Source organism: Marmota monax, unplaced genomic scaffold (genome assembly GCF_021218885.2).
Source record: "Marmota monax isolate L192 unplaced genomic scaffold, Marmota_monax_Labrador192_F-V1.1 WCK01_AAM20220418_F8-fsc00061, whole genome shotgun sequence".
NCBI classification, from domain to species: Eukaryota; Metazoa; Chordata; class Mammalia; order Rodentia; family Sciuridae; genus Marmota; species Marmota monax.
In genome coordinates this window covers 17,254,870-17,508,430 of record NW_026695230.1, presented here as the reverse complement: position 1 = coordinate 17,508,430, position 253,561 = coordinate 17,254,870, and the positions used below count along the sequence as shown (strand labels likewise).

The window sequence follows — 253,561 nt, the reverse complement described above, 5'->3', positions numbered from 1 at the left end:
CAATCTACTGCTCTTCCAGAGCCCCCCTCTGGGGGTTGAAGATGGTAGAGCATTATCCTAGCATGCATGAGGTTTGATCCCCAGCATGCATAAAAGAAAAACCAGAGTGCCTTTCTCAATAAAGCTCTCCATTCTTCCTATCATCCAGATCAACTCTTCCTGTCCCCAGCCTTCTCTTCACCCACAGGGCCTCAGCAAGTCAAGCCCAATCTCCCTGTCTCCCTCCCTTTCCCTTCCCTTCCTCCCATCTTTTAAGGAAGCCCCAACTGACTTTCTATGTTTTGTACCTTCTCCTACAATCCGTACCTCATAGCCCCATCAAAATAATCTCACTCTCCTTCCTGGAAACTTCAGGTCTCCCCTGATCGGTAGAGTTAAATGTCCACTTCTCAGGCTGGCATTTAAGGGAAACCAGAGTGATAATAACTGTTTTAGAAATTTAAATGAGGAAAAATTAATTCTGAATGGAAGACAAAGGCAAATAATCATCATCACAGGTTATCATGGAGAGAAGGTGAGTTAACTTTCCATCACTGTGACCAAAATAACTGACAAGAACAACTTAGAGGAGGAAAGAGTTATCTTGGCTCACAATTTCAGAGGATTCAGTCCATGATTTGCCACCTTTAAGGCAGAAACATCTTGGCAGAAGGACATGATAGAGAAAAGCAGCTCAGCTCTTGGCAGCCAGGATGCAGAAAGAGAGGAAGGGGCTGAGGAGAAGATAAATCTTTCCAGGGTACACCCCTCAGAGACCTGCTTCCTCTAATGAGGTCTCACCTCCAGTGGTCTATTGAGCTATCAAGAATTAATCCACCAAATGGACTAATCTACTGATGAGGTCAGAGCCCCACGATTTGATCACTGCCTAAAAGCCACACCTCTGAATCTTGCTGCCTTGGGGACCAGGCTTTCAACATGAGCTTTAGAGGAGAGATTCCAGGTCTAAACCATAAAAGAAGAGCCAGTAGGTAGAGAAGAAAGGTATAGGAAGGAAGACTGGCCACTTAAGTAGAAGGTATTTCATGATATCATGGAAGCCTACTGACCTTTTTGTGAGGCTTTGAAACCCTGAAGAAATACAGTGTGGGATATAAGAAGCCAGGGACCAATCAGCTGAAGACACAAAATGTCTTAAGTGTAGATTGTTAGGACATTAACAGAGTAAAAAACAGATTTATTTATTGAGTACAACCATGATGATACATTAAAATCAAATGTCTGTAATAATATAGTTGGGATGTCAAATAATTTCCTAAAATAAGCAAAATAAACTCTGTAGGAAAACAACCTTTAAGTCTGATTTCTAATAGACAAAAGGATACATTTAATTTCACACATATAAAAGTAAATAAGTTTGTAAAATAAGAAAATTTAGAGCATCCTACTATAATATACCATTATTTAGGGGACTGATAAGGTGAAATTATGAAACAAATCTAAATTAATGTCTTCAAGAGTGATTTAAAAAAAAAACTGAACCTAAATGCTCCATCTTTTTCCTTTACCATGAAGGAAATGTTAATTTAGCTAATTCAATGACATGTTCCATGGGCTCTAGCATCAACTTTCTTTATAATCTTGGGCAAATAACTCCCTCCTCTAGGATTTATCTTTCTACATGATTTTCCTTGTGTCTTACCACTCTCGTCCTGAGTGGACGAGTTATATTCCACTATGAATTGATGATTTGTGCAAGCAAACTATCCTACAGCTCTAATTATTATCCAAACTTTTATGTGAATATGAAAGGTAGAGCAATTGACCTTCTTACCTGAACATTGAGTTATCACTTGATAAGTAACTCCAATTATCAGTAAGAGGATCTATAAATGGTAAACCCACTAAAGGTAAACAAGCAGAATCTTGGTTCCTTACCTATTGATTTTTCATGATTTCATCCCATTTAACCAAATGTTTTACCTCTTTAGTTTAGAAATACTATCATAAATGCAATTTAGTGATTTTTTGCATTGATGTTTTAACACTACATGGCACTGAATTGTATGCCCTGGGAAAAACTTTCCCTGGAGAATGTTATACTTAATTTATACAGACTTTCCTTTATGTGGTTAAGGAAGCTTGCTTGGGCTGCACAAACATGGAAACCACTCCTCCAGGTTTCTATAGGGAATAATAAACATGTCTTCACACAAGAAACCCAATTTCATTATGACTTCCCTCATTAAGAAAATGAAACTAGTGATTGAATGAACGTTAGTAAATAGGCACCATGGAGAAGGGAAAAGGGAGGAAGGGCTGTGGGTGGGAGCAAGGACATGGTGATCTAGACAGAGGATCTGATTGGTTGGTTGGACAGCTTATTCAATGATACCAAATGTGTTAAGTCCAGTAAACTGAAGTTACTTTGTGAAAAACCTAGGTGTCATCATCATCAAAATTTTTATAATTTCTGGTAAGAATATGTATGGAACAAAATTGGCGGGGGGGGGGGCGGTCCTTTCAGAGATTTTTTTTATAGGTGGAGCTTTTTAACTTGAAGTTAAAACATCAGGGCTAGCTTTATGATTGTGAGCAATTAATATAACTTCTCTGGCTCTATTTGGTGGGGGAGGGAAGTAAAATAAAGATAATGTTATTAACCTCATAGGTCTATATAAGAACCAGGGTACTCAGGATTCAGTCACAACCCACTCAATCAATCAATGAGACCATTGGCTCAATCTCAGCAAAGTGTAGGTATAAACAGTCTGCAGGTGTGGCTTTATCCAAAGCTCAGGTAATGTGGCCAGGACCTGAGTTCCTTTTCTCTATTTCTAATCTTTGCTTTCCTAGAGTGGGTTCCATTCCAAAGATTTCTCCTAGTGGCAACAAGGCTGTCAACAAAACTTATGGATACATCCTCTTTAACCATGTCCAGTGGAAAATGTACAATTCATCCTGAAGGAAAAGGGTTTTCATTTACAAAAACTAATCCAAATATTCCTATTCTTCACTATGTTGGGATTATGTGCTCATCCATGAACCAGACACTGTGACTGTTAATGGGGTAGGACATACTGCCTAATTTGTCATTTACATAACTTCTACCCCATAACTGAGTGTGGCATCATTTCCAACTAGTTGTAGCTGAAAATATTTAATGAAAAAACACCCCCAAGAGAAATGAAAGTACTATTCATAGAAGAAGGAGGTCAATGAAAGATAGTGACTCAACACATTAATGACCTATGCAAAGAGAAAGTGCATTGTATACTTTAAATTATTGTATGAATGCAGGAAGATAAGATAAAAGCTGAGGACCTATAAATCCACATTAGTAGTTTTTTCAAGAGAGAATTGATCAGAAATGTTAGGTAGGAGATAGGGCCTGGGGAAGGAATAGAAAAAGAATACCCCTTAGGGCTCTCAGCTCCACCTAGAGGTCCTCAGTCCCATCTAACACACTGCCTTGAGATTCTTTCTGTGAGGGAAACTGAGTCCTCTTGCAGTTTAAGAGAGGAAGTTAACGGTCCACAAGGGGAATTTAAGCCCCTAAAAGCAAAGACCCCAGACACTACCTTGAGGGGCTGACCTAAGTTAACTTGTTGCTAATTAACATATCATTTAGCATTGTTTTTGATTCCCCTCTGTGTATTTTCCAGGGGAAAAAGAAATTTATCCAGGGGCAGTAGAAAAGAAAACATGTCAAATTCAGTTGTCGACCAAGGTGCTAATCAGTCCCAGATCCACCTAAAAGAGGAGATCTAGCACAGCTCAGTAAAAAATGAGCTCCACCATGTAGACAAGGCAGCTCGGCTCACTGTTCTCCTTGTGTTTTCTTTCACTTTCAATAAACCTCAGTCTGTCTGCCAACCTCTTGAGTCTCATTCAGTTCTTTGCTCAGGACCACAAAAACCTCAACCCTGGATACTCTTGCACTTAACACTGGTAACAGAAGTAGAAATAGGATGAAATGGATCCAGTGAAATAATAAATTTGCAGAAGAAGAATTGTATGTGGAAGATATGAATGTAGTAGGTTAAGAAGAGAGGGGTTCAAATGCTGGCAAAAGAGAAGGTGAAGAATAACTAGAGACAGGGACAAGGAAGTCTGTAAAAAAATCACTTCAAAGGCTTTTCAACCCTTTGGAGTGATGGGGAAGCATCTTAAACAAAGACAAAGGGAAATAATTATATACTCCACGAATGAAGAAGTCTTTTTTGAGTTGACCTTCATTGAGCATGCTGAAAATATGACGGTAGAAGGCATTTTTTATGAGCAATGTAGAGATGTTCCAGTCCCCTTCTTTCATAGTAAGAAATTCCATTGGGACTCTTGAAGTGGTCAATAGTAAGAGTAACACAGAGAAATTATCATCTTCCTTATGAGTCTCTTGTAAGCAAAGAAGGAAAGCATCAGGAGTTAGTCCCATCAGCAGGCAGCAAAGCGGCAATGCATGTGGGGGGGGGCGGTGCATTTGTGTCAATGATCTAAAAAAAAAAAAGAGGATACCCAGATACCCACGTTTATAGCACAATTCATAATAGCCAAACTATAGAACCAGCCTAAGCGTCCACCAATGGATGAATGGATAAAGAAAATATAAAGTTTTATTAAGCCATAAAGAAGCATAAAGTTATGTAATTTGCAGGAAAATGGATGCAAATTGAGAGCACTATGTTAAGTGAAATAAGCTGAACTCAGAAAGTCAAGGGGTATATATTTCTCTCATATGTGGAAGTTAAATAAAGGAAAAAGAAAGGTGGGTGGTGGAGATCGAATGAAAATAGAAAGGAGACCAGTAGAGTACAGGAAAGGGACCAGGGGGAAGGAAAGGGGAAACACTGGGGAATGATATTGAGCAAGTTATATTGTTATATCCTGTGCATTATACAAATATTTAATAACAAATCCTACTATTATGTATAATTATAATGCACCAATAAAAGAAATACAGGAAAAAATGAAAAGGAAATTCTAACTTGTTCAGAAAAAAAGTATTGTTCAGTAATGACTGTGACACAAACGGATATAGAAAATTTCTAGTGCAATTCCAGAGCAGTCTATAGATAAATCTCCCAAGATTTTACTAGAGTGTGGTAGATGTTCAAACTGACACCCATACCAAGCAACAAGAATTGAGTGTAAGAGGGATGCTAAATTTATATGCTAAAGCCTTTTCTTAGCAAGCTCTGATGAGCATTTAAGTGGTCAGAGAGCATCAGTAGATAAGGTGAAAAGTAAGAGAGAAGATGAAGAAGGAATTTATCAAAATAGATTAGAATGTGCAATTTAAAACCATTTTAAATATCTTCCTCTCCTGTGTCATATGAAATTATTTCCTGTCATGAAAATTTAAATGATCCAATTCTATTTGGATTTTAAAAGCAGTAATCAAGAGCACCAAGAATGCATATTAGGGAAGTTTGTCTCTTCAATGAAGGGTGATGGGAAAACAAGAAAATGAAATAGGTCCCCTATCTTACATCATACACAAAAATCAACAAAAAAAATGGATATGAGACTTGAATGTAAAAATCTGCAAACATAAAACTCCTAGAAGAAAATGGGGAAATCTCCTTGACATTAATAGTTGCAATGACTTTTTATATTGAATCAAAACCTTAAGCAACATAAGTTTAAAAGTTGACAAGTGAAATTTCATAAAACTGAAAAGCATCTACACCACAATGAAATGAACCAACCAATGAGGCAGCCTATTGATTGGGAGAAAATCCTTGCACACCATATATCTGAGAAGGGATTAACATCAAAAATATTCAAGGAATTCACATAAGTCAATAGCAAAAAACAAATAACTTGATTTTAAAATGGTCAGAGAGCTAAATAGACACTTTCCCAAAGAACACAAGGTGGCTAACAGATATACAAAACAGTGTTGATCAATATCATCAGGGAAGTGTGACTCAAAACCACAATGAGATACCAATCACCTCACACCTATTAGAATGGCCACTGTTTAAAAAGTATCCAGACAATTGTCGGTGAGGATGTGGAGAAAAAGGAACACTTGTACGTTGTTGGGTGTGTGTGAATTATTACAGCCACTATGGGAAACAGCATGGAGGGTTCTTAAAAATAAAAATAGATATTTGCCTACAACAGTATACAAATAGATTGATAGAAAAGAATAGCACATAATTTAAATGATCTAATTTAAATTAAAAGCAGACCCATGCTGTTCCCTCTGCAACTTATCTCACTGCCCCAGCACAGCTGGGATGTGGATGAGATGAAAGGTAAGTTCATGTTGAGTGTTCTCACCACCAAAAGAGAAGAAAAAAGGGACAAAAGGAAACTTTTAGTAATACTGCATATATCTCTTACCTGCTTTCGGTGATGGCTTCACAAGTGTGTATATGTCCAAATTCACCAATGTGTTCATGTACAGTTTATTGTATACCAGCTGTGCCTCAGTGTGGGAGACTGAGTAGCACGTGACTGGGTCCATCTCTCCTGCTGAGCTGTGTGGCATCCAGCGGCAGTCACACTGCTGGATAGCTGGATCTTCTAGGGTTCCAGCCTCTGTGTCTCATGCATGAGCGTGCCTTCCTACATCCCCATGGGTGGAGCTATGCTCACCTGTTTCTTTGTAATATTACCTCTTACCCTGTTTGGTATAGAATGTTCTATGGAAATGCCTTTTGTGTGTCCCCTTCTCTACTGTGCCCTTGGGTGTGGCCTTCCTAGATGTCAGTCAACCTGCTGATAGCAGACATCATGAAGCTAGACTCAGCCCCTTGAAACCTGACCCCTTCCCTCATTTGAATAGCTTCTCCTAAATAAAAGGGGTCCCCACTTGCTCTCTCTCTCTCTTTCTGCGGACCCTTAAGGTCAGAGGAGCCGTCACAGCTTTGATGTGTTCCTGGGAAGCTGTTTGAGCTCAAAGAAAAAAGTATTTCTGTCTCTTGTGTGGTTATTTCACGTGGCCCAGTTGGCCCAGTTCCCCTGGAGTGACCCCTGAGTGTTTTAGTTGCCAGCAACCCAGCACCTCAGTAAAGCTGTATTTTTTAAAAAGAATGTGCAGAAAGTTCCCATATACCTTCTCCACTATCATCATTTCTGCATGGATTCCCCTGTTACATGTATCTTGCATTAGTGTGGCATGGCTGTTTAAGATTGATGAACGAATATCCATATACTATTATTAACTAAAGTCCTCACTTTACATTAGGGTACACATTTAATTGTACAGTTCTATGGGTTTTGACAAATGTGTGATGTGATGTATCTATCATTTTAGTATCATAGAGAATAGTTTCACTGCTCTCAAAGTGCCTGGATTGTCACCTCGTCATCAATGCCCACTCCCTGAAAATCTCTGGCAACCACTGATGTTTCTACTGTCTCCAGAGTTTGACTTTTTCATGTCATATATCTGGAATTATACCATATATTGGCTTCCAGAATGGCTTCTTTACTTAATAATTGCATTTAAGGCCCCACCATGTCTTTTTATGCCTAAATAGCTCATTTCTTTTACTCACTGGATAATATCCCATTGCCCTGATATACCACATTGTGTCTATTCATTCACCTATTGAAGGACATTTTGGTTGCTTCCAATTAAGAATAAAACTGCTACAAATGTTTGTATGCAACTTTTATTTGAACATGTTTCCAATTCATTTGTGTAAATATCTAGAGGCATGTTTGCTAGGTCACATATATGGTAAGATTACATTTGGCTTTATAAGAAACTGCCAAACTGTCTTTGAAAGTGGTTCCGTTATTTTTCCTTCCCACCAGTAATTAGACTTCCTGTTTATCCACATTCCCAGAGAATGTGGTATTTTCAGCCTTACATATTTTAGCCATCTTTAATTCATGTTGGGGAAAAGTAACATCTTTATTCCAGACTCTGAAAAGGGATAATGAATAGGGGCATAGATATCCTGTCCATCTGCTTCCTGCTGAAAGGGGTGATGTAGAGGGACCCCCCCCACCCCCCGCCGCCTTCAGAGTTCTAGGAGAGAATATGGAGATCCAGGGACTAAGGCTGAGGATGGGTGTATGTGGGAGGAGACTCAAAGTCATTGGAGGCAAAGTCCCCTTTTTGTGGTTTCAGGGAGACAGATTGTGAGCGCAGGAGGAGAATGGCTTTGATGTGTTCCTGGGAAGCTGTTTGAGCTCAACAGTTCAGCTTACTAAGAAGCTGTTTCTGCATAAAATTAAGAATACAGAGGAGGAAGGTTATTATGAGAAAGATTAAGATTAACTGGCTTGCTAGTGTGAGGGAAACATTTTTCCCAGTGACAAAACAGGATATGTTCTCCTAAAATGCCAGGAAACATACACCTAAAGAACATAGCAAGTAATCAAGAGTCATTATGCCCCACTCAGATTCAGGTTGCACTCTCTATGATCTCAGGAGGTTAGGTATTTTGAAGCATAGCAAGCATAATTAATTTAGGAACCATATTTTCCTGGTGGTTTAAACCTCACCATCCTGCTTAACAGACTATGTAAAACAAGAAAAGAAATAAAATTAACAGTACAGTTACACCTAGTACCCCAGCTGCATGTATAGAAAAGTATTTAAAATGTGTAAGGGAAAAAATCCCTTTAGCCAAACTTCCCCGAAACCATTTTATTATCAAAATAGGTGTTTTTGCAGCCAAGTGTGGTGTAATTTCAGCAGTTTAGGAGGCTGAGGAAGGAGGATCATGAATTCAAAGCCAGCCTCAGCAACAGCGACCAACTCAGTGCAGTGAGACCCTGTCTCTAAATAAAATACAAATAGGGCTGGTGATGTGGCTCAGTGGTCGAGTGCCCCTGAATCCAATTACCAAAGGGAAAAAAAAAGTAGGTGCTTTTGCATTAGCCATGGCCAGGACCTGTAATTTTAACACATCCAAAGAAGCATTATGAAAAGGATCAAGCCCCATAGTAGGATTAATGGGCTGACCCATTTTTCTTAACTGCCCTTCAGTCATCTCTGTTGTTTTCTTGACCTGCCCCCATAGCATGAGTTGTGTCTTCCAGGTTCAAGGCATGGACATTTTTGTCTGAGAAACCAGATTCCCACTAAATCCAGTAACAGCTGTTTCACTTTTCCCATCCTCTCCTCTTCCATGATAATGTTCAATATTATGACCTAGAATCCAAACACAAGTATTTTCATGGTCAACACATGCCTACCTTGACCCATAGTTTTAGGACCTGGGATGCCTATCACTGCAAAAGAATCTCCCTCAGGACTATCAGAATCAGCTAGTTCTCATCTCCACTGTTCCAGGTGGTCCTGGAGCCATATAATCTTGTCTCTTACCATTCCTGATTGGTTTACATAGAAACAGAATTCCTCCTCAAACAGTTTTGCAGGATGACAGATGTCAGGGAGTCCAACTGATTTCGTAAAATCAGTACTAAGTCAGAAACCTGTTGGATGTCTTCATAACCTGTTTTGATAACTTTTTATAGTAAGAGAATAACTTGGAGGACTCTCCTACATCTGGCGTGTGCTGTTATTGGAGTGGAGAGGCTTTGGTTGTTTAGGTCAAATGTCAATTTGAGGAGTAAGGAAGATCAAGATACAGAGGCCAGTCCAATTTTTGGTAGGCAGGGGTAAATATAAGCCTCACAAAGAAAAAAAAATGCTACAGAAATTGGGAGGCACCAGGGCTGTGGAGCTGACACAAGTGTACATCTTAAGTTCCATTAAAAGAACTATTGTCTCTTCTTTGAAATGTTCAGGTATGGCTGTATTTTGGTTATAACTATTTTTCTAGGTGTTCAAAACCAATCTCATCAAATTGACCTTGTTCTTATCTATTATTAAGAGTCAGCTGAGTTGCTCCCTAAATACTACAGCACAGGGAGAAAAGATGGAATGATCTCACATATACACGTTTTCTTTACTTTGATAATCTTTACCTAAGGATTTCAGAGCTCTCTCATTTTTCCAGTATCTGAACTGACTGTAATCTGAGCTGACTCTTAATAATAGATAATGCAGAAAATTATTCTCAACTTTGAATAACTATTTTAATTTCAGGGAGGACATTTGCCAGCTTGTTGTGCCTTAACATTTCTTACATGTTCCCTTTATCCTTGGGGGTTCTCCTACTATCAGGACCATGATTTCATATATGCTCCTTAATTTGAAGTGGGAAGCAAGCCTGCTAGTGCCCTGGATATCTTCACTTGAGAAAATAAATAATTTATATTCCTGAACTAGGACAGATGAGGGGTAGTTTTACTCTAATTAAGTGAGACAGATTTTCTGGTCTTCTTCTTGCCAGATGAGAGGAATCTGATATTAAAGTTAGAATAGCTCTATCTTGAAAATCTCTCATAAAGGGTCCCTGTTTAAGAGGCAGACAGTATGGACAGAATTGGGGCACAAGCGGTCAGAAAAAAAGGCAGATAGTTGATATTTGGTACCCCTGAGGGCTGTCAGGGTCAGACTCAGGACACGAGATCTTCATGTAGCACCAGGGAGTGGCCCTGGCCAGCTGCCTTCAGTTGTTCCAAACCTTTCTCTGTCCAACACCAAATTTCTCCCACAGAAAAGAAACTGAAGCAAGTCAGGATCAACATTCCCAACAACTGGGTGACGGGGAATCCACCCCAACTTTTGGCTTTAAATTAAGAAGAGAGCTGGGGGTCGGAACCTTATCTAGGGGGCTTATAGAATGGGGAGTCAGTGAGAATTAATTGTAGAGCAGAGCAGGGATGGCTTAATGAGCACTGTGAGTGAAGGTAAGGGAAAGCTTGGAGGTAGGAAACCTCAGACCATTTGTCATTTCAGTGGAGAAAATTGTCTAAATTTTGGAAAATTTTTGGATCAAAGTTCCCAAATTCTGAATTTGGACTATGGAATTAGGGGTCTAATTTATACTGTGGCCTGATCTAAGTACTAAAGTTAATGAAGCAGAGGTTCTTAAAATAATTTATGAAATAACCTAAGGGGGAGTCCCATGGAATGGGGGCTCCCAGGATGGAGAAATTTAATCAGGGTGGCAGTTGAGATCAAAGCATCCTTTGAAGTCTATCATCACTGGAGCAGTTCCACCAAAGAATGAGAAGGCGTCCCCTGATACAATCTCTGTGGTACGGGGACCCCTGTGTCCAGACAAGCCAAAGGCAGAGGTCTTAGGCAGGATGCCTCTTTGAGAGCCTGCAAGAGATCTTACTTCTCTGAAGAATAGGAAGGCTGGTGTTGCCTGCAGAAACAAAATGGCAAAAAGCAGTATCTGATCCAGAGGTTTTAAGTGCAAGGAAGAGGTCTAAGTACAGGGGGAACTGGAAAGGAGAGGATTAGAAGGAGGATGTCTCCAAATCCAATAAAGGACCCAATACAGATCCTTGCTCCCTTCACATAGCAATAAGGCAGTAAAAACATAGCCCAAAAATGGGGTCAGTTTCAGGTCATGTGCCAGCCACTGTTTAGTCAAAGTGGACTGCAGAGAGTGTGAAGGGTCTCCTATAAAAGCTGGGGGGAAGAGAGAGGTGGTCATTCTGGGAATTCAGCCATAGCTGCCCAAGCAGTGGCTAGGAGCTTCCCCAAACTAAGAGTATCATAGGAGTGCTGGATGATCACTGGTTATTTCTCAGGTCTCATCAGGCATTTAACATGACTGTTAGGGAAGAGGTTCCTTAGGACAGGAAGGGATAAAGGTCCCTTACTCCCATACCCGGTTTCAACACTATAATGATAGCAAAAATAACTGACACAGGGACAGACCTCGATGGACCGTTGATGCTTTATTAACTCCTGGAGGGGCACATTTTCAGGAGAGAAAATGTCAACTGGTTACAAGAGGGGTCTGATTTTTATAGGGTTTAAGGGAGACTTGAATCATAGCAGAATGCATCAGTTGGGCAGTCAGGGGAAGCAGTTGTGAAAGTTCAAAGCTCATTGTTGCTGGGAAATGGTGAAAGTCCAGAGCCCATTGTTTGCCTTCTCCTGTCCCCACTGCCCCAGACCCATTGTCCTTCTTTCTCTCTTGGGTTGTTGTTCCCCTTTCTCCCTGGAGATTGTTGTTCCCTTTCTCCCTGGGGGTTGTTGTTTTCCATCCTTCAGGGAATAGAGAGGTAAAAGCTCTCGGGAACAATAAGAACCATGTGTGATTTAGATATGAGGTGTCCCTACAAATCTCTTGTGTCAATGAAGAAACATTCAGAGGTAAAATGATTAGATGATGAGACCTGTAACCTAATCCCTTCATCCTAGTTTCAATGGTCTTACTGGATGGTCACTATAGGCAGGTGAAACATAGAGGAATGAGGTGGGTCACTAGGGGCATGCCCTTGGAAAGGTTCATCTTCTCTGCTCCCTCTTCTGGCCACCAGGTCCTGAGCAACTTCCTTCCTCCACATCCTTCCCCCATGCTGTGCTACCTCACTCTGAGCCTAGAGCAATGGAGTCAGCCCACCACAGACTAAATCTCTGAAGCCATAAGCCAAAATGATTTTTTTCTTCTCTAAATTGTCCCTGCCAGGTATTTTGATCACAGCAACATAAAGCTGACTAACCATGGATGTCTTACTCCTCTGGCTCATAGTTGCTGCCTACTCTACTACTAAATCTCCTCCACTTAGGGATTGCCAGATGGAGCAAATAGAAATACAGGATGCCTAGATACATTTGATTTTGAAAGCTAGATAAACAACAAATCATTTTTATTGTTAAGTATGCCCCTGTTAAAATATATATGTTTTTTTCACTGTTTCTCTGAAATTCAAATTTAATTATATTTCATTTGGAAACCTTCTTTCACTCTGGAATCCCATTTTTTCATAAGAGAGTCCCACAGTTGTTCCCTAAGGACAGAGTTTCTTCCTTTTGATCATGGCCACCTTTCTCCCTACCACCCAAAGGGAGTCTAAGCAAGGAATGGATGGGCCCAGCCTCTCTGCACCAGGAATCACTACTCCTTTTTACCACCACATTCAGTAGCCTGGTTTGACCCATTTTCCAGACTTCTATACATAGGAATCCTTCTTACCCCTTCTGCCCAGCCTAGACCTCAGGGAACCCCAATCCCTTCCACACTTGTATCTATGTGACATGTATTTTGACTGCCCAGAATGCCTTCCTTTGATAAGCCATCCTTTCTCATTCAGCCCTCAGATTATGGCCATTTATCCAGAGGATATGCATGCAACCTGAGCTAGGAGATCCAGTTCTTGCTGGTCAGGGAAGTGCATCTTCCAGGCCACAATGTTTGAGGCTTGGCTCCTACCCAGGGGCAGGTCAGACTCCTCCCCTAACTTCCCTGCTAGAGCCATTGTAAAGACTATTCTCTTCCTTTGGAATTGTTGGCTGTAAGGATGGTTTAAACTGAGCTCAGATGCCATTTTCTCTGATGCATAAAAGTGGCTGTCTGGAATGAGGATTAAATGCAACTATAAAAGCAACAGCAGAGAGACTAGTGTTGAGAAACTAATGTGACTCCATTTTTAAAAATAAATAAATAACAGCAGCTTCTACCTCAACGCCTGTCCTAAGGAAGGGGGCGTGACCCTTGTCCTTGGAAAAACCCACAGAGCACTCCTAAGCACATACCCACCCTGCTGAGCTGTTTATCTGTAAATAACAGGAGAGGTCTGAGGCGCCAGATGTCCCTGACTCAGTTAGGCTAGGTGAGGACCCATAGCAACCCGCCTAGCAGCCTCCAATCAGCATGAGACAGGGAAAATACCTGGAATGCCAGATGACCCCCAAGTAGTTTATGGTGGTTGATAACATGTTGGGAAACCATGTAGTTTAGCACATACACCCCTCGTGGCCTAAACCAATCAGTTCCAACGAATCCCCCTATTGTACTAACCAATCACCCCTACCCAATTTGTTCCCGCCATTGAATGTGCTAATCAATGTTAAGAGTTGTTATTTGATTTTCCCACAGTATGGAATGATTTGCTGTGTGATGTTGTGACGCATAGAGTATCCCCCCCAAAACCTATAAAATCTCACTGAACAAAGGACCAGGACTCACTCCCTGGGACCGCTGCGTTGGGAACAGTTGTGAGTCCAGGCTCGAGCTTGCAATAAAGACTCTTGTGCGATTGCATGGGATTCGGCTCCTGGAGGTCTATTGGGGTCCCACGAATCTGGCAAAACAGTGTAAGCCCTGATGACATTGTTATAAGAACCAGCCAGTCACACCCCAAACCAGAAATCAGATGGCTGTTTGTTTAAAATTTTTTTTAGTTGTAGATAAACACAATCCCTTTATTTTGTTTATTTATTTTTATGTAGTGCTGAGGATCAAACCCAGGGCTTCATACATGCTAGGCAAGCGCTCTACCACTGAATAACAACCCCAGCCCTGTTTGTTTGTTTTTAGTGAAAGTTTGGGGTCATTTGATTTTTAATTTTAAATGAATATGAATCTTAAGTGAAATACTGCAACATGTCTAATCCCCAATTAGATGTTAGATTCATGTTTCTTTAAAAAAAAAAAAAGCCCCCCTTGGCTCCAAGAAAAGCTCAGGATGTAGTTGAGCACTGTTTTATTACTCCCAACTTCTCCAAGACATTCAGGGACATTCAGAGGTTGATCTTCTGAGAACATCTGAGTCCTTTATAAGGCCACACAGCCTAGGTCAATGGGTGCTGATCTGCTGCTTTGGAAATCCAAAACAAACTGCTCTCTAAATAAGTATATGCAAACACACACACACACTGTTTTATAAGACATGTTTTATATCTACACGTGATCCATGTATTCAATGTGTCATTATATAATTATCAAATGTCAGGCCACCAAATTTCCTGTGTGAAGAATAAATAGTAATAATTAGTGTCGTAGGGTCTCAAATTAATTGACCACTGAGTTCCCTTGGAGTCAGATGTCTGGGCATGTCTGACAGATTGCTGGAGTCGAAACATGTGGAATCACATGTGGGAAGCCCTGACAGCAATAAAAATGTGATAAAAGAAAAAAGAGGAGCATCTGTAGCCTCACTGTAGGGCATGGGGGGACCCATCACAGCCACACTGGGGTCAGCAACAAACACCAGGATGGGGATAGGACTGGTGCCTGCACAGAGACTTTGAGACCTCTCTGAGACCAAGAAAAGCTCAGGATGCAGTTGAACACTGTTTTATTACTCCCAACTTCTCCAAGACATTCAGGGACATTCAGAGGTTGATCTTCTGAGAACACTATTAGCTGAGGTGTGGGAACCAATAGATCTCTCTGGGGAATGCTAGAAATGAATGGAGCTCTTGACTGTACCTTAGTTTCCTTATCCATGAAATGAGCATGGGGTGTTGATCATACCTCCACCTAGAATCTCTTACTCCTTCTTTTCTTATACAGAGGAACCCAAATCAGAAAAAGATACTATTAGTCAATTCATGGAACAGATGAATCTTTCCAAAAAGAAAAGTCAGTAATGACACAGCAGCAGATGACAGTGACATGTTATTGGTATTAAATTAAGTCACAGTAGAGCTTCCAAGATCAAAGTTGAGGTCTGTGAAAAGCAGTGGCTCATGTTCAACAAATGTAAATTTTCAAAGTTTATAAAAAGAACAAGAAGGCTGCTCTTTACTTAAGCAGGAGTTGACCACAAATACAGAGCCAGAGAGACATCCCATTATGCCACAGTATATTTCCCTTAAAGTGCAGACACAGATATGCTCCAAATTTGCCCATGTCTTACAGAATGCACACAATTCACACTTTATTATTTAAGTAGCTTATTTTATTTTTAAAAAGAATCAGATGCAGAATCAAAGCCTTGGTCACTGGCATTAACATATAAGAGAGCTACTGAAGGAGAACTCCACACTATAGAAGGTCATAAACAGCCCCTTGAGGGAGGGGTGCTAATCAGCTATCCATGGTAAAAGGTGATTGTTCCTAAGGACTCAATTGTTCCTAAGGACTCAGTCCACATGGCCTCTTCCCAGATGCTATGCCAAGCCTTCAGACCCTCAGCAATCTAATTCTCTATTTGTTTCTCTGTCCTTCACTCTTTCTGCTACCCCTTAGTCTCATCTCTCATTTCTCCATCTTTTCACTCTGCCCTTCCCCATCCTCCTATTTCTCCATCCCATGATCCTTCTGACCCTTCATCTCCACTGCCCCCTTTTTCCTGCTTTCTATCCTGCTGCTCCTAACTTCTGAGTCTATTTCCTCTGTCCCTCTGCATTCACCCTCAGGATTGCATTTTTGTTCCACTTTCTGTCCTTTATCCAATCTGGTTTTGACAGAAAACAGCTTCCCGGTAGGTAATTTCCTTTCATTAGAATGTGACAACTTGACTTGGATGTCATTCAACTGAACAACTTTTTTAAGATTCTTTATTTTCGTATTATACAGGGAGAATTCAAATTCCCAACTCCTCTTGTGCTTTATAGATTCCATTTGTTCTTTAAAATGCATAAGATCCTGCAAAATCGAGGGAGAAACTTCAAAGCAGAACTTAAGCTCCAAGGTCAAGAAGCTCTCTTTTTTCAATGTGTCCAATAAAAACTGCGTACTGAGGGTCATCTCTTCATTCTTTTTCTGCTCCTTTGCTTCCACCAGTCTTTTCACTTCTCTGGAGGATGCTTCCCCCAGTTGACTCTGGCCTTCCTTTACCAGATAGGACATTGCATGAAAAAATTCCTGGAAACTAATGTGGCGGAAGCTGTAGTACTTCTTGATGTCAAGTTCCTCTTGGTAATTGCTGCTGCTCAGGAAAGCAACAAGTCTGGAGCCGGCTAAATTGTGCTTCCTGAGCTCATCCTCTTTAAATAGGAACCTCTGATGCTCGATCCCCTCAGTGGCCAAGGAGCACAGACCCCTCAGGACCCTGTGCCTGGTAAGCTCAGAGCAGCCCCCACTGTCATCAGCGGGCAAGAAGGTGGATACGTAGGCAGTGAAGATGTCAGTGCTGTTCCTGGGTGTCTCTGAGATTGCCTGGCCTCTTTCCATCTGCTCCTTCAGCCAGGAGCAGACCACCCAGCAGATGCCTGGAACCTGACACGCTGTGTCATCATTTCCTTGTACAAATTCAAAGGCATGTCTGGCTTGCTCTTCATCCTTAAAATAGAAGCTGAAATACTGCCTCCTCTCCTCCTCAGAGAAACCTAAAACATGAACATGGCGCCGTTGACCCAGCATGGGCTCCAGACTCCCCAAAGCAGGGGGCCGAGTGGTAACGAGAAGGGAGCATGTGGGCAACAACCGTCTCCTAATCAAAAGGCGCAGCACATTCTCCATGGGACTCCCCACCCTCTTCCCCAGCTGTCCAGAGGGCCTCTGTAGCTCATCAAAGCCATCCAGGATGAACAGGAGCCGCTCTGGCTGTTTCAAAATCTCTGTGACAGGGGCTTGGTTATCCCCACAACACCAGGAGAGGAGCTGCTCCAGTTTGCACCCCTTCAGCAGGACCACTTCTCTGCAGCTCACATAAAAAACATAATCAAACCGGCCTGGGTACAGGGTACCAGTGGCCCAGTCCAGCACCATTTTTCTCACCAGGGTTGTCTTTCCAGTACCAGCAGAGCCTTGTAGCACCACTAAGGATGGGGCAGGGGAGGGCTTCCCCCCCCCCCCGGATCAAATAAAGCCTCCACTGTAACAGAATCCAGCTCTTGCTCCAGGTCTGGGCCGGGAGGTGATCCTGGGTCCCCTGAGCTGGGTGTGGCCACCAGGAGCAGTTGGTTGTAGCTACAGTTGACTCCCCACTCTTGGCTCTCCTCTAGGCCACGCACGTGCTCTCGGTATATTTCTCTGTAATCTGAGTCAGACAAGAGAGGTTCCAGATGAGGAAACAGAAACTAAAAAGGGGAAATGGACCCTTTAAACTCTAACTCAGCTCTTCAGGAAGACAAGAGTTCTGGTTTCACAGGAGATGGACTACTGTACGTGTATGTATGCATGTGTGTGTGTGTGTGTGTGTACATATCTGAGTGTGTTCTGTGGGTGAACATTTGTGGGGTCTGAGTGCACGCCTGTTTCCACATGTGTTCATGGGAATGTGCCGATGGAAGCTTCTGTATTGTGCAGGGAAGTCATGTCAATGTGCATCAGCAATAATGTACCTCCAAAAGTCTGTGTGACAGTGTGTGTGTATGTGTGTGTGTGCGCGCGCATGCACGCATGCATGTGTGAGCGTTCATGGCAAATGTCCCCATGGGAAGAGGTGAGGGCAAAGAGAGGAAAGGGAAGGGAACTTGCCGTTGGTAAAGTAATCGGAGCATGATTTTAGTGGAGAATGGACCGGATGCTAAATGCAAAACAGTTTCTGAGATGGAGCCACGACTTTGGGTCCCCCTTCCCTCCCATTTCTATAAAGTAGAGGAGTTCTCAGCAGTGAAGGGAGCCTATGGGAGAGAACACAGGTACCAACGATCCTTCCCTCCCCCTAGCACCCCACCATCAGGAACAAGCCGCTATTTAGGCTACATGCCCACCTCACTCTCCGGGGGTGGCATCAGTCCACCAGCTTCTTGAACAGAGGGGCACAGAAAACTGTCCTCTGTGAGGAGCAGCCTAGCCCTCTGACCCCAGGTCTGACCCCACACCTACGTCATTTGTTCTGCTTAGTAGAAAAACCTTCACCAACACTGCCTCTCCCATCTAAGCCCCTTTCTTCACTCCCTCTCCTTTTCTGGCACAGCGACGGGAGGTAAGAGGTAGGGTATCATGGTCATAAGATATGACAAATAAACAAATCCCTGATGTCCACTCAGGAGCTTCACCCAGCATTTGTGGGAGCCCTCAGCTGGTGACCACCTGGGACCCTGGGGCACAGGGGATTCCCAAGGACGGAGGGCAGGGTGAAAGGAGGCATGAATTACAGACTACGGGAGTCTGTGGAAGTACCCTGGAGGGGCAGTTCCGGCACCACATGACCTCCCTTTCCCCCACCACACTCACCATTCAGACAAATGTGGCTGAGCTGGTCTACGAGTTCCAACAAGTTCATGGCCTTCAAGCCCTTGAGCACCACTCTCACAGCCTCCTGTTCTCCACACTTTAAAATCAGTCGCGATGCCAGGTCTACCCGACTCAGGCCCTCCAATTCCCCTCGGGCCAAGAGGGGCTGGCCCTCAGCCAGGGTCACATCCCGCAAGTGGAACTTTAATATCTTGAAATTGTCCTCCTCAAGGTCACTCAAGGCCCAAAGCAATGCCTCCCGAGGGTTGCGGGCCAGGGCTGAGGCCATGGTGATGGGAGGTGAAGGTCAAGTTCAGACCAGCGACCTGGAGAAGGTGTGGAGAGGAGAGGTCCACCACTGGAGGAGAGCACCTGAAGGCCCCTCACGGCCTCACTTCCTGTGCGCTTGGCAAGCTGTGCAGCAGAGTCGCGGAAGAGAGGTGATACATGCAAATTTCCAAGAAAGGGGAGTGAGTGAGCTAGAAGGAGGAATCCATCTACTCCCCTGCCTCTAGGTCAGACAGTATGTGTGATCGTGTCTACTGGAAGGCAGGTAGGTGTGCGGAGATGTTTCTCCTGTGTCTCTCCCTCTCCCCTCCTTTCTTCCAGTCGCCGCCTCTGCCTCTCTCCTGCCTCTCTCTCACATGTACTCTGTATTAGGCCTTGTGTGGGTCCTTGAACAGATGGGTTCAGAAAAAAAGTGATTTTTAGATTTTTTAAGTTTTAAAAGTCAACCTATTCCTGACCGTGTGAATGTTCAAATGGTGCACATTTGCTGGGACGGCTGAGGGGCAGCAAGAAGGTAAGGAGTGTCCACCCATCATTCCACCAGCCCTCACACATCAGCCTCCTGGACTTGGTCACTCACAGGGTCCAAAGCTGGAGGTCTTCCAATTCAGACGAGGGGACAAGTCTAAATAATAAGAAGAGGAATGGGCACTATTGTGTGCCTAATTTGTGCCAAATAATTTACATGTATTATCCTTTTTGATTATCACAGAAATTGTCCCAGGTATTACTCCAGAGGAGAAATTTGGCAGTCAGAGAGAAATGATCTTTCAGAGTTTTCCAGAGGTAAACCTTTGAGCAAAGAGACAGGATTTACACTGTGGTCTAGGACTGAGTAGGAGACAGAGGAACTCAAAAGACATGGAAGGCAGACCCAGAAACAGAATTTAGGCTAAATACTACTAGAAACTAGAAAGACTTATAGATTCTCAAGTATCAGGGAAAGAAGAGTAGGATTTTTAGGAATGTTTAAAATATGGAACTAAAATGTAGGCAGGGCAGAGGTCTTTGAAAGAAGAGAAAGCAACAATTAACAAAAAAGCTTTTAGAATCCAGAATTATACCTGTTATCTAAGGCTAACGGGGAAATCCACCTCATGGTATGATGTCAGAGAATGCTCACAAGAGTATCTGGGAACAGTGAGGGCTACTGAGATTCAAATATCAGCTTTCTGACTACATTATCAATAGGAGACAGAAAATGTTAGGAATATGTTAAGATACAAGGGACATGGGCTACAGGTCATAGGCCAGTCTGGGAGAGCAGAAACTACTTACCACAAAGCCTCGGCCTGCATGAGAAGACTCAGGGGTCCTCTACAAAGCTCTAATATCAGCAAAGCTAATCCAGGAAAGAAGAGAAGGCAACACCAGAACGTGCCAAGAAGATTCCAGACCAGCCTGTTTACCTCAGCTCAGACTTGGGGAGCTGGAGGTGAAACAGGGATGACTCAGCTCCCTGGACAGAAGCCCAACAAACAAGGTGCTGAGGAGAATTGGAACAGACCCTTGATAGTAAACAGACAGCTCTACAGGCCAAGCCTGGGTCTTCTTGGCCAAAACCTACTAATCCACTGGTGGTATTCGTATTTAATACAGGTGTGACCACCCCAGCACCTACCCTTTGATACCTAACAGGCCTAGTGCATGTGGAGCTAGAAGAGATGAAGGACCTTGCTAAGGCTTTGTGAGGCAGAAACATCTGTCAGTGGCATGAGCAACTGCTCATCAGGGAGAAACTTGACCTCATTCCTCTCAACACTAAAGTTAAGAAACAAGGGAGGAGCTGAATGCATGAACCATTCTGTCTCCAGGAGAAAGAAAACCCACCAGATTCTCCATGTCCCTCCCTGAAACCCTTAGTCCTCTCTACAACTTGGCCCCAGTCCAGGCTGGAGAAGTTTGACTAGATGACAAAAGAACTGGATCATTGTCACCAACACACCGTCAGCCGTTGCGCCATTTCTTTAAGCTGGTGAAACTACTTCAGGATCTGCTTCATCAAAATGAAAAGGGAAGAAGGTGGGAACTCCATAAAACAGGAATCGAATTCTCTGGCCAGAGAACTGAGAATCCCCAATAGCCCTGGCAGAAAGAGAAACAGGTTTCTCAAGGAAGAATGTCTCCAAAACATCAAGAATAAAGACTTAGCAGTTTAGCTGATGCTAGGAGCCTTCTGAAAGAGCCTACAGAGAGACTAGCAGGAGGAAGAAAAACTAGCAGCAAGTCCCCCAGAGAAGTAAAATAAGGAATCATAAAAGAGAAATAAAAAAATCAGAAAACTTGATAGCAAACTATAACACTCATATGTGATAATGTTTACCTAGAAGTAATAATATAACCACCGAATACTGATCTAACTAAAATTTATGACCACATTGAAAGGAAAGATGGTGGTGAAAAGTACTAAAGTCAATAGGTAATCCCTATAATTGTGATCTTAAGGTAGCAGTGAACACATCCTACTTAGAAATGCAGAGATGTTAGAAGAAGTAGTTAGAAATCTAAAATAGTTGCCTGGGGGAAGAGGGATGAGGATAGTAGGAGGGGGGACTACTATTGGGGGGCATGAGATCTCAAATGCTAGTTGACCTTGCAAACCACAAGCATTTATTATTTTGATAAAATAAAACTTAATGCAGCCAAGAAGGAATAGGAAGTAACCTATCCACTAAAGAAGTGGAGTTAACCTGCATAGACAAATCCTTCAGGAAGCTTGGCAACAGAAGGAATCAGAAGGTAATGTGGGAAATGAAGAGTTGAGAAGAGCTAGGCTTCGTTTTCACATGGGAGGGAGGGGAGGAATATTAACATCCAACAGAGAGGTCAGGCTAGAAATTCAGGTGAAGGAGACACAAACCAGAGGAGGAAATTGAGAGTGAGGACTGGGATAGGATTCTAAGCAAAGACAGAGATTGGCCTTTGATGTGAGGTGGAGGGAACACCCTCCATCCACATCTGATGAAAGTGAGAGAGAAAGGCAGATGTGTGACCTGTGGTCAGAAGATGAGCCTGGGCATTTCTGGTGAACCCTATGTTCTGCACGAAGTAAGAGCATTGCCTAAGAGTGAGAAGACACCAATTAGCTGAAGAGAGGAGAGGCCATAAGGTGACTACTACCAACTTTCTCCATAATTTCTGTACATTTCCTTCTCCTCCAAGACCTCTCATCCCCAATGCTCAGTGAGTACTCCTAGAATCCAGGAAGACAGGCAGGAATGGGAACTGATCTTTCCCACAGCCTTAACCAACCTCAGGCTAGAGAGAAAAACAAGACAACCAAGCACCAAGACCAAAAAACCAAGATAGAAAATAAAGAATAAAACACAGTCACATAAATAAGGGGATAGAGAGCAGAGAAGCCACTTACTGCAAAGGCTCCAGGTTTTGAGATCACTGGAGCAGAGATTCTGAGTCACACCTAAGAAACTACAAATGAGCTTCGCAAGAACTGATTTTAATTGGATGGCGGAGGCAAGAGATAAAATCAGCCCTCTCTTTCTGCTAACCCTGTCCTGGCTGAAAGTAAACCTGGAAACTAGAGTAACTGAGTCCCAAAATAGAAGGGGTAGAAACAAAAGAATCAGAGACCAAAACACAGAAATCAAGTCAGGCAAAGTTAGAGAGAAAGGGAGCGGGGGTGGGGGAAGCTAGCTGGTGTGTATGGCTGTCTCTTTCAGTTATTGATATGGGATGGGTCCTGTAGGTTGCTCTTAATTATGACACCATCAGCAGAGATGACCCTGATCTTTTCAGGCAAAACTATCAAGCATGTTTCCCGGAACAACCAGAAACTTATGTGCAATGGTTAATTTTAGGTATCAACAAGGCCATGAGGTGGCCAGACATTTGGTCAAACATTATTCTGGGAGTGCCTGTGAGGTTGTGTTTTGGGATGACACTGATATTTGAATATGTAGACTGAGTAAAGAAGATATCCCTCCCTAATGTGAATGAGCCTTACCCAATCTGTTGAGTGCCTGAACAGAACAAATGGGCCCACTTTCCTGCCCTCAAGAGGGACTCCCCTGATTCACTGATTTGAGATGGGTCGTAGGCTTTCTGACTCAAGCTGAAACGTTGGCTCTTCTTAGATCTTAAGCCTGATGGCTTTCTGACTGGAACTAGTACCTGCAGCTCTCCTCAGTCTCTCCTCTTGCTGACTGTAGCTCTGGGGAGTTCTCAGCTTCTACAATCACAAAGGCTAATTCCTGTAACTCAGAAGGTTCTTAATGATGTGCTGCCAACCTCCTGATAAGGGGTTCATCCTGCTACTCTCTCTTTTCCTCTTAATACTCTAGACACAGAATAACCTCCTCAAACACACAAGGCCTGCTCCTACCTTAAGGCCTTTACACTAGGTGTTTCCTCTACTTGAAGGGCTCCTCCCCCACAAAAGCCCCAAGTGATGACTACCTACTTGAACCCCCAAGTCTCCACTCAATTTCACATTCTCATTGTAACCCATCCTGACCCCTCAGAACTCCTGATTCCCCTTACCCTTTGCTGAAACCCCTTAGTAATTACCGTATATGGTAGCACCTTTTAATATAATATATAATTTACTCATTGTTTTTTTTTATCACCACTAGAATGTAAACTTTTGCCTGTTTTGTTCACTTATATATTCTAAGCACCTAAAAGAGCATGTGGCACATATTAAGCACTCAAACTGTTGACTAAACCACCCTATATACACCTTATGACACTGTCAAGAACAAAGCCCGATTAGCACTCCAGCATGTCAGCACAGAAACCGACTTCCTTAACAAGACTCCTAAAGCACAAGAAATAAAATCAGAAATCAATAAGTGGGATGGCATCAAATTTAAAATGTCCTGTATAACAAAGGAAACAATTAAGAGCCTGAAGAGAGAGCCTACAGAATGGAAGAAGATCCTTGCCACCTGCTCCTCAGGGCATTAGTATCCAGAATATTCAAAGAACTGAAAAAAAAAAAGAATCCAATTAATAAATGGGCAACAGAACTAAAAGGACACTTCTCAAAAGAAGAAATACCGATGATCAACAAATATATGAAAAAATGTTGAACAATTAAGGAAATGCAAAGCAAAACTACATTGAGATTCCATCTCACTCCAATCAGAACGGCAATTACCAAGGATACAAGCAACAACAAATGTTGGCAAGTATATAGAGGAAAAGGTACACTCATACATTTTTGGTGGGAGTGCAAATTAATTCAACCACTCTGGAAAGTAATATGGAGATTCCTCAAAAAATTAGGAATGGAACCATCATTTGACCCTCAGTATATAGCCAAAGGATTTAAAATCAGCATACTACAGTGATGCATTGATACACTGATGTGTATAGCACCACAATTCACAATAGCCAAGCCATGGAACCAACATAGATGCCCATCAAGATGAATGGATAAAGAAAATGTGGTATATAAACACAGAAGAGTATTAGTCAACTATAAAGCAGAATGAAATTATGGTATTTGCCAATAAATGGATGGAACTGGAGACTATCATACTAAGTGAAATAAGCCTGTCCAAAAATGTCAAAGGTCGAATATTTTCTCTGATATGCAGAAGCTAATCCAAAATAAGCGGGGGATGGGGGGTGAATTTCATAAATATAGAGGGAAGATCAAAAGAGTAGATGAAGAGGATTGAGGGAGAGGGAGCAGGGAAGAGAAAAGGAAAGAACAGTGGAATGAATCTGACTGAACTTTCATATGTACATACATGAATATATCACCCAACATCAAGTATATTCACAAGACAATAATTTTTTAAAACTATAAATAAATTGCAGAAAGATCAGTAAAGGGAGAAGAGCAAGAGGAGGGAGGAGGGGGGCTGGGGTTGTAGCTCAAGTGGTAGCGCACTCGCCTGGCATGCATGCAGCCCGGGTTCGATCCGCAGCACCACATACAAAGATGTTGTGTCTGCCGAAAACTAAAAAAGCTCTCTCTCTCTCTCTCTCTCTCTCTAAAAAAAAAAAAAAAAAAATAGGGAGGAGGAGGAGGGGAAGGGGGAAGTTCTAGGGACTGAATTAGACCAAATTATATTCCATGCTTTTATGACTATGTCAAAATGTACACTAATATTATATGTAACTAAAAAGAATCAAATATTTTTTTAGAGACACTTTGATCCCATTTAAAACTAAACCAGGAATTGCTACCTTTGCGCTACTCTCTGGCTCCATCTGGCGGCAGCTATGCAGAATATGTTTCGTTGTTTCCTAACACGGTCCCAAGTTTATTAGGAACAATTTGACTTGGCTTTCACTGAGTGTGCATCGGACCTAAAACAAGAAGCACAAACTCCGGAAGACATTACAAACAGCCGGAAATTGTCGCGCCCCAAGAAGTGTCATTGGTAACCAATGGGCACCGACGCCTCGTTCACGTGGTACATACTCAGCCTATGGAGTTTCTAATACTCGCAAACTCACTCCCTTCCGCTCCAGGTTTCCTCTCTCAACAAGATGGCCACACCGGCGGTACCGGCAAGTACTCCTCCCGCCACTCCGGCCCCAACCCCAGCTCCGACCGTCGCTCCAGCCCCAGCCTCAGCCCCAACTCCCTCGCCAACGCCTGCTCCAGCGCCAGCTGCGGCTGCAGCGCCGACTGCGGCTCCAGCTTCACCTTCCGACGCCGCGGCTACTCCCGCGGCACCAGGCCAGACCGCGTCCTCGGCGCAAGCCCCAGCGCAAACCCCCACGCCCTCCCTGCCGGGTCCTGCTCTCCCAGGGCCCTTCCCCGGAGGCCGCGTGGTCAGGCTGCACCCGGTCATTCTGGCCTCCATCGTGGACAGCTACGAGCGACGCAACGACGGCGCTGCGCGTGTTATCGGAACTCTGCTGGGTGAGTGGTCAGATGTTATTCTGCACATCTCATGTTAACTGTTTCATCCCTCAATCCTCCTTCCAATCCACACTGATCTTTTTGTTACCTATTTCTCTATCGCACTTTCCGGCTGCGACTTATCTTCCCAGAGGGCTTGAACACTCCCCTCACGTGCCCGATCGATGTACTTCAAGCGACGCAAAATATAACAAGGAGTAGTTGTCATTTACTGAATAGCATCTGCCGAGAGACTTCCGTTTTTTTATGTGGTGCTGAGGATCGAACTCGGGTCCTGCCCGTGCTAGGCGAGCGCTCCACAGCCTAGCCACATCCCCGCCCCCGTTTTATTTTTTAATATTTCCAGCAGCATTTTATGGTAAGCCTCATTCTGCCAAAAATGAACTCAAAACTCCCAGTAGAAAGTAAAGTACCCTTGACTCCTTAAACCCAGTGACCATATCCCACCCCCCTCTTATCCAATGACTAAATGTCTTTGTTCTCCAGATGTTCACAAAGGTTTTTTTAACCATTTGGCAAAAGATTGGGAACAACTGTAAAAAGGTTACTCTCAACAAGTAAGCTGATTTGCCTGGAACTTATTTAGGATTTTGTAGTATTTTGTTTTCCTGAACTTAGCCTGATCCTCTGTCCCTCCATCTCCCCTAATATTAGTTCTTAATACAATAAGTACTGTTCAGCCCGGTGCCCTCTCTGATTTTACAATTAGATACAGTTTTATTATCTGTTTATAAATCTGTGTTTAGCCTTCAGATTGAAGACTATATCTTACCTGCCTGTGTTATAGATTTGGGAAACAAATATTTTCTGTTAAAGTGGTTTGTAAAACTGGAAAGACTAAAGAGGGATTGCTGATAATAAATGCCTTTCTCCAGAAGCTGCTAGTCCCATTAAATTCATTTCTATTCTCAGTGACTGCTTTCAAACCCCTTTGTAAGACTGCTCTACTTGAATGCATCATTTTTTTTCTTATTCTTGACTTTATAATAGGCCTTACACTGTAGAAGACAGTTGGTATATTGCAAATAAGACGAAGATATATAGATAGATTTCACCAAACAGTAGCCATGTGCCTTAAGGCAAACTGCTTAAAGTCTAATTCTTTCAGTGGCTGCTTCAACAGAGTTTTAGTGAGAACTCCATCATTACAGAAAGCATCTAACTGTGCTGATACACATCAGTTACAGGTGGTACATATCTACCACATCAGGCCCATGCTGTCCCAAGTGCTAGGGACTGAATTAGTCCCTAGTACATACATACATTCTCTGTCTCTGACCATGTAGCACTTTATAGAAACTTAAATTGATTCATTATCTTCTAAACATTATTTTTTCTCAAATCAAACCTTTATACTCTGCCACACATGCCTTCCTTGCTCTCCCTTATTTGTTTAAATTCCATCCATCCTCAAGGTCCCTAGCAGAAATATTAGCATTAATCTTCCATCCAATATACTCACCCTTACTCTATCCTTATCCTCCCACAATATGAAGACACTCTGTAAGTGCCCCATTGTAGACTTCTGCAGCAAATGATTTTTACATTACTAATATAGCATTTGACAGATACTTATCAAATTTTCCAAATTCACTGGAGCTATTTTAAGAGACAATCTTCTACCCAAAGTTTATGCTTAGTGCCCCAGTACTACAATGACACCCTAGTCAGATCAGCTAAATTTAGACCTTTAGATCCTTCTGAAAACTGAATCGTGGTACAGTGCTCTTGGTGTTAAGCATTTAAACTTTTATTAACAAAAACATTTTTAGGTCAGGGCCTGACCTAGAAAAGAAGCATAGAGTGAAAGATAGCAGAACTAAGATAGAACCCTGACAACTGGAGAAGTCCCTGGAAGAGCCAACAGAAATTTAGAAAGAGAAGGAAGAAAACTAGAGACTAGTGTCATATCCCAAAGAAAAGAAAGTATTTGTTGTTGATGATGATGAGGGGCTTTACCACTGAGCAACATCCCCAGCCCTTTTTATTTATTTATTTATTTGGGGTGGGGGCAGTGTCTCACTAAGTTGCTTAGGTCCTTTACTTGCTGAGGCTGACCTCAAACTTGCAATCCTCCTGGCTCAGCCTCCCAAGTGGTTGGGATTACAGATATGTACCACCATACCCAGCAAAAAGAAAGTTTTAAGATGAAGTCATCAAGTTTTTGAATGCTATTGAGACATCAGATATGATATCTATTTAGAGTTTAAGCACATAGTTTGAAAAAGAGAACAAAAATCAGTAAATTGCATTAGACAAACTCTAGCACCCACTAGCAACATTGAGGTCTCTGGTGGACAGGGAAGCAAAGCACTTGAGGCCTAGGGCAGGAGGTGCCAGTAGATTAGAAGAAAGTAGAAAAGTCAAAGAACTAGTTGCTCAGTGAGGTCAAGGAATTAGTGTAGTGGGATAGATGATATCAACTAGAAAAACAAAGTTTGTGGTAAAGGCTGACATATTTAAGGTTCACGAATAGAGGGTTTCTGCATGAGTTACATAGAGGGTTTCTGATAGAGTTAAATTGTGCTGACAGTGTGAAATGAGGCTATTTTATTGGCAGTAAAATCTTCTAGGTAGCTGTGCAGATTAAATTATCGGGCAAGAGTCTACAGGCTGAAAAATGAAGGCCAAAGAATAAAGGTCTAGGAAGGGCTGATAATAGAAAGTAAAAGAAAAAAAGGAAATCTTGTGAAGGAAGAATTAATCCTGTTTGGTGATAGAGGAAGGAGTTGATGATTCCAGAGTTTTAGTTATCTGGAGAATCCTGGTTCTGTTGATGCTGAACTTGAAGCCACTGAGTTGAATTACTGTTCACTGGCTTTGAAGGACCTTCTAAAGCATTTCAACAGTAGTCAGAGACTATTGAGAGCCCTAGAATTAAATAACGCATGGAGAATTCTCTTTTTCACAGGAACTGTTGACAAGCACTCAGTGGAGGTCACCAACTGCTTTTCAGTGCCACACAATGAATCAGAAGATGAAGTGAGTAGGAATTTGAACTGCCCCTCTGCAGTATGTTGCTGTGCATTTGTCAGGCTCCCCTCAGGGACCCTCCTGCACAATTTATTGTGCTTATAACTAGAGCTCCTACAGCCTAAGAGTTTCATTCCGTTGTATGTACTTCCCTGGTCTCTTCTGTCTATTGGGGCATGAGGATCTGTACTTTTTATTCAGTTTTTCTATGAACTTCTAGCTTCTTAGCTTCCTTTCCTGCCTTCCCTCTTAGGTAGCTGTTGACATGGAATTTGCTAAGAACATGTATGAATTGCACAAAAAAGTCTCTCCAAATGAACTCATCCTGGGCTGGTAAGTTGGGGAAGGGCAGGGCTGGATGGAAAGTCTCTCAGTGATTGCCAGGCTCTTCTGCCATCAGAATAAAGCTTGTCTTCCCCTTTTAGAGACAAGAGTACTAAAATTGTCTGATCTCAAGAAGCTATGAATTGACTCAGGAGGCTGAGGCAGAAGGATCACAAGTTTGAGACTAGCCTCAACAACTTAGTGAGACCCTAAGCAATTTAGCAAGACCCTGTCTCAAAATAAAAAGCACTGGAGGTGTGGCTTAGTGGTTAAACACCCCTGGGTTCAATCTCTGGTCCTTTGAGATCAAAAATATTTATTTTGAATTTCAGTTTTGATTTGTAAGTCTTGTTCCATTAAGTATAACTACCATAGGGTTATTGAATACCCAGCCCACCATTGTGTTTGATGTTGATGCCATGAATCTACAACTATGTTCTATTTTCCAGGTATGCCACAGGCCATGACATCACAGAGCACTCTGTGCTGATCCATGAGTACTACAGCCGGGAGGCCCCTAACCCTATTCATCTCACCGTGGACACAAGTCTACAGAATGGTCGAATGAGCATTAAGGCCTATGTCAGGTGACCACAGAGTCTTGGGCCATAAGGGAATAAAAGGCTATCCAGCCCTCCCTAGATGACACCCCACCCTACCTCATGCAGGTTTAATTCCTTCACTGTGTATCTCACTGCTTCTTCAGGAAGCTCATTTCTTTCTCTTGGAAAGGAATTGGAAAGATTTCATTCTGAAGCAAAAACTGTCCCCATAATTTCATCTGCTAATCCTCCTGTACTCTAGATACCCCTTCCTCTTAACCAGTTTTAAATGGCAACCCTTTAGGTATTTGAGCAAGTTTTCACATTTCATGTCATCTTGTCTAGAATAGGCAGTCCTTGCTTGATATTCTTGTGATTCATGTTCATTATTCTGGCTTACTCTTTAGTTGTCATTCCTAGGACTTACTATTTATGGATTAGTGGGTGACTGTCCTTATTTTTAACACATCTATTAGCCCGGGATTGTATGCAGTTTTGGTGACAGTAACATTACAGTGTTTACACATTGAATTTTCAGGCCATTAAAATGCCAGTTGATGGGGATTGTTGGGAAAGGCCCTAGTGGCTTACTGAAGACAGGTCTGCTATGAGAGTTAGAAGAATTGTACCTTGTGGTTAGTGAATGCCTTTGTTAGTGCATCTCATTTGCTGTTTCATTTTGTGATGTTTCTTTGGTGGGCAGGAGTCTGCAGAATGGCTACATGAGCATCAAGGCCTGTCATGTGATCATTGAGTCTTGGACCATAAGGGAATAAAAAGTCTGACACTCATGTAGCCAGTTAACTGTTGGGCAATAAGACAAAGATGGTGGGTGCCAACCCCTCATATACCAACTGATGTACCATTGAGCTCTAGCCACTGCCTAAATTCTAGTCTTTCCAGATAATTCATACTCCTCAAAATCCATTTGAACATATAGAGTCAACATAGTAAGGACATCGCTTTTTTTTTTTTTTTAAGAGAGAGTGTGAGGGAGAGGGAGAGAGAGAGAATTTTTTTTTTTTTTTTAATATTTATTTTTTAGTTTTTGGCGGACACAACAACTTTGTTTGTATGTGGTGCTGAGGATTGAACCCGGGCCGCAAGCATGCCAGGCGAGCGCACTACCGCTTGAGCCACATCCCCAGCCCCAAAGACATCACTTTTAATAACTTTATTTGTAGCATCCCAGTCTCATCCTGATGGACCAGAGTCTATTTGTTTTTTTTCAGTGCTGATGAGAGGCTCCCAGAAAGACCTCTCTTATCTCCATTTGCTGGGGGTGAGTGGGTGTCTCTGTAGCTGGCTCCACAGGGAAATTGAGAGTCCTATCCTTTCTTTGTTGACATTGCAATGTATGAAGTCATCCTCTAAAGGGACAGGCCAGTTCCAAAGGCTAAAGGTCCTTCTGGTGTATAGAATGAGCTAAGGGGAGAGATGAGTTTTGTTTCTTTGAGACCTCAGATTCAAGTGGTCCCTGCCTTCTTGCCTCAGAAACTTGGAAGCAGTATTCTTGTTGTAACTGCTTTTCCACGCCAGGCTAGGTGTGGCAACCTTGCTGTCTAAACCATCTGTTTACCTTTTTCCTTCCCTTCCCAGCACTTTAATGGGTGTCCCAGGGAGGACCATGGGAGTGATGTTCACACCTCTCACCGTGAAATATGCATATTACGATACTGAACGCATTGGAGGTGAGTAACCTTGCCATTCACTCCTTAAAGACTTAGGCCTTTTCAAGGGAGGGGGCTATTGCTCTCTAACAAGGTTGGAGGCCTTAAATGACTTGAAGAGATTGACTTAAGGTTTGTGATGGCTTGGATTTCAAGAATTTTTTGAGAAATCGTTAGAGGTGGGAAATTATCAACTAGAGACAACTTGACCATTTGTATGAGACCAAAAGCAATGATTAGCTTACTAGGTAGAGGAGCTGAGCTCCCTCCAAAGGAAAGAAAGCCAATAAGGACTGAGCAGGGAATTTGGAGAGCCAAACAAGTCCAGAAGGGGTTCAGGGAGGGTTATCAGATTAGTTAGAGACCATCTCCTTCCTAATGGCATGATTAAATTCCCTCTGTCTCTTATTGTCTACCCCTACCCAACCCACTCCCACAGTTGACCTGATCATGAAGACCTGTTTCAGCCCCAACCGAGTGATTGGACTCTCCAGTGACTTGCAACAAGTGGGAGGAGCATCAGCTCGCATCCAGGATGCCCTGAGCACAGTGTTGCAGTATGCAGAGGATGTGCTGGTAAGAGGGAAAAAGGAGAAACACGGGAGGGGACGGAGCTCCACCTTGAGATCACCGAAGGATCTGCTGATAAAATGACAGTGCCCAGTGGTGAATATTAACTATTCCTCTTTACTTTGGTGCTTAGTCTGGGAAGGTGTCAGCTGATAATACTGTGGGCCGCTTCTTGATGAGCTTGGTTAACCAAGTACCCAAAATAGTTCCTGACGACTTTGAGACCATGCTCAACAGCAACATCAATGTAAGTGCCAATCCTGGGCCTCTGGAAGCCTGCCTCTTCCTTCTACCTCAGCATAGACACAACTGTGAAAGGAGTTGGTGAGGTGGCTCAGAGTAGGATATAAGGATATAAGCTCCACCTTTAGCCACCTTGCAGACCAGGTTGGAGGGAAGGAAGGGGTAGTACACATGTTCAGAGGATCTCATCCTGCTTCTTTGATTCCATTGTCTTGGGTACTGCTGATACTACTGTGACTTGTTATAGATTTACTATAGAAAGAAATACTAAAATTCAAAGATAATGAAAATGCAGTTTCTTATTTTCCCCATTTTTGTTTATAGACCCCGCCCCCACTCCTCTCTCAGTCTTCCACTTGTGAATCTTACCTAAAGCACTGCTAGTCTGTAAGTGCATTGGTAGAGAAAGGAAAGTATCTCCAAGCATTTCCTTCCTGTCTTCCATGTTTGACTCCTGCTCAGTCACTCCCAGCTGTCATTTATCCAGGATTGTTCTCACACCCAGTGTCCACAATAGCTGGCCAGACCCGCCATTGTGCTCACTTGTATTTATTCTTTGTCTTTTAGGACCTGCTGATGGTGACTTACCTGGCCAATCTCACACAGTCACAGATTGCCCTCAATGAGAAACTTGTAAACCTGTGAATGGGCCCCAAACAGAACTCCTGCCAGTCTGACTTCCTACCCTAGGACTCAGGATGAAGTGGAGGAGAAATGGTTTCTTTGTGGTCTTGAGTCACACTGAGTCAGTCAGCTGCTTGTGACTCTGAATAAACATAGCTTACCTTTTGTAATTGAGTTTCATCTGATGTGAGTTTATTGCTGGGTGGAAGGGAAGAAACTATTCTAAAGCTTACATTAAAAAGCACTGTAGGTAGAAGTTGGTTATGTTTGAATGACTCATCATCAGTAGTTGTATGCACTGCCCAAGTGCCATTTTAGCTTCTCGGCACACTAGTTTTACAGTGGCATTTTCTTATCACTCTTTTTTCTGTGGTCAGAATAGTGATGAGAGAGAATAGAATAGAAAAAGGGAAGAGACAGATTTCTAAAAATTTGAGAAATGAGCATAGAAAAGAGAGTTGAAAGAAAATTAGATGGTAAAACAGTCCAAATGCATCAGTAGGCACAATAAATAAAAGGATTAAATTAGCCAGACGGGGGAATTTGAACAAACCCCCATACGCAGTTTACAGAGACATTTGAAACAAGAACACAGAAAGTTGTCCTGTGTGGTAAATAATAGTACGGATGGATCTTAATGTTGAGTAAAGAGCTAGTCTCGGAAGACAGTGCATAAAGTTCAAAAACAAGTGAAACTAAACAGTTATTTAGTAATATACATAAGGTCAGTTTTTGTTGCCTCTGAGGTTAGATTCCCTGCTCAGTTCATAACATTTCCATCAACCAGTCAGTAAAACAACCTTGCTTCATGTGCATTTATGTTTTAAAGACCTCTCATTTTGAGATACACATATGCACTCTTTTGCCTCTTGCCATGTGATACTCTGTGCAGCCTGGGGACATTGTCAGCAAGAAGGCCATCACAGATTCAGCTCCTTACCTTGCACCTACAAGACCATGAGCCAAAATTCACTTGTTTTCTTTATAATGTTAAAAAAATTGATATAAACTCAGGGCCAAAAACTTGAATACTTGAATGAACCTTATCTCACATGTGTGTTTTCTCCAGAAGCCACATAACAGCACTTTTGCACTAAGAATGCTAGACAACATGCTTGGAGGACATTTTAAGCAGCAAAATCAGCAGACAAAAATACAAACACATGCCAGGCCACAGTAGTGCATGTCTTTAATCCCAGTGGTTCAGGCGGCTGGGGCAAGAGGATCATGAGTTCAAAGCCAATCTAAGTAACTAGGTGGAGCCCTAAGCAACCCAGACCCTGTCTCTAAATAAAATATAAAGGGCTAGGAATGTGGCTTGATGGTTAAACATTCTGGGTTTAGTCCCCAGTACCAAAAATAAATAAAGATATAAAGTAGACTGAAAAGAACACTTGTTTATGAGAGCTGAAATAGCTGATTTTCACCTGGAAAATCATGAGGCACCTCAGATTTTCTCCATTCTAAACATATTTATAAGTGAATTCAAAAGTGCTGATTAGAGTTATAAATCAATTTTAGCAAATGGTGAACTTTCAGATACAGAATCTGAACCGTGAAAATTGACTATGTAAAGTTATGCCACTTATATATGATGTATATGTGATAAAACTGAAAAGCAGGGAATGATGAAAAAATTTGCAACCAGGTGCGATGGCACACACCTATAACCCAGGGAGTTGGGAAGCTGAGGCAGGAGTACTAAGGGTTTGAAGCCAGCCTGGGCAACTTGTCAAGACCTTGTCTCAAAATGAAATTTTAAAAAAAGGATTGGGGATATAGCTTGCAAACAAAACCCTTGTATTAAAAAAAAAAAAAAAAAAAAAAAAATCATAGTAGTGAGTGTTCATCTTGGAGGGGAAAGAAAGCAAAAGGAGGCAGATAAGTAGTGTAAGTTATTGACAATGATCTAGTTTGTTTATTTTTTGTTTTGAGGTGGTTTGTTGTTTTCTTTTGTTTAATTCAGCGGTGCTCTACCATTGAGCTACACCCCCAGTCCTTTTTAAAATTTTGTTTCGAAACAGGGTCTTGCCAGGTTAGCAAGGCTGGTCTTGAACTTGCAGTCCTCTTGCCTCAACCTCCAGAACAGCTGGGATTATGAGTATGTACTACTATGCCCAGCTATAATGATCTAGTTTGAGATTGGACAATAGGTTCATGGGTATAACTAGTCAAACAAACTAACAATGACAGTGTGGTGTATTTATCATTATTATTTAGCCTTGTTCTAGATTGATTATATTTAATCAAGAAAAACATTGATGTTAAAAATATAGTGAAAAAGAGGAGGATTTTTTTTAAATTATTATTGCCCAATTAATATTGTGGAAGAAAACTTGAAAATGCCAATAAGAAACATAAGAAGCAATCATTTGAAATGAAAAAAAAATGGGAAGGGAAGAATCATTTGAAGGCTTATCACATTATTCAATAATATCAACATTGTTTTAAACTGTGTCAGTTTTCCCTAAGTTAAATTACCTATTTTTCATAATTCCAGTAAAGTACAAAGATATCTTTTTTATTTGGGCAAGCTGTTTTTAAATGGGAAAATAAAATGCCCCTTTAATAATCCTTTCAACGAAGAAAAATTAGTCCTACCAGATAAAAAAATATATATATATATTACCAAACTACATAACTGAAGCAATATGGTACTGGTACATAAAAAGACAAACCAAATAGGCAAATAGATCCAAAATGCACATACAATGTTGATGAAAACAAAAGGAAACTCTTGAACACTGTTGGTAAATTAGTACAATCATTATTAAAACAATATGAGTCCCTCAGAATATTAGTATGGTTACCATGCAATCCAGTAATCGCCCTACTGGTTATATGTCCAAAGAAATGGAATCAAGTGTCCATCAAGAAATGAAATGGATGAAGAAAATACAGTATATAAACCCAGTGTAATCTCACTTGTGACAGCATGGGTGAACTTAAAAGATGTGCTAAGTGAAATAAACCATGTAATACCACATGTTCTCACATGTGGAGCAAAGAACTTTGAATTCACAGAAGTAGAATAGAAGGTTGATTCCACAGGCTCAGGGAAAGGGTACATAGGGAGCTGTTTGTCAACACTCAGAGGAATAAGTTTTGGAGACCTATTGTACAGTGTGGTGACTACTTAATGTATGCTTAAAAGTTGCTAAGAGATTAGACCTTAAATCTTAAGTATGTGAGGTGATGGACATATTAAGTAGTTTAATTTAATCCTTTCACAATATATACATGTTTCAAATATCACATTAGCCCCGGTGTAGTGGTACACATCTCTGGTTCCAACTACTCAGGAGGCTAAGGCAGAAAGATTGCTGGACAGCATAGAAACTGCCTCAAGAAACAAAAGTAATTATACACCATTAATATGTATCATCTTTGTCCATTTGAAAATGTATATGGGAACTTTAGAATATGATAAAGTTGCTTTTTCAAATAAGTAAAGATGGATTAGTTAAGTAAGTGGTCATTTGGAAACAGTTGATTCCTGTTTTATGTCTTGCACTAAAGTTATTCAAAATGGGCTAGAATGCTGTGGTTTGAATAAGGGTTGTGTTGCCTTACCATGAGTCCAAGCAATGTACCAGTGGATCAGGGACTGAAACCATGAGCTAGAATAAACCTTTCCTCCTTTTTGAGTTGATTATCTCAGGTATTTTGTCACAGTGACAGAAAATAACACAATGGAATAAAAATTTTAAGTATGAAAAGAACATGTAAATATGAGGAAAAGAATAGAGGAAAATGTTTTATTTCCTACAAATTGAGAATCCCGGAGTATTTTTAAAAAGATTGAGGGGGTTGGGGTTGTGGCTCAGTGGTAGAGTGCTCACCTAGTATGCTTGAGGCACTGAGTTTGATCCTCCACACCACATAAATGTAAAATAAAGATATTGTGTCCACTTAAAAAACTAAAAAATATTTTTTAAAAACCCAAAGATTGATAAAGCCAACATCTTTAAAAATCTTACTGACAAAATGCACATGTACATAAATAGTCTATACAAATATAGAACTGGGGAAAATCTCACTTTTAAAAATATAAAACTACCATAAGATGACAGTTTTATTTATCAAATTGAGAAAGGGGAAACAACCCAGGCATGCCTTGCTGATGGGAGTGTAGTCTTCTCTGGAGGCCATTTTGAATTTGTATTTGACAAAATTAAAATGTACCTACCCTTAAGCCAGAAATTTCACTTCTGCTTATATATTCTACAGATAAACTGGCTTGATTGTGACATAATATATAAATAATTGTTGCAGTATTTTGTTATAATAGCATAAAAATTGTGGTCAACCCAAATGACTACTACCTGAAGATAGAGTAAAACATATATGTCCGTAAAATATAATATTATGCAGCTGTTAAGAAGGAGACAATTCTCTATGCATTAATATGTATGGTATTCAAGATGTAGTAACTGAAAAAAAAGGCAGGAGAAAATGGTATCTATAATTTATTCTTATTACATGCAGGAAAATAAATGGTAGTAATGCCTAGAATATTTGTGAAAATATATTCAGGTAACTGCTGTCAGTGGCTGTGTTGGGAGAAGGTACTGGATAAAGCACAAGGAGTGGAGAGATTTTATTTTTTATACTTGTATACCAAGTTTATCTAATACTTTTCAAAATATAAAAATGTGAAAACAATACCTTTATGCAATAAAAAGGAAACATGCTAGTAAATGATCAAATCAAATTCAGGGTATTGACTTGGGGGAGCAAAGAAGGAAGAGGAGATGGTATTGGTTTCAGCTATATCTGTAATGGCTTTTCTTTTAAAAATTGGAAAACAAGAAGTAAATATAACACAATATTATATCTTTATAAAGCTATGCAGTGGATGCATAGGTACTTGTTATATTACTTTTCATAATTTTATGCAAGCATATTTAATAATAAATGCTTGTTTAAATATTTTAGGACCAGCATGCAAAATTCAACCTTCCCCTCTTTCCTTAGAGGCTACTCAGAACTTGGTAGACGCTGATCCTTTTCTTTTTTTACTCAAGTCTGTAACTAACCCCCTCAACTTCCCAGAGAACTTGCTAGACCATTTCCCCAATTAGAACCTCAAACTAATAGGCTTTATTTTCCTAATTATAGGATGAAGAACTGGGACCCTTACTATCTCTCAGAGCATGTAACTTGTTCAAGCCAAAGGTGACCAAAAGCAGGATCTCTTCTAGAATTGAGACTGTAAACTGCTAGAGAAGTCACTGGGGAAGGTGAAATTCACTGGAGAGGTTAAATGAGCCCCTTAGAGTAGAGCTTAAAGGGTAGCCCAGAGATACACCTGGCAGTGACAGTAGGCTAAGCAGGGCAGAGATAGGCTGTGGCCTGTCCTGGTGAAGAAAATGATAAGGGAGTGTCTGCCAAGTACAGATAGGGATAGGATGGTCTGTGAAGCACAACAACCCAGGCAGCTTACGAGGACCCCTAAAAGTTTTGAAGAGTGCCAGAGGTTCTTGTCATGACAGTTGCACTAGTGGCCATCTGGAAAATGGATTTTAGTGGTCTAAATAAGCAGCAAAGGTGTCTTGAATTAGCAACAAGAAGCCCTGGAAATGGAGAAACATGAAGGCAAGACGAACTTGCCACTTGCTCTGCCTGATGGTTCTTCATACCTTCCTACTCCACGTTGGCTGGAAAGTGGAAGCAGTGAGCGGTGAGAACAGTTAATGTCCATAATGTCCACAGGCTGAGGGAGAAAATGGGACAATCCTTCAATACCTATATCTAAGGTACTGCTCCAGAGTTGGCTAACTCCCCTCCCCACCCTGCCTGTCCACACTATCATGCTAATTTCCCTCTTCAGGGCTCTTCAGCAGTTTTACCCAAATCTGTAACTAACCCCCTCAATTTTCCAAAGAACTCCCTAGCCAGTCATTTCCCCAGCTAGAACCTCACACTATAATAGGCTTGATTACTCAAATCATCCTCTGACCTGAGCTACCTAAATTAATGGATCCATTCAACCACTCCCACAACCATGCCAAACATCCAGCCTTTCCAAGTCTTGTACCCCCCTCTACTCCATTTCTTACTCTCTTCTCTACAGAAGTTGTTCAGCACCAGTTAACTAGTGTCTATGAATTTGATTTGATAGTTGCTGTTATGGAGAACAATAGCTTCATAGGCATAAAAAGTATATTCCTGTACCTTCCCCAGTGGGCTCTGATTTACAGCAGATCACAAGAGTGGGAATCCTTATCCAATGGATGGGCTGACAAAGTGATCTCATAGAACTCTGACCTCATGGGCATCTTGACTGGCATGTGAGCAAGGCTCTGCTGGTGTCCCCAAAACATCAGGGCTTTGCTCCTAAGAGACCAGAAAAATCATGAAAAGCCAAAACAGAGGAATCTCTAACAAGGACCAGAAAGCTATAAACTTTGTGAAGAATGTAGTACACAGAGTTCTGTGGACCCTAAAGGGGAAGCAAGTGTAGGGTTGTACTGGATTCTTGCTCTGGTCAAGGATTGAATAAGTAAGTTGAGGCAGGAGAACAGGAAACAAGGAAATGGAGAAACCATTTCCTTCCAACACCTACACAACTGCCAACAACAGCACCAACAAACCTCATTAGTCCTTCTTGGAGTATAAAGGAATCACTTCTTAACTGCAAATTTATTTGACACAGCATCTATAACATTAGGTTCTTGACATATCTAATGACGAAATTAGCATTTCTCTCACTAGCCATTATTAGCTATTCCAGTAGTGTTCAAACAGGCCCCAAGTTGTTTAGGATAGGAATCCAGTTGCTTGTAACTGCCTTGCTTCTTAATGTGTAGGAATTCATGTACACTCAGTAACACAGGGCTAACAAAATTCCATTCATCCCCTCCCCCTTTCCCCAGTGATACCTCCCAGGAGGCAGTGAATTCTGTCTCCTATGGCAATGAATTATATCTGTCTCATGATGGTGAGTCCAATCTATCTTGGTCTGTCAGTCTTAAGATGGCATTTTTAAATATCATTGGAGTATCTTAGCTCTGTACTTACCATTTTGTTCCAAGATGATAGTTACCACTTTTATCATGTTCACTCTGTTTCATGGTGTTGATCCTTCTGTTCTCTATAATGGGCTAACAGTCCTATAAGAAGCATCATTATGTGGCTGAGGTTTTCTCAGTTATTACCACTAGAGGGAACCCTTATGTCACATATAAGCCTCTGAATGCCACTTTCTTATTCTCTAGGGGCCTGAGCACTTTTTGTTGTTGTTTTTAACTTTTTAAAAAATTTTTATTTATTTATTTGTTTGTTTGTTTATTTTTATGTGGTGCTAAGGATCAAACCCAGGGCCTCACACATGCTAGGCAAGTGCTCTACTGCTAAGCCACAATCCCAGCCCCGCCTGAGCAGTTTTCTAAGGGCCTGCCTACAATAAGTACCTTTACCTTTGGAGACCCTGGAAGAGTGCAAAATGAGTGACCAAAGCTTCTGGAGATATTTCCCCTGGCCACCATTGAGCCACAGAATGATGAAGCCAAAGTATCTTCTTCTATCCCCACCCCAAAGTCACTCCAAACAAGCGTGTATTCTAATTCAAAACTTGGTTTGGAAACAGTGTTGAGTAAGTCTCCTAGGATCCACTCCCCTTCCAATCTGACTGAAACCTACAAGGCCCTCTGAAGCTGCAACTTCCCAGGAGCAATCCTGCCCAGGATCTGACTGTCAAAATGAGGTTTCTGGAGATTTCTATTCAAGAAAAGGATGGTGTGGAGTAAGTACATGGCCTTGGGGCCCTTATAAAAGAACTTGGCCTTTCCAAGTGGTACTAGAGTTTGGGGCAGGTAATTGAGAACCTCTTACCAAATTCTGGTGATTGGCCAAGTGAGAGGTACAAGATAGGATCAGACCCAGCAGTCCGAGTAAAATTGGGAATGCAAGAGATGGACTGAAGTAAGGTTAACTGAGAATAGAAGTCCAGGTTTAAATATAAATTTAACTGTATGGGAACACACTTAGTTTGGGTCCCCTGAAAGCAGCACATGTAACAAGAACTGGGGGCAGAGGGGCAGGGGAATAGTGTATGTGCAAGGTGATCTGCATTCAATTCTGTGGCAGCCAAAATAAGTACCACAAACTTGATGGCTTAATACAACAGAAATTTCCTTTCTCATAGCTTTGGAGACTAGAAATCTGAAATTTAAGTATTTGCAGAGCTCTATTGTCTCCAAGGCCTTCTGGAAGAAGATCCTTTCCTACCCCTTCCAGTTTCTGGTAGCTTCAGGCATTCCCTGGCCTGTAGCTGTAGAACTTGTACCTCAACCTCTATTATCACATGGTGCTCTCCTTGTGTGCCTGTGTGCAAATGTCCTTCTTGTAAGGTCTTTAGGATAGGAATAAGTCATATTGTATTAGAGCCCATCCTAATGAGCCCTTCTTACTGTGATTGCATCTGCAAAGACGCTATTTCCAAATTAGGTCACATTCACAGGCACCAGGGGTTAGGATTTCAACATATCTTTTGGGGAGACACAATTGAACCATAATATGATCTAAGAAGCAAAAGTGAATGGAGACAAGGGCAAGAGAAACCTAATGCAACTTAAAATATTAAGCTGTTATCTCTGCTGCAACAGGGACTCAGTTCCACTGAGGAACCTCCAAGGAGCCATGTGAAATACCCTTCAGAATTCTCCCACTGAAGTCCTGGAAGGCATTTAGCCAGTCCCTCGCTGGTTGAAGATTTCTGAAGAATGTTAACTTTCTCAGACAGGCTGCATCTGCAGGTGGGCTGGATCCTTACCTAGCTAATTAAGGGAGCCTGCTGTGGGATGTGAGCAATGTTCATGGACTATCCTTCACCACTGCTGCACTTAGGTCAGAAAGGGATCACAAGTGTCTGCAAAGTACACCCCTCACATTGCTCAGGTCTATAAATGCCCCCCAGTAAATCTAATCTCTCACTGACTCTTAAAGGCTCTGGTCAGCTGCAAGCTCTTGAAAAAAAAATTTCAACAGAAATAAACTGTAGTCTCCTGGAGCAACTAGTCTTCAGTCACAATACTCATCAGCTTTCTTTCCCTCCACCTATTCTAGATTTCTCTCAGTCCTGGTCAACACTAAAGCTGGTCTGGATTGCTCATCCTTATAGTCTGAGTTCTTGTTTAGCCATTGTCATGCTTTGTTGACAGTGATTTCATATTCACTGTTATCACCAGACCTGAAAGGACCAAGAGATGGTCCAGCACCAGTTTCAGAATAATCCTCCCTAGCCCATTATGCAATAACATCCTTAGCTCTAGACAACCAGGATTAATTGCCCTCTTCGATATGGTAACTCTTTTTTTACCTAATAGTCCATTGACATTGGGAGCCCAACCAAAGTGTCCCAGCAGGAGATTCAGCTTCCTAAGCAAACCAGTGTAAGACTGTGTACTGGGAACCAAGGTTTTTAATCCAGCAGAATCAGTTACAGAAATGGGAAGCACAGTTTCTGCAAGGAGCTGGCTGAAGTGACAATGAAAACACACAATCCTACTTCCATCCCTTGGTTACTCTGGCCCTGTATATTCTAGGGAGGAACACAGCACTATATGTTGTCTGATCATTTAATGCATACATTTCATCCTAGAGGACGGAGACCAGTCATCTACTGTGTCATCTCAAAGCTGGTTCCTCAGCTGAGCTTTAATCAGCCATTCCCACTTTCTACCTTTTGCTTCCAGGTGATGCAGGATATGGGAAGACCCGTTGTTTTAGAAGACCATTGTCACAACCCATTAACCATAAAATAGGCTCCTGAGCTAAGACTTTATTATGCAGATCTATTAACCATTGGGGAGGCATTCTGAACTTGGAAAGTGGAAGATAAACCTATATTAAGAAAAAGTTTCAGTAAGGATAAATTTCTTCCCTCTCCATTGTGAAAGGATTCTGATGTAATTCACTTACTACCAGGTGTGAAAGCAGTCTTTGCACAGAATGGCACTATAAAGAGGATGAGCAGGCACACTCTGCTCCTGTAGGCTGAGCATTCAGCAGCAGCAGCAGGTAGGTCAGCCCTGGTGAGAAGAGTTCTGTTGTTGGGCCCAGGTAAAGTTTTATTCCTGCCACATTCCCACTTCACTTGTGAGTCCAAATGTTTAGTTGGTTAAGAACAGAAACTGACTGGGATCTACTAGATAAGTCATTGCATATACCCTGTCACTAAGTGCCTCCTCCACAGCAGATGCTTTCTGATGGGCATTGACATGAGACACAAAGATCTACACAATCTGATACCATTCCTACTAGTTCATCCATATGTCTCCTCCCCAGACTTCTTTATCCAATATTTCAATCTTTATGCAGGCCTCTGACCAACCAATCAGGTATATGAGTATTCTGACCTCAGATCATGCCTCCCTTCCTACAAAGTTGACAGCCAAGGGTACTACCTATGTGGAAGATGTCTCTCACCACTTACCTTAAGGTTTTGTCTCATCAGAGCCAATTGTAGTTGGGTATGGAGTATAGTTGCAATTCATTTTTTATTCATATCACTGTATCAAGACAACCCATCCATATGCTATGTCCAAATATTTTTCTTCCTACAGCAATGGTGGTAGAGAACTCTGCTACATGCATGAAGTCATAAATATCAGCTGAGGAAATAGGTTGGTGTGACAGGGGTATACATCATGGAGCCTCAATCGCCTCTACATGAAATTTACTCGTGCCCTCTGTACCTGTTTGGATCCAGTTCTAAATGTACCACTGTCATTTTACAATGAATTGCTAGCTTGTAACTGATGAAGTGGTAAACATAAATCACCCAGGTATGGCAGGGTAAATGTTCAACTGGTGTCCCAGATTACAATGAGTAATTTTAGTACTATAGTGTCTTGATGTACCACTGGCAGGTACCCACACTCCACTGGGGCCCAGTGTCTCATTATGAGCTCCTTTTTCAAAATGAGTAGTTATTTGTCACAAGGCATGGCCTAGCTCCTAAATTTGGAAGTCTACACTGCTTTCCAGAGACTCCACACAGTGCTGCTCTCTAACACAGATAACCTAATACTGTTGAATTGTCAGGTCATAGAACCATGGAGCTGCAGCCACCTCTTGAGCCTCTTGACAATGCCTTTCTTGCTTCAGTCCACATTTAGAAATTAAATAGGTAGTGGGTTCTCTGCTGTCATATAGTAAATTTATTCTATCCACTTCCCTGAGTCTTAAGGCCCTCAATAAACTACCAAGATACTTCCTTTCTCAGGTTAGGTTTTCCAGAAGCAGACTCTGAAATGAATACTCATATACAATGGATTTTTAAAGGAAGCACCCCAGTGGTATGATGGTGAATGGTTGACAATTGGATATCTGGAAAGAAAAATAAACCTTAATTTATAGCATTTTTCCATTTTCTGTGAATACTCCATGGTGAATTCTCCTACCATGACAAATTTAAATCTAGCAACATGTTGTCTCTGAACATGGAATTTGGGAAGAGTTGCTAAGGATCAATCAGTTCTTGGTACTAGCCGGCTCTAAAATCACTGAAATGCTATTGAGGAGACAAGTAAAGGCCTGAGTGCAAGAGAACAGAAATAGGAGGAAGTCATGTTTAAGGGAATGATCTCAGGAAAAGTTCCACAGAAGTTAGGGTCAAGATGTTCCTACAGGGAACCCCTGGAGTACTTTAGCGTGGTCCCACCCACCAAGGCAAGGATGCTGCCCTTTCTTGCTCCTGAACATGCAGGTATTAGGCAAGGGACATCCCTGCATGGAAGTAATTCCTAAGTACCTATTGCTCTTTGTATAGTTAAGCAAAGTGGCTCCAGAAGTCCTCTGTAGAAGAGGTGCGAGTGCAGGGTTTTCTGGGCCCTGAGAATATCCTACATGATAAGAGTGGTTTTGTATACCTGAGGCTTTGGAACATGCTATACTATACCAGTTTGACCACATAAATGTATCCTTACAAAATGTTTTATGATGAACTCTGGTTTTTGCTCTGGGCGGTGGCAATTTACTATGGTGGCTGAGGTCAGTCATGCAGGCATTGTGTGTCCACATGACTGTCTCTTCATTAAGACTCCATGTCTTGAGGGAGCTTTCCTGACTGGCAACACCTCACATGTGTTGTCACATGTTGTTGCGGGGGGAAATTGAGTCTTCATACTAATCCACTGGGGGGAGTCACCTGGACATTTGTGTGATTTCTCCTATTTTCTCCCACAAGCCCTTTGAAAACAAACCCTTTACTGACTTTAATCTCTATCTTTTCAGTATAATAAATCATAACCATGAATATAACAGCTTAAGCACTACGAATCCTCCTTGTGAATCATCAAATGAGGAGTGATTTCAGAGACCCCTGATACTCCCTTCTTTTACCAAACTTCTAAGAAAGGATTTTCTGTATCAATTTGATACCTAGGGAAAGTATCTGACCCAGAATCATCTTCTCCATAAGAACTGGCTTGTCCCATCTGGTCCTTGTCATTTCCTGTCACCTCCATTCAAACATTACCTCTCAGGGCACCAGGCCCATGTACTTTTGCATCCTCCTCACCCAGACATCAAAGTCCATTTGGGCCTACCACTCCTCCTAGCCATCTCATCTCACAGGGAGTCCAGAACTTTCCATGGTATTTTCTGGCACCAAGCCAAGGAAATGAAATTCTGTGAAGTTCTTGCCTTTAGAACCTTTAGCCCTTGTTGATTTCTCCAGCATCTGGCACCATGCTGAAAGCAGGGCACCCATAGGATTCCACAAACTTTACTGAAGTTTCTATTTTCCCAGATCTTCCTATTGTTCTGAATTTTATTATTTACATCTAAATATTTGCAGTTCAGACAGAAAATATAGTGCTTTCCAAAGTTATCTAAGTAATTATTTTAATATTTGAATTAACCACTCATCTATTTTCAGATTAAACTTTTCAAAAATTTTAAATAATAGTTACATTAAATTAAGAACTTTCACAATCGTCATAAATATTGCAGCATATGGTCATGCAATTATAAATATATCTGGTAGCATTTCAACCTAGAAAGCATATAAAGTGATTTTTCCCTCCAAGTTCTACCTAGAATGTTTGCCTGTATTTGAAGATGAGTATTTAGATAGTAATATAATAGCATATATAAATCCATATATATAGTAATATATATAGTATATGATAGTAATATTAATTTATATTATATATAATAGTAATATAAATCCAAACATCACACCTGTTCATACTATGGCTATTATACACAGATTAGTGGTGATGGTAGCCCACATGATCAAGTGGCTATTGATCATTTACAATTTCCAGGATGCCAGAAATGGCACTTAGTGACCTGAACTTTCAACAATGCTGAAGCCAAACTGTAGTCTGTAGATAGTTTCTGTCTCTGTTCCATAAAGTAGGAAGAAAAAACAGTAATAACAGAATAAAAAGGCATATAACAAGAATTTTCTCCTATTTTTAAAAAATTTTTCTTAGTTGTAGTTGGACACAATACCTTTATTTCATTTATTTTTATGTGATGCTGAGGATTGAACCCATCGCCTCACATGTACTTGACTGCTTAGCCACAACCCCAGCCCTTATCTCTTATTTTTTAAGAAATGCAGAATCTTAACTCCTCATCCTTAAGCCTCTTCACTGTGTAAGCAGTCCTATCCCTGCACTTGCTCTAAAAATGCTTGGTTTTAAAAATTATTGCCTCTATCATGAATTTTAAGATCTCCCCTCTTCTCCTGTGAACTAAAGGCTGAACCTTGATAGTGTCTCCTATCTTCGCTCATTCAGCTGCCAGCCCGGCCTGGCCCTTTGCTGAGGCTTCCCCAGCAGGCATTGTCCCCACTCCCTGACAGCTCTAGCTATCATGTGTGGAGCTACTTCCCTGGGGAGATCTGAAGTACTGCTCCTGCTGCCTCAGAGAGAAGAGTTAGGTGTGTCAAGGAAAAGTGCCTAACAGTCTGTGTGGACCCCTCAGATACCTATCTCCACCCCTTTCTAGCCTTGCAGAAAGTCCTCCTCAGAGGACTTGGAGGAGGGGAACAGGGTGCTCTGTGTGAAGAACCTCTTGCTACTGTGTATATTTTGGGTAGAAACAATGAGAGTGGGGGTTGGCTTAGTCCATTGGAGCTGCCATAAAAAAATACTTAAGCCAGATGGATTGTTTCTCATAGTTCTGGAGACTGAGATGCTCAAGATCCAGACACTAGCAGATTCAGCATATGATGAGCACTTTCTGGTTCACATATGTCTTCTTGCTGTGTCCTCACATAGAGGGATGGGCTAGGGAACTTTCTCAGGACTCTTTTATAAAGACATTAATTTCATTCATGAGGGCACCACCCTCATGACCTAATCATCTCCCCAAAGGCACCTCTTCTTAATTTGATCACTTTGGGAGTTGGGTTTCAACAAATGGATTTGGGGTTGGGGGTGGGGAAGGGACACAAGTATTCAGTCCACAGCAAGGAGATTACAATGTGGGTGTGCACTTGGGCCTATGGCAGTGAAACTCACTCCTTTGAGTGTGGGACTGGGAATGGCCTATCAATTGGTTGAAGTGCTACCTGGAGACAAAGTCAACCTCTCAGAGCAGAAATGGGCATCTTCATCTACTGACCTTGGGCATGCCACATGTCAGGATGTTTAAGGAAGAAGTCCTATAGAAAAGTCCATTTGAAGATGGCCAGAGGAATGATGCAGTGTCCTGAATTCTGCATTTATGTATTTTATGAAGTGGTTGTATTTGTTTTTCCTGTTGTCTTTCCTCTAGAATTAATGAAGTTTTTAAATCCTAGTTGCACCAGGGGAACACAGGATTGTATATGCCAGGGCCAGAGTGATAAAGGGGGAATAACTTCTCTTAGGGGTAAAACACAGTATAGCAGTGTGAACAGAAAACTCAAGGGAAAGAGTGAGTCTTAGAGAAATGTAGAATGTTCTGAGCAGTAGTACTTTTTTCCAGTGATGCTGTGATGCTGAGTTTTACTCTGGAGAGTATGGACCTTGTTTTAGTATAGGAAGTTATTTCCCTTTATAGTTCCTCATCTCTGCTGCACCAGAGGATTATTCCTTCCAGGTTTTATTCCATGGGACATAAACTCCCAGGAACTGTTCCTCCTTTTGCCATGGTGGACCCTTGACCTGGTTTTGAATTTCTCCATTGCTTGTCTGCTGTCCCCAAAACATGCTGGACAGCTTGGCCTTGGTAAGGCTGAGAAATTCCACCTTATTGTAGGGTGGCCAGGCTCCTGGTTCCAGGACTACCAGTCACACATCTTAACAGATAGGCCTTCCATCCTTCAAAGATTACATTTTCCTTTAAAATTCTAATAGACTCTAGCCTGCCTCCTTTTATTTGGGAAAGTCTAGTACTCAAGGATTTTCAAGAAAGGCTAAGCTCTCCTGGCCTCCTTTGCCTTTATGTTCCTGCTCCTAACTTAATTCTCAATCTCCAACAAGCCAATAAGTTTCCTTCTACTTTACCTTGCCCCACATGTGGACAGTATCCCACTTTTCACATTCCCCAAATCATCATTCATAGGAGGTGACTATTACTGAAGGTTTGGAGATAACAAAGCAGCACCAATAAGCAAGAGCCAACTTAAAATAGAATGTTAGACATGTTCATTCTTTGATTTCCTTGGCTATCCCTGCCCAGCTATTTTCCATCTTGGATTCTAGCCTTCACCAGTTCTACTCAAGTCTTTCTCATGCTTTTTTCTATTCTCTAAACAGACAACTTATAAATTCCTATTGCTTTACTTTGCATAGCAATCCAGTTTTCTTGTTGCAGGTCTCCTACACAGACTAATAGGGACCCTTCCTGTCCTAACCAGAAGGCTCATTAAGCATCTTTCAAGGAAAAAGGATCAGTTCCTCTAAGATGAATTCTGTCTACCTGGCTCTCTATGGCATAAAAACAACTGCATTTTCATAATGATCACACATTCTATAGGTCAGGGAAGGGCAGGATGCCTTGGAGCAAAGATGACTTGTCAATCCTCTATGTCGTCTGGGGTTCAGCTGAGAAGACTCAAACATCTGGGGATGATCGGAAGGACTAGGGGCTGTAAACATCTGAAGATGTCTTCATTCATATGCCTGGTGCCTGGTTGTAGTGACTTGAAAGCCAGGCTCAGCTGGGACTGTCAACTGAAGCACTTACCTGTCTGTCAGTCTCACAGTAGTCATGGTGGCTTAGGGCTCCAGTTGACAAGGGGACATCTGGGAACTTTGATACTTGACTAGAAGTTGCACCACATCCAAGTTTAAGGAGTGGTAACATGAATCTAACTTCTCAATGAGGGTAACATCCAAGAATTTGTAGCCATATTTTAAAACTGCTATATGTCCTCTCCCACAGAATGCTGGTACACAGCTGGCACTGATAAAGGTCAAAGGTCCTTTCTCTGAGGCTTTGTAAGGCTCTTAATCTGCCTAGTTCAGAGTTCTTCTTGCAATGTCTAGGAAGTAGCCTTTCCACAACTTCCAGCTCTGGCTCAGGACACCTAACCTTGAGCTTGTTTCTACTCCTGTACTATCAGAATATGAAGGTAGAGGTCTGGGAGCTCAGTATACCTGATACTAGCTCTTATAGAATGATTATCTTGTGCCAACTAACAGATTTCCTGGGAAGGCTACCTCCAGTGGCCTTACCCAGGACCACTGCAAGGGGCCTAGCAATCAGTGCTTAATGTCAGTTTCAGGAGACCTCTGTGATTGCAGATTATGAGATAGTGTGGGTTGGAGTAGGATGATGCCAGAGAGCAGGATATCTCTTCTGGAAGGAGTTCCTTCCCAGGTCCTATTACCTTTCTACCAGCCCTGTGGAAAAAGACTTCCTTGGGGCTTTCCTTAAAATACATGAGTCAGGAGCAATGGCTTCTTCTGCAGGTTCTGTGGGAGACCTTGCACACTTCAGATAAAGAAGCTTCCCTTTCACCCCTTCTCGAACAATGAAATAAGATACCACACAGTGACAACAGTTTGGTTCTAGAGTCTCAATCCACTTCTCCTGAAGTCATAGGTATGTCAAAAATTTCACCAAGATGTGATTCGGAAACCACGGTTCTGTGTGGGAGCCATGGCTGCAGGTCAGTCTGTAAGCTCCACAAAGGGCAGTAACAGCAACTTCTTGGTATACGCAGCATTTTGCAAAGTACCTGGTTTAGGGCAACTCTGAAGGTCAGTAGAGAAAATTCAATGGTTACAGAGGTGACTGCATTGTGCAATAGAGGCAAATTCAAAAGCATTAGGGACCAAGTAAATTATATGTGAGAAAAACTGGCCTGGTGGGTTCTGAGGCCAATAAAAGGAACTGCTCCCTCCCTGTCAGAATAATAGCCACTGCCTGCCATATACCTGCCATTCTGAAGGCAGCCCCAGAGTTGCCAGATTTTCTTAGAATCCAAGAGAGGGTGGAAAGCTGGATCTGTTAAATCTCCTTAGTTTCGAGTGTTGTCAATTTATTCAATGAAAAAACACTGCAGGAACCTGACACCCTGGTGCATGCTTGTAATTCCAGGGACATGGAAGGTTAAGGCAGAAAGATCACAAGTTTGAACCCAACCTCAGCAACTTAGGAGGCCCTAAGCAACTTCATGAAACCCTGTCTCAAAATTAAAAAGGGTTGGGGATGTAGCTTAGTGGTAATGCATACCTTTGGTATTGGTATCCCCAATACCAACCAAACAAACAAAAAACCACATTGCAGGACAAATACATTTACATATTTGAGGGTTGCAATGTCAGCAGCAACTTCTATAACTCATAAGACTCCCTGGAGCTTGGCAGGATCCTCAGATTAGCGCAGCTCAAACCCTACCTCCCTGCACTGCACCTCCAGTGTGCGTTGGCACCCCCACCCTGACCCTGACCCTGAGGAGAAGTTAGCATAGCCTTTCCACAACAGCTGCCCCAAAGGTCCTTCTTAGGCTTCTGTGACCTCTGCAAGAAGATTATACCTCTAAATCCCTGCGGCCAGCAGTCCAAGGTGGGGGAAGGGAAGGGAAGGGAGAGGGGCCTGGCAGACAAGAATGCCCCAGCAACTTCTCCCCGCTGCACCTGACCCGCCCACGCGGCTCCTCCCTTAACTTTTCCTGGGTCCCCGTCAGCCAGGTCTAGACAAAGAAGACACTCTCCCTTGGGCCAAGACAACTGGATATTTTCCAAAGGATTTTTAGTAGTAATGAGGAGATAGCACAAAGGGACATAAACAGAACGAGATGGCCTAGAAATGGAAGTGTTTACAGAGCCTTGATATTTGGAACCCAAGAGGGCCACGGTATGCTAGGTAGCGGTGCCCAGGGAATCCAGTGGGGAGAGAGTGGATTTCACTTCTGGCAAAGACGAGGGCAACGTGAAGAGAGGAGGGGGCGGTGGTGAAAGAATGACTTCGCCTTTGGGGAAAAAGGGGCGAGGAGATGGTAGAATCTAAAAAATTAGGGGATATATTCCCATTCGCGGGGAGGTAACTTGTCGGTGGCAGGTGAGACCGAACAACGATGAAGACTCCCACGCCAGAAAGGAGGGATCTCTCTGCAGAGGGGGGCTTGAGTAGAGAGAGCGTATCCGGGATTTCCACTCTAGCAGAAAGAACCGCCTCTTAGCAGTCCCGTCCCGGGAAGGTTTGAAAGCAGCGGTGTCCTAGTGACGCCAGAAAAGATGGAGCGGTTGCCATGGAGACAAGCAGCACACATCGGAAATAAATAAATAAGCAGTCAGGCTGCCGCAGCCGCGCCCCCGCGGGACCCGCGCGCAGGGGAGGGGTTCCCACGGGCCCGGGTCCCCGCAGCCCGCGCGCTCTTGCCATTGGCAGAGCCGGAGGGGGTCACCCCCCGGGGGGCGAATGGTACAGTCCTCCGCCCGCGCCCCGGACCGTAGCGAGAGAAAGCTGAGCCCCGCGCAGCCGCTACCACCGCCCGGGAAGCCACAAGCCGAGTTCGGAGGCGACGATGGAGGGAGTCAGCAGCCACCGGACCCTTTCCTACAGCCGCTGGAGCTACGATAGGTAGGGCGCGCGCCGGAGGATGGGTTCCGCCGGGCCCCTCAGGTGGCGCCGCGTGGGCGATGCTGACGCTCGCGTTCCCGCGGGAGCAGCCGACATCCGGGGGTGAGAGCGGGCTTGAGCTCTCAGACCCGCTAGGGTAGGCTCGGGCGCTCGGACCCGCAGGCTGCCTTCCAGGACGCCGGGTCCCCAGGGCCTCGGATATCCGGAGCGGGAGCTCCAGAGAGGGTGTCCTCACATCTATAGGGCGACCTGACAAGGAGTGCAAGCGGACACTGCGCCCTGGGAGCCGCCGCCCCCGCCCCCACCCCCACTCCCACTGCCCCGCGGGCGTCGGTGGGCGTCCGAACCGCGCAGATAGGTGTGGTGGGGCTGCGGGGCAAGGTGGGGCTGCGTAGCGCGCCGGGAAGGGCGCCCCTAGATCCAGGCCGTTCCCCGCCCGGCACTGCCACGGGTCTGCGCCCCTCTGGCCCTCGAGGGGACAGAGGCTGGTCCCTGCCAAGTGCCGGGCTCGCCGCCCCACACCTGCGAGTCTCAGTCTCTTGGGCCGGGTGGGACGGCAGCCCAAGGCCGGCTGTCTGGGCGCAGAAGGGGCGCCCGGAGCCGCAGGGTTGCCGGGCTCCCGCCCGCCCCAAGGGAAAGCTGCTGCCGGCGTGGGCGGTTTGGAGCGGCTCTCCCCACGCACTTGTCCTGGAGGATGGAATCATCTTCCTTGGCGACACGAGAAAAATAAGGACAACCGAATGAGTTGGTGACAAATGGAGATTTATTCCGAGATTAGTCCTTTTTTTTTTTTTTTTGGTGTGTTAAATGCTGCCCCTTTATTTACACTAAAACCATGTCGATAGTAGGTAGTAGTTATTAAAAAAAAAAAAAAATTCACAACCCCAGGACTATCTCCAGAATTCTGGAGCTAAATTTTTTGATCCTTGGCCCTAAATGGTGGAGGCCAGAAGAGAAAATTCATTAACTGGACTACTTTTTCTTGCCTAAAGTGTGGCTTCCTGATGCTCTCCTTCCCTTCACTCTGAGAAAAAAACTCGCTGAATCTCTGGCAGCCCTTGTTTTCCTGAATTCAAAGGAAGTTTCCCTCCTTCCCAAGGCTAATTTCCCTAAGACCCCCTTTTCACCTTCCCTAGGGCTGCCTCCCACTGATGCCAACTTCCCCTCGAGTGATGATCTCTCAACCTGTAAAGCAGTCCAGTTTATCCTGTCTCCCTTCTCAAGATAGGGGCACCTGGGCCACCTCTTTCTTTTCATTCATTATCTCTTTGGGGGAAAAATATTGTCAGAATTGGCTGATTTCCGCCCCCCCCCCCCATCAGCCCTTAATGAATGCACAACTCTGGTAATCTGCTCTTCACAATTCCAGTGAATTTGCTCATTTGAAAAGCAGTGTTTTCTATAGAGCACTCTAAAATTATTGGAAGATTAAACTTAACAAAACCTACTAGCTTGTATTTCGGATCACAAATCACACCTTCAGGTACTTAGTCAACAAATATATATCGAATACAAACCATGTGCTGGGCACTGGACATAAGGAGATAAAAGATGTAATTCCTTCCCTGTTATGAAGTCAGGATCTAGTGTCTGTTAGAAATATAAATAGTGTCAGTTTAGTCATCTGTAAAATGGGAAAATATATGTGCATTAAATGAGGTCATAAAGGGCTTAGCATACTCCTGGGACACAGGTACCATGCAATTAGTGGTAGCTACTGCTCTTTTTTTTGTCTGGGGCGGAGGGAAGGTGTACCCAGGATTGAACTCAGGGGCATTGGACTACTGAACCACATCCCCAGCCCCATTTTGTATTTTATTTACAGATGGGGTCTCACTGAGTTGCTTAGCACCTTGCCATTGCTGAGGCTGGCTTTGAACTGGATCCCACTGTCTCAGCCTCCAAAGCCTCTGGAATTATAGGTGTCTGCCAACCTGCCAGGCTCTTTTCTTAATATGTATTACAGATGTCTCTGAGAACCCTAGTATTCAGAAGCTTAGTTTAAAAATCTTTGTTCTCCTTTTTGGACCCCAAAATAAAAACATTTCCTGGGGTCTGTCTTCAGAACTCTTTTTTCTCACATTGACAACTTCAACACCTGGGAAGCTATGTGGAAAAAAAAAAAAAAAAAACAGCTTCTTTGCCCCTTGTTCAAACTTTCTTAATCAGAATATTTAAGGCTTTGACTCTCAACTCAATATTTGTGTATAACTTCCCAGGTGATTGTAATACAGCTGGTTAGACTGTTCTCTGGAAATACTGGTCTATATTGCTCATTTCCATTTTCTAATTAGTACTTGGTTTTTAAAAATTCTAATTTGTTATATATGACAGCAAGAACGCATTACATCAGAATGAGATGGACGTCATTACCCTAAGTACTTGGTTTTTAATACATGAATATTGATTTATTCAAAAAATTATATAATTCTTAATAAAGTTGTTAAAAATATTACACAAACAACACAAGATTAAGGTACAGAAATATTAAAAGTAAAACTTTGTGATTCTGCTATCTCTTTCCCAACCCCCAACCCTAAAAGTAACCACTGTAGTTAAAACACATTTTCCAACTCTGTTCTGTGGCTTCTGCCTTTCCATCTTTGAACCTGAAAACCACTCTTCAAGTCCCTGTCCAATTTGACTTCCCTTCAGTGTGTTTATTTAAGCTGCTTTCCCCTTGCTTCTGGAGCCAAATGTGTATGGGTTATCTACTGCTGTGTAACAAAACACTCTTACAAACTTAGTGGCTGCTGACACCTGTTTTAGTTAGCTCAAGCCATGGATCTGAAATTTGGCCTTAGCTCAGTGATAGTTTTTATGGTCTGGTTCAGGCTCAGCTTCGCTGGGCTAGGCTTGCTTACATATCTGGTGCCTCAGGTGGGAAGGTCAGAACAGCCAGGGCCTCTCTCCATGTGCTCTCTCATCTTCCAGCAGCCTTTCTCTGTTCATATGGTGGTGGAAGGGTTCCCAGTGACAGATCAGAAGGTATAAGGCTTCTTGAGGCCTTGGTTTGGAACTCACACTGTCATCTTGTATTGGTCAAAATAAGTTATAAAGCCATCCATATTTAAAGGTTGAGAAAATAAGCCTCACCTCTGGGAGGGCTGCAAATAATATAAGACCGTTTTACAGCCCACTGCAATATGCTTCCTGCATTTTTAAGTAGCTGACTCCTTTTGGTTCCCATTGTCCAGATAAGAACACATGGCAGAGTTCTCCCCTCTTCCATTCTATTCTCAGTCTTGTCTCAGTTTTCACCTTCATGCTTTTAACAAAGAAATTCATATCTTCAACCCCAAACTTTGTGCTGAGCCTTAGATCTCTAAGCATCTGTACATATCTCCATCTAGATATTCCACCAACACCCCAACTCAGCCTGTTCAAAATCAGACCTTTTGCAGATCACTTGCTATTCTCTCTTCAATATCCTCATAGTCCAAGATCTCCTCAACACTTTGACCTAGGTGGTGAGCTCTCCAAGTCTAGTCATTTTGTCTATCTGTTCTTATCTATATCACTGATTATTATGAAGATAAAATGAAACAATGTATATAAAATGACTGACATAAAGTAGGCATTAACTCCTTGGGTTTTCAGCAGCTTGGCATTAGTGAATCATTTTGTCTTCACTCAACTCCAGGCATTTTTCTTCAGTGCCCATGTCAATGACCAAACTTCTTCACTTGCAATTTCTGGACCATCCCATTCTAGAGACTTCGCTCCAGTTATTCACATGATAAATTCCTAGATGTTGACACCTGGAATCGCTTCACTTCTGACCTCACATAATGTGATATCCCATTCTCTGGCCTCAGGCACTGCCCTGTGGCATTACTCTTGCCACAGCATAGGGCTTTCTAGTGCCTTCGTCTCTGTATTTACTCCTGGTCTGCTGGCCTTTTCCTGGTCTCTCTTCTTCTTCTCCTGACTTGGACCACACAGTAGTTTATTTGAATTACTCATCTAGCAGTTTATGTTTTCTTGCATATGCTCAGCACAACTCCAGCCCTGCATGGATCAGTGTTCTTATCCTGGCACCATAACACTACCATAAAAATGACACAGCCATCTATGTTGTCACCACTTCCATAATCTTCATCTTTAGTGGGCTACCTGCACCATCTTAGTCTTTTCTACTTCTTGGTAAGCTTCACTCCCCTTGCCCACAAAAGCTCTTCCAAACCTTCATCATTCTCAAGACCCCTTCCTGTGTGACCCTGCCACAGACTCTAAGAAAATGGCCTTGCCTCCTGCTCTTTAGAAAAATTGAACCATTGGACTTGATCTTCTGTCACTTCCTGACTCAACATCACTTCCCCTCCACTTCAGTCACTCCCTTGGGGGGACTTTTTGTCATATTCAGTTCTTTGCTATTATAAACAGTTCTATCATGAACATGATTGCATATGTAATATTTTCCTCCTTCCATCTGATTATTTAATTAGAACAAACTCTTCAAAAGGAGGTTGTTAATTTCAAATTTTGGCTGTTATCTGATTGTCTTCTAGAGGAACAAATTTAATTTCTGTTCCCATAGGCAGTCATTGTAACTGTCTCATTTTATAATAATCTGTTCATCAGTTTGGTCTCTCAGACTCAGAGATGAAGCAGCATAATTGCTCAGAACTTTGATTTTATAGTCAGAGTGATCAGACTCTACCAGTTAGGTGACTTTAGACAAGTGACTTAACCACCATCTATAAAGAGTTAATAAAAGTATCTGCCTCTTAAGGTGATCTGTTCATTCAGAATATCAATTTTGAGCCCTTCCTAAATGCCAGGCAATGTTTTAAATACTGGAGACAAAGCAGTAAACTAGATAGTTGCTGGTCTCATAGTTCTTACTGTTCAGTGAGGGGAGATAGATTTAAACGATTATATATTACATGATATTATATAATATATATTATATATGATTATCTAAAATGTATCAGTGCTAAGTGATTTGTATAATAAATGCAGAAAACAAAGCAGAGTAAGAAAGAGTTGACCTGCAATGGGGGATAGTAATGGTGGCAAATTTCTCTGAAATATAGTGTGGTCAGGAAAACTTCTGATAAGGTGGCATTTCAGCAGAGATGTGAAAAAAGTGAGAGAATGAATCAGGTGGCTGATGGAGAAGAATGTTTCATGGAGGGGGAGCAGCAAGTAAAAATGTCCTGAAGTAGGAGTGTGCCTAAAATTTTGAGAATACCAAGCAGGCCAGTGTGCCCTTGCAGGCCAATGTGTCCTTCCTACTCAACTCCCAACTCCCACATCCTGGGCCAGATCCTCAGAGAATCACTGACTGATCCGTTTGCATTTCCTAAAATTTTATATAAATGGAATCATGCAGTATATACCCTTCTTTTGATATTCTTCCTTGTTGCATGAACCAGTAGATCATTTTTTTTTATTGCTGAGTACTATTTTATTATTGGGATATACCACAGTTCATTTATCCATTCATCTGTTGGTAGAAATTTGTGTTGTTTCCAATTTGGGTCTGTTACAAATCGAGCTTTTGTGATATTTAAGTACAGATTTATGTGTGAATATATGTTTTTATTTCTCTTGAGCAAATACTTGGCAAGGGGAAGGACCGGATCATAAAAGTGTACATTAACTTTTTTTAAGAAACTGAACAACTTTTCCAAAGTGGGTATACGAACTGCTGTACATTCTCATGAGCAATGTATGAGATTTCCAGTTCTCCACATCCTTGGATGAACTATTACAGTCAGTCCTTTTAACCTTATCCATCCTAAGAGGTAGATATGGAACATCATTGTGATTTTTATTTCCCTAATGACTAATTATGGTGCCTTTTCATCTGTTTATTTTCCACCCATTTGTCTTTTTATTTGGGGGAAGATGTCTGTTAAAATATTTTCCCTTTTTTCAAATTGAGTTTTGAGACTTCTTTATATATTCTGGATATATGTCTTCTATGTATCAGATATATAACTTACAGTATTTTCTCCCAATTTGTTGCTTTCTTTTTATTCTCTTATGTGTTTTCAAGTGTAGAAGGTTTTAATTTTCATGAAATGTAGTTTATCAATTTGTTCTTTTATGGATTGTCCTTTTTGGTTTTATGTCTAAGAAATCACTGCCTAATTCAAAGTGACAAAGATTTTCTCCCTAAGAATTTTCTAATTTTATACTTAGGTCTGTGCTACATTTCAAAGTAACTTTTTGTATATAGTAGTTTCATTAAAAAATAATATCCAATCTTTTCAGCACCATTTGTTGAAAAGACTACTTTTTCTACTTTGAACCTTTATTGAAAATCAAAACTAGGCATGTTGCCACAAGCCAGTAGTTCCAGCTACTTGGGAGGCTGAGGCAGGAGGAAAACTTGAGCCCAGGAGTTGATACAAGCAGAGGAAGAGGAGCCAGAGGGGTAGGGGGAAGGGGAAGGGGAAGGGGAAGGGGAAGAGGAGATCAGTTGTACTTATTTTCATTTATGTCTACACTCTCTAGTCTGTTCTATTCTGTTTGTCTTTAAAATGCCAATAACACACTGTTTAATTACTCTAATATTTAATAAGTCTTGAAATCAGGTAGTTTAGAACCTTACTTTATTCTTTTTCAAATTTGTTTTGACTGTTTTAAAAATTTTTCAATTTCACATTAACTCAACAGTAAGTTTTTTGCATGTACAAAAATAAAAAATCCTGCTTGGATTTTTATGGAGATTTTGTTGAATATATAGAGCAATTTAGGAGGAGATGACTTCTTAATAATATTCAGCCTTCTAATGCTTGAACATGGTATTAACTCTATTTAATAGATAGAGTTAGATATTAATTTCTCAGCATATTTTGTGGTTTTCAGTGTATAAGCTTTACCTCTTTTAAAGATTTATTCATAAATATTGCATATTTCTTGATACTATTATTATTTTTAAAAGGTTTTTAGTTGTAAACAGACACAGTACCTTTATTCTATTTATTTATTTTTATGTAATGCTGAGACTTGAACCCAGTGCCTCACACATGCTGGACAAGCACTTTACTACTTAGCTACAACCATAGCCCCTATTTCTTGATTATAAATGAAATTTTAATATTCTAATATTCCAGTTGTTTATTGCTAGTGTATAGTAGCGCGTCTGGGGTGTTTTAATGGTGGTAAAGTAAATATAACATAAAATGAACAATTTCAATGCTTCCTAAGTGTACAATTCAGTGACATCAGTTACATTCATAATGTTGTATAGGCCATCACCACTACCTATTTTCAAAACCTTTTCATTCTGAACAGAAACTCTACCTATTAAGGAATAACTCCTCATTCACCTTTCTCCGTATCCCCTGGTAACCTCTAATCTACTTTTCTGTTTTTATGAATCTTCCTATTCTAGATATTTCACATAAGTGGAACAATATAATATTTTCCCTCTTGTTTCTTATTTCTGGTTTCTTTCACTTAGCATAATATTTTCAAGGTTTTTCCATGTTGTAACCAATATGAATGAACCTCATTTCTTTTTGGACTGGAATAATATTCCATTATACACACATGTATACCACATTTTATTTATCCATTCATCTGTGGATGAATGCTTGAGTAGTTTCCACCTTTTGGCTATTGTGAAAATGCTGTAATGAATATTGTTGTACAAATATTTGTGTCTCTGTTTCAGTTCTTTGGGGTATTTATCTAGGAATGTAGTTGCTGGATCATATGGGAGTGCTGTGTTTAGCTTTTTGGATAAACCATGAAACTGTTTCCTACTGAGGCTCTACTATCTTATATACTACAGCAATGTGCAGGGGTTTCAGTTTCTCTATAGCCTCCAAATACCTTTTAATTTCCATGTTATTACTCTAAAGTGGATCCCTCTTGTGGTTTTGATTTGCATTTCCCTAATGTAAAATAATGTTAGGTATTTTTTCTTGTGCTTATTGGCCATTTGTATCTTTGTGAAATGTCTGTTCAAGTCCTTTACCCATTGTTTTATTTTGCTTTGTTCTGCTTTGGTACCAGATTGAACCCAGGGTCATTTAATCACTGAGCACATCTCCTGCTCTTTTTATGTTTTATTTTGAGACAGTTTCTTGCTAAGTTGCTTAGTGTCTTGCTAAGTTGCTAAGGCTGGCCTCAAACTTGTGATCCTTCTGCCTCAGCCTCCAGAGTGGCTGGGGTCATAGACGTACGCCACTATGTTTAGCACCTTTACCTACATTTAAATCAGGTTGTTTGTCTTTTTGTTATTGAGTTGCAGGATTAATTATATATTCTGGATATTAAACTCATAAGATGCATGATTTGTAAATATTTTCTCCCATCAGTAGATTTTCTTCTTACTTTCTTGATAAGTTCATTTGAACACTTTTGAATTTTGATGACAACCAGTTTATTTTCTTTTTTAGTTGCTTTTGCTTTTTGTTGTCATATGTAAGAATCCATTGCCAAATCCAAGGTCATTAAGATTTACCTTTCTTCTGTTTTGTGATTTAAGAGCTGTCTTTAGGCCAGTGGTCTATTTTTAGTTAATTTTTGTGTGTGACATGAGGTGGAGGTCCAATTTCATTCTTTTGTGTGAAGATCCAGTCATCCCAGCACTATTTGTTAAAGAGACTATCTTTCTCTGAATGGACTTGGCACACTTGTCAAAGATCAACTGGCCATTGATGTGTAGGTTTATTTCTGGAATCTCAATTCTGTTAATTGGTCTTTATACCTATCCTTACTCTACTACCTCACTGTTTTGATTACTGTAGTTTTGTAGTTAAGTTTTGAATAAGAAAGCAATCTACTTTCTGTTTTTATGAACATGACATGACACATGTCTAGGGAAGGCTGAGACTGCTGAGAAAGTGGACCCCTGAGATGGCACAAAGGGACACTAGAACCTGAATCTAGGTATTAGATCTGTACACATCTCAGCTACACCTCTTATTAGCTGAGTAAATGTGGGACAGTAAGAGACAATCTTATTACTTTGTTGATTTAAAAAATCATTTTTCACTTGTGAAAAGAAAAGAAACAAAGGTCAAACAATTTAGAAGTATATCAAATAGTTCATCTATAGTCTCAGTTTCCCCACCTATAAAATGGGGGTGATGATGTTACTTAAAATGAAAGGCCTCTGTGAGAATTGAATGAAATACTGCTTGTGGACCTTTTCAGGTGGGCTGTGAATTAGCAGAAAGTGACCACACACAGCCACTACAGGATTAGGTGAAGTAAAGCTTGAGATTTAATTAGCCTGGAGCTTATTGGTGACAAGGGAATCACACTGACCTACAACATACCTTGGTATAGCTTTCCTTGGCCTCTTGGTTTTCAAATAGGGTGCACAGTTGATGGTGCACTCCTTGTGCAGGCCAGTTTCTTTCAAGTTGAGGAAGTAGACAAATTCTGATGGTAAAAGTTGCCCTTTTGTACTAAGGCTGAGTTTACCATCTTGGGAGAAATGAGCACTAACAAAATATGTGCTCCTGTTCTCTAAAAATGGGTTCACCAGGTTCTTGAACCTGATTTGGCACCAGCAAGGCCACATACTTTTGGCCAGAGGTAGGGCTGTGGTAGGAGGAGTTGGTGGAGTTCAGAGATGTTGTAACAGTGGTTCTGCGTCTGCTTTCTAGTGTTCCAGAAAGTTGTTCCTTCACAGTGTTCAGGTCATTGCACAGAGCATGTGCGACCTTGGAAAAGCTACTTAACTGCTGTAAGCCTCCATTTCCTCATCTTTAAAATGGAGATGATGTGTCTCACAGCATGTTTTAAGGATTAGATGAGTGACCAGGTGCAAAGCTTAATAAATGCAGAGTACTTAAGACAGTGTCTGGCACATAATGAGTGTTATTTGATTGGTAGCTATTGTCATTATTACCTGGTACATGACAGGGTATACCCACTAATACCAGGACTTTTCTGGTTAAATCTGAAAGTTAGGCTGTTTTTAGATACAGAGAGAGGGGTGGTGATTCAGGCAGGCCTTTCCCCAAGGAAATTCTGTGTGGAGTGTGGGCAGGAAGGGGAGAAGGCTGAGAATATGGGGACTACATTTTGGAAAGTGGTCCAGGGTTTGAAAATGCATGAGAACATGTTGAGATGGGTGAGAGGAGCATAGTAGTAGGGCCCCCAGGCCAGGGATGAGAAGCAGGGTCAGATGGAGACCCAGGGATTGGGGATCTTGCCAATGCCTGAGGTATGGATGACAAGGCTCAACTCCTTAGTGAGGGACAGGGAGAGAGCTGTAGATCAGGACACTGAAACAGACCCTCTGTTCATAAGACTTGGACCCATACATAGCTATTGAGAGACCACCACAGAAAGACATAAGGATGAGCCCAGCTCCCTCTCATTGCTGGAGAGTCAGTATCAGCAGAGGAGCCTGAGGGGACTGTAAAGCAGCAGAACAAGCCTGGGAGCACTTTGGCACTTGGGCTCACAAGCAGCTTATTTGGAGATGAAGTGATGAGGCTTTTACGTGCACTTGGTTTAATGAAGCAGGAAGATATCTTGGAAGGAGAACTGACTAGTAAGGGAGTCAGGAGTCTAGCATTTGATTCTGGCTCTGAGCAAGTCTTTGGTTTTGAGGGAGCCTGTTTCCTCTGAAACTGAATAGGCTAGACAAATTGACGAAGTACATTGTTTGTTCTGATGTTCTCTGAGTACATGACCTGTGGCCTCACTATGTGTTCTGTGATTGGAAAGGCCAAAGAGGAGGGACAAAGATAGGACAGGCTGGGCTCGAAGATCCTTGCCATTACAGTGCTAGCTCAGAGGTTACCGGCAGGAGAGGCCCCCAGAGGTGGCTGGAGGCCCTGTGGTACTTCAGAGCCTTTGGAGTACAGGTGCTTCTCTTCAGATGGATTTTTAGGACCAAGACCATGGGACTGGGTGGGCAAATGGGAGTGGTGGTACATTGGTTCAATGAGGCTTAATTTTAAAGGGCAGTGAGCAGGAGATACGGATCTGTCTCCTTTGCTGTTTATCCTGAGCAGTTTTGACTCTCATAAAGATACAGCAGTTAGACTTTGGGATTTAGGAGTGTGTTCCCAATCAGCCTCCCTGGTCAGCTTTGGGCAGGTATCCTGGTCTTCTTATTGGAGATGAACAAAGAAAACTCTAAGGGTGGTGTGTTAGATTTTACTCGGAAATCAGCTGACTTTAGGGAACAGCCTGTTCATGCTATTGCCCCAACAGACAGATTTCTGCAGGTAAATAATGCAAGAAAATGGGAATTTAAGTGTCAGAATGAGGGGCACAGAGCTCAGGTCAGGGGGATGAGATCCCATTGTCTGGGGAGTCTCTGGAGTTAGGGAGGACTGGCACCAGGGTAATGGTGACCAAGATTATCTCTTTACAAAGTCACATTCAGCAGACTGGATCCCAACCTAGCTACTCCTCCATGCCCCCTCTGGCACTGCAGATCAACTGAACACCATGCCAGAAATGTCACAATTTATCAAGGGGGCACCTGCCCCCTCCGTGCACAGCCTGACATTCTGAGTGTATTCCCCCTCTATCTCCAGTTGTCAGAAGGCAGTCACAGTGAGAAGTTGGGCTCCTCTGGGAAAGGCTTTTATGAATATTTACATCTGTGTGTGCATCTGGGTGTGTGTACCAGGAAAGGTACATCTGAGGTGTGTGTACTCTGAGTACACTGAGTTTGATGAGTTTGTGGACCTTTGGGGAGAGGCTGTGTGTGCCACCCGGAGTGACCATGTGAATGTGTGCTATTGGTGTATTTCTAAGTGGAAGCAGGTGTGTAGGGAGAATTGAGGGTGTATGTAGTGAGAGACTGGCCAGCTCCCTCCCTCTTTTGCCCCTGCACTAAGTGGGGGAGAGGGTGGGATTGGAAAGTGGGGGATGGATACACTGCCCTTCCCTGCCCAAGGCTAGATATGATGAGGGACAGGAGCTTGCTTGAACAGTCAACTTTTCTTCTACTGCTGGTGTTCTCTAAAAGTGCTGGTCGGCTAAGCAAGGTCCCAAAGCACCAGAGGGAACTGCTTAGATTGCTGGGCTAAATAGTCCCTGTGGGACCATAGGCAGTAAACTACAGGGTGGAGGACCCTGCTCTGCCCACCAGGCCCTTCCCAAAGGAGCTGGGAGAGCTGCTGTGAAGGGCTGTGGAGCATAGTGTCTGCTATGAGGGGCTCTGGGGGCAGTCCGGGCCGCATCAATGTTGTATGAGCCCACGCTGCCACTGTGCGGCCTGGATACCATCTTCCTCAGTCTCACTTTTAATGTAACTGGAGAGCCTAAGCAGGAGACTGGCTATCTTCTTATTGCGGCGCCACCTGTGGGGGATAGGGGCTGTGGCGGGAGGCTGGCTCAGGCCCTGCCTGTGTTCTGGGGTCAGGGTAAGGGCCAGAGGGGCCCAGCCTCACGGGGCCCAGCCTCTTGGGCAGGGGTCAGATACAGCCTGGCCTCATCTCAGCCCCTGTCTCTGGGTGCTGTGTTACACCTCCTCCCCCCTCATGCCACCTCTCCTTTGGGGTGTCATCTGTCTGGTAGCTTGTCCTTGGGGCAGTTCAGTACCATCCCCCTGCCTGGCTCTGGAGGTTTTCTGGTCAGGAAGGGGCTGGAGGGACAGCAGCCAGACGGAGAGAGACCCCCCAAGGGAAGGAGGGGGAGTAGCAGCAACAACACAGAGTCTCCCATTGCAGGTGAGTGTCCCTGATTTGAGTGCTTGGGGGCAAGGATGAGGAGGGCAGGACTGGCCAAGCTTCTGGTCACTCTTACATTCCTTATCCAGACCCTAACCTCTATGCCTGGCATACCCCAGCCTCCACCCCACCCCACCCCACCCCATCCCAAGCCTTAGTAAGAGGCAGCACCTGGTCTTTGTTGGCAGTGGTTAGGGTGAGGCTATTACTGGTCTGTGGTCTCATTGGTCCAGTGGGAAGAGGGCAGTATTTGTGCTAGATCAGTGAACTGGCAGCCTGTTTTTGTAAATAGCTTACTTATAAATATTTTTCATATTTATTTGTTCAAATATTGCCTATGGCTATTTTTTCTCTATAACCTTGGAGTTGTATATGGTTTATAAGCCTGAAATATGTAGTCTCTGGATTTTTAAGATAAATGTGGACTCTGTGAGGTATTTCTGAGTGCTGCCCTGCTACAGTCTCCCTTGTCTTTTCCCACCCCTACACCTGTACTTTCTCTCCCTTCTACCTGTGCATCCTCCACACATCTGGCACACCCCACGCTGAGTGCTCTCCCTGCCTGGGAACATCACTTTAGGGACTGCTTGTCTTACATCAGGAGACTCCTTGCTAGCAAGAGGGAAAAATGAATGGGGCAGCAAACATACTAGAACACAATCCCAGAACCTCTACTGAGGGCTGGAGGAGGACCCTTGCCTGACTCCAAGTTGTAAGGGATCCTCTTCCTAGGCCACAGGAGCCAGGTGAGTTCACGGATGGTGAGCACAGGTTCTCTGGGACCCCCACATCTCTCATGGCATCTGTAAGGTTTAAGCAGTCCAGTTCTGGGCACAGTTTTCCTTTTACTTCTGTGGGCAAGGCCCGGGCTGATGACAACTGCAGAGTGAGGAGATAATTTGAGGGCACCAGTGTGCCCTGGAGGGGAACTGGGAGCGCCAGAGGCTAGGTCCCTCCCGTGCCCCTTGCCCTGCAGTTCCAGACCCTGGGGCCCATTGTCCCTTTTCCTCCAGGCCCTATACTTTTCTTTTTTATTTAATTTATTTTTTTTATAAGTTGGACACAATTCCTTTATTCCATTTATTTTTATGTGGTGCTGAGGGTCAAACCCAGGGCCCCGTGCATGCTAGGCGAGCACTCTACCGCTGAGCCACAATCCCAGCCCCAGGCCCTATACTTTTCAAACAAAATTAAATTCTCTTTCTTGATTCCCCTTTGCCCATCTGAGTTCTGGCAGGCCATTTCAGGGACTGGGCAGGAGCAGAGGGAAACTAAGGGGCCTGAAGACGTTGCTTCTGCATTCCTGCTATTCTGCCACTAGGTGGTGGGCTTGAGGTGTCTGCTCCTTGTGCTGGGTGTTCTGACACTTGCCGCGTTCACAGGTCCAGGTGTAGCCTTGAAAGGCTGAGGTTACACACTCTGAATCCTATGGGCCTGACTAGTTCTCTCTGCCCCCTAAGTCAGCACATCAACATACCCAGACTATTTTTCAGGGTATTTTTACCTGGTTGGAAGGGGCCACCAATGCCTATCTGCAGTTGCAATTTTTTGCTTACTGGTGCTCCCCCACTATGCTCTGAGAACAGGGACTTCTGTTCTGCTCCGGGCCCCTTGCCCAGTACAGGCCTGGTGCAGCAAAGAGGGTAGAAAGTGTTTGGTGGTGAATGATATGTGAACAGGAGAGAGTGTTGCCATCCCTGGTCATATCACCTTTGTTGTCTAGTGAATGTTCTTTTATAATCCATCTACCCTGTGGGAAGCCAGGGAGAAGGACCCAAGCATGAGTGTATCCTGGGGAGGGGTCAGTTCAGAGACAGGAGCAGCCTCTGGCCTGATTCTGGTGGTGCCAGCATTTTAGGGATTCCATAAACAAAATGAGAGGCACCAAGGAGACCCAGGGAGGTCTGGGCTAAAATAATCTGCTGTGAGGGGCTCTGGGGCAGTCCCGGCCCAAAGAATGCTGCTTATTTCCAGGTACAGTTTTTAGGCTTACCGGGCCCTAGTTTGAAGTCAGGAGCAAACAGGGACCAGAAATAAGAACTGGTATGGGCTCCCAGTCTAACAGGATATATGGCTGTCCAAGGGTTCCAGACATAGGCTTGGAGGGTTGCTGTTGTGTTGGGAAGCAGCCACACCTCCATCAAAGCAACTGCTCTGACAGCTTGGGGCAATGTCAACAAGGGATCTCCACCCAGCCCAAGGAGGATGACAGTGGGAGTGAGGCCTGAGGTTGGACTGTGCTTGGAGACTGCAGATGGTGAGTAGGTTCCCTTGTGCACAGCAGGTCCTAGGAAGAAGTGTAGGTATTCCTGTTGGCTGTGTCCTGTTCAGTTGGATGAGCCTATGCTAGCTTGTGTTCTTGAATGTAAACCCAGAAAGGTGTCTTCCACTGACATGCAGGTGCCATTTTCCTGCCTAGAACAGGCTCTAGAGTAAAAATGGCATCACTTACCAGGGTAATTACTGGTTTGGGTTCGATTTCCATTCAAAACAGTAATCCCAGCCTGAACTGGGTGTCAGATCTGAAGGTTGATTATTAGTAACATTTATCAACAGCATCTCAGCTTCAGGCAATTACAGCTAATCTGCCATTCCTGATCTCAGAGACTGCCAGCTTCTTCCCTGCCAGCCCGCCCCCTTCACTCCCCTCCCTCTTCCTCCCCCCACCCTTCACAGACAGCCTGAGGGAGGGCAGGAGATGGGAGCCACCTGATGAGTCACTGTCACCCAGTGTGTAGGGGGCCCTTGTGCTTGCTAGGCACCTGTGCCTCCCAGTCTTCATATTGCAGAGTCATGTGAAATATGAGTCGGATACTCTCAGAACTGAGAGGAATCCCTGCATTTTATCAGACATGAACCAACCTCCTGGCTCCTTGACATACATTTTCAACTGTATCAGCATTCCCCCTGCCCCTGACTCAGACTGTCCCCTGCTTCTAGGGCTCAGAGTAGGTGAGGCAAGGGAAGCATTTACTTCCAGTGCAAAATGTAAGGGGCCTCCAAAAAGCTCAGTAATCAAGATAAGTAATATTTCAAATGCAGTCTTTTTAAAAAATCAGAATAATTCAAATGCATCCATAACAAAATCAAAATTTTAACACAGGCAGGACACAGCCCTGTACTTGCAGGCCTTGACCTCACTTGCTTCTTCCCGATTTCAACCCTGTCATATCATATCCTTCCTTTGTTTAGAATGTTAATCTTTTTGTTTATCATGAACATTTTTAAATTATATCTCTCCCACTGAATTTTTGGACATGTCCTTAAATTCTACATCAGGTGAGTGCTTTATCCAGAATACCTAGCCCTGGCCCTGCCGCCCTCACTCTGTCTGGGCCCTGACCCAGCAGCTCCCTTCATCTCTCATGCCTACTGCCTTGGGTAGAGTGGTTCAGCTTCTCTCTGAGCAGGGGCCCAGGGTAGCAAGGGACCAAAAGGACCCCCTCCAGGGTTTTCCCTACTTCCCATTCCCAACTTCATCTCTCTGGACCCTGATTTAGCCTTCACACACCTCAAAGAAGGCCTGAGGTTGCCATGGTAACTGCTCTGGGGGACAGAACATGCTGGTCTTGCTCCACTCTTATAATCACATCCAGCCAAGGCAGAGCAGGCACATCCGACAGTGCTCCTGACATGCTAATCTAAAAGGAAGCTGAAGCATCACTGGATGTGTACGGAGGTGGAGAAAATTACATCTGCCTGAATTCCTCCCAGGAAGAGGACAGCATGTGGCTGAAAGAAGAAATGTGATGATCTGTTTGTGACAGGGAGTGATTTGCTGAAGTAGACACGGGTGCCTAAGCAGCTTCCTGCAGAGGGTGGGTCTCACTGAAGGGCTCCTGCTGTGATGTACAGAGTCTGTTAGCACAGGCACCCTACCCAAAGAACACCCTATTCTCCTGGTCTAACCCTATGGACCAATGTATAAACTTGAGAGCTTGAGCAGGAAAGGACCAAGGAGAACTTGAGAAAGTGCTGGCCTGAGCATCAACTTTGAGAGGCCCATTTACTGGAAGGATCCATTATGGCTGCAGCAGGACAGAAGACACCTGAGAGAGAGAGTTGGAGAGACAGAGGGTTGGGATCTTCAATTCCAAGTGCAAGCACACATACTCTGCCTCACCTGGAAGCTGCCCATGTTCGGTGATTCTGTGCAGTATTGGGAAACCTGGTTCTGTCTTGGTTCCAACCCTCCTCCCTTGGAACCTGATTTTTCCACCTGTAGTATTGTCTCGGCTGACAGACTGTGTTCTGAAGACAATGAGAGTACTGTCCCAGAGACAGAAGATACAAAATTAATGGTCAGACTCGCAGGAAGTCCAAAACTGCATTCTTCAGTGTGAGGTGCCATGGGACCATCCAGAGTACTGTGTCCAGAGAACAGCCAGAGAGTTAAGGAGAGGGCTGGGCCCACCATGCCTTATCTTGGATGTCTTGGATGTTCTCAGTGTAAGGGTTAGGGGAGGTGAAGCCCTGTGAGAGGGGATGAGATCACCCAGGTGCACTTTTTGATGGAGAGGAGACAGGAGTCTGAGCATGCAGACAAACAAGTCCTAGATCCCCCATCAGCCTCTAAAAGGCACCGTGTGTGTACCCCCAGCACAGAGCCTGACCCCTACAGAGAGGGCAACAGAGAATGTGTCCTCTGGTTGTGGTTTCTCCAAACTAGGCCTTTGTCCTCAGTGCACTTAGCTCTGCATGAGTTGCCATAGTAACCTGCAGAAGCAAGGATACATGGTCTCCGTGTTGCCATGGAAACTAGCATTTGGCTGTCCCTGTGTGGCATGGCTGATGAGACCTTGAGGATTCAATCTAGTCCTGAAGGGTTTGGGAGGGGGACAAGAACAGCAGACAGGTTTCCATGTCCTAATTAATCAGTGATGGTGGTTGTTAGTCTGACTGTTGCCACAGTGATGAAGGGAGACACCTGAGTGGGCTTGTGCTGGCTTCAGTCCTAAGCTGAATACAAGGCATTTCAACAGGCACCAGGTCTTCAAGTGCAGCCTGAAGCAGGACCATCCCCCAAGTACTTCATCCTCTGGCCACCATGGGGGCTAGGACAACTTTATCTTCTTTCTGGGTTTGCACTCTTTTGCCGAGACAGGGATTTTGTCCCCAGGAGGCATTCCCCAGCCCATGGGATCTCGGCATTCAAAGCAGCACAGGAAACCTGGGCCCCTGAAACGGGGCCACCGAAGAGATCGGTAAGCACTCAACACCCTCCTACCTTTAGCCCGTGAACCCCACCCCTGCATTAACTCCAGCTACCCACCCTTCCCTTTGCAGTTCCAAAGCCTCCTCTGCCCCCAGGTGCTTCTCCCTGCTCACCATAAGGGGCTCCCTGCCTTTATCCCCAAGCCCCTGAGGCTCTAGACTGGTGATCAGGGTGGCCTCATTACTTCAGAATCTGCCCAGGATCTCAGGGGATCCTCACCACTGGAGTAAAGGCCTCTCCCCCTTGTTTCAAGTCATCTGGCTGCTCCACAGTCCTGCCTCCATGTCTCTTCTGGCGGGCTCCTCCTTCCAGTCTCTTCCTGCCCCCACCCCCACCCCACACTTCATTTCCACCGCTCCAGCCATTCGTGCCCTCATTCTGGCCTGCCTGCCTGCCTGCTGTGCTGGGCTCAGAGGGAGCACCCTGTGGAAGTCCCTCCACCCCAATTCGTCACTGAACTCACTTCCTGAGGCAGCTGAGACCAGGGCACTGAAGGAGGCCTTGAGTGATCACACTGTGCCCAGACAACAGGTGGGGATGATGAGGTGAGGCTGCAAAGGTGTGGAGAATCACCCCTTCTTTTCCTTCTCAGGAGAACAACCAGGAGGAAGTACTGGAAGGAAGGAAGGGAGATCGCTGGGTGAGCTGTCAGGGAAGGAGGGAAGGGAGGATCATCTTCAGGGGATTGTGAAGGGAGGTGTGGGGAGGGAGTGGGTGGCTTGATGGCTGTGGACCCCATATGAGCTGGGGTATGTGTGTGACATGGGGGTTAGGGAAGGGTGCAACCACTAGGCAAAGTCTGCACTTAGGGTGGCTGTTGTGGGCTTGGTTAGTTCCTCTCAGATCCTCCTGTGCTCCTATGCCCTGACTCCAGCCAGGTGGTGCTGACCAGAGGCCCAGAGGTGTGGGCTCTCTTCACCAGTCTGTCCTAGGACTCTCAGCCAGGCCCACCCGAGGAGAGGGTGTCTTTCACATGTGATCAGGCTATGGCCCCAAACCACTGAGGAGATCATGGTGCGGGAGCATCCAGCCTCATTATCCAAGTACCCAGGTCTGGATACGCCTTGTCTCTAGGCCTGTCTTCTGAGGACAGAAGTTGGGTCTTTCCCAGGGCTCCTGAACAGGACCTTATTTGTAATTTATTGATGTTGGGGTCCTTAGGATGTATTTCTTGGCCCATTGGGATGGTCAGAAATAGCAGTCCTGGGAAGGAGAGGCTCGTCCCTATGTACAGATGAGGCAAGGTAATGGAATTCCCTCCCTCTGTGGAGTGGCCACTAGGGTACACAGCACCTGGAGGATCAGCCTGCCCTTCGAGGTCCAGACAAAGAAATAGGGGACACCTAGGGCTCTGGTTTGGCCCCCCGCCCAAGGTTGTCAGTCCTGGAACACTGATGGGATTTGTGATGATGGTAGCCTAAAAGGGAAACTCTGTGGAGAACCATAGGTCGCAGGTGTGACCCTGTATCTCTTTTTTTCTACACACAACCTCAGACCAGGTTGGTTTTTTAAGCCTAAAGAACATCTCATGAAGAGAAAAATGTGGTGGTCAAGTTTATCACTTGAACCTGGTGCAGAGGTCTTGGGGAGGAGAGGGGGTATTAGTAGTGTACTTCAGAGAGAGAGCTCTAATGAGACTTGAAGATTTTAGCTCATTTGTCTTTTGCAGCAGGTGCAGTTTGAATGATGTGAGATGATGAGCCTTTTTCCTGTATCTGCTAACCCATAGGCTGTGTCAAGTCTTCAAGAGTCTTTGAGATCCTACATCCAACCCTTTGTTTAATAGAGAAAACTGAGGCTTCAAGGCAAAGTCACACTGCAGGTTCATGGTAGAGTTAGAACTAGAACTCAGGCCACCTGCTTAGGGTTTTTTTTTATGTGTGGTAAAGATGAGGGAGCCTGCCTCGCTTGGGAATCAAGAGGCTTACTGGGAGCAAGTGGCCCTTTGGCTATAACTTTGACTTATGTAAATAGAGGCCCAGTGCATCATGTGGACTGTATATCTAAAGCTTATGCTGGATGATAGGGATCCCTGGGCCATACTGGGTTTCCAGGCTGGTGTATTTCTGAAAGTTGCTACCTCCCTACTTTATCCAGAGCCTCTAGTACCACTCTGGGTCTTCCATGTTGAAAGGCTCTTCTAGTAGCCCTTAATGTCAGGCAAAACTGCTGAATTCAAGATGGTACCAACAAGCATGCCATTTCACTCTTTGTGACCTATTCTGTGTGGGCATACAGAGCTGTAAATAGATGGACAAAGGAATTGAGGAGAACTCAAACAGCCTCAGATTTGAGGGCTGAATTATAGGGGCACATCAGTATAGGTTGGGAATAGTTGTAATTGAAGGCAAAGTTATATGGTCCTTAGGGATATGGTGAAGCAAGAAGACTGGACTCTTGGCTTGTGGTGTTTGATCTAGGTTTTACCACCATACCAGGCACTTCCATGACCATGAGGACGTTGCCTCCATACCCCAACCTCTGAGACTCCTGTCTTCAACTTGTTAAATGCCACCTTCATTTTATCAACCCATTTCCAGCATCTTGTTGAAACTCTAAAATCTTAGTCTTTTTGTACCTCCTATGCAGTCTGTTCCCCCTCATTGCTACTGTGTCAGCTCAGAAAGACCTTCACCCCCAGTTTTTCTCCTCGCTTCGATCCTATCTGAACCCTATAGCTTGTCTCTGCAGCTGCTCACCATTTGCCGTCTGTCCCCTTAGGCATCCACCCCAACCTTAGAGTGTGGGAATGGTCTGCCTTCTCTAGTACTGGTGTAGAGGGGTGAGAGGACCCCTTTGTGGACTACACTGGTTCAAATTCATGGTCTACAGTCCTCAGTGGAGCTGCCAGCAGACCTGCTGCTCAGGCTTATCCCAACCCCACAGCCACTTCAGAGCTCTCACATGACCCTTGACTTTTTCACACCACAGCTCCCCAACTCGTTCTCAGCAGTCAACCTAGACTCTGATTTCACCGAGAAAAGAAAACTTTTCAGAAGGAAGCTTCTTTAACCTCTGCCTGTGCTCCAGACTTACCCATCTGTGCCCATCTATGCCCCTGGCCCCCATCATATTGAGAAATAGGTGTTCCTCTTCTGGTTAGACTCTTCACCGGGGATCTAATAATCCTTCCTACATCCTGCCCCCACCCCAGTACCTTGCTCTGTTGCTTATCCCTCCCTCCTTCTCTCCCTTCATCCCTCCCTGTTTACCTTTGTGTCCCCACTCTCCTGGCATCTTCCACTGTAACCTAGTTTAAAAAACAACCCCGAATTTCTTGACTTCACAACCCTTCCTCTCTCCTGTTCTTTTTCATCTATTGAAACCAACATCATGTCTGTCATCTCCACTTCCTCAGCTCCTGCTGAGTCCTCAGTCCACTACAGCCTGGCTTCTGCCTCCACTTCACCACCCATGCAGCTCATGCCAATGACTCATATAAATCTAGCTGAAGCCTCTCAGTTCCTCCTCTACCTCCCAGCCACACTTGACATAGAACACACCCTGACTTTGGTATGCTCTTCCCTTGTCTTCCATGACCCTACTTCTTGTTTGCTCTCTCCTATATTGATTTCTTAGTCTTTGTGAGAATTCTTTTTCTATCTTCATCTCTTTTCTCCCTTACCTGGGTTTCTGGTGATCCCATCAATGACCATAGCGTCCACTTCCATCTCTAAGCTGAAGACTAGAACTGCTCCCCAGACCTTTTCCTTAGTTTCTATTTTTTAGTTTTTGTAGCTCATGTACTGAAGTTCCTTCTTAGGTGCCCAAACATTTAGGATTATTATGTGCTTTCAAGGAGTTCACCTGTTCACCAATATAAAATGTCTTCTTTATCCCTGGTAAAAAAAAAAATTGTTTTGAGGTCTACTTGGTCTGATATTAATATAATCACTCTGGATTTCTGTTGATGACTGTTTGCATGGCATATCTTTTCATCCTTTTACTCTGAGCCTCACTTTTATATTGGAAGTAGTTTTATTTTAGACTGCATTTAATTGTGTCATTTTTATCCAGTCTGATAGATTTGGTATTGGAGTGTTTAGATAGTCTAAACTTACTATTATTATCAATAGACTTGAGTTTACTCCCACCATCTTGCTATCAGTATTCTATTTGTTCCACCTATCACCCCCCGTCCCTTGCCACTTTTCTTGCTTTCTTTGGGATTAGCTATTTCTTTATGATTCTATTTTATCTTTCACTTTTATCTTATTAGCCATAACTTTTTAATGTTTCTATTTGTTTTTATGGTTGTTGTAAAGTTTATATATCTTCAATTTATACAGTCTTTCTTCAGATGATGATATCATGAATAGTATAAGAACCTTGCAACAATATAATTCCATTTCTCCTTTGAGCTATTATCATCATGCATTTTGCTTCTGTGTAAAAAACCCAACAATACGATGTTATTGTTTTTGCTTTAAACATCCAATTACCTATTAAAAACTAACATTTTTATTGGGATGTAATTCACCTATTTATAGTGTACAATTCCATGATTTCAAGTTGTGCAACCATCACTACAATCAGTTTTTGAACACTTTTATTACTTTCCTTCCCTGTAAAACAACCATGCACATTAGCAATTTTTCCTTTTTCCTACCAAGCCCAGCCCTAGCAAACTGCTCCTCTATTTTCTGTTTTTAGAGATTTGTCTATTCTGGACATTTCATATAAAGGTCATAATAAAATATATGGTGTTTTGTGATTATCTTCTTTCCTTAGTGTAGTGTTTTCAAGGTTTACCCATATTGTACCGTGTATCAGTACTTCATTTCTTTATAATTGCTGATAATATTCCATTCCATGTATATGCCACATTTGTTTATCCATACATTAGTTGTTGAACATTTGGGTGTTTCTACGTTTTACTATTATAAGTAATGCTATTATGAGTATTTGTGTTCACATTTTTTGTATGTACATATGTTTTCATTTCTCTTGGATATATATATGCTTACAATCTGTGCTCAATCTTCTGAGGAATCGCCAGACTCTTTTACATTCTGATTTTTCTATCTACATCCTTTCCAATGCAAGTTGTTATTTGTAATTTTAATTATAAGCATCCTAGTCAGTGTGAAGTGGTGTTATATTTTGGTTTTGAGTTATATTTCCCTAATGAATCATAACAACTAATATGCTTATAATCCATTTGTGTATCTTCTTTAGAATAATATCTATTCAAATACTTTGTTTTTTAATTGGGTTGTCTTTTTTATTATTGAGTTGAAAGCATTCTTTATATATTCTAGATACAAGACCTTTAGTAGATGTATAATTTGCAGATATTTTATTCCATTCTGAAGTTGTCTTCACTTTCTTGACAGGGCCCTTTGCAAGAAACCTTTTGAAAGAAATCATTGCCTATTACATGATCACAAAGATTTTTGCCTATATTATCTTTGAAGACTTTTATAGTTTTAAATCTTATATTTAGTTTATGTGTTTATTTCATTTTGAGTTAATTTTTGTGTTGATGTGAGGTAGGAGTCTGTGTTAGTCAACTTGCTATTGTTACAATGAAATACCTGAGATACTTAACTTATAAAGAGAAAAAGGTTATTTTGGCTCATGGTTTTGGAGTTTCCAGTAAAAGATCAGGTGGACCCATTGCTATGGGCCTCTGGTGGGTATACCAGATGCCAAGAGTGGTTAGCATGTGGTAGAACAAACTGATCACCTCAGGAGCTAGGAAGCAAAAGTGAGAAAAGAGACCAGGATCTCACAATCCTCTTTAAGGGTATACCCACTGTGATAAAAGACTCCTCCTTCTATGGGTCCACCGAACCTCACATTCAATATCCAAACTATAGCTGGGTCCAAACTCATTCTTTGCATGTGGACATTCCATTGTCCCAGCACCATTTGTTGAAAAGACTCTTCTTTACCCCATTGAATGGTTTTGGCATGTTATTGAAAAGTAATTGACTATTAAATGTGAGCTTCCACCCCAACTCAGGGCTCTCAATTCTATTGTATCAATCAATATGTCCATCTTTAGACCAACACCATACTGTCTTTATTACTATAGTTTTGTAGTAAATTTTGGAAGTGTTAGTTCCCAACTTTGTTCCTTTTCAAGATTGTTTTGGCAATTCTGGGTCTCTTGATTTTTCCCAATGAATTTTAAGGTCAGCTTGTCAAATTCTGTGAAGAATACAGCTGGTATTCTGATGAGTATTGCATTGGTTATGTAGATAAATTCAGGGAGTCTTGCCATTGTAGCAATATTTACTCGTCTAATCCATAAATTCAGATGTCTTTATTTATTAAGGATGACTTAAATTTCTTTAGAAGAAGTTTGTAGTTTTCAATGTCCAACCTTGTACTACTTTTTATGAAATTATTCCTTAATATTTCATTCTTTTTGATGTTCTTGTAAATTGAACTATTTTCTTTATTTCAGTTTTGGATTGTCCAATGAAAGTATATAGAGATATAACTTATTTTGTATGTTGATCCTGCAAACTTGCTGAATTTTTCATTAGTTCTAATAGTTTTTTGCTAGATACTTTAGATTTTCCTAAAACAATATCATACCATCTATGAACAGAAAGTTTTACTTTTTTTTTTCTACTCTGGATGCCTTTTATTTCATTTTCTTGTTTAATTATATTATCTAGAACCTCCAGTAAAATGGTAAATAGAATTTGATCTTAGGTAGAAATTCATTCAGTCTTTCACCTTTAATATGATGCCAATTACAGGTTTTTCATAGATTATCCTTATCTCGATGAGGAAACCTTCTATTCTAACTTGTTAAGTATTTTTTTTTAATCATGAAAAGATGTTGAATTTTGTCAAATGCTTTTTTTGCATCTATTGAGATGATTATGTGATTTTTGTCCTTTATTCTTAACATATTATATATTCTATTAATTTATTTTTGGAGGATAAATCAATTTTATATTCCTGGGATTGATTCCAGTTGGTCAAGATGTCTAATCTTGATGTTACTAGATTTAATTTGCTTGTTTTTATTTTTATTTTTTGGGGTACCAGGGATTGAACTCAAGGGCATTCAGCCACTTAGCCACATATGCAGCCCTATTTTATATTTTATTTAGAGACAGGGTCTCACTGAGTTGCTTAGCACCTCACTTTTGCTGAGGTTGGGTTTGTACTCACTATTCTCCTGCCTCAGCCTCCGAGCTGCTGGGATTATAGGTGTGCGCACTATGCCTGGCTGCTTGTTTTTTTTGTGTGTGTGTGTATAAGAAAAAAAAAATACTTCATGTGCGCCTATATTTTTTTACCATTTTTGGTATTCTTCATATGTATATTCAAATTTCCAAATTATCAAGAATCATTTCCTTTTTTCTGAAGGACTTACTGTAATACTTCTTACAGTACTGATTAAGACTGTTTGCTTGTATTAAGTGGTCTTTATTTTGTCTTCATTTTATGAACATAAATAAAATTTAAATTGAAAGGATGTTTTTCTTTCAGTACTTTCTGATTTGCTGTGTTTCTGGTGAGAAGTATCTTACCATTCTTTTCTTTGTTCCTCTGTTTGCAGTGCCCTGCCTATGCTTTTCTGTATGCTTTTACGATTTTCTTTATTACTGGTTTTCAAGAATTTGATTGTGAGGTATCTTCATGTTTCTTTGCTTGAAATCTTTTGAGTTCCTTGAATTTGTGAGTTTATAACTGTCAAGAAATTTGAAAAGATTTTGGATATTATTTCTTCAAATATTTTTTCTTCCTCTCCTCTTCCTTCTATGCCCCCAGTGGATCTTTAATTACATATATCTAGATTGCTTGATTCTGCTCCATGGTTCACTGATAATTCGGTTTATTTTTGTCAATATTTTTCTTGTGTTTTATTTTGGAATATTTCTATGTATTATTTAAATTAACTAATCTTTTCTTTGCTGTGTGTAACTCCATGCAGTGTACATTTTTGTTATAGGTATTGTATTTTTCATTTAAAAGTTTGACTTGGGTCTTAATTGTATCTGCCATTTCTCTTTCATTATATTTGTATTTTCCTCTACATTGTGTACATGGAGTAAACTTATAAAAGCTCTTTTCACATTTTTACTCATTCTGTCATCTGTGTCATTTTTAGGAAAGTTCCTACTTATATTGTTTTTACCCATGACTCTTCTAATACCAAATATGTGTGTTTTTTCCTATATCAGCAATGAATTTGACAACTTCCTGGATGCCAACAGGGCATCCTACAGTTCAATTCAATACTGACACTAACTGCTTGGAGTTAGTACAGATCCCACAGGTTAGGAAAAGTCTTAGTCACACAAGACTACCCCAGTTTCGGGTATTAATAACAAGTCCCAGGTTGCCTCCTATACTTTTATCCAACTGGCCCTAAATTAGGCATTCTCATGGCCCCCCTCCTCAAATATGAAAATAAACTAGAATGGATCACAGAACCTAGGAAAGCCATTTACTAACTACTACCTGTAATTATCAAAGATACAATTTAGAAAGTGTCAAATTGAAGAGATGCACAGAGCAAGGTATACCGTTTACATCTGCCATGCTCCTAGATGTGTTCACCAACCCAGAAGCTTTCCAACCCCTATTGTTTAGGGGTTTATGGAGGTTCTATTACATAGGCATTATTGACTAAACCACTGGCCATTGGTGGTTGAATGCAATCTCCAGTCTCTTTTCTCTCCCAGTGGTCTTGGGGTGGGATTGAAAGTTCCAACCTTCAATGGTTGGTACCTTTGGGAGCCAGACCCCATCCTGAAGCCATCTGAGGGCCCACTAAGAATCACTGCATTAGTAATAAACCCAGGTATATTTAAAAGGGGCTTTTTATGAATTTTAAAAATATACTCCTAGCTGGGTGTGCTGATGTATACTTGTAATTCCAGTGACTTAGAAGGCTGAGGCAGGAAGATCAAAAGTTTGAGGCCAGCCTCAGCAATTTAATGAGATTCTGTCTCAGAATAAAAATGTAAAAAAAGACTGTGAATATGGCTCAGTGGTCAAGTGCTCCTGAGTTTAATCCCAAATACCAAAAAAAAAAAAAAAAAAAAAAAAACCGTACATACACACACACACACACACACACACACTTCTGTTATTTAGAAAATTTCAAGGGTTTTAGAAGCTTTATGTCAAGAACTGGGGACAAAGATCAGATATATATTTCTTTTTATTTTATTTCATTTCACTTTGTTTTTTAAATTAAATTTTTTAAATTTAAATTTTCATTTAATTTCATTGTTTAACCTGATTTAATTTAGATTTTTTTGTTTGTTAATTTATTTTTGAGACAAGAGTCTCACTCTGTTGCCCAGGCTGGGCAAGTGATCCTCCTACCTTAGCCCACCAGAGCTGGAATTACAGGCACTTACCACCATGCCTGCTGTATATTTCTTATTGTATCACTTTTGGGATTGATTTTTCTTCTGGTTATAGTTCCTATTTTCTTTTATTTTTTTTCATGCCTAGTAATTTTTTTATTAAAAGATGTGGTGAATTTCTTTTTATCTCTGGGTACTGGATTTTGTTCTATTCCTTTAAATAGTGTTAGGCTGGGTTCAGTTAAGTCACTTAGAATTAGTTGACTCTCCTGAGGTTTTCTTTGTAGGGCTTTATAGGGCAGGCCCAGAGCAACCTTTAGCCCAAGACTATCTTGGCCTTCCTACTAAAGTAGTTCTCTTCTGAGAACTCTTAATGCCATGAGTGTCAGGAGGTGGCCAGAGGAAATATAGATTATTCCTTTCCTTCTGAGTATCTAGGATTGTTCCACCCACTCCTCTCTGGTGATTTGTTCCCTGACCTTAGGTAATTTTCTCATGTGTGCTCTGCTTTCTCATATCCTCTCAGTCCTGCTTGCATTCTTGCTCCCTCCCTCTCTCCCTCCTCCTCCTCTTTTCCCTCCTCCTCTTCTTTCCCTCCTCTTTCTCTTCTTCCTTCTCCTCATCCTCCCTATGTAGCTCCCTCTTCTCTGATATTTTGATTATCAAATTCTAGTTGTCTTGATCTCCCTGAACTCTCACCTCTATCTCCTCAACTCAGTGAGACCACCAGGCTCTCCTTTCTTCACTCCAAAAGCTGAGACCTGGAAACACTTTCCAGGTAGCAATTTTGGTCACATGTGTGTCTCACCTTGTTGCTTTCTTCTGTCTGATCATTGTCCCACATTGTCTGTTGTCAAGTGTCTGGAAACTATTGTCTCACATATTTTATCTGGCTTCTAAGTTTTAAGGCAGAAAGGTAAATTTAGTTCCTGATACTTCATTGTGGCTGAACGTGAAATTTCCTTCTGTTTAGGGTCCCAAATTCAACTGCCTAGCCTGCATCCCCATCTAGCTATCACATAGACTCAATGGTTTAAACCAACATTACCATTCTCAAAATCATCTCTCCTCTTATATTTTCTATCTCCATCACCCCAGCTCCAAATTTTAAAGGCCACCATGACCTCTTCTTCACCTATCCCTAATATATGAAGTAATTCTTTTCAATTTCATATTTCTGGTTATTAAATCTGTGCCTGCCTCCCTCCCTCCCCACTTCTTCCCTCCTTTTCTATGCATCTCTATCTCTCTCTGTCCACAGATTACTTTAGACCTTCACTGTCTTTAGTCTAAGTTACTATGTAATAGCCTTAAAATGGCCTCTTTGCTTCTAGTCCTGTTTTATTACAATCCACTAACCACACCTAAGTCAGAATTATTTTCCCATAGCGCAGATATGATCACATTATCCCCTACTTATCAGTTTTTAGTGGCTTCTCTGAAACCTTCCGGTAGAGCTGAGCATTTTTCATGGAGATAAAAAGGTCTTTCCTATTTGATTCCATGCTCTCCAGCATCCTCTCATGTCCTGCCTCTCCCAGCTACCATGTACACCAGGCTGTGAGCTCACACGCTCCTTTCCATTTATGGGCTTCACCTGGGTTTCCTGCCATCTATAAGATGTGTAGTGTCCTTTCCTGTCTTCACCTGGTAAACTGCTCATCATCCCTTAGGACTTGATATCATCTCCCCCAGGAAGCCTACTTAGATGTCCTCAATCACACGCAGTGCTAAACTCTTCAGAAGTCTACTTAGTATATTTACTGTAATCATGGATTATATCTGGCATGGCGGGTGGAAACAAGGAGACCCAATGCCAGTTTCCCTCCATGGCCTGGGTGTCAGCAGAACTATCAAGCCCAAAGCTGAGGAGTACTGAGAGGTTGTGCTACCTTCCTGCTTCTTGCATAGGGCTGTCTTTCAATGCATACGTGTATGCATTTGTGTGGAGATCAATGATAGGAATTAAATTGTTATGCAATTATATGTAATATTAAATATAGGGTAAAATTAAATATAATACATATAGTATATATCATTGTAATATTACTATGTGCCAAACTCTGTGTTAAGTGTTTTCCATATATCTTATTTAATATTCACAATTTTGTGAAATAGGTATTATAATCCCTGTGAATTCAGTAACAGTGGATGCTGCCAGTTTTCCAGAATGATTCTGTCAATGCATGTTCACCAGCAAGATATACATCCTGGTTGCTAAACATACCCAACAAAACTTGGTCTTTTTTGTCTTTTTATTTTAGCTATCTTGCTGAGTATATAGTACACAGTATTATGGTTTTACTTTGCATTATTTCCTGGAAAATAATGAACTTCAGCATCTTTTCATTCATACATTTCTTTAGAATATTTTACTTATATGCCCATTCCTGATAACCCTTAGTTCATTAAAACAAGAAGAATGGCTGAGGTTTTGGCTTAGTGGTAGAGTTCAATCCTCAGCACCACATAAAATGAATAAATAAAATAAAGGTATTGTGTCCTTCTACAACTAAAAAAATTTAAAAACAAAACAAAAGAAGAAAATGAGTAAGGCCAAAAAGCTGTTACCATAAAGCAAAACCATCCTGGGTAAAGAACTATTTTATTTTTTTCTCTTCAATGAAGTTTGTCAGCTTGAAAATAACTTTTGGTCTAATTAGTGGACCTTAAAGAAAATGTACATTTGTCACTTCTTTTGTTCCATAGCTCTTTGTCAACTTAATTTTAACTTGTCCCACAAACAGCATTTGCATCTTTGTTGGAATGCAGTGTAATGAGACATTGCATAGAACAAAGGAACAGCTCAAACTCAGGGTGAGGAAGGAAGCCTTTAGGAGCTAATGCCCAAGAACCAGTGTGTTTCCACTAGGAACTATCAGGAGGGAGTGGAGTTGTGAGCACTGCAGAAGAGATTCTAAAAATAAGGGTTGTTTGAAGGGAAATTACATGGAAATGGAAGGAGACCCTCATTGTTATACAAAATTACATATAAGAGGATGTGAGGGGAAAGGAAAAAAAAAACAAAACAAGGGAGAGAAATGAATTCCAGTAGATGGGGTAGAGAGAGAAGATGGGAGGGGAGGGGAGGGGAGGGGGGATAGTAGAGGATAGGAAAGGTAGCAGAATACAACAGTCACTAGTATGGCAGTATGTAAAAACGTGGATGTATAACCGATGTGATACTGCAGTATATATACGGGGTAAAAATGGGAGTTCATAACCCACTTGAATCAAATGTATGAAATATGATATGTAAAGAGCTTTGTAATATTTTGAACAACCAATAATTTAAAAAAAAAGAAATTTGTTTTGTGTTCTTCATTAGTGAAGAGAATATGTTAATTGAAAAATGGGCTCAAATTTTACTTAGGTGCTATTTAAAAAATCTTGGGTGTTATCTGAAAACTATATGGTAGTCTTTATTTCCAAGTAACAGTTATATACATTTATGTGCATACATCCTAGTGAAATTGTGTGAACTGTTACCTAACTTTTTCATGTAACATATTTTCCCGTAATATTATTGAACAAATATTGTTTTTAATGGCTATATAGTAGTTTTATGGACAATGAAATACATTGATTCGTCTCCTTATCTTGGTTATTTCTATAATTTCTAAATTCTCAGTGATGAACATCTTGGTTCATAAATCTCCATGCTCTTGTGACTTTTGTTTTAGATAGTAAAATTAAAGGCTCTCAAAGAATAAAAATCTTTAAAGTTCTTTGATAATATGTTTTCATATTTCTTTCCAGAAGGGCTGTCAATCAACTTCCGAGCACTATCTGAAATGCCTCCCTCACTGCATGTTTGCCAATTTCACAGTCACTCAGTAATGCGTCTCTTGCCTAAGAGATAAGATTTTTACTTAATAAAAATCAATGCATTTTGCCTAATAAAGTATAGTTTCTGGATTTAGAAATAGGATTAGATAAGTTCCCCCATTTACTGCTAATGATGAAAATATTCTCTGATGTTTTCTACTTGTTATTTTCTTTTTTATGACTAATCTTCAATCTGTTATTTGTATTTGTGTATAATATGAAATAGGAATATAACCTTTTTTTCCTCCACATGGCCAGCAAATTGACTTCAAAACCATTTACTAAATAATCCAACATTTCCTTCATGTTTTAAAAGTCCACCTTTATCATTAGCCAGTTTCCTCTGTATACATTGACCTATCCCTTTACTAGATTGGTACTTTTGGTCATTCTCATGTCACTATCACTATTTTGGGTACATATTTCTAGTACAGATGAAGATTATTATAGATTCATAATATAGTTTGATATCTGGCAGGGCATCTGCATCCTTGTGTTTCTTTTGCAAATTGTCTTGTGCATCTTGGAAAACTGGTTTATTTTCCTAGATGAATTTTGGAATAAATTTGTCCAGTTGAAAAAAAATCCTACTGCAGTTATGATTTGAATGACATCAAATCTATACATTTATTTGACAAAATTATAATACCATACAGAAACAGAGGACCTATCTCCTTTTATCAGGGGTGTTTGTGTATGTAAAAATTTGTAGTTCATTCTGTCAGAGTTTTCATGTATGTCTAGGACATTTCTTGTAAAGTTTTCTAGATATGTTCTTTTACTGTGGTGCTTTTGTGAATAGAATCCTTTTTTATTATTTTTAACTAGATGTTTCTGGTATGTAGGGAAACTATTTATGAATAGCTATTCTGTAATTAATCAACTTTACTGACCTATTTATGAGTTTCTTAGATTTTGCAAGGTAGACCATCATTATACACAAATAGTGACCAGTTTATCTTCTGTTTTCTGTAAGTATGTGAAAAAGGATTATTGATGGCATTGACTGGAACTTATAAAACAATGTTGAGTTGTATCTGAGATAATCTTCATCCTATTAAGTAAATATATTTCTGTTCCTAGTGTACTAAGGCATTTCCTATAATTAGAAATGAGTGCTGAAATTTTACAAATCTTATCTGTTTAAAACATATGTCATGTTATTAGGCTTATTAATGTGGTATTATTATATAAATAGAATTACTAATATTAAACTATCTAAATCCATAATAAACTCTATTTGATGCATATTATATTTTTCTTTTGATTTACTCTCAAATTGATTTGCAAATGTTTTAGATTTTTAAATATACTTTTAATAAGTGAGGCTGTTTTATAGCAGAATTTTAGGTTTTGAGGGGATTGACTTTGCAAAATTAGTTGGTCACATCTTTTTTGTGTGTTTTTGAATTATTTCTCTAATCCAGTAATTATCTTACTCCCAAATTTATCTTAGTTTGGCACCTTTCTTGTATAAATCTCATTAGCATTTTTAGTTTCTACTATGGTTATTAATCTAATCAACTTTGTTTCTCTTTAAAGTTTAAATATTTATGTTTTCATAGGAAATTCATTTTGTGGAAATTTAAAAATTTATTAGTCTAGAAATAAAGGAATATTCAGCTGTATGCAGTCTTTTCTGCATCTGTGATTAGTCCCTTCTCAAGGGCTTGACTCTTTTAAGACATTCCACCTGCTCTTCCTTGGGCCTGATCAGAAGCAGGGCCAGGGTGTGTGCGTGTGCATGTGCAAGTGTGTGTGTGTGTGTGTGTGTGAATGTGTGTGTGTGTTTGGAAGTATATGCCTGCGTAAATGTTGGTCTTAGCAGTTATGTAGATTTTCATTTTGTATGAACACTGTGTACATGTTCCTGAGTTTATGCACATGCATGGATCCCATGTGCCTGTGAAAATGTTGCTGGTAAGCATGGCTTATACCTATCTGGCCAAGGGGTGTCAGAGTTGTTCAGCATAACCTTAGTATTTTTGTGGCTTGTTTTCTATCATTTTAAACAGCTCAAAAAGGGCCAAAAGGTGAAGAGGAAGCAGCTTGGGTGAGGTGGAGTGTGGGAAGGGAAGGGAGACCCTTTGCTGATTGTGGTTTCATTTTGGAAATCCTCTCAGGGGAGGCTGGCTCAACCTAGAGTTGGTGAGTCTGAGCTGCCGAGTTGAGGGTAGCTTCACTATCACTGAGCATACAGAGACACTGTGGCAAGAGGGTTGGGACTTTCCCTGGGCCACAAGGTGAATCATGGCCAACCCAAGACTCAAGCCCAGGCCTGGATGCCCAGCCTGTATCCACTGGAAAGTTCTAGGCTAGATAGAGAGGAAGGAGAAGGGCTATTATAACTCATCCATCATGGAAGCTGACTGCTGTTGCCATGGAAATTTGAAAGCAGCATCATTTGGGAGAAGCAGGCTGTAGAATACAAAGAGATCAGAATGCATTAGGGTGGGGCCAGTCTGGAGTGACCTGTCTCTGGAAGAGGAAGAGAGAATGAGAGAGAAGAGCTTTGAAGAGGGAGGTGCCCACTTCAACATTGCCCTTTAAGACCTCAGCCATTATTCTAGATGATTGTTGGTAGAAGGGGTAGTGTGCCATTGAGAAGGCTTCTCTATGTCCAGCAGGACTCACTCTGAGGCTATTAGATTAGGCTGGGAACATCTCAGCAGATATGCTGGCATCTGCCTATTACAGGCCCCAGAACCCAGTCAGCATCTAAAGCACACTGGTTCTTTCCTATTCAGATGAAGGGGTGGCCCAAGAGGGAGTCTTGGGGTAATAGGAATAGAGACAGACCCCTCACTCCAGAATGCATCTCTGCTACTGACAGACTGGGGCTGGGTGTGGGTGAGGACAATCAGGGCAAAAGTACAGGATAATGGTCAGAGGACCCAGACAGGGCCTGCCCTTAAGTGGAGCTGAGGATTGGGACAGCCAAAGACAGCATGCCTCAGTCTGGCAAATTTTAGGATACCTAAGGACACCTAAAGTCCCAGGTATCCTGTGAAATTTGTACCTGGGCCCCTGACCTCCTTGTTCACCTTCTCATAGTCCCTGCCCTGCAGGATCCTTGCCTCCCTGAGTCAGGGCCGCTGAAGCTTGGCATTCACTACTACCTGAGCAAGGCCCTCACACTCCTTAGAAGCTTGTCCTCTACTCTCGCTGGTATGGAAGGAGCTTCAGGAAGCAGATGGGTATCTTCCTTTGGGACTTGGGTCCTAGAGAAAGCAGGAAGGAGTGGGGGCTGCTGGAGCCACTTGCAATGCCTGGGACCAGATCTAAAGTAGCAAAGGAGGTTGATTAGCCAGGATTCCTTGTTGCCTCTCTTGGCAGTCCTCAGTAGTCCCCCTATGCCTCAAGCCACAGGCCTGACCTCCACGGAAGCAAGATGACACTCCAGGGAAGTGCACCCCACCTTTTCTGCCTCATGCTGTCAGTATTTCCTTCACTGCTCCTTGATCTGGGGTGTGGGCTCAGAGGGCTGGCAGGGAGTCTCCTGTCCTAGAACAGGGGTGGGGGTTGGGGGGCAATATGGGGACATCACAAGGGTGAGAGCTCTGTATTAGGATGGCCTGTGTGAGTGCCTGAGACATGTGAGTGTGAGAAGGAATATAGGCAGATGGTGGACAGAAGCATGGTGGTATATGTGCTTATGCTGGGGGTGGGGATGTGTGTGGGGGGCGTGTTTGGAGTGTTGGGGAGTAGCTGTCAGGGTAAGGCATCATTTACATGTGAAATGGGAGAGGTGTTTAGTGAGGGGAGCATGCTGTTAACTTTTCTTCACTCTTACCAAAATACCTGAGAAAAACAACTCAGAGGAGGAAAAATTTATTTAGGCTCACGGTTTCAGTTTGTGGTTGGCTGGCTCCATTGCTTTGGGTCTAAGTGAGGCAGAACATCATGGTGGAAGGCATGGTAGAGGAAAGCGTCTCAACTCATAGCAACCAGGTAGCAGAGAGAATGCACAAGGAAGGGGCCAGAGACAAGATATATATCCTGTCAACACTTACCCTCAGTGACCTACCTCCCCCAATTAAGGCCTCACCTCTTACAGTTTCCACAATTTCCCAATTATGCCATACTCCAAATCAATGGAGTAAGCCACTGACAAGATCAAAGCCCTCATGATCTAGTCTTTCCCCAACCTATCTTTGAACACTGCTGTACATGAGTCTTTGTGGGATATTCCAGATCTAAACCATAACAGGGAGTATGTGTATATGAATTTTGTGAGGGAGTTCCAGGTACATTTGCCTGTGTGAGTATTTGTGTTGTGGTGGCTTGGGTATATGAAGAAAGAGTATGTATGAGGCAGAGTTGGAGTGTCTGAAGTGGTGTGTGGGAGGCAGCTGTCTATAGGTCAGCTAAAGTGTACATAAAGTGTGCCCACTCTGGTAGCAACAGCCTATACTTTGTGTTTTTTTTTTTTTAATTTTTTTAAAAAATTAATTTATTTATTTTACAGTAGAATGCATTTTGACATATTGTACACAAATAGAGCACAACTTCTCATTCCTCTGGCTGTACATGGTGCAGAGTCACACCAGTAGTGTAGTTATACAGCTAGGCTCTGTAGTATATGAAGGATGACATGTTAATTGTATGTGGTATGGTTTGAGAGGGTCAGGTGTATGTGTGTGCCCAAACTATGTGCATGGAGTATCCAAGTAATGTGTATGCATGCTGAGGGATTGGGAAGATGATGGAAAAGATCTAGACTGTGAGTGTACTGAGTGTATGTGGAGGAAGCATAAGTGGGAGTCAACTTTCCTGCACTTCATGAGTTGGCAGATATTAACTCTCCCTCAAAGTTGAAGAGCCTGAGGCTTGCATAGTGGAAACACACTGCCTGGGTCACACAGCAGGGTCAGTTAGGCTCTCTTCTGTTAACACATGTTAATTGTACATGTTAACTGGGTTCAGTGGGATATTTCCATACATGCATAAAGCATGTCCACTCTGGTAGGAACAGCCTACACTTTGTTTTTGATTTTTTAAATTTTTTAAAAAATAAATTTATTTATTTTACAGTAGAGTGCATTTTGACATATTGTACACAAATGGAGCAAAACTACTCATTCTTCTGGCTGTACATGGTGCAGAGTCACTCCAGTAGTGTAGTTATACATGTATATAGGGTAATAATGTCTGTCTCTTTATGCTGTCCTTCCCATCTCCACTACCCCACCTCTCCCCTCATTCACTTCTACTCAAACCAAAGTTCCTTCATTATTCCCGATCCCCCGGCCCCCGCCCCCTCAACTATGGATCAGCATCTGCTTATCAGAGAAAACATTTGGCTTTGGATTTTTGGGATTGAACAGTTTATACTTTGGAGCTGTGGGGGAGGTAATGAGCCTCTCTGGTGGCTGGTTGGGTAATGCAGGTCATGTTTGCTTCTTTAGGATTATTGTACTGGAGCTGGCTCCAGTGACTCAACAAAATTCAGTTGCACAATGAAGGAAAATGTTTATAACCACCATTAAAGAGCTGTCACTAAGAATTTTAAACTATAGAAAATGAAAATAATATATGTACAACTTAAATAACTATAAATTATATTAGGGTAACATATTCAAACCTATTTCCAAATTATTTTACTTTTTACCACATTAATGCTCTTGAGGATGCTCTACTGTATCTGTGAAGTGAAAATACTGTTAAAGTCTGCTGCTGTGCATCTCTCCCCCACTTTGTGCCCAGTCATGTCACAAAATTGGCCATGAAGAGAATGTTTAGACCAGAGAAGTCAGCGAATCCTGTAAATGAAGACTAGATTTATTGTTTTGTTGATTATCTAGACTTTAAGAAAGTGATGGAAACAAACGTTACCAACACAGAATAAATTTTAAAATGTTGTCATTGTAGCTGCTACACTGTGAATAGCACAAGGCATTGAAGAAATATTCTTCCAATATTCAAAATCATTAGCCAAGTTAGCAGTTACTCAAATCACTGTTAAATGAGTGAAGTTCTGTCTTTGTTGTTTCACTTTCCTCTTATATGTTAAACACAAATACAAATCAGCATTTAAGTCAGAACTACACTCATTTGTCATTGCAGCCATATGTTGGCCAAGGATAGGCAGAAATCAAAGGATGGATTGATTTCTGGGAACACACAGTAAACTGTATGGGATATTTTATTAGTATTTATAAATTGATATATAACCTTTATGTCAACAAAATTTAAAATAAACATGTTTTTATGCATGCAAACAATTTTTGGAAAGCTGATTGTTAAATATCATTGTTTAAAGTTACCCACAATCCCAATATGCCACCTTTATTGTATGAAGGATGGGGTGAAAGGGAACAGGTGTCACCTGCAGAGGCACTTCTGTGTTTCCACAAGCTATGACTTGTTACTAGATCACCTATGACCTCCTCCTGGTTATGGTCAGTGGGGCTCACCTGAGGGTCCTATTCATTCATCACTAAGCCTCTTTTCTGTGCCAGGCAGGATAGTTACAGGTGGGGAAAGACATAGTCACTGCCTTCAGGGAGCTCACAGCCCAGCAGGGAAGACATCAATCACTGTCAGCCTCACCTTAGAGAGTTTAGGGGCAGAAAGAGGCCCAGCTGAGGTAGGAGGGAGGCCAGGACAAGAGGCACTGGCCTGATGGAGTGGTGCTTCTGAACATTTAGAACCCCTAGAATCTATATTAAAAATGCAGAGATCTCTTTCAATAGGTCCAGGCAGGGCTGTGTCTGGGAGTTTGCAGTATGATAGGGGATGATGAAACAGGTGACTCTCCGGTGACTTGGAGAAACAGTGATCTGGGAAATGAAACAGTGTGTGCAGAGTCAGGAGATGGTCAAGATGAAGCTGTGTGAGGAGCTCTGTAGGGAGTTTGAGGTTGCCTGGAACACAGGCTAGGCCAGGCAGGGTAGCCTAGAGGGGAAAGGACAGAGAAAGGAAGGAGTCAGGGCAGACCCTGCGGCCTTGCCAGCCTCGTGTGTGTGTGTGTGTGTGTGTGTGTGTGTGTGTGTGTGTGTGTTGGGGTGGTGGGTGTTGTTTGGTTGTATCCTGTAGAATAGGGCTGTGGAGGAAGCCTTGTTAGCCCACAGTGATATACTTAGACTGACTGACTTGTCAAAGCGGGATGTTCCTGGAGTGGGTGGTACTGGAGGCAGGGATACTGGAAGGAGGCTGGATACTGGAAGGCAGCGTGTTGGGGAGGTTTTGCAGATCAAATCACAGGGCTAGTAAAGAAAAGGGTTAGGATGGCATCTGGGTTTCTAGAGCAATGGCAGTGGATGTGGGGCTGTTCATGTCACTAGAAAACAGGAAGAAGAACATGTCTGAAGTGAGCTGAGGTCAGTCTTGGACCTGGACAGTTAGGGGTTGCTCTGCAGGAGCCCAGAGACATTTGGAATTCAGGGATGCCATCCAGAAGTATGCCCTGTGGGTAGATGGGAGAGCAAATGGAGTACAGTGGTCACCCAGGGAGAACACAGGATGAGAAGAGTCTCTGAACAAGCTTCTGGATCTAGTCCTGAGGGACCAGAGCTTTGGTACCCAACTTGGGTCTCATTTCTGGAAGAGGTGGCCCAGATACCAGGTCCCTCTGTATAGTAGAGCCAGAGAGTGGGTGGGAGACAGTCAGAAAGAGAAGTTCATAGCCATGGGCAAGGTTGCTGGCTACATTCAGCTAGTACTGGGGGTATATGCAGTAACCTCAGTGGTTAGGAGTCACAGGGCCAGTCCTGGCTCTACCACCAACTTGCTGTGTGACCTTTGGCCAATCACTACCTGCTTCGGGCCTCAGCTTCTTTATTTGAAAATAAGAACGTTGGATTAGACCAGTGATTTTCAAATGTCATTTGAAGCTCCAGGATCATCTAGAAGTATTTCCAGGGAAGCATTGCGGGGAAAGGGAGAGGATGCGGGCATGGAACTCCAGCCACTTGATTATGTATTTTCTGTCCACCCCTTCCCGTGAAAGGGAGTACTCTAACTGAAAACCACTGGGCCAAAGGATCTCTGAAACTATTGTACATATTTGGGATCTGTGAATCCTTGTTAGCAGAGATAACTGAAGAGTAATCAAACATAATGAGAAAACCAGATATCCTCCCTGCAGATACCATGTGAGGCTCTGGGCCCATTCCCAACATGGTACAGTCATAGTTGTGTCCCTAGTTATGTTGGACTCAGCTCTGCCTATTCATGGGTGATTTCAGCAATTGATGCAGCTCACTTTACCTCCTCCCCCTGGTTGGCAGGCCACCACCACCAGCCATTAGTGTGCCCCAGGGTGACCCCATGTAACACTGATCCCTCTCCACTGTACCTAGAGCAAGTATACAGTGTATGGCTGGCTGAGAAGCAGCATGTTGGCCTCTCTGTCCTTTGATGTTCTCTGTCCCTTGTCTCCTCATAGGCACAGATTCTCTGAACAGGACACCAGATAGTTCTTCCTTGGGCCTGGCATCAGTGAGGATGCTGTGTGTAGGAAGATTCCAAGGATGATGCCCTGGCTCCTCTCCAGCCTCACCAGAGCTTCCCTCAAAGCTCCCTGACAGCAGGGCGCTATCAGTGAACTGAGGTCAGATTGTTCCTGGGCCAGTGTGTGGAGGTGTGTAGTGGGGAGGGAAGAAGATGGACAAGGCCCCAGGAGCAGAAATGTCCTTCCAGAGAAGCCAAAGCCTGGCTTCCTCCCCTTAGGCAGGGCCTTCTAGTTGAGAATAAACAGCTTCTTCTCACTCTTATTCTAGGATCCTGTGGTGAGGGAGTAGGATAAGTACAGTCAGATCAACGGCTAGAGATCATGTTGGTTTGTCCTGTGCCCCTCAGCCCCAGCTCATGCCCCAGGATATATTGGACCTCCCCATTTCCTGAAAGGTTGTCCTGTTGTGCTTCTATCCCCTAAGAAATCCAAATCCTCAGATTAGGCCACACTAGGCCCCAGGATCCCACTCTCCAAGTCAGTGTTTTTGAGGAGCTCTAGGATCCCCCAGCTGTCTTATTCCCTAGGAACAGTTTAGAGGGAGGTCCCAGCATTATGGATTTCTTCCTTGACATCACCTGCTTGACATCTCTGATAGGGCTTGGAAAGTTGCCATAGGACCACTGGGAAGAGACCTGCCTACAGGCCCTCCCTGTTCCTCCTCCTCTGCTCTCTCCATTCCCAGGACTGCAGAGCTCCCGTCAGTTCTCATTTGGCAGGGAAGCTGGATGGGGGCAAGGTGACGACTCTCGGTGTTTCCTAACAACAGGCCGGGGGACTCAAGCACCAATGTGAAGCTGAAGAGTGTCGTGGAGACAGGGGGCGGTGAGACGGAGTCTGCCCAGGCCACGCCAGTGGCCGGGGTGTGGCCCTGGGCCTGGGGAGGGTCGCTGTTTGAGAGGAGGACGCAGCTTTATAAAATGACTCCGTAAGTATAGCCTGGGTGGGTGGGGCCACAGGCCCCCACTGCCCCACCTGGCATGGTGGGCATGGACCAAGAAGCTCCTGCAGCAGGCAACCCTGCAGCAGGATGTGGGAGACCCTGAAGAGTGTGGGTGGCCACCGTCCCAGGGAGATGCCAGTGCCTGGACTGAGGCATAGGCTACTTTTGGCTTTTGAGGGATGAGGGAGCACAGATGCTCTCTGAGGCCTGTGGAGAACCCTCCCCAACATTCTAGGTATAAGCTGAGTCCTTTTCTTGCATGGTTTGTGTGTGTATACATGGGGGTGGGCCGTCTCTGCCATGATTCTGGCTGCAAGCTGGCTATGTGCCTGATGAACTCACCAGCCCAGAAGGGCAGGTTCGTGACTTCTTTCTTAAGCAACAAGACTCTAGAATTGTGGTTTGCATCATGGTAGCCACTGGGGGTGTTTTAAAAATATATATTCCAAGACTCTGCCCCTAGAGAGTTCATTTGGGGCCCAGGAATCTAGTGGGTGGCATGTCCTGGGCCTGCCTGCAGTGTCACAGTTGGACACTCATACTTTGGCTCTGGAAGATGTTCTGGTCATCTGGACTCTCATGACAATCTGCTTTTCAGTAGCTTCTTCTAAGGTTCAGGAGAGAAAGAATAGAGTACAAGGTGAGCCCTTGAGACTCTGAACGGGAAGGCCAGAGCTTTGGCAGGGATAGCTATGGCAGGATGGTGTCTGGACTCAAGGAAGCTGAAGCCCTTGCAACTTCCCAGGGCCCAGGGCAAGGATTCCACACCAATCCTGGCACTGCCCCTGTGCAGCCACAAGGGTGAGCCTGGCTCCTCTTACAGAGACACAAGGAAGGAGATTATATTCAGAACTATAGGAGATAAGTCTGCCCAGGAATCATTAGGATATCTCCTTGGTGGAATTCCTTTTCAGCATTTTAAATATCTTCTTTTAAAAAAGAGCCCAGTTAATTCCAAATGACCTTTAGAAAAATATAAGAGAAATGACCTTTAGAGCCCTCATAATTGACATGAAGGCTACTGACTTACTGAATTAGCATGAAGGCAACATGGTGTCACTGGTTGTACATTTCCATGGTGGAAGCTGAAGCCTGAGGCTGTCTGAGTTGGTTTATTTCCTAGGGTCGTGTGTTCATTTCACCTGAGACTGCACATGTTCGTTCCTCCTGGCTGGAGAGCATCCCAAGGTGTTCACTTGACCCAATTTACTTAGTCAATCCCCAAGTGCTGAGCCTTTGGGCTCTTTCCAGCTTCTTGCTATTATAAATATCACAGCTATGAATATCTCTGTACAAATTACTTTCTTAGTATTTTACTGGGAAGCATTCCCCAAGTGGAATTTCTAGGTCAAAGGGCATGAACAATTTTATAGTTCTTGTTACATATTACTAGATAGTTATCCAGAAATATTGAACCCCTTTACCATGAGGCTGATTATGTTTGCCTGTCCCCCACAGTACTCCAATATCAAGACTCATCATTTTTGTTTGTCGATAGCTGTTTTACTTGTTTATCTCCCTCCCTATGCCTTGCCATTTTGCCATATTGGTTAGGAGTAACAATGTAGAGTTGTTTTCTATGTGTATTTCTGTAATAATGGGTGAAATTGGACATTCTCTAAAGAACCTTGAGAGGCTCATGGGTGTCATTTGTTCTCCAGGGATTATGGTGGGATTGATTCTGAGTCAGAGAGCTGGGCCAAGGCCACAGGGCTATATTGGCAATATTCTTGTATTTCTAGCTACTAGCAAGGCCAAGGCTGGAGAATCCCTTGGTCCCATGAGTTTAAGACCAGCCTGGACAACACAGGGAAGAGACTCTGTTTCAAAAACAAAAACAACAACAGTAACGGATGAAGTAAGGCTAGACTTACTCAGTCCTCAGCCTCCTTAACAAGAGGTCAAATAATGTGGTTTTGAAAAAACATTACTTGTCCTAGGGTAGAATACTAAAATGATGGGAGAGGGGAAACCTATGACCTTGTGCAGGTCCCCAATTTGGTGGACTGTGCCTGAACAGCCAGCTACCGAGCTGTTGCCCATGGGTACATAAATTACCAGGTGGTGCATGTAGCTATGGGAAGGAACCTGTAGTATACTTACCTGGGCTATGGGAAGGAAGCCTGTAGTATACTTACCTGTTGACACTAATGACTGACAGGGAATGTCATTAAGAGTTTATCTAGTGCTTTTCAAACCACAGCTCTGATGATAGCCAAAGAGACTCCACCCATAAGCCCTGCTTCCCCAGTTCACACCTCTGGCTTCCCATCTTCCAACAAGATATAATAACAGTCATTCTTTGTCGACAAGGGAATTGACACTCACCCAGCTGTCGCCCAGGTGTCAGAGGAACACCTGCAGGGAGACCTGGAGCCCTGCATTTGTCCCTGGCTCCTTCTAGCCATGAGAACTCAGCAAGCCTTTCTACCTTTTGAAACCTGTTTTTCTACCTATAGAATAGGAATAAGAACAGCACCTTTTCTATAGGACTGCCCTAAAGTTCAAATGAGCCCTATATGTGCTATGTTTAGCATGGTGCCTGATAAGACAGTAAACATTTCATAAATGTTAGCTACTATTATTATTTTGTGCCTAAGAAAGTATTTGGAGTGAGTGACTGGAAGAATTAGCAAATATTTATTGAGATTCTCCTGTGTTCCAGGCATTGTTCTAGGCACTGGGGTTACAGAGGACACATGAAATGAAGACCTCTGCCTAGAGGAGCTCACTTTCTCCTAGTCCCTATAGCCACATAGGTCTTTACTATGGGCCTTTCTCTCCTTTCTTCTCTGCCTTCCGGCCTCCTGTGTCTCCCTTGTCCTCCTACCTTTACCACATGCGCCATCTTCAGCCTCAGATTGCCATCTCTGCTGCAGAGCCCTGTGTAATCCCCAGCCAGACTCTTTTGCTCTTTCCCTTGAATCCCCACAGTACCTTCACCTCTGTCTGGGCTGACTTCATGCCACCTGAGATTATCCTGTGTTGTGTCTGTGTCCATTGTTGTTCTCCACTAACCTTGATCTTCTCTGGCCAGCACCATGCCTCATTTATCTCTGAATCCCTCCCTGGTGGTATTAGGGGCCCTTCTGCAGCAGGAACCTTGATACTGAGTAAGCAGAGCCAGCCTACAAGGTCTCCTGGTGATTTGGGGCCAGGAAAGGCCCAAGCTCTTTATGTGCTTCTATCTGGTGCTGCTATAGAAACCAGAAAAAGGGGAGTGATTCCTAAACTGTGAATCCCAGAAAGCTGAGTTGGAAAGGCCACTAGAGGTCATCTGCATTCATCTTTTGCCATTAAAATGTTGGGCCAAGGTCCAGAAAAGGGAAAGACCTGGCCTGAGATTGCTCAGCAGGGGACTGACTGTATCTGGAACTCAGACCCCTGGCCTCTAGCCCAGGCTCCTTTCTGCTTTGTCGCACAGAAAACCACATGACAAATTACCTTATACCCTTGGCATAAAAATTTTGCTGTCTCATTTTCTTTAGTATTCCTTTTTGTAATTAACATTTTAAGTTTTTATAGAGAAATCAAGTTCTTAGAAAGATTATATTTCGGTATTGCTTATTTTCTGCCATTGACATTTCCTGTGAGATTTTTGTCCATAACCATACTGTTTTAGTTGTTGTTTTTGTATTTTAACATCTAATGGGACTGATGCTTCTCTCATTAATCATCATAATCAAAATTTGCTTTTCTCTTATCTTTTTTTCTTTTTTTGGTAGTGGGGATTGAACCCAGGGGACCTTTTCCACTGAGCCACATCCCCAGCCCTTTCTTTGTATTTTATTTTGAGACAGGGTCTCGTTAAGTTGCTTAGGGCCTTGCTAAGTTGTTGAGACTGGCTTTGAACTCAAAATCCTCTTGCCTCAGCCTCTCAAACTGCTGAAATTACAGGTGTGTACTACTACTGTGCCTGGCTGCTTTTCTTTTCTTTTTAATATATTTTTAGTTGTATTTGGACACAGTATCTTTATTTATTTATTTTTATGTGGTGCGGAGGATTGGACCCAGCACCTTGCATGTGCTAGGTGAGCGCTCTACCACTGAGTCCCAGACCTAGCTCCTGCTTTGCTTTTCTTACCTGTGCCCTTTCATTTTTGTTTTGGTTTATTTTTTCCTTCCAGATAATCTTTACCAGGGTTATCTAGAGGAATTAGGGACAGGAAAGTAGTTTATCTAGGTGCTCTGATCCTGGGCATCTACAAGGTCAATTCAGTTCAGCATTCTTAATTTATGGGTTGGAAGTATGGAGCCAACTCACCCACTTTCCTCACCACTGCCATCCTGGCTCAGAGGGCAGATGCCCAGTCAGGGCAGTTGTGCTCAGCAGGATGGATGTGGCTGATGTTGTAGTCCCTCAGGGACTGTGACTTTGCCTGAGAATCAGACCTCTGCTTAGACTACAAAATCATAGGAGCAGGATGGGCTTATTTGTCTTCTGTACTAGTATTACCACCTCTAGGCAAGTGTCCAAGCTTACCACAGAAGGGTTTGTCCCTCATGGCTCATCCTCTCAAAGGTATTAAAACAACAACAACAACAACTGACTTCTTATTAGCTTATTTATTACTAAAAACACTCACTTGAGGTACCAAGTAGACACCTAATTATAGCACTGATCCAACTGCTTTGTGAGACAAAATTCAGTAATGTGCCATTCTGGGACACAGGGCAGGATGCCCAAACCGTGTAGGCATGCTCTTGCAACTAGTACTGGTGATCCACACTAGGCAGCAAGCCAGTGGGCCACCTTGGCTTTCTCATCACAGAGCCCTGTTCACAAACCATCTGGGAGCTTACCCTCCCTTCCTTAATCACCAGGAGATTAAGAAATCCCTGTATGTTATCAAGTTTCAGAATCCCCTTAGAATTTTTCTTTGAATAAAACAAAGTCTCATTTTAGGAAAAATTACTCTTTAAGATCACCTCTTTATCATGTAGGAATAGATTAGGAATCTCCATTATTCAAGTTCTTTTTATAAATCTGAGTTATATTTTCTTCATAAGGATCACAAATTAGTCTCAATATTATTTTAAAACTTTTTCCTTATACATAATCTTTCCATTATAATAAGATATCTTTTTTCATTTTGTTCTGTGAATGATTATTATGTTATATAGAAATGTTTTTGACTATTTCTTTTTATCTGGCACTCTTACTAAACTTTCTGATTCTGTTGATTTTCTTGTTGATTCCTCCAAGTTTTCTTGGGATCCCAGTACAGTGTGTATATCATTTTCTATAATAAAAATCATGAATCCTCCTTTCTAATATGGTAGACTAATGACTTCATCAATGCCCCCCTCAGAAACTTTAAGGAAATACAGGTATTTGGGTCCCTGTTCTATCCCTATGCTTTCCTGAACCTCAGCCTCAGGCTCAGCTGTAGGACCTGGGCCAGGGAGGGTGGGCATGGGAGATAGATTCCAGGCCCTGCGGAGAGCATTGGCAGCAGTAGACAGAGTGAGTTTGGCTTGTCTGAAAGCTGACCATTATGGCCGAAGAAAAGAAACTCGATCCACTTTGTAGGCACTTTTAAAAATTTGGTCTGTGAAGGATTTTAAGCAGCAGGTGCAAGGACAGATTTGCATTCTGAAAAGATCACTCTGCCATGTGAGAACAGACTGCAGGGGGCCCAGAGGAAAGGGGGTGCAGATCATTATGTAACTACAGCTAACTCACACAGCCTGTTACAAGTGGTTTCCATATATTAACTAGTAAGTCTCCAGGACACGCCAAAGTAGCTCATGGCAGAGCTTGGCTTGAACCTAGCAGTTCTGGCTCCAAAGCCCACCCCGATGCACCAGATTATCATAGACAAGGATGGTGGCACTGGAGATGGTGAGCAGGACTTAACATCCTCAGAAACTGGTGATGGATTGTGTATTGGAGGAAAGGAAGCGAGAGGAGATATCAAAACAATGTTTCCACATACTCATTGGCTATTCAGAGTTCTTGTGTGACCTGTGTGCTCACTTTTCTGTTGTGTTATTCACAAGTGCTTATCCTTTATCCTTCTCCATGGAGGGGGAGGAAGGCCCACATTCTGGATTGCATCATGCACCTCCCACCTGTTTTCTGGGTGTGTGGTGGGGTGAGGGGCAGGTCTCTGTCCATCTGGTCTTTTCTTGGGTCTAAGCACCCCTTCCTCTTCTCTCCCAGGGTAGTTGGTAGGGGGAGAAGTATATATCGTTTTAATGTAGATCATCAGATGGGGCCCTTATAATGGAACTGTAGTGACACTGGAAACCTTAGAAATTATCTAATCCAATTCCCTTATCTTATAGCTTGATACACTGTGGCCAAGAAAATTGAGGAAGGACGTGTCTATGGTCATAGAGGCCAGGGACTTAGACCTTAGGTTTCCTGACACAGAGATATTAACAGTTATCTTAAGAGCATGTGTGGACACCAGCTAATGACATCAACAAATGTTTTATTGCCTGTGAGGGCCAATGGAGGATCCCAAAGTCTGTTAGAGCCAAGAGGGTGAGATGGGACACATTTATAGATAGTTTGAATTAATCCAGAAAAAATGGAAAATGGAAACCAGGCAGGCTGAGATGCAAGTATGATGAGCTGGGACACAATATAGAGACCTGAGGAGTGGCTGGAGCAGTGGTCCGGAGTCTAAGCATAGTCTGAGCTAGAGGAACACATAGTGCCTCCAAGGACCCTTCCCATAGGGGATACAGAACTTTGAAGTCCATTCTGAGACCTGACTGAGCTCGCCAGTCTCCATGGAGACAGCAGAAGTCCTGACAAATGTGAGGGCTTGTACAGGGCCAGCTGGCTCCAGATGTCTAGGTCAGAATTGGGGAGTGACAGGACAAGGAAGGGGCAGGTTCTGTGACAGAAAGGAGCATGGTGACTGCAGAGCAGACACAAGGACCTGGAGGGAAGGTGGACTCTGATGAGGACCAGGAGCCAAGGAAAGAGTAGAAGGAGGTGGGCAAGGCAGAAGTGGCTCCTGCCCCATCCAGCCGCCAGCCGTGCATCACCTCCTCCAGGTGCCTGGAAACACTGTGGCCCAGGCTTCCCTTGAAGCTGAGTAAATCCTTGTGCTGTGACCATACGCAGTGCTATGTCTTTCTATATAATAGCTCCTCAGGTGGCTGTGAGCAATCCGTGAGGTAATATAAGTAAGTGCTTAATATAGTGCTGGTCCTACATGAGGGCTCAGTGAGTGGGAGCTCTAATTACTATATGTTGTCCCATGTCTATTGTGCTCTGGACTTTTGACAGCATTCACAGGCTCACGTTCCTTCTCTCGGTTCAGCCTCACACACCCTGTGTAACAGGTAAGGCGTGCACAGTCTCCTTTTAATGGATAAGAAAACTGAGGCAAGCCAAGGAGAGTGGTCCCTCATCCCCCAGTGAATTAGCAGCCCAAAGGGGACAAGAATTCAGCTCTCCTAGGTCTTACCTGTCTACACTTCTGTGCATTTCTTCTGTAAGATGAAAGAATCCTATCCTTATTACAGAATTGAGCCAAACTACAATGATTTTTTTCATCTCCTAACAGTCCTGCTGTAGAGTCAAAATATCTGAGAAAGCTAATATTGAAGAGTCTTAGAAATCGTCCTGATTTTCATGAGGCTTAGAAAGGGGACTTACTCAAGGTCACATAGCAATTAGTGACAGAGCCAAGACTGGAGCCTGAGACTGGTGTTCTTTCCTCTAAACCCTCTGTCTCTATAGGTCTTGGAACTTCTATCACCATTTCAGAGATGGAAAAACTGCCAGAGAGGTAAAAACTGCCACCTCCTCCAGGTGCCTGGAGACAGGTGCTTGGAGCTTGACTATAATCCTATAGCTCTACAGTTCAGGCCTCTGTTTAGAGACTAATGTGTATGAATTAGCAGCTGCTACAGGAAAGGGTCATGGAACAGAAAGATGGTATATTGTTGGTAATAAACTTTGTGAATAGTTTAAATTGTATTTCAGGAGCTGATTCCTCTAGCTAGAGAGATTAGTTTGAGAATTCAGAGAAGGATTGTTTAAAATGCATTTCACATTTTAAATAACCTTGGTTTTCTTAGATGAAGGGGGAAAACAGGTCAAAAACAAACTCACAGGCTTTTCTGAAAGGTTACAAAATAAAATGTCCTTTGCTAGAGGATGTAAAAGAAATGGCTCTCTGTTTGACAAAGGAGAGAGCTCTGCTAGATAAATCCTGCATTATGAACAAATGGGAGCTCTCTCCCTCTCTTCCTGATCAGCTTAATTCCTTTTTGCTTATCTGCAAATCCAATAATGCCAGTAAAACAAACCCTCCTGGAGACTGAGCAAAGGGGCCTGGGCCTCAGCCTCTGAAGCCCTCTTGCTATTTAAAACACCAGTCTTTGCTCCTGGAAGAGCTGGACTTGGTCGTGGGTGGGGAGAAGCCGGCAGAAGGTCTTGGCTAGGAACAGAAAGCGCCCCAGGTCAGGGACACTGTGTTTCCCTATGCAGGAACACTCAGCAAAAGCCCCCAAATGGTGAAGGGTAGAGTGAGTGAAGAGCAGTATCAAGATCCAGCATCCTTCCTGACTTCCCTCCCCTGCAAAATAATATCCAAGCTAAAAATTGTATGTTTCTCACGTCCACATGCATTAGAATATGGCCACGTAGGTGTCACTTGGTAATATGTTATAATACATTAGATGACCAAGGATACTTCAACATGTGGCTTTAAAATTTTTATTGATTTATCAAATTCATTGTGTACCAACAGTATGTGTTTATCATCTAGGGATGTTGTCTGTGCTATTTAGGGGTCACTAGGAAATCTCAGGAGCCAAAAGCTAGAGTAAAGAGGAGCTCTGAGCCCCTGAAAGAAGGGACCGCAGGGAATGGAGGATGTGGTCCCTAGGGTGGCATAACTGATAACGCTAGATTGTATCTCCCTCACACTAAGTGACTTTTTGTGAGACCAATCACATTGCCAGCTTGTAGAGCTTTTTAATAGCACATGACACTTCTCTACAATCGTATCCCATAAAATAGTATCATAAAACTGTTGCTCTGCCATTCAAAATCCCCCATAAAGGATGCTTAGTGATTCATCCTGTGAACTTAACCATGTTCCAATTGATAGACATTTTGTTTGTCCCCACTCCTGCTAATTTCCCCTATTAGAAACAAAACTTTGACGAATATCTCTCTATTTCAATTTTTTACTTCATTGTGTATTTCCTTTGGCTAGATTTCTGGAATAGGAATTAATGAATCAAGAACTAAGGCTCTTACCATTTGATTTTCTCTACAGGATGGTAGAGAAAACCTGTAGAATTCTCCACTGCCTGAGTTTGAACTCGAACTCTATCACTTACTATCTATATGACTTTGAGCAGTTTATGTACACCCTTTTGGTTGTTTATCTGTAAAATGGGGATAATAATAGTACCTGCCTCATAGTACAGTGGTAAGGGTTAAGTAAGAAGAGCCATGTGCAATTAAGCTGAACAGGCATGACCCATGAGATATCATCATAAAGCAAACTTTATTGTCTCTCACCATCTCTCAATTTATTTTTATAGGGCTCTTTTCCCCCTAAAATTAGATTATAATCAGGGTAAATCCCCAAACTTTTCTGGCCATATTTGGTTTCCAAAAGTCATTCTATTAGTCATTTACCTGTACTATTTAATTTTTAAAAATTCTTGAAACTTCAGAATCACACCAACTCTTCTTACCCCACAGTCTGCTTTAGGGAAGCTGCTTGTGGGGAGAAGGTCTAGCTTGCAAATTACTGACTGACCCTTTTGAGGGCCCAAAATGGAGGGAGGAAGGAGGGGGAAGCCAGGAGGGGCAAAGCAAGTTCTTCAGTGACTCTTTCCAATGAGATGCTATACATCCTCTGACCTTCTGTCTAATTAGGGTGCTTTTGTGGAATTTCTTCCTCTACCTCCTTTGATGTGGGTGATACTCTCTCTCCATAGCTGCTTTTCTCATTCCTTTTGCTGGGGTTGGGTCGTTTGCTTGCCTCTTCCTCCGGTGTCACTTCCTCCCTCTAGGGAGTCCTCTTGGCCTGAATCTAAGCCAGTTACCTCTGATTCTCATGCTGGGACCCACAGGAACCATTCTTGTATCATTTGGCCTGCCAACCTGGGAGCTCAGATCCTGAGTCAGCAGTACCTCTCTGCCATTAGGGCAGCAAGCTCTTTGGATTTGTCAGGTGTGAATCAGATGCTCATCCACTGTGGCCCAAGCCCACCAGAGCCACAAATTAAGCTCACTTAGGAGTCTCTGTAAAGCCTCACTCTGTAGATTTGACATGAAGGCAATATTTGCATCTCCTATTTTATTAAGGATCATTGGACCCCAAAGACAATTCCTAAAATTCCTCCTAAACTTCCAAAAACCTTCTTTTCAGCCTCTCGGAAGAGAGGCACAGACCCAGGCTTTTCTAAGTCCTGCTGGGTGTCTCCTACTTCACTTTGGAATCTGATATCTATTAACTCAGGGCTTCAACTGCAACCCAGACTGGAAGAGTTCCATTTCATCATGCTGTTGCCCAAATTTGTTTTTATGAAATACACAGAGGAGTGCCTGGCAAAGAGTACACACTTAACAAATGATGGTTATGTATGATCCAAGCTCAGGGGCTCTCTATTTATATTCATTTCATAACCATTATATTTGGTTTTATTCCCATTACTTTGTTTTATACTTTATGAGTCTCGTGTTTCCTGAACACTATGTTTTTGAGTGTGTATGTGGAGATTATTTGCTATTATATTCAGCAGCGATTTGGAAAACAGGCATATTGTTTTCTACTGATGGTTACTTATATTTTTTCAAAGATAGCCAAGTGCCTATTTATCTCATTTTAATCATTTACAATGGTCTTTGTATATGCTGTAGTTATTTAAGTAGGGATCACAGAGGGCACCGTCTAGCCACTGACACACTACTGTCTTACCCTGATATCTACCTAACAACTTTGAAAAGATATTGGACTTTGGTTTAGGGCCTGCTCATCTGGGTCCTGGTGCTCAAAAGGGCATTCAGTCTCTTAAATCTACTTCATTCAAAATTCCCAGCAAAGGCTGCTTAGTGAGCCATCCTCTAAACATAGAATTGTGGACTTATCCAATTCCCAACAGAGAGACATTCTGTTCCTACCCCTGCTTTTTCATCCCTCCTACCCCACGTTTCCCAGTAGCCATCTAGCGATTTCCAGTACCACTAGCCTTGTCTCCTCTCACCCTACTCCTAATTCTGTCTTTCTAAAGCTTACATCTGGGCACTTGATTCTTAACTTAAAACCCTATAGTGATTCCTCATTGACTATAAGATAAAATCCAGCTTGGGATGCAGGGTGACAGATGATCTGGCTCTAATTTAACGTTGTAGGTCCACTTACTGCCACACCAAACCACTCACCCAAATGGCACCAAACTGGTTCCACCCTGGTTTTCAGGTACATCGATCATGCACTCTCATGTCCTCATGACTTTGTTCATGTCCTGCTTTGGAATGAGCACAGTACATGGCCAATCATAGAATCTTGGTGACTGTTAAGTTTTCCCCATCCTTTGTTGTCAGCCTATGAAAAGCCTACTCATTCTTCAAGGCCCAACTCAACTGTTAACCTTTTCTATTTATAGGCAAGCCTTCTCCTAATGTGACCTAACTTCTTCCAGTACCACTGACTGCCCCTCCATATGTGTACACCTATATTATAACATCAACACCTTGATGCTGATATGGTTGCTATTTCTCCCTGTCTCCATTGCCAGACTGAAAGCTCCTTGAGAGCAGTCCTGCACCTGACCTCTGCCAAAGCTACCTCAGCCCTGCATTGGCCTTTGAGTCCCGTATAGTTTAGTTCATTTTGATTTGAATTGCCTTCCTCAGTCTTCAAGGCTACAATGCCAAACTACCATGTGGGGCCAAATCTGAATAGATATATTTATTATTCATATCCCTTTGTTTCCACACTCAATAAAAATGTTACCTTAGGGATATAAGATGTAAGCCTACACATGAAAGTGACAAGGTTCCAAATGCTCATCACCCTCCCTGGGGGAACTGGTCTTGTTGATGTGAGTTGGCATTGGTGTCCTCAAATTCAGGTGACAGATGATAGGGTCTCCTTCATTCTCCCTCCCAAAGGATTGCCATGTCTGCAGATGCCTAAAATGCAATGGGAAAATTTTAAATCATTACAAATATCTCATTCTTGCAAGATTTGGACAGGTGGTAAGGGAGGTGTGTTGGGATAGCTGTGTGGTAGTGTTCTAGCAGAGATGACCTTGTTCCTGGGGCTTATTTTGAAAAGTTTGGACATCTTCTTCAAGGTCACCATATAGCTCAGTTGTAAAAAATGCAATGTTTAACTATAGCCTAATATAATAATTTTCATATGACTTTCTGGAACTTTTTGGTGGTAGGGATTGAACCCAGAACCTAGTGCATGCAAGGGAAGCACTCTACCAACTGAGCTATATCCCTAGCCCTCTGGACCTTTTTGATAAAGTCAAGGACATAAACTTAAAATGTCAACTAGGGAAGCCATGTGAGTGAGAAAAAATTTGAGTTGAGTGTGCACACACACTCTTAGAGTATGCACACCTCCCCCCACATATATCAACACATGTTCAACAAATGTTCATGTTCAGACCTGTTCCAGTTGCAGGACCATCTCTCATACACATTCATATATACTCTTATCATATAAGCATATAGTCCCCCTCGCTCTCTAACATCCCATGTACATACACATAGGCCTTCTTGCACATGTGTGCACATATATATGCATTTACCAGCACACAGACCCATTGTTCCCTCACATCCTGTGTGTGTACATACAGCCTCTGCACGAAGGGACATGGAGAACTGTCTTATTTCTGCACCTCTTTCTACCTCCAGATTTTGCTCCCTTAGGACAGCCTAAAGTGTCTATTTAATAGATTCAATTATTCCAGGCTCCTGAGACCTTCCAACTTAATTCTGATTGCTTTAAGGTGTCAGATAATTTGGGAATAAAGGGGTGAAAACAGACTCAAATTCTTGAAGAGAAAGTCTTCTAGGCTGTAATCATCTCTGAAGAGGTAGCTGCTGACAGCTGCTTTGGGAGGATTGGCCTGGAGAAAAGGGTCTCCAGGGATCAAAGCAACTGTCTTCTTTCTTTTAGGCATGGCTCTGTCCTGAAGAACAGAGGCTTCCAGGGAGGGGTTTTACTGCTGTGCTTTGGCCTCCAAGGCAGGGCCTAATCCTTTCTGCTGCCTTTCCAGGGAGACTGGGTGAAAACAGAGGCAAGGCAATGGCCCTGCTTTCTGCACTGCACCCTACGCCCACGTGGTTTATTTTGTCTGTTCTGTCTGCAGTGACAGTCATGGCTCTTGAGGCTAATAAATAATCAGAAATAACAGTGTTTAAATAATGTCACTGCTGTGCCAGACAGAGATAGATCAGACCAGTCCTATGCTCCAAAGCCTGGAGAGGAGGCTCAGGGTGTGTGCATGTGCACTTTGTGGTCTGATATGCAGGAAGAAGCTGAAAGTAAGGGCTGTGGACCCAGACTCCTTGCATGTGAATGCTAGCTTCACCATTGACCAGCTATGGGACTTTGTGCAAGATCCTTGATTTCTTTGTGCCTCAGTTTCCTCCACTCTAAAAGGGAGATGATAATAGTACCTAGCTCTTAGGGTGATTGTGAGGATTAAACAAGCTGTAGTATGCAAATAGCACCTAGAACAGCTTCAGTTCCTGATGCTCAGCAAACGTCCAAATATGTTGATTATTGTGTTTGATAGTTAATGGGCCAGACAAGGCAAGGCTGAGAAGCTTGGGGAGTCCTGGGGTGGGGATGCTGGCTTGGCCCCAGGGCAGGGGATGAGACCCCTCCCTCAGGCCTGCTGGCAGTTCCCACACTGTTTTCTACCCGGTCATGATAGCACCAGAGGATCCCCCACGGATACTCTTCTGGCATGGTTGGTTGCTGAATCCAGGGTGAACATGAGGACACTAGAATGTTGTGCAGGGACTGTGTTCCTCTACAAACCCTTCCCTAGACCCCCTGCTCCCTATCCCCAGGCCCCTGGCAGGCCCCTCAGCCTACTGTGTTGCTGGGTGCCTGGCCTCTCCTCCCTGCTTCCACCACCCTGTCTTCCTTAGAAATGCCCTGTCTAGTATTAAAAGGGTCCTATCACAACCTGGACCACATCAGCACTCAGACGTTAAGAGGATCTTTGCTGAGAAGTTTTTCCTCCCATAAACTGGCCCATAGAAAGGTTTTTGGAGGGCAGAGATGCTGGTTCAGTTTCAGCTCCATCACTTCCTAGCTTCGTGTCCTTAGGTATTTTAACAATCTTGGGACTTTATTCTCTGGGAAATGGGTAAAATATTTACCTCTCAAGGGTACTGTGCTGATTAAATACTATCACTTTGTAAGAGCTGGCAGTGCAATAGACCTTGACTGCTGCAGCTTAGACGTTAGGTAGCCCTGCTTGAGGAAACACCTTCTTTGGCTTTGGCTCCCCAGGTGGGCAATGTGAGACATTCTTGATGTGGAGAAAGCTCGCCTGCCTGTGTGCTCCACCTGGAGGTTCTCAGGACCTCTCTTTGCTCTACCGGCGTCCCCCTCCCTTACCCCCTGCCCCCGCCCAATCTGAGCAACGGTTTCTCATCCCTTAGTGGAGATATGTAGGTTTTCGAATCCTCCCGCATCATAGAGAAAGAAACTAAGGCTCGGAGGCCTGGAGACCGACCTGATGCTGGCAGAGCCTTTATTAGCCCTAGATGGGCGCCGGCGCGGTACGCGAGCTCTGATCCCTGCGATTTCAGGGAAGGGGCCGAGAGCGGGCCTGGGGGTGGGGTCTCCTCCAGGGCGGGGCCAGGGAGGCGGGGCGGCCGCGGCTGCCACGCAGTGCTAGGGCCCTGGGCGCTAGAGGGGGTGCCCAGCGTTGAGGGCGGCCTCTCCCGCCTCCACGCGCGCTCCCGCCAGCTCCCGCCCGTGAGCCTGCTGCGGCCCGGCGCACTCCCGCCGCTTTGCCCACCGCTACGCGCAGACAGCCGCTCGCAAAGCCCGCGGCTGGGGCCCTGGCGTGCAGCGCGGGCCTCGGCGGGGCCCAGCGCCCCGGCCTGGGAGGATGCGGCCCGAGGCGGCCCAGGAGCTGAGTAGGGCCCCTGCGTCGGCCCCAGCTGGTCCCGGCTTCCAGAGCCGCAGCCGCCGCCCCGCCCCCGAGAGACATGACTTCCAAGCCGCATTCCGACTGGATTCCCTACAGGTATGCGGGCGCCGGCCCCCCTTCTTTTCAACTCGCGGCGCGGGCAGGCCCACCACCCTCCAACGCTGAGGGCGTGGGGCAGGGTCGTCCACCACTTGAACTCGGGACGTGGGGCCGGCTGGGGGCACTGGGCAGCTCTCAGGACACCTATACTCTCCGCATCCTTTCCAACACTGGGGACGCGAGCTGGAGGCACGAGTCTTTACTATACCCCAACTTTGCCGGAGCCCACCTACCCTTCTTCACTCCCTAATCGGCCCTGGATGCTGGAAGGGGCCCGTGGCCTTGTTGGGTCCAGCAGCACCATGTGGCCGCCAGGGGAAGGAACGCAGACTGCTGTGAGCCCCCTCCTAGGCCTGGCACCCGGGTCACACGCCTGTATAGCTTGCATGCACAGACCCATACATCTATGTTTGCACCTACAGGACGTCCTCGCTTTGAGCCAGAAATTTCCCTGCTGGTTGATTTTATATACTCAAAGCATGAATTTGTGAAGACAGCTATTCTGAACCCAAACCACATGGGGTTCATATGCACATGCACCTGTATATCTCTACAGACACCAATTTTGGGGCTCACACAGGTGCATGCCTACCTATCTGTGTGTACACATCCTGTATCTGGAGAATACCTGACATTTATTACCCCTCACAAGTATTACCATGTTTCAGGGACTTGTTAAAAGGATGATACCTGGGTGCACACCAGCTCACAATACATAGAACTGCCCTCAAATGCACAAAAGCACTAAAGAACCCAGGTACACTTAGGGAAGCCAACCTCCCTCTGTTCCCAGACACTGTGATCTGACCCAAGGATGTCCTGGCTTTTCTTCTTGTGAGAGGGTTGGGGGTTAATCTGAAATCCTCACACAGTTTCAGGCTTTCCCCATCCTCTCTATTTCATTCTATTACCAGGGAAAGGAGCTCATTGCCATGGTAGCACCAGATCCTTGTCTACCCATTGGCTCCTTGGTTGCCATGGACTACGGGGCTGTCTCTAGGCTTCCTGGAGAGGCAGGAGTGTAAAAAGGGTGCTGGACTGCTAAGGCCCACTTTTTATTGCCAGTCCAGGTGCACCTGCCTTTAGGTGATAGGACCAGACCCTCAGGACCAACATTATAACCCAGTGCTCTAGGAAAAGAGCCTGGATTCCAGTCACTAACAGAGAGTAATTCTGACAGCTCTCTTCTATGAGTGTCCAGTGTCCCAAATAGAAACCAGCTGAAACTGCCTGAGGCTTGTTAAAAGCAGACCTTTCTTCAAACAGGCACCTGTCACTGGCTTGAGAATTCAGGATTTCTCTTGAGAATTGTTGTTGGCCTCCAATCTCAGCTCCTGTGGGGGTTTCAGGGCTTCCCAGGTTATTTTGCATCCCAACATCAACACACATACACACACACACACACACACAAACTTGTGCCAGGTGTCACCCATAGAATCTCCTGGAGACATGTACATACACATCTCATTCTCACATGCATCAGGGAGACATGGGGCTGTGCTGACTCAAAAGAGCATTTACCCTGGACAGACATCCAGTTTAGAGGCATAGGTAGTTTCTGGATTATCCTGGCCTTTCTTGGCACATGTGAGTGGAGGATCTTATAGAAGATGAGTATTGCTGATCATTTTTAAGCCCCACAGAAGTGCCTTGGTAGTGCCCGTGGACTGAGTGGACTCCAGTGTTGTGGAAGTAACCTGTGAGGGAATCCAGATGCAAGGTGGTGGCCAAAGACTGAGGAGAGTTGGAAGGGACAGCATATGGCTATAGGGATGATAGTGTGTTTAGGATCTGGCACATTGAAGGCTGGGCTGAGCCAGGCCAGGTCACAAAGAAGCTTCTTCCAGGGAGCCAGGGACTAAAGTAATTTGTAGAGCTAGTGCCTGGTTCCTTGGGAAAACCTGCCTCATTCTAGGGAGGTTTTATCCTGTTCCTAGTAAAGGGGACCCCACAGAGGTAGGGAAATGACTCTGTCCTCCAACAAGTGCCTAGGACACTGGTATCCTAAGCAAGAAGTAAATGGCACTTGATCAAGCTCAGGTCCAATTCCTCCTCCCACACTCAGCCTAGAGCACCAAATCCTGCCATCCTAGAAGCCTAGCTGTGAGGAGCAGCTTGGCACCTTTGCAGTCCTACACTGCTTGCTTTCCTTATTCTTCTGTCATCCTGCTGTCTTGTTATGCAGTAAGGAGGTAGGTATCAAACTGGAGGTGGGCTGTAGTCAGAAGTTTCCAGGATCCCTCCTGCCCTGCTTGCTGGGTATTTCTGGGAGTACAGAGTCTGGAAAAACATTGAACTAGGGGGGTAGAATTCTGCAACGGAGAGACTTGTATTCAGAGAAGGAGTTTCAAATTGTCTCTTACATTAACTGGGCTGCTGATTGCAGGAAAAGCCACAAGCCTGTCTGATCACAGAGAAAACTGGGGCAGAAAACAGACAAGACATTTTATTTGCAGCTGGGGGTGGGGAAGCTGCATGTGTGCATGTGCTTTGACTGGTACGAGGTTTCCCTAATGTCCCAGCTTGTCAGAATTGGAATGTGACATTTTGTTTGGGAGAGAAGGGTTGGCTGACATCTTGTTAGCTCTGCTGGTGGGGTTTTACTCTCTCTGTGGTGGTTGCATCTTACATTCCCTGGGTCTAGCTCATTTTCTTGAAAGTAGTGATAATTGGTGATAATCTTCTTATGGGTAATTTTAATTCAGTTTATAATGATCATGGATTAATCTCACATTCTGACTTAAAGCCGTTTAGTTTATAAAGTTGAACAAAAAGAATCATTTTTGCCTTTTATTTTTTCTACTACTATAGTAATTTTCATTTCTGCCATTTATTTTTACCTGTATCCTTTAAAAAATTTTAGAAATTTTGGTGTATTAGTTATACATAATAGTAGGGTTCATTTTGACACATTCATCAATGCATATAACATAGTTTTTTCCCATTTCTTGAGGAGTATTAAATGCCCATAATACATGACTTTACAACTGTTTGTAAGTTGTAGGTGGATGTCTCTCTGAGCATGAAGAAGGACTGTGGCCATAGGTGTCTTATGCTGAGTGCAGTTGATGGCCAACTCTGTACTCTTGTCTGCATGGTCCTGAGGCCAGTGTAAGGTGTTTCCCTCACAAGGCCATGAAATCCTTGAGATCAGGGATATTACATTGTTCCTGACTCTGTCTCCAACACACATAAGATGGTCTACTTCTTTGAATTAATGTGGCATCCCCAGGTAACTTTTAGGGCTCCTCACCTCTCCTGGCTCCACATTTGGGTTTTCCGCACACCTGAGGGATACAGTGCTTTCCCAGCACAGCAGGGCTACCCGGAACACTGCTTGCCAGGTATGGCTCTAGGTCACAGAGACTCTCAGGCCAGAAGCACCCATGCAGATCATTTCGTTCTTTGTGTGAATGCCTCCGGTAGCATCCCTGCCAAATGCCTTCTACCAGCTGGCTGTGATGGTGGAGAGTTCTTCCCTTGAGTTGAACCTCAGCATGGATCTGGGTTCCTCCTCTTTTGGGCCCTTGTTAGGTTCCTCCTTCCACTTGCTCACTTTGCTTTCTAGGGAGCAATATGATTGATTGCTGATTGAGCAAAACTCCTGACTACTATAGTTTTGCTACTTGGTATAGCCTCAAAGGTACCCTGCATGCTTAGGGCTACTACTTTACCTCTGGCAACTCCTTCTAGCAACTTCCCAATTTTCTGTTCTCTAGAGATCACAAGCTGTGTCTCATGGTTTCTTTTTGCATGGCAGAGTGTTAGAATTACCTATGGCACTTGCTTAAAAAAATAAAAGTGAGTGGGGAGCGCACTTTGATTCTGGGGCATGTTCCTCAGCAGTTCTGAATTACCAAGTCAGGGCTAGTGCCCCTTATAGTTTTAATGCACCTGATATGTTTAGGAACCACCAACTAAAATGGGGACAGCCCATCCTAGAAAGCCAGAATTCCTATGAACAGCATTGCCCTTTTTCCTTCTGGAGCTGGCCCCATTCTCAGTGTGTTCCAAGCAACTGCAAAGTAATGGAAGCCACAGATGTGGACTTGCTGGGGTCTGGCATTGAGCATAGGGTTGCAATCAGATACTCTGAGTGGCCTGCTTCCCCAGACAACCCACTTCTTGGATCCCTGGGTCCAGCAGGGGCAGCTTGTACTGTGACTGGGAGAAAGAATAAGGACAAGAAGAGGGGAAGTTGAAGTGGGCATGGAGAAAGTATCCAGATGGTTAGGTCTGTCCCCAGGCCTCTGGCTAGCACTGATGAATTAGATGGAGTTTTTAAGTATAAGAAGAATGATAGAAACAGGTTTCCTAAATATGTTGGCCATGTCTGGCTTTTTTTTTTTTTTTTAGCCTACACAAAAAGTGCCCTTGTGCTTTTTATCATCTTTTTGTCAATCATGATTCACTCCCCAGGAATCTGTCAAGTGCCTCTGGGAGAACTGAGTGGAGGTAGCAGGCCTTGGTCCTGAATAGAGCAGTTGGATTGGTGGACACTGCAGATGAGATCCAGTGGCTGGTACTTTCCTGCACCTCCTTGGTCTGGTCACTAGCAGGAGGTGACTGTAATGAAGGAGTCTCCGGGTTCAGCTGGAAGACCTATTCATCAGTACCCTATCTTTGTCCGAGCCTCCTGGCGGGGCTGCAGCTGGCAGCCTGGGCTTGGCAGTAATTCCGTTGTTGGAGCTCTAGTGATTAAAAAACCATTATTGTCTCCTTGCGTGGTTTTCATTTAGTGCTTCCTAGAATGGTGCCCATCAGAAAGAGGCAGGTGTTTTTGAGAGAGACCGACCCTTAGGAATGGTGCTGCGGTGGAGATGAGGAGGCAGGGCTGGCTGAGGGGGCGGAGAGGGAGCAGTGCCTGTGAGGAAGAGAGGAGCTATGGTCTTGCTCTCGCTGGAGACAGCCATCGTTGTCATTGATCTCCATGACCTGCTGCCATCTGCTGGGGGATTCTTTGATATTCACCCGGGAGAGACATTGTGTACTTGGATGCATTGTCCTTAGGCAGGAACACCCTTCTAGTGCAAGCTTGTCAGTGCCAGGTGATTGTGGTCTTTTCATAAGGAGCAGCTCTCCAAGAAACATGTGCTTCCCCAAGAACCTGGTTTCACCCAGTGTTGTGTCCACTCTCAGGGGCTCCTAGTGTCAGTGGATTTATCATAGGCCTCCCAGGTGGGTCTTGCTCAGTCAAGCACATGTTGCTTCCCTTCTGTCCTGCCCCTTCCACGCACACTCCCTGCCTTCGAGGGTATTCTTTCATGTCTGGTGTCTAGTGAGGTGGTGAGCAGCTCTTTTGGGTACTTCTGAGATATCTAAAGTTTATAGAATCTCTTTGAGAAACTTCACCCTTGTGTTCATCCATCTTACTCTGAAGGCCACACTAAGTTTTTTCTACCTGTGATTTTATCTGGTGATCAGTGTCCTTTTTCTCCCAACAAAATGGAGATGGGGACAGAGAGAGGAAATAATGTATTCATGGAAAGCAGTCTCATGCCTCAGACATAACTATGTGAAGTCCATAAAAGTGACAGTGCTGTGGTAGGAAAATGTCCCCTTATTAGGGGCACAGAACAGTGAGACTTCTGTTTCTGGAAACAGTTCATGTTCGTCAAGCTACTACTGTAACCCAACATTTCTAGAGGTGGCTTTGTTGATGTGACCTTTATCTCTCAGTTGGATGGCCCCTTTTCTAAAGGACTCTAGAAATACACATATGCACCATGGAAGGTATCTTCTTTGTCCTGCTCAGCCAAGACCACTGCTGTGGATGACCCTTGGCACTGCCCTCTGAAAGTGTGTATGACATCCCAGTCAGCTATGAAATGCCCTGTCCCTCTGGCACCAAGGAAACCTTGCACTGTCTTACTGAGGTCATACAGAGACTTCTGTGGCCAGACCACTAGCACATGACTGTGAGGAGTTACAGGATGTCCCAGGCTCTGGCCCAAAGCTCAGCAAGCAAAGCCCAGCTGATTTTCAGACCATTGCTCCTGTCAGCCAGGTGCAACGAACAGAGCCCAGACTGCATTTTAAATCCGTAGTCTGGAATTAGGGGAGTGACTGTGCACTGCTCATGCCATGGTGCTCAATGAGGTTTGGAAATCAGTCTGTGAGCAGGTACTTTGCCCTTGGGTAACTCAGTCAGGCCTTTGACTTTGAGGTACAGAGATGGTGGATAGCTGTGGCCTCTCAGACCTGGCCCAGGTGCTAGAGATGCCCTCAGAGAGCCCTAGATGCAACTGTCCCCTCTTAGGGCTGTTTTTTGGGAGACTAATACCTAGAAACATGTCTTTTGAGCAGTGTCTTCTGTGCTCTGGCAGCTGAGGGTTTGGTGAACAAAGATGTTGTGCACACAGCCCTACATGACAGTTGTGGCTCTTCTGATGTGCATAGTAGCATAGGAAAGGCCTTCCCAGATGTCACATAGGTAGGACAGATGCCAGCTAAAAGGATGCATAGCTCTCAAAGGTTGTTGTGGGTGAACTGTGATATGTGGACTTCCTTCCGTCCTCTGGCTGGCTCCCTCAGAGATATGAGTAGTTCAAAGATCATATAGGTCAATGTTTGTTCCAGCTAGAAAGGGCTAGCAGTCAGGGAGTAGAAATGGCTTTACCTTATCTTTGAGGTGATAGGCCTCTCTTTCCCTTCCACACACCATACTCACCTTTACACAGGTGTCTGCATGCATGTTTGCATACATACACAAGATGTACTCACACATTCCTTGTAGACCACAGGAACCTAATGCATTGGGGCCTGCCTGAGCAGGGACCCACACAGAGGTCTGGTTTGGGGAAGGCTCCCGCATAACTGCACCAGGGCTGCCTGGGACTTCCCAGAGTGCAGGTTCTTAGGATTCATTTCCACTCCATGCAGCTGTCCTGACTTTGGCTTTTATAGAATTTGGGCCTAGGGTGTCTTGGGCTAGCCAGAAAGCTAAGTGGTTTGAGTTGCCAGCTTCCTACTCATGTTCTGCCTTCCTGGGAAGGAATGCCAGGCTGGGTAAGATGAGGCTTCCTATCCTAAGACTGGTCAGCTCCCTGTGCTGTTTATGCCACGTCTGTGACCAGGGAAGAGCTGGTGTCTGATTGCTGGGCAGACATTGACCTACTGAGGCCATCCTGCAGACATCCCCACCCAGCCCTAGACCTGCTCTGAGAGAATAGTGGATTTCTTAGCTTCCCTCTCCTAAATGAGGAGGACACTCTACCCTCTAAAGGAGAGTGGGAAGGTGGGTGGTGTCTGCCTACCTGAGAGCCAGGAGTTTGGGATGGGAGAAGGGAATCTATCCCAGAGGACCCAGCCTTCTCCATAAAGGATAGAAAGGAGGAACAGGAACTGGTGAAATCACCATAGGAAGCTGGAGGGAGCAGGCCCCTGGTTTGAAGGCCAGTTCAGGCCTAGATTGTGGCTGATGCTTCTACGTGGGTTTCCTAGGTCTTAGTCAAGCCTGCCCTGTTTTGGGATCTGAGAGGAGAGGCTCATTCTATTCTGATTGGGTCCAGGCTGGCTGGGAAGTCCTTGGAGCAGTTAGTCCTATCAAGAGATAAGCTCCTGAAGTGTCAGAAATATGACTCACACCCTTCAAAGTGGTTCTTAGATGGCAGCTTCCATGCTTCCTCCCTCCACCAATTGGCTCATGGAATGACAGAACCATGACTAGAGGGATTTAAAAGACTCATATGCTGTGGGGTAGACTCTACTCATATCCTGGCACCTGGTGGATAGGCTCTGAATACCCCTCTCTCATTCTGCAGTGTCTTAGATGATGAGGGCAGCAACCTGAGGCAGCAGAAGCTTGACCGGCAGGTGAGTGAGGCTGGGACTGGGTGCAAGGGCAGAGTCTGGATTGGGTATCCTCAGGCAGAGAGGGAGGGCTCTCTTTCCATGGTCCCTGGATGTTCCTATCAGATGGGGAAGAAGGGAGCCTGGGAGACTCCTGCACTGAGGCTCCACATCCCAGCATGGCTTTAGAGAGCCCCTCAGGGGCTTTCTGCTGACCTGGGTAGGTGAGGGGTTTATCCTGTTGGGTTTGTCCAAGCTGAGTATGTCACCCAGCCTAGGTGAGGCTTCTGCCAGGGAGGCAGCCTGGACAATTGCATTTGGAGGGCTGAGTTGCTGTGCTGTGGTCTTCCAAGATAGCCAGGCCTGAGTTGAGCCACCCTTTCCTGGACTCCAAGTTTGGGGACGCTGAGGACATAAGGCCTTGACACCCAACCCAGTCAGCAGGGCACTCTCTCTTACCCCGCTGTGGGAGCCCTCCTGGTGGAGGCAGGGGTGGGTGGGGGGACAACTCACCTCTGTGTCTTCCGCGTGCCTCTATAGCGGGCCCTGCTGGAACAGAAGCAGAAGAAGAAGCGCCAGGAGCCCCTGATGGTGCAGGCCAATGCAGATGGACGACCCCGGAGCCGGCGGGCCCGGCAGTCAGAGGAACAAGCCCCCCTGGTGGAGTCCTACCTCAGCAGTGCTGGCAGCACCAGTTACCAAGGTACACTCTGCTTCCTGCCCCAGGGACAGCCAGCCTGGGAGACTCCTGCATTGAGGCTCCACACCCCAGCATGGCTTTAGAGAGTCCCTCAGGGGCTTTCTGCTGACCTGGGTAGGTGAGGGGTTTATCCTATTGGGTTTGTCCAAGCTGAGTATGTCACCCAGCCTAGGTGGACAGCTGAGTGGGGTGGGTTAGAGACACCAAGCCTTTGGCCTTGTCAGATGCTGGGGCCAGAAGGCTAAAAACGAATCTGGAAGTTCAAATTTCCAGGTTTCTGATGTGGAATATTTGAGATCAGGAGGCAGCTCTTAAAAGTAGAACAGAGCCTGCTTCTCTCCTCCATTCTCTCCTGAGAGGAATCTCTCTCAGCATTGAGCACCACACCAGCTAGGGTATCAGGGCACAAATACCTGTTTCCTTCCCATCTTGAGCTCTCTATACCTTCAGTCTATCTGACTTCTGGCCTGTAGGTCACTGTCCCTGGCTCAGGACTTCTTCAGATCTGTAGTGACCAGTAGTCTTCTGCTCCCCTCCTTACACTCTCTGTTCTCAGCAGAGCCCACTTTGGGGGAATTCTCTACCACTTATCCTGCAGAGGGATGGCTCCCTTATATCCCTGCATCTGGGACCCTCACTTCTGCTTGGGTTAGGTTGAATATGCCAGGCCAGATAGTGGGTTGGTCTCTGAGATAGAGGAAGACTGAGTTGTCACTGCCCCCTGCTGGTATGGTGCTGGTCATGCAGGTGGCTATTCCAAATGCAGTAGTACCTGTGAGAAGATTGCAGGCATCTGACTTGCAGGTAGGAAGAACCTTAGCAACCATAATGCTCCCTCCCTCTGTGGCTTCTTTCTGACCTGGAGCCTCCAGCCACATGTAGCTGCTGGTAGTTTCCTTATCTCAGGACTAACCTCCATCTAACTGCTGGCTTTGTCCTCCTGCCTCAGAGTTTCTCAGGTTCTCTGTGTTACTATAACAGCCCTTAGCTCACCACACTCCCCTAGTCTGTGCTTTAGAGGGCAGCAACCATATGAATTAGAAGAAAACCACTTCATTTTTAATCATAGAAGTTGTCTTTGGACATTTGCTAGGGCTAAGCATGGGGCTAGGTGCTTTACCTGCATTATCATTTCATCCTCAGTGACTCACTAACCCCACGTTTGACAAGGCCTGGGCTTGGATGGGGCTCCACAACATATTCACAGTGTGCTGCTGGTCACAGATTAGACTTTGATACTAAAAGGTCTTTCCACCATGTTATGTTGCCTCCCTGTTAAGATACTCCTTCCTGGTAATTTCCCTGTGTACAGCATCCTGGCCACACTTAAAATATCTGTACTCCATGTGAGAGGCCCTTCAGGATCCCCTTCAGGGACCTCAGCCCAGCTCTCAGGCAGCCCCAGCTGCTCCTCATGGAACTGGCCCTTCCTGACAGCCTCTTCTCCACTTCCCCTCTGAGTGCCGTTCCAAGATGGTGCCCTACAGAGAAGGCAGCCACTGTCCTGGGTTCTATGGAGCCTCACCTGCTGCCATGTAGGCATCACAGCTCCAGCCTTGCCAAGCATCTGAGCCATCAGGATTGCATGTGAGATGGGAGCCTGCACCCATGATTTGGGGCCCTGAAACTTTGTGCCAGAGGCTACATTTTGAGGAGTCCCTGATATAGAGGCCTTTGGCAGTGTCTTTTAAATCCTGACTGGGTGAGGTGGTGCCAGGCTGGCAGGAGACTGCAGTAAGAGCAGGGGAGCACCTCTGGGGTCATGCATGGCTAGAACAGAGTTTCTGGTCCTACCACTCCATTACCTGCTCACTTGTGACTGTGGGCAAGTCACTTGTGGTCTCCAGGTCTGTATTCTCCACTATCCAATAAGGAAAAAATCTGTCTTAGGGCTTTGAAAATTGAAGGAACTGTAGAGTGTTCCAGCATGTCCAAAACCAGCTGATTGCTGTTCCCTGCTAAGACTCCAGACCAGGCCAGGCCTTCAAGGGCCTTCCCTATAGGGACATTTGATATCTGTGAAGTGTATTCCCCTGTGCTTGACTGGGGGCTGAATCTTTCTCCAGCTCTGAGTGGTAGACAAAGCTCTGGTAGGCTGCTATCAGCTGGCTGGCTGCCCTGGGCGCTGGTTTCTGAGACTACCCCACCCCTCCAATGGCATCAGCTGCCTCTTGCTCTGCCCTCTGCTGGCTCTGAGTGTTAACTACAGGATCATCCCAAGGGAGTTTGACATGGTTTATCCCAGTAAGGTGTTTGACCTTATATTGGCTGTATTTGTTCATTCTACACATTCATTCATTTCTTAAATATTTATTGAGGACCTACTTGGTGTCAGGCTCTGGATTAGAGACAGTGGTTTCTAGGCAGCACAGGTGGGTGTAGCCCTGCTCTTATGATCCAGGTGAGGAGAGTGTTAAATAGGTGACAGCTGTGCTCTGTGGAAAGAGATTGGCTCAATGAGGGGATGACAGGGCAGCTGCTCTGACTAGGGAGCTGTGGACAACTTCTCTGAACTGAGATCTGCAGGATGAGTGGGAGTTAATCAGGCAGCAGAGGCAGTACAGGTAGTGGGGACAGCCAGAGCAAGGGCCCTGTGACACAGGGGAGTACAGCATGTGCATGAGAAAGCCTGCTGTGGCTGGAACTCCTGGCTCCAGGTGGTTGAATGTGTGGTTAGACCAAGGGAAAGGGATATGGAGGAGCCAGATGTGCAGGACACTGTTGGTTTTTATCTTAAGTTCAATCAGAAACTATTTGTGGATTTCGAGCATATTGGAGTTTTGCCATGTGGAGAACATGGAGGCCACCAGCTGTTACCTTTCTGAGACTTCCTCCCAGGTGTGTGGAGTTCTTTGTATCCCACAGGTGCTCCATATTCCATGTTCCCACGGGCCTGACACCTGAGGGCTTGTGCAGGATCCTTAGAGTACTTGACCTGGCTGTGGTTCCTGCCAGAAGATGCAGCCTTTGCATTCTCTTCTGCCATTTTCCCTGGTGCATATTTTCATGGACACATTCTACCCCTGTTCAGGCTCAGAATAGTGTGTTGGACCAGAACTTTGCTGACTAATCATGGCTTTGGCCTGCCATTAACATCATCACACTGGGCTGATGGTGGCACCAGCATGCCCTGCCCAGCATTTTTGTATGGTAGAAATGAGTGGGTCTGACTCTGGGCACAAAAAGTGGCACAGGGGCCCAGGTGGGAGTAGGGGTAGGAAGTATATTCCAGTGGAAACTCTAGCCTCACCTAATATCCGATTCTTTTTCTCTGTTTTGGGTTCTCTCCTGAGCAGTTCAAGAGGCCGACTCACTTGCCAGTGTGCAGCTGGGAGCTGCCCACCCAACAGCACCAGCCTCAACCAAGAAAACCAAGGCAGCTGCTGCATCTGGGGGCCAGAGTGGGGTCTCTAGGAAGGAGAAGAAGGGAAAGCACAAAGGTTAGCTTGCCTGCTCCACAGTCCTCCCCAATAGGCCTGCCTGCCCCTCCACCGCCATGAGGTCAAGGGTAGCTTCCCTTCCTAACTTGGAGGCAAGGTCTGGGGTGAGCAGTCTCAGTGATATAGAATGGCCAACAGACCTTGTCCAGTTCACGGGGTATGTGGGCTGGCCTGTGAGTATGGGCAGACTCTCCATACTGCCAGGAACTGAAGTTCAGTTCAGCTGTTGCCCAGGATCACCCCTTCCTTCTGCCATGCCTTGACCCAAGCTCCCTCCATCCTGACGCTTGAGCCAGGACATTCCCTTCAGTGGGGGCTCACTATATCTCTTGCAGCCTGCCCCATGCTTGTGCAGCATTTGCTATTTGCTCTTGCACTCTACTCCCTGCTCTAGCCCCAGTTCCACCCTCTGAGCCAAAGAGCAGTCTGTTCCCTCTGCTCTTCTCTGTACAACAAAGATCCCCAGAGGTCATGAACAGTGATGGCAGCTCCTGCCCCAAGTTCTGGCTCCTGGCTAGACACCCCATTTCCTCAACCCTGGGTGATGGGCAGTGATTTACAGGCCACTGCATCATAGTTGGACAGTGGTATGTCAGGGTCCCTGGGCTTCTGGAGCTGGCTGCATCACTTTGAGCATAGCTCAGCTAGGCAGGGCAGCTGCCACCAGTGTAAGCTAGGCCTTGCTTCTGTGTCTGAAGCTGTCGTGCAGCAAGATTGACGTGGGATGGGAGATCCTCTGCCTAAAAAGGCAGTGTATGAAAACCAGTCTTTTCTCAAGGGCCCTCCTATGTTTTTAATGATGTATGTGAGTTACCCTGAGTGTGTGTGAGAGAGACAGACAGACAGACACAGACAGAAACAGAGTCAGAGAATATAAGCACTGATAACTTGTAGCTGGCCATGTCTGTGAGTGATTGTTGGCCTCAACTATGAACTGTGGTCTGGATCAATCCTTGTTCTCCACGTTGTTTTTTCTACTGTGCAATTGGTTTTGTAGATGGCTGCTGTCTGTCTTAAGCATGTGGGGTATTTCAGATCAACTCTTGGTAATTAATGTGGGGAAGAGCAGAAGAATTAAAGCCCATATTCCTTCACAGCTTACCAATCATTAACAGGCTGACAGCAGTTGTTAGTTTTTTTAAAAATCAGTTTTGTGAGTAAAGTTTTGCAGAGGGTCTCCTCTCACTCATCCCTCACTCCCTTCATGGACGTCTGAGAATCCAGGCCCTCTTCTCCCTCCTGGACGTGACTCAGGAGTGTCTGGCCTACAGGCACCGGCGGGCCAGCAGCACTGGCAGAAGACAAATCTGAGGCCCAAGGCCCAGTGCAGATCCTGACTGTGGGCCAATCAGACCACGCGCAGGATGCAGGGGAGACAGCAGCTGGTGGGGGCACCCTGTCCAGCCAGCAGGACCTGCGTGCCACGATGCAGAGGAAGGGTGAGCCCCGTGGGGGCCCAATTGGAACCAAAGCTCAGTCCCAGTTTCTCAGGTGCACCCTTCTCTGGGAGCATGGCCTTCCTGGGTCAAGTCCAGCTCCTCCCTGACCATGGGGGAGGGGACATACCTGGGGACAAATGACAAGTATGGGACAGGGGCCTTGATAAGGCCAAGTTAAGGGAAACTATGAACTGGGATAACCAACCCACATTCCAGCCCTATCTCATGCTCCCAGGAAGCCCAGGTTTTGGGGGCAGATTTTCTTTCCCTTTTGCTTCCTAGAAAAAAATTTTGAAAGGAGTTGCCCCTTTGTCTGTTGAGCTAGAGGGAGCAGGGCCAGGATGCTAAGAGGCAAGGCATAAAACCTGCTGCCCAGTTTCCCCACCATGAGCCCTGGTGCAATGTGGCAGACAGAAGAAGCCTGGCAGTGCCACCCACATTGTGAGAAATCTACTCAAGGATAGCTTCTTGGAGAAAGGGCTGTTGAGACAATTTGAGAGATGGGTGGCATTCCAGGCAGGGGAGGGGAATGCGGAGAAAGCTGAGATAGAGGCTCAGAGCAGGCTGGGAAAGGTGAGAAGTATGTGGCCCTGCACACCATGCTGAGGGAGAAGCTGAGGCCTTTTCCCTGGCAGAGTCTATGGCCCAAGCCAGGCAAGGCCTCTAACAGGCTCAAGGTCAGAATAGAGGTTCCCTGTGAAGGCGCAGCGCAGATGGGCTGTGATGCACAAGAGGTGGGGGTAACGCTATTGCTAGAGAGGAGAGGGGAGCTAACGCAGGGACTGAGCTGAAACTGGGTGGTGGGGATGTATCCTGAGGATTGTAACCAGCCCCAGCTCATGTGTGCATCTGAGAGAATGTTCCTCATGTGTATCTGTGTGTGTGGGAGTACATGTCACTATGTGTGTGTACATATGGCTGTGTGTGTGTCTGGGTACAGATGTCAGTGTTTGAATATGTCCACATGTGACGACATCTACTTTGGAAGGTAGATCCTCCTCACTCATCCCTCCCTGTTCTTCTGCTCACCTCAGGCATCTCCAGCAGCATGAGCTTTGATGAGGAAGAGGAAGATGAGGATGAGAACAGCTCTAGCTCCTCCCAGCTAAACAGCAACACCCGCCCCAGCTCTGCCACTAGCAGGAAGTCCATCAGGGTGAGTGAGGAGCTTCTCAGAAAGAAGTTGGATGGCAATGTTCAGAGGACTGCCTGTCCAGAAGAGGTGGACCAAGTGTGTGAGGACATGATGGAGATACCATGATAGCTCTTCTGGGGCCATGGGCAGGACCTGGTGCCTATCAGGTGCTTCTCTAACTGGGCCCTTCTGCCCTTCTACACTGCCTCCTAATATCTTCAACCAAGCTATGGACCTGGGGTGTCTGAGGACCTGCCTTTATATTCCCATCTTTAGCCCTAGGAACTGTTGAAGAGAGGGCAGGGATAAGGAGATAGCCTCTGACCCTAGGGCAGGATGGCCAGGCCCATATCCCAGGGATCCTGCCCTGTCTCCCACTACTACCACAACAGGATGCAGATTTGGAGCTCACACTTCCAGCTTTGGCTGGTGGGGCTTAGGTGCCTTCTCTCCTTGCTCATAGGACACAGCCTCAGCCCCCAGCCCAACAGCCCCAGAGCCACCAGTGGATGTTGAGGTCCAGGATCTTGAGGAGTTTGCCCTGAGGCCAGCACCCCAGGGAATCACCATCAAATGCCGCATCACACGGGATAAAAAGGGGATGGACCGGGGCATGTACCCCACCTACTTCTTGCACCTGGACCGTGAGGATGGAAAGAAGGTGAGGTTGCTCTGGGCAGGTGTTTTCAGCAAGGCAGGCTTGAGGGCCTGGGAGCTAGAATGACTGGAACCCTCAGCTCAATACTGACCCCTCAGTACTCCAGAGAAACCAAAGCCTCCATGCCTGCTTAGTACAGAGCTGTGTGTTTTCCAGTGTGTGTGTGTGTGTGCACACATGTGCACTTGGGAGTTGAAGCAAAGGCAGTATTTGTGTGAATGTGGGTTTGTGAATGGTACTTATGATTGTGTGTGGACCACAAGCTGGGTCTGAACATGACCTTGCTCCATTCCCTCAGGTGTTCCTCCTGGCAGGAAGAAAGAGAAAGAAAAGCAAAACTTCCAATTACCTCATCTCTGTGGACCCAACAGACTTGTCTCGAGGAGGGGACAGTTACATCGGAAAACTGCGGTACCAGCACTCCCCCAGGATGAAGGCGGGAATGGGAGGGAGGGGCAGAAGAGGCTCTCCTTAGAGGGCATTTCTTGACCTTGAAGATTTAAGGCAGAGTTGGATCCTTTGGCAGGATCCTCTGTCCATCAGACCCAACCACAGTCCCAGTCTATGCCCAGCCTAGGGCCAGACTTGAATTAAGCAGTTCCCAGGCATGTGGGTTCTGGCCCATCATGGGAGATGGATCACACCCAGGATGTTACTGATGATGTAGGGCAGCATGGAAAAGTTGTTGGGCCCCATGGTTAGTGCCAAGGGACAGGGCTTGAGAGTAATCTCTTGAGGGAAGAGCATCTCGGCCATCTTAGGGAGACAGAGGGGCAGGGAGGCTTTTAGCAGTGCCTCATGGGGGATTAGGGTTTGCCAAAGTAGACTACCAATTTGGGAGGCATAAATGAAGATTAGAGGTAAGTAGCTAAAGCTGGAGATGGGGCTGGATGGAACAAGGCAATCGTTTTATTCAGTCTCCAAAGGGTAAAAGATCTCTAATTTTCCTGGATACCATTATGCTTGCCCACTTCCCATGAGGGCAATGCTGTTCTCCCATGGAAATCTGTGGAATTCTGATTTACCTCCCTAAATTTCCTTAATTGAAATCAGATTCCCTTTTGAGTAAACTCAGACCAAGTCCAGGTGTTCTGCTTAGGAAGCACTTTCAAAGGTGTGAATTCAGTGAGCAGTGTGCCCCCTGAGGTCTGCTCATGGCCCAGCTCAGTGTTTTGCAGGCTCCTCATGGGACAGACTATGAGCTGTTCCCTGCCCCAGAGCAGTGAGTACATAACCCTATACTGATTGTGCCTTTCCTTCAGGTCCAACCTGATGGGTACCAAGTTCACAGTTTATGATAATGGAGTCAACCCTCAGAAGGCATCATCCTCTACTTTGGAAAGTGGAACCTTGCGTCAGGAGCTGGCAGCTGTGTGCTATGTGAGTCCTGGATTCCTGGATCTCTGGTCTCCAAGTTCAACCCACGACTTGCTGCCTGATCTGGGGGCCATCCCATCCATCTTGGTGGTAGCCAAGGCTGTGTGGATAGGGGATTCCCCCTGCAGAATGATCCCTGCCTGGGACAGGGGCCCTGTCCCTCCCCTCGCATCTTCAGTGATCAGGTGACAGCAGACTATCTTCCTAGGGACCACTGTGAACCATTCCTGGCTTTATGCAGCCTGGAAGTCTCCTGAACAGGAGATAGGAGGTAGGAGGCCTGGGTTCTGTATGTACTTGCTCTCAGATCACCTTTCTAGATGCAAGGTTCTGCATGAGTCGCAGGGCCCTTTGCACAATCATCTACCTAAGAGGTAGATCCTATTTTCTGTATATTTAGGAAACTGCAGCTAGAGTTTGAGTCATTTGTTAACAGCACAAGCCAAACTGGAATGCAAATACAGAGGACTTCTCTACCCTTCTGAAGCTCAATTTCTTTGTTTCTAAAAATGAGGGATGGTTGTTGTCCTATCCACCTACCCTGAGCATGGGCACTTCTTGGAGGCTACTGGGAATCCACAGCTAGTTTGGATGATCCTATGGTGCCACCTACTGGTCAGTTTTGGAGAGGCAGCCTTAGTTTTTCAAGTACTGAATCTTTTGTCTGTATTCTAGGTCCTGTTGAGTAGAGAATATAGTAGTGAACAGACATATATGTCTATACCCTTATGGGGTGTCTATACCCTTATGGGACTTAAACCCCTAGTGGGAGATAGAAGTTCTAAAACAGACATGTAAGAGACATAAATATGTTCCTGATCAATGCTAAGAAGGAAAAAAGGTAGGGAAGGGGGCTATGAAATGTCAAGGTGTGTGTGTACAATTTTAGGAAAGATGGTAGAGAGTATCTGATCAAGGTAACTTGAGTAAAGAAGAAGTGAAAGCCAGTTGTGAATGTGCCTGCATGACAGCCAGGGCAAAAGTCGTGAATGTCTGGCCTGAAGAAGGAATGGGAAGGAGGGCAGAGTAAATGCAAAGAGAGTGAGGAATGGGGGTCACATCATGCAAGGCCTTGCAGGTAGAGTAAGAGCTTCAGTGGACAGCCGCTGGAGGAGTTTGAGCAGAGGAAAACCTGACTTAACAGGCTGCTGCCTTTCTGTGTTGCGAACAGACAATGGAGGAAACCGCGGGCCAAGGACAGAAACAACAGTTAATGGCTATTAGATTTTGGTGAGAGATGGTGGTGGTGAACAGTAAGGAATTCTGGGTGTAATCTGAAGGTAGAGTTGACAAACTTGTTGGTGGTTAGAAGTGAGGTGTGAGAAAAAGAGAAGTCAAGTATGACTCTAGGCAGTTTGCTGGAGCAAAGGGAGTAACTGAGTTGCTGTTAACTAAAGCAAGTTAGTTCGAGAAGCAAGTTGTGGCAGAGTAGAGATCCAGGAATTCGGCTCTGGACATGTTACATTTAGAGGTGCTTAGTAGACTTTTAAATAGAGATAGTACAAACTAATATTTATTTCCTTCTCCCAGTTTCTCCAGGAGGTAATGACCTTCTTCAGGTGGTCAGTGCTGAGTTCTTTTTATTTCCTAGGAGACAAATGTCCTAGGCTTCAAGGGGCCTCGGAAGATGAGCGTAATTGTCCCAGGCATGAACATGGTTCACGAGAGAGTCTCCATCCGCCCTCGCAATGTGAGTCTTTACCCCACCCTACCTCTACCCTATCATCCCAGCCTCTGCATGAGCTTCTAAGGGCAGAACTCTTAACAGGTGTGTATATGTGTGGGGGATATAATTTGAGAAGCCCTGGAGGTCTAGGGGAATCTAAGAAGTCCCATTTCTGTGAAAAATCCCTCCTTGGGGTGGGGGTGGGGTCATGATGCCGAGGCTTGGGCCTGACTCAGGCGAGGCTGCCCTCCCAGGAACATGAGACACTACTAGCACGCTGGCAAAATAAGAACACGGAGAGTATCATTGAACTGCAAAACAAGACACCTGTCTGGAATGATGACACACAGTCCTACGTACTCAACTTCCATGGACGTGTCACACAAGCCTCTGTGAAGAACTTCCAGATCATCCATGGCAATGACCGTGAGTGTCTCTGCCCCTCCTCGTACTGTTTGTGTGATATCTGGGGCCCTTAGTTTTGGGTTCAGCTCACCTAACCAGTCCATATCGGCCAGAGTTTAGGATATGGGCTATATGGCTTAGATGAGATGTGAAGAATATTCCAACTATAATGACTGGGAGGCTATAGAAGAATCTTCTTTGGAGCCCTGGCCCTAGATTCTGTGTACTTGGCAGAATCTCAGGCATGGGAATACCCTTTAAATGGACTTTTTCTCCTCTCTGTCTCCTGGTGTTTGTATGCATCTTTCTCTTTCCTTTGTCATCTGCTGCCTCTCCCAATGATCCTTTGTTTTACCTCCTTTGGGATTTCCTTGGCATCTCTGCTTCTCACTTTTTCTTCCTCTGTGGCTTGGGTGTCTGTGCTATCCCCACCATCCCTGCTGTTTTGTTTTTCTGTGTCCATGCTTGTGCCTGGCCCCAGCGGACTACATCGTCATGCAGTTTGGCCGGGTAGCAGAGGATGTATTCACCATGGATTACAACTATCCGCTGTGTGCACTGCAGGCCTTTGCCATTGCTCTGTCCAGCTTTGACAGCAAGCTGGCCTGTGAGTAGAGGCTTCCTTTGGGGTTGCCCAGCCTGGAGTGGAGCTTGCCTGCCTGCCTGCCTGTGGAGACAGCCCTGCCTGCCCTGTTTATAGGCCTTCTGCCAGATGAAGCTTTGGCCCTCAGTGGGCTCCCTGAGGAACTGGCTCCTCTGCCTCTGCTGCTAGGGCAAGGGAGTAGTGGGTAGGTGTGAAGGGATGAGAGTCATTCTTTCTGTGCCCCCAAGGTCACCACACACCCCATTCTTGGGTTAGTATCCTGCTGTAATTGTTGGCCGAGCTGGGCAACCTCCTCAGCTGGGAAGGCTGCAAGAGGCATAGAGAGGGAGGAAGCACAAGCAAGGCTGCGGTGGCCCAGCTGTCTACTCATCTAGGAGTCAGATGACAACAGGTGCCCCAACAGGGGCAGAGAGTGTGTATGTGTATGTGTGTGTGTGCACGCACACGTGCGTATTTGCATGTATGAGTAGGGCACATTAACTTATGTAGCAGAGGGCTTGGCAGCCAAGCCTGGTCCCTTCAACTGCAGAAAGCCTTCCAACTTCAGAAGGCCCCAGCCAGGCCTGAGGGAAGTTAAGGGAGCAGTGGGGATAGATGAGTGGCAGGACAGCCACTATGGCAAGGGGTTCCCTATCTGGCTGTGGGAATCAGCTGGTGGTTTAGAGTTCTAGCTAATTTTTCTCCAGGTTTGTTCTGTGCTTGCAGAGGCAAAGGGAACCCACCTCTTAAGGCCAAATATCTTAATAGATGGGTACTACAAGAAGTACATGGATAGGCTCCCTGGACAGGGCTGTCCTGGGGGCCCTGCCAACTGGCCCAGGAGCTCTCTGCTGAGCAGCCCCAGTGCAACCCCTGGGAAATGCAGATGGGAACCAGGTCACCAGCCCTTGCTGGAAAAGTACCATTCCCAAGCCAAGGCATGCTCCAGGAAGAATCTTACCTCTCTCTGGAAAGACCCAGCTGTGGGTGCTCTTGACTGTGTTTCAGCTCTCACTGCTATCAGCCAAATTATGGTTGTTGAAGGCTATGCGTGGTTCTTTTTGGAAGGGAATGGGACAGGGTGAGGAAAGGAGAGACTATTTTTAAATCAAGAGATCAGAGGTGGCAGGACACTTAGAGATCAACTTGTTGCTTTCAGTGAATCATGTTGAAAAATGGGACTTTCCCTGGGTTAGTTAGCTGGTTTAATGACTGAGTTCATAATCTCAAGTTCTTTCATTTGTTTCCACTTTCCCCCAAGAAACTAGTATCTATGGCTCTCTGGCCTTATGGAGCCCATTCTGCATGCCCTTTTCCCTTCCTGATTCAAGAGATTTAGACACATCCTGGTTGGTATATATGACGGAAGCCATTTCAGTAGAGAATTGGGTATTTCCCTGTTGGAAATTGTCTGGCTTTTTTGCATGTCAGTCTGATCAGGATTGGCCTTTGTCCGGCCCCTCCATGAGGACTGCACAGTTGTGAGCAGACCTTAGCAAGCTGCGACACAATTCTCTGTCTAGATGTGACAGGCAGCCTAAGCGTTACAGGACTTGGCCTAAACGTTCCCTCCACTGCCACTATTTCTTGGATGGCACCATCCACCCTACAGGCTTAGGGACTCTAAACTCTTGTTCAGGCTGTTTACCTTGGCAGAGTCTTCTTACCCAGATAGTGATCAGAAATCTGTGGGAAGCAAACAGCAGTTGGACCTTGCTTTAGAGTAGAAATGCTTGGAAGGGCTAAGTAGAAATTTTAAATAAATACAAGTCATACTTTAAACATATTAGTGAGGCTCTATAGGTGAAGTTGTTTTGACTTAAGTGGAATTAGTATGCTCTCATTTTTGTAATCAACATTTTTCTATGTGAATGCTTAAAACAAGGCACACCTGCTTTTAACAGGAGCTGCCCACACCTAAACCATACATCTCTCAAGAGGCCCCTCCTGTAACCTAGCCTTTGTTAACATGGTCTGGTTTTTAGAGAGCATCAGGACTTTCTGTTCTGGTGCTGGTTCACTTCCTGATGAAAGATTGTGGTGCCATCCTCCCTTCTGTAGTTCTCATTTGGCTTTTCCTTCCCTGACTCTGGAGACCTCTTGATACTTGACTTGTTGGAAACCAGATGATCTCTAAAGTCTGACCAAGCTGTTTCTTTAGGCCTATGACTTTAAGGTAGAATAGGCTGAATCTGGAGTCAGCGGCAGAGTGAAATAATCAGAAGCACAATGGAAATACTGTGGGCCTCTGCTCTCTGCTTCAGCACACATGTCAGTGGGGTAGCTGGCTATTTTGGTAGGGTCAGGAGATGTAGGCTGAGCTTTCTAGCCTGGGAGTAAAGGGGAGCCTTAGCACAAAATCTTCTGGGCACTGGTGACAAGCAAGAGCAGTTGAGTCACTTAATTAAGACCAGCCTCACAAGGTCAGCTCTTAAGACCCCATTCCTGGTGTTGCTGCCTTTCCTTGACCACTGGCCCTGTGGCCAGGGGCCCATGGACTCACAAAGCTGCCAAGGCCCTGGAGACCACCTGGGTTTAGCCTCTCTCACGGTAAGAGTTCCTGCCCTTCTGCCCAGATGGTCCTTGATTGGACAGTGAACCAGTGATAGGATAAGCAGTTCCTAAAGATGTAGGGCAGCTGGGACCTTAGGCAGCTCCTCTATACCTACTCCTGGCTCTGTACCCCAGAACTCTATACTTCTGCTCCCAAATGGTTCCTCTACTCTCCAAGTCTAGCTCCCCTACCCCTCCTTCTGGCTCCAAGGTGCTCTGTGTCCATCTGTGGTGTGTGTGTGCGTGTGTGTGTGTGCACGCGTGCACGCACACGTCAGCATGTCTCTTGTATCTGGGGAAAAGGGCAGCAATCTGCAGTGAACTGAGGTTTCTTATCATATTTCTAAGGATGAGTAGGAAAAGAATAAGGATGCAGTTAACAATCCCTGTGGCTTCTGTCTCTTCATTTCATGCTCTTTGAAAGAAAGTGTTCCTGGGAAATTACCAGCTTTTATCCCAAGTTTCTGAGCAGGAGGAGACCATCTAAGAAAGCTGTTAAGTCATTCAGTTCCCACCTGGCATTATCAGAAGAGATTGGTCTGTTGCGTACATACTTTTCAGATGAGTCTGAATATATTCTAGTGACGGTGCCTTAAAAATCACACTAGTTCAGGGGAAGCATGTAAGGTCCAGATCCATGAGGACAGGTGTTGGGAGTCAAGGGGTGTGATGTGGGCAGGCTAGAAGAGAACTCTTGAAGCCCACCTCCTAACAAGACTGTAGAAGCAGTTTTTCTTCATACTGGAAATAGCAAGACATTTGCTACTAAAACACACTTACCACTTATGTAGAGGTAATTCTAAATTTAACAAGCAATAGGGGTGATTTTAGAGGAAAATATTCATGCTTTGTGCAGATGGGGTCTGCATTGAGTGAAGGTGCTGGGATAGCCTGTCTATGGCTCTGTTATGCAAGCACAAATTCCATCTCTTGGATGGATGCCCTGGTTTTCCCTTACCACAGTAACCTTGACCTTCCCTTCTCTATAACTCCATGCCCCAGCTGGAACATCCCTGTGACCTCAAGATGCCAGGTGGCCATCAGAGCACATTCTTCCAGGGAGCTGAGTTTGCTTTCCTATGATACCTAGCACTGTGACTGGGGCCAGTTACATTTCCCTGGGCCCTGGCTTGTAAGCTTGTCACAGCTCCCAGTAATAGGCCAAGGAATGGTTTCTTAAGTTCGAGTTTTGGCAGCCTGCCTTGTGTATCTCCAGTTTGCAATTTTCTGTCATCTTAAGATATACAAGGGAGGGACAGAAAAGAAATATTGACGAATTGGTTTTAAGTTTCCAATGAAATGGAAAGATATGTTGGTCTTACAGAAAGTAGTACTGAACTTAGTAGCTATATGATTTTGAGCAAACTGCATGAACTCTCTAGGTCTGTTTTCTTAATTGAAGATGCTGGATTATCAAAGCTTGCTGTAGGATTCAGGGTGAATGAAATTTAATTTCATCACACTACCTTTTCTAGCTCATCATTGTGCCTTCTTTCTTAAGAAAGACAATGCACCCCTCTCCTTTGTTCTCCTGTCCCCCACCCCCCATCAAGGTCCAGGTAGAGCTGGAGGTGAGGCTAAGGTCCAGAGTTCTTAGAGAGCAACTCAGAATGGCTTAGAAGGGGAAGCCCAACTCTGGCCTCTTCAATCCTACATTTGAAGATAGAGGGGACTTGGTCAGGATGGGTAACATTCCTCTTGCTGGGAACACATATTTAGCCAGTTTTCATAATGCCTAGAATGTGTATGTCTACTTGCACAAGATTGTCTTTTCCTATTTTGGAGTGGTCAGACATTTTATTTTTGTTCAAAATTATCTGGAGTTTTAGACAAACTTGCAAAACTGTGCTTTTATTAAGTGACTTTTTGAATAAACTTTTTTGGTATTCTGAAGCAAATGTATTTATTTATTGGTATGTGCAATGACAAACTTGGTATTTTCCCATATTGACATTATGTATGTTGTAGAATGTAGTGTTTGTCTGAGTACATATATCAGCAAATTAAACTTGAATTGTTTCAACACAAATGTGCTCTTTTTTTTTTTTTTAATAAAAGGAGAAAAACATGTCTCTTTCCTTAAATATTTTTCTACACCAGTTGTTTCTAGGAGTCTCAAGTGGTTAGATGGGTGGTAATAACAAAGGGATCATAGCTTGTTTAGAAGCACTGATGTGGATCAACACAGCCTTCCCTCTGGCTATGCCTTTTAAGTTCAAGGATCATCAGAGCCACACTCAAGAGGTCGCTAAAGGGCTCAAGATAGGTTAGAAGGTATTTAAATTACAGCAGTCCTTTTCAGGGTCAGTGGTGACATCTGAAGGAACCGACTGGGGGTTCCCAAGTATCCCTTGTGAGCCTGGCCCTGGGGAACAGGATTTTAGGGCTTAAAAAATGTGGGAAAGGCCCAACAGATATAACATGAAGACCCAGGCACTTGACTCCTCAGCCTTATTCATTTTAACAGGATTTGCACATGCATGAAAATTGTTTCTGCAGCTGTGGCAGATTTGAAGTAAAGAGAATAGAGGCTAGAGTTGAGCCTGGAAGCAGACATGAAAAGCTAATGATCTGATCCTAAAGGAAATCACAACTAAACTCGCCTAGAGACTACAGCATGACTGTCAGCCATTCCTAGCAGTCAAGGTAGCTAGCTGTAGAGTGTCTAGTGTGATGACTCAGCAGAATAGGACTTGAGGACAGAGTGATGACTTCTGTTGATGTTGTCACTAAGCACTTATCCTGTGCTTCATGCTGGGAGGGACACTAAACAATATCTAATCCTAAGAGCCCTGAAAGGTGGGTATTATTCCCAATTCATAAATGAGGAAACTGGTGCTCTGAAAAGTTAAATTATCTAATTAACATTTTTTTCTATTTTCTTTGTCCAAGAAAATGGAGAGAGGTAAGTACATAACCGAGGTGATGGCATATGTGTCATTCATGTTTTTCTCAATATTGCTGAATAGCTGACATCCTAAAATTTCCTTTGGAATACGAATAGTCTAAATAAGTAATTTAAGAGTGTGGTAATGAGTGGGTTTTTTCCCCCCACAATGAGAATTCTGATGTGACTAAGGGCATTTCCTGCCTGAATCATGGCCTACCCACTGTGGCCTCTGTAGAAAATAGCATATATAGGAAATTCTTCAAAAGGAAAGTTTTTGTTTGTTTAGGCATCAAATTGAAGAAACATCTTCACTGATCAGACCTATGTCCAGGGTAGCACTGGTCAAATTTTAGTCTCTTTGACATAATTATTATTAAAGCTTCTTTTTCACAAATAATCTCAGTTTGAACCATAAGTTTATTTGATCATTCAAGCCCACAGTGCAGAGAATGAGGGGTTTTTTTTTTTGGCCGGGGGGGCGGTGATACCAGAGATTGAACTCTGAGGCACTCAACCTCTGAAACACATCCCCAGCCTTATTTTTTGTATCTTATTTAGAGACAGGGTCTCACTGAGTTGCTTTGAACTCACAATCCTGTCTCAGCCTTCCAAGCTTCTGGGATTACAGGTATGTGCCACGATACCCAGCAAGAATGTGGTTCTTAAAGCCATTATTTCTAGAGGCCAAATATACCTCTTCAGCATACTTCTCTGGACCCAACTTCTGAAGCAAATAAGACGCTTTCCTTGTGTTGCTGGTGTGACTAGGAGAAGGGATCTCCTGGCTGGATTACCTACCTGCTTTACCAAGCATGATCCCAGATAATGTATTGTTGATTAGGCCAATTATCTGCCCCCTAATTGATGCTTTATGTACTCTGCCACAATACCTAAAGGTCACTACAAACCTAGTGCCAGGGGAGTGATCAAATTTTAGTCCCTTCGTTCTGAGAAATGAAGACACATCAACAAACATCAGTCTCATAATTTTGGTCACCCTAAGTTTGTTTATTTATATATATATATATATATATATATACACACACACACACACACATACACACACATACATACACACACACAGAATTGTCATTCCTAAAGGATAAAATAATTCAGAAAATCCAAAAAACACTGTCTAAATCCTAAATAACTAAAAGTTACGTTAAAATTTTGGATACAGAAACAAATATATTCCTGATAGATAAACCAACTAAGATCTAGGTAGCAGGAGCCATGATGAGGGTTTAATGCTTTTGGCAGGAACTATTTCCATAAGCCATTTTTTCCCATAGGGTATCACTTACAAGATTGGTTATGCAACACTTTACACACCAGCCTCATCAAGATACCTGAACATCCATATACTTTCTACTTCACTGCTTTTGCTAATACTATTTCCTTGCCCACTTGGAGAAATTCTTGGCATACCCCAAGGTCCACCTCTGAAAAATTTCTTGGAAGCAGTTTTGGCAATATTATTTCTCTTTCCTTAATGTTCCTGTAGTTTTGGGTCCATACCAAATCACAGCATAAAACACTGTATAATAAAACAGCTATTACTCAATGAGTGGTTATCATGCATGAATTAGAAGCAATGCCATTTTAAATGCACTGATGATTTCATTTAATACTTAAAACCTTGTGAGACCTGGACTTTTATTATGCTTACTTTATAGATGAAAATGCCAAGGCTCAGACTGCCCAAGGAGCTGACCCAAAGTTCTATAGCTAAAGTATACAGGGAAAGATCATGACCCATTTTCCTCTGCCTTCAGAATTCACAATCTTGATTCGTCTTACAGTTCATAGTTCATTTTATCTGTCAGGCTCCTATGTTAAATTGAGGTGGGGTTTATTTTGTTTGTTTGTTTTGTTTTAAAAGTAGGAACTGAGTCGTCTGTTCCTAGTACCTAGCACTGAGCAGTTAGTTGTTTTAAGTTTTAAATGAATTCATTCTAAATGAATGACTGGATGAATAATTGAAAGGAAAACAAAAGTACTTATTTCTAGTAAGGGAATCACATCCTAAGGCAAAAAAGAAATTTAAACCAGAGACCCAGGGCTTTACTTATAAATCAGCCCCTCATGGTGAATGAAGGAAAATCACACAGAAAACAATTTACCAAATGGTGAAGAGGACCCTACATTATTTTTACCTTTAGTATTACATGACATTCTAGGTTGTCTTCTGTACATTTTAAATAGCATTCTTTATAATGTAAAACAAATGTTCTACACAGAGATAGATGCATTGTGGTCTTCTTTCTAAGAACTCATCTTCATTGACTTTTATGTACAGTTCAATTAACAAGTAATGCCTTGTAGTAACTGACATACCTTCTGACAGTAGTCTAAGCTTACACGTGTGATTTTAACTATATGCTGGGCATCATATTCGTGCCAGGCACAAAGGAACTCTAAAATCTATATCTACCTTCATACAATTTCTTAAGTTTTCCATCTTTCTCATTTTATAATGTGATAAAATGTCCTCAGGAACATGTCCTCTTAAACTCTCAGGTCTTACATATAAACTGAATTCACTCATCCTTTTTGTCAGAATTCATAGGTGCCACCTTGTCTCACGAGCTGAATGGTAGCTTAAAACACGTTTCCAGCCTGGTCAAAATCCTCCCAGTCCTAATTTACTTCCTACATTCCCCAGCTCTCTCAAAAGACCCAAACATTCAAATAGAGAACACATGGTTTCTTCCCCAAGGCATGGCTATATTGGTTCTCTGTGATGGATAACTGTGCAACTTCCCTGCTATGTTGGCACTTTGTGTACAAGCTCAGTCCTCATTTCTGTCTTGATTCATGCCGTTTTGAGAACAATTTCCCAATGGGCACAATGTTAAGAAACAGCTTTGAGGCAAGGACTATACAAGAGTGCACAGGTTCTCTTATTACTGGGTCCCTGACATTCTGAGCTCTTCCCAGCAGGATCACTACACTTGGGCAGGCCTTCCCAGAGCCCAAACAGCCCCTGTAGGGCAGGGACTAAAGTCTCTAAAGCTTCCTCTGGCTGCTGAAGACCAGAGGTACAAAGATGCCTCTGGGTTTCCCTGGTCTTTTAAGCAGAAAAGGGGATAGAATAGCAGAATAGAAAGGAAGCTAGAAAACCAGGCCATGTCAGAGCAAAACAATACCCAAATAGGCCTGCAGGCTCATTCACAGGTCAGTGGTAAGTCTTCCACTATTCCGGAGAAAAGAGGATGTCTGAGAAAAGAGAATGTCTGGGCATCAGTGTTTTGAGAAAGACCTTCACTGAATGAAGAAGTTTCAGCTCAGCCAGCAGAGTCTTGCTCTGCTCTAGGACCATGGACCACACAAAGAAAATGATCACTTCTCCCCAGAGGACCACTATCCTGCTCAAGACCCAAAGAATAAGGCATCCTGAAGTCCGAAATCTTCACTTTTACCACTTTAAGTCCTATCATCTGTAACCGAGTTCATTCACAGGTAAACCTGTTGCTCCTAGCAGGAAGAGTCAGACCTTTTGATAGTCTCATATGTAACTATGGTAGACCAAAGAATTATTCCATGGATCAACTTCCCTGATGGGGGAAAAACAGGAAGAGGAAGAGTGAAGCTATCCTGTGTTTATACTAATGACTATGTTTTACAAGGTGACAGGTGTGTAAGCACCAGGAAGGATACATGATATCCATGGTAGTGGCCTGATAGCTATGACATCTGAACACAGAAAAGAAAGTACAGGGCATGAGGCCAAGGATGAAATCAGAGAGAAGAGAAAGGTCACCTTGGGACTAAAGTAATGGATACTTCACCAAACTGGCTGCTTTCACTCTAAACCCTGGGGGTTACGCTTCCTCAACACGCCACTTGTAAATGTTTTATCAGCATTGACGCCCAACCCTTCATCTCTAAAGTCTTCAGGAGAGTCCTCTTTGGAGGCTTCCTCTTGCTCACTGTAGCTATCTGCACTGAATCCAGCATTCTCTGCCAAGACAGCAGGATCTTCTTCATGAAAACAGCAGGAGCATGTTTCTGGCTTTGGGTCACACAAGATAACAGAATTATCCTCCTGGGCTCTTGGGTCAGTGGGCAGACCTTCCCAACCCAAGTGGTCTGATTCTTCCTCTTCCATCACTTCCATTCTTTCAGCTATTTCTTCAGCAGAGGGCTCTTTTGGATCAGGGTAATCCACCAGGATTGTTTCTTGTCTACGTTTGATACAGTCTGAAAGGTCATAAATTGGATAAGTTTCTTCTGGATAACCTAGAGAGAAAAGCAGCACAAAATCTTACAAAGACTGTCTCTTCAAAAAAAGTATTAGGCTCAGAGGGGATTCTCAAGCAATGGCCATCATATCCTAACAAACACATTCAAGAAATCTCTAAGATGATTCTAATAGTTCTAAAGTTTCAACTGAACAAATTCCTAGCAATCTGGCTGACTATCCCAGGGCTCTCTGAAATACAAACCAATTCAGAGGAAAATCCTTTCTTAGTGTAGGGTGCTTGGGACAGAGTTCAGTCTCACTCCATGTGCTTTTGCAGTATTGATGAAGACTGAACAAATAACATGAGCCTGTAGTTTTAAAAGGCATCAAATACCAGATGGAGAGAGCTTAGCTTAAGGCTAATGTTTATAATTTCTATTTGGAATCATTTCCAAATCTTCTGAGGTGAGGGTGGGAGGAGAAGAACACTAAGCTCTTTGAAAAATACACCATGAAATTTTCTACTTATCAAAACAATTGAAATGGCTTGCAAGCATCAGAAACAGAGGGCACTTTAGCAATACATGCCCAAGATCCCAAAGGACAAGCACTGCATTTTCAGAAGACAGAAGTCCATTGTTGGCTTCTTCGTCTTCACAAAATGGAAGAAAACAACAAACTGGTAAGCAAAATGAGTAACACTGATTCTGAATCCTAGCTATGATAATGAGAAAAGAGAAAACATTGCCAAATTAAGGAATGAAATGAAATAAATCTGTGTCAGCCAAGCCAAGCTTGAGCAGCAGATGGGCCGTGCTGGAGCTCATATGCCTGAGCTGGCAATGTGGGCCATACTCACTACACAATGTGAAAAGCTGGAGAATTCAAAATCCATTTGCACATTATGATAACTGGCAAATTCAACTCTAACATAAACCACTTTTTGCCCACCAATTGTGAAAAATAACAGTCTTTTTTGGTTCAGTGTAGCGTATGCAGAGATATTTTTATAACATTTACTGTTTTTTTTTCTGATTATAGAAGGCATATAGACTCACTGCAGAAAATCTGAAACAATACAGACATGTTTAAAAAAGAAAAACAAATCACCCATAATCCCACCACTGATGATAATTTGTTGTATTTACCTCTGGTCTTTTTACCATATATAAATGTTTATATATTTTTTTTCTTTTTTAAATAAAGGATCATACTGCATATAAAATGTTGATTTTTCATTCAACCTTGTTTCATGAACATTTTCCAGCGTCATTAGGCATTTGAAAGTTTGCTGCAAAATATTTCATCATGTAGCTATACAACTGACACGATTTACCATTCTTCTTATGTTAGACATTCAGATTCTTTCCAACTTTCCCCTATTATAAGTAACATAGCAGTTAAGAGCTCTGAATATAAATTCATGTTCACTTTCCTGATTCTTTAAGACAGACTTCTATAAATATGAAAACTAGACCAAAGAGAACGGACATTTTAAAAGCCCTTTTAATACTCTGCCAAATTACTTTCCAGAAGAGTGGTATAAAAATTCAATCCTACCAGTGATGTAAAAAAACTGTCCATCTTATTACATTCTTGCTAGCACTGACAGTAGTATAAGAATCTTGCCAAAGCAGTCTTTATTCCCAGGATGAACTTAGTGTGAACAAAATGCTAGTTTAACAATTCCTGTGGTCTAGGTGTTTGCCCCCTCCAAAACTCATGTTGAAATTTAATCCCCAAAGTCATATGTTTTTAAAATTTTATTTATTTATTCTAATTTGTTTTATATGATAGCAGAATGCATTTCAATTTATAGTACACGTATAGAGCGCAATTTTTCATATCTCTGGTTATACACAAAGTAGAGTCACACCATTTGTGTCTTCATACAGGTACTTAGGGTAACAATGTCCATTTCATTCCACTGTCTTTCCTACCCCCTTGTCCCATCTCCTCCATCCCCTGCCCTGCCCTATCTAAAGTTCCTCCATTGTTCCCATGCTCCCCACCCCTGCCCCCACTATGGATCAGCATCCACTTATCAGAGAAAACATTTGGCCTTTGGGTTTTGGGGGATTGGCTTACTTCACTTAGCATGATATTCCCCAACTCCATCCACTTACCTGCAAATTCCACAATTTTTATTCTCCCCAAAGTCATATATTAATTGTATTTGGAGACAAGCCATTTGGGAAATAATTAGAATTAAATGAGGTCATGAGGTAGGGTCTTCATGATGGTATTAATGGCTTTATAAGAAGAGTAGGCAAACCTACTCAGTCTTTACCTTTGACAACATGTCAGATCCAGCAAAAAAGACTTCACCAGATGACAAGCAGATGCTGACACCATCATCTTGTACTTCCAAACCATGAGCTAAACAAATCTCTTACTTTATCAATTATCCAGCCTGTGGTATTAGGTTATAGCAATAGAAAATGTACTAAAACAGCTACACAAGGCCTTCACCACCTACTTGGTCAACAGCAGGGCTAGGGAAGCCTACTTGCTAGTTAGGTCTCAACCACTAAATGCTTCGGAGAAGTCTATTTGTTGTACGTCATTTCCTTCAGCCTACACCTAGAACAAAGCTTACCTTTGAATTTTGACTATGGTTTAAGAAGACTCAGGCTCTAAGCGCAGTCCAACTACCCAGTTCTAGGCCAGGCCCCATAAGCCCCACCCATAAATAAGCTAGCCACTATATCTCCATAGTCCAACACACCCAGGATCCAGGCCCATCCCAACAGACCCTAGTGCTGGACCAGTCCCTTTAACACCAGACCCCAGGATCACCTCTGTGGACCCAGGTTCTAGGTCAGCCCTCATGGCCCCAGTTTTCAGGCCTATCCCCTGCATATATTCAGGCTCCAAAACTGTGCAGCACCAATCCAAGCTGCAGACTCAGGCTCTAGGCTTATTCCTGAGGGACCAAGCACCAGGCCCACCATAGAACCTGCCTGCCTTCTGCAGTCTCAGTCTCAAGAACAACTCCAGCCCCAGGTCAGCCACTTGGACTTAAGCTTCAGGCCAGACCACCACAGATAAAGATTCTAGGCCTACCCTTGTAAACCCAGGTTCCAGGCCCACCCCCAAGGACTCAGTCAATAGGCTGATGCCAGTGGATCCAGGCTCTAGGCCCAACTACAAAGACTCAGCACCAGATCAGTCAGCCTGAAGACTCCATCAACAAGCCCACCATGGACCATGACAAATGGCCTGTCCAGAAAAAGTCAGTACACAAAGACTAGAATAAATCTTTGTTTCTTCAAGTGTGCAGACCAACATACAATGTGTTGAATATATTTAAGAAACAAAAAGACCCAATTACATGCTGCCTACAAAACACTTCACCTTTAAAAAACACACACAGGTTCAAAGAAAAGGATGTAAAAAAGACATACAGCAGATGCTAATATTTATATAAAACAGATGTTAAGTAATAACAAGACAAAGAAGGTCATTATATAATGATAAAGAGTGAATTCATCAAAGAGATATAGTAAATTGCTAGATATATATAAATATTGCTATATTTATACATATATATATATATATATATGTAAATTGCTAGATATATACAAACTACCAAGACTGAATTAGAAAGAAATAGAAAATCTAAACAGACAAATAATGAACAAGGAGATTGAATCAGTTAATTAAATAATTTCTTAACAAAAGCCCAGAACCCAATGGCTCCACAGCTGAATCTACCAAACATTTAAAGTAGAACTAACAGCAATCCTCAAAATCTTCTAAAAAACTGAAGAGGAGCGAAAACTTCTAAACTCATTTTACAAGGCCAGCACTACCTGGATACCAGAGTCAGGTAAGGAGCTCATGCTTCCTGATTAAAGAAACTACTGAAAAGCTATAGTAATCAAAACAGCATAGTAACAGTATATAAAAAAAGATATAAACACCAATGAAACACAATAGACCAGAAATAAATCCATACATTTATGGTCTAAAGATTTTTGATAAAAATGCCAAAAATACACAATAGATAAATAGTCTCTTCAATTAATGATGCTGAAGAAATTGGATATATCCACATGCAGAAAAGTGAAATCAGACCTTCATCTCACATCATATGCAAAAATTAACTCAAAATGGATCAAAGTCTTAAATGTAAGACCTGAAAATATAAAACTACTAGGAGTAAACAGGGAAAAAGTTACATGATACTGGTCTGGGCAATATTTTTGGATATGATCCCAAAAGCCTATGCAATGATATGAAATTAAAAAGCTTCTGCAGGGGCTGGGGTTGTAGCTCTGTAGGAGAGTGCTTGCCTAGCATGTGTGAGGCCCTGGGTTTGATCCTCAGCACCACATAAAGATAAATAAATGAGATAAAGATATTGTGTCCATCAACAACTAAAAAGTATATTTAAAAAAAAGTTTCTGAAGAATGAAGTAAACAGAGTGAAAAGATAGCCTAAAAACAGAAGAAAATATATGCAAACCACACATCTGATAAGGAATTAATTTCCGAAATTCATAAGGAACTCAAACAACTCAAAAGCCTGAAAACAAATCACCCAACTATAAAAATGGGCAAAAAAATTGAAGAGATAATTCTCACAAGACATGCAAATGTCCAACAGATATTAAAAAACATCCAACATTACTAAGCATTGGGAAAATACAACAGCTATTAAAATATGACTCAGATGTTTAAGAAGAAAATATGAATAGATGAGGAGAGAAATGAAAGATATGAAATGGAAGTTCCCAAATGGAACTTCTAGAGATAACAACACAATGTTAGGATTAAAAATACATTGAATAGGATTAACAGCATGTTAGAGTACTATAGAAAGAAAGAGCAATAAGCTGGAAGATGCAACAAGAGAAACTATTCAAATTAAGCATCGTGAGTAAAAATGACAGAAACAAATGAACAAACCATATGTGACCTGTGGGGAAATAGCAAACGTGTACCATTAGAAAGCCAGAAGAAGATGACAGAAACAGATTACTAATGAAATAATGGTAAAAAAACAAAAAACAAAAAACTGATCATGGATCTAACCTTCCACCTTAAGAAACCAGAAAAAGAATAGCAAATTAAACTCCAAGAGGCAGAAGAAAGGAAAGGGAAGTCAATGGAATAGGAAACATAAATAAAATAAAAATACAGTTCTTTAAAAAGATCAACAAAGTTGATAAACCTCTGGGCCAGTCTGATTAGGAAAAGAAATGAGAAAGAACAGATTACCAATATAAGAAACAGAACAGGGCACATCCCTACAGATATTACATACTTTAAATGGATTATAAGGGACTATTACAAAAAAACTTTACCCTAACAGATTTGATAACCTGGATGAAATATGTAAATTCCTTGAAAGGTACAAACTATCAAAGTCCATTCAAGGAAACCTAGATAACCTTAATAGCACTATTTCTATTATAGATACTCAATTCATAGTGAGTTTTCCCATAAAGAAAACTCCTGGCCCAGATAGCATCATTGGAGAATTCCACCTAATGTTTATGAAAGAAATAATGGTACCTCTACACAAACTCTTCCAGAAAACAGAATATATCCCAATACATTTTGAAAGGCCACCATTATCTTGAAATAAAGACCATTGACATTACAGGAAAAGAAAATCACTGATAAATAGCCCTCATAAACCAGACATTAAAAAAAAAAATCTTTGCCTATTAAATAGCCATTTATATCATCACATCAAAATAGGGCTTATCACAGGAATACAAAACTTTTAACATTTAAAAATCAATGCAGGGGCTGGGAACTTCAATCCCCAGAACCACAACCATTTTTTTTTTTTAAAAAATGTAATTCACCACATTAACTGACAAAACTATAATCATCTCAGTTGATTTTTTAAAAATTCAATACCAATTTATGTTTAATAGCTCTCAGAAAAATAAGATCAGAAAGTAGCTTCCTCAACCTGAAAAGGAGTATCTAAGGAGCATATGAGTGCTTTTCTCCTGATACCAGAAAGCAAGGAGATTTGCTTTTACCATTTCTGTTCAGCATTGTTGTGGAGACTTAGCTATGCAGTAAGGCAAGAAAATAAATAAACAAAAGGCATATAGGCTAGAAAGGAGGTGAAATTCATAGCCAATTTGATCATCTACACAGAAAACACTAAGGAACTTAAGTGGCTGTGTATATTTTTTAAAGCTATCGGAACTAAGTGCATTAGCAAGGTCACAGGATAAAAGGTCAGAATACAAAAATCAATCGTATTTCTACTGCTCTAGTAGCAATTAAAATTTTAAAAATATCATTTATGATATTACTACTTAAAGACAAATTATAAAGCATATGCAAGACCTATACATTGGAAAAAAAGACCTATATACTGAAAACTTCAAACATTGCTGAGGGAAATTTTTAAATATTTAAATAAGTAGAGAGATATAACAAGTTCATGGAATGAAGATTCAATATAGTTACAATATCAATTCTTACAAATTTATCTAAAGATTTAATGCAATATCAATCAAAATACCATCAAACTTTGTCATAAAACAACTACCTTTGACTATAAATTCATATGAAAATGTGAAAATCTTAGAATAGCCAAAATAATTTTGGAAGATAATTAAAGAACCTGTAATGACCCGATTTCAAGAATTAGTATAAAGACACAGTAACAGAGGCATTGTGATAAGACAGAGATCAATGGAACAGAATAAACTCCAAAATAGACATATATACACATGGTCAACTGATTTTCAATCAATGTGCCAAAGTAACTAAATGTATCAAAAGAAACTGGAGTAACTGCTACTGATATGTAAAATATAAAACTAGGTCCTGATACTTCATACCATTTATAAAAAATTAACTCAAAAGAGATCACAAGCCTAAGTATAAAGCTAAAACCATACAATTTCTAGAAGAAAAAATAGAAGCTAGAAAAATCTTGGATTGGGCAAAGATTTCTTAAACAGAATACACCAAAAAAAAATATAAATTATTAAAAAAAAAAAAACTAGATTCATCAGAATTAAAAACTTCTCTTTTTTTAGATTTTTCTTTGTTTTCATTTTAGCATGGACCTTATGTGCTGGACTGAATTGAGAAGTTCTGAAGAATAACTTACAGGGAAAAACAAAGGGAGAAAAAAATCTATATACATTAAAAACAAATACATTTATAAAAAGTATTTCCTTGGACCCAACTGTCCAGCTTCTCCATATCAGCAAAACCAAGTATCAACCTGTATACCTATTTTCTATTTCAAGTATTAAAACCAGTTATTTCTTTCTTTTTGCCAAAAACCTGAAAGTTTTTGTTTCGTTTTGCTTTTATGACAAATGCTAAACACTTCTGATATCTTATTTCATATATATTTGTAGATACACAATACCTTTATTTATTTTTATGTGGTGCTAAGGATCAAACCCAGTGCCTCACCCTTGTGAGGCAAACACTCCACCACTGAGCTACAGCCCCAGCCCTTGATATCTTATTTAAGTATTTTAAATTTCTATAAATTAATGTCTTTAAATGTCATTATTCCAAATATAATTGATCTTTGGAAATTCTGTTTACTGTCCCCAGAAACTATTTTTTTAAATTTGTTCTTTTAAGACATATATGACAGAAGAGTGTATTTTGAGATACTATAAATATATGGAGGATGTGGGTACCACATTCTAATTAGGATCCCATTCTTATGGTTGTACATAATGTGAAGTTTCACTGGCCATATATTCATATATGAACATAGGAAAATTATGTCATTCTACTGTCTTTCCTATTCCTATCCCTTCTCCCTTCCCTTCATTCCTTTTTATCTAATCTACTGAACTTTTATTCTTTCCTCCTACCTGATATTGTGTTAGCATCCACATATCAGTGAGAACATTTGGCCTTTAGTGTGTGTGTATGTGTGTGTGTGTGTGTGTGTGTATTTTTTAGTTGTCAATAAAACTTTTATTCTGTATATGTGGTACTGAGGATTGAACCCAGAGCCTCACACATGCCAGGCAAGCACTCTATCACTGAACCACTACTCTAGCCTCTTGGCCTTTGGTTTTGGGGGGCTGCCTTATTTTACTTAGCATGATAGTCTCTAGTTTCATTTACCTGCAAATGCAATAATTTCATTCTTCTTTATGGCTGAGTAATATTCCACGTGTATATATAATACGTTTTCTTTATCCAATCATCTGTTGAAGGGCACTAGGGTGGTTCCAATGCTTAGCTATTGTGAACTAAGCTGCTATAAATATTGATGTGGCTGCATCATGTAGTATGCTGATTTTAAGACTTTTGAGTATATTCAGAGGAGTAGAAAATTGGGTCAAATGGTGGTTCCATTCCAAGTTTTCTGAGGAATCTCCACACTGCTTTCCAGAGGGGCTACACCAATTTGCAGTCCTACCACCAATGTAAGAGTGTGCCTTTTCCCCCACATCCTCACCAACATTTATTATTACTTGTATTCTTGAAAATTGCCATTCTGACTGAGATGGAATATCAGTGTAGTTTTAATTTGCATTTCTCTAATTGCTATGCTATACAGGTCGCAGCATTATACCAAGATTGTGGTATGATTACACAACTATATACACTTGTCAAAACTCATCCAAACTGTATATTTAAAATTAAATTATTATATTATATCTCAATAATAGAATTGAATTTTTTCATACATTTGTTGACCATTTGTATTTCTTCTTCTGTGAAGTGCCTATTCAATTCCTTTGTCTATTTACTGGTTGGATTATTTTTGGGGGGTGTTAAGAAAGACTTCTCCTCTTTTAAAAATGTTAAGAAAATAAAAAGGCAAGCCATGGATTAGGAGAAAATATTTGCAAAATATGTAACTGATAAAGGATTTTATTCAGGGACATACACAGAATTTTTGCAACTCAGTAAGAACATAATGTCAATAAGAACATAATTTTAAAAATGGCCAACAACTGGAATGAACACCTCATCAAAGACATACAAATGGCAAATAAGCACATGAAAAAATGTTCATCATCATTAGTCAATGGAGAGATGCAAATTAAATTCACAATTGAGATACCACTATATACTCACTAGAGTGGCTAAAATTAAAAAGACTGATAATACCACAAGTTAGCAAAGATGTGGAGTAAATGAATTTTCATACATTGCTGGTGAAAAGGGAAAATGTTAGAACCACTTTGGAAAGCAAGTTGACAGCTCTAATGAAGTTAAACATACACTTACCACAAACCTTAGAAATGTTACTCCTAAGTATATATTTCAAAGAAATACCAATTTATGGCCAAACAAAATCTTGCATATAAAATTTTGTAGCAACTTACTTATAATAGTTGAAAGCTAAAAACAACCCAAGTTTTCCTCAATTGGAGAAGGGATGAACAAATTATGGTATGTTCACATAACAGAATAATATTAAGCAATAAAAAATAAAGAATTACAGATACATTCAACAACACATATGAATCTAAAAATCATTGGTTAAATCAGAGAAGCCAGAAGCCAAAAAGCATAAACAGTAAGATCCATTTATATTATACAAGCAAAACAACAGGAACAGAAAGTAGTTCAGTTTTTGCCAGAGGTAGAAGGGAACTTTCTACGGTGATGGAAATGTCCTATTCTGGGGAGAGCAGATGAGCTCAGTTATTGGATGATCCTGTGGTATAGGCAAAAGCCAAGCCTGGGAAACATTCCTTGCCAAAAGGCAAGGATGCAAACAGCCTTGATACCTGGCTTTAATGCTAGTGATAGTTATTAGACATTCCAGTACAATGGGTTTTCTGGGTACCACAAAAATGTAGATAGCCACAAAAATGTTTCTAGCTCTGTAACTTTTTAGTACACAAAGAAGCCTCCTGATAACTCACAAGCCTTGAACAATTTACAATACCACTATAGTTAAACTCCCTGATTATTAGACCCTATATGATAAACTTGCGGAGCTAGTTCTGGGTTACTATTCTTCCATCAGAGGGCACCATCCCACTTGGCCCCAGCTTTGCTTAAAAGTATCTCTCTTTTTCTTTGTCTCCATGTTTTTCTTAATCTCCTGTCACCCCTACTACAGATCCTTTGTTTATGCTGTACAGGTCACAGCACTATACCAAAACTTTGTGGTATGATTACACAACTATATACACTTGTCAAAACTCATCCAACTGTATATTTTAAATTAAATTATTATATTATACCTCAATAATAGAATTGAATTTTTTGAAAAATTGTAAGCTCTCTTTTCTGGGTTGACAACTAATGAAGAAATGAAAAGAGACTCCTTACCTTCCCAGTCCTCCATGTAAGGGGCTTCCTCAGCTTCTTTCTCTGGGGTGGGTCTGTCAATAAACTTTCCTTCTTTCATGACCCTGGTAATTTCTCGGAGCTGATGCAGCAATCGTTTCTCTTGGTCAGAAGTCACAGACTGTACTCTGCTTAGAAAATATCAGACAATCCAGCCATTTAGCAGTAAATACTCTGAGGTAATGGGCAGAAACATCACTATGATCTGTCTGGATCCTAGAACTGCATGACCAAGAACTAATGTTAGCTCAACATTTTTATCTTAAAAATGGGAAATCTAAGGCCAAGAATAGATCAGGGAAGAAAAGGGATTACCCAAGTCCCACAATGAGTTAATGTCAATACTGGGGATAAAACCCCAAATGTCTTAGCCTTTAGTCCAGTGATCTTTCAGTATAACTCACTGCCTCGATTCCCTAATCCTAGTAAATGGCAGCATTATAACCAAGACTAATGTGATTTCTAATAGTATTCTCTGTGTGTGTTGCTCAGGATCAAACTCAGAACCTTATATAAGCTAAGCAAGTGCTCTACCATTAAGCCACACTCCAGCCCTTCTGTGCAATTTCTGAAACATAATGCTCAAGCTCCACAGTTCAAAAAACCTGGTTTGAGTCTCAACTTGATTGTGTGGCTCTAAACAAATATTTGCAAAAATAATATGAAGCTCAAGAATAACTGTATGATCAGTTCTTTAAGAAAGCACTGTATCACATGTAAAGACAGTTGAGACCAATTTTATCAAGTGGCAGGATTTCAGATTTCAATTTTTTATTTTCTCCTTTAAATTTGAACATTCCAAATTAACATATGTGCAATTAACATAATAATGTCTGTGCGAGCCTCATGAAGGTGCCCTCTGTTCTTCTCACTAGTTTGTTCTGGGCCTACATTCATGTTTTATGATCAGCTTAACAAATTTTAGCCTTAATGACTAATAGGGAAAAGGAAAAAAGTATTTCTCCTTCTAAAGGATATGAAAAATGACAACCCCCAGGACAGGGAAATGACAACCAAACCCCCCAAAACTGTCTGACCCAGAGGAAGATGGAGGAGGAAGGTAATCATTAATCCTCTCCCAGTAAATCCTTTCCCAATAACAATGGGCCCCAGGGAAAGAAAGAAAACTTTCATCCCTTCCTGGGCTTCCCCAGCATCTCTACCAAAAGCAAACATTCATCCTTTCCCAGCCACAATGGGTCCTGAAGGAGGAGGTGGATACTGAAATGCTGGGCCCTGAACTTTTACCCTTTCCCATTGCTGATGAGTCCTGGAAGAAGAAAAGCAAATAGTGATGCTCTGGGTAACAATGGGTCCTAGAGGAAGAATATAAGCAGTGAACACTGAGTTCTAAGCTTTTCCCAGTGACAATGAGTTTTATACTTTCTACAACTTTTTTCCTGACTGCCCACACTGACACACTTTGCCTCCGTTGCCAATCATTAATTCACCCTCATTGTAAACTATAAAACTGAGACTTCTTCATTAGTTGACAGCTTATTAATTAAGATAGTAACTGAGGAAAATGAAGGCATGACATTTCTACCAGTCTCAGTGGGAAGAAAACAAAAACACCATGATGAGCTCCAGTCCTTCCACACAAAATGGCTTCAAAATCTTGAACTGAAGAATCTATCCATTCTACTTTCAGCTAGAATCTTATAGGACCTTTTACAATTCTATTCATTAGTACAGAAGTCCTAACTCACCAGGACTGAACCTGGGCCTCACAAGCCCCCTAACTCTTACTACTGAAATAACCCACTCAGTAGAAGTAGTCAAAGGTAGACCAGAAGAGCCTACCTCACAGAGTTCTGGCTTGCAGGCTTCACAGGCTACTTCTCTAGACTATATGCAGGAGCATTCTGATGTTTACTGAATGAAATAATCTTGATTCTCTGCTTCCTAACTCATGGAAAGTTAGAAATCCTTAAACAAAAAAGAATGGCTAGGCTCAGAGAAACAGGAACAGACAAAAATTCCAAATAAAGCCATCCTCTTTTAACTTGGAACAAGCATACTCACATTAAATGTTTAGTCAGTTAACTATGGTCCATATTATAATGTCTTCTGAATTTCCTACAATGAATGTTTTCATGGATTCCTTATTTCTCAACTTGAATTGATTGTCTTAGAGGGCAGTGATAATATGTTCACAACAAAACAGGCACAGTGTCATGATCATTTTAAGTGCTTAATAAGTATCTATTAATAGTTGGACTGGTTCCCCAAATCCTTACTATCTGTTTTCTTCCACCTCCCTGAAATCTGGCTTCCATCTCATTATTTTCACAAAAACTTTAAAAATCATCAGTCACCACTTCTAAGCCCCAGGGTTTCTTTCTCCCAGTTCATTCTTTTTGGCTTTTCTATACTGTAAACCATCCTTCCCATGAAACTCCCCACCTTCCTTGGCCATTGAAATATCTGCATTCCTCTCACTTCTTTTAACTATTGCCTTTAACTTTAATCCTGGCTCACCTGTAATCCTTCTTTCACCTAAAAATGGTTTTCTCTAAGGCTCAATCTGAGGACTCTCACTTATCCATTATAATCCTTGGCCTCAAGAAGCTGAACCAATATCAAGGAATAAATCATTACCTCTACGCAGAAGATGACCTAACTCAGGCTGGGAATGTAGCTTGGTGATAAAGTGCTTGCCTAAAATGGGTGAAGCCCTGGGTTCAATCCCCAGCAACACACACACACACACACACACACACACACACAGTCCTAATCTTACTTTTTATATACAAAGATCCATCTTGGAACTATCTCCTGGGCATTTCCACTTGGTGGCCTTGTCACTACATTACACCTTAAATTAATCTTAATTTCACTATTCAAAACCAGGACCCAGATGGCCCAGGATCACAAGCAACAGAATGAACAGCAGCCTGGAAAGGTTGAGTATGGCATATTTTGAGATGCTAGTAAAATGAAAGGTAACAGGTGGGAGATAATATCACAGACTTTTAGCCAAAATAGTCATTAAGTTCTGAACCCAAGAGTTAAATAGAGAGAAAATGAAATAGACTCTAACAACACCATTCATAGAATAATTTAGAATAAAAATCAAACCAGAAAGAGACTGCAGTCTACTACAGTAGAGTATGAGAGGCCTCAAGGATTTGGTGATCTCCTCTTTCCCCATAGTCTCTATCTCTTACACCCAACAAATGACTTCCAAACCTAAATCCTTTGTTCTGACCTCACAACCCAAATTTACTACTGCTATTATATATAATATCTGGATATTCTGATGGCATCTCAACCACATTCAAAGTTGAACTTGTGCTCCCTATCTCGAAGTCTTATCTTCTTTCTCCTATGTTTTATCTTGGTTAATGCCATAATCTCCTTCCAGTAAAAGCTGAAAATCTTTAATTCATTTTCTTGTCTTTCTCCTCCTTTTCTTCTCTTACCTAGTTAGTAAGTTTCCTTTGCAGACCAACTTTTCTTCCACTCATGGTGCAAAGGTTAAGTAAAACCATTCATCCCCTTACCTCTCCTTTGAGGGTGGCCAAGTGGCTATTCATCAGATTCCATCCTCTCTTGGCTGCAGTGATTTTGATTGATTGATAGATCCAGGATCAAGCTGGACCAACTGTACTTTCTCCCAAAACTGGATCTTGAACACAGTGAAGCCTGAATTAAATACTTTTGGTGTAAATATATCTTGGTAGCTAGTCTCTGACTGGTCTATTCATTACCTTTGAAGAGACTGTCTCTTTGTTCCTGCCCAAGAGCTGCTCTGGTTACCACCCTTCCTAAAACCTGGATATTTAGCTGTTCCTTTTTCCCCCCTTCCGTTTTAATACATTTTAGCTGTTCCTTTGATATTGTAAACTATTTCATATTCTTCCAATATAATCTGCCCTCTCTCCTACAAATTTTTGCTAGCCAGAGTTGGTTGCTTGCAACAAGAAATCCTGATAAAACCTGTGATTTTGTTCTTCCATGAAATCCCCTTCATTTTCTACTCTGGTCTATTTATTACCTTTTGCTAGAAATGTTTAAATAACCTTCTAACATGTAACCACTCTACATTTCATTGTAAGATCAATTTTTTCTAAACACAGAATTTCATGACATTTCTCTTCCAAAGTCTTCAGAGGTACCCCTCTATAAAGAATTAATTCTAAACTTCTCAGCATACTATTCAGGACCTTAGTATATGGTTTCAGTTTACTTTTCTCATTCTCTCAATACCTACTTACCTCCTTACCCATTTACCCCATCCCTAGTATATGCTACCCCTATTCCTTAGAACTATTTGCTATTCCAAAAACTTGCCTTGATTCTTCTACCTTTTCTTCTTGTGCTGCCTTCTCCCTCTGAAACATTATTTTCCTAAACTCTGCCTACAGCAATCCTTCCATATTGTAAGGCTTATTCAAATTCCTCTTTTCAAATTCTCTTCTATAAAACCTTTGGTGGAAAGCAGAATAAGACCCATCTCAACTCTCCAAAGATATCCAGGTCCTAAACTCTGTAATCTATGAATATGATACCTTACATGTAAGAGAAATTAAAGTTGTAGATGAAATTAAGTTTGCTAATCAGCTGATTTTATAATAGGGAGATTAACCTGGATTATCTGAGAAGGCACAATGTAATCACAGGAGTCCTTAAAAGTGGAAGAAGGAGGCAGAAGAGGTCAGAATGATATAATGTGAAAAGATTTGAACCTACTGTTGATATCTTTGAAGATGGAGGAATGGGGCCAGGAGCCAAGGGGTATGGGCAGCTTCCAGAAGCCAAAAAGAGTAAGCAAATTCTGTTCCAAGCCCTTGAAAAGGGAATGCAATCCTACCAACATCTTGACTTTCACTCAGTATAAGACTTCTAACCTACAGAACCATTAAGATTATAAATATGTGTTGTTTTAAGCCATTAGGTTTGTGGTAATTTGTTACAGAAGCTAATTCAGGCTCCCATAGCACCTCTTTTCCATACAGGTCTTTATAGAGAAAATAATACTTGCCACTGATAACCATACAGGACTGCACAAAGCAAATGAAAAGAGGTTCCAAAGAAGATATTTTTACTGCCAAAGCCTCCTGCTTTAAGTACTTTCTCTAGATCTACCTTATTCATTTTTTTAAAGATATGTGAACATTGTCAGTTTACAAGGAATATAAACTTGGACAATGAAAATTTTCTGCCCTTAAGAAGTTTACTGAGCATTAGAGAAGTCAGAAGTTAAAAGAAAATCAGAAAGTAACATGATGCATATAATACCCAGCAAGACTAGGTTGTGTGGAACCACATGGGAGGAATAACTAGCCAAGTTTCATGGGTTCAGGGAAGGACTCTCAGAGAAAATAATGTCTATGTTGAGATCTATTAGACAAGCAAGAGTCATAATAAGTGTGCGGCGGTGATGGGGTGATGGCAAAGGAAAAAGTACATGCAAAGTCTTTGAATCAAAGGTGCCCAGGTATTTTAGAGAATCAAGTGGTCAGGCTGGCTGGAACATAGAGAAAGATAAAGCAATAGAGGTATGGAGGACTATGTAGGTCGTGATAAAGATTCTGCACTGTTCAAGATCAAAAGGCATTTCTGAAGGTTTAAAAAATTTATATAATACATCTTTTTGGAAAGCAGAAAGTGACCTGAATGGAGACAAAACTGGAGAAAAAGAAATCACATGAGATAGTTCTGATTTATGTCAAAACCAAAGCCATCCATTCTTTCTTCCATTTCAACTATACTTTTTTAGAGCTTATTATGGGTCTGTGCTAGGCTGTAGAAACTAAGAATGATAATCCTTACCCTCAAAAAATTTACAGTCTTTTGCACACTGAATGCATTACTAATTAGGAGGAAATGGCAACACCTGGTGATTAATAAGATATAGGAAGTAAAGGAAAAGGTGGATCAAGCATGATGCTTAATTTCCACTTTGGGCAACAAAGTAGATGGTAGACCCATCTGCTGAAATGGAAATATTAAAGGCAGAGTAGGCTTAGCTTAGGGTGGAAAATAAATTCCACTTTAGGACATTTATCTATTCAAGAAATTTTTATTATTTGATGAGGCTAACAATAGGTACCTATAAGATATGTCTGTCCAGTAGAGCTAAGAATAAAGAGTTCATAAAGGAAAGAAAAGAAATCTCAACGGGAAATGGCTATGCTTTATTCTTCTATCATGAAAATAATGTACAAAAGCTTATGTCAAAAAAAGTGGATATCTATTCTTATTTGACAAGTACATATTTAGTACCTACTATCTGAACACACTGAACAAAACAGAATAAGTTTATCCTCAGAGTTTATGTTCTAGCAATCCATGCCAGAAATCTACCAGCAATTCTCAACACATATTCAACATGTCTACAACAGCTCTTCGTTATCAGAGGTTGGTCCCTCATAGTTTTCCTTGTGACATGCCATGTTTCTAGCACGTAAATAGTTACAATTGGGCATATGAGTCTTGGAAGGAAATTTTCCTAGATCCTTTCCTTATTCTGTATTCCTGAGCTAAATGTTATTCTTAATATGAGCCTAACATAGCATAATACTGACTTCCAGGAGGTTTCATTAAAATTTGTGTACAGACTTACACCACTCACAGGTGAAAGCTGTCTGAAAAGTTTTATTAGACAATATTAAAAACCTTTCCCATATTCCTATTCTTACATAAACATATATAAGATAAAGTTTTAGGCATATTTCTCTAATTCAAGCCAGCATCTCAGAGCTATAAATGAACCACATAAAAGGACTTAGGAGGCTATAAATGAACATATCTTTTTTCTCTTAAATCTTCTCCTTTATCCCCAGAAGTCTGGAGCTGTGATAAAATCCTGATCTGATAGAAAAAAATACTGGAGTATTTTGGGCTCTTCTAATCATTACAGAAGCATAGATTTACAAAAGAACAAATGCCACAGAAATGAAGGTTAAAAGATATAAACTATAAGAAGGAAAGCAATGTAGAAACATGGGCTTCCTAGTCTTCAGTTTTGAGTATGGGAAGTCCTAAAGGGCTTACTGGTAAAGATAAAATGTATTGGCCTAAGGAGGGTCATAGAGAAAGTCACATCATATGGACTAGAAAATGAGAGTTTGGGGAAGGGTGAGAAGTCATGCTCTCTTTCATGGAAGAAGAGCTGCCCCAAAGTTCTTGACAAGTACTGCGGAAATTTTTTTACATATTCTTTCCATTGGAAGCTGGAATCAACGTTTTCAAGGAGTCAACACCTCAGCATCTTGTAAGAAATAAAACACTCTACGTTGGGACCTGTGGTCCCAGAAACAATGAGATGGTAAAACTCTGGCTGCTGTGCAGGAAGAACTCCCTTAGCTCTACACATAAAATATGGAGAATTAATCCTGGCACAAGAGGACAGATAGTAGTTAGAGACTACAGTACACATTCCCGGATTGGGCTATAGACAGATGGTATGCATGGGTTGGATGGTAGATTATTTCATTTGGACTAAGGGAATGTGAGTACCAGTGAGTAATAGGAGAAAATACCTTCATGTAGTTTTTTACTCCAAAGCCCAAAGGGCTGGGTCTCACAAATCAGGGCTCTACCCATAGATATTCACCTATGGTTTTCATGACCCTATGTGTGGCATGGGATTTTCAATGGCCCAGGTAAAATTTTTTTCTTTTTTAGGGCATGAGGGTCTATTAAAGCCTGGGTAACTGTGAGTGGAAGCAATCGGGTAAGGACAGAAAGGCCAGAGAAATATAACTGACGTGTAATTAGTTTTGTTATGCATATAAACAATCATACATTGGATAATTTATATAAAACAATTACCTCACAGCATGGTCTTTAGTAAGTACTTAAAGTCAACTATTATTTATATACTCACACAGATATATTGTATATATACTACTTTAGAGAATATTCTAGATAGTAACAAATACTGCTTTCTGGACCACAAGAAGGTCAAGGCTCCTGGGCCTACATTGAGGCAAGGTTCATTCTCAAAAACATAATTTTGGCAGCACTATAGATATTATAGGGAAATGCCAAGGCAGAAGTCTGCAACCTAAGAATGGCCACTCATCTATCCAGCCAAAGATGGGGCCAGTGAGCTGAAAAAGGGACATGGGGCACTAGTATCATCAAGAATGACAAGTGGGGGGCTGGGGATATAGCTTAGGTGTAAGGTGTTTTCAATCCCCAATGTATCTATATTCTCCCTGCCCCCAACACACATAGAATGGAAAAGAGAAGGGTAAGGTAGAACACCAGCAATTTCCTGGGGCAAAGACTCCATAAATGTGCCCCTGAAGCTGCAGAAGGGACCTTTGATACATCCTCCTGCATGAGATTTTGCACTCACCCCAAAGTTCTTCCAACATTGTTGTTAGAAGGCCTAGATGAAACAGAATCCCTCTTTGTCCTTAATCTCACATTCCAGTTTTTCTGCCCTGGGTCTTCCAACATCCATATATTCTTAGTTATTGCCACTTCTGTCAACCTCTTGCAGCCACCTTTTCAGATCCTTAGCCAACAAGGTAACAAGAGGAGTGTGCCTTCTCTGTGGGGCATCCTAAAGAGCTAGTATGGTTCTTGACACCTATTTTACATGTCTAATTCTCTATGGGCAGTCAGTCAACACAAAACACAAATAAATGCCTAATGTGATGATAGTTGCTCTCTTCTGTCATCTGGTCTCAAACAGAAAAAACAATATTCGACAATCTGGTTTTAATTGAAATTACACTTTTTTTTTAAGATAGCCAGGAAACTGTCTTTCTTAAAGACAGATTAGTTTATCCTTTAGGATTTACTCACATTTTTCCTTACTCTGACAATAATTTGTGACACACTAAACTCATAAAAACAAGTTGCTCGATAGTATGAAAATGGAAATGTTCAGCAAGATTATGTAAATAACAAATAATTTGACAATTAAACAAAATGAAAATAAGTGGTCCATATATCAAAGAAATGAAAAAAAATTTTAATTGATTCTCTAAATGGGAAATGAGTCCTATTAGATGAAAACCTACCTCTCCCCATTAGGTCCCACTCTGTTGATTAATTTTTCCATGGCTTCCTCTGTCTCCTTCAGTTTTTCTTGAAGTTGAACAAGCTCAAAATTAGCTGCAAAACAAGCATCAATCTAAGAACCAGCAACTGTATACTCCCTAAACCCTTTCATGAAAAACCTAACCATGACACTATGGTAATCCAGGCAGGTTCTGAGACTCAAAGAGACCAGGAGTCTCTCCAGTTAATCTAATCAGTACAAAAAGAGTACAGAGGTCTGTATACCAAGATCTATAGGATAGATGTTTAGTGAGTGGTGAATAAAATCACTCTCTAATAGTGATATAGCAGGAAAAACTAAAGAAAATACCCAGGAGTGAAAACATACCCCTACATAGCCACACAAGAAGAAACAGAGACAATAACTATACATTTGTGATCTAAATGATGTTTAAGGGTAAAGTACAAAAGCTATAATGTACTTTTGAAAAGGAGTTAAGACATAAAATAAGTACTATTTTATCTGTAAGTAAGGTCTGAAATATATCTGTAAGAAAACAGTTTAAACATTAGACTTCATCAAAAAAGAAGAACTCCTCAACCAGTGCTAAAACCTCTGCCCAAAGTTTTCTACCTTGGTTATCTGGATAAAGAGCATGCTATGCTATGTAACTCTGATTCCCAGATGCAATTTTTCTCAACCAGGGTCAGTTGGGAATACGTATATCTATTGAAGAGAAAAAATAAATCACTTAATCAATATGTGAAATAAACTTTAATGCAGTAGGAAAATAAAATGCTAAATGAAATGCTATTCATTATGTAGGTAATCTACTTTTTCTATTTCATACTTGAGTACTCTCTTACCCAAATATGTTGAGAAGGTCATTATAAATATAATATTTCAAAGGCCTTTTAATGCTTTTAGAACAAACTCTCATGCATACAGTTAACATTTATAAAGTGTCTACAGGGCATAGTGCTTATTAGGTTATTTTTTTCCTGCATGATTCAAAATTAAAGGATAAGAAGCTATATTAAACTATTACCATTATTACAAAAGAGCTGCTCTTATAAATTCATTTGATCTACTTCTGTCTCAAATGCATTATGTGACAAGATATATAACTTGCTACTCTGTAAAGAGCAAATTTTTTAAAAAATTACTGATACATTTATCATCACTATCTCTCTTAAAAAACATATAGCTGCTTTCTTCAAAGACTCCTTGACTAAGTTTCCAAAAAGGATGAAGAATATGACTGAGATATCTAATTTCACAGAGAATCCCGGAGAATCCAAAGCCTTTATGGACTAAGCAAGATGCCTCTGTGGCTCAGCCTCATTTCATTTTGCTGATAGCTTTCTTTAAAAATGTCTGATGAGGCTTCATTATTCAAAGGAGAAAGTAGCAGTCTGGTCTTAATCTACTCAAGATTTCTTTCCCACAGCTGTAGTACATCAACACCCTCTAAACCTCCATAAGCTCAAGAAATTGTATTTGCCAATATCTTACTCAAGCCATCTGATTGCTCCTTCACAGCCACCCAAACTGATTTCCCATCGTGCTTATGGTAAGTCCCTTCTTTCTAAACTTTTCACAGGTTATTTTTCCTGATATCCTTTCTAGTCTATAAATTCTTAGAGGAAAAAGTTATGCTATATATATATATATTTCATCTCCCTAGAGAGCACAGAATACTCTAGTTTGGCAATAAATATTTGATGATTATGTTTCAAGAGCCTCAAATCTTCACTCTTTCCTTAGAGCTAATAACTGATTTGGACAATGATGTGATTTCTCTGCCTCAGTTATCCTCTCTGTGAAATAAAGGTATCTGCTACCAATATTTTGAGGTATGGAAATGAGAAGTAACTCATTCCAAATGTGAAATACTAATTTCCCAATACAATAAAACAGTAAACTGTCAGTTTTGTACTTTCTGTAGCATCCTTCCCTTAAAAGCCCAAAAATCAATAAGGAAACTTTTGAGAATTCCCAGAGCTAAGATAAAAACAACATCAGATGAATTTGGAACAACGTTTGAGAAATGCTGTTAAGACATACCATAGATTGTCCCTCTGACTATATTACTGCTATCTGACTCAATAACACCTGTGAATTTATTGAGAAGAGACACTTACTAATTTTCCTGTGGGTGTTTCCAGGTGTGACACTAGAGCATTTCCGATCCTCTGCAGTTTTCCCCTTTGAGAGCTGAGAATTGAAGGAGGTACAGCACATCAACAGCAGCTCAGAACCTCAAAGTCATGGAACCCTCATATTAAATGGAAAAAAAAAAAAAAAGGTTGGGAGACAAAAATTAAGTCAGAAATCAAATGAAGTAGCAGTATTAGAGAAACATCTTTTTTTAAAAGCCACTGAGAGATTTGAGAAGGTACCCAAGTAAATATTATTAAGGTACAGGGGAAAAAAAATCTTCCAACAGGTCATTTGCTTTGCCCATGCTTATCTTAAAGGGGATGCTAAACCCCAGGGGCATACTTGCAGAATCAACTCTGATAGTGTGCAGCATTCCTGGGCAAGAAGAAACTCAAATCACCTAATCTTACTCTAGTTAGGAGTACAAAGTGAAGCTTCTGTCTCTACTTGATAGTGCATAGGACTGTGGCCTACAAAAGCCTGCCCGGAGGTGGAATTTAATTGGAAATCTCTTTTTAAAAGACCACACCATGTCTCCCCAGAACTAGGAAATATCAAGCTCAGTTTCAAGATAAGATAGTTCTGTCCTAGGAGAATTACTAGAGAGGATATTAAAAATAACAATGGCATATTAGTGTGGGGAGAAGGAAAACAAAGTCATATTAGTACAATCATTATTTGGTCTCACAGTGGCCACCTGGAAATCACTGTGCCAACCCTAAGAATAAAGCTGTTAAAGACTTCAGCTTGTAAAGATACTCAGTCCTTTTTTTTTTTTTTTTTTAATTTGGCTTTGAACCACATTGCTCATTGGACTAGAAACTGGAAGATCCAGGCCCAAGTCTTGGTTTTGCCTTTTTAGTTGTAAACTGTGGGGCACTCGAGTTCTGAGCCAAGATTTCTCATCAGTAAAGCTGAAATAATGGCTATCCTAAGTATCTCAAAGAGGAGGCAAGGTTTAAAGAGATGATGGACTTGAAAGAGTTTGATAAACTTTAAATAAAGAGTTTTAAATGTAGATGATTTTTATTAGACTAATATTAGATTTTCTCTCATAAAATATGATATAATTAAGATGATTCCACTTACCTTAAATAGAATGTACAGTATATATAAAAAAATCCCAAAGCCATAGATTGGAATAATCTGCCCCATCAGGCCTCTTCCACTACTTCCTCCAGTACCTCCACTTGATCCTTTGGCTTTTGCAAATGCCTCTGCAAGGTGAGACCTCTGGAAACGAGCCCCAGGGGTTGGGCCATCTGAGGGTGCCGGGTGATGATGCATTACAGGTGGAAATCGGCCCAATTTTCCTGAGAAAACAAATTAATTGATCTTTATCTCTTCTACTATTTTAAATACATTTATTATTAAAATACCTCATGCAATGATGTACAAATAACAGAAGCTAACACAATTTTAAGAAAAAAAAAAGTTAAGCCCAGGGGCAAATGCCTATAATCCCAGTGACTCAGGAGGCTGAGGCAGGAGGTTCAGGAGTTCAAAGTCAGCCTCAGCAATGGTGAGGCACTAAGCAACTCAGTGAGACCCTTTCTCTAAATAAAATATAAAAAAGGGCTGGGGATGTGGCTCAGTGGTTGAGTACCCCTGAGTTCAATCCTTGGTATCAAAAAAAAAAAGGAAAAAAGGAACTTGATTAAAGGATATCAATATGGTATGGTAATTGCTGGCTGCTCACCAAACCCATTTTCTCTTCCTTCTGGGTCCAAAGCTAAACTATATTTTTCAGCCTTCCCTAGAGTTAAACAAACCATGTGAATATAAATGATTGTGCTAGTTCAATACTTGGCCTATTAAATCTCCCATGTATTCAACTTTAGGGTCATAAATAGAATAAAGAAAAATGAAGATAAGGAGAAGATTTTACAACATTTAAAACTGAAGGGATTACTCCTCTATAGGATGTAAGTAGAGTCTATAATTCAACATAAACATTATAGGACACCCAACAGAAAATGGACAAAAGTTACAAATAGGGAACTTACAGAAAGAGAAAACTAAATGGCTAACAATATATAAAATGATGATTAAATTCAGAGTAAAGCAAATGAGTACAATGCAAATTAAAATAATGGTACAGCACTTTATACCCACCAGAAGGGCAAAAATTAGGATGGTAGATATAGCAAAGTTAGCAAAGATGTGGGGAGGCAAGAACTCAATGCACTGTGGGTAAGAATATAAACCGATACAGCCACTTTGCTAAGTGATCTATTTATACTTAGTGACATTAAGCATGTATAGGCGCTATGATCCCGTGATCCCTCTCTGGGGAATAAATCCCTAAGAAATTCTCAAATAAGGTTATATATATGCAAATTACATACTATAGACCTGTGTGAGAGTGTTCACCGTGATAATGCAGCAGGAGCTTGAAGTAACATTGATTTCCATACTGGGAGCATGGAAAATCAACATGGAGTGGATATAAATAAATAATTCTATGTAGCTTTTAGAAATCACACTTTAGATGTGCCTATAAATATGAACACATCTTTAAAAATTGCTAAATATACTGATTTGGTAAAAATAACAAATACCATATGTAAGACTGAACACACACACATAATTATATATCCTGCAAGCAAATTATGTAGGCCAAAACATAAAACATATAGGAGTGGATACATCTGAGCTGGGAAAGGAATGAATATGTGGCTTGAGGATAAAGGGTTAAAAGCATAAGAAAATAACTTTATACTGACAAAGTTAATGAAGTGCTAAGAACTAAGGACTATCTTCAAGCCAATTCTCTGCTCTTGTGGTAAGAAGGAGGGAAGAAGGGAGGAAGAAAGGCAGGGAGGCAAGACAGCTAACTCTTGATCTTGGAAGCTGCTTTCTGCCTATGTCCTTCTCACCCAAGCTCCACTCTAATAATCCTTCTTTCCTTCCCAATATTGACTTTGGATGACATGAAAATTATGGAAAGAAATGTTTTCATTTAAGAATGAGTCAGCAACAGGAGCACAGCTTTGGACAAAGAATGAAACCATGAAGTCACCATCTCCTATTCTGAGTGTTGGTAACTATGTCTCTTTTAAATTGTGGAAGATCTTATTATTATCACATAGTGAGAACACTTTAAGGTTATTACTCCTTTAAAAAAAATGCATAGCAAGCATACAGGAAGCTAACCTCTCTCTAGAGAATCTGATATATTGAAAAGCTAGTGTTCAATAAACCAAATTTAATATTTATAGTAATATGTTGTCAAATTTCATTTTACTGTATTGAGAACACTGTCTTTAAAACCTGGCATAAAATTAAAAAAATAAGAAGTTAAAACCAGATAATGACATAAAAGGCATAACTTTGCATTTTTAAAACTGAAGAAAAATGATGCTAAATATTACACATCTTTTCATAAACTTTTCTAGATCTCTCAGCCATGAATATTTATTTAATATTTATTATGTTCAATATTCTGCCACAGGCCTGGCATGGTGGCACACACCTATAATCCCAGTGGCTTAGGAGGATGGCAACTTCAAAGCAAGCCTCAGCAACAGCAAGGCACTAACAACCCAATGAGACCCTGTCTCTAAATAAAATACAAAACAGGGCTAGGGGTGTGGCTCAGTGGTCAAGTGCCCCTGAGTTCAATCCCCTGTACCCCCCAACACTTCCCAAAAAAGATTCTGCCACAGGTAGAAAGAGATCTATAAAAAATATAGAAATAATAGTTCTCAAATGGAATAATGATATAAAGCCGCATGTCCAAAAAAAGATCAGCATCAAGAGCAGGGTATCATGGACTTTATTATATCTAGACAAACTAAATGTTTAAATGTTAAAAGGATGCAAAAATGTAATTTTAAAAAGAGTCAAAATAAGTCAGTCATTGAAGGGAATGAGAGATTAAGACCAGCAGAGAAATTAAGGCACACCAGGAGAAAAAAGAGTACATAATAAGGAGACTGAGAACAAAGAAACCAATAAGTAGGGTTAAATACCAAATTAATTTGGCTCCATTTAGGGAAGTAACAAAAGGAGAGGAAAGTAAGGATTGAAAGAGTGCAAAGAAATTTAAATGCTAACTTATGTGGAGTATAACTCTACTACCACAGAACATTGTTCAGGAAATTGATATAATCTGAAAGGTACTTGAGGGGGATTAACCTAGGGTCTGGAAAAACAGCAAAAAGTCTCTTACAAAGGACACACCAAGGAAATAAAACTACAGACCAATATCTTTGAAGAACTTAATAAATGCAAAATATTAACAAATCATGTTCAAAAACATTAAGAAGACTATACAACATGACCAAGTTGGTTTTATTCCAGAGATGCAAGATCAATAAATGTAATTTATCACACAAATACAAAATTAAGGACAAAAATCACTTAGTCATCTCAATAGATTCAGAGAAGGTCTTTGAAAAAATTCAACACCCACTTATTGTTTTATCATAACACTAAAGAAACTAGGGATAGAAGGAATCTACTTCAACATCATAAAGACTAAATATGAAAAACCCAAAGCCAATCTCATAGTAAATGGGAAAAAACAAAAGCATTTCCTTTAAAATCTGGGACAAGACAAGGATGTCTACTCTCATCATTCCCATTTAAGAAAGTGCTAGAAATTCTAATCACAGCAATTAAGCAAGAGAAGGAATAAAAGGGATAAAAATAGGAAAAGAAGTCTAATTATCACTATTTGCAGATGATATGTCTTATACTTAGAAGATTCAAAAAAATTCACCAAAAGACTGCTAGAACAAATTTTTTAAAAATTTGGCAAAGTAGCAGATTATAAAATCAACTTACAAAAAGCAATAGCTTTCTAATATACCAAGAATGAATCTACTGAGGAAAAAAAAAAACAGAAAAACAATTCCATTCACAATAACCTCAAAAAAAAAAAAAATAACTACTAATAAATCTAACCAATAAAGTAAAAGAGTTCTACAATGAAAACTACAGAATAAAATTGAAGAAAGAAACTGAAGACTCAGAAGATGGAAAGACCTTCCATGTTCATGGATAGACAGAATTCATATTGTTAAAATGGCCATACAAGCAAACCAATATAAAGATTCAATGCAATCCCCATGAAAATAGCAAAGACATTCTTCACAGAACTATGAAAAAGTCCTAAAATTCATTTGGAAATAAAAGACCCAGAATATCCAAAGCAACTCAAAGCCTTTTTTAAGCAATGCTAGATGGAAGCATCATAATACCTGACTTCAAATTAGACTACAGAGCTATAATAACAAAAACTGTATGGTACTGGCATAGAAACAGACACATAGAACAAAAGTACAGAATAGAAGACACAGAAACAAACCCACACATCTACAGTCCTTGACAGATCCCTGACAAAAGTGCTAAAAACATACATCGGAGAAAAGATAGCCTTTTTAACAAAAGGTGCTGGGAAAACTGGTTATCCATATGTAGAAGAATGAAACTAGATCCTTATCTCTTACCTTACACAAAAATCAACTCAACTCAAAATGGATCAAAGACCTGGGAATTAGACCAGAAACTATGCAACTCCTAGAAGACAATTCAGGTCAGAATTCCAGCTTTTAGGAACAGGCAATATAAAGCTCAGGAAATAATGCCAAGAGTGAATAAATAGGATAGCACCAAATTTAAAAGTTTCTGCACAGCAAAGGAAACAATTAGGAATGTGAAGACAGAACCTATAGACTGAAAGAAAAATCTTTGCTAGTTATTATTATGACAGAGGGTTAATACCTAGAATATATAAAGAACTCAAAAACACTTTACACCAAAAAAAATCAAACAACCCAATTATTAAATGGGCAAATGAATTAAACAGACTTCTCAAATGAAGAAACAAATATGTGAAAAACTGTTCAAAATAACTAGAAATGCAAGTCAAACTACACAGAGATTTCATCTCAATCTAGTCAAAATGACAGTTATCAAGAATAAAAACAATAATAAATGCTGGAGAGGATGTAGAGGAAAAAAATCACATTTTACACTGTTGGTGGGAGTATAAATTAGTACAACCACTATGGAAATCAGTGTGGAGGTTTCTCAAAAGACTAGGCAAGGAAGCACCATAAGACCTAGCTATACCGCTTCTTGGAATTTACCCTAAAGAATGAAAGTCATCATACTATAGTGATACATGCGTATCCATATTTACAACAGCAGCACAATTCACAACAGCCAAACTACAGAACCAGCCAAGGTGTCCATCAACAGATAAATGGATAAACAAAATGTGATATATAGACACAAGGGAGTTTTATTCAGTCATAAAAAAAAAAAAAAAAAAAAAATTACGTCATTTGCAGGAATAAGCCAAACTCAGAAGGTCAGGGTCTTGTTTTCTCTCATATGTAGAAGTTAAGAGAAAAGAAGTTGTAGAGGCTGTATTTAATTCCACATTACTTAAGGTATATGCAAGGATAAGAGCTCTGACTGCCTCTTTCTCACCAGTTTCCTCCAAGGGCTCCATCTCCTTTTATGCCGCTTCTATCTAACTCACATTGTTGTCTGCTCATTTTTCATCTTTTATCAACTTCCTGACAACCACTTCACTCAATATATTACTGAGAGAGATGATCATGTGTCTAGGTTACTTAACACAGAGCTTAGCTCATGGACTCAGTATACATTACCTATCACTGTTTTATTACCAGAGTAATCGTCAAGCATTATTCCAGCTGGTCTTGTCATTTCTCTGATCAAAGGCTTTTAATGGTTTCCACTAACACAGCAAGAAGCTATGCTGCAGCAGAATGAAGGCAGCAGAGCGAAGGAGAATGACCATCCTTTCAGTTAGTCATTGGTTAAGATCCTAGCTATGAAGTGGCTTGACACTCACAGCTAGGTCCTGTCAAATTCCTTTATTCATAAAGAATTTCAGCATATCAAAATCAAAGAGGGCCATTCTGTGACACGATGGATAAAAAAAAAAAAAGACCACTCTGTCTGAACACAGACAAAACATGAATATTGTCCAAGCTACAAACATCCCCTAGTGCTAAATAAGTGCCTGTCACTTCTTCAATTATAGCTTTAGCCTTTTTCTAGTCTGTCCTCCCTTAAGACAAATCCTATTAAGATACTCATCCTCTACTCTATTGGTCTTCCTTCTATTTATTTATTTTTAATTGGTGCTTTATAAAAACACACAAAGATGAAATTCACTGCAGTATATTTTTACATGCATGTAGTATAATTTTGTCGAATTTATTCCACATTTTCTCCTCTTTTCTTTCCCATCTCCCCAGGTAGAAGAAGGAAAACAGGGGAATGGAGGAGGGGGGAGAAAGAAGAGGTACCATGCATGTATGATTATGTCAAAATGAATTCAACTGTTACGTAAAACTATAATGCACTAATAAAAAACACTTAAAAAGATACCCAGTCACAGAATTTGGCCCACTTCATCCAATTTAGAGCAAAGCCCCAATCTTTCTCAAACTCACCTAACAAGCCTAAATCTTGTAAGGTTTTTCCTAAAACTGTCTTACTGAAATGCCCTCTGATTCTCAATGGTTTGCATTTTCCCTTACTGCAACAAATACTAAACCCAAAATGTTCAACTAGGTATGTTCCTGGTAGTCTCTAGTCAGAGGACAAAATGAACTAAGAACTTATTGAATAAAAGTTTAGTGTTTTAATTATGTTTGGGTTTCTCCCACAGAGCATACTTTGGGTCTTGCATGTTGAATTTGTTGAACTGGACTGGATAAATTATACTGTTGCCTCAAGATCCAGCCTAGTCACTTGAAGGGCTAAAAAATAGTTGTTTTGTTGTTGTTTGTTTGACCTCATTATGCTGCCAGTTTTCAATTTTGCAATTTCTAGAAAAGAAAATGGCAATGGGGATTACTGATCATTACTATTCTCTTGAAAAAAAACGCCTAATTTAATGTATTTACAAGTTCTCAAACTGCTCCCACTGTTTTCTCTTCATTTACATAATATATTAAGAGGAAAATGATCTTTTGAAATCAAAATAATTTTCTAATCTCTTTCTCCTTTGAACATTCCTTTAGAGTAGATCTGATGTTTCACTAGGAAAAAAGAAACATTAAGGCACCAAAATAATACATTTGAAAAAAAAAATAATTTGTTCTCAGGCACTTATTGGCTAATATATAGGGAGTTAATTTAAGACAACAAAGAATTATGTATATGTGTTATTATATATATATGAACACATATACATAAGTGTGCCTTTGTATTTCCATAGCTCAGAGAGATCAAAACTCAGTAACATAGGATTCACTTGATAAGAACATAGTGACAAAAGAGTATGAGCTATTCCAGGAGAACAAGGCCACTGGAAAGTGATAAAAAAGGAACTCTTAAGTGTTCAAAGTGAGGTGCTCATAGGAAAACATGAACAGGAGGGATGCCAAGATATGTGATTATGGGAACACAAAAGGCTCCCAGCCCAGTGCAGGTGGTAGATAGGACTCTCCTGAAGCCAACTATAACATAAAAGCAGCACACTCTCATCTTGGAAGACATCAACTACCCTGGTACCTATTCAAAGTCTCATTCAGCTAACCCTGGAACAAGTGACAAGTTTTTGACTTAACATGCTGACATACTTTATATTCCACTCAAGGTATATATGGTAAGCAGAGGAACTGCTACTCTGAGCAAAATGGTTGATAAAATGAAAGGAGGACTTTAAGAGAATGAAACCATGCCATCTTAGTATTTGTAGCAACAAAGGTAGGAGTTGTGTGGAATAGGGTCTGGGAAGGCAGAAGAAAGTGTTGAAAACAAGACATTCCATGGCAAGAAACTCTTAAGAGGAAAACTCTTAAAATGCACTTCTGATTGGATATTTCAAAAATTTTCAAACAGGAAAAGGGGGGAAATAAAGCACATTTTCTGTGCTTTTACAGATAATTCCTGTAAAAGCACAGAAAATGTTGAACAGAAAAACACATAATCAACACAAAAAAGTGACAAGACTTGGAAAAGCTACAAGAGAAGGCCAAGGTCCAAAATAAACTAAGATTTACAAAAAAGCTAGCAAGAGTAAAAGAGGTATTTTTAGTGATGTTCAGAGAAAAAGTCCAATTTGCCCATAATAAAATGTAATTGCTGAGAAAGCAGAACTTCTTACTCTTCACTTTTATGCTCTCTATCAAAGAAGATGACTATGAGTTAAACAGGGGGGAACTGTCAATTCTAAGGTACCAATATATACTACATTGAGGAACCCTGAAAACATGTTAGGTTAAAAAAGCCAGTTACAAAATATCATAGGCAAATTAACAGAGATAGGAAGTATATTAGTGATTGCTCAGGGCTGGAGACAGAGCAAAGAGAAGCTGGGGAACTATGGCCAAAAGGTATAGGAAATCTTTAGAGATGATGAAATATTCTAAAATTGATTATGGTGATGGTTGCACAATTTTGTGAATATACTAACTCATACACTTTAAATAGGCAAATTGAATATATGAATTAGATCTCAAGAATGCTGTTACAAAAAAAAAAAAAAAAAAAACCTTTCCTCTTCTATGAGACTTTTGTTAAAACCCAATAAAACGGACCCTTACACATATGTATCTTCCTCACGTAGATTTGAATTGATGCCATGTCTATTTTCTTATACTAAACTTTAGGTTCCTTGAGGTAAGGATTTGCCTCGTTTTTCTTGAAATGCACAGTGTATGTACATTGTGTGTATACTATGTATAGTATACATCATAATATTTGTTAAAACATTCTTAAAGGCTGTCATGTGGAAAGGGGACTGTATTTTTTTTTTTTTACACACAGCAGACAAAAATGAAAGTACAATGAAACAAATTTTATTACTTTCCAAATAATTGGGACTGCCCCTTTCTTCAAAGCAAGGACTTCCAGGTCTTTGAATTCTCTGAATTGATAAAGTTTTGTGTGTATGCATAAATGGTACACATTTTTTTCTAGAGAGAAAATACATAGCTTTCATCAGATTTTATGTAACCCAAAAATGATTAGGATTCATTGCTTTAAAAATGTTAATGTGCTAGGAAAGGAATTTTTAGGTAGCAAACCTCAGGTACTAGCATGTATCATTCAAGGTAGTTTTTTGCCTAGTCTATTTTACTTAGTAGTTTTTAATATAAAATGAAAACTGACAATACTAGTAGCTTCACAATCTTAAACATTCATTTAGACGTTTTTATTGACTTCCCACTATAGCCAGGTGCTAGTAGTAAATGAATAAGATAAAATCTCTACCTTTGCAAAGTTTACATTTTAGAAGGAAGAAAAAAAACAAGTAAACAAATAAGAAACTTTCATCTCACATATTATGTCTGTTATATGGGAGAAAAAAAAGCATAATAAAATAGGAAACAATAGGGAAAGAGAGTTACTTTACCTGGGGTCATCAGGGAAGATCTCTTTAAAGAGGTTAAATCTAAGCAGAAACTTGAATGATAAGAAGTAAGCTGAGGGAAGAGCTTACTTCAGGAATAAAAAGAACAGAAAGTGCAAATTCCTAAGATACCAGCACTAGAGTTCTTAGGGGAAGAAGCCATATCTAATTTTCACTCTAGACTCTCTATTATATTCAGAAGAGTTTTTCCCACTCACATGCAATAATACTTGTTCAAGATAATTCACCATCCAGGCCTGGTGGTGCATGCCTTAATTTCAGCAACTCTGGAGGCTGAAGCAGGAGGGTCATGAGTTCAAAACCAGCCTCAGCAACTCAGTGAGACCCTGAATCTAAATACAAAAAGGGCTGGGGATGTGGCTCAGTGGTTGAATGCCCCTGGGTTCAATCACTAGTAAGTACCCCCACCCCCTGCAAAAGATAATTTGCCATAATGGGAATCCAAACCAGTAAAAACAAGTATTTTAGAAGAATCTTCATTGCTCAGGGTCATCATGAATTTACTCTTCTTCTAAGCAGACAAGGTTACTGGATACAGTGAGAAAACCTTTTGAATTTTGCAATAAAGACAAAAATATCAAATATGAAAAGATGTTTCAGAAGTCTAGTCTAGGCAGTCTTATAAGCATGAAGACTATCAAAAAGATTCTATTAACAAAACCATGCCCTTCACTCCTGGAGCTAAGTGCTATGCACGCACAGTATTTGTAATGATGCTTGTGGGAAGATGGAACTACAGCCAACATGCACAAATTAGAGTAAAGGGGATTACAGTTCAAAAGGAGCTGTCCAGCAGTCAACAAGTTAAACATTAGAGAAAGTGTTCAGAGACTTTAAAATCATGTCTCAAGGATTTTACTGGGATGATTTACAAGAAAAAGTTACCGGCAGAACTTTATGACCTAAGAAGACTTGTTTTGGTTCCTTCTCCCAGCCTTCAGCATATACGCCTTTACACTGATTCTGTAGAGCCCCCAAATGCATTCAAAAAGGCAGATTTTTAAATATCACAATCATGCCAATAACAAACAATTAACAGATATTTAAGTACAGGAGATGTAGTATTTTGCTAATCTACCCCTCAGGAAGTGAAACTTGATTTATTAAAATCAAGTTCTATCTTTAAAAGCACAAAAACAGCGCTCAACATCACGTTAAAAACCACCGATTCCAACTAACTTTATTTTCTACAAAAGCACGACAAAGAACACAAACCCTAAAGGAAACCCTACTGACCCAAACAAAGCTCGTGAACAGATGATGAAAAACTGAGTTGAGCAAGCCACTGAGTGAAAAACGAAGGATCTGCAAGCAAACTACCGCGTGCGAGGCCCCGGGGAAGGGACCCAGGCACGTGTGCATTCCTGGCCACTCCTGTGGAAGACCCACTGGGGGTTCTCGGGGGCAGGTGGAACTGGGCTGCCGCCCGCTGAGGCCCAGAGAACCGGCCAAACGCCGTCTCCCCTACCCTCTCTGAAGGGTTTGACAGATACTGGGCGAAGGCCCGAGATTCCTAGCGTCACCTCGCTGAAGCAGCACTGGTGGTCCTCGCCGGGCGGCTCACTGGGAATTAGCTGGTTCTTACCTTCGGGAGCTGGCGACGGCTCCTGCCGCTTTCCGCGAGACAGGAAGGCCTTGGGCAGCAGCAACGACACAGCCAGGACGAGCCCCGAGGCCAGGGCCACTCTCTGCACTGTGGAGTACGCCATGGCTGGCTCCCTGTGGCCTCTCCCCGTGGCCGCAGGTGAAGACTCCAGTCACAGCTGGAACCGGAACCGGAACCGTGGCGCCGGCGCCCGTCCCCGACCAAACCGCGGGCTACGCGGACGGCGTCACGCGAGGGTCAAGGTGCGCAAGGCGGACCTGACCTGCAGCTCCCGCGTGGTTATCCGTCACTCTAAAGGGTACCCTCACCCTCGCGTTTTTACTAACTGCAAAGTCCTCCTTCTCCCTTATTCCCCATGCCCACCTGTCACCTAAACCCCTAAACCATACCACTAATTTCCTCCCTACCGTGATGAACTCTGTCTTCCAACTTCCACTCATGGCCCCTCGCGTCCATTCCATCTATAGCCAAAGATGATAATACTAAAATAAAGAACTAATTATCTCTCTCCCCAACTTAAAATTTTTCAATAACTCTCCAATATCTTAAGAACTACAGTTAAATGTCTTATGACCTCAAGGCCCTGCGTGATCCTGTTTTATCAATGCTCCATCCAAACTGGGTGATTTGCTACTTAGCATATTTTTTATTTCCAGAGAACCTTTGCTTATGCTCTTGCTTCTGCCTAGAAAATTCCTCATGTCATCCCTACCTGTCAGAAACCTCTGAAGAAACAAATTAAAACAACTAATTTCATGAAACTTTTCCAGTCATCCTCTTCATTCACTACAAAACCTTCCTTATTTCTTATTGTCTTTATTCATTTGTTTAACAGTCTTTTAGTGTTTAATTATGAATCAAACCCTGAATCTGGCACTACTGATGAATAAAATGGGTTCCCTTGTGGAAGAGATAGATATCTAAACCAGAAAATTCAGGAAATATTCTGGACTCTGGGGCAGTCAGCTCAACTGGAAGGAGGACAGGTCAAGAAAATCTCTTAAAAATGGTGAAATTTTTAGTTATTTAATAGACAGGTGAGAGGAATTAGAAGGGTATTGAAAGAAAATGACTCAAAGCTAATATATGAAAGCTCCAAGATTCCTATTTTGTTCAGGAAATCATCAGTAATTTATTTTGGCTGGGCCATATAGTCGGTGACAGGACACAGAGTGAAAACACTTAAGTAGGAACTATGTTCTAAAAAGCTTAGCTAGAACTTCCAGTTAACCATGTCAGATCTGACACTTGAATTTATCTTCGCTTGCCCAAGACACTTCTCAAAAGTGAAAAGTAAAGACATAGTGTATAACCACAAGATAATGATAGAAAACATGACAGCTGATGAGAATTGTCAAAATTGTGTAAAATGCACAGCAAGACTGTATAATAGAAACATAGTAATTATGTTAGAAACGTAATTATGTGGCATTTATACACAATGGAATATTACTCGGCATTAAAAAATAACAAAATCATGGCACTTGTAGATATATGGATGGTATTGGAGAAGATAATGCTAAGTGAAGTCAGTCAATCCCCCCAAAAAACAAATGCCAAATGTTTTCTCTGATATAAGGGGAGTGACTCATAGTTGGTTAGGGAGGGAGAGCATGGGAGGATTAGATTAATTCTAGATAGGGAAGAGGGGTGGGAGGAAAGGGAGGGGGAAGGGGATTAGCAAGGATGGTGGAATGTGATGGTCATCATACAAAGAACATGTTGAAAACTTGAATTGTCAACATACCTTATATACAAATAGAGATATGAAATATTGTGGTATATATGTGTATTAAGAATTATAATGCAAAAAGTACATGTATATTGGCATAAATTTACATGAACATACTTTATATACAGAGATACGAAAATTGTGCTCTATATGTGTAATAAGGATTGTAATGCATTCCACTGTTGTCGTGTATTTTAAAAAATAATAAAAATCAATTAAAAAAATTTCTAGTAGCCACATTTAAAAAAAAGTAAAAATTAACAGGCAAAATTCATTTTAACATAGTTGAATTTAAACCAATGGATCTAAAATAGTATTTCAAAATATGTAACACTGTCACATTTCAATGGCACAGTAGCCATGTGTGATTCATTGGCCACCATATTGGATATTGCAGGTGTAGAGGATAAAAAAGTGGCCACAGAAGAAAAGCTTGTGAGAAGCACACTAATTTGCCCCTAAAAACTTAGAAAGTCTTGGGCTGTGGATGTGGCTCAAGTTGTAGCGTGCTCACCTGACATGCGTGAGGCATTGGGTTCGAGCCTCAGCACCACATAAAAGTAAAATAAAGATATTGTGTCCACTTAAAACTAAAAAATAAATATTAAAAAAATAGAAAATTTTCAAAACTGGAGACACTGCATTCCTTCAAAGTCAGGGGCATAGAGTGGGGTTGAGAAAAGAAGGACTGGTTGAAAGTCTAGTTTAGAAACTGTTGATAACCTCCAAATCTCTTTCCTAAATTTATGAGTCAGGTGGTTATCCCTTCTTACATCATTCAGACATCATTATTGTTTATGTCATCAATATCACTGAAAGTTATTGAGTATTTAACTATGTTCCAGGCATCTTACATAACTCATTGGATTCTCTCAACAACTTTATGAAGTAAGCAATATTATCATATACCCATTTTACAGATGAGAAAATTAAGATACAAAAATCTTAAGAAACTTGTCAACAACTACAAAGTTATGGGTGTGAACCCTAGCGTACTTACACTAGAACTTGCACTTTTAACTACAAATTTTACTCTCTGTAGAGATTAAATCAGAGAAGCTCTGGACTTATGAATAACAGGTGCAGTTTAGGGAGGAGGTAATTGGAAGTATGTGGCTACTAAGAGGTTCAGAGGAATCTGGAATGCCCTCAAAATTTTGGCTTGGGTTAATGAGTAGATATTAATTCTATACAACAATATTTTTAAAACAGAAAAAGAAATAGGACTGTGAGAAAATAATGAGTTAAGGTTTTGAGTTTGAAATTCCATGAAACATCCTTGTAGAAATCACCAATTGGATACATGGGTCTGGAGTTCAGAAGAGATGTCTAAAGTTCAGAAACGGGTATGGAAGTCATCAGCCCATCAATAGTAAATAAAGTCTGAGAGAAGATGACATTAGCAAGAGTGCTCATGTAAACAATAAGAGGCCACAATGGAGACCTACATTACAGTGTTATGTTGAACTTCTCACACACAATAGCAGAAATAGGGAAGAAATAAAGACAATAATACAGGTGTTAAAATCTTGAGTGAAAGAGGAGTTACAGGAAAGTTAGAAGGTGCCAAGTACGGTTATAATGAATGGACTTATGATATGCTCTTCTAAGGAAATGTAGCTTTTTAAAGAAGAGGGGAAAGAAACAATTTGGAAGCATCAAGAGGTAATAAGTTGTATATCTATTCTATTCCATGAGAAGAAAAATAACTCTTGCTTAGGGATGACTGCAAAGGAAACAGAGACCAGAGGGAGCAGCCAAGTGTCCGTTAGAACAAGAAAATTAAGAGAAACTTCAAAGAAGTAGAGGATGGTAATCTTTCTGATGACAGATCTTGAGTCCAGAAGAAACACTAAGTAGAAAGCTTGAGAAGTTGGAGAATGGAATAAAAGATGGAGTCAGGGTAAAATATGTACAGCAGTATAGAGATGAGTGACCATGTGAAAATAGATGGTTTTGGAGGATTGGACTTCAGATGGTGGCCAAGGTGAACCATGTAAGCAGAGATCAGGTTCACAGTACTTCTGGAAGTAGCCTAGAGAAAGCTGAAAACACAAAGTTGTAGTGCAGAATATTTAGTTAGGATCATATTCATTGTTGCAGCCAGGTGTAATGTGGGCCTGGAAGAGACAGAAACCTACTTGGGAGAAGGGGACAAAGCTGTTGGCCATGTTGTTGGCCATCCTGAGTGGATCCTGGGCTGGCTGCTCTCTCTGGTGGTATCATGGAGCCAGGGTGCACTATAATTCAAATCCTCTTTTTTTTTTAAGTTGTTGTATATGACAGCAGAATGCATTACAATTCATATTACACATATATCACATCCTCTTGAAAAAAAAATCAGGTTTTATTCTCAAACTGAGAGCTTATTTTTTTTTCAAATAGAATATTGAAGAACTGATGCCGGAAATCTGATAATTATAGGCTGACAAAGGAACAAATGACAAAGAAGTATAGATGGAAAGTATGTTCCACTCTGTATGGAACTGCCATGAAAGGAAATTATTAAAGATACAATAATAACTTGAAGGTGGCTAAGAGTTGAGGAAATGTTGTTCTTTCACAAATGAAAAGTCAGATGTGTTTATACATTTAGGAGGGAAACATCCAAAAAATGAAGGTGGGAAATGTAATAGCAAAGGGGACCAATATTGAAGCATCAGACATGAGAACCATGGAGGAAAGAGGGAAAAGACCAAGAAGGAAAAAAATAGATAAGAAAATAGCCTTTTTATAATTTCCCTAGTCATTCACTCCTGGCTCCAACACAGTGTGTTCCAACCTCCAGACTAGGCTGAAGTCTAGGCCCTGGAACCTCTTCTGCTCAAAAGTCTCAGTGATTCCCTTTTGGTTGCCATATTTAGTCCCAACTCATTGGCCTCCCTTTTTTAAAAAAATTATTTAATTTATTTATTCTAATTTGTTATATATGAGGGCAGAATTCAATTCAATTTATATTACACATATAGAGCACATTTTTCATGTCTCTGGTTGTACACAAAGTAGATTCACACCACTCGTGTCTTCATACATGTACTTGGCCTATTTATTTATTGGGTTATTTGTTTTTTTTTTGGTGTTAAGATTTTTGAGTGCTTTATATATCCTATTAATGAGTGCTCTATCTGATGTGGGTGTGGTAAAAATTCGCTCCCATTCTGTAGGCTCTCCATTCACCTCACTGATTGTTTCTTTTGCTGAGAAGAATCTTTTTAGTTTGAATCCATCCCATTTATTGTTCTTGGTTTTAATTCTTGCACTATAGGAGTCTTATTAAGGAAATTGGGGTAATTGACCTTCCTTTTAAGGACCAATATAATTCATCCTTTTGCTCCAAATCATTTCCTCCTTTCTAAGCCAACACAAACTTTATTCATCCTCCTCTCAGAATGCTCACTCACTCAATTTCATTCCTTCCTTTCCTTTCACAGAAAACAGTCCCTAAGATATAAGGCCCCAAAGAAATCTGAACCTCTTCCAAGAAGTTCTTCTGGACTCCAACTCATGACTCGTCCTTTCACTGGATTCCTGGGGATGCTATTTCTTGTGGGTTTGTTGAGTCTTTTCACCTAGAAGAGAGACCCTGGAGGATAGGGTTGTGTCTTTTCACAGGGTATGGCTGAGCACAGAAGTGGTTCACAGTAGGCATCTGGTAATTCCTGGGGTTGCTAGTTTCATAAGCACACCACTGCTTCAAGCAGCTGGTCATCTTTCTAGGAATCAATAATTAGAATTTCCTTGAAGAGTCACCCCCAAAGAATCTCATTTCAAAATGTTACTGATTTTTCCCACCAGAGTGGACTCTAAAATATCTGCCAAAATTTCCCCTAAGGGACTGTGATAGTTAATTTTATGTGTCAAGTTGGTTGGTACCCAGTTACATGGTCATATTTTGGATGTTTCTGTGATGTTGTTTTGGGATGAGAGTAACATTTAAATCTGTGAAATTTTAGTAAAGTAGATTGCCTTTCATAATGGGGTGAGCTTCATTTACTCAATAGAAGATGTGAATAAAACAAAAAATTTGACATCCCTAGAGCATGAGGAAATTCTGTGCTGACTAAATTTTGGAATTAAACCACACCATCAGCTCTCCTTGGGTCTTCAGCCTGTTGCAGAGTTTGAACTTGTCATACTCCAAAATCATAAAAAACAAATCTCTCTCTTTCCCCCACTCCTCTCCAATTGGTTCTCTTTCTCCAGAGAACCCTGACTAATACAGCGAACTTGGCAATTTCTAAAAATTTAATTCCTCCTATAATTGAAGCTTTTCCATCTTAGAAGAGATTCTAAAGATCTTCTCAAATGGGGAAGGGTGGGCAAAGGTTAGGAGGGAGAAGGCAAGGTGAGAAGACCTTACTGCTTCTCTACCAGCTCTCCTCACAGCCTCTGCCTCTGAAGGATGCAGAACAGAGAGAAGTCACGGTTGGATACCTTGCGCCTTTCTGCCTCAAATAAGGAGAAATAGTATTTGGCGCCAATTAATTAAGCAAACTGATAGAAATTCTCCACTCAAGTCACACTTTGCATATCCATAATCTCTGCACTACATTTTCTGTATACTTTACCTCTGGGTAAAAATTGGTGAACATTTAAATGCTTCCTCACATAATCCTGCTAAAGCACACTCTTGCCTATAAATATTCATGCCACTGCCAAAACATTTGCAAGCTTTCCCCAAAGGTGAAATGTGTGTAATGTACTTTGTCTTCTGGGTATAAATATTATCCAATACATTTTGGTTAATATGAATACACTAATTATTCCTGTAACCCTTTTTAAAAGGGTCATCTTCATGATGTGAATTTTTAAAAAATGTAATTACAGTAATTGGATACTTAATCTAATTAAAATTTGCTTTATCTTTAATGGAAATTTTTCTAAAGAGGCATAATGACAATTGGCTTTTTGATAATGACTGTTTTCTTTCTGCAGGGGGATCAAGTTGATGAAAACTGGAGAACTAGGCAGGTTTGTGCCCTGGCTGCTGAGCAGGGCAAGGCCAGTCTTTCTCTTTCTTATGATCAGTACTTAAGCAGTGAATATGGGTTTTAGTTAATGAAACAGATGAAGCTGCCTCTCTTCCACCATGGGCATGTGACCTAAGCCTGATAGATCCAGGTTCCTGTTGGGCTTGCTGCAGCTGGAGATAGAGAAAAAGCTCCATGATGCTTTGGGAGGTATCATGCTGGAAAGAGTCATAGTCATAGTGGATGTTATAGGGGCTCCACCCATATTCCCTTGAAGTCACTGTACACAGTTCTTATACACAGTAGTGATACTGGGTCTCTTTGCATAAGGCCATTCCCTGGCCTGGGAAGCAGACCAACTCCAAACAAGAAGAGTGTTGGCAGACAGATTCATCACCTTTCTTGCTCCTCAGGGGAACAATTATGAGGGGAGTTCCATACTTTCTTTTTAAAGCATCCTAGTAGGATTGAGATCTAGTTGATCCTGCTATAACCCACTCAATGACACCCTGTTTGAACTTTCTCCTGCCTTATGGTGTTTCTTGGGGTCTCCTTCCAAACAAAGTACTGCACCTGAACTCTTGCCTTAGCATTGCTTTATGGGGAGTTCAAAGTAAGGTAGATGCAAAGTTAGGGTTTCCAGGTAACTGTTTTCTCCACCAGGTGGAGTAGCCCTGTCTGAAGAAGGGGAGAATGAAGTGCACACACACAGCAGAAGTGAAGTAGATGGAAAGTGAGCATGCCAGTGTTGAATCCCTGTTCCACCCCCAACACTCTCTGTGCTCTTGCTCATCCTGTTTCTCTGCCCTGAATCCTTCCCAGCCATGTGAGCCAATACATTCCTACTCCACTTTTTTTTTATAAGCGTTAAGCTTGTTTGAGTCGGATTTTTTATCTCTTGCACCTGAAAGTATCAAGACTATTTCAAAGAATAAATGAATTCACATGCAAAATATTTCAAATGGAGCCTGCTTTCAATAAAATAATGTTACTACTATTAAGTGGGTACTATTATTATTTAATGAATGACTTACTTCCAGCTGGAACTGTGGATCTAGAGCCTAGAAAAGAGCCACAAAGAAGTCAGTTTAATTCTACCTAATTCCTCCCTTTTGTCTTTTTTATAACTTGGTGATCTTCTTGCTCATCACTAACAATGAGAACTTAAATGTTATTCTCTTTTACTTAAGGGTTAAATTGGTTTTACACAATTATGTCACAAAAATCTGAGAAACAAACCATTCTGGGTGAATGACCCAGTTAAGTTTGAGTCATGGCAGGTTCTGTCGAGTTTCAGGGCGTAAGATACTTTTGTCTTTATGGGCCCCATCCACTATAAAAATATTTAAAATTGTATTTTATGTCTGTGCTGATATAAAGACAAATATATGAATATTATATAATAAGACATATTCTTTGACCTAAAATTTTGTTTTTCCTTCCAATTTTAAAAGTTCAAACATTTTAGGACCCACTGTGCCAATCATTAAAGAGGCCCTGCCTAGCTGAATGTACACCTGATGTTTGGTCAGTGACTCCTACTCCAGGAAGTGGAGTGTATAGTGAAGAAGAGATATGGCCCTTGTTTCCCATAACATTTCATGGGTTTTAATTGTTTCAAGCATCACAGAAATAAATATTGCCATTAAAAAAAAAGTTTAGAGCATATGCTTCTGTATTCTAGCGATGTGGGAGAGAACTTGACAGAGGGAAAATGTTTCCATGAATCTTCTGGTTATACAGACACGGCCCAGAGACACGTCCATCTGGACTCAGTAGGGGTTGAGACAAAGAAGATGAAGGAACTTTTCAGAATAGATTAGTGCTTTCCTTCAATGAGAGGTTGTTACATTCTAAAAGTGGGAACTTTCTCTCTAGTGGCCCAGTACAGGAATTTGACAGCCTGGAGACTGGGGAAGAGAGGGCAGCATTGAAGAACTGTGTCTGTGGAGGAATGGGGCCCACCAGGGAGTCACCTGGAAGGAGCTCTTGGTGGGGAGATGGCTGGTGAGTTTCCTCAAGGAAATACCCAGGTTTTCCTCCGACATGGTTTTCCTTTCCTACAGGTTAATTTCTTCAAGCCTGTAGAAAACCCTATGGCATACCATGGCCTGTGCCAGTAATCTTGGAAAAAGGGAGGGAACTGTTCCCTGCTCTTCCTCCTACAGGCCTACAGAGCAGCATTGAAGGAGTGAATTATGCTAATCCTGACTATCAGGTGACTAGTAACTGTAGGTGGAGGGCTGTGGTGCAGCAGGAGCAGGCTGCAGCATGTCCAGGTCAAGAATGCACTTGGGACAATGTTCCAATATTCCGGAAGACAGTGACCCTTGAATGAAAAGAGACAAGGAGAGAAATTAGATTCTGCTTTGATATGGTTAGGTGTCCCCAAGCAGCAGAAGTTTGTGAACATCTTCACCTCTCTGAGCTCACTTTCTACAGTTTCTTGGCTTGCAGCTCCAGACACATTGGCATCTTTGCTGTCATCAAAAGCATGCCTGGGGAGCACCTACCCTGAGCCTTTGCACTTGTGCCCTCTGTTTGGAAAGCTGCGACTCCAAATATCTACAAGGCACAATCTCATCCCCTCCAAGTGATTGCTCAAAGATCATCTTTTTCAGTGAGGCCTTCCCTGACCGACCGATTAAAAATATGACACCCATCCTCCTGCCCTGCTCTATCTTTCTCCATTGCTCTTACTACTTTCTAAAACTTATTTGATTGCCAATTTCTCCTCTGGAGTATAAGGTGTAGGAGGGCAGGACGTTTTGTCTCTTCTGCTTACATCTGCACCCCCAGTGCTCAGCACAGTGCCTGGCACATGGTAAACTGCAATAACTATTTGTTAAATAGATGAGTGTGTAGATTCTGCAGATAAAGTGCTTTGAAAAAGCTCCAAACTGACTGGAAATACATTTATATGTATATTACATAGCAACTGAAAACCACAATTGGGTAAATGAAGTAGGAACAGGTTTGCATTGAATGATTGATTACCCACATTCTCACATTTGGCCTAGATGGTATTTATCAAGCTGTATGTAGCTGGGTGGTTTTTAAATGGTGTTTTGTAGAAACAGGTACTGCAGGGCTTCCCTCAATGTTGTCCTTTTTTTAAAAAAAAATTCTTTTTTAAAAAAAATAGTTGTAGATGGACAGCATGGCTTTATTTATTTATTTATTTTTATGTAGTGCTGAGGATCAAATTCAGTGCCTCACATGTGCTACGCAAGCACTCTACCCCTGAGCTACCATCCTAGCCCCTCAATATGGTTATTAATTTTATTTTCAAATATATTTTTAAGTATTTTGAAAGTACAAGCTTGAATGCAGGATATAGTAAATTTGAATATATTGACAACTTCTGATGTCTTAGCTAGAACTGTCCAGTTAATTCACTTTTTTTTTTTTTTTTTTTTTTTTAATTTTTTATTGTGGGTTGTTCAAAACATTACAAATTTCTTGACATATCATATTCCACACTTTGATTCTAGTGGGTTATGAACTCCCACCTTCACCCCATACACAGATTGCAGATTCACATCAGTTACACATCCATTGATTTACAAATTGCCATACTAGTGTCTGTTGTGCTCCGCTGCCTTTCCCATCATCCACCCTCCCCCCTCCCCACCTCTCCCCTCCCCTCCCCTCCTCTCTCTCTACCCCCTCCACTGTATAACCCTGAGGGTCTCCTTCCATTACCGTGCAATTTACCTTCTCTCTCCCTTTCCCTCCCACCTCTCATCCCTGTTAAATGTTAATCTTCTTCTCCTGTTCTTCGTCCCTACTCTGTTCTTAGTTACTTTCCTTATATCAAAGAAGACATTTGGCATTTGTTTTTTAGGGATTGGCTAGCTTCACTTAGCATAATCTGCTCTAATGCCATCCATTTCCCTGTAAATTCTATGATTTTGTCATTTTTTAATGCAGAGTAATACTCCATTGTGTATAAATGCCACATTTTTTTTATCCATTCGTCTATTGAAGGGCATCTAGGTTGGTTCCACAGTCTTGCTATTGTGAACTGTGCTGCTATGAACATTGATGTAGCAGTGTCCCTGTAGCATGCTCTTTTTAGGTCTTTAGGGAATAGACCAAGAAGGGGAATAGCTGGGTCAAATGGTGGCTCCATTCCCAGCTTTCCAAGAAATCTCCATACTGCTTTCCAAATTGGCTGCACCAATCTGCAGTCCCACCAGCAATGTACAAGTGTACCCTTTTCCCCACATCCTCGCCAGCACTTGTTGTTGTTTGACTTCCTAATGGCTGCCAATCTTACTGGAGTGAGATGGTATCTTAGGGTGGTTTTGATTTGCATTTCTCTGACAGCTAGAGATGTTGAGCATTTTTTCATGTACTTGTTGATTGACTGTATGTCCTCCTCTGTGAAGTGTCTGTTCAGGTCCTTGGCCCATTTGTTGATTGGGTTGTTTGTTCTCTTATTGTCTAATTTTTTGAGTTCTTTGTATACTCTGGATCAGTTAATTCACTTTTTAAAAAGATAGCTTGAGAATAAAGATTATTCTTCCATTTCCATGAATATATTTGGATTTCTTATAAATGTGCTCTTAAAAGTTTATTATAAGTTTGGTATTCCTCATTTGTGAGGATTTATTTGTGATAAAGAATGCAAGCAGTTAGATCATCCTAGGGTTGCTCTATTGGAACAAAAACAGCTTTGTAGTGTTCTCTTTGAAGTTCCTGAAGCAGGTTAATTTTTTTCTCAGTACTGAGGATTGAACCAGGGCCTCAAGCATGCTTGGCAAGTGCTCTAGCACTGAACTACATCCCCAGCCCTTGAAACATGTTGATTGAAGATTGTTTTGAGATTTGAATGATGAACTTAAAATATGTTATTTTTTTCTAGTTTCTCATATGTTAATTATTTAATTGCTTCTTGTCTAATGTTAACTGTGCAGTTAAGACAGGGTTCACTGGATATATATATGCATTGTTGTTCGCCTATATCTCACAGCATCCCTTGAAATTTGGTTTCTGCCGGGTGACTGGTTCCAGCCAATGTACTTTCAGCAGAAGTGATGTATGTCTTGTCTGTATTGAGACAGTTAAGAGTTAATATGTTTTCTACCTCTGTCACTTTCCACGACTAAATACTCAAGGTCACTCCAGGTGAACTGGGCTGCACAAAATAACCACAAAGAGACAGAGAAATACCTTTATCTTTGGGTCCTGTGATGGCTTCTCTGATCTTAGGAGAGAGGAGCATGTGCTGAACTCTTTTATAAGGAAGAAGCCATTCAAATAAGGCAAGGGGCAGGATTACAAGGGAAAAAGTGAGTGTAGCTCAACCCCTCTGGGTGCCAACTACTCCTAAAGTCACTCCCAGGGCCACACCTTATTATCTAAGCGAGGGAAAAGACAGAGTCAAGAGTCAGGGCACTACTGCGCTGGACTATGTTGATCTTTCAGATCCCCGTGGTGCATCAGGACTTAAAGGTGCATGCATTTGGAGTGGCTCCCCACATACCTCCTCTTCCTTCCCCTTTTACCTGTAGTCTTGTTTGCCATGTGTTCCAGTGAGGGGAGATACCATCCTCAATTACCAGGTAGAAGATCCTTCATCAGACTGCATTGCTATTGGGTGAAACATGAACAAGAACTAACATTTATTGTGTTGAGCAACTGTGATTTTTGGAATCTTCCTGTGGTTCAGCTATTAGTTACTTATCTTTTCTAACAATGAGATTGAGGCAATGAGTTTTCCTCTGAGCAGAGCTTTAGACATATTCAAAGGTTTTGATGAGCAATTAAAAGAAGTTTGGGGCCTTTCCCCCTCCTTAGTGATGTACATACTAATTTTCTTCTGGTCATTCTCAGAGCTGAAAGATACATCTACTTCAGTTCAGTTCTTGAAATCCGGTCTGGTCAGAATTCCAGGCCTTCTGGATCCACTTAAGTCAATCTATAAAAGCAAGTTGTAACTGTCTCCCAGCGCCCTACCCCCAGGACATGTTGCATTTGTTCCTGACTTGCTTCTGTTCAAATAACATACCCCACCAGATTATCAATTCTTGATTCCATCTCTCCTTCAAAAATTTGCTTCTTCAGGGGCTGGGGATGTGGCTCAAGTGGTAATGCGCTCGCCTGGCATGGGCGGGGCGCTGGGTTTGATCCTCAGCACCACATAAAATAAAAGAAAGATGTTGTGTCCGCCGAAAACTGAAAAATAAAATATTTTTAAAATTCTCTCTCTCTCTCTCTCTCTCTCTCTCTCTCTCTCTCTCTTCTCTTCTCTTCTCTTCTCTTTCTCTCTCTCTTTAAAAAAATTTGCTTCTTCAATGTTCTTGAGATCTGGAGTCCAACACTTTGCCTGAGGCTTTCTTATAGACTAATTTGAATTAAACTCAGGTGTTTCAGGTAGCTGGTGCCCCATTCCAGTCCTACCTGATTAGTTTGGTGAGAGGATGTAGGGGAGATATCTTCCTCAGTTTTCCCGGCAGAGCCTCACCCTCTCATTCCTCCTCCTTCTCATGCTCCCTCTATTGAAGGTGAGATGCACATGCTGCACTGGGTAGGTGCTGGGGGGTCTAGGTAGTCTCAGCTTGGCACAATGAGAACATTCTGCAGCCCTTTGAGAGGTCTGAGGGAGGATGGAGACATAGTGCTGCTGCTGCTACTACTGTTTTCACAGCTTCAGAACAATCTGTATTCTTGGGCTTTTTCCTTAAGAGGGAGTGTGGGAATACATATGATTTATAATGTAAACAATATACACTGACAGGATGTGAATGAATAAAAGATGAGTAAATAAAAGCACAGAAATAAATATGCCTCCTACCTCATCCCTGCTCTGAGCGGCGAGAGAAATGGTGGAAGCATCCCAGCAGGATGGGGCACCCGGAGTCTGCTGCCTCAGCATTCCTCCTCACCAGAAGCCTGGGCAACCTCCCTGCTCACCCACCACTCTCCTACCCCAGAGTCTCCTACATTAGGAGCCAACCTTTCCACACTGGGGCAGTCTTGTGTGCAGAGGAACCACGGCACAGATAAGCACTAGTGTTGCAACCTCAGGCAAATCAGCCTCCCTCCCTCCTGCTGAGCCTCCAGACCTTGGTTTTCCCAGCTGTAAGTGAAGGGATTCCGGAATACACTTTCATAGTCCCTGATATTGGGAGGGTCAGTGTTATGTACCTTATCTCTCCTCTTCCTCCTCCTCCTCCTCCTCCTCCTCCTCTTCTTCTTCTTCATGGACACAATACCTTTATTTATCTGTTTATTTATTTATTCCTCAGGGGTACCAGGGATTGAACTCAGGGGCAGTTGACTACTAAGCCACATGCCCAGCCCTGTTTTGTATTTTATTTAGAGACATGATCTCACTGAATTGCTTAGTGCCTCACTTTTGCTGAGGTTGGCATTGAACTTGCAACCTCCTGTCTCAGCCTCCCAAGCCTCTGGGATTACAGGTGTATACCACTGCACCCGGCCCCTTATTTTTTTTTATTTATTTTTATGTGGTGCTGAGGATCAAATCCAGTGCCTCACATATGCTAGACAAATGCTCTACCTCTAAGCTACAACTCCCACCTGATTACCTTATTTCTGAGCCTCTGTTTTCTTATCCACAAAATGGGGAGTTCTGATAGGCGGTCTTAAAGAACTCTTCCCTTCCTGATGCTCTTCTAGGTGGCTCTGACTCCCCTAACTTGTACTTAGAGTTTGCAAGCAGGTATACACAGCGCCAGCCCCAGCCCTCTCAGCTTCAGTGCAGCTCTGGAATGGGACTAGTTGTTACAGCCCTTGGGCAGACTGGAGACAGCACATCCATGAAGCTTCCCCTCCAGATCTTCAACAGGTTGGGCCTCGTAGCCCCCTCTCTCCTGGTTGATGCATGGCAGAGGGCACAGGCATCTCCTCCTGCCTCAAGTGGCCACATGCCCCCCAAAGCCCTCCTGCTGCAGTCCTTGGCAACACTGTGGTGAGCCTCTCTCTGCCCCTGCTCTGTGCCTGCTCTGTGCTTAGGATGGAATTCATCCTAAGGGATTAACTAAAGGTTAACTAAAGGTGGGGAATTGGGGAAGAGGAACTCAAGATAGAGAAGAATGGGTACACTGAAGGGATGTGAAAAACAACTTGGGAGGCTAGAGGAAGCAGGCAGGCAGGCAAGTTGCTTCTCTGTAACTCCAGCAGATGGCAGTGTGCGTATGGGAACCAAAGTGACAGTTCCTGAGATCACCAGTGGACAATTTTGCATGCTAGAGAGCAGGAAGGGAACAACTGTCCTTCTTGTCAAAGAGCTGATAAGGGACCATTTATTCTGTTGAAGAATCACCCACTACCCCCATGAACTTATAGGGGGAGCTTTTCTGGAGGTGCTAGTACTAAGGTGAGGAGTGCCTTCTCTGTTTCCAAGGGTCCAGGCGGGCCTCCCTACTCTGTGTGGGCTTAGATGAGGGGCAGGGTATCAGGATTGGCTGAAAGTCCTCAGAGTATCTCCTCACTAAGGAAACCCACCCCTGTGCAGCTCTGTGGCTGCAACTTTGTCCCCAGCTTTCAGATTAAAGTTGCTCTGGGTAGCTCTCCCAAGTCCATTCCATTCTGTGTCCTATGAAATGCAGCAAAGGTAGGTTGTATGGGCCTTGAGCCTATTCCTGGCATCCCCTGCAGTTCGGTCTCATGGACATGGTCCCCTTCTACATCCAGCACGGTGCCCGGAAGAACAGGATCGAGAACAGCAGCTCTAGGTTGTCTACCCCATCTCCCAAGACCTGGGCTGACTCCCTAGCCTGAGCCATGAGCTCCCACAGTTGCAAACTGGCCCCCTCTCAGTCCAAATTTCAGAATTCTGGACTTATAGTGAATCACTGGTACTACCTAACATGGAGAGAAACAGAAGATGGGTCCCTAGACCCTATGACTAACATGGCCCAAGAAAAAGTGCTCTACCATATCATATACAACCAGAAGAATGAGAAGTTATACTCCATTTATGCATGATACGTCAAAATGCATGCTACTGTCATGTAAAACTAATTAGAACAAATTAAAAAGAAAGAGAAAGGGAGAAAAAGAAAAGAAAGGGTGCTCTAGCATCTGCTTGTCCTCAGTAGGCACTTCTCTGGAACCTCCAGATACCCTTTCTCCTTCAGCTGCATCACAGAAATAGCCAGGGCCATGGAATCAGACATGAATTTTAGTAGTCACTCTATCAGTTCCTATCTGTGTGGTGCAAGCAAATGATTTCTTCTGTGAGCTATAATTTTCTCTTCTGCAAAAGTGAGAGTTTTAGTAGTACCTACTCCTATAAAGTTTTGATGGGTATTAGATGGGTTCCAGCAGGTGGAAGCTGCTCTGTTCTTGGTGAACATCAACTGATAAACACTCTCCAATTAAGAGAGAGAAAAGGTAGTAGGAGACTGGGTTCAGACTTGACTGGGTTCAGACCTTTTATTCTATAGCAGGTCTTAGGCCTGGGAGGCCAAGATTCTGTACTACAGCTAAGGGAAAAGGACAACTTTCTACATGCACTGCCAGCATGGGAAGAAAAAGGCTGATCATCACAGGTGTCGCACGTTTGTCACCCTCTGGAAACCTCTGAGGGTATCGAGGTCCTGGCTCTATCATTGACTCTGAGCTGGGCTCTGAGTTCCAGGCTCTGGACTTGAGCTGTGTTGACCCAGAGAAAATGTTGAAAATTATAGTGCTTGAGAAAATCATAGTTCAGCTAAGGTTTGTTAAGTATAAGGCTTGGCACTTGATGAGTGGATCAAAAAATAATGAATGAATGAATGAATGCACACTGTAGTTCATTGATTGCAGTCTCTTAATAAATCCTCTCAACTGGTTGAGTATCTTTTCAAACAGGAAGGAGGCAGGAGATAAGGGTTCCAATTCCTGCTCCTATCTTTGGTTAGCCTCTGTGTCTTGGGGTACTTTCCTTTCTGAGTCTCTGTTTACTCTTTTACAAATGGGACAGAGTGCCTCTTTAAGGTCTTCCAAGTCTGAGACCACTGGGTCCTAAAGGGAGAGCATAGCAGGGACCGAGAACATAGAGAATCCCTCCTGAGGTGAGGACTTTGGAGGTGGTGGTGGTTCCCCAAATGTGAGTATATCCTGGGGGTTGGAATAGTGTTTTCCAGGGTTGGCAGGAGAGAAAGGCATTATGGGCAGGATCAGGAGTGACAGTGGGGTCTGGATATTAGTGCTACAGCTGCATCCTGAAAATACATTTCATTTGCCCTACAGCCTCACAACCGGATGACCTTGGCAGCCATTTCTCTTAGGTCTGTCTACCTGGGTAGGTACTGGGGACCAGAGAAAATAAGGTTCATGGATAGGCAGTGATGATGTTTGTCTGCTTTTGCACCTATGAGGCCTCAGTCTTGGGAGATAAGCTTCTGTTTTATTCAGGGGTCATTACTGTACAAGGATCAGAGTTCACTCAGGTCAACTCAAATAAGTGAGGTGGATAAGAAGGGAATTTGAGCTTTGAGAAACTCAAGGATAGGACCCTAATGGGGAATGGGCAAATACTGGTTCCAGATCCTTAGTAGCCAGAAGACTTCGGTGGCAGGGGCTTACACTCCCTGTAGCACTATTCTATCATTAACCAACCTTCTCTGCCATTAACCTGTGTATCTGCTTTTCCTCTGTCAGTTACCACCATTTTTCTGATATCCTTATTTTTGATTTCCATGTTTCTAGTTCATTTTCCCTTGTGGCTTTTCAATTTCAACTTGCCATAACCCTCTATGGCCCTTAAGACCCATGTCCCCTTACTCCATTGTAAGACCTTACTAGATGCACTTTTTTTTTCACCCTCTACTCCTACTACAATTTATTTTCTTCACATTGTATAACCCAGATTTTCAAAAGTAAGAATATGGTTTGCCATATCCTGGTCAGAAACCAAGTTCTTGTCCAATTAGCTGTATTAGGAGACACAGCATAGTACAACACTGTCTGCCCACAGAGGACATTATTAAAGTCTTTGATGGCACACAAGGAGCCTCCTTTCAGTTAGGTAAGTTGTAGGTCCACAAAAGAGTCTGACTAAGGAGAAAAATGGGGGCTATCTCCTATTTTCACTCTTGGCAAGTCATGAGCCATTGTGTTATGGGTTGAATCAATCCAGAAGGAGGGAGAAGAAGGTGGGGCTTTTGCAGAAATGTGGCCCTGTGGTGTGTCCTCTATTGATTATCACATAATCATTTTATTTCTTAGGACACTGCATATTTATCGCTTCTTCACTCAATCTGTATCTTCCAGGATTTACTGCATAACAAACCAATGCTCCACCAAATTTGTGGCTTAAAACAATAACAATTTATTATTTCTCATGGATCCATGGGCTGGCCAAATGGTCCTATTGATTTGAATCTGGTTTGGTCAATCCAGGCTAAGCTTCTTCATGGAGACCCAGCTGGATGCAGGATGGGTCCAAGATGGCATCCCTCAATGGCTCCCAGTTCTGCTTCTGGAAGTTGGCTGAATGCCAGTTGGGTGTGCAGAGGCATCTGGTTTACATGTCTCCTGTTAATTCGCAAGCCAGCCTGAACATGTGCATATGGCAGCCCAGGCTCCTTTTGGTCCAGGCTTAGAATTTACACAATGTCTATTCTGTGGTATTCTCTTGACCAAGTCACAGAAACCATCCCAGATTCAAGGGACAGGAAAAAGACTCTTGATGGGAAATGTTCCAAGTCACATTGCAAAGGGGAACATGGAGGAAGAGCAGTTTGCAGTCATTTTTGTAATCTATCACACATCACCAATTTAGCCATGATGTTCTATCGCAGGCAGGGAAGAGGTGACCTGAGAGGGACCTAAGCATAACTCAAGGGAGCTCTTGAGAGCAGAGAAACACATGGGCTTCTCCTAAGTTTTGCATATGGATTTGATATTCTTAGATGTGGGCTCAACTGGGTAAGGAGTGGAGCAAAAAACCACAGTGCTTCTTTTTCACTAAAGCACCCATATCTTTGCTCTCACAATTTACATAACGTGAATCCTCACAGTTGCTGATTTCTCCATGAAACTTACATCTCATAGAAACTCTTAGCCAGCATGTGGGGAAGAACAAAAGACTGTGATATCTGTGGGGAGAGCTTTCTCTATACCTTGACCTCCCAGTTTCTCAACTTCCTTCTTCCTTGTGCATGTCTCCATTGCTTGTCTCCTACTCCTTAGCAGCTCTTGCCTATGGACACAACCTTGATCTTGCCCTTACCCAAACTGCTTTACTCATAAAGTATGTGACTAAAGCCTCAAACTTTTTGGATATTCACACGCCCTTGCCCTGGCTTCTACTGTTCATATCTTAATTGGGCCTGGAAGCTTCTCAAGTCCTCCTTTATCTAAAAGTCTTTCGGTCTTCTCCTGGCACTATTTCCTTACTATCCTTCCATGATCCACTACATTTACCAGTGTCTTGTCAACACACTTAACTCCATTGTCCTCTATTTCCCCACTGCCATTGTTAGTAAACTCCAGATCAATCCTGGACAAATCCAAGCTTTTGTCTTTCCTGTCTCTGCACAGAGGGAGCTGAGTGCTAGTTTTTCAATTGACCAAACACAAGAATCAAAATCCCACAAACTATGGTGCCCTTTCTGCCAGGCTCTCGACACTGTCCACTCACCATCTGCCCCCAGCATCTGTTTCCTAATTTTCATAAAAACTATTTCAAAATGTATTCTCTCTTCTCTAACCTCCTCTTGCACCCCTTGCCACTTCACTCATTATTTTAAAAACCATAAGAAATAGAAGCATTCATATGGAAACTCCTTTGATGCCCTTCTCTAGCAATAACAAAGTACAACCTCTCCCTGACTGCTGGCTCTGACTCTAAATAGTCCTCAAACTACATCTTTTCCTTCCTCTCCTAGGTGAACCATTTCAAAGTTATGTCCACCTCAATTGTCTGTTTAGCTTTAGCTGGAGGAGGACATAGCATATGGATTTGGAGGTCTGGGTGCCATGTGGGGGCTCCTATCCAAGGTAAGACCAGGGCAAGCTAAATCAGACCCCATTTTGGGAAAAGTCAAAGTCCATTCACTAGAAGCACCCAGAACAAACTCAAAGTCCAATAGGATAGTGGAAGGATCAGAGTTTTGGTTGTAGGGGCAAAAGTTGAGTCACAGGGAATGGCATCATGGGAAAAGCAGTTTAAGAAGGAACAAGGAAGAGTAGATCTAGGTGATTTCTCTAAGCAGCCTCAGAATATCCAGATAATCTTGCTTGGGCTTTGAATGCAATATGCCAAAACATAGGACCATAGATTGATTTAAATGTGTAGGAGATGGAGGTCACCAACTTCCTTTAGGGCTAGGGTGAGAACAGGTTTTTCCTGGATTCTCCTAGAGGAAATGAGGATATCCCTGAGAACAGAGTTGCCTTCCTGGCCTATTCCACTCCTTGACATCTGCACCGAGCTGTCCATGGTACCAGGGCTCTGCCTTCTCTGAGTTGTGCCAGACTAGAGTGTGGAGGAGAGGAAGAAGGCAGTACCTGGAGATATGGACACAACCTTGACTTTGTCCTTACTCAAACTGCTTTACCCATGAAGCCAGTGACCATATCCAGGATGTTCTGCAGAACAGTTTTTGGCACACAAGAGGACCTCAGTCAATATTTGTTAAATGAACAATAAATGACTCAGGAAACTGAGATTGTCTGGAAGATAAGTTATCCATTTGTTGCTTTCATCTATCCAGATGAGGCTCTTTTGGACTCTGGCTCCATGAAGATATGCTCTCTCAGCAGATCCTAAAGGGCAGATGAGTTATACCCCTTTGTCATCAGACTGGATCAATTATGGCAGAGCCAAAGTTTTCTTTCTCTCCCTACACCTGTTCCAGGAGATGGTGTGCTTTTATGAGAAGAATTCTGCACTAGGAATTAAATACTAGTGACCTGGTCCTTTCATCATCACTGACATTGAGTGAGCTTGGGAGGTCGCCTGCTCTTGGGGCCCCAGTTCCTCTGGAGATAACTAGGTTAATCAGATTTCTGTCACTACAATGAAATACCTGAGATAATGAACTTGTAAAAGAAAAGGTTTACTCAGCTTGCAGTTTTGTGGATTCCATTCTTTGATCCAGTGGCTCCATTGCTTTGGGCTTCTGGTAGGGGTGCCAAATAGCAATGGCAGGGAGTATGTGGCAGAGCAAAACCATATACATCATGATCCAGGAAGCAAGAGAGAAAAGGAAGAAGAAAGTGTACTCCCAGTGATCTAAAGATCTCCCACAAGGCCCCATCTCCTAAAGGCCCATAGCACCACCCTGGGAACCAAGCCTTTAAACACATAGACCTTTGGAGGACATTCAACATCCAAAGTATATCAATAACTCTCTCCACTCTTGTGAAGTTATTGCAAGATTGAATGCACTAATGAAATAAAAGAGCTTTGCAGATTGTAAAACATGTTGCTTGTGGGGTAGAAGTGGGATGATAATGATGCTAAGCATGACATTCTTAAGGTTTTAACAAGGCAAAATATGCAAGCTTTTTGAGGGCAGGGCGCATGGGTGATTCTTCACTGTAGCCCTGTGGGACCCAGTAAGGGCGGCATGTAGATGTTGAGTAAGTCATTGAATAGAACTGAATTTACTTCTTCAGAAGGTTCTTGGTAATCACCTGAATCTGGAGGTTTAAGGCTCAAGGAAGGTATACTTCTTCATCATCTGCTGTTCCCCCATGCCTCAAGCCTCAAAGAGAGCCTGGAATCTGAAATTCATGGACTTCCCCCTCTGTACCCCTATTATTGTGGACTGCTATGATTATTAACAGGTGCATTGTGGCTGGCTACCTGAAGGGAGGCAGATTCACAGCATTAGCATCTGTAATCTATCATTTCCTTTTGGAACTACTACTTAATGCAAAACTCCAAGCAATAGTTATGATGACTTTATCTATTTCTTATTACTGGAATTCAATCAAGAGGGCAGCTTTAATTGTGCATCTATATGTCATTTTATAGTTTTCAATTTCTTGTTATGTTTGTCCAATAATTTACTTGTAAATTATAGTCCAGCTTGCTGATTCATACCATGAATGAGATCATGGGATACTCTCCAGAATACACACCATGCCTATTCTCCTTTTACAACTGGCTGAGGATGTCCAACTTTAGTCCCATGGGCACTGTTACAGGACAGTGAAGGGAAGAGAAGAAGCTATGGGTTTAGGTATGAGAGGGCAGGTTTGACCTGAGCCCAGAGAACAAACCTGAGACTCAGAGAGCAAAGACTCTATGTGCTCAGGAAATGATGGTTGCGTTAGAAGGACTCTTTGATGTTAATGGACATTTTATAACATGTTTTCTGCTGGATTGGGTGAGCATGCATGTGTAAATTCAGATCCAGGAAGGATTTAGCTCTCCCAGCCAACCAACAGTGGCTCATGATATGACTGACCTGCTTATTCTCTTCTCCATTTCTCTGCTCCTCCAAATGACTCCCCTCCCCCCATCCTGGTTATCTGTCTTGACATCCATGTAACCCCTGGATCTATCTCCTTTCACTCTTGCACTCCTCCAGATTTATCTACCTCCATAGGTAACTCTAGGAATGAACATGGTAAAAGGGGTCAGATTGAAAGAAGATAATGTGAGGAGCCACGAGCTGTCTTCCAAGGCTAACATCATCCAGTTTGCATGTTCCTATACACGATTTTGATGTTGGAGAATAAATTCTCTATTAATCCATTTATTTAATAAATGTTAATTGAACACAAAACATGCCTCAGGCTCAGTTTAACCATGTTCACTGAAACAGGTGAAATACTCACAGGAACATTTTTTTAAAAAATATTTGTTTTACTTAGAGGTGGACACATATCTTTATTTATTTATTTATTTATTTTTATGTGGTGCTGAGGATTGAACCCAGGGCCTCACACGTGCTAGGCGAGCACTTTACCACTGAGCCATGATCCCAGCCCCATCACAGGAACATTTTGAAGAAAAGTTAAGTATCAGGGCTGGGTGTCTATATAGAGTTAGAGCTGTCTGTCTTCAAAATATGGCTATATTCACGTGCTCTGTACTTTGGATAAATGGTTATTTTAAATTTCTCTGTTTCTCATTTTCTTATTTTGTAATATGGAAAGGCAAATAACCATGGTAAGGGTATGGTATGAAGTTAGGAGGGGGCCATATGAAATTACCATGTAGCCCATTTGTGAACCATAAAAACATCAGTTTCAAATGGTTTCACCTTCCAAAGTCCTTAGTGTAGTGTTTGGTACAAAATAAACTGCTTAGTAGGTGGTACCTCTGCCTGTTATTTATATGATACAAGCCTAATAGTGAGTTCTCTTACCTTGACTGTTTGTCTTGTGCTAACATTTGGATAGGAAGCTCTTTCTAGTGCTACCAGGAAGGTTTTTAAATTTTTTAATTTATTCTTTAAAGTTATACATGACAGTAGAATGTATTTTTACATATTGTACATACATGGAGTGTAACTTCCCATTTTTGTGGTTGCACATGATGTTGAGATACAAGGGTCATGTAATCATATTATTAACATAGGAAAATTATGTTCAATTAATTCTACTGTCTTTCCCATCCCATCTCCCCTGTCTTCCCCCAACTCCCCCCTGTCTAATTTGGTGAACCTTCACTCCCTTCTCCCCCACACCTATTATTAATCAGTATCAACATATCAGAGAAAATATTTGGCCTTTGGATTTGGGGGATTGGCTTTTTTCATGTTAGCATGATAGTCTCCAATTCTATCCATTTACTGGCAAATGTTGTAATTTTATTCTTCTTTATGGCTGAGCAATATTCCATTGTTTATATGTACCACATTTTTCTTGTATATATGCACCATTCATCTGTTGAAGGGCACCTAAGTTGGTTTCATAGCTTAGTTATTGTGAATTGAGCTGCTCTAAACATTGATGTGGCTGCATCACTATAGTATGCTGATTTTAAGTCTTTCACCAGGAAGGTTTTGACTCAAGGTTGACATACCCAGTGGATTAATTTTACACCAAACTGGGGGATAATCATGTCAGTGATTAACAACAGTCATAGACTAGCCAAAGAGCTACGTAATTGTGTCTAGGAGTTGGTATTTCTTTAGGTCTCATCCAAAGTAGTCTCATTCACATCATTCAAAAATAAAGTTAGCTATTAATGCTAATTAATATTCTTTCAGTTATTTTAAGAGTTCTATCTATAGAAAATCATAATGGAGTGGAAATTTTCTCTGTTCTTAATAACAGGTAATGTATCTATTAATCTCTCTATCTCTTATCTGTGCGTGCGCGCACGTACACACACACACATACACACACACAGTCATATATTTAAGTGAAGTGCCAGGAAGTGGGAGAAGCAGGACCATGTTGCCTATAAGCTGAGGAGAGGGCAGACCTAGTCCTAGAGGGACAGGAAGGATCTGGGAGGTAGAATCAGATTATGTTTTCCAGAAAGATTGAATTCAGGGGAGCATGGAGCTTGGGAGCCAGGACCCTGGACTAAGCCTTTCTGCTCACAGTGTCTTCTGTTGAGTGAACCTTCAGGCAATACTTTCACTGAAGACGTCAAAGCTCTGTCCTGCCAGACACCAGCCCCTAGGACCCTGTGTCCAGAACTCCTCCCACAGCAGCACTGGATCTCTGCTCCAAAGCCCAGAGGTGAAGAGCTAGCTGGCATTCAGACAGCATTTCCACGAGCACCTTGTGAGCAAGACAGGCGTCTCAAGCCTTTGTGGATTTTGTCAATACCCATCGAACTCTACTATTTTCTCCAGTCAGGACCTAATTCCTAATTTTAGAGGAATTGAGGCAAGGCTGCTAGCTCTGCAGGTTCTGGGGCCTTTGGACTCGACAAAACAGAAACATATCAATGCTGCTGTGGCTGTAAGCCCTCTCCTATTTTTCCTCATCTCCCTTCTCCATCATGTATCCAGTCTTTAGATAAAGTCTGAGGGGGTCTTAACAAAGCGTCTAAATTTTTATTTACAGTCAGTGTGAAGAGTGGCAGAGAGAAAGTGAAAATATACTGTGGTTTGTCAATCACTGGAGAAAAGGAAAGCCCTGCCCACGTGTTGCGCAAGAGGCAATGGATGCTCAGAGAAGGGGAGGGGCTCACCCAAGGTCACACAGCAATTCTCTCTTTTCCTTGCTCTAATAAGCTTTTCTATCCACAAGACCATATTAAGGCCAAACAGTAGGCCACCCTCAAAGAAGAAGAACTAAAGAACCAATCTCAAAGTCTGCATCTCAGCCATAGAACCCTCTGTGTTACAAGGCCCTAAGGAAATGCAACCCCCCAAGTTTGAAGTGAGGAGGCCCCCTCTTGAAAAATCAGTTAAAATGCCCTCCTTTATGCACATGCCAACTTTGACTTCAAAAAGACTTTATTCCCAAGGATAAACAACCCCATGTTTGTGTAATATAATTAAGTGAAGGCATCCTTAAATGTCATACTAGCTTGTGCCCATTTCAAATTGTTATGCATCAACAGAACTTAACGAGATAGCCAAGCCTTCCCCTTGCTGTGAGACTGAGATAAGCCACAGCACTGTGGGCCCTTTAATAGATTGCCAAAATAAAGCATTTTCTATGCAAATTATTCATGCAGTGGGACAGCTAATCGCTTGCCAAGAGCCCGCCCACCGCCTCTCTGCAATTAGTCGTGAAGTTGAAGGAGCTCCAAACTCCGCAGGCGCACTCAGGGCCTCCTGCTCCTATGGCTTGTTTTCAGGTTAGCAGGAACTTTCTTTCCTCCCATGTTAGGGCTCGTACACCCCCACAAAGGAGAGAGCTGGGTGTGTGGGGAAGGGGTGCAGTAGGCAGAGAGCTAAAGGTAAACGAGGGAGGACTGTCCCTGGATTGTCTTGGCCCAGCTGCTGACCCCAATGTTTACAGTGTGTACTCGGGCACTCTTTGCACCCTGAACCTTGGTTTCCTCATCTATAAAACTGGGGTGGACACTGGTCTGAGGGCTTCAATATTCTTGAGGACAAGTGGCAAAGAGAATTGGGAGTAAGCTCAGCCCTCTCCCTGCTCAACGAAGAGGGCTACCAGGAAACCAGATACTCAAGGTCATGCAAGGGATTTGGAGTCAAGAAAACCGGTAGGGTCCCAACCCACCACCACTCCCATCTGGGAAGTAGTCATTGTGGGTATAGCATGTCTCGGTGGCAGCCAAAGGAGAGTCCCAGATAATCCAGACAGGGATAGGAGCTCTCTCTCACACAAGCCTCCAGCTCTCTGGAGGCCTCTCTCTGCTTCTCTTGTTAGTCTATCTCTCAGTCTCCCCATGACTCTCTCTCTATAGCCATCTTCGGTCACTGCCTCTAACTACCTCTTACCAACAACTGGCTGGGGAGCCTTCTGAAACAATCAGAACAGATTTGACCTGGGGAAAGAAGACCAGGTTGTCTGGCCCCTGTACCTGCTTATGCACATTCACTCCCCAGAGGGACTGGGCTCTAAGCCAGAGGAGAGCAATTTTGGGCTTCCTCTTTCAAGATTCAGTGAGATGGGCCAAACCCAAATTGTCCAAAGGAGCAGACTTGCTTGGTGAGGGATCAAGGAGTCCCATGAGAGCTAAGGCCATGTGCCTGAGCATACGTGGGAGAGAGAAGAGAATGTTTTTGGTGCCTGGGCAGCTTCAAAGCTAATTGTTTACTTGCTAGGTTAGGCCCTGAGCTCACCCATGGGTTCTCAAGTCAATAGTTTGCTTATTGAACAGACAGCTGTATTTCTTATTAGAATTCAACACATCTCAATGGCAGTCATTGAACCTGGCAGAGCAATGACTGATGGATACTTGCCTTTGATATTCTTCAACAGCCTTGTGATACACCAAGAGCCTCAGGGAGGGCACAGATGAAAGGATCTTTTGGTTGGGACCACGAGCATCAGCCATGCCCCTCCTCATTCTGATTGCTGTCGACTCTGGGAGCCCACACAATCAGAGCATGCAGCTGAGCCTCCCCTGAGGCCTGGGGCAGATCTAGAAGTGCCTGTTGGTATTCCCATGCAGGACCCCATTCCTAAAGGGAAAATGACCTAGGAGGAAACGTCCATTAAGCCTGTGTTGCTGGTTCCCATTAGAGACAAAGGAACAGATCAGATGGCCAGCTACTTTAGAATATGTCCAGGAAGTAGAAAAGACTTTCAGCAGCTCTTGCTCTTCATTCTAGTCCTCACAGGTGTCACATTTGGAGGACTTCAGGACTGATGACTTTATTCTAATTGTTTTGAGGCTGAAGGCCCTGATGGCTCACTTGTCCAGGACACCATCGTCCTAAGCTTAGAGCTGTCCTTTGCTTAGACCAGTGTTGTCCCACCATACCCCCACAGATCCCGTGAATGAGTCCTGTCACCTTTTAAAACTCAGATCCTTACACATGGCCCGGATTTAGGAGCATGGTCCTGAGTTCTCTCACTAAGCTCCACCATTTGCAGAGTCCTCCCTACTGTGTTGATAAGGACCACAGAGGCTGAGTTGAGTTATGCTTGGTGTTTGGCCCTTGACCTTGGGGCCTCCTTGTTCCTGATGCTGGTCTAGCTCACACACAGCAGGTAAGAGAAGGTGGAGTGAGAACTAGTGGGTATTCTCCCTACGTACCTCATCCTAGGCTACCTTGAAGTCCAGATCCCTCTATGGCCCTTCTGCCTTAGTGATCAGACTTGCTCCTTCACATGAAGAGACACAACCAAGGGGGTCCTCTAGTGCCCATAAGTCTGGATGTGTGGGTCTGGGTTGGGGGAAGTTAAGGAAAAGGATCTTTTGGTTGGGACCACGAATATCAGCCATGCCTCTCCTCATTCTGATTGCTGTCGACTCTGGGAGCCCACACAGTCAGAGCATGCAGCTGAGCCTCCCCTGAGGCCTGGGGCAGATCTAGAAGTGCCTGTTGGTCTTCCCATGCAGGACCCCATTCCTAAAGGGAAAATGACCTAGGAGGAAATGTCCATTAAGCCTGTTTGCTGGTTCCCATTCCCTCTGAGACTCTGAGCCCTTCCAGAGAGGGTAGGCCTGGGAGGGTGCCATGATAGAGAATGAGCTAGTGGGGTGAAGGGAGAAGATGGGGCACCACAGGAATATAGGGCCCTGAAGAAACTTCCCACTCAGAAAGTAGCCGAATCTTTATCCTAGGCTTTGAGTCTTAGTAAGAGTATAAGTAAGCCCCTTCTACCTTCTTCTTCCCTGAGTTTCTACTTCCTTCTCCAGCCTTCCTGATCCTGTGACCCGCTCCTGTGAAACGGATGTGCTGAAACTCAGCTCTACTATGGGTCTCACAGTATCTGGGGGCTAGCTTGGAAAAGTACCCTCCCGTGGGGACCCTTGTTTCTATGGAAACTTGGCTCCTGGCTCCCAATGGATTTATGGAGGCAGAGCCCTGTATAGGTAGAGCTTGTCTCAACTGTTGGTCATGTGCAACCTCATTCCATACTGGACAGGACCCCCATGGGCATGACCATGGCAGCCTGTTTTTCTACCTCTTTGCTGACCATCCTATTGTTCCTAGAGTGCCTTATGCCTACCAGTGCTCAGGACACATACTCCATGACTAAAAAAAAATATAAGTCTACACTGCAGGGCCTGGGAATACGTGTATTTAATCTTCACCCCCACCTCTACCCCACTATCACCACCAGCACACCCAGGTGATTCTAAGACTAAGCCAGGAGTGGAAACCCTGATCTTGTCAACTGCTTCTTAAACTTCAGCATGAAAGTCTTCTGGAGAGCTGGATAAAACAGACTCCTGGACCCCATCCCTATAGGCTTATATTCAGAAGATCTGAGGTTTCTACCAAGCTCTTAGGCAACAGATTCTACAAGTTCATGGACTGTACTTAGAGTAGCGAGGATCTGGGCCAACCTCTTGTTTTCCTGAGAAAAAGACTGAACAATGATCAAAGCAAAGCAAAGGATGCTGGCAACCCACCCAAACACCCAAGTCTATAGGGCTTAGGTTCCCATTTAGGATGGTAACAAAATTTAGGCCAAACCCAATGGGCCATGTTGCTGCATGTTGGGCTCTGGCCTGGCCCAGATGGCTGGGGCATAAAGAGTGTTAGCCACTGCCATTGGCTGATCCCTCACTGACAGGTTGTCACTGACAGCAGAAACCTGGCCAATGGCAATCAATCAGGGGGCCCGCGCTGCCTTAAATACCAGCAGAGCAAACAGCCTCAGACAAAGCTGTGCCATATATCAATTACCAAGAGGCTGCGTGCTCCTCTGGGCGGAGGCAGCCTGAGTGAGCGGCCAGGGCTGCTGCCCCAGCTGATAAGGGCCCGCATTGTTCGGGGACAGCTGGCAGCCCGATAAGGGCCTGCTTGCTTGAGATAATGGCAGTGGGCAGGCGCCTCGCGGCAGTTTAGAATTTCTTGGGTCTCCAAGAAAGGTTCTATTAAGCCCACTGACCCCAATTGAATATTAATTAGCTAATTAACGGATTTATTGTTCCACGCCATTTCTGGAGAGGCCATTTTTTTCGAGTGCCATTATTTTTGTAAATGATTTTTCGCATTGTGCATAATTGAATCTTTGCAGCTGCCAGCATCTTCTGCATGATTTGGCAAAAAAAAGGAAGCAGAAGCACTTAGGGTTTTCTCCCCCCACCCTCTCTCTGAACAAATGTTTTCAGCTCCTCCTGCTAATGCTGGAGGAGGGGGAGCAGGGGGACTGTCTCTGTTTCACAGGTTTGTTTCTTAAGCTCCGCTGCAAAGTCCACACTCCTTTTTCCTGCCTTTTGTAGGCAGCTGAGGACTGAGGCACTCTGGGCGGTCCCGTACCAGCCCTTTGTCTGTTTGTCTTCAAACTGGCTGGACTTAGCTTTTCTCAACCCAAATCCTTGAAGCATTGTGCTTTCTATTAGGAGGTAGATAGAAGGAACAAGGCCTGAGCTTGTCCTCCTCAGAGCTCTCCACAGAGGGAGGCTAGCTCAGACCTGCCAGAGGATGAGCTCTGACCAGCAGGGGAGCTCTACCCGGGTCTCTACCGGGGCTCCCCTATCTACCTCACAGTTCCTTACTGGAGCCTACCGTGGGTCTGACTGCTCTGCTTTGTTCTGGGGGAAGAGAATTCCCATCCCAGCGCCTCTCTGCTACTCTTTAATAAGTCTTTGCTCCAAATTTCACATCAGGGTGGCCTGATTCACTGATACTGGCATCTCCCATAATAAGTTGACCCAGATGGTCCCACAGGCAAATGACTGATTGAATCAAGCCCATTCCTCTGCAGAGGGTCTGGAAGGGAGGGTATGTGTGCTGGGGTGGGGCTGGGGTGGGCGACTTGGCAATATTCTCAGGCAGCATCAGGGAGCCCCGTTGGACCTCTTGGCCCCTTCCGCATGGGTAATGAAGCCAGGGGCAGACAGAGGCTCCAGGAATATTAGTCAGGGCCCCCCGGTGGGCGGATCTAAAGAAAGCTTGTGCCCAGGACCTGCCCCTGGCCACCAGGGGCTGCAGAGCTTTATTGGGATTTTTTATTAAGCCACCTCTTCCTGCCCCGCTCCCTGTCCCTATCCTGTTGTTTTGTGCTCAGAAGAGGAATTTTGAGGACTTTTCTGAGAAGGAGATAAGTTAGAAAGGAGTTCTTGAGTCTTCCTCTGCAGGCACTGGCTGGGACCACCTTATCTATCCCTTTCTTTTCCTCTAGGCTGGAATAAAGTTTAGCAGACAAATGAACAGACTATCATGGGCATCTCATCCAGGTGCAAAAGTCATGGAAGAAACCACATGAAGTAATGCATATATTAATTACCTAGATTTAGCCCTTCTACAATGTATGTATAGTGTAAAACATTATGTTGTGCATGGTAAATACATGAAATTTTATCTGTCAATTTTAAAAAGTTATATAAGGGATGACAGAAGTCTACTTAAGAACTGGTGGTAGCCCTTAGAGTTGGCTCCCCAACTCTAATGGAATGAGAAGCTCACTACCACCAAGGCAATTGATATTAACTACTATGTGCCACATGCTGTACTGGGTATTTTTCATGTATCACCTCTTGTAGTCTTCCTATTGTCCCTGTGAGGTAGGGAGGATTTTGAGGGACAGACGTAAGAAGTAACAGATGCGAGGTCATTAAGGAAAGTAACACCACTGAACACTAAACCCAATGTTGACAAATGCCAGACTGCCCACTTTGGACCACTTTGCTCCATGGTGTGGAATGACAGGATCCTGAGGCTGCACTCCTGCAGGGAAAATAAGCTTAGCTGCTATAGCTGTGCCTCCTTTGAGGTCTTTCCTGTCCTAGACCTTCCTCTAGAAGGAAGTCTCCTGGTCTAGCCAGGAGAGAGCAGAATGAGCCTGTCACCTTCCACAGTTTAACCCCTATATTCGGTTAATGCATCCTGGGTTGGCAATAAGGTTCTTAGCAAAGGGTCACAATCCTTCACAACGTCCCCCCTCCAAAACATTAGATCTGATGTTTTAAAACAAAAAGCTAAAAAGATCACTCTCTCTAATCCTCTGACTTGTAGAAAAATTTGGTCAGATTCTCCCCAGGATGCAAAAGGTATAGCTTTCCCTAGGATCTGGACAGGGATCCCTTCTCTGATCCTAGTGACATCTGTAACCTTCCTGCTGGGGTTAGTAAGAAAAGGAGGCCTCCATCCAGGAGGCCAGGGAGCATGTATAGACCTGGCCTGCCATTTTATTCATACGATCCAGTGAGGACCATCCAGCATGGGCAGGATGTCTGCTGCTGGCCTCTCTGGGGTCCATGAGCCCCACCTTTGGTCATGAGGGACTTTCCTTCAAGTTTAATACTTACAGAAGAGTTGGGGCTCAGAGAGGGGAAAAGAACTATTCAAGGTCACTCAGAACTCCAAGGAGCCCAGACCATAGCCTATTCTCTGCCTGTAGGGAAGAGCCAGAAGAGTGTTTGGTCATGGATGTGGGAAGCCAATGGTCATGACTGGTTCAGAGGACAAGAATTGGGAGGCTGGTTCTCTGGAGAGGATACCTTCTGGCCACTGGCCACCCTAGTCAGGCAAGCTGGAGTCTTGTCCCTATTCCTGGAGTCAGTATCATTTAAACCCTGCCCCCCCACACCCTGCACTTCAAATGTTTTCAAGGCTCTTAACACATTAGATGAAACAACCTAGACTCCCGTGAGCCAATCTCTGTTCCCTGGTAGTGCCACCGCTGACAGAGCTTCCGAGATTGTGTTGGGAGTCAAATCTATGCTTTTTGATTCACAGGTTTAGGGAACTTGGGCAAGTCAACATCTCTCTAAATGTCCATTCCCCAACAATACAGTGGTGATAATAATAATGATGCTCATCCTCACTTGGTGAAATTGTTGGAAGGATTGAACAAGAATAGGGTCTGTACTGTCATGCAGGAGATTGTCAATGCCACGGAATAGGCATGGGCTTCTTCAATAAACATTTTAAGTAGGCAGGAACTTGAAATATGTATTTTGAGAAGCATGTATTATGCATTGGCAGGATGGTTATTACCTTTGATAGGTAGTGCCTGGAAGTGGGCACTGGGGACTTCTGGCAATATTCCTTTTCTTTGTCTGGGGGCTGGTAATATAAGTATGCTCATTTTGAAAATCTATTGTGCTCTATTTTGATTAGAGTACTTTTGTTTATGTCCTACTTCAGTAAAAAAGCTTACTTTTAAAAAGATATATTATCAACTGATATGCAAAGATGCACATGAACTTTAAGACAAAGCATGAAACTTAAAAATCATCTTGCATATATGGAAGATCACATTCCTCCAAGGTTCCCTAAGAACTCTGATAATTGGGGCCCTTTAGAGGACAATTATGAGGTTCACATATAAGGGAGCTGGCACAAGGGGGTGGGGCTTCCCCATGGTTTGACTACAAATGGTAGAGCTTGGGGCTTCAGGCAGATAGATTGGGGGATATTCTGGAATGTGGTGGAGCCCCCCAGATCACCGAGATAGGCTCCCATCTATCTCTGACCACCTGCCAGCATCCAGGTACCAGAAGGCAAAAGACTCATGTTCTTTCTAAGATAGGAGAATGTGGGATAAGCAGCCTCTGGCTTGGGCCAGCAAAGGCCCTGTGGCAGGCTCTTCACTGAACTCAGACATTTTAAAGATGACTCAGATTTTGCTGAGGAAAAATATCTTAGCTACAAAGTAGGGAGACATGGAAAAAGAGGGGAGAAATGGTCAAAGAGAAAGAGAGAGACTAAAAGGGAAAGGGAGGGAGAGACAGAGATGAAGACAGGGAAAGAGTCTCAAAGGAGAGACAAAGAACATTGCCAGGGAAAGGGCTTTTCAGTGGACCAGGCTGGACATCAAAGCTGCCAGCATGAGGCATCAGAGTCCCTTTCATGCATCCAAAGCAGGAAAGAGAGGGAGATCAATTGTGATGGTCCCTGCAGTCCTAGCCATGCCATGCCTTGGAGCCAGGGCAGGACCTGCTTTAGAGAGCCTCTCCTGGCTGATGCTTCAGCTCTGAGGAAAGATAAATTCTGGGTTTTGCCTGCCTGTCAGTTGGCCCCTTGTTGCACTGTGCTGGGGTCTCATCTGGGCTCTGGTCCCAGTTGCTACCTGCATGTGCATGACTCCTCTCCTCAAGTAATAAGGTCCGGGAGTAAGAATGCTAGAGTAAATGGGAATGAATACAGGGGTGGATTTGGAGAGAACATCCATTCTTTATCTGCAGTACAAGCCTCTCCTTTTTGGTTCTCAGGTGAGGTGAGTGCATGATCCTCTAATACTATTCTCTTGAGAGGAAAATCAGGAAAATTCTCCCTGGGCTCTCAGGACAAGGGGTGCTGTCTGTGGTCTGAAATCCCTCTGGGTAGTGATGTCCAAAGGTATCTGAAGGAGGAGAAAGTCCTGCCCTTTCTCTCAATGCCAGGATACATACCTATTTCCCCCCAGTCTTACTCATGCTCAACTCCAATGGGTGTAAGCAATCATATCTATTGAAACCTTAAGCTAAACACCCCAAATCAACCCAGAGAGTTGGAAAGACCAGGGCATGGCATTTTATGCAGCCATAAACTTGTACTACAACAAGGGGCAAAAAACTTCACTGCTGGAGTCCATTATGGGGTGTACTAGTAAAGGTGCTTTGTGCAGAGAAACTTGTGAGCTGAGGAACCTAAAAAATAGAGGCATTTTGAGGTGGGTTGGGTCCCAAGTATGTGTAACAAGCAGCTTAATCAAGCCACCAAGGACATAGATTTTTTCATTCCTCCATTTTGCCTTCGTTGGTAGAATCTTGATTGTAAGACTGTTTTCCTTTTTGGACATAGATGGCTGTCAGGGGAATATAGAACTACCTGTTTCCTTAGTCATATATGGAAAGGAAGACTGAAAACTCCTCCAGTCATAGAATATTAGTCCTTAGTCTGATTAGGGCAAATTGAATATCTAACACTTGACCCTAGTAGGTTTCAGGCATCCTTTTTAGACAGATCTGCAGAATGGAGGTGCAGAGTCACCCAAATGTCCACCAGAGGGTGTCTCAGGGAGATGCTCCCTTGTTCCTATGCATGAGGAGATGTTGGTGACTATACTGTGGTTCTGCCTCTCAGCTAGGCATGGATGCCTGGATCCTCCTGAATTTACCTAACAGAAATTCACCACTGCTGCAAAGCTGATTTTTACCAGAAGAATTCATAATCCTACTTACCTGGTTTTTATTTCTCTTCAATAATTATTACCTGGAACTATTGTGCTAAGTACTTGCTTCATTTATGACCAAGTTTTTATTGCAGTTGGACTCCTCATTAACAAAGAATGCCACCATCTGGGCCACTTGGGAATACTGGCATCATTCTCAATTCATTTCTCATTGAGCCCAAATTGCCCTCGTATTGGGGGGATGAGGAGATGGCCACAGTTCATTTCATCTTATAAGAAATTATTTGCCCAATCTAAATAGCTTTCCTTTAGCCATTTTATTCTCTGTGATTGAAGATGCCCTAGGAGCAGAGAGTGGATAAAAGTTCCTGAGAAGAGATCTGGAGGTTGTGATTTCTGAAAAGGAAAAACCGGATCTAGGAAACACTGATTGGATGGGAGCATTTGACCTTCATATCCCCCAAAAAGTTCTAGTATAAATATATGCTTTTCAATAGACATAAAAACAAAAAAGTCTGGCAGGGGCTTATGAAGAGGAAGTTGTGCAAAACTCATTTTTTCACATGAACAGTAGAAGCTGCAGGTGTCCCCACCCTTGCTGTCTGCCCTGTCCCCACCCCTGGCATCTGCTCCCTCTGATTTGCCCTTTATGTCACCCCAGAGTGATGTCTCAAAAAATACAGATCTGATCTTGTCCTTGTTCCACATACAAAGCGTTGATATTTCCCTGTTGCCTTGGGGATAAAGGCCCATCTCCCTAGCCTGGCACAAGAGCCCCTGCCAGCAGCCTTACAACAGTCCTTCAAGCCCTCTGTGTTCTGTGTTGCATACACACCAAGCTCTGGACCAACTTCCAACCAAGCCTCACTCTTTCCCACTTCTGTGTCTTTACCCACTGCCGGATATGCTCATCTTCCTATGTTTGAAGTGGTTCAAATATTCTTTCTTCAGATACTTTCCCTTCGCCTAGGCTTTGAGTCCCCTTCTATCCTTCTTTCTGAGCCTGTGTTCAGAGCTCCAACCTGACACTGACCACACTGAGTTATGATTTTTTAAATAGGCTAGCTCCTGATCCCCTCCTCTCTGTGATATTTCTCAAGGGGGGCCTTTGTTTCATCTGTCTTTTGCATCTCTTTTGCCTTACAATCTATTAGACACTCAACATACATTGGATAGATGTAGAAAGATGAATGGAAGGTGGGATGGAGGGAAGGATGGGTAGATAGATGGGTGGACGAATCAAATCAATCCCATCTTTTTGCCTCAGTCACCAGATTGCTCAGGGCTGCTTTTCTACTTTACATGTGAGGAAATAAAATATGCTGCACTGTAGATAGATGGTACACAGGAGAGAATAGAAGTCAGTTCTACTGCTTCTTGGGATGTGGAACCTGCTCTGTGTACCTTAGGTATAGACCACTAATATAAGTAGTACATAGGGGGAGTGGATGGATAGGAACTTTGTTGGTAGAATTATGATGAAGTGATGGCTCATGTGGCAGAAAATACCTGAGAAGAGGCAGATAGAAAGCTCAAGATATGAAGGAAGGCCTTTTGGGGTAGGGGAGGGTGGTAGTCTGTAATCTTGACTGGTTGATACAGACGAAGGGGTTGGGAAGTGGAAGTGTTTAGAGTTGAAGTGGGGGACAGTAGGGGGACCTGGACATCATCCAGAGGGGATCAGGAGCCTGGAATCTCTATCTATTTGGTACTTTGGAATTGACATTCCTTCCTCTGCATGGTGTTCTTATCCTTTCTCAGACATTTACTTGCAAATATCAAAAGGCAAAGCTTGAAGACATACAGGACTGGTAGAGTGTAGGAAGAGGCTTCTCTGTTGAAGGTCACAAGAGACAAAAAACAGTGGTAAAAGGTTGAGTGTGATCCTTGCTTGGCCTAGAGCATACACTGGGGAGGCTTTGATGTCTCCAAAAAAGCAGATCATGCTGCTTTTTTCTTCTATTTTCTCTCCAACAGTCTCGGTTATGAGCTACACATTGATGTTCATGATCTGCTGGTGAGCCTGGGAAGAAGGCATGAAGGGTCAGCTCACACCAATTGTCCCTTGGAAGGGAAGTAATGGGAAATGTGGGAGGGGGAGGGACCTTGAGGACTATGTAGCCAGTCAGTCCTCAATGAATTCAGAGAGAGCAGAGCCAGATGGAGTTCAAAGCCTAAGTTAGAGGCCCAAAGTTAAAGAAAAAGCATTATGAAACTAATTTAAATATGGGCTAAAATTAAGAATGCACAGTCTGATTTTTTTAAGATTTGGATTTACTACTTTTCTGATTCCAGGCAGGGGACAGAAGGAGAAAACACAAGTGTCACAATGAGGCACAGTGTCAGCCTCTTTTCTGTAGTCAGAAGCACCTGAGCAGGGGCCTCCATTTGTTGACTTGGGCTGCTCTGGTGGTAGTGAGCTCCTGTTTTCTAGAGAAAGGGCACCTCATAATCCCAGGAGCTGCTTTCCACCACACCTTTCATTCTGAGCCTTTGCTCATGAGACAAAATGCTCTGTTCAGGAAACTTCAGGACCATGGAGAGCTCCAGGAAGCCCTGCAGCCCTGACTGGTTCCCCCTCAACCCAGCAAATTCAAATATTGGATGTGGGAGGGGTAGTTTGGCAGCTCAAAGGCCCCAGAGGCTCTTCTGCCTGCCCGAAGTTCAGATCTGCCCCCCACCCCCCCCACCCCCCGTCTCAGCACCTCTTCATGTCACCTGCCAGCCTCAGCCATCCTGACCTGACTGGGGTGCCTGCCCAGAGGGGAAAGAGACTGTTGCTGCCTGAGAAAGTTCTGTGGGGAGCCACTGCCTAAGGTGGGGCTGGGTGGAGGGCAAGAGCAAGGTCCCTCCTCAGAAGGGAAATGTTTAGTAATTAGCCTTAATGAGGAGGGAAGGGTAGCCCATTTCACTGCAAGGAAATGGGATTTTTAAATCATTTCAAGGGCTGCGTCAGCTCTAAATGGCCTGTAGTGGGGCTCGCAGGGGCTGGTAATTAGCTCTCTTGTCTCTAATCAAAGCAGAGGGCAAGAGAAGGGGGTCACTTAATGAACACAAGGATTAGCTTCCAAATAGGCCCCAAATAAGAAGGCAGGTGGGGTGGGTGAAGGACAGGCTTGGGCCAGCTGAGCACTAGGTGGAGGGGCAGCCAGTTCAAAGGAACATGGAGAAATAATCCATGTTCTCCTGAGTCCCATGGAACTAGTGACCACCCCAACTCTACTTTGTACAAATTCAATCTCACTCCTTCACTGTAAGAGAGAGGCTAGGAGTAGAGGGTAGTCCCGTGGCCCCAGATCAGAAATGAGGGGCCTACTGTTACCTTGAGTGGAATTTGAAAACCCACAGGTCTCCCTGAAAGCCTAAGTGAATCAGGCAGGGACATCCAAGGGGCCAGACAACACACCCTTCCTTCCAGGGGGCCAGCTATGCAGCATGTCATTGACAGCAGACAGGAGCCAGCACATCTCAGCCTGTGAGGCACAGCTAAGAGAAACCCAGAAGCTTTATCCCATTTCTGGACCCCAGAAGCCAGGAAGGTTCAATAAGAACCTTGAGGCTGAGGCTTAACTCCTCCCCTCTCAGAACAAAACATCCAAGCTGAGAGAGGCAAGGGTGGTCCTGCCAGCTCTCAATGTCCTGTGTCCCGCTGGGCATTGCAAATTCCTGCTTTTATAGCAAATTGTCTTTTTCCCTAGAAAACTAGTCATGCAAAGTCTGCAGAGAAACCCGCTTTCTGGATACATCTTCTGTGGAGGGCAGTAATTCCAAGTGTTCAGAACCATCACACTAGAATCCTCAGGAGAAGCCCAGAAGCCATAGATCTAGCCAATGTGTCCCTAGTTGGTGCCATTATGGGATGGGAAGACTGGCAGTTCTGGCAGCCAAGAACCCAAACCTAATTTCTTGGCATTTAAGGAATAATATTTCTTAGTAACCTGGAAAACAAAGGGAGAGAAGCACTGAGCAGGTGTCAGGGATGAGTGGAGCTTCCTCTTCTCCTCGCACTGGGTGTTCAAGCAGGATCATAAGCTGGAATGCAAGTCACAGGTTGCAGGAGGCAGAGCCCTGGGCCAGGAGACTAGGTCCCCAAGCTGGCCAGCTTACAATGTGTCCTTGACCATTGCTTCCTCTCTGGGCCTTAATTTCCCCAAAGCGAGTTCATTTGTCTCATCCCTGTCCACTCTAAATAGGCTTCCCTCCAGCCACTCCCTGCCTGCAGCAATCTTTACCTTGTTATTATCTATTTATTTGTTTATTGTCTCTCTCCCACTAGACTATAAACAACCCAGGGTCCTGTCTGCCTTGCTCATTGATGTTTTAATTTTCCAGCACCCAGCACCATGGCTGCCATGTAGCAGGCACTTGACTCCCCTGTTGATGGACTGGCTTCCGAATGAATGAATGGTGCTGCTGCATTGGGCCCCACCTCACTGATAAACCTCCAGCCCAGAGACTGGGAACACTGCCTGCACTGCTTCTCCTACCCAGCACAGACCAGGCTTGGTGATATGCTCAGGACATGCAATGAGGAACAGAAATGTTCCAGGATCCTCCCCACCCAAGGACCAAGCTCTCAGTGGCGTGTGGGTTGTAGAAGAAAATAGGGGTTTTCTTCTGATAGCTTCATTAGGAGTAAAATCTACTTCTGGACTCCCAAATCCTTCTGTTGTCTGGGGCTGCCTCCAGGAGGCAGTTTCACTTGGGAGTTACTTGGTGGAAATTTTTAAGTTCAAATCCAGATTCTGTTACTTACTAGTACCGCAATTTGAGCCTCAGTTTTATTCAAATGCTAGTCAGGGCTGGATTTCCCTATGGCCCTGGAGTCCAGTGTCTCTCTGCAGAGGCTGCTGTGGTGAGTCAGTCCTCCTGCGGGAAGTCGGGCCAGGATCAGATCAGCAGGTCTAGGGTCACTTGCATTATGGGAATGGTCCCAGCAGCAGCTACATTCATAGGGCTCACCATGAATCAATTATGACTCTGAGCACTGTCCATATGATGATCTTCTAGTGCAAACCCCAACCCAAGTGTCACAGGTAGCCAAAAAGTTCCTGAACCCCAAAAGGGTCCAAACTTTCCTTTCAAAGGCCATAAGCTCTGCAAAACCCAGAGTCAGTGAAACAGTTGGGGACCTGAATGTTTGTCTCGGGCAAGTCACAGGATGCAGGAGGCAGAGCCCTGGGCCAGGAGACTAGGTCCCCAAGCTGATTGATTCCAATGTGGCCTTGACGATTGCTTCTTCTCTGCCCTCCACAGAAAATGTATCCAGAAAGCAGGTTTTTCTGCAGACTTTGCATGACTAGTTTTCTAGGGAAAAAGATAATTTGCTATAAAAGCAGGAATTTGCAATGCCTAGAGGGACACAGGACATTGAGAGCTGGCAGTACCACCCTTGCCTCTCTCAGCTTGGATGCTTTGTTCTGATAGGGGAGGAGTTCTGAGTTAAGCCTCAGCCTCAAGGTTCTTATTGGACCTTCTGGGGTCCCAAACACATGAAAGAAAATCAGGGTCTGTACAGTAGCCACTGGGAGCCTCAGGTAGGTGTGTAGCCTGGAGTCGGGAGAAAGGAAGGCACTTGTGTTATAGAGAACACCACAGCATAGAGGGTTTCCACCAATTCTCATGAAAGAGAAGGATGGTGTCCAGAATAAAAACCTCTTGGGAGAGTCCAAACAATTTGAATGCAATTCTATCCCTGCCTACTGCATTGGAAGTGAGCTTTAAAAGTCAATTTCTTTCTCCTGAGTTCAGAGTTCCCACCTCCCTGAGCCTATCAAGGCATGATCCAACCCCTCCTCCTCCTCACCCCTTCTGACATCCCTGAAGACCGCTTTGAGCAGCAGCTGTCTTCTGTCTTCCTAGGTCTGCCTCAGAATCCCTGCAGGGAGGGTCATAAGGGTCTAACTTAAATACAAGGAGCCCCATCAAGTGATGTCCCATCTCTAAGAATGGGATACAGGTGGCAAAACTTTTTACAGGGAGGAAATAAGTTTGATGTAAAAGAATTTTTCAGTGGAAAAAAAAGATAGAAGAGTTTTTCATTGTTGAAGATACTTGTGCTTTAGAGGAGGTTACCACATTGGTAGCATCAAAGAGATGCTGCTAAGTTGGGAACAGAACCCCTGGTAGAACAGGCTGGTTGTTGCTGGGTGCCAAAAGAGATACCAGGAAGAAGGAGTTCTCATGATAAGCCAAGATGAACCCATCTTCATATCAGCTTATCTTTTTAAATTCATTTCCAGGTAATTCTAGTTTTAGAGGTAAAAGCTAAATATTGACTCACAGGATGACATCATTTTCTCACCGGCATTTTTTCCAAAGGTGATTCAAAAGAGTTGCAGCTACAAAACATCTTTCCCAAGCCTATTTCACTTGGTACCATTGGGTGTTGTTGAGGATTACTCAGGGCCAGATTTGGTTAGCCTGTCCGTGAGTGGTCTCTGACAGCTGTAAGGGAGAGAGCAATTGTGTTTGTAGAGATGAGATCTCCCAGGCAGGAATGGCATGTGGGTTTTGTCTACAGCCCCTACTTGTCGCAGGATGTAGGGCAAGATTTCTGGGACCAGGCCCAGGAGGAGATAGGATCCATGTGAGGTTTCATGATGGGCTCTACAGTAGTGTCAAAATTGGAATTGATACCTGAAACTCAAAGGTGGAATGTCTTCTCTCATAGTAGAGGCTAGAATAAAATAAAGGAAAGGGGGAGGGAAGGGTAAGATTACAGAAAGAACCAAACAAATACAAATTAACAAATGAATGAAAGGAAGCCTAGTAGAGGAAGAAGAAGGGGAGGGGAGGGAGGTTGGGAGGGAGAAAAGGGAGGAAAAGGTGGGATCCTGAACTGAAACTGATTTCCATGCATGTCTGAGTTTGTCAGGAAGAACGCAACTACTATGTGTAACCATTAAGAGCTAATTAAAAAAATAAAAATGGAATTGAACTTCTTTCCAAACATGGACTATGTGGTCCAGCTTTAGACCAAAGACTGAGGACACAGCAGATACCATATTCCATGGGGCTCAGGTGCCCTGTTATGGTATTTCTGATACCAGGCCACCAAGGAGGTTAGGGAGGGGAGATGGGGTCCCACAGGCTGTTTGTGAGAAGAGGGGATTTGTGTACAGCTGTAATGCAATGCCTGTCCACATCCCCACCACCCATGTGCCCCAGGCTCCAGTTGCTACAGCTTTTGATCTTCTCATTCAGCTCTTCCCCCTAATCATTCATGGTGGGATGCTATCCCAAGGAGAACCAGTCCAGAATAATTCATGCTCTAAACTTAACCAAGGTTCTCCTAGCAGGGTCTCGGGGTGAGAATCAGGCTTTGCCCAGGTCACTCTTAGAGGCTGTGAATCCTCCCCTGGTGCTTAATTTCCAGACTCCAGTAGCTGTTCCAGCTTTGCTTTTGTTGAACCTACTACCTAGAAAGTATGGTCTCTGCTCTCCCCCAACCCTCTGCCTTCCTACTGGTTTCAGACCTATTGATGCAATCAATGCTTATGAGGCTTTTTCTTCAAAGCATCTTTGGACTGATCTAGGACTTTCTGGTGAGGGGTTTCCCAGTCAGGACTTCACAAAGTCCAGGATGGTGACCCCAGCTCATCACGTAAGTGCAATACTTCACGTTGTAGATCTGGGCCATGTGGCTGGCCTGGGAAGCAGATCATCCCCGTTTCCTGTATGAGGGTGGTGAAACAGCAATAACTGGGTCCAGGATGCTGGGCTTGGCATGTTCCATGTCATCATGTTGAGCAGTGAAAGCTCCCCGATGGGGTCTGGGGTGGGTAGTGTGGGGCTAGGGTCTTCTCAGAAGACCAGCTCTGTTCCTGGGGGCTTTCAAACCCTGCCTGCCTGTGTTTGAGTCTATCTCATTGTGAGTGAATTAATTGTTGTGCAACCTGGAGTGGTGAGACAAGTTAATTACATAATTACTGCAAAATGACATGTTATTTCATGGCTGCAATATGGTAACTCTGTTGGAAACAATTGTAATTGCCCAGAAACTGCATTCGAGTGTCTCCGTTATCTCTCCATAACCATGTAATTAACTTGTGTTACAACTTTATCTGCAGCAAACTCTTAAGTTAAAAGTTAGGGTCTTGGGGTGGGCATGGTCATCCTAGACCTACGGGTCCAGGAAGGGTCTGGCATTGGGCGCTTTACTATAATCCAGGGAAATAATTTGTTCTTCCACATAGAGCAAGAAAATACTTCATTATGGACTCCAGTCCTCCATGTCTCTATGCACTCAAACTCATTCAAAAATTTACATTGCATATGATAATTATCATTGTATATGATAATTTCCTAGTCCCACAGCCACATCAAACCCACATCACACAAAAACACCCACTGTGGCCAGACTGACTGGCTCTTTGCCTCTCTTCTCTTGCATATACATGGGTGCAGCTCCTTTATAGAAGGCAGATGCCCCCAAAGTTAAGAACTTTTACCCCAAGATCCCTGGCCCTAGCCATCCCTTCCCATGGACTGGGCCTCAAAAAACGATTACTTTCCAAGCACCCGTGAGAGCCAAGCTATCCTCCCACTTCAAAGTGGAAGAGCAGGCCTGGGGGCGGGGTGCTTCCAGGGTGTAGCCCAGCCCAACCAGTTCCCTGCCCAGGAACAGGCAGAGCTTCAGGCCATAGTCAGGCTATATCAACCCTTAGCTTCCTGCAGTGGTCAGGCTGAAAATAGCCCCTGGGAAAAAAGAAAGCAAGCTGCCTGATGGTGGGTGGGGAGCCCATTCTTACAGTTTTCCTTGTCCAGGCACTAGAATATCTCTTTTTAATACTTCTTAGTGATATGATAGCTTCTCAGGGCTAAGCTCTGTGCCTGGCCCTGTGGTGGTGTCCCTGCTGCTCAAGGTGAGCCTGGCTCAGCCAGGAAGGTGGAAAACACCCTGGTGTCTGCCTTTTTGCTGCAGGTCTGGCCGTCTTCTGGCCTGGGCTGAGTGCCTGCTGGCTTGCCTGTCTTCCTGCCTTGCCGACACCTGTGTGTCTGTCTGACCGTGTGTCCATTGGCTCGTCTGTCTCTGACTCTCTGGCGTCATTGCAAGTGGTGGTGTCTGCTGGAAAGAACTGGCCTGTCCCGGCTCTTCCTACGGTGTTCTGTCCTCACCATGATGTGCTTTGTTTTCCTGGCTTTCTCCATCTCTGGCTTTGCTTTCTAGTCCCACAGCAAGCTCCTCAGAGGGCAGGGGCTGTGTCCCATCTATGATTCAGCCTGTGTCTGATTTGCTCTGCCAGCCCACTCAGCATAGGTTGAGACAAAGTAGATTAAGGTTTGCTGACTGACTGACTGTCTCCAGCCAGCATGCGCCAAGTTGGAAGGAAACAGAATTGGTCTCACTCACTGAGGAGCAGAAAGTAAGACCCCAGGTCAGGTCCAAGACAACAAACACTGTCTGTCATCCTGAAAGGGAAGAGGGGTTGTAGGAAGGTTCTTCCATGATAGGAGGCTCAGGATTTAAGGTCCTACTGTGGAGCAAATCAGAGCTAGGCCTCCATCTGTGCAGTCTTTCTGGGGTCTCAGTGGGGGTCTCAGGAACACAGGATCATCTTGCCCTTCTTCTTAGAGGCTTGCTTAGAGCCAGGGTATATATGTTCTCAGCAAAGGGGAATACCCTAATTCTTGCCTGTGGCTGGGGATGGGGGACTCTGAGTTATTCCTTCCAGTTTCTTCCACCTAAGGCCAACCCCCCTGCTTGGCAATAGCACATGCTGGCCATCCACTCCATACTCTACCCAGGGGGAGGGCACTCCAGGTTTGTGTCAGTCATGTGAACAACGCAGAGTAACATCCCCGGAAACATTCATAAGTTTAATCCACGCCAGTAATAAAATCGCATTACATTTCTCATAAAATAAATGTTCCCATTTATATACAGAAGACAGACTGTACAGGCCCAGCCCCAGCCCCAGAAGGGGTCACACACAGACAGGCGGCAGCAGTGGAGGAAGTGCCGCACTCCCATTGAGGATGGAGAAGTTCTATGTCGGCAGGACAGTGGCTGGCCAGCCCTTGCTGGCAGAGTGGCTTGCCGGCCAGCCTGCCAGGCGGATGGCAGACAGACAGATGGGCCTGGAGGCCAGGCGCCGGGCGTTACTGAACCTGGGATTCAAAGGTGCCATTGAGCTGCCCCTCCTCATAGTCCATCTGACACAAGATCATGTTGTTCTTCAGGAAGAATTTGTCTCCCACGCAAAATCTAGAAAATCCAAGCGAAAGAGAGAGAAGCCATGGGAGGGATCCTAGTGAGTGACAGGACCCAGCCTGGCCCAGAAGGCAGGATATGTGGGAGGTGGGGTCCTGGGATATGTTTGCTCCTTGAACTTTCTATAGGGGAAAAGTCCCACAGAAGGCCTAGTTAATTACCCTTAGCCAGGATCTGCAGTGTGAGATGCAGGACAGACAGACAAGTCAAAGAGGGGCCACAGGTCTCCTACCGTCAGGTCTCCCATGTGTGGGGGCATAGGGAGTGGAGAGGTACAGAAGTAACTTATCCCAAGAAAGGGAGAGAAAGAGAGCGCCAAGAAAGAAAAAGAGGAGAGGTGGTGAGAGATGGAGATAGAAAAGGGAGGTACAGATAAAATAGTTGGTTTTTCTCTCTCTCTGTTTCCCCTCCCCTACTTAGGAGGATGACTTAGTCGAGGGCATGTTTCCTCAAATACAATCTATAGGCTGCCTGGAAAATCCTTCTAGGATATCCTATTCTATCATTTCTTCTCCTACCCAAGGGAGGCTATGCTATGAATCTCTAATCCTTTACAAATATTGGGGGATCCCAGCCTTTCACTCAAAGATGTCCCCAGGGTGGCTGAGGTCTTCATTGAGCCCCAGGGTCACTGGCCCAGTCCCAGCAGATCCCAGTCAAACCACCAGGTGGCGATATAACCTCACCAACTCCTCCTAGTGGTGGGTCTGGCCAGAGCCTCCAGCCAGACCAGAGTTCCCTGAAGGTCCCTATGGACCTCACCCTCTGGGAATACTTGTGAATTCCTACCTGACCTGGGGGCTCCTGAGAAGAGGGTCTGCTTTCTGGTACTAGGCCCCTGTCAGGGGTGAAGGGCTCTGGCTCCTTAAGTACCCAGGGCTTCCCAAGGGATGGGGCACTGAGTAGGGCCCAAAAAAATCTCAAAAGCAGCGGGGCTGGAATCAGATTCACAAGAGTGGGATCAGGAATGAGTGGCTAGTCCCTGCAGATCTAGACTGTACATAAACTCACATGCATGTATTTACACATAAGGATACTGTGTACACATACCCCTATATATAAACATTTGAAACACATTCACAGGCATACTCATCTATGTACACACAGTACACACACACCCCTTGCACATGGACATTTAAAAACACACACATGTACACATATGTACATATGAATGTTAATTCATACATATATACCCACTGTACATAGACATAGACATGCATACTATGCATATACAGTAAACTCATGCATACCTTATCATTATATTCATTCAGAAATGTGCCATATGTGCACACCCAGTATTGGGGTATGCACATTTCACGTCAAAGCTTAGGCATACATAAAACTCACGCACATATGTGTTCATGACAACATGCATACTCAGCCACACAACATGCGCACAACCCACATTTGCATGCCCACCTCCACAGCACTCCTGGCCCACCCAGCATGTCTCAGGCTGGGGTCTGGGGAGTATGTTGGGTCAGCTACAGGTCCAGCACTCACCTCTGGTTGCAGAGCTGGCAAGCGAAGCAGTCCAGGTGATACACATTGTCCCGGGCTCGCATCACCATTTCGAAGGCTGGGATCAACTTGCTGCAAGCAGCACAGTTTCCTGTTGTGCCAAACAGCCTGCCAGAGAAAGAGCACAGAGGACTCAGAAGCTTGCCCAGGAGCTGGGGGATAGGGAAACTGCCTCTATCAGAGCCACTCCCAGCCTGCGGGACACAGCTTGCCTGGGAAAGGGGTAAATGAACTAATGTCATCATCTAGATCTTGCCAAAAAATTGGCACCCTACTCCTAGCGAGACTGTGGAGGGGGATAGGGTTTGGCTGATACTGCCCCCCCAAACCCCTCCCAGGTTCCCACTAGGGTCCATCAAGCACCTTGAGCCAGCAGGAGACCATTAGAATGGGCTCTGGGAAAAGGCTCCAGACTCACACAAGCCTGAGTTTAAGAGGCAGTCTGCCCATCAAGGGTTGTATGTCCTTAGGCAAGTCACTGAATCCTCCTGAGCTTTTCTGAGCCTTGTTTACCAAACTGTCAAACAAAGACCAAAATACACTCCTCACAGGGTTGTTGTAAACTCTTAGTCACAACTCATTTGGCAAACACCTGACGGGGTTTCCATGGGTCAGGTACCACTCTAAGAGCTCACAAAGATGACCTCATTTGATCCTGACAGTAGCCCTGCAAGGTGGATATTTGTATTAACCTCCATTTTCAAGATAAGAAAAATGAGCCAGTGGCACATGCTTATAATCTCAGCAGATGGGGAGGCTGAAGCAGTTGGATCACAAGTTCAAAGCCAGCCCTAGCAACTTAGTGAGGCCCCAAGCAACCTTGTCTCAAAATAAAAAATAAAAAGGGCTGGGGATATGGCTCAGTGGTTAAGTGCCCCTGGGTTTAATTCCTGGAACCAAAAAAAAAAAAAAAAGAAGAAGAAGAAGAAAAAAAGGAAGAAAGAAAAAAGAAAGGGGAAAAAAGGAAGAAGAAGAAGAAGAATGAATCCTAGGGAAGTAAACAACTTGCCAAGGTCACATGGCCTGGATCTAGGGGGAGGGAGGTTCTCTATACCACTATATGATGCAGCCTCCCCACCTTTAAAATTATAGGGCTTGATTAAATCCTTTTCCTGCAGTGAATTGTGTTACTTGCCCAAGTCTCCCTTTCCTTCTCTGAACCTCAGTTTATACTTCTGTAAAACCGGAATGCTGGACCAGATGATTCTTTCTAAAGATGCATCTAGATCAGAACTGATGCCCAGAAGATGTTCCAAGGGCATGTAGCACAATGGCTCCTTTGAGGTTGGCACCTCTCCTTAACTGCTGGCTGTAGAGCTCTAGGGAGAGAAACTTCACTTCCTTCCCAGGCAGGCCAATCCATGGCTGGATGATCCAATGGTCTGCGCCAACCAAGCTCCTCCTTGCTTCTCTTCTGCATAGAGGCAGGACAAGCACCAAGTGAGGCAAGGGGGCTGAAAGGCAGGCAGGAGGCCCCAATAATCCCTGATTTGTCCAGCTCAAGCTCTGGCGCCTACAGACGAGCTTGGTTCCATTATTCATCAGCCTGAGCTGCCTGGTGGCTCAGATAAAGGCAGACAAAGGCTGTGTCACAGCATTTGCCTGCCAACAGGGGCCTTCCTGCTACCAACCCAAGGAGTGGTTGCTGCAGAGGGGCAGGCTCAGGACAGCCATACCTTTGGCTGAGCAGCTCAAGAAAGTCACACCCCTACCCTGGCCCACTGGTCTACTGGCCCCCAAAGTCATTCTGTGTCATTCCAGAGTGCAAGAAAAAGATCTTTCAGCCCCTGGGAGCTGTCAGTGCCAAGAATGACACAGGCTTTTTGGTTCTCCTGACAAGCACGTCAAACTCGTTGGTCCTCCCTCTAAAAGTCCTTTGGATGGTCTTCCACCTCTCCCTGGCATGGTAGGTTCAGCTGCCCAGGTGGATACCCTAAACCTCCAGACTTGAAGGCCCTTTCTAGGTCCCCAAGGGGTGATTCCCAGGAGCATCCTTTACCCCTCCTCCTGGCCTCAGCCTCTTCACTCCAGCCCCAGCCAAGAGCACTAAGCCACAGATCCTGTTTCATTGCATCATCTTTTTAAACTCCTGTAAAAGGCAGGAGTTAGAAGAAAAAGTACAGACAGGTAAATCTCAGCCTCTTCAGGGAAGTAGAGGAGCTTCCACTGATAACCCCACCCTGTTCCAACTTGCCCTGATTTTAGTATAGGAGCCCCACAGCCCTTGTCCCAACCTGTTAATTAATGCGATGGGCCTTCCTTCCCTACAAGGCCCGGCCACCATCCAGCAGTCTGTGACAGAGCCAAATGCAGGTGCTGGGTCTCAGCCAAGGCCCCTGCTTTGTGGCCTCCTTCCAGCCTTGCTGATGTCATAAATGGCCTGAGGGAGAGTTAATTGGGGGACACAGCCCCAGGGGATGAGATCCAGGTTGTGGGGAGGGGGTATTAGAGCTCTGAGGAATGCAAGGCAAGGAAGCAGGATTCTTTTCACCATTTCACAGGGAAATAAACTGACCTCCCTACCCCAGAAAGCTAGAAGCCAAAGGTTCAGAGCTGGTTCAAACCCAGGTCTTTAAGCTCCAGCATTAGCTTGTCCTAGGGTATGCAAGGCTACCTGCCAGGCTCCAAGGCAGATGGGATACCTAATCCCAAGCACCACCTGGAAAGGGAGGGAGTTGGGCACTGGGAGAGAGATGGGCAGGAGACTCCATCAGAAAGGAAGGCCTAGGCAAGCCTGAGCTTCCCCACCTGCTCCTCAAAACCCCTCTGAGGTGTCCCCTCCCAGATTCCAAGAAGGGGTGTGTCAGAAACACCTGGCAAGGGCTGGAGCCAGGCTGGTATCCTTGGGAAGTTGCTACAAAAGCCTGCCTGGGCCAAGCTGGCCCCAAGTCCAAGGAGTTAAAGATATGGGCCAACCCTCAGGTGGCTCCTGGGGCATCTGGGAGATGCAGGGCAGGGGTGAGGCAGTGAAGAATGGGCTGTGCACAGGGGTGCTGTGGCTAGAGCTGTGGCAGAGTCAGGCTGGACCTGGAAAGATGGGGGTGCTCTCCAAGCAGTTCGGGGCTGGGGAGGCTCTGCGAAGGGGCCCACCTCAGATAGTCACGACGGCACAGGATGAGATTGGCCTTGGTGTAGAGGGTGGAGCCCACCTCGCCCAGGCGGCAGTCACAGCAGGCACACTTGAGGCAGTCTTCGTGCCAGTACTTGTCCAGTGCCTTCAGCAGGTAGCGGTCCTTGATTTTGCGGTTACAGCCTGCACAGCCCTTCTGTTTCCCTTTGGGCTGGACGGAGAGCATCGGCACGCCTGTGGAAGAACAGAAAAACAGATGGACACAGGACTGGCTTGTGGCTCTGGGCCTCAGGGCACATTCTTCTTCTGGGAATGGGGAATTTGCTGCTTCTTTCTGCTGCTTCTGCTAGATTTGGGGCTCCCAGGAGCCCTCACTTTCTACTTTCTCTGTAGTAACTTTCTCTCCTGGCTCTGGATCCTGCCCTAGGAGCAGCATGGCCTGGCCTGCTTCCTGGCCCTGTGAAGAGGCTGCAAGCAGCAACAGCGAGCCCCGAGTCTGCTCTGCTCCAGGGCACACACAGCCTCCTTTCTGGCCTTAATGAGCCACTCCTCCTCTTCCTGGCCACTGCCCCTGTGCAGTGTGATCTGGAGAGGCTGAAAGCCCTCTGCACACAGCCACTATCTCATGGTCTTCCAGCCACAGGCCTAGGAATAGGGTCCATTAGAATTCCCAGATCTTTCTAGCCGACTTGTGTGTTCCTCACTGTGCAATGGACAATGTGAATTGACCATTCCAATCTAGTCAGGCTAAACCTCTTGGTCTACAAGTGCAGAACTGTGGGAATATCAGGAAGAAATTGAGTGTGATTAAAATACTCCCCAAAGAGCTCATGTGTCAGGCAATGTAGCAATGTTCAGAGGTGAAAAGACTGGATTGTGAGAGCTGTAACCTCATCAGTGGATCAATCCACTTGATGGATTAATAATTTGAATAGGTAGTAACTATAGGCAGGTAGGGCATGGTTGGAGTAAGTAGGTCACTGGAAGCATGACCTTGGAGACTATATCTTGTTCCTAGTTCCTCTCTTTTACTCTCTGCTTCCTAGCTGCCATGAGCTGAGCACTTTCCTTCACCAGACCCTTGCACCATGATGTTCTGCCTCATCTTGGGCCCAGAGAAATAGAGTTGGCCAACCACGGACTGAACCTCTAAAACTGTGAGTTCAAAATAAACTTCCTCCGCTGAGTTGCTCTTTTCAGGTATTTTGATCACAGCAATGACAAAAAGCTGACTAACCCAGTGAGAGACTCCTGGGACACTCCCAAGAGGGAACAGGAGCTTCTGGAGTCCTAGTGCCTGCAGAGAGGTGGGACCTTCTGGGGGTCTCCTCAGGACGCTTCAGCCAGAGTCAAATATCTACTTGCCCTCACCTGAGAGGGATGTTTGGAGCCTTGGGGCCTTGAAGGCTGGGAGGGAAATGTGGGGGTTCTCAGGAACCTGGCCTGAGACTTTGCGAGTGAGGTGCCTGGGAGAACTGCCTGACAACCCACCCCTCCTGAAAGCAGCGGTGGGGTGGAGGCAGGTGTCTTCCCTGACAAAGGCACAGCTGGATGGAGGAGTTGAAGGAGCCTCCCCTGCCTGCCTCCCCACCTTTCCAACAAGGCCTGAAGTCTCCAAAGGACCACTGCTCTCTCCAGGGCAAGAGTTCAACTCCTGTCCCCTGGTTATCACTCCCATTCCTGGCCTTGCACCTGCCCCCACCTGGGGGTGCTAGGCCAATTTCCCTTTTCTTTCCCCAGGCTTCAGGGGACAGTCAGTCATCAAGGGGTCTCAGTCTCAGAATCTACAGATGTCAGTCAGAAGGCCCTCAGTTCTTCCAGTCATAGGCTCTTATTCTACAGATGGAGAAACTGAGGCCCAGATGGCTAGAGGGGGCCAGGGTAAGCCAACCATCAAGTTGGTCCTGCAACTCTTTCCCTCTCTTATGCTCTTTTTCAGCCCAGCTATATCCTCAGACTTCTGTAGCAGAAGGGGTTGGCCCTTGGGCCAGAGCAGCCTTCTCTGCAGGGAGGGAGCCAGGCCTGCTGCAGGAACAGCGGGCAGGTGAGGGCAGGGAGGAGGCACCACAGGCTTCTCTCTCCTCCCTTCTCTAATGCCCCCAGGGCCAGTCTGTTAGCTGGGAAGTTTTGCTGCTTAATTTCCTTAATGCAGCTCTAAAGGTTAATTGGTCTGAGAGAGTGATGGGGCTCAGGATGATGCTGTCCTCAGGCTTGCCTATATCTCCTCTGGTAGGGTCCAGACTGTCCCTGTCACAGAGCTCTTAAGGATCCCATAGAGCAAGTCCCCTAAGAGCTGAGGGTCCTATGAGGCTCCGGGGCCTTGCCTATAGGGATAAATAAGGTATAGGAAAATAAGGGAGAAGTTAAAAATGGCTGGATTTAGGGAAGGCCTAGGGTTCAAAGAGTGGGACTTTTGTCCCTGAGACCTGTCGAGGGAGTACCCAGCCAGCACAGCTCTGCATGTAAATACTAACTCTAATCTCTATCTTGAGCACCTGTAAGGCTGATGTCCTCCTTGTTCACCTGGGCTTGCAGCAGGCCTGGCTCCTCCCTGCATCAGAGCCCCTGCCAGGGTTCTTGATTTGTGTGATTATTGGCAGGTGGGTGTCTTTATCTCCTCAGGGGATACTCCAGCCCACTAAAGTATACCCCCAAATTAAGGGGACCAGTGGAGACTCCAGCACTAGAAGAATCTGTCCTACTCCTTCTTCTATCTGGGCAGAATGGCCTTCCAAGTTCAGGCTCCAGCATGCCTGGCTGCAGAGCCAGCAGGCTCAGCTGTCATCCTAACACTCTGGGGTGTGACACCTAGAAGAGCATGTGGAATTCCTGAGCAGCAATCCATAAGCTGTTCTTGGTTCCTTCTCTCTCTGCTTGTGCCTAGGCAGGCCTGCCACATTCAAGTTATCTAGAAAGTGTGGGCACCCCTCCTGTGGTGTGCGGAACTCTGGTTTCCTACGCACTGCAGAACTCTAATAGAAGCTGTGTGGCTTCTGCCAAAGCGTCCCATGTGCCCCATGGCATGAAACCCCAAGGCCAGAGCAACGAGGGACCCTTGAGATTTATCTGCTTGGAAAGGCCAAGGTCCTGGGATAAGCTGGTCACAGAGTGTGCCTTTGGATGGACCTGGACTGGACTCCATATCTGCAGCTTCTGGTCAGGTGGTCCAAAGCTGGTGTCTGGTCTTCCTGGGCCTCAGTTCCCTTTCCTTCCCAGGAAGGAAAACTGAAACAATCCTTTGTTTCCCACTGAGGATGGAAGAGCTCTGGGAGTCACACAAGACAAGGGAATCTTTCTTTGGTCCTTAGGGAGCACCGCATGTGGCTTGCTCCACTGGGCTAGTCCAGGAGACTCAAAAATGTCCCCAGGAAGGTGAACAACTTTAAGCCAGGGAGCATCTTCAGTCTCTGACTCCCCAAATGGAGGGGAATGCTACCCAGAGGGTCCAGGCTCTCACTCCATGTCCTGCCTCCCAGCCCCCCACCCAGCAGGCCAGCCTGCCCCCTGCAGACCCTTCTTCCCTCCCTCCCTCCCTGCCTGGCTCTGGAAGCTAAGCCTCAGGCCATGCACTTTCCATTAAGGAGATAGCATCCCTTTGCTGAAGTCCATTTGGGATCCATTTTAGTGTTATCTAAAAATCAAATCTACATGGTAATCCTTTTAATGTACTCCTGACTTCAGAAAAAAACAGCTTTGCGCTCCTTCAGGAAAGGTTTTAAAGCATTACCCAGTAATTACTACTCACCCATGAAAACACTGATATTTTTACAATGGATGATGTTTGTGCCGACACACACGCCCGGGCACATGCTCAGGCGCTCACAGGGCGTTCAGCAAAATAACCAGTTCACTGGGCCTGTGTGTCACCCCTAAATTTTAGGGTATGGGGGAACAACATTTAAGGGGAAACAAGTCAAACTCCAACCCCTACCTCTATCGGGGTGGGGTGGTGGCAGGGCAGCTGGAGAGAGGCAGCCGGGCTACAGGGACAGCCTCCTGGTCTGACTCATCGGCTGCCAGACACTTACCCTCAGTGGGTAATCTGGGACAAAGCCAGACAGCCTGGGTGATGGGCAGGGACTGCCAGAGGTCATTCTGCCTCACCTGCATTCTTGCTCCAGTTAGGAGAGAAGCTCTTTTTACATGGACCTCCAGAGTTTCCTGCCAGGGCAGACTCCAGGCCTTGGCGATGCCTATCCACCTAGCACAGCCCAGGCTGCCCCGCAAGCCCAGCATATGGACTTTTTCAGAGGCCAAGCCTGTGGGCTCCCAAGCCCAGTGGTACCTCCAGCTCGGCCAGTGGCATTAGTTGCTGTTACTTACTCCCACTGTCCACCAGTGAGCTCCTCCAAGGCCAGTCTTCCACCAGTGTGTCTATTCCTCCCAGCTCCAGGTCATTCCAGGCCATGCTCTGTGCTTCCCCTGCCAGGGACCACTGTGGCCAGCACTGGGGACTCTACTGGGCATCTGGGAACCCTCCCACATGCCAGTGCGTCCTGCTTGGCACTGCTGGACCAACTCCTGGCAAAATCCTGGAACGCTGTCCTTTCCATCCCACAAGTGGCTCTCGTTTGCTCCTGTTCCAGGCCTGCACTCGCCACTGCTCCAGGAAGAAATGCCTCTGTCCCGTCCACGACCTCCCTTCCCCAAAGGTCAGAGTCAATGAAGGCCCAGGCTAAAAGCTCAGACCTGAAAGAACAGTGGCCCTGGAGCAGACCCCATCACCTTTCTGGGGAATGGGGCCATACAGTCTCTTTCCACACAGACTGTAGAGAGGCAAGAAGGAGTCACCACCCTGTGACCACAGCACAGAGGTTGGCACCAGCTCCACCCAGGGGATGCCATCCCTGCTTGGCTTTTTATTACTGCTTTTTTTTTTTAAAAAAAAATGTATTTTTTAATTTTAGGTGAATACAATATCTTTATTTTATATTAATTTGGTGCTGAGGATCAAACCCAGTGCCTCATGCATGCTAGGCAAGCGCTCTACCACTGAGCCACAACCCCAGCCCCCTGCTTTTTTTTTTATCTTGACATAATTTCAAACTTTTTGAGAACAGTAGAAAGAATTCTGTGTCCTCTTCACCCAGATTCCCTAAATGTAACCTTTCATCACAGTTGCTTTATCTTCCTCTTTCTTTCTACCTATCTATAATTGCCTCCCAAATCATTTGAGAGGCTCTCTACCAGAATACTTTGGTATGTAAATATTTTGCATAATCACAACACAATAATCAAACCCAGGAAATTATCATCCAAGTAATATTCCCATCTAACTACAAATCTTATTCTAATTTCAACAATGCCCCCAATAACTTTTTTTTTTTTTTCTGGTACTGGGGATTGAACCCAGGGCTGCTCTACCACTGAGCTACAATCCTAGCCCTATTTATTTATTTAGAGACATGGTCTTGCTAAGTTGCCCAGGCTGGCCTTGAGTTTGTGATCCTCCTGACTCAGAGTTCTGAGTAGCTGGGATTACAGGTGTACCCCACTATACCTGGCCCAATAATATTTTTTATGGCAAAGTTTTGGGTCACACATGGTGTTCAGTTGTCTACTTAAACATGGAAGAATTTCTATGCCTTGCCTTCAAACATAGGTATGTTTGAACCCTACAAGCCAGTTATTGTATGAAATATCCCTCAATTTGGGTTTGGCTGATACTTTTATCCAGATGACCTTAATTAACCATGTGCCTCAGTTGTCTTTTTGCTAAAATGGATAGGAAAGCCATAGTTACAGAGTTACCATTAGCTATAAAGGAGTTAAGGTATGTGACATCCTTAGGACTAACCGAGCTTGACAGTAAAGTTAGCTCTAATGAGTGTTACCCCATTTAGCACTCAGGGGAGGCCAACCCCAGTCACAGCTCCATCTCAGGTCTCCAAAATAGTGAGGGATATTTATTTTGCAGAGTGATAAACTGATCTGAATGTGCCACTGTGGTTAAAATCACAGAGGCACTGGTTAGAATCTGGTACCACCCAAAGGCCAGTCTAGTGGTCAGTGCATGTGTGTGGATGAGGTCAGCCCTCTCCATTCAGCAGGCTGGCCTAGTGATCACTCAAGTGTGAAGTGGTGGCTGTGGCAGCTCAGAGGGCAACTCAGGAGGTCCCTCTGGAGGTCTGGGGAGACCCCTGGGGACACGGGCAGGTATAGCCTTGGTATTTCTTATAATCCCTCAATGTACCTCAGTCCTGGTTCCATACCAGTGCCCAGGTCTTCCCTGGCCTGGGATGAGGAGACTCAGTTGCAGGCCCTGCTCAGAGCTCACAGAGCACAACACAACTGCTCATTGCAGTTCTGGGGCTCCCCTTCCTCACCACAGCAATGCCTCTGACCCCTGGGACAGGGAGGGAGCCTAGGCTGAGCAACCTGCAGGGAGAAGATGCTGATTGAGTACCCACCAGTGTTCAGCTTCTAAGGGCTTTGTTCATAGCTGCCTTATGAAATAGGTATCATGATTACTACCATTTTAACAATGAGGCATGAGAAGTTCATAACTTGTCACAGTTAGTAGAAGACAGCTGCGATTTGAACCCTGGCAATCTGTCTCCTGGGCCCAATCGCCTGACTCATCTGCTAGATGCAAGGCTGTATGCTGAGGTGCTTAGAGACCCAAACAGGAGACTTTATGGAGACTAAGAGACACAGGAAGGTTTGCGATTGTGGCTCATACAGCCACAGGACACATGCAGAGCACACAAATACTTACCCATGTATGTGTGATCACACAGGTACAAAAGGAGCACACAAGGAGAAACTGTGTCTGTTTTTTCACCCCACAATAGTTTTATTCCAGTGCCCAGCCAAATGCTGGCATATACTAGGTGCTCAGTAAGTTACACAAAAATGTACACCCATGCATTCCAAGCATGCATGTGCATGGTGTGTATAAGCATGCATTTGGTGTATTCACATAAATATACACCTTGGCACAGATGCACACACCTGAATGGGCTGTCATGGGGATGTTTTCTGTCTTAAAAGACTACAGCTCCAAAAAAGGGGATCATAGCTAAAAATAAAGCTCTGATTTTAACAAACCCCCAAGTGGCCTAGAAATAGAAGGAAATGGAAGACAATGAGCCCCTTTGGTTCACCCAGGTGGATCCACATAGAGCCTTGGAGATTGTCCAGAATTCAATCCAAAAGCCTCACATCCTCAGCTGCAAGGGTATGGGGGTAATGGGCTTGAGAGGTCTGGGTCCCTGCCAACTACAAGGTCCTCTGCCTGCCCAGGGCCACACCTAGACCTGGAACTACAGAGCAGGCTCCCAACAGGGCCTGCCGGCAGCCCCTCCTGAGCATCAATCCCCTTTAATAAGGAAATTTGAAAGTGTAATCTAATTCTGCAGAATCTCTTTAAATCTCGTTTTCTCAGAAGTAACTTCATTTCGCATGGACACATCCAGCCTTGTGAGAAGGCCTCCATTTCACACCAGTTTTATCTCCACAATTTCTCGTCTCGCTGCACTCCTATCCCAGGGTCTTGCCATGTGGCAGGCAAGGCCTGAACTAATAGCATTTCCTACTCATTTGGAATCAAAAGCCAACGAGAACAACTGTTGAAACGTGTGGCCACAGCCACCTCGCTCACGCTTATTTCTGCCTCCTCTACGCACCCATTCACAGGAGGTTGTTTACTGAATCGGATGAAGGAGGGAAGTGGGGGGTCCCATGGCCTCCAGCCCCCCACTTGGGTAGGGAAAGGAAGTCTGGGAGGCTGGACTTGGCTCACAGAGTGGGGGTCTGCTCAATGGAGGGACTGGCACCTTTGACTCTGGTGCTTCCCCTAAGGGGAGTCACAAGAGGCAGGTAGTATACACTTATGGACCACGGACTCTGCGGACACATGGCCTCAGCTTGAGTTCTGGCTCTGTCGCTTCCTAATTTTGCCTCAATTTACTCACCTACAAATGAGAATAGCCTATTTTGAAAGATCATTTTGAAGATTAATTTAAATAATAGGTGCAAAATACTTATAATAGAATTTGACATAATAGTTTAAAACAATCAGCTAAAAAAATTTATATATATTTTACGGCCCAATATTTCTATTCCTAGGTATATGCCCAACAGAAATGAGAGCTTATATCTACCAAAATGGATAAAGGAATGTTCATAGAAAATTTTTTTCTAATAATAGCTCCAAACTGAAAACAATATGAATGTTCAGTCATAGAAACAGATAACAAATTATGGTTTATTGATGCAATTGAATACTATGCAGCAATAAAAAAGAATGGATTATTAACACACACTACCTGGTTGAATCAGACAACATAGAGTTAAATGAAAGGAGCCAGACACAAAATGTACGTACTATATAGTTCCATTTATATGCACTTGCCAAACAGGAAAGACTGATGTGATGTCAGAATAATGCTTACTTGAAGGGAAGGGGACTGAATTATAAACTGAGAGGAGATATGAGGAAATCCACTGTTTAAACAGGCTTACACATGTGTAAAAACTCATTGAATGGAAGGAACATTTGAGACTTGGATTTTTTATACATTATACTTCAATTATAAATAGAACTAAGATGGAGACCCTCTCAGACAGAACTCTGGATACCTATTCATAAAACCCACCGTCTATTCAGCATTTCCTGGGCCAGCTGCTGGGCTCAATTATTTCAGTGAATCCTCATATGAACTCTGAGGTACTATGTGATTACCCACATTTCACAGATGAGAAAACAGAGGACTAAAAAGGTTGGGGCCCTTATCCAAAGTCACACAGCTCAAAGACTGCAGAGTGACAATGAAATCCTGGACCTCAGGCTCCCATTCTCATTCAAGCCTGCCCTGCTGCCTCCCTGCACAGCCAGTGTGAAGGAGGAGACTGAATTGGTTCTCCAGCGCAGCCTGGATGCTGGAAGACGCTGAGGGTGGGGTGCTGCATGCTTAGAGCAGTGTGGAGGTTCCGACCAGGAGGAATGGCTGTCCACGCAGGGCACTCATTTCATGTTCTGCGGGTGGGAAGGCCACAGGTTGTTTCTGCTCACCTGCTGGTCCTTCAAAAGTTGTGGCTGCTGTGAGATCTTTAAAGGGTTTCTAGGTGTGGCCAGCAAGGTGACAAGGGGACAAAAACTAAGAGGACCTGGGGCTGGAAAGGCAGCAGAAAGGTCATGCAGAAGCAGAGCCAAGATGTTTACATTGCAGCCTTGAGAGGGACAAAGAGGCCTTGAGATGACACATGATGCTTAGGAACAGACCCAACTATGGTGGGGCTAGGTGGGGAGAGCTGGGGGGCCCAGAGCCGCAGTAGGGGAGGGAACCTTAACCAATGGCCAGGACCTTGTTTGTGTATGAATGAGGGGGGGTGGGGAGTGGAGAGGGTCCTAAAGGGGGGCTGGCACCGAGGAAGACAGTTAAAGAAGTACAGAAATTCTCGCCTTCTCTAAGGTGCAAAGGTTTTCCTGCTCTCTCTAGTCCACCACAGGAGGGAAGCCCTACGGGGAGGTCTGCTCAGTCCCACCCTCAGCATCAGCAGCCACTGTCCTCACATTCGACTGGATGATAATAAACTGCATCACCCCTTGCTGAGTGCTACTTCGTGCCAGGAGCTTTACACTTGTTAACTCAGCTCCTCATGACCCTGAGGCTGTAGAAATGATGCAACTTGCCTAAGGGAGGCCTGGGAGTGTCCAAGTGAGGCCAGAAGTACATGCTGCTGGCCAAGAAGTGCCCTGTGCCCTTCCTGCTCTATCCTAAAACCAGAGGTAGTACTGTCACCTTTTTTTCTAAGCAATGGCAAAGTGAACTTACACTTGGACCTGGTTTGGACCCTGCCAAAAGAAGATTCTAAAATACCCCTGGCAGGGATATGTCAAGGCCTGGTAGGCTGACTGGCCCCAGAGGCTGAACATATTGGAACCCTGGGAGGGGCCATTTCCTGTGAAGAAATAGGAAGCAATAGGTATTTTCACAGTGTGTTTTGGTGGAGGCAAACCTGACCTTAGCAATGTTGCACCTAAAGCCAAACATGCTATGACCTTGGAGTACCCAAAGATGAAGGGGCTGAGGTATTCCTACTCATGCCTTACAGGCCTTTGTTATGGAAGGAAGTGAGCCCAGTAAAACCCAGAGTGGATTGTCTTAGTCCTTCTTATGGATCGGATGTGAGGTGTCCCTCAGAAGCTCATGTGTGAGACAATGCAAGAAGGTTTAGAGAAGAAATGATTGTGTTACAAGAGCCTTAACCCAATTAGTGACTTAATCACCTGATGCGATTAGTTGAGTGGTAACTTGGCTGAGAACTTGCAGGAAGGCCCAGAGGACACTCTGAGTGAGGGTCTGGGGCAGGTTCACATGGGATCTGCTCTTGCAGCCTCATGAAGTTTTCTGTGGTTCTTTACTGAAGAACCTAGACACACAGGAAACTGCATGTGCTCCTTTGGAGGCTCAAGTTAACTACGTAGTCATCTGTGGCATGGGAGCAGGCATCCTCTTTCAATTCCTCAGTGTGCCTATAGCCTCAGATTTATCTCAAAGGCAACAGGTCTAAAATGAGACTCCTGATTTCCTCCCTTGAGCCGAGCCCTGGTGCCCTCATCCCTGGCTTCCTTTCTTGATACCCACACCATCATCCACCCAGAGGCTCCTGCAGAAACTCAGCATCATCCTCACCCTCTCCCCCTGCCACTTTCTGTACCCACGCCACCTTCTTCCTGTTTCCAGAGCTACCGCCATCTTTCACCACACCATAGCAGAGCCCCCAGCAGCCTGCTGGTGTCTAGTGCCTACCACCCCATCTTCATTAGTGTCCATAAACCAGTCCTCATTCAGCAGCGGGAGAAGTCTTTCCAAACAAATCAGGGCAAGTCACTGCTCAGCATGGAACCCTTCTTCCATAGCTTCCAGGGACTGAGCATAACACCCCTACTCTTCATCTAGCCTACAAAACCCTCACGTGGTTGGGCCCCTGCCTCCCCCGTCGCACTGAGCTCCAGCAGCACTCTGGATCTCCTTCCTGCCTCAGAGCCTTCAGATGTGCACACACCTTCCCCGCCCCATCCTGGAGCTTCAGCTTAAATGTCTCCTCAGAGAGGCCTTTCTTACCTCATTTCCTCAAATGACCTGCCCTCCCATCCCCTCCACCCCTGGTCATTTCCTTCAGGGTTTTTAATCATAATTTGTAATTATTTCATTTTTCTTCAGTGTGCTTACCAGAAAAGTGATCGGTTTCTCTTCAAACAGCAGAAGTCCCATGAAGGCCTGTTCTTAGGGCCTTGTCTATCTTGTCTATCATTGTATCCCCAGTGTTGAACCCCACAGCAGTGGCTTTTAAAAATATCAGTTCGATTAATGAAATGAAGAGACTGGGTGGAAGCTATCCAGATATTATTGGTGAGAGTTTGCTGGCCAGAGTGGGCTGATTCAGATTGGCAGGCTCCCGAGAGTGGGGCCTTGATCAGGCTTGTTGCTGTCCCTGTGCCACACATCCCAAGACACCTGTGGCTCTATGGCTGTAACAAAACATGCAGATCCAACTGCCTCAGCACCCAGGTCCCACTGTAATAGCAACCAAGGTTTTTGAGAGGCACATTCCAGGGCCTCAGCTACAAAACAACAATACTCATATGAAGTGCAAACCCTTTATCCCTTCAAAAAAGGAATAGCAAAATTCTGTCCTTTAGCCTCTGCAGACCCATGAGGAAGGAGACCTCTGCTCTCTGTCTACTTTATCCATAAATACTTCATCCACCCCTCAGGGAGTGGCAGGCAGAGCTTAGGTCTGGATGTAAGACCAGCAGCTCAGTCTTTTCCTCTGCAGTTCTGGCCTGGGCTCCTCCTCTCCTAGACACAGACCTAGCCTCCCTCACTCCCTGCAAGTCCTGTTTCAGCCTCTGGGGGCCAGTGAGAGGAAATGAGTCCTGGATTTTGTGACTGAAAAACCCCAGGTCCAAGTCTTTCTCGGTCTGGATCCCCTATCCCCAAGCCATCCTGGGCTGCTGGAGCCTGTGCCCAGGTTCTTTCGCAGGATGCTGCCTGGAGCTACACAGCTGTGGGGACCAGAGGGAAAGCATCTGGAAGCTGTGTTCTCCAGACAGCAATTCAGGTGCTCCCTGGGCACCCTCAAAGCCCGCGTCACCCATCTAATGAAATAGAGCTCCCAAGGGGCCTGCAATCTCCTCAGAGGAGGAGGACACAGACTCTCAGAGAGTCTCAATTTCACAGCATCAGAGATGTGAGCACCAACGCGCTGAACCAGAAAACGAGAGTCTGGCGGGAGCTGCAGACACACCGTGAGCGCCAGGGGATCGGAGATTAGGGCCCTTCAAAATCAATTTTGAATTCAAACTTTTAAATGTGTTCTCCAGGCACAAAGAGGGGACCCTCCAGGCAGGCTTGGCCTAGCCAGCTGCTGGGTCCTACTTCCTTCTCCATGTAGCCAGAGCCCATCTGCTAGCCACTGGGCTGGCCAAGAGAAGGGAGAGTATGGGGTATAGGGAGACTGTGCCCTGACCCCAGGACAGCAGGGATAGGAACCCCTTGGGTTTCTGCTAAGATAGCACTGCTCTGGGACTTCCTGTGGAGGCCCTGGGGGCTGTTGCAGCCCTAGAGAAAAGAGATAAAGACAAGGACCCCATGGATTACAACCTGGCTGAGAAGGCTCATGGGGCACCAATGACTTAAGCCATTTACAGTTTGGGTTTTGGAGTCTGACAATTAGGGATTTATATTCTAGACCAGCCATGAGCTCTAGGCAGAAGATCCTTGCTCACAAGTAAATATCCCTTTTGGAAAACTGGCAAAAGAAAACCTACAGCTCCCAGGGAAGTGAGAGGGGCCTGAATCCCTGACATGGGAGCCAGCAGGGCAGTCTGGCTGCTGGTGTGGCTGCAGGCTGTATGAGCCACTTCATGGTTTCTGCAGCCAGGGAGCTGACATCCGCACGGTCTGTCAACTGTCAAGCCATGTCTGGAGTACTGAGTACCAGTCTGGACACTGCCCTGTGATGTCACAGGGAGGCACAGGGCAGTGGGTCACACTGGGAACCTGAACAGAATATACTGCTCAAGTCAACCCCTGGCCAAAAAGCTGCAGGGCCTGAGGGAGGAAGGTCTTCGAGTCTTGGGTTGACAGAGGATGCTCCAGGAAGCCTAAGCTGTGGACCTCTACTCCTGCTTGGTTGCTGGAAAGCCATGTTTGTTCTTCCCAGCCTATGATCAGCCCACAGCTGATGCCTTCCCAGTCTCTGGGTGGGGAAGCTTGTCTATATATAACAATATTCTTTGACCCCTCACTCAGGCCCCCAGTTCTCCAAACCCCAGGTCACCTCTCAACTTGAAGCCACATTCCTGAAACATAAACATACAGGACTGGGAACCATTCTGCAGGTGAGAGACAACAGGATAGGTACCAAGGCCTGGTCCCTGCAAAGGCTTCACGGAGAACCCTCCTGGACTGAGCAGTGGGAAAGAAGGCTGGGGTCCCCAGATCACACAGGGGAGAAGAGGATGGGACTCCCCAGCCCCTCCCACCCCCTAGCTCAGGAGAGGGCTGCTGGCTTTGCAAGGAAATTACAACGTGGGCCTGGGTAATGCTCCTTTTAGTTACAGCATAAACTGCGGCAATAAAGCGTACCTGGGGAATGTTTAGAGAAAGCACTAATGATTTCTTCCCCAGTGGTTAATAAATTCACTTCCAGATCAATTTGTTCGCGATAGAGCCCGGCGAGCGGAACCCGCGCGGCGGGCACAGCCGAGTGTGTCTTTTTCAGTATAAATGATTTATTACGATGATTAGCGGCACATAAACAATTTAAAATACAACGCTAATTAGTTTGGGGAAGAAAGGAGGGGAAAAGCCACCCTGCCTCTCTCCCCATTATGTTCTACTTCCCTAAGTGTGTACTTTTTAATTAAATCCAAATGTCACAATAAATTTAAAGTGTTTTATTACCACTCGGGCTAACTGAGGCAGTCATGCAAGCCCCCACTCAGGCATCTGCAGGCAGGGTGGGGGCAAAGATTGGAGCACCAGCAGGACTAGCCACAAGCTCTCCTCAAGACAGAGGTCATTCTAGATCCCTGCAAACCCCTCCTGTTTTCTGACAGCCCCAGGCTGGAAAACACTGGGACCACCCAAGGGACCTCCCACCTTCTGCTCACCTTCCTGGCCATTCCGAGTGAGATCTCCTTAAAGCTTGCTCTGACCAGCCCAGAAGCTAGTCACTTCTCCTTGGTGGTCACACAGCACCCTGCAACCCTCTTCAACCCTTCTTGTGTGTCTAGAAACCTCTTCTACCTACTACCTTCTGTGTGCCTGGCACTTTGTGTCAACTTTTTACCAAATGCTGGTTCCAGTGCTCTAAATAATATTATTATATTAATAATTATTGCTTTGATTATATGGATGGGGAAACTGAAGCTCAGAGAGAGAGAACAACTTATTTGAAGTCTCACAGCTAAAAAGCAGACTTTTGCAAAGTCTCCTTCTATAGTGAACTCTACCCTGGAGCTCACACCTGACCATTTTGGGGCCCTGATTTCCCAGCTCCCAGGTTGGGGCAGAGAACATGGCAGCTGCTCAGGCATGGCCTTGTCTTGCCCTGAGACGCATCTGAGGAAGGGACTTGGACTCTGATGTGTGTGGGTTCGAGTTCAGGCTGTACCACTGACTAACATGGTCAAGTCCTTTAGCCTCTCTGAACTTTGGCTTCCTCATGAGCAGAACTAGAACGGGTAAGGCAGAATGCTTTGGGATCCTTGACAGGCTGTCGTAGTAGTACATACTTTAAAAGTCCTTGAGATGAGACAAGATCAGGACTAACCCCATTTCAAAGATTGGAAAACTGAAGCCATCAGAGGAAAGGACTCACCCCAGCTTCCACAGAACCCCAGGAACCCAGCTGGGACAAGGCTGCCAAGTAACTTCCCTTCTGGAAGTTCAGACATCCAAGGATGGTTTCTCTCCTCTTGCACTGTTCATTTGAATTTAAAAACAGATATCCCTAAACATAGAGTGTTCATATGATCCAGCAAGTCTACTCCTAAGTATATGCCCAAGAGAAGTGAAAAAACAGTCCTACTCAAAATCTTTTACATGAATGTTCACAGCAGCATTACTCACAAAAAGTAGAAACAACCAACATGTCCATCAATTGACAAATGGATAAAATATTACACATACACAGAATATTATTTGACCATAAAAAGTAATGAAGTATTGGCATATGCTGCAACAGGGATGAACCTTGAAAATATTATGCTAGGAAAGATGCCAGATTAAAAAAAACACATATTGTGTGATTCCATTTATATGAAATGTCCAGAATAGGCAAATCCATAGAGACAGAAAGTAGATTAGTGGTTGCCAGGGAGGGAGGATTGGGGAGAGACTGCTAATGGGTACAGGGTTTCTTTTTGAAGTGATGCGAATGTTCTCAAATTAGATAATGGTGATGATTGTACAATTCTACGAATATACTAAAAGCCACTAGATTGCACGTTTTAAAAAAGTTAATTTTGTGGTATGTAAATTATACCTCAATAAAGCTGTTATGTAACAATCATAAAATAAATATTCCTTTGAGAACAGGAGAGACTGGTTCATAAAAAAATTGAGCCCTGGCCTCACAGGACAACCATAGGGAGACAAAGGTTCCAGAGTCCCTCTTTCCTTTCTATTCTCCAGTCTTCCCTCCCCATGCAAAAATCTGACTCCACCCACTTTTCCAGTCTCAGTCCCCAGGACTCTCAGACCTTACCGGATCCAGTGCTCTTCTCTGATCCATTTGCTTCCACCATTGCATTCATGTTTTATCTTTCCAAATTTGTTGAAATTTCTGCATCTTTCAAGGACTATGCCCTGTCTGGAAAGTAGCCTTGCCCACAGGAGACAGGTCCTTCCTTCAAGACTGTGAGCTTGTCTTATGTGGGATGCCACAAGTGACATGTGCATAATGGCATGTGCACAATGAATATGGTCACAGTGGAGGCTGGGGATGGAATGCTGCCCTCTCCCAGGACCTGTGAGCCCAGCCTGGGGCAGGGTGTGCGAGCTCAGATCCAGGGCATGGCACCAGGAAGGAAGGCACTAAGGATGCTTTTGAAAGAAGCCTGTGTCCAGGCTAGGGATGATGCCCTTTTGTGACTAGTCTGAGAAGGTGACTCAAAAACATGGAATATCTAGGCTATCAGGGGGAGCAAGGAGAAAACTATAGCAAGGCATAATCCCCTACTCCCCACATCTAGGGAATGATCAGGGTCAGGATGAGAGTAGCAATGGCCATCCAGGCCTCATCTCAGCAGAGAAAGGCCAGTCTCCACATCTCTTGCATATGGAGAGGGCCCAAGATGGAACAGGACAACTCTTGTCACTTGAGAGGGATAACTGGGCCTTGAGGCAAAGGGACACATGCCCATTTTCTAGGTATGAGGCTACTTATCACCATGGAGTGTTATCTTAGGAACAAGCCTCTAACTTCTGGGGAGCTAGGACTGAGAAGACCTCTCAGGGGTAAGGGTGGCAGGAACAAGTGTCACACATACCCTTGCCTCCTGCACTCACTGTGTACTCACCAACAATTCTTTAGGTGAGCACAGTGCTGCCCAGCTGACAAGATGCATGAAAGCATTGTTTTTCATTTGAGTTCTGGGTGGGAGACAGGGAGGATACCCTAGGCCCTAATTTATGTATGAGAAAATCGAAGCTCAGAGAGTTTAAGCGATTTGATCAGGGTCATGCAGCAGTAGGTGGTAGATCAACACTTGCCTGAGATCTTATAGTCAAGGAACAGCAGAGCAGGACTGAGATAAAAAGTTGTATGTGTTGCCAGCCAAGCCCAAAGCAGGCTGCCTCTGCAGTAATTAGTCATGCCCTCATGAAGCTGCTGTTTCTTTTAAAGAATTCTAAAGATTACAAATCTATGTCTCTCCCCTTCATCCATAGGCCCAGACTGCAAGTGCAGAAAGAAACTAAAGGAAAGCCAGAAGGAGCCTGGGGCAATCAATTAGGGGTGTGGGGGGAGTCACCTGTAAGGCTAAAAAGGAAGGACCTTCCACACATAGTGCCCTTTTCTAGCTTCTAGTTTTATCACTTCCAATGTATTCTCCATAGAGTAGCCCAAATAAGCTTAATAAAATGTCAGTTTGATCATGAGTTTTGATTCTGCCTAAAACCCTTCAAAGACTTCCCACTGACCTTAGTACAAAATCCCAGCTCCTAACCGTGGCCTACACAGCTATGCATAGGGTGACCCTGCCAATGCAGACCAAAACTACAGCCATGTCAATGACACTCTGGGCTCCAGCCCCACCGACCTCGCTGGCCACCAACTCAGAGTTCCTGTTCTCTCTCTTCTCTTTCTCCGGGACAAAGGAATCCTTATGATTTTCTCTTTTCCCCTTTGACCTCCTTTACCTGTTAACTCAGTCATTTACTCACTATTCAACAAATATTTATTAAGCATCTGATATTGGCTGATGCTCTGGGGGGTTCTTCAACTACTTCCTCTCTGATGAACCCAGACCAACCAGACCCCTTCCTGCCCCCTCCAATCAGGCTTAGAATGCCAATGCAGAAAGAAGTGAAGGAAGGCAGGAAGGAAAGTAGGGGTGGTCCCTGACACTTGTAATTTGGTTACAATTATACCAGTGCTGTTTTTTCATCAAGAAATAGTTCTTAATAAACTACCAAGTTGACTTATTTTCTTAATCAATTTCATCTTCAATAGTGTTGAATCATTTCTACCTCCACCCCTGTTTTTAACTTATTAGCATTATTTTCTTTGGGATCAATGATTTTAAAATTTTTATGTGACTATTTTGTTCATGATCAGTTTTGGCTCATGTCAACTCATAAATTAGGCTTTTGCTGCTGTTGAGATTTCTTACGTGGCAATTATTTCTACCAGAAAATATTTCTGGAGCCAACTTCTGCAGATCTAAATTTTGTCGGGAAGCTTTGATTCTTCTGTCAATTTTCAGTCAATAACATATTTTACCAGGTGCAGTCTTAGTGTTGCCAGTTTTCTTTGTGTTAATTATTTCAACCAATTTTAATTTTTTCCTGGATCTTTTTTTTTTTTTTTGCATTCTTACTAATACTAATGAGATTATTCTCATGTATAAGGCACATTTTCACACTGATCTGATAAAGCAGTCTGAAGATCAAAGAGAAGTGTGAAAACATCCTGGGGGCCAAAAGGCAGGTAAAAACATTGCATTCTGTGCTTGGGTGGCATGCCAGGCTGGAACCCAGTGCCCCAGGGAGCCCTGCCCACTGCCCATTGCTTTCCAGGCTCCTGAATGTGCATGATGCCTCACAGATGCAAAACAGATTGTGACAAGGGAACACAGCTGCCTGGAACAGTCAACCTCTGACTGACAGGCAGATATGGGCCTCAGGCTGGGCTTCCCACAGCTTCTTTTGAGCCCTACACTTTTCTACTCAGAAAGTATCTCAGACACAGTGAGTTGAGCAGGATTCAGAAGCTTTGGTATCTCAGTTTTCTTGGCCATAAAAGGAGGGAAGTGACCATTGTGCTCTCAGCCCCGTGTTGTAACTTCCACTTCTTGGCCTTGAAGCTTTGGACCTGTTCCAGGGGACCCCTCTGCCTCCTAGTTGAGACTCTATACTACCAGGAAACAGCAGGGTCTAGAGGCCTTGGACCTGGACTCAAATGTGGCAAGACCAAGTGTAGAGGGCTGGGGTGGGGGAGGAGGCACAAATGCTCTCTCACCTGTGAACTCTGTGACCCTCAGAGACCAAGAAAGAAAAAGAAACCTCCAAAGGGTCCTTTTCCTGCTGGTCTCTTGCCCTACAGTCATGGTCCCATATCCAACAGCACAAGGACTCAAACAGCACCCTTGGCAATATAAATGGGGAAACCAAGGTCCAGTGAGGGGAAGGGACCCACCCAAGTACACACTCAAGGTGGTGGCAGTGCCAGGATGTGGTTGCAGGGGTTCTGCTTCTGGCCTCGTGCTCCCTGGGCAGCTGATGAGAGTGCTTCATCCCACAGGAACCCTGCTCCCTCACAAGGAACTGGGGAAGCCGCCTCTGCCCAGGTTTCCTCACAGACCTGACTCCGCCTCACCTAGAAACATGCAGGGGGAAGGGAGGCCCTCTGTCAACAGCTGTGGCAGGCTGGCTCACAACAGTACCATCCCCACCTCCTTGGAGGGTCTGGTGAGCAACCACTAAAGGAAAAGAGAGGCCCTGAATGGATGGTCCACAGGCCTCTACAATCTTGGCACACTTATCATCTTAAAAAAAGGGAACCGAGCAGTTCCCAGTTCCAGCCTGAGGGTGTGAATGTGTGTATGTGAGTGTGTGTGTGTGTGTGTGTGTGTGTGTGTCCCCACACACAATTAATACCATCCCCTCTCACCACTAGGGCCAGGAAAAGCCTGGGAGTGTCCTTTCCACCATCTCCCTAGGCTCATAGCAGGCAGGGGCCTTCTTCCTCTGAACTCTGTCACATGCCAACTTACTAGGGTAACCCAGGCAGGTGTCTATGGGTACAACCTACTCCTCTGCAAAATGGGGCTAGCTTATATTTGTCTTGCCAGCCTCCCAAGGTGCTATGAAGATGAAACGAAAGACTATGAGACATCTGTAACGTCCTTGGTTGAAACTGACTGGTGACGTGGCCTTCCCTAAGTCATGGCTGATGACTCCAGGGGAAGCTAACCTGTTGGACACTTGGAGCAGAGGTGCTACTGCAGAGGCTAACCTCTTATGGCAGGCCAGCTGCTAAGACAGTCACCACCAACCCTGTCTTTGGCATTTATGCCCTTGTGTGATTTACCTGGCTTCCTCAAATGTGGGCTAGACCTATTGACTTGCTCCCAAGGAAGAAAATACACCAAAAGTGATGGAATATCACCTCTGTGATGAGATTGTAAGACTGTGACTTTTTTTTTTTTTTTTTTTTTTTTTGAGTTGCTTAGGACCTAGCTAAGTTGCTAAGGATAGCTTTGAACTCCTGATCCTCCTGCCTTAGCCTCCCAAGCCACTGGGATTACAGACATACGTCACCGCACCTGGCTTGTGACTTCCTTCTTGTGAGCAGACACTCTCTCTTGACGGTGTTAAGAAGCATACTGCCATGCTGGAGTGTCACACATGGCATGGAGCCAAAGGACAGCCAGCAGTCAACAAGGAATTGAGGCTCTCAGTCCCCAGCCCATGAAGAACTTAATCCTGACAGCAGCCAGATAAGTGAGTTTGAAAGTGGCTCCTTCCCCATGGATCTTGAGACAAGACTGTGGCCCCTGTCCAACACCTTGATTACAGTCTGTGAGAAACTGAGGGCCCAATTAAGGTGGAGGCCCAATTAAGCTGCCCCAGGTTCCTGTCCCACAGAAATGAGAGACTAAATGTGTGTTGCATTAAGCTGCTAAGTTTTGAAATAACTTGTTACTCAGCAATAACTAATCACTAATACACCACCACATTGGCCTGCACACTCAGGAGAGGAAAGACCTTTCTGCTGGCCTTTCAGGGGCAGAGATCCCTGCAGACAGATCTCTGGCCCACAGCCTACATTGCTGTGAGCATCTTTGAAGAGCACAGGCCTTGCTAGGAAGTGTTGTGAGAGAGGGGCCCAGAGGACACAACCCTGTCTCCAGCCCACCCCAGATTCCTGCCTTCAGTGGGAAGACTAGGAAAGAGGGTAGAACTGACCTACCTCCTCAGGGAGTGGTAGTCCTGGGTCCTTTCTGAAGAGCTCAGAACCTTGGGTGGGCTGGGAGCAGAGAAAGCTTGCCAAAGCACACACCACTTCCACTTTCTCTTTGTCTCTCACCAAAACCCTAGAAGGTTAGGGGAATTGTACCAACCATCCACAAGACTGTCAGACCTTTGCCTGATAAAGTCTCAACAGGCCTTAATGGTGGCTGTGATCATACCAATTTTATAGCTAAAATGACTATTAAAATCTACTCACTAGAATTACTAAGCAGAGAAAGGATTAGAACCCAGTCTATGGAACTTTCAAAGCCCATGCTAGCCACACTCATTTTACAAATGGGAAAACCAAGAAAGCAGAGAGTTCACATATTCTCGTGACACCCACAGGCAATACTACCCAATTGTTCCTGGAAAATCTATCATCAGAGATGGGGGTTCTTAAAGACCCACGAGAGAGGGACGGTGGGATGGAACAGAGCAGTTGTGGGCCACAGGAGCCCAGGCCTGTGCTGCTCCCATTCATCTGGGAAGAGTGCGTCTCCCAACCCCCACCAAGTCATTGTGCCAACCAGCAAAGTTGAATTATTAAAACTCCCTTCTGGGGTACCACACGGATTTCTCTCCACTGAGACTCAGAACAGAGGGGTGGCTGCTCCCGCCACACAATATTAAAATGTCAGGAGTTTAAGGCCTGCGTTGGTTGAGTCATAAGTTATCAGCACCCAGTGAGGGCCAACAGAATGCCTCCCTTAAATTATTAAGCAGAAAGCGTCAGACTGTAATATTTTGCTAAACCAAAGTACAGACACAGACAAAGATGTCATTTCAATATTTGAAACCAGCAAGTTTAATTTAAAATAAGAGCAAACCAATAAGCTCAGAACATAGTGGCGTATGAGAGGAAAATTATACTGTGAGAGGGAAAAAAAAGTGGAAGGACTTAAGAAATTTATAAAAGTAATCTCCAAGTGGAAATTAGAAATCAAGGCCTAGAAACAGAATAACACAAAAGAAATATTACTGTCCACTTTCTAAATCAATATAACACTGCTCCACGCCGGAATTACCATGGTAACTCAAGTAAAAAGAATCAAGCAATTCTTATTATTTCAAAATAAAATCACAGCCTGAAGCCTGGGTTTTATTACAACCACTGATAGATCGCTGGCTTGTATTTATCTGAAATATTGCTTTTCAATCAGCTGGTTTATGAATGTACACAGGCCTCTCACCAGCCCACTTACCGCCCCGTTTTGAGGCGAGGGGCCAACCAATGAATTGATTCTTGCCAGACCAAATCTGCATATATGGTCGGTTTAAGTTACCTCTGCTGACCACAGAGCTTCACCCCCTTTCAAAATGTCTGTCCAGTGGCTTTGAAAGACAGAGAGGAAAAGCTGGAAGAGGAGGCTGATCATATGGTCCCCTCCAAACTTGCCCTTGGAGAAATGGGGACAGGACTCAAAGGCAGTCCCCTGACAATCTGCCCCCATAGCAAGTTCTCTCCCACCCCCGGTCATCCTCTGGAAGGCTCCTTCTACCCACTCAGTGTTCCTCTCCCCAGTTCCAAGTCTGACTGTGGGAAAAGAAAGCCGGCAGAGAACAGAGAATGAGCACACAATTCTGTAGTCAGACCACCTGTGTTCTTAGCCACTGCAGGCATTAGAGAGCTGTGGGGCTTAGGACTAGTTACTTAAGCTTTATGTACTACACTTTTCTTATCTGTAAAATGAAGATAATAACAGTAGCTTCTTCCTAAGGTCATCATGGGTATTAAATGAGATCATACAAGGAAGATACATGGCAGATTGATTTCAAAAATGGCCCCATCCTCCATCACTTCCAGTATCCCTGCCCTTTGTAATATGACTTCTCGCTTCCTGCCTTCAAGAGTAGAATCTGTTTCCCCAGTCCTTGAACTTCGGCTGGATTTGTGATTTATTTTGGCTGATGGAATGCAGCAGAAGTGACAACATCCCCATGCCAGACCTTGGCCTCGGGAAGCCTTGTGAGATTCCATTCTTCCTGGACCCCTCTCTGCCACCAAGAACAGGCCAGATGAGTCTGCCAGATGATGAGGGGTACGCAGTCCTGTCTCCCCAGCATTCCACTGAGCAGCCATCCTCCAGCCTCCAGGTGTGAGAACAGAAAAACTGCTCAGCCAGCACAGCCTAAATCACTGACCCACAGATTTTTGAGCTAAATAAATGCTATTGTTTTGAACCTCTGAATTTGGGGTGGCTAGTGATACAGCAATAACTGATACATGTACATATTCCAATGCCTCATTTTAAAGTAAGCTTTCAATAAGATGAAAGCTACTTTGTTTTTATTACCTCCGAAGACACAGAGGCTGAAGCCAAAGAGATCACACTGTACCATGCAGAAAGCAATGTCAATTCACACAGGCAGGAGGCTTCCTGGTATATTATGTGTATATATGGACAGTAGGTGCCAGTTAGGTGTTGCTCCTATTGTAGAAAACTGAGGTTCCGTAAGTTGTCTGAAGTCAAACAGCACTCAGCTGGGACTAGAACCCAGGTCTTCTGAATCATGCTAGCAGACTGCACCTGGAGACAGCAGGGCACTCAGGAAAGCCTTGGTGATCTCCAGGGGAAGGGGAAGCAGGTAGGAGCTGATGACTGAACTCAGAAGACCTCCACATTGGGCATTTACCCCTGTAAGCTGCTTCAGCCTGCCCACACCTCACACTACCTGCTTTTAATTTCCCAGGTGTATCAGCAACTATAGGCTTCCATGATAGAGCACAAAATAACATATACCAACCAATGAGAGACTAGCTTGTTGCTAGGTAGGTATTCTCTGAGTATGGCCAACTAAAGGATGCAGGGCATGCCAGGCAAGGGGTACAACAAGAGCAAGGGTATAGAGGCAAATGCTGGGTTTCCATGGATCACCAACCACTGTGGTCATATTAGACCTGCATAGCTTAGGGTGATGATAGAGGTATCAGTCAGTCTCAGGTAAAATGCCAGGGTAGCAGAGGATGGTTCAGTCTGTAAGGAGCATGAGGAGAGAGAGAGAGAGTAGGTGAAGCACAAGGATGGAGATAGCAGAATAGTAACAGGTAGGTCCAGAGTCCTAGGTGAACATAATCCAGTGATGTGCTGATATTTAACTATCAGCTTTCCAGGAAAAAGCCCTGATTTGTTTCCATGATGTAGATAGTCCCGCCATGGTGATTTCAAGCTACTGATGTGATATTACTGAACTCAGAAATGGGAAGACGTTCACAAACAAGCCAATGCAAGTTGACTCCATGGTGTAGTTCTTGAGCATGGACCTGCCAGGAAACCATCCTAGTAGCACTGTGAAGAGTTAAGTCTGAGGGTTGGAGGATATTCTGCATGCCTCAATATCCTTCACTCCCTGCATGTGGGGCAGGAAGGCTGGAAGTCAGGCAGGATGGTGTATGCACTAAATGCATCTCTAGGGTTCTCCAGTCTGAAAGGCCTAGCACGGACAAGTGCCCATCAGCATTTACAGCTGAAGACACAACAACATTCCCTGGGCTGGCAGTAGGCTAGCTAAGGCTATGAGTGGGACACCCAGGCATGCCATCCTAGTTCAGCTAATGTTCCCTGTCATCAGAGTTTTCTGGCACCCAGTCTCATCATGCCTTGGGGCAAGTACAGAGGACATGACAGCTGAGAATGGAACCCAGAAAGATGCTTAGGCTCTGCCACATAACCCAGGCAACTCTCTTACCCTCTTTTAGCCTCAACCTTCCCCCTATAAGTGAAGGATTTGTGAAGAGTCATCTTAGAGGCCTTTCTCTTGATGATCCCTGCCCTGAGGATCTGGGCAATGTTGAGAAATGAGGCCAGCCTGCTTCTCATTCAGCAGTGACCAAGGACCACGGTGGATGAACTGGAGGAAGGACAGTGAAGAACAGTGCTCATCAGTGAACAAGGCACTGGACTGAGTCCAGGACTATTTCATACCATACTGAAACTGATCAGGGGGCAATATTGCTTCACACAGCTATGAGGCTTTCTGTGGATCAAGGAGGTACATGAACAGTATCTCACTTAATCCTGATAACAAACTTGTTAGATATGGCTGTTCTTATGGTAGAGGTGAGAAAGTATGGAGGTAAAGCAATCTCAATGTTGAGTGAACATGAAACACAAAACCAGTGGACACAGTAGCTGCACAGCTTAGCATGAAGGTAGAGGTAGCAGAAGGTCGAAGGACACACAGAGGCATTTATACCCTTTTCTCCACCTTCTGTCCTAATTCCTTCCAGTCTTCTCAATGACCCTATATCAGGGCTTTCCAGGAGGCTGCGTGGCCCCTGGAGATAAGTCCAAACATCCTTGGCCTCCAGGCTACATGAAAGTAGCACTGCCTTCAGTGAGGCGCAGCTCTGGAAGAGGCTCCTAACTCTATACACCCACATCTGCTCAGGACCCCAACACACCTCAGGTCACTCCCTGCTCAGCCTCCTCAGGCTGCACCACCATAGCCCATCCAACCACAGCCACTTCCCAATTTGGGCACCCTTGAGCTGGCAGCCTAGCTGAGCCGAGGCTGAACTAGTTTGTGTCTCCTTTGCCCATGACCCCAGAGGGTCAGCTGTCAATGCTCACTGATAATCATCTATCTGTTCCAAGGGCATGAGACCAAACTAGGTCTTCTCTAGGTCCTGCTCACTAATGGGGCCTGCTGAGAGGCACCTTAAATGAAGAGGGTAGGACAGTCACCTGGTCTGACTTTGGGACACAGGATAGGGTAGAGAATCAATTCTCAGGAGGGAAAGACAGGCCCCCAGCTCTAGGCAATTACACATTTCCATGTGCTAAAAGCATCTTCGTGGGACATGTTCAGAGAGACAGCAAGAGAGAAAAGCAGTTCCCATAGCCACAGAGGCCAAGTGAGTGGCCATGTCAGCACTGAGCACCGGCATGCAAAGGGTGAAGCTTTTAGGCAAGCAGCGGCCAGTGATCTCAGCTTCCCCAGTCCTAATGCTCCTGAAAGGCTCTCTCCTGCTCCCTGTAATTGGGCATCAGTAGTTAATGCAGTATTGACTGCATTACACGCTCCCGTGCCTCCCCTCACTAATGCCAATTGCATCACCTTGTACAGTCACCGGCTTGCTTAGCCAATAGCCGTTAAAAGCAATCCAAATCATGAATCATATGGGAAACTTTTAGCAAGACACCGCCATCCAAGGAGACAATTTACAGTTGAGTTAATCTGGGTACATTAGCGAGACATGGATTCTGGACGACAGACCAATTTATGTTGTTTCCCTGTCCCCCCCACCCCGCCTGCCTTAGTGCGGGCAAATGAATGGAAGTGCAGGGAACCGAGAGGCACCTGCCTCTTTACCCAAAGCTCCAGAAGCAGGTAGGGGAGACCCATCTTTATAGACTCTGCCTGGCTGAGTTTGGGCAGGAAGGAGAAGCAGCTATATATGCTACCCAAGATTTCTGACACCTCATTCCCACCAGTGAGGAGATGCCTCTCCTGGCACTGGTTATGGTAGATGCAGATGGAGACAACCCCCACTTCTAGGTACCCAGTGAATGCCAGGTCTGGTCCCTACCCTGCCGGCCTCACAAGGCCTTTACTAGCCCTCCTCAGGCAGCAGTGCCTACTAGGGTCTGCCTTCCTGTCCTGCCAGCAGGCTGGGGTCTCTGGCATGGAACAGCATCAGGGCCCATTCCCTGCCTCTATCTGCAGGGCCCGGTGGTCCAGACCACACTGTCAGAAAAGGCCCTGGGACCCTCTGTGGTCCAGGCTGTGATGGGATATCCATGGATGTCCTGCTGGTGGCTGAACAGGCGCTGGTCAGTAGCTGAACACAGCCAAGTGCCTGTCTCTTAGACAAACCAAGTCAGCTGTGGTGGCTGTGCTCCTAGCAGTCATTAACAATTGAAGACTCCTCTGTCTGGTCCTCCTGAGCCCAGCTCCATTTTCCTTAAGCAATTTTTACTTATTAAAAATGCTTTAGGAATCATGTCTGGTGTTTAGTTCCACAATCTGCCTGCTGCTTCCTGTGGTCACCCCAGCCATCCTGCTGGGCCTTTACAGAGGTGGTTTATACCCAGTCTTGCCCTTCTCCTGCATGAACCTGGGAGCATGCCAGTATCCCCAGCTGGGTGCCCTCAGCATCCTCTCTTGCCCAGGCCCACATGGCTCAAGCTGTCACTGTTCTGTCCATCCCTATGAAGGGCCTCTTCGTCAATAGCTGAGGCCTAATTTGATTCTCAGGGTTCAGTATAGTACCTCCCTTTGCTCCCCTGGGACTTCAAATCTCCTGGCAAAGGCACACATTCTGGTGCCAGCCCAAACTGCAGGTGCCAGGAGAAGACAGGCTGTTTCTCTGGGGAAGTTGGAGCTCAGCTCCCTTTCGCTGACAGGCAGACCCGGCAGCGTTTAGAAAGCCCGGACCCTGAGTTCCAGTAAAGTGGAGATAGCTAGGCCAAGAGCAAGCGTCCAAATGAAAGCAATTAATCTTAAAACCCGAAGTTTAACCGTTTGCAAAACAGATCTTTCTGTCTCTGTGGTGACCCTTCACTGCTCGACCTAATGGATTACTTTATTAATAATGCACTGTGCTTAAAAGCAAAAAAAAAAAATTTTTTTTTCTGACGATTCAATACTTCAGAAAGTCTCTTAAACCCGTTGCTACGGCAAAACGATTGATATTTTATTATCTTTCAGAAGTGCAACATGAAAGCCCTGCAGCCCAGCAGAGCAAAAGCTTTGGTCCTCAGCAGCTGGCAGACCCGACTTCAACCAGTGGAGCCCCAGCCTCTCCCGACAAGATGCTGTCAGGTGGAGAAAAGGCATTGGGGGTGGTTAATAGGAGCCGGGAGTCCCTGCTGCAGCCAGACAAAGGGTGCTGAGTAGAGCCCTAAGGAACATACTTCTTAGGACCTACAGAGCCAATGTAGCCACCCAGCTCAGACGGCTACTTGCAGGGGGCGCGGGGGGCTAAAGTATATAAGAAGTTACTGTGGGTGTGGACAAGTGAGTGAACCCAGAGTCTTTCTCCCTCCCCCAATGAAGGTGTGTGTACCTTCAAGGTTTCCTGGAACTAGGGGAGGCCAGACTCTAACGGGGAATGGAACATAGAGTTATGAGCAAAAAGGTTGCTTTTGAAGGACAGTTTTAGGCTCTGAAGGACAAGAATTTGGTGGTTGCTCAGGACTCCAGTCATGTGTCTTTTTTGTGCTATAATGGACCCCAGAGCCTAAGAGAGTCAATGGTAGCAGGCACCATATTGTTTAGAATGGACAGGTGGAGGGACATTTTGAACTCTCCATTGCAGCTCTGGCTGGGACTAAGGCAAATACATACTCTGAGGTGTACTGCAGTCCAGAGGCTCCAGAGATCCATTCCCACTCAGGGATCATTTGAAACTCTTAGTATTATCAGAGCCCAAGGAACTCTAAAGGTCTGATCATAGATTCAGCTGCAGATCCTAGTTGGAGGTGAGGGTGCCATCTTGTTGGCACAAAATCAATCTCCCTGGCCTGAAGCCTCCCTTGTACAGAACTCTGGTCTTCTGGATTCCTAGCTTAAACCTGTGGAACCAAGCATATAAAATAACCTCAGCTAAAGATGCATCCTGATTTCCATATGCACCCCATAGTAAGAGTCCCTCCAGGCACCAAGGAAGGACCATCTGTGCTGGCTTCTGCAAGTCCTTCGTTTTTACTGAGAGAGAGAAAGACAAGTCTAGGGATGGACATGACTGATCCAAGGTAACACAGGGTTAGTGACAAAAGGAGCCAAATCAAGGTCTTTTCCCTGCCTGTCAGACCTGACCTCAGACTCCTTCTTCTCCTTTTCTTTCTATGTAAAATGGCACCATCCCAGTCCTCTAATAGTTCACAAAGGGTTTGGGGCCGGTGAGGGGAATCAGACTGTGAATTCAGAAGATGGAGATGATATCACGCTTCAAGCAGCCTAAAAGGATTTAGTTCCCCCACCTGCTTTCCTCTTTCTATATGCATGCCAAGAATCAGACTTACGGGCTTACCAGCCCCAGAGTTCCCCTACATATTACCTCTAAGCCAGACATTTTAAAGACCCCCTCAACTCCTGATGTTTCTGAAGGCACAGATAGACTGGGGCATCCGAGTATGGTAGTGTCAAAGTGAACATCCTGTGTGACCTTGAACAAGTCACTTGCTATCTTTACCAATGATCATGTCAATAACACTACTGCCTGAGTGAACAGAGGGCATAAGCCCAGTGAAGGACAGTCACCACACTCTAGGGAATGCTTGTACTCCCAGCAAGCTCACCTTTTCAGGTTTGCATCAAAGACAGATGCTAGCAGCAGTACAGGTGCCAAAAATCATGTCCAGTTCTCCCTACAAAACCACATGAGCCTCACCTGTAGAGCAGGCCAGAGGATACCAGAATACCGCCACTCTGCAGACCATGGGGGCCTTAGGTCAGAGGTCATACACCGTTTTTTACCCACTGGGGACTGAGGTGCCTAACTTTGTATGACTCTTAGGCAAAGCACTCCCAGCCAGTAAGTCTTTGGAGTTTATGGAGTCACCTGCTTGCTAGTGACCTCCAGCATCCATGGGCACCTGTGTTCTGACTTTTTGGCCCTGAGGTCTGGGGAGATGCACCAAAGCCCTTGTCCAAGGAAGGACCATGTTTCTCTCAACGGATTATCCAGCAAGCTACTGGACTGTGGCGGGACACTTCCTCTGGGCCAAACTCCCGCCCCGCGCTCCGGGACAGAGATGGTGGGCCAGCACAGGAGGTGTCTTCTCACCAACAGACGTTCGTCGTAGGTGTGCCCAGGAGGGCCCAACCGGTCTTTCCCTCCCGTACTAGGCACCCTGGCTCTTCACGCCATCCTCCCGCTTGCCCCAAGCTCTGGAGTCTGATTCTCCCGAAGCCGCTGATTTGCTTTTGCGCCAGCGCCTCTCGGGTTACGCGGCTGGCGCGAGGGTGATGGCTGCGGTGAGAGGAGCAGCCGCAGAGACCAAATGCTCAACGCGAACCGCCACGGCGCGGAGATCCGAGGGCAGCCAGAGCCTCCACGCGGACCCATCGCGCATCACACGACCAGCGCACAGCTCCCCAGCTCTGGGCCGGAATCCCGGGGTGGGGGTGGGGGTGAGGGTGAGGGTCGGGGTGCGCGCGGCCCCGGGCTCCTCCACCCAACCCTGTCCCACCCCGGCCCAAGTCGGTTGTACGCTGCGGGCTCCGCAATCCCAGCTGAGCCCAGCAAGTGTGCGCCGTTGCCCCTGCATATGTTCCCGCGCACCGCGGCGGGGGGAGGGGGGAGGGTTGGGGGCGTCAGGACCCCCGCCCGCCACCTACCGTCCTCCTTGTCCAGCACCATCATCTCGGGCGCTCCGTGTCCAGCCGCAGCTCGGCTCGGCCGGGAGAAGGGCGCCGACTCGGGCACGCTGGGCTGGGCGGCCGGTCCTCGGGTAGCGAGCGGGCTCTAATTACCCGCTTGTCCGGCTCTTAACCTAGATTGCACTCAGCTAGAATTACATTCAGGAGTGAAGCACTTCGCAGATACAAAAGCAGTCTCACCTACTTTTGTGCCTCAGAATTGCAAGGAACTACGAACTGCAATTTAGAGAGAGAGAGAGAGAAAGGGAGAGGGAGAGAGAAGGGGGAAGAGAGGATCAGAGCCGTTTCTTTGATTCTCACCTTCTAAATGGCTCAATTTGCCCAGTATAATCTGTCTTAATGTAATTGCATTTGATAGCTCATAACCCTGGCTCTGGCAACGACACAGCTTTCAGCCTCATAAAGTGTTTTCCCCTCGGATTTAATCTGAATCTCAATCTAAAATTATATTCAAAGAGATGGGGGAATCTCGGCGGCCGTCTCCCGCTGCCTTTCTCCCTCAATGTATGAGGTTTGCACTCCTGCTACTGAATAAATGCACACATTTCGCGAGGTCCCCCTCCCTCCCGGGTTAATGGGGAGTGGAGACGCGCGGCTGCCCGGCTCCGCAGCGCCACCTGGAGGCCTCTCGACCTCAACTCGGCGCGTGGCTCCGCTCTCCTCCCAGGGTCTGGTTCTCCGCTGTCAGTCTGGTGGACAATCCAGGTCTGTTACTTCCAATCCCTAGGCCTTGAGTTCTCTCTCTTCACAGAAGGGATATTTCTCTGATCCCGCCCCCTCCCTTCCTACAAGCCCTGCCTGGGGGTTCTGGTTGATTCTGGGATTGTCTGACAAAGTAAATCCTCTGCAGGATACAAAACCTCCCACTGAGTCTAATAGCCTACCCTTGACCCTAGCAGCTCCAAAGAACACCCTGATTCCACGGAGTGGAGGAGACTGTCTCATCTTTTCTCTGAGCATGGAATGGCCCTGAATATTTTCTCCTTCCACTAATATTTATTGAGCATGTATTTTGTGCCAAGCACTAGTCTAAGGCACTAAGGATACATCAGTGAACAACAGCTTCCTGCTGCTGTTACACAGTTGACAGTTTTTGCTCTGTAATTCATGAGGCAGGAAGGGGGTCAGACAGTGCCCATCTCTTTCCTTAGCCCTGCTTCTCCTCAGAGCCCTGGGGCTGGTGCCCAGGCTGCCTACTCCTGGAAGGCCACCTATTTTTAAATCCCAAGAGCTTCCCCACCCCCACATATACTACAGAACTCCAGGGTAAAGTGGAAATAATGCTTTTCCTCCAGAGCTAAAAAAAGGCTCCAGATATATGTGCTGGGAATTTGGTCCTGGCAGCGACATCTAAGGACTAGACCTAAGCAAAGAGAAGGAAGCTGAAGTCTTCGGAGTGCCAAAGGGCCACCAGATGGGATTCTAACTCATCTCGGCCAATTAATGATGGTGGACCTTAGTAAGTCAGTTTCTCCCCTTGGGCCTCAGTTTCTCTGTATGTGAAGTGGGACGCCTACTCTTCCTGGCTCTAAGACAGCTGTGGGGATCAGATGAGATAATGCATGTGAATGTGCTTTGTAAACTGTGGCCCATCTTCTCCTCTCCTAGGAAGGGAAGTCAGGCTTTGAGGAAACAGAAGAGTGGTTGCTTCTAATGAGATGCCGCATCTGCAGCTCAGAGGGTTTCGCTTTTCCCTTCATCTTGAATACTTAATCCTAATAGTCCTTGAGTATATTTGATGTTAAATATATCATTTTGCTCAGATTCGCTGTCCCTCAGGACTACAAGCTTGATCTCTCCCTTGCCACTTCAGCCGGGGAGCCATGCCTGCAAGGGCTGAAGGAGGCTTCAGCACCACTGCCACTGTCAGATTTGGTGTCAGTTCCCAACCCTGACCTGTGCTGGGGGCCAGACAGTGCTGCAGAAACCCCTATGCTGCCTGAAGGCATTCACTCCACAAAAGCTGCAGCATTACTCCTGACCTCCAGGGACACTTCTCCTCACTTTCAGAGTCTGGCCCTAACCCATAAACCAGGACTTGACTAGCTGGTGCAAGACCCAGCATCCACATTTCCACTCTCTTGTCCACATGTTGTGCCTGGGCCTTTTGGGAGGATACCCAAAGAGGGTATCCAATTAACAGCAACATGGCTGCCTTTGCTTTGGGGAGTCAGGACACTGCATCTCCAAGTACTGAGCAATGGGCTGCAGAAGGAGATAGGGCATGTCAGCAGGAGATCAATGTTGTGTTTGAAGGCTACTTCTACCCACAAGCAGCTCTCTCTCAGCTGTGAGCATGACACTTTCAAGCTGAGCCAGAGAGGTTGCCTTCACAGCTGGGTTACAAAACTGCCTAACAAGTCTCAAAAGGTTTGGGTGGCTTAAATTCCCAGCTAGGAAAGGGCCTGCTGGGTTGAGAGAGCCAGACAGAAGTTTCAGTCATTGGGCAATGTTCTCCTCAGCTCACAGGTAACTCTCACCTCTATGTTCACCCCCACCCAAGCAACCTCCAGGTCCAAGGACACACCCACAATGAAGTGGAATCCTCAGATCCCCTGGGGCTGGAAAAGGCAGTTTTCACCCAACACATTCCACAGGTGATGAGCATATATTCTCACTTCTACATGCCAAGAGTGCTCCAAAATGCCTTTGAAATGCCTCTGGGGATAGCAGGAGGAAGCCAATTGATAAGTCCCCAAAGTTACTTTGAGGAGAAAGGGGGTGCTATTGGCTGGCATACAAATTTCTGGGCAGGTCTCAGAATTTTGTCCTTGGCCTGGTAGAAAAGTCCTGAGAAAAGGTTCCTGCAGTGGGGGTTGGGGGCTGGTAGGACTCCACACCTGAGGACCCAGACATACTAGATATTCCAGAGCTCTTCAGTGGAGGCTGTCAAATGTTTCAACCTGAGGGCCCTGCTCTCAACACAGTGCCGTTGTCTCCAAGATAGGGTTTAGGCCTGGCCTTATAAGTAACACTTAGAGAGCTATTCTAAGTGACAAGGGTTCCTTCCCTGTGGCCACTATAGTTTACAGAATAGAGTGAACCTACAGTCTTTGCAGTGTGATCAGGATGCCTGCTAAGTTCAGATGCCCTGCCCTACCCCCTGAAGCACACAATAGCAGCTCATGCACAGGAATTTGCAACCAGCTACCCTGAAGAAGTGCACAGTCTGCAAACTTTCCCTCTTTTGGTGTCTACAGAGCCCAGATAGGCCTTCTGAGAAGCTGTGGTCATAAATTGTTAGGTCTTGTGAAGGCCTAAGCCAAATCTGTACCTCAGAAAAGAAGTCTAGCTTACCCCTTAAATAAGTCTTACCCCCTGAACATCAGTCATGAAAAAGTTGTAGGTGCTGGCTGACCCACTGTCCAGGTTTGCCCTAGGACTCAGAGATATCCAGTGCTGCAAATGGAGAGTCTTGGGCAAACCAGAACAGCTGATAACCATAGGGAATATGGTAAGGTGGGACAAGGGACTAGTGGGGCTAGAAAGAAAATCCAGGCAGTCAGATCCTTTCCCTGCAGACCAGCAGCTGCCTCCGGAATGCAAATTTTCTAGCTTCCTGCCCCACCACTTTCTCTTTCAGGCATTACTGGACTGTCCCAGCCCCTGAGGCTGGTCCATGGCCAGCCATATCTTTGAGTTCTACCAACATACTGGCAATGTAAAGAGTGTCAGCTGGATACAGGGATGGATCGTTTTTGTGAAATCCAAAGTTGGCTGCAGTTTAGGGTGGAGGTTCTTTAAGCAAAGGACTACAAGATTATTAATACAAAATTATCACTACGGATCTGGCAGCTGAAAGACCTTGAGGACCCCAAACTTCCTTAGCTTCAAGACAAATATGCCTCAGAATTAACCTGGTATTGTGAGCTATATGGTTCATCCACCTCCTCTAGCCAGCAGGGCACCTCTCAACACCGGCTGGGTGAACTGATGGCATGCTTCCTCCTGGGCCCTGCAGGGGCGGAGGCAATATTAACCCTCCCTCAGCTATGAAGTCCCTGACCTAAGGAACCCCATGATCATGCTGCTTTGCACCCTCAACCCCAAGTTCTCTGGGAATCCCCCTGGGGGTCACTTCCGCAGTAGGGGGACATGCAGACGCTCAGGCCCAGAGACAGCTGGCAGTAGTCACTGTCGGGAAGCCCGCGGCTCTCGGGTAGCAGAGGCGCTCCGGATGCCTGCAAGGAGGCAAGAGCCGGTGAGAAAGTTCCCAGCCTGAGCGTGTGGGGTTGGCGGGCTCCAGGTGGCGGAGGAGACTTCCTAATCCTGGCGAGGAACACCGGGGACTGAGCCTGGCACCCCGGACACTCACACCCGCGCACGCATCCAGCCGCCGAGCTTCCGGGGAGCAGCCAACCCGCCTGAAGCGGCCCGAGCGGGCTCTGGAGACACTGTCGCCGAGAGCGGGGTAGTCACGGCAGAGCCCGTGGGGCCGCCCTCACCGTGTGCCCACGCGTCCCGAGTACCGGCACCACGCGTCGGTCACCTACCGTCCTCAGGGTCCAACACCATGGTCCTCCGGCGGCTCCAGCCGGGCACACGCCGAAGACGCAGAGGGGCGCGCGGCTCAGGCTCCCGCCGCCGCCCGCTTGCGGAGCTCTCGCCAGCCCAGCGCAGGCTCCGCGTCCAGCTAGCTGCGGCCGCCGACCCGCGCGGACCGACCCGCGCTCGGAGCGCAGCCCGAGGGGCAAAGAGCTCGGGAGGAGGGAGCGAGGGCGCGGCGCGGCGCGGCGCGGGGGCGGGGGCGGGGGCGCGCCGGCAAGGCCGGGACGCTGGAGCCGCGGGAGCAGCCGCTGCCCGGGCCGGGCCGGAGCAGAGCCGGAGCCGCAGCAGCAGCAGCGCGCGGGTTTTTC

At 43.8% G+C, this 253,561-nt stretch overlaps 5 protein-coding genes across 12 annotated transcripts; 2 read left to right on the top strand and 3 right to left on the bottom strand.

Annotated features, from left to right (window-relative positions):
* Positions 1-15,623: 15,623 nt before the first annotated feature.
* Nlrp10 (NLR family pyrin domain containing 10) lies at positions 15,624-21,326 on the bottom strand. Its single transcript, XM_046438253.2, is given in 3 exon segments — positions 15,624-17,468; positions 17,471-17,652; positions 18,795-21,326. Coding segments are annotated over 3 exon segments (1,974 nt in total). The 5' UTR covers positions 19,084-21,326; the 3' UTR covers positions 15,624-15,965.
* Positions 21,327-25,525: 4,199 nt separating this feature from the next.
* Positions 25,526-33,042, top strand: Eif3f (eukaryotic translation initiation factor 3 subunit F). Its single transcript, XM_046438299.2, has 8 exons — positions 25,526-25,926; positions 28,838-28,908; positions 29,153-29,232; positions 29,673-29,810; positions 31,365-31,456; positions 31,875-32,011; positions 32,139-32,252; positions 32,816-33,042. The coding sequence occupies exons 1-8, from the start codon at positions 25,548-25,550 to the stop codon at positions 32,891-32,893; spliced, it is 1,089 nt and encodes a 362-aa protein (XP_046294255.1). The 5' UTR covers positions 25,526-25,547; the 3' UTR covers positions 32,894-33,042.
* An 18,631-nt stretch (positions 33,043-51,673) lies between these two features.
* Positions 51,674-131,065, top strand: Tub (TUB bipartite transcription factor). Of its 3 annotated transcripts, none has more exons than XM_058576886.1 (12): positions 51,674-51,850; positions 115,184-115,235; positions 115,752-115,914; positions 119,208-119,351; positions 120,623-120,790; positions 121,825-121,946; positions 122,389-122,586; positions 122,882-122,994; positions 123,846-123,963; positions 125,552-125,650; positions 125,881-126,052; positions 126,513-131,065. In XM_058576886.1, exons 1-12 carry the CDS (start codon positions 51,795-51,797, stop codon positions 126,644-126,646), a joined length of 1,539 nt encoding a protein of 512 aa, XP_058432869.1. In that variant the 5' UTR covers positions 51,674-51,794; the 3' UTR covers positions 126,647-131,065. The 3 variants fall into 3 exon arrangements, with proteins under 3 accessions (XP_058432869.1, XP_058432870.1, XP_046294023.1); XM_046438067.2 differs by lacking the exon at positions 51,674-51,850 and adding an exon at positions 107,177-107,417; XM_058576887.1 differs by lacking the exon at positions 120,623-120,790 and having other exon boundaries at positions 51,675-51,850.
* Positions 131,066-132,456: 1,391 nt separating this feature from the next.
* Positions 132,457-169,813, bottom strand: Ric3 (RIC3 acetylcholine receptor chaperone). 5 transcript variants are annotated; one of them, XM_046438070.2, is made up of 6 exons: positions 169,607-169,813; positions 158,739-158,962; positions 157,631-157,703; positions 155,506-155,599; positions 146,501-146,649; positions 132,457-136,299 (listed from the first exon to the last, which is right to left on the bottom strand). In XM_046438070.2, exons 1-6 carry the CDS (start codon positions 169,728-169,730, stop codon positions 135,863-135,865), a joined length of 1,101 nt encoding a protein of 366 aa, XP_046294026.1. In that variant the 5' UTR covers positions 169,731-169,813; the 3' UTR covers positions 132,457-135,862. The 5 variants fall into 5 exon arrangements, with proteins under 5 accessions (XP_046294026.1, XP_046294027.1, XP_046294028.1 ...); XM_046438071.2 differs by having other exon boundaries at positions 146,501-146,646; positions 169,607-169,811; XM_046438072.2 differs by lacking the exon at positions 169,607-169,813 and having other exon boundaries at positions 157,631-157,764; positions 158,739-158,871.
* A 43,868-nt stretch (positions 169,814-213,681) lies between these two features.
* On the bottom strand, positions 213,682-253,328 carry Lmo1 (LIM domain only 1). Of its 2 annotated transcripts, none has more exons than XM_046438264.2 (4): positions 253,199-253,328; positions 218,700-218,913; positions 215,592-215,717; positions 213,682-214,082 (listed from the first exon to the last, which is right to left on the bottom strand). In XM_046438264.2, exons 1-4 carry the CDS (start codon positions 253,218-253,220, stop codon positions 213,977-213,979), a joined length of 468 nt encoding a protein of 155 aa, XP_046294220.1. In that variant the 5' UTR covers positions 253,221-253,328; the 3' UTR covers positions 213,682-213,976. The 2 variants fall into 2 exon arrangements, with proteins under 2 accessions (XP_046294220.1, XP_046294218.1); XM_046438262.2 differs by lacking the exon at positions 253,199-253,328 and adding an exon at positions 248,664-249,193.
* Positions 253,329-253,561: the final 233 nt, after the last annotated feature.

Coding starts and splice junctions, on each gene's coding strand:
- Eif3f (XM_046438299.2), top strand. CDS start 25,548: ATGGCCACACCGGCGGTACCGGCAAGTACTCCTCCCGCCACTCCGGCC. Junction 25,927..28,837: donor TGTTATCGGAACTCTGCTGG/GTGAGTGGTCAG, acceptor TCTTTTTCACAG/GAACTGTTGACAAGCACTCA. Junction 29,233..29,672: donor AATGAACTCATCCTGGGCTG/GTAAGTTGGGGA, acceptor TCTATTTTCCAG/GTATGCCACAGGCCATGACA.
- Tub (XM_058576886.1), top strand. CDS start 51,795: ATGGAGGGAGTCAGCAGCCACCGGACCCTTTCCTACAGCCGCTGGAGC. Junction 51,851..115,183: donor AGCCGCTGGAGCTACGATAG/GTAGGGCGCGCG, acceptor CTCATTCTGCAG/TGTCTTAGATGATGAGGGCA. Junction 115,236..115,751: donor AGCAGAAGCTTGACCGGCAG/GTGAGTGAGGCT, acceptor GTGCCTCTATAG/CGGGCCCTGCTGGAACAGAA.
- Ric3 (XM_046438070.2), bottom strand. CDS start 169,730: ATGGCGTACTCCACAGTGCAGAGAGTGGCCCTGGCCTCGGGGCTCGTC. Junction 158,963..169,606: donor GCCGTCGCCAGCTCCCGAAG/GTAAGAACCAGC, acceptor TTGTTTTCTCAG/GAAAATTGGGCCGATTTCCA. Junction 157,704..158,738: donor TACTGTACATTCTATTTAAG/GTAAGTGGAATC, acceptor TTCAATTCTCAG/CTCTCAAAGGGGAAAACTGC.
- Lmo1 (XM_046438262.2), bottom strand. CDS start 248,688: ATGATGGTGCTGGACAAGGAGGACG. Junction 218,914..248,663: donor GGTGCTGGACAAGGAGGACG/GTAGGTGGCGGG, acceptor GTTCTTCCACAG/GCGTGCCGATGCTCTCCGTC. Junction 215,718..218,699: donor TGCCGTCGTGACTATCTGAG/GTGGGCCCCTTC, acceptor TTTCTCTGGCAG/GCTGTTTGGCACAACAGGAA.